A 273,684-nucleotide genomic window follows, 5' to 3' on the forward strand; every position below is an offset into this window, starting at 1 on the left:
TGTCATAGATAGCTCCAATCAGTTTTAGAAATGTGCCACCTATGCCTATACTCTTCAGTGTTCTAATTAGAAAAGGATGCTGGATTTTATCAAATGCTTTTTCTGTATCTATTTAGAGGATCATGTGATCTTTATTTTTGCCTCTGTTAATATAGTGGATAACATTTATGGACTTGCGTATGTTAAACCAGCCTTGCATCCCTGGGATGAAGCCTATTTGATCATGATGAATGACTGTTTTGATGATAAGCTGTAATCTATTGGCTAGGATTTTGTTGAGAATTTTTGCATCTATATTCATGAGTGAGATTGGTCTGAAATTCTCCTTTTTGTTTGGGTCTTTTCCTGGTTTTGGTATCAGGGTGATGTTTGCTTCATAGAATGTGTTGGGGAAGATTCCTTCTTCCTCAATTTTTTGGAATAATTTCTGCAGTACAGGAATAAGCTCTTCCTTGAAGGTTTGATAGAATTCTGGAGTGAAGCCATCTGGACCAGGGCATTTTTTTGGTTGGAAGATTTTTTATTGTTTCTTTAATCTCAGTGCTTGAGATTGGTCTGTTCAGGAGCTCTATTTCTTCCTGGCTGAGTCTAGGGAGAGGGTGTGATTCCAAATATTGATCCATTTCCTTCACATTGTCAAATTTCTGGGCATAGAGTTTCTGGTAGTATTCAGAGATGATCTCTTGTATCTCTGTGGGATCAGTTGTTACTTCCCCTTTATCTTTTCTGATTGAGGTTACTAGAGATTTTACTTTTCTATTCCTCGTTAGTCTGGCCAATGGTTTATCAATTTTATTTATTTTTTCAAAAAACCAACTCCTTGTTTCATTAATTTTCTAAATGTTTCTTTTGTTTTCAATTTCATTGATCTCTGATTTGATTTTGGATATTTCTTTTCTTCTACTGAGTTTAGGCTTAGATTGTTCTTCTTTTTCCAATTCCATAAGATCTCTTGTGAGATTGTTGATGTGCTCTCTTTCTGTTTTTCGAATGTAGGCATCTAAAGCGATGAATTTTCCTCTCAAAACTGCTTTTGCAGTATCCCACAGGTTTTGGTAGCTTGTGTCTTCATTGTTGTTATGCTCAAGGAAGTTAATGATTTCTTGTTTTATTTCTTCCTTCACCCATCTGTTATTCAACAGAAGATTGTTTAATTTCCATGCCTTTGGGTGGGGTCGAGCGTTTTTGTTAGAGTTGTGTTCCACCTTTAGTGCCTTACAGTCTGAGAAGATACAAGGTAAAATTTCAATTCTTTTGATTCTGTTGATATTTGTTTTGTGTCCCAGGATGTGATCAATTTTGGAGAATGTTCCATCAGGTGATGAGAAGAATGTATATTCTTTATCTTTGAGGTGGAATGTTCTATATGTGTCTATCAAGCACAGTTGTTCTAGGGTCTCATTTAAATCTCTTATATCTTTGTTTAATTTCTGTTTAGAGGATCTGTCCAGCTCTGTAAGAGGAGTGTTAAAGTCCCCTGTTATTATGGGATTATCAGATATCATATTGCTCAGACCGAGTAAGGTCTGTTTCAAGAATCTCGGAGCATTTAAATTGGGTGCATAAATATTTAGAATTGAAATGTCTTCTTGTTGTAGTTTTCCCTTGACCAATATAAAGTGACCATCTTTGTCTTTTTTGACTTTAGTTGCTTTACATCTACATGTATCTGAAAATAAGATTGCAACACCTCTTTTCTTCTGAATTCCGTTTGCCTGAAAAATTGCCTTCCAACCCTTGACTTGGAGCTTTAATTTGTCTTTTGAAGCCAGGTGTGTTTCTTGCAGACAGCAAATGGATGGCTTGTGTTTTTTAATCCAGTCAGCCAATCTATGTCTCTTCAGTGGGGAATTCAAGCCATTAACATTTATTGAGATAATTGATAAGTGTGGTAGTATTCTATTCATCTTATTTTGTGAGAGTCCATTGCTTAGTTTTATCTTTTGCATCAGTGTGGAGGTTAGGTTCTGTCCTTTAATTTCTGAGTTCTTACTTTGCTGCTGATCCATTGTGGTAGTCAGTGTGCAGAACAGGTTGAAGTATTTCCTGTAGAGCTGGTCTTGTTGTGGCGAATTTCCTCAATGTTTGTATATCCGTAAATGATTTGATTTCTCCGTCAATTTTGAAGCTTAACTTAGCAGGGTACAGAATTCTGGGCTGGAAACTGTTCTGTTTAAGTAGATTAAAGGTAGATGACCATTGTCTTCTTGCTTGGAAAGTTTCATTAGAGAAGTCCGTGGTCACTCTGATGGATTTGCCTCTGTAGGTCAACTGGCGCTTACTCCTGGAAGCTTGCAGAATCTTTTCTTTTGTCTTGACTTTGGACAGGTTCATCACAATGTGTCTTGGAGAAGCTCGGTTAGAGTTGAGGCAACCTGGGGTCCGATATCCCTCTGAAAGCAGTGTGTCAGAATCTTCGGTGATATTTGGGAAATTTTCTTTTATAATACTCTCTAGTATGGCTTCCATTCCTCTGGGGCATTCTTCTTCCCCTTCTGGAATTCCTATAACTCGTATGTTGGAACGCTTCATAAAGTCCCATAATTCTGACAGTGAAGGTCCTGCTTTCTCTCTCTTTCTTTTCTGCCTCTTTTACTATCTGAGTTAGCTCAAGAACTTTGTCTTCTACCTCTGAAATTCTTTCTTCTGCATGGTCTAACCTGTTGCTGATACTTTCCATTGCATCTTTAAGTTCCCTAATTGACTGTTTCATTTCCTTCAGCTCTGCTATATCCTTTTTATATTCTTCGTATCGTTCATCTCTTATTTGATTCTGTTTTTGGATGTCCTTTTGGTTATTTTCCACTTTATTAGCAGTTTCCTTCATTGTTTCCATCATTTCTTTCATGGTTTTCAACATGTGTGTTCTAAATTCCCTTTTTGTCATTCCTAACATTTCTTTATAGGTGGAATCCTCTGCAGTAGTTACCTCATGGTCCCTTGGCGGGGTTGTTCTGGACTGGTTCTTCATGTTGCCTGGAGTTTTCTGCTGATTTTTCCTCATGAGTGATTTCTTTTATCTGTTTCCTTGCCCTAATTTTCCTTTCACTTCCTCTTGCTCTTTAAGTTCTCGTGCCTGTGGACTAAGGGTTACAGGACCAGAAGGGTGAGAAGGTTGAAGAGCAAAAAAGGGATGAAAGAAAGGAGGACCGAGTGATAAGAAAAAAAAAAAAAAAGAAAAATAGAGAATGGAGAGGGGGTGGGTAAAAGGAATATTGACAAAAAGAAGAGAGGCACAGAAAGATGGAGACAGAGCAATATGGGTGTACAGTAGGGTACTTTGACACAACCTTAAAAAAAAAACCCCACCTTCTGGGGGTGCCCAGTTGGGTGGTTCCCTTGAGGTCAGCAGCTCTTTGTTAACCTGATCAGACACAGTACCCCACCTCCACCAAGTATAGAGGAAAGACAAAAATGCTATAAATCAAACCAAAACAAGCAAAGAGAAAACTTCACGGGATAAAATTGGGTGAAAAACCAAATAATAGCGGTAGAAACACAAGCAAAAATGAAGTTCTAGTTATTGAAAAAGGCAGCAATGGGAAATTATAATTAAACTAGAAAAATTGAGAAAGATAAAGGATCTGTATGGAAAAAGGTTGAAATTAAAAAATAAAACAACATCAAAATAAAAAAAAAAAAAACAACCAAACCAAAAAAAAAAACAAAACCACACAACCAAAAACAAAGCAGTATGTATATGTTATTGAATATTGTCTGGGCAACACGTGGTCTTCTGGGGTATGAGATATTAATCACAGTTCTGATACGACTGGTGGCTGATGATTTCTCAAACCCCAGCAGGTAGACACCCTAAATCTCTCTTCAGCCCACTTAAAAGGCACTTTGAACTTGTAAACTTGCTGAGCAGTAGCTTTCCCAGTAAAGTGCTTGTCTCTGGAATCACTGCTGAAGTGGCTATCCACTTACCCAGTGTGCCAAAACCGGTCTCACTCTGCCCCTGAGGGTTAGGGCTGCAAGGCAGCTCATACCCCACCCTTAGGCTACTTGGTCACTGGGTTACCAGCTCCCACCCGATTCTAGCTCTGCGACCCTGAGGGTGGAGCTTGCTGGGGCAGATCGCTCACAATGGCTCCCTGTGACCCACAGCCAAAGACTATTAGCTCCGTCTGGCTCAGTGGCTCAGACTGCGGCCCTAGACAACAGCCAAAGTTCTCCACATTCCCACTCAGGCTCTCCCCAAGGCAGTTCAACTGAGTGCCAAGTCCAAAGACACCAAAACAGTTCACAGGTAAGGCCTTTCTGGTTTGCAGTCTCGCTGCTACTGAACTTACAGTTGCGGGCGGGTTTAGACAGATTGAACACACGTGATCATTTGCCGTTTTTCCACTGTTTTAGTCCTCCTCTTGGGGTCCAGAAGTCTCTCGCTGACTCCCTGTATCCTCAGAGGGGTGATGATAGGCAGATCCCACCAGCCAGAGATGCCTGGAGTCCTCTCCCCCCAGACTCATGGTGCCCAGATGCAAGGAAGCTGTTATTCGGCCGCCATCTTGCTCCTCCTCCAGCTTAAGTGATTTCTTGGTCTTAGACAATAACATGGCAGAAAAAAAAAATAGATATAGTAGGCTTAAGGCTCAAAAGTCTCACTTCTAAGAGAGAATGGACACTATGCCCCTAAATTAAGTACTGGAACTCCCAGAAGAAATGGATATTGAGAAATTTTGAAATTACTTAGTGAGAAAAAAACACATCTCAAATAAGACCTGGGAATGGGTCTTATTTGAGACCCATTATTGCAAAGCTTCCATTATTGCAAACAATTTTGCAGTCAACATCTCAGTATATCGGATGGGAAAGGAAACAGGCTCCTCTAGTACAGCCCTGTAGACAGACGAGTTATAGGCCCTTAAGATTTATTTTGCCTTCTTGCCTCCAAACTTTAAGAGAACAGGTTTCTATTCTTTTAAGCCACTAACTTCCTATTTATTTGTTTCAGCAGTAATGGGAAACAAAGTAAATACAAAAAGGTTCCATTAAAAGTTGGGAACCAGGAACAGAGGAGGTAGACTGAAAGTATGAAGTTGTATTTGTGACCACTTCATGACAACATCACAAGAGAGAACTCTAGAGCTGAAACACTAGAAAAATGTGTCCTGGCTTATTCTTCCCTTTTGCGATTACAGGAAACCTCACTTCACTTAAAAATGAACACCAGATCCATTAATGGATACATAAACAAAATGTGGTATACATATCTGTGTGTGTACATATATGCTCACACAAGGGAATATTATTAAAGGAACACAGTACTGATACATGCTACAACATGAACCATGAAAACGTTATGCTAAGTGAAATGAGCCAAACACAAAACATCACACATTGTGTGATTCCATTTACGTGAACAATCCGGAATATCCATAGAAATAGAAAACAGATTGGTAGTTTCCAGGAGCTAGTTTTTTGGAGGGTGGTGCTAGAAGGAGTGAGGATAGGGAATAACTGTTTAATGGAGACAGAGTTTCTTTTGAGGGTAATGAAAATATTTTGGAACTTGATACATGTGGTGGTTGAACAACATTGTGGTAGTACTGCCAAGGGGCTACAAAGATCCCAGCTCTGGTTTGGGCTTTCCTTGGGCCCCACTACCAAGTAGTTCCCAGAAACTGAAAGTGCTTTGTTTGACTCAGCTGGTGCAAAATCACAAAATAAGCAAGCAGGTTCAAACTAACAGCACAGTTTTTATTTCTTTTTAAGCAGATAGTACATTCCAAAGAGAAGAATGGGTCTTTCCCTGGAAAGTGAGACAGGGCACCTTTACAAACTTTTTCCCTGATATTTTTTCCCTCTCCTAGCTTTGCTGCACCTATGTCTAATGTTCATGCATTCTTAATTTATGCATTAGCTATGTTATATAGCTTCTATCCCATAGTCATTCCCACAATTCTATTTTTAATTGTATGCAGGGATGTGGTGGCGAATATAAATGATATTACAGTGAAGGACTTTACAGCAAAAGGTTGATTTTAGGGTACCTTAATTAGGATCGCACATGCTTGTTGTCATAAATCACAGGTGCTCATAGGGTCGGACACCTAGCTCTTATAGTCTATTTTGTGCCCATCTTGGAGGTCCGATTACCCAGTAAGAGCTCTACTAGAACATTTTGAATTTCTTCTCTATTAGGAACCGTCTGTTTGTTCTCTCTTCTTATTATTATTCTTGTTTCTATTTTATTTTTCCTTCTCTCACCCTGTTCCCTATCTCCTAAACAAGTACTAAATGCCTCTGAACTGTTCCCTTTAAAATGGTTCATGTTTTTATTATGTGAATTTTACCTAAATCAAAACAAAAAAAGAATGAAGGCTAGTTGGGTGCGGTGGCCCATACCTATAATCCTAGCACTCTGGGAGGCCAAGATGGGTGGACTGCTTGAGCTCATGAGTTAGAGAACAGCCAGAGCAAGAGCAAGACCCCATCTCTACTAAAAACAGAAAAACCGAAGCAAGAGAATTGCTTGAACCCGAGAGTTGGAGGTTGCTGTGAGGTATGATGACGTCATGGCACTCTACCCAGGGCAACTGGTTGAGACTCAGTTCCCCCCCACCGCAAAAAAAAGAATGAAGGCCGTTATGAATATTGAAGAACATGCAACAAATTTGGAAAATATTTCAATGATGTCTCCTGAGAAACCTAGGAGATAATGAGCTTCAGTCAAACAAAAAGAAGAGACATATTAACCTAAAGCCTATGGCAATTAAGTGCACATTATTGGTAGAACTAAAAGAAAATAATGCTTACAAGGGAAATAGCAGAATATATAGTAGAAATGTGTTCTGAAAATGTAGACAGCACAACCACAGAAAGTGAGCAGAGAATACAGAACCCATAGGAATAGTATAATAGAACCAAGTTACCAAGTACCTCATTGGTATTAAACATCTTTTTTAAGGCATGTTATAGAGGTTTGCTGTGTGGAGAAATACATAGGACACTGCCTGTGTCAAGTTACATCTGACACTCCAGAAGTCAGACATCCTCTAAAGTCCTTTAGATATTCTTGTATGATCTTAAGAATTTCAGTGTAAACCAGACTTAAATGATGTGTAGATACTGAAGACTGCCTGATTCAACAGTCTTATCGCTTTACTCCCTGAGTGCCTTCCACACAGAGGCTGGAAGCTACACTCTCTTTCACTTATTTCCTCCCTACAATTGTTGGTCATTCCAAAAAATGCTACAGTGAACATCCTTGTACATGTTCCTTTTGGAACCTGTGCACATATTCCTCTAGTTTACTCAATATGGGGGTGTTTGGTCATAGGGGACATGGTACATCTAACTAAGTAAGTACTCTCGGATCTTGGATTACTCTCCGGAATGGGTATGACTGAACGATTCCCCTAGAAAAGCATGGGGCTCCATTTTCCTACATGCTCACTAATATTTTGTGTTACCTTATATTCTAAGTTTTTCCATTTGATGAGTATAAAGTAGTATAACCAGTATCTTGAACTAAGGAAAATTGAATCAAAAAATTATAATCAGAAAAGCTTTCTTTCTTCCTACCTTCCTTCTACCTTTCCTTCTCTCTCTCTCTCTTTCTTGAATTCCATTCCCTTTAAATTTATTCAGGTGGGAAAGTATTTTCTTGCTCCTACTTGATAATTTAGGTATTCCCATGACATTTCTTTCTTCTTCTTCTTTTTTTTTTTTTTTTTTTTTGAGACAGTCTTATATCACCCTCAGTAGAGTGCCCTAGTGTCACAGCTCACAGCAACCTCAAACTCTTGGGCTTAAGTGATTCTCTTGCCTCAACCTCCCAAGTAGGTGGGACTATAGGCGCCCACTACAATGCCCAGCTATTTTTTGTTGTTGTCGTTGCATTTGTAATTGTTGTTTAGCAGGCCTGGGCTGGGTTCCAACCCGCCTGCCTCTGTGTATGTGGCTAGCGCTCTAACCACTTAGCTATAGGCACTGAGCCAACATTTCTTTACTTTCAGCTTTCAGGAAATAAAAATATCTTGGTCACATTGAGTTAAAACATAATCTCAGTTCTATAACTAAAAGTATATTATAATATTATAAAGGTTTTGAATTTGAATTAAGTTAAAGTCTCTCTCCTTCCCTTGATGGGAACTTCTACCAGCAAGAAGTAGGGAAGGGGACATGACCTCTCCTTTCTCTGCATTCATCTTCCCCTCCATCTATCTTGCTAAGAGTGGCTTCCTCTAAGGAAGGAGAAGAAAAGGAGGTAAAAAGGACCAGGATGTTCTGACTAGTATTGTAAGATAGTGTTTTCTGAGCCCAGTAAGTTTTTAAAGCTATTACTTTTTGTAGGAGTGGGGTGAGGAGTTATTCAGGATTCCATTGGGAGCATTCAATGCTACTTTCCATGATGGGAGCCCTATAGTTTTGTCAGACTTGCTGCTGCCTACTCAGCTAGTCTTCTGGATGACCCTACTCCTTATAGAATTTTTCTATTAGGATCCTGTGGCTCTCCCAGGTGGTTTGTCCTGGGTGGGATTAAAAAGTCTCCCAATTAGCTCTTTCTCCCTAGTGGTCATTTTGCAAAGGTGGCATGGATACATGCACTCCATCAATGCCACAGGATACAAATATAACACTTTTTGAGAGAAATACATAAGCAGAGATGTATCCAAGCACAGAAGACATCTGATGCTCTCACGAGTCCTCCAGGTATGGTGCTTAGACTGAAATATGGGTGGACTGAAGGCAGCATGGCCACGTTCCAGTCGTGAAGAGCCACACTCTCGTATATATTCTGCATTCATAGGAAAATAGAGATAAGGATTGCCTATGTGGCTATGTAATGATAGAAAAATCTCTCACTGGGCCTTATTAGAGAGAGGAAGTCTTCTGAGATTGGTTGTCTGACATTAGCCTGTTCTGCCACTGAGTGAATTCAGACCTGGTGAACTAGCTCTTTTCTAAGCCACTGAAAAGACAGAGGGAATGAGCCTTCAGGGCTAAGCAGATTTGTCTGGCTTAAATAGTTTGCTTAGGCATACTTTGCCCTGACAAACTGGAAGTTCAGGCCCATCTCAAATCAGCTAACTTCTCCTTGTCTCTCAACATTGGAGTAGTTAGTGAATCTACCTCTGCCTTAAAAATTTCCAATGGTCAGATACCAGACTACTGTATCTCCCTGGTCATATAGGATGAATATAAACTCTCTAAGAGTCCTCTGAAGCCCCACCGTCTTAGTCAAGTTGGAGGGGGAGGTGTCCCCTCTCTCTCCATTCTGGGGGTGGGAGTCATGGAACAACTTTCTCCAAAGAAACTTTCCAAACAAATTATCTTTTGACACTTTTACAGCCTCAACATGAACATTATTTTTGACCACCTACTTAGAAATTTTTTAATATGGATTCTTTGAAATAAAACTTATTATTTGTATGTTTGGTTGGAGTTTTTGCTTCATAAAAACTGAGCATGGAAGAGTCGTGAAGACTTGACAGTTGGTTCTCAACTTTGGATATCAGAGACACTGGAGAAGCCTCTGTCTTGGCCGTACCCTGACTGATCAGATCAGAGTCTTTGAAGGTAGGATCCAAGCATCTGTATGTTTTAAAAGCTCTCTAAGTGATTCCAATGTGTAATCAAGGTTGAGCACCAATGTTTTTGTAGAAACAAAGTTTTTGAAGGTGGGAACTGAATTACTTTTAGTGATTAAGCATAATTTACACTAGCTTCCACTCTTAGTCATGAATTTATTCAGGTTGTCTTATACATGCCTTTTCAAAACAGGCATCCAACCCCACTGTTTTTGTAGTTGGTGCACAAGGGCAGGCAGCAGCACTGTTTCTGGGAGTTGTCCACAATACATATTTTGCTTTCTTTCTGTGTGTTTCTGCTAAGTTTTGTGGCTGAATTTCCAAGATGTACTTTCCACCCCTTGGTTTGAAGAACGTTTTGTACCCCTATCTGGCACAGTGTATTTATTCCCCTGATCCATTCTTTATTGTGGATATCAGTGAGTATACCCACAGCCTCAGGTAGGTGAGTCCTGGCCCTTTGCTGGATTATTTTTTTAGAGATAGAGTCTTACTTTATCACCCTCCATAGAGTGTTGTGGCGTCTACAGCTCACAGCAACCTACAACTTCTGGGCTTAGGTGATTCTCTTGCCTCAGCCTCCCAAGTAGCTGGGACTATAGGTGCCCGCCACAAGGCCTGGCTAGTTTTTGTTGCAGTTTGGCAAGAGTTGGGTTTGAACCCACTACCCTCGGTGTATGGGGTCAGGGCCGTACCCACTGAGCCACAGGCCCTGCCCCCTTTGCTGGATTGACTCTTTATAATCCCTCCACTTGCAAGAGGGACTTTACCTAAAAATTGTAATCAGTGTAACTGGCTTATTGTACCCTCAATGAATCCTCAACAATAAAAAAAAAAAAATTAATAATCCCACCACTGGCTACGATCTCTCACTTCTCCTTTCCTATACAACCATCTTGAAGATTTAGGCATCTATTGTTCCAGACATTGTTAAAAATTCCTTATATTTCCATCTTTTCATATGTTATCTTATTTAATCTTTTTAATCACACTAAAAAGTGGTTTCTATTTTATCTTCTCCATGTTATGATCATAAATTGAGTTTCTTTCCAGCAGATCACAACTTCAACATAAGGACAAATACTATCAGAAATGGTTCTTAGTTGTAAGTGACAAAAACTGACCCCAACTGATTTAAGCAAGAAGCAGAGTTTTAAAAAATATGCTGGGTTTAGAAGCAAAGACACATGCAAAAAGAAAACTATAGGCCAATATCTCTGATGAACATAGATGCAAAAATCCTCAATAAAATACTAGCAAATGAAATTCAACAACTAATATTAAAGAGATTATTCATCATGATGAAGGGATTGATCCTAGGGATTCTTCCTAGGCATGCATGGATGGCTCAACATACACAAATCAATGTGATATATCAACAGAATGAACAAAAATCAAATGATTATTTCAATTGATGCTGAAAAAAATTCCACATTGCTTCATGATAAATCTCTCAAAAAGTAGATATAGAAGCAATATACCTAAATACTTTGGGCCATATATGATACATCCATAGCTAGTATCATAATGAATGGGAAAACCTGAAAGCCTTTCCTTTAAGATTTGGAATAAGACAAAGATGCCCACTTTCACTACTATTATTTAACATAGTAATGGAAGTCCTAACTACAGTAGTCAGCAAGAGAACCAAATAAAGGGCATCCAAACTGGAAAGAAAGATGTCAAATTATCCTTCTTTGCAGATGATATGATTTTATATTAAAAAAAAACTAAAGATTTTACCAAAAAAAAAAAAAAAAACATTAGAAATCATAATAACTAAAAATTAGGACAATTTGGTTTTGGCCAGGCATAGTATCTCACACCCAGTAGCACTCTGGGAGGCCAAGGCAGGTGGGCTGTCTAAATTCAGGAGTTTGAGACCAGCCTGAGCAAAAGCAAGACCCTGCCGCTACTAAAATAGAAAAAAACTAGCTTGGCATTGTGGCACATGCCTATAATTCTAGCTACTTGGGAGGCCGAGGCAAAAAGATCACTTGAGCCCAAGAGTTTGAGGTTGCTGTGAGCTATGATGCCACACTACTTTACCCAAGGTAACAGAGTGAGACCCTATCTCAAAAAATAAATAAATAAATAAATAAATAAATAAAAATGGGTTTTGATGCAACTATCTTGTTGGTGTAAAAAGTTCTATTGATTCTAATCTTGTCTTTACCCTATTTATCTGAGTTTTCTCTTTTTAATTAAAGTAGATAAAAGACAGAAATTCTTCACATGTACTTTTGCTCATATAACACTATGAACCCATTAAAAACATATCATACTCCTTCTTTTCTGTGTAGCTAATGTAGGGTCTTAAACAAATGAAAACCTTATTAAATGAATGACTGCTTGAAAGCACAGATTCTGCTTGCTTAGCACAGTGCTGAAGTGTGGTCTGAAGCAAAGTATTGCTTGGAACTTTCTAGCAATGCAAAGTCATGGGCCTCACTCTAGACCCATGTCTAGAGAATCAGGAGGCAGCTGGAAGGGCCAGGACTTCTTATGTTAACAACCCCCCTGGGTGATTCTGATGTACTCTCAGGTTTGAAAATCTCTGCTTTCCTGGCTCCCAGTCTAGTAGACTTATAGAAAAACCCACTTAAAAACAAATATTCAAAACCTAAAAAATAAAAATCACAAATATTCACAATTTAATCTTATAAAAAAAAATAGTAATAACAATGTCTCCTTTCTAGAATACAAGAGGTGCTGGTTCACCCAACTGTGACGTCTTTCTCATCTTCTCCTGCCCTGTGATGCTTCATCCCTTCCCTTCTATCCACTTGTGTGCTGTTCAGAAATCAAGGTGGAAGTCAAGCGACATTTGCTTGTTTATGTGAAACACTGAGTGAAGTACCCCATAGATAGGGATAAGGTATTTCTCCCACTTAATGAGTTGGAAGAGAAGGGAACATCAGTTTGTGCGGATGTGTGTCTCAGTTGGTTAGGGCACTGGCCACATACACTAGGGCTGGCAGGTTCGAACTCAGGCCCGGGCCTGCTAAACAACAACAACAACAACAACAAAAAGTATCTGGGCATTGTGGCAGATGCCTGTAGTCCCAGATAATAGCTCCAAAGAAGCAGAGTTGACTTTTATTAACATAAACTGTGCAAAGATGAGCATTAGCCTCATCCAAAAGGCTTGTTGAGATAAGATTGCTGGGTCCCACCCCCAGAGTTTCTACTTGAATAGGTCTGGGGTGGGTCCTGAGTACTTGCATTCTAACAAGTTCTCAGGTGAGGTTGAGGGGTCACACTTTGAGAACAATGGCTACTTTTGGACTTCAACTGAGACATTGGCTCTTCCTGAGTCTTCAGCCTGTTGAAACCACACAATTGACCCTGTTGGTTCTTTGGACTTAAGACTGGAACTAAACTATGGGATCTCCTGGATCCCCAACTTGCTGACTACAGATCTTGAGACTTAACCTCCATAATCCCATCAGCCAATTCCTTATAAATCTCTCTTCTCTCTGGAAAGAGAGATCTCCTATTGGTTCTATTTCTCTAGAGTACCCTGACTAATACAAACCCAGATGATCCCAACTATAGCACAGACGGCCTGACTACAGTAGACTTCTCTGTGGACACCTAGTGAAGAGCCCAGAAAGAAGAATGTTCTTTGAGCCCATTGATTCCTGAGAATAAATTGGGAGCAAAAAGCCATGAACCTGTTTTCAATGCTCAGACAACCTAATCCTCAGTTTAGGCTAGACCTAGGCTAAATCAGCTAAACTTATGCAGAGATCAATGACTTGGCTATTGCAGTTTGTATTTTTGCCATCTTTCTTTAGAGCAGTGATGCTCAACCTTGGCTCAACATTAGAATCTCCTGTAGGGTTTCTAGAATTCTTATTACCCTAACCATACTGTGGACCAAGAAAAGCGGAATCTCTGAAAGTGAGGCCTGGACATCAATATTTAAAGCAGGTGATTACCCTCTGCTGGGAAGCCCATCATACATAGTCCTGAGCTCTGGAAGTTCAGGTGGGGCCAGGAAAAATGCTCATTTTTCCCTAAGTTGCCAATTCTTTGCCATCTACCCAACTAGAACTTACTAGATACTACGGCATCACAGTTCACAGCAACCTCAAACTGTTGGGCTCAAGGGAGCCTTCTGCCTCAGCCTCCCAAGTAGTTAGGAATTCAAGTGCCCATCAGAATGGCTGGCTACTTTTTCTGTTTTCAGTAGAGTAGACCAGCTACTGTTGCTCAGGCTGGTCTCCAACTCCTGAGCTCAAGGGATCCACCTGTCTCAGCTTCCCAGAGTGTGAGGATTGCAGGCTCTGAGCCTCAATCTGGCATCAAGGAGTGCACCTGGCCTCAAGGTCTTTGTTTTGGAGAAAGTTTCTCCAACATAAATGCAGTCAGCCATCAGCAGTACAAAGATGTGTAGAAGTGAAAGCTCTACACAAAAATCCTACTTTAATTTCCAGAAAAGAGGAGTGGCAAATGCCTCTCTCAAGTTGCCAGTTTTCACTGTAACTTATGTGTGTTGAAGCTTGTGTCTTTTTTTTGTGTGTGTGTGTTTTTTGGCCGGGACTGGGTTTGAACCCGCCACCTCCGGCATACGGGACCAGCGCCCTACTCCTTGAGCCACAGGTGCCGCCCTGAAGGATGTGTCTTGTAATTTAGATTCTTTTTTTAAATTTCAGATTCATATGAGGGTACATACAATTACATTGTTTGCATTTGTAAGGTAAAGACTGAGTTGCAGTTCAGTCCTTCATCTAGGAAGTGTACCATATACCCTTACATTGCACCTGTTTGGTAGAAACTTACCAAACCCCTCCCCCCAAGATTCTCAGAGAATCTGGAAATTAAGATGCCTCTTGGAATTCTTTAGTATAACTTCAGATATCCCAACACTCACGTGCTGCTATTATATTCTGTTAATTCTAAATTTCATATATTGGTATATCTGCAGCAATTCTGCTTTTTGAATGTTTCTGAGGAGGAAAAGGCTGCTGTAGCACTGGAAAATAGTTTGTAGAGATAATCTCTCTTTTTTCTTCCACAATTGCTGGATAATTTTCAAATTATTTTGGCAATAATTTTGTAAGAAAGATTGTTAGAGTACGTCTAATGGATTATTTTTTTACTTATGCCTTGCCGTTTTGAATGAATCCTATACTTAGTCTTAACTTCACATTATACATTCCTATTTAATACCAATGACTGTAACTTCTGTGTTCAAGTATATTTTAAGAATAACTGCACAGAAAGATGGAAATATACTGTTATTCTATTAATAATTTTATACAAAATTCTACTAATAATTTTCTACATTTGTTCTTTCCCCTAAAGACTTCAGATATACAAGTATTATGCAGGCTAACATGGCATTTCATATTTCTTTTCTAAAAGATAAACATGATTATTTATAGCTTTTTAAAAGGAATGTCCAAAGAATAAAGAGATAAATTTTTAAGATTATGTCTCATGGAAGTATCTCTACTTTTGGTTCAATTTATTTTAGAATAAAAGTGGTTACACATTTTTATCTCAGAGCTGACAATCACAAGAGACTTTATATAAATTTTCAAGCATCTGAAAAGCTGCTTTTCAGGCAAGCTGAAATGATTTTTTTCTTCATCTTCACTGAGCACTTGTACTGACATTGAAGCAAGAATACTTTAACAGTTTCATAAATTCAACCACTGGAATCAATTTTTGAAGAAAATGGAGTATAAAATAAAGGTACTTTTCCTCAAATATGTTTAAAAATGGGATCATCAGCCAAGAATCTGTGTGTGACAAAAGTACTAGACTTCACTTTTAGTACTGACATAAATTGCCTCCGAGACCATGTGGTCAAGTGGTACTAAATAAGTGAGGTATCAGAAAATTGAGAAAATCATTATGGGGTGGCGCCTGTGGCTCAAGGAGTAGGGCGCCAGTCCCATATGCTGGAGGTGGTGGGTTCAAACCCAGCCCCGGCCAAAAAAAAAAAAAAAAAAAAACTTTGCTTGGCTCAGTCAGTAAGGCGCCGGCCCCATATACAGAGGGTGGCAGGTTCAAACCCGACCCCGGCTGAACTGCAACCAAAAAAAAAAATAGCTGGGCGTTGTGGCGGGCGCCTGTAGTCCCAGCTACTCAGGAGGCTGAGGCAAGAGAATCGCTTAAGCCCAGGAGTTGGAGGTTGCTGTGAGCTGTGTGATGCTGTGGCACTCTACCAAGGGCCATAAAGTGAGACTCTGTCTCTACAAAAAAAAAAAAAAAAAAAAGAGAAAATCATTACCTTATGTAATTTTACGTAAGTTCACAAAGCTCTCTGATTCTTGCAACTCTGTAAGTGATGTAAAGTCTGTTTTAAGAATGAAGATGTTGGGATTTAATATGTTCTGGACACTAGCTAAAGATCCCTTAGTCAGACTTCCTGTTAAATATGGAGGATCTAACAAAGGTATTAACCTACACACACACACACACACACAAACACACATGAAAAAAGGAATAGGTAAAGAAAAACCAAACAATACATTTGAAAATGTTAGGCAGATGGAGTGGGACACTGACTTAGTGATCCAAGAAGGTTGGATCATGAACCAGCGGTGGTAAAGCCAATAAACCACTTATTTTGTAGTACAGAACTGCCCCCAAAGACTCAAGAACCAATGGAATCAGCTATCTCCAGAGTTTAGGGTCAGGTTAAAACAAGGGAGTGTATTTAAGAAGTACTGGGATCTGACATTTCCCCATTTCCATGCAGCTCCTGACTGCCCTTCCTCAATCTCTATAGAATATTTAGTAAAGGAGAGAATATCTGGCAAGTAGGGACTAATGTGGGACACATAGGGAAGAGGTATTAGAACAGATGAGAGAAGGGATGTCTGATGAAAAAGGGGATAAGGTGAAAATGTAATAATAGATGTTGAGATTCTTCCTCCCCCACTTCCCAACCTTCCTCCATTCCAATTGGCTGGCAGTTGGCAGATTTTTAGAGCAGCTCTAAGTTGCATGGCTCTGGAGGAACCACATAGTTATATGAATGATGTCCCTGAGAGTCATGTAGTACCCAGTTTGCACAACCACAAATAACAACTCTGGATCAGAAGCACCTTCTGTGAGAAAGTGAACCAGTCCAAGAATCAAAACCCAAAGGTTATAATGCCAGAGAATCACCAATGAACTTCTACCCAGGAAGCACCAGATTAAAGAAGTCTCTAATAAATGAAAGATAGAAACTGAAATAACTAGGAGAAAAGAAAACTTAGAGAAAATAAAATATACATAAAAAAGCTACCTTCATTGCATCAAAGAGATAAGATAAATGCATAAGTAGAAGACAAAAAATGTTCTATACACTGAAAAACAAGACAACTCAGTAAACAATTTAGAAGACAAACTTGAAAAATGCTCAATAAGCAAAGCAAAAGTGTAAATTCTTAAATTTAAAATAAAGGCAATTTATTTTTCTTTCTTTCTTTCTTTTTTTTTTTTTTATTGAGACAGATTGGCAATGGTACCATTGAAGCTCACTGCAACCTCAAACTTTAGGCTCAAGTGATTCTCAAGCCTCAGGCTCCTGAGTAGCTGGGACTACAGGTGTGCCCCACTTCTTTTTCTTTTTTTTTTTTTTGAGACAAAAGTCTCACTACGTCACCCTTGCTAGAGTGCTGTGGCATCACAGCTCACAGCAACCCCAAACTCTTGGGCTTAAGTAATTCTTTTGCCTCAGCCTCCCAAGTAGCTGGGACCATAGAGGTGCCTGCCAAAATGCCCAGCCATTTTTTGTTGCATTTGTCATTGTTGTTTAGCTGGCCTGGGTTGGGTTTGAACCCACCACCCTTGGTATATGTGGCTGATGCTGTAACCACTGTGCTATGGGTGCTGAGCTATCATTTTGCTATTTTTAGTAGAGACAGGGTCTCACTCTTGCTAAGACTGGCCTTGAATTCCTGAACTCAAGCAATCTGATCACAATGGCCTCCCAGAGTTCTAGGATTAATGGTGCAGGTCAAAGCACCTGGCCTGATTTCTCAAAAATTAAAGTACCAGTTAGAGAAATGTGACATCTGAATAATAAGATTTCTAGAAGGTGAGGACAAAGGGGGAAAAACTGGGATGACATAATCAAATATAATTCAAGGAAATTCCCTAGAACTGAACAATGTGGATTTTCACACTCAAAGGGTTCACTTAGTACCCAGTAAAATAAATGAAAATAATTTCATACTTTAGTATATCTTTTTTTTTCCAGTATCACATATACCTACACATAATACTGAACAACTCAGGTGCAGTCACTCATCCTCTACATTTCTTATGGTTGTCCCTGCAAAAAACAACAAACAAGTCTGGAAATTCAGCATATGTTTCTATTGTACTAAAATTCTTTTCTGCCATTCTCTTTTTCTTTCTCTCTCTTTCTTTCTTTTTTTTTTTTTTTTTAGACATTCTCACTATGTCGCCCTTGGGAGGGTGCTGTGGTGTCATAGCTCACAGCAACCTCAAACTCTTGGGCTTAAGTGATTTTCTTGCTCAACCTCCCAAGTAGCTGGGACTGTAGGGGCGCCTGCCACAACACCTGGCTATTTTTTGTTGCAGTTGTCCTTGTTGTTTAGCTGGCCCAGGGTGGGTTCAAACCCTTCCAGTCTCCGTGCATGTGGCCAACATGGTAACCACTGTGCTACAGGCGCTGAGTCCTTTTCTGCATTCTCATCAATGTATTCAGTGAGTCCCTATTATATGCCAACCACTGCGCTAAATGCTGGGGATACAGTTTTGATTAAAACACCAAAGCTCTGGCTCTCAGGAAATACATTATTCTGTGAGAGTAGATGCTATTTTTATTTTTTATGTCAACTTTATTAAGGCTTGACTTACAAACAATAAAATCATACATTGTAGGCCAGGCATGAGCGTAATTTTAGCACTCTGGGAGGCCGAGGTGGGCAGATCCCCTGAGCTCACAGGTCTGAAGCCAGCCTGAGCCAGAGCAGACCTCATCTCTAAAAATAGCCTGGTATTGTAGCAGGGGCCCTTAGTCCCAGCTACTTGGGAGGCTGAGGCAAGACAATCACTTGAGCCCAAGAGTTGGAGGCTGCTGTTAGTTATGACACTATGACATTCTACTGGGGGCAACAAAGTGAGACTCTGTTAAAAAAAAATTATACACTTGTAAACGTATATTTCAAAGAAATTTAAAAAATTTATTCACCCATATAACCACTACCTTAATCAAAATACAGAAAATTTCCATAGCCTCAAGTCACCAAGCTCTATCCAAGTTATCCTTCCTTGACCCCTGAGCAGCCACTAATCTGTTGTCTATCACTAATATGAGTTTTCAAGAGTATGGTGTAAATGGAATAATTCTTTTGCATCTATTTTCTTTTGCTCAACATATCTTTAAGATTCAACCATGTTGCTTGCCAATTAGTTCATCCCTGTTCACTGATGATTAATACTTATTACATTGTATGGATATGCCACAAGTTATTCATCTATTCACCAGTTGATGGAACATTTGGATAGTCTCCGGTTTTTGATTATTAAAAACAAGGCTGCTACGAACATTCATGTACAAGCCTCTGTGTGAATAGACATTTTCATTCGTAGGTGTTAATATACACCTTGAAGTGGAGTTACTTAATTGTACAATGAGTCTATAAGAAAAGATAGTTGCTTGGGCACCGTGGCTAGGGCAGGAGGATCCCTTGAGTCTAGGAGTCTGCATGTAGCGTTGGCAACATAGCAAGATCAATCCGGTCTTAAAAAAAATAATTAAAAATAAATTAAAGAAAAAGGATGGTTTTCCAAAGTGGTTGTACCACATTGCATTACCACATGAGAGGTCCAGTTGCTCTCTCTGCCATCATTTGGTATTCTGTTTTCAATTCTAGCCATTCTAAAGGGTATGCAGTGGTAAAGATGTGCCTCTTACCCGTGCTCGTCTATTTATGTAAATTCATTTTAAAAACTGATCATTTTTTTTAAAAATCTAAAACATGTAAGAGTTTGAAAGAAAATGGCTGGCTCAATCCTTTAGCTATAGTTTCTGCTTTCCCTCACGAAACCCCCACGTGCTGTCTAGGAAACAAAAATCTGTTCTTAGGGAGCCCTAGCTGTACAGAGCTCTCGGAGGCCGGCTGTTGGTTCACCTCGGCAACGCGCAAGGTCTACACGAACCTCCGTTGCTTTCCTGCGCCTCAGCGTCACTTGTCTAAGAAATTTCCAGGGAGCCCGACAGAACAAGGCGTACTGAGGCCCCAGGCTCCGCCTCTCGTTGAGACTTGCCGACCACTCAGGACTAGGACCAGGGTGAGGTGGGAAGTTAGCTTCCGGTCTCGCGATTGGCTCTAATTCCGCGAGAAGAGAAGGCGGCCGCCATCGGCTGATCGGAGGTGGTATAGAGGGAGGGGGTGTGGTCGGGGAGCTCGAAGTCCCCAGGAGTAGGGGAGAGGGGGCGGGGTCGCACGGCCCAGGCGTACGCATGCGCGCAGGCGGCCGGTCGGGCTGGGCAGAGAGGGGAGGGGGCGGCGGCGGCTAAGGCGGCGTCGTTATTTCCGTGGTTCGGACGGTGCGTGGCGGCGCGGGTGACCACGGGAGAAGTAGGTAGGGACCGCCCCTGCGGAGCCATCGAGACCCTCTTGCTTGCGTGTCTGACAGCCGCAGCCCCCCGCGTGTGTAGCGGACCCTGGAGACGCCAGGTCACCCTGCGGCCCCGGCCCTCCTGTCGTGCCTCAGGTAGGAGCCGCGGGTTCCCTAGTGCCCGCTGTTCGCCGAGGCCCGGGCCTTGCCAGCTGTTACCGGGGCGACGACCCAGCGCCGGGCGTGCCCGCCCTCCCGCGCGGCAACAGTCCTGTCCTTGCTTCCGCGCCCTGTGGGGCCGGGGCTGGGCCGGGCTGACCCAGGCGGGGTGAAGGTGGAGCGGCTCCTCGCCTCAGGTGCGCTCCTGCCCGGGGTCCGGCTGGTGGGCTACGGTGCGTGCCCGCACCTCCTCCCTCTTCCTGGTCACCCCACTCATGGCTAATTAGGGCTGTGCCTGGGTCCTGCCGCGACCCGGAGAGGTTGGCCCAGCGAGCTCTGGCCAGGTGAAAGGCCAGCTTCACTCAAGTAGTTGTCGCGTGGGGTCCTAGGCCGCCAGAGGGGACCCTGAATAGTGCCTTGGTCATTTGTGGCCGGTATCGAAAGTTGGACTCTTGGAGTTGCTGCTGCTTGGGCTAGCGGCGGGATGGCTTGTGATTTTTCTTAAATAGTGGGAAGGCAAACTCTTTATGAGTCTTGATAGGTGGTGAGTTATTAGTAAATAAGCAGAAGTGTTAATTGCATTAACGTAATTTTTTGCAGTATGGGCCTCAGACACAGAAGCGTTCCGCTTAAAGAGTTTAGTAAGACTTTCATCCAATACTTAGAAACACATTTTAGCAAATACTCTTGCCCTGAAAGCTACATTCTTTCGCTTACATCAGTGTTAATTTTACAGGCATAATGGTTATGAAAGCTTCTGTAGATGACGATGATTCAGGATGGGAGCTCAGTATACCAGAAAAAATGGAAAAAAGCAATACAAGCTGGGTGGACATTACTCAAGATTTTGAAGAAGCTTGTCGAGGTGAGTTTGAAATTTTGGATTAGAGGTTAGATAAAATCACAATGGTGATTTCTAAACTTATTTCAGTAAGTGAAAAGAAATCAACAGGTAAGTGTGGTTAATCAAGTTTGTTAACCACAGTTACCTCTGCCCTCTAATTTTAACTTTTGTTTAAAGACAGTATTATTTAGATTTTTTTGGTATAGCATTAAATACACAAGTTGAGGCTGCTGCTTTTTTTCTTTTCTTCTCTTTTTATTTATTTATTTATTTATTTATTTATTTTGAGGCCTTGCTCTGTCACCCAGGCTGAAGTGTGGTGGTCTTGCAATTACAAATCACTGCAACCTCAAAACTGATCTCAAGCAATTCTCCCACAGGCCTGTTTTAAAATTAACTTTTTAAACTTTAAGTAACAGGTTAAAGGACACATAGTGGTAATTTCTAACTGTGGTAACAGTAATTAATGTTGACCTAAGGATAGTAGTATTTTTGTATATTTGAGATGTGAAAAATGATCAGATCACATATTCCCTTTTTTTTTTTTTTTTTTGTAGAAACAGTTTCACTTTATTGCCCTCGGTAGAGTGCCGTGGCGTCACACAGCTCACAGCAACCTCCAACTCCTGGGCTTAGGCGATTCTCCTGCCTCGGCCTCCCGAGTAGCTGGGACTACAGGCGCCTGCCACAACGCCCGGCTATTTTTTTGTTGCAGTTTGGCCGGGGCTGGGTTTGAACCCGCCACTCTCGGTATATGGGGCTGGCGCCCTACTCACTGAGCCACAGGCACCGCCCACATATTCCCTTCTTAAGACACTTCAGTGGCTTTCTTGTAGGTAAAATCCAAACTCCTTCCCCATGGCCTATAAAATCAGGTTCCTCCTTACCACTGAGACTTCATTTTTGTATTCATGCCCTGTGATGCTTCATTATATTCCCTGCCCAAGATCCTTTTGTCTCCTCATTATCTCTATAAGGTGGTTCCTGGATTTTGTTTTCTATGTCTTAAATTGCTTTGTCTTAGGCCTTCCCACAGCTGACTCTTTTTAACCACTTAAATGTTATTTCCTGAGTGAGGACCTCAAAACAACTCTAAGCAATTCATCCACTCATCTCATTTCTCTAGCTCCACCTCAGTTGATAATCCTATTTTATTTTCTTTGTAGTGCTTCTCTTTGTCAGAAACCATCATTTTAATTATTTTTGTTTTGTTTTTTGAGACAGTCTCACTTTGTCCCCCTTGGTAGAGTGCCATGGCGTCACAGCTCACAGCAACCTCAAACTCTTGGACTCAAGTAATTCTCTTGCCTCAGCTTCCCGAGTAGCTGGGACTACAGGTACCCGCTACAATGCCTGGCTATTTTTAGAGATGAGGTCTTGCTCTGGCTCAGGCTGGTATCGAAGTTGTGAGTTCAGGTGATCCACCCACCTCAACCTCCCAGAGTGCTAGTATTATAGGCGTGAGCCACCGTTCCTGGCATTATTATTATTTTTTTTTTTTTTTTATTGAGCCAGAGTCTTACTTTGTCACCTTGGATAGAGTGCAATGGTGTCATCATAGCTCACAGCAGCTTTAAACTCTTAGGTTCAAGCAATCCACTTGCCTCAGCCTCCCAAGTAGCTGGGACTTACAGGAGCACACAACCACACCCAACTAGCTTTTCTGTTTTTAGTAGAGATAGAATCTCACTCTTCAGCGCTCAAGCAATTCACCAGCCTTGGCCTACTGGAGTGCCAGGATTACTGGTGTGAGTCACTGCACTCAGCCCATTTTAAAGTTTCTTACGTTATCAGCCTCACCCATTGGAAAATAGGCTCTGAGAGGACAGAAATCTTATCTATAATCCTAGCATATAGAACAGTGCCTGGCACATAATATTAAATTTAATAAATGATTGGAGGAGAAATGGGCATATTTGTTGTTTGAAGGGAAAGAACCCTGTGGAGATACTGAAGAGAAGAGAAAGGAACAAATAGTAGAGTCAGAACTTAAACTTTAAAGAGAGGATGGGATCAGGAACATAGAGAAATTATTATTTTTATGTTTTGTTGATTTTTTTTAAGTAGAGAAATTAGCTTGGGAAAAAGCACGGGGACACTGAAACAAGAAGAACTGAGATTAGGATGGTGAAAGTACAGGTATGTTTTTAAGTGGCTAGGAAGGAATGGTGGAGGAATTCACACCTGATGGCTTCTATTTTTCCAAAAAGCTTAGGTCTTTTGGTGATAGTGACTTGAGGTATGTTTGAATAGTGCTTTGAAAGAAAAGACTTGAAGCAACTGCTTGTGGAAAGAGCCAGCCAGATATAAGCAAAATGGTAAATCATTTGTCTACCTTTGTTTTGAAATACATGTTTTGTTAAAGTATGCCTTCATGAGATAGTGGAAAGAACATTAGACTGGGGGTTGGGTGACTTACCATATATGTCCGTCTAAGGGAGAGAGAAAGAATTGTAAGTAAATGGTGTAATGTTTTTGTGCTCCACAATCTTAAGACTATGGATCATATGGGTCATCATGCATTGATTTTAAGTGATCTATATGAACCTAAGTGGGGAAGGTTTTATGAAGGATATATGGCTTGAGTAGGCCTTTGAAGGAGAGGTTGAATTTCTGTAAGTAAAGGTGATAGAGTTATTTTAAGTGGAGATGAACCATATGATCTAGAGTTCAGTGAGAATTTTGGGGAACAGTGAATAATTCTGCTTGAACAATTTTTTTTTTTTTTTTTTTTTTGGAGGCAGAGTCTCACTATGTTGCCTTTGGTAGAGTGCTATGGTGTCCCAGCTCACAGCAACCTCAAACTCTTGGGCTTAAGTGATTCTCTTGCCTCTTCCTCCCAAGGAGCTGGGACTACAGGTGTCTGCCACAACGCCCGGCTATTTTTTTGTTGCAGTTGTCACTGTCTATTTTAGCTGGCCCTGGCTGGGTTAGAGCCCGCCAGCCTCAGTGTATGTGACCTGCACTCTACTCCCTGAGCTATGGGCACCGCCCATGCTTGAACAATTTTTAGTGTTGGTAATTGTAGAGGGTCTTTAGTGCCATTGATTTTTTATTTATTTATTTTTTTTTTGCATGTGTCTTTTTAGGTTGAGCTTGTTTTATGGGGCAGTCTTTAATGGTTATGAGTATAAAATTGAAAGTGTATTTCCCCTTTATATTCAGTCAGACGGAGTAGCTGCATGGAGTTAGATATGGACTAAAGTCCCAACTCTGTCATATATTGGCTTAGTTTTCTTGAATAGATAATCTGAGTCTTAAGTTTTCTCTTCTGTAATATAGAGCTTCTACTTTTTAACATTTTGGGGTGTTAAATGAGGTAGTAGATATAAAGGACTTGGTCTATAGTAGGCACTCGATTAAGCGTTGTTACTCAGGTATTTAATTCAGTGTTGAAAGTGTGTGAAGAAGATTAATATACAGTATAAATTGTGATGGATCAGTATTAAGAAAGCCTGTAACCTTACAGAGACAAGCTTGTGCACTTAGCCCACATTGAGGTATTAATGACCTTGGAATATGATAGAATGAAATAGAAGGATTATGTATGAGGACAAAGAAAGTTCATGTGGCTCAACTGGTGAATACTGGAATGATGACAGGAAGATGAGAAAGGATGTGTTCCTTAAACATTTCCCTGAGTGACAGCAGAAGAGAGTGGGCACATACACTCCTCAACTTCCTCTTCCCCAATCTTGTGGGTGGAGTTCAAAGCAACTCATTCATAAACATGAGATATCCTTATAATTTCTTGCTTTATCTTAGAAATTCATGGAAAAGTACATTTTATACATTTCCATTTATGTTAATGGTCTTTCCCTCCTAAATTGGCATGAGTCAGCAGTACAATTTTTAATTTATCCTGTCTTAGTACCCCTGGGACATGTTCACCTAGGGTTGTGCATATCACAGTTTAAAGACCATCTTGAGAATTCAGTTTCAGGCTGAAGGGTGCGGTAGCTCATGTGTGTAATCCTAGCACTCTGGGAGGCTGAGGCAGGTGGAGTGCTCTCAGGAGTTGGAGACCAGCCTGAGCAAGAACAAGCCCCTCATCTTCACTTAAAAAACAAATAGAGGGTGGTGCCTATGGCTCAAAGGAGTAGGGCGCCAGCCCCATATCCTGGAGGTGGCGGGTTCAAACCTGGCCCTGGCCAAAAAAAAAAAAAAAAAAGAAAAGAAAAACTAGCCAGGTGTGGTGGCATATGCCTGTAGTCCCAGCTACTTGGTAAGCTGAGGCAAGAGGATTGCTTGAGCCCAGGAGTTTGAGGTTGTTGTGAGCTATGATAATGCCATAGCACTCAGGGTGACACAGAGACTCTGTGTCTCAAAAAAAATTTAGTTTCAGCTAAGTATGACTTTTAGGGTCCTCTTGATTTTAGTCCCACTGTTTGCTTTCATATACACTTCTATATACTTTCTCTCTTGAGTTTTAGGAAGAATTGAAAGTAGCTTTGGATACTGGGGAGAGAGATGCTTTGGGTTGGCATAATGTTATGTCATCGTAAATTAGGCTTGTTTCTTTGTGGGGACAACCTTGAGTGCTTCAGTGATTGAGAGGGGGTGGCATGCCATTTTATTGTCAACATCATACCATCCTATTAACTCTTTTATAACTAGCTCTAACTTACACTGAGTCAGGTGTCACAAATGTGAGGTATACTTCTTGGAAATAAAACATTGATAAAGAATCTATGTATATAGATTTAGGATTGAAGACTTGGTAGCTCTTGAGTTTGTGGTATTAATAATATGTTTTCCCTTCTCAAAATAATCAGATTCATAGTCTTAATTATAATTTAGACTTCTGTTAATAGTGACTTTCTAAAATCCTAAATTTAAAACATGTAAGATTGAATCCTTTTAACTGTCACAGTAGTCTCTCTTTGGTGACAGTGTGATGGCATTTTGCTAGACTCTAGAGGGGTTTTTTGGTATCATAAAATCTGCAAATTGATAACACATTGTTTTTCCCGCATATTTTTATTTATTTTTTTAGTGTACTTCAAAGTTCCTAGATCCAGTACAAACTTCTAACTTAGATAATTTTTTTTTTTTTTTTAAGAGACAGAGTCTCATTTTGTCGCCCTCGGTAGAGTGTCATCACAGCTCATAGAAACCTCCAACTCCTGGGCTTAAGCAGCGATTCTCTTGCCTCAGCCTCCCAAGTACCTGGGACTATAGGTGCCTGCCACAATGCTTGGCTATTTTTTTTTTGTTGTTGCAGTTTGACTGGGGCTGGGTTCGAACTCACCACCCTTGGTATATGGGGCCAGTGCCCTACTCACTGAGCCACAGGTGCCGCCCTAGATAATTTCTTTTATTTCCTGTTAGGCACTACTACACACATTCTCTCCACTTTTTCCTATAATTGTTCTTTAGACTCTTTTTTTTTTTTCCCCTCAAATTATTTTGAATCTATGGTACCATCACTGTTGATTTTACCCAATAGGCAATATGTGATTATTTTAAGTAATACCTGTAGGCTTCCCTTTTGTAGGAAATTTTGCCTAATTTAAAATACCTCATTTTGCTACCTGTACAGAGTCTTCTGGATATATATGTATATGTGTGTGTGTGTATGTATATGTGGGACATTACGAAAGTTTTCAGATACACAAAAATCAAGAAAAGTTAAATGTGGATGGAAACAAATAAAGCCCTCCCAGCAACACTGATAAGCTAAGCAAGTTGAAACTTGCACGGGTGAATCAGAAAGGATGCTGTTGACTGTGTTTCTTAGAAGTGAAATAATGGAACATAGTCTGTCTTAAAACTTTCTAGTCTCTCACACACACATATACGTGTACACACACACACACATATATATGTATATATATTTTTTTTTTTTTGGAGACTGGATCTTGTTCTGTTGCTTGGGCTAGAGTGCAGTGGAATCATCAGTAGCTCACTGCAACCTCTAACTTCTGACCTCAAAAGATCGCCAGCCTCAGCCCCCTGAGTAGCTGGGACTATAGGGGTGTGCCACTGTGACCAGCTAATTTTTTTTTATTGTTTATAGCGACAAAATCTCACTGTCTTGTTCAGGCTGGTCTCGAACTCCTGACCTCAGGCAGTCCTCTTGTCTTGTCCTTCAGAAGTGCTGGGATTGCAGGCATGAGCCTTCATACTGGGCCTGTATGTGTGTACGTGTGTGTGTGTGTGTGTATATTTAAAGGCCTTTCTGCTTTTTCTCTTCTTGGATCCTGTTTTTGTAAATATTTTTTATCAGTCAACTGAAATCCCTTTTTAAAAAATTATGTGCTGGTGGATTTCTCCCTAGTCAGCAATCTCACTCCACCTGCATTCCAGGTGGGGAAAAAAAAATTATGCTCTTAGTCCTTCTGCATCCTTAAGATTGTTCTTCCATTTACTTGTACTCTTCTCTCTTCTTTCTTCCTCTTTGCCATCTTTGGTACCATATGAAAGACTCTGCCAGGGTCCTCTAATTACCCAGAGCCTTAAAGGAATGCAGAAAAAAGCTCCACTCCTTTGGGGGCTTTTGCTTTCCTTGTGGAGTTTCAAGAGTTATGGGCAGGCTTTTCTCATATCTAAAACTATGCTCTATTTTGTATTATGTTATCTCATGATCTCTTTGGCTAATAGAGATCTGACAATTTGTACTGAAAAAAAAAAAAAAAAAGTCTCAAACCCAGCCCCAGCCAAAAACTGCAAAAAAAAAAAAAGAAGTCTCTGATCTTCAGATTTTATTTGGTTTTCCATATTTAATGATGCGTTCTGAATTACAAACCCACGACTTAGAAATTTCACTTACACATAACTGATCATACTACATATACCTCTCTTCCTCGGCTAGTTTTTATGTTTTTGCAAAGAAACGACGTGTCTTTCTTTTGCCTACTTTCCTCCATGTTATTGCTGTTATTTGTTTTTCTCCTGCTTTTCCTTCTTTTGGGGGTTTATGCTTTTCTTTAAAAAAAAAATCATGTTTTGGCGGCGCCTGTGGCTCAGTTGGTAAGGCGCCGGCCCCATATACCGAGGGTGGTGGGTTCAAACCCGGCCCTGGTTTGAGGCCGGCGCTTTACCAACTGAGCCACAGGTTTGGTTTCAAACTGCAACCAAAAATAGCCGGGCCTTGTGGTGGGCGCCTGTAGTCCCAGCTACTTGGGAGGCTGAGGCAGGAGAATCGCTTAAGCCCAGGAGTTGGAGGTTGCTGTGAGCTGTGTGACGCCACGGCACTCAACCGAGGGCCATAAAGTAAGACTCTGTCTCTACAAAAAAAAAAAAAAAAAAAAATCATGTTTTAATGGAATTTCAAAAGAGAATTAAAGATAGTTGCATGTGTTTGATTATCACCTTTTCCCGGGAGTAATTGTTCTCTTTAAGTATCAGTATTACAGTGGTATTGGATTTCTGTATATTATAGATTAAACAGGGCCTTTATAGGAACCATAGCTTGGAACTTGACCATAATTTATAATGTTGTGTGTAGGAAGCTATTCAAAGATCTATAACACCAGTTTATAAATGACCTCTCATTTATGGGATGGTGAAGTGTATTCACCTATTTGCTTGTTTTGCTTTGTCCTATTAGAGTACCTTCAGGAATGCGATCATATTCTTTTAAGCACTTGACTCTGCTGTTCATGCCTTATATGAGAATAAAAATGAAATTAAAAAGGTGATCTGTTGGCATGATTGCCAAAAAATTTTGAATCATTATGTGTTTTGAGCCATGTTTTCCTCATACCTAATTTTTCTCTTTGAGTGGTTTAAACTATATTCTATTGAGCCTGCTTTAAGCTTTAACTTAAAAATAGAATTAACTTAAAGAATTATTGTGTTACTCTTAATTCAGTGGTTTGGTGTCATCTGGAATTACTGGGATCTCCAAAGACCATTTCACAGCATTTGCAAAGTTGAAACTATTTTCATGGTAATTACTAAGAAGATACTTGCCCTTTCTGTCTGTCTTTGTCTTGTTAGTATAAGTGGAGTTTTCCCAGAGGCTACATGATGTATGATGTCATTGCTGTGATGGGTGTTGCTAATGTGAAACATTATCCTTCTCACTGAATTTTTAAAGACCGCTTCCCAGTTGTGGAAGGCCCAGTTTATGTACTTCTATAGAGCTATACGAGATCCTGCAATGAGGCTGCTTGTATTCTGCTTTATGAGTAGTTGTTAGAGTTTGCTGTGCATAGTTGATGTGTGAGAGGTCTGGTTACTGGAATTCTAAGGAAGCTTATGAGTCATCTCGTTCAGCCCTTCGTTTTAAAGATGAGGAAACCAAGGCTAAATGTAATTGACTTGCTCCTAGATGTGTGGAGTGTTTTTAAGTTTGATGAAACTATTTGGTACCCATAGCTACCTTAAATATGTGATAGATTATTATAGCAATTCTCAAACTTTTTGGTCTCAGGACCTCATTATTCTCCTTAAAATTACTGTTTATATGTGTATTTTATATAAATAGGTGTTTATTAGAATTTAAAACAGAGGAGTTAAAAAATATTAATTTAATAACAGCAGTAGTAAACCCATTGCATGTTAACATAAATAACATTTTGTATTGAAAAATGAATGTATTTTCTAAAACAAAATATAATTTAAAAGAGTAGAATTATTTTACATTTTTGCAGATTTCTTCAATTCTAGCATAACATAAGGCAACTGAATTCTCAAATCTGCTTCTGTAATCAGTCTTGCCACATGTTTTGGTTGAAGTGTATGAAGTAAACATGGTTGAAAAATGGAGGAGTATTTTTAGATCATTATTGATATCTTCTTTGATACTATCCCAAAAACTTGATAGTCAATAGTTTTGTAAAGTTTAGTTGCAGTGTGGAACCTGAAACCTAACCAAGTGGACTTTCTGTGCTCTGTTGCATTTTCACTTAGTATAATGTCCTCAGGGTTAATCTATGTGTGACATATGTCAGAATTCCATTTGTTTCTTAAGACTAAATAATAATTCCGTTGTATGTGTATATCATGTTTTCTTATCCATTTCATTGATGGTCACTTGCATTGCTTCCATGTTTTAATGATTGTGAATTAGGCTACTGTGAAAATATGTGTACAATATCTCTTTAAGACTTGGGATATATGCTCTGAATTTGAATTGGCTGGATCATATGGTAATTCTACTTTTAATATTTTGAGGAACTGTCATATTGTTTTCCATAGAGACTATTCAATCTCACCAACAGTACACAATGGTTCCAGTTTTTCCACATCCTCATAACATTTATTTTTTTGTAGTAGGTGTTCTAATGGGTGTGCAGTAGTACTGGTATAGTTTTGTGTTTTCCTAATGAATAGTGATCTCAGGGTCATTCTTAAGTAAGATTGAAAACAAGTTTTTGTCTTTTTTAACTGCAAGTTCATGGAAGTTCATTGGGGCCACTGTCTTAATTTGCATGGAAGTTAACAGAGATTTCACCCACTTCCCACCATTGCTTGTTTTTTTTTTCTTCCCCTCCATTACTTTTGCATTATTCGTGCAAATTTCAACACAGTAAAAAAGACAAAGAACATTTTAGTATTAATTGCAAAATGATTTTTAACATCTTAGACTGCTGGGTTCCCAGACCATGATTTGAGAATTGTTGGGTTATTTAGTATATATTGTGTTCATGCTTTATTGTCATATTTTGATATATGATTCTTACTTACCTATTGTGGTACCTAGAACTGTTAAATAGTAGTGTTATTTAACTTACGATCAACTAGGATTAGGCAAAGTTCTGAAAATCACTTCTTTATACTTTACACAGGATTTGACCATCAATATTTAATATATCAGCATGTTATGGCAGTAGTTCCCAAGGTACATGCACATTAACATCATCTAGAGTGCTTTAAAACCACCACATTTGTCCCACCCCCAGATTTCATTGGTTTCGGGTGCTACTTGGACATGGAGATTTATAAAGTTCCCCAGTTTATTCTAATAGACAGCCAAAGTTGAGGATTGTTGCTTTATAGGGAATGAACACTGTTTTGATTGACTGTATATGGAAGTGTTTTCTTTAATAGTTAAATAAAATGGAATTTTAAAAAATGGTTTTGATGCATTTGCTGTTATGGTGATCTAATTTCATGGTTACCAAGTGATTTAAAAGTAGCCTGAAAATTAGCCATTGGTTCTATGGAAAAGTTTACTTGGGGAAATATACTAGTGATTTTTTTAAATGAAGTCAGTAATTCTGATCAGAATATTGTGGCCTGTGATGGGTCATTTGTTCATTCTCAAAAATTTCATTTCTTTTTCCCTAAGCTACTTGGTTTAGAGTATTCTTAGTATTAGATACAGTACTCACTATATAGAATGCATTATGTTTCTGTATTTCAAATAGAAATAACCATTTCTTAGAAAATAAATTTTAAAGTAATACAAAAAACATTTTTTCAGATGCTGATGTTTTATTTTTCTTAGAATTAAAAGTTAAATATGGTATTCAAAAGATTTTTCTCTTTGTTTCTTTTAGAATTAAAGTTGGGAGAACTGCTTCATGATAAGCTGTAAGTATTTATATATCCCTTGAAACAGTGTAGTGTAATGTTTCAATCTATTTTTTTCCTCAGGTGGAATATTATTCCTTTAAGTCTTAGTAAATTTACATTTCAAACTTATAAAAATAAATATGTTTTTAACTGTGGTGAGCTATTTTGGGGTAGTTGACCCTCGTTGTGATATGAAGTGGTTATACCTACAAGAAATGTGTCTTGTGGTCCTTTCTTTGAAGGTAGATGTACTGAATGTAGAATTTCTTGAAGAAAAGGTATCAGTTGTATGTCATATGAGGTAGGTCGGTTGATGGCCAGAGATCAGGTGACTAAGTGCTGGGGCAAAATAAATGAGAATCTCTGTGCCTTACTCTAGTTTTGCTAAAACAGAATACCTGAGACTGAATAGTCTGTAAAGAAATGATTTTTCGGCTCATGATTCTGGTGGCTAGAAGAATCCTTTAAGACATGGCAGAAAGTGGAAAGGGAGCAGAAGGGAGTAGCATGTGTAAAGAGATCATATGGAGAGGCAGGAAGCAAAAGAGAGAAACTGAGAAAGTAAGACACTTTTTTTTTTTTTTTGAGACAGAGTTTTGCTTTGTCGCCCTCAGTAGAGTGCCATAGCATCACAGCTCACAGCAACGTCCAACGCCTGGGCTTAGGTGATTCTCTTGCCTCAGCCTCCTGAGTAGCTGGGACATAACACCTGGCTATTTTTTGTTGCAGTTTGGCCAGGGCTGGGTTCAAACCCGCCATCCTTGGTATATGGGGCCGGCGTCGTACCCACTGAGCCACAGGCGCCACCCAAAGTCAGACACTTTTCAACAACTTCTCATGAGGTTGAGCAATGCAAGGTTTAGAAGTGCCATCACCCCTTCCTTGTGCTCAGTGAGAAATCCACATATAACTTTTGATACCCCCCAAATTCAATTGCTGGTAGCCTAATATTGACTAGAAAACCTACTCATAGCATATGAACATAGGCATTTAACCTAAGTTTTGTACAAAATTGTCTCATTTATGATTATAAATCTTTAAAATAAATAAGCTACAGAAAAGAATATGAGATCAGTGAATTAAGTTTGTGAATTCATCCTAGAAAAAGTGCTGCATTCTTCATTGCTGAATATTGCAACAGTCACCTTCGAAATACTTCCCTTGGCCATCAGGGTCATCTTACGTTATTAAGAAAATAATAAGAGAGGGAGAGGCAAGATGGCTGTCTAAAGGTAGCTTTCACCAGAAGCTCCTGTCCAGTGGGATAAAAGCTGGACTGAAGTGATCTTGGAGAAATTGAAATTGGGCAGTTGAGCACAAAGACAAGACATCAAGGTATACATCATGGGGATAGCTGTGAGGGTGGGAAAGAGGAAGAAAGATAACAGAGATCAAGTAGGAAGCTATTAGACTGAAGGTGCCTGGTGCCAAAGAGGATGGGAGACCCTTCCCCTAAGTGGGAGGCCCACTGTAGCCTTTCCACCAGTGAGTAGGGAACAAAGGACCTCTCACCTCACCCCATGGGAGGGAGCCATGAGGTACTGCTTCTCCTGCACCCAGGAATTTTTACCTCTGGGTCCCCATTCTGGCACAAAAGTGAATAAATTTTTGTCCTGCAGTCCTGAGTGCACAGCCCACCCTTACCCCTCTCCAGTTGCCTGACAGACTGCCCACTGTAGAGGTTGGTGTGTTTGGTAAGTTCTCTGAGAGACCTCTAGATTGTGTGGGCTGCTGAACAGAGTAGTGCCTTGCTCCCTGCTATAGGAGGAAACAGTGGTGCTGCTGCAGTCCTAAGTATGGAGTGGTATGTTCTCTCCTGGCTCTCACTTTTGGTAGTGGAAACCTTTCCCCTGCCCTCTAGAGAGCTTCTGCCTAGTGTCTGTGCCCCTCTCCCCCAAGCAGCCCTTGGCTTCATTCCTAGCAACTTGGAGAGAGACAGACATAGACTCAGGTGACCCATACTGGGAAGGTCCAGGAACTAGACCTCCTACTCAGCTCTGGGAGATGGCTGCATTTTATCTAGTCGATAGCCACGACTCTGGGGAAGGACCATGGCTTCTCTGAACTTGTTTGCGCTTCTGGAACAAGTTTGATTGGAACTCTCACACAGCACTGTCAGGCTGCTGATTTTTATTCTCTAGCCACCATTGGCAGGGGCTGCAGGTTCAACCCTAATTTGAATTTGTTTGCAAAGTGGGGTTGGTGCCATGAGGTGTGGGAACAGTGGGTCTATTCAGAATTCCCCTCCTTCAGCTTTCACTGGTGGAGACAGGGCTGCAGCTGTTCAAATCTTTATACAACAGAAACTCCAATGAAATACTTCACCTCCTTTAAACTGGATGGAAGACAGGCTGATACCAAGGCAGAATCACATTGCGCTAAGCAAGGCCAGCCCTTGGAGTTACCAAGGATCTGGATATAATGAGGAAAGATACAGCAGAGCTTAAGAAATTGAAAGAGGCATTTGAGGAGCTTCAAAGCATAGCAGAGATCCTCAGTAAGAGTAGAACATGGAGAAGAAAGAATTTCTGAAATTGAAAACAAGACTTTTGAACTATTCCAATCATTCAAAGAGGCAGAATAAAAGAGAACAAAACCACAAAATTTCCTGAGAAAGTTAAGGGATTATTCAAAAAGATCAAACATCTGAATTATAGGGATTCCTGAAGCGGAAGAGGATGGTCCTAAAGGCACTAATGCTCTCTTCTCCAAGACATCATGGTGGAGAATTTTCCAAGCATTGCAAAAGACAGGAAAATTCAGTTAGTAGTTTCAGAACCCCAGCAGGACTCAATCCAAACAGAACATTTTCTAGACACATTGTAATGTGCTTTGCCAATGTCAGTCTGAAAGAGATAATCCCCAGACAGCAGGACGTCCGGCTTCCAGCTCGTAACTTTAGTACTGTTAGCAACCAAAGAGAGAATTAAACATGGGTGATATTGAGAAAGGCAAGAAGATTTTTGTTCAGAAGTGTGCCCAGTGCCATACTGTGGAAAAAGGAGGCAAGCACAAGACTGGGCCAAATCTCCATGGTCTCTTTAGGAGGAAGACAGGTCAGGCTTCTGGCTTCTCTTACACAGACGCCAATAAGAACAAAGGCATAACCTGGGGAGAGGATACACTGATGGAGTATTGGAGAATCCCAAGAAGTACATCCCTGGAACAAAAATGATCTTCGCTGGCATTAAGAAGGGAGAAAGGGCAGACTTGATAGCTTATCTCAAAAAAGCTACAAATGAGTAATAGGTGGCCATTGCCTTATTTATTACAAAAGAGAAATATCTTACGGCTTTTTTTTATGTGTACCATAATTTGATTGGTCTCATTTACCAGAATTTAGGTCATGAATGAGTGACAGAATATTTCTGTTGGACAGTCCCGGTTTAACTAAGACTGGCTTGTGGTTAAATGAATATGATCGGTTTTTTGGATTTTGATAGTGATTCCAGTTCAGTAAATGCATCACTGTTTTCCATTTCTAAAGATATGTTCAGATTTAATTAGCGATGTTTACCTTTTCACAAAGATAGTAAATTGCCATCCCAAAGCCTATTGAAGATTGGTTTTATATTAAGATTTATATAACTGATTATGTGAATATATTTAAATACTGGGGAAATCCCCTCACTGTCTCAGAACCAAGCAAGACTCACTGATGTTTTAATTGGTGTTCATTAGCCTGTTAAAGGTGAGGGCTGGAGAGAAGGTAGCAATGTTTACTTTGTACTTTTGATCTTTATCACGCCAATATAATTTCCCTGGGTCTACTAAAATGCTGCCTTTTATTTATTGAAAGGCATTTTAGTGTGGTTTGTGTGTAATGTCAAATAAAAAATATTTAACATTAAAAAAAAAAGAGATAATCCCGTAAGCAGCCAGGGGTCAGAAAAATCCTACCTACAGAGGAAAAATATCAGGATGACTGCAGATCCTTCGGCTGAAACTTTTCAAGGGGATGGTTATCAGCCTTTAACCTTCTTAAACAAAAATTTTCAGCCCAGGATCCTGCTAAAAAGAAAATGAGTTTCATTTGTGATGGAGAAATCAAATATTAGACTGACATGCAATTGTTAAGGAAATATGCCATTACTAGACCGGCTCTATAGGAAGTACTCAGACCCATTCTTCATACTGACCAGCATGATGGTTCATTACCAAAGTAAACACACCAAGAAATAAAAAGACAAAGCCTAGCTATCACAATGGTGCAAAGGAAAAAAAAATAAGCTTTGGACCTCTGAAGGATGATTTGACCAAAACTCCACCATACCTATCAGTTCTCTCAATAAATGTGAATGGCTTGAATTCCCCTGTAAAGAGGCATAGGCTGGCTGACTGAATACGAAAGGGAACACTTCTACACTGCTGGTGGGAAAGCAAGCTAATATCACCTTTTTGGAAAGAAGTTTAGAGAATATTCAAGGAACTAAAAGTAGACCTACCATTCCATCCTGCAATTCCTCTACTAGGTATATACCCAGATGATCAAAAATTATTTTATAACAAAAACATTTGTACCAGAATGTTTATTGCAGCCCGATTTATAATTGCCAAGACATGGAAACAGCCCCAAGTGCCCATTGACCCATGAATGGATTAATAAGTTGTGTTATATGTACACCATGGAATACTATGCAGCCATAAAAAGATGGAGGCTTTACATCTTTTGTGTTTACCTGGATGGAGCTGGGACATATTCTTAGTAAAGTATCTCAAGAATAGAAAACTTATCCAATGTACTCAATACTACTATGAAATCCATATATAATCACCTACACATTCATATGAATGGCAAAACATAACTGTAGTCCAGAAAGTAGAAGGGTAGAGGAGAGAGGGGAAGGGAGGGGGCAGGAGGAGGGTATTTGGGGGAACCTTACTTAATGTATGTGATGCAGTGGTACATTTCAAAACTATTAAGAAAAGAGTATAATTGGGATGGATGTGTTACTTAGTTCAATATAAGCATTTCACATTGTATATCAAGTCAGTACACTGAAACCCATAAATGCATCAATGTACACAGTTATGATTTAATAAAAAAAAAAAAAAAACCTCAAACCCAAGATCTGCTGTTTCTAAGAAACACACTTAACTTCCAGGGATAAAAAAAACTCAGAGTGAAGGAATGGAAAACAATAATATAGGTAAATGCAAATCAGAAAAAAGGAGGGGTTGCAGTCTTATTTGCAGATGCTATTGGTTTTATACCAATAAATAAAAAAATACAAGGATGGACACTACATACTTGTATGTCAAGGGAAGTATACAACATAAAGAGTTTTTTTTTTTTTTTTTTTTTTTTTTTGAGACAGAATCTCACTGTGTTGTCCTTGGTAGAGTGTCATGGCGTCACAGCTCACAGCAACCTCAAACTCTTGGGCTTAAGTGATTCTCTTGCCTCAGCCTCCCAAGTAGCTGGGACTACTGGCACCCACCACAACGCCCAGCTATTTTTTGTTGCAGTTGTTGTTGTTGTTTAGCTGGTCCGGGCCAGCCTGGGTGTATGTGGCTGGAGCCCTACCCACTGAGTTACGGGTGCCGCCAACATGAAGAGATTTCCAATCATTAACATTTACACACCCAATCTAAACATTTTCTTTTTTTTTTTTTGAGACAGAGCTCAAGCTGTCACCTTGGGTAGAGCGCTGTGGCATCATAGCTCACAACAATCTCCAACTCCTGGGCTCAAGCAATTCTGCCTCCGCCTCCCAAGTAGCTGGGACTACAGGCGCCTGCCACAATGCCTGGCTATTTTTTGGTTGCAGCCATCATTGTTGTTTGGCGGACTCAGGCTGGATTCCAACCCACCAGCTCAGGTGTATGTTGCTGGCATCTTAGTTGCTTAAGTCACAGGTGCCGAGGCTACACACCCAATCTAAATGCTTCCTAATACATAAAACAAACCTGAAACAATTGTTCCAATATGCTATCTTCCTGAACCATAATAGTTGGATCTTTTATCACTCTTTGATAATACTGGACAGATCCTCCAAACAGAAACTAAACAAAGAAATAATGGATTTAAACATGACCTTAGAACAAACGAACTTAACAGACATATAGAGAATATTTTATCCTCACAAAACCAAATACATATTCTTCTAATTAGTCCATGGATCATTCTCCAAAATTGATCATATCATAGGACACAAATCTAACCTCAACAAATTCAAAAGAATAGAAATCATTCCTGTATCTTCTCAAATCATTGTGGAATAAAAGTTGAATTCACCAGCAACAGAAATCTTCATACCCAGATAAAGTAATGGAAACTAAATAAACTTATTTAGCTGAATGACAGCTGAGTTAAGAATGAGATGAAGAAGGAAATCATTAGATTTCTTAAACAAAATGATAATGAAGTCACAAGCTATAAAAACCTGTGGGATACTGCAAAGGCTTTCCTAAGAGGGAAATTTATAGCATTAGATGCCTTCATCAAAGTAAAAGAAAGAGAGCAAGTTAACCTAATTGGGCCATCTCAAATAACTGGAAAAGAAGAACAATTCAACCCCAAACCCAGCAGAAGAAAAGAAATAACTAAAATTAGAGAAGAGAACTGGAGAATAGAACCATTTGGAAGATCAGTGAAACAAAAAGTTGGTTCTTTGAAAAGATTAATAAAATTGATAAACCCTTGGCCAGACTAACCAGAAACAGAAAAGTAAGATCTCTAATAACTTCACTTAGAAACAAAAAAGGGAAAATAACAACAGATACCACAGAAATACAAAAGATCCTCAATGATTACTACCAAAAACTCTATGCCTAGAAATATGAAAATGTAGAGGAAATGGACCAATACCTGGAATCTTACCACCCTCCTAAACTCAACCAGAAAGAATTAGAAATTCTGAATAGACCTTTATTAATCACTAAAATTGTATCCACAAAACAAAATCTTCCAAGAAAAGAAAAGCCCTGAACCAGATGGTTTCACATCAGAATTCTACCAAACCTTCAAAGAGGAATTAGTACTTTTTTGTTTTTGAGGAACTAGTAGTTATATTGCATAATGTATTCCAAAACAGAGAGAAGGAAGGACTCCTCCCCAAAATGTTCTGTGAAGCAAATATCAGCCTAATTCCAAAACAGAAAAGGAAAACTGTGGGCCAATATCAATAAATGTCGATGCAGAAATATTCAATAAGATATTAGCAAATGGAATACGACACATTACAAATGTTATACATCGTGATTAAGTGGGTTTTATCCCAGGAATTCAAGGTTGGTTCAACATACATAAATCCATAAATACAATTCACCACATAAAATCAAAAACAAAGACCGTATGATTTTCTCAATTGTTACAGAAAAGGCTTTTGACAATATCCAGCATCATTTTTTGACAAGAACACTGAAGAAAATAGGCTTAAGTGGGACATTTCTTAAACTGATAGAGGCCATCTGCAAAAAAAACCCACAGCCAATATCATTGAATGGAGTAAAATTAAAAGCATTTCCACTCAGATCTGGAACTAGACAAGGATGTCCACTGTTGCCATTGCTGTTCAACATAGTGCTGGAAGTCCTAGTCTTTGCATTCAAGCAAGAGGAAGAGATCAAGGGTATTTAAATGGGAACTAAGATGATCAAACTCTCGCTCTTTGCAGGTGGCATGATCTTATACCTGGAATACCCCAGGGATTCAACTATAAAGCTCTTAGAAGTGACCAAGGAATATAGTAACATCCCAGGATACAAAACCAGTGTCCACCAAGATTTCATATATGCCAATAATAGTCAAGCAGAGAATAAAATCAGAGACACAATACTATTTACAGTAGCTCCAAAGAAGATGAAATACCTGGGTATATATCTAACAAAGGATATTAATAACTATGAAACCTTGAGAAAAGAAATAGAAGTTGTTAACAAATGGAAGAACATAACATGCTTGTGGTTGGGAAGAATCAACATTGTTAAAATATCCATATTCCCCAAAGCAATCTACAGATTTAATGCAATCTCCATCAAAGCACTAATGTCATACTTTGAAGAACTTGAAAAAATAGTACTACATTTCATACAGAACCAGCAAAAAAAACCCAAATAGCCTATACAATTTTTAGAAATAGGAACAAAGGGATTGCATAGTAATACAACCTTTATGGAAAGAAAGTTGACCTTTCATTTGATCCCATAATGCCATTACTAGGTGTCTACTCAGAAGAACAAAAATTATTTAACCACAAAGACATTTGCACCAGTATGTTTATCGCAGCTCAATTCACAATAGCCAAGTCATGGAAGCAACACAAATGCCCATCAAATCATGAATGAGTTAACAAATTGTGGTATATGTATATGATGGGGTACTATTCAACCATGAAAAGATGGAGACTTTACATCTTTTATATTTACTTGGATGGAGTCGGAGCACATTCTTCTTAGTAATGTATCTCAAGAATGGAAAAAAGTATCCAGTGTACTCAATACTATTATGAAACCAATATATAAACATTTACAGACTCATCAATGATAAAACACAAATATATTCTAACAAGGGGGAGGGGTAAAGAGGGAGAGAGATGGCAAGAGAGGAGGGTGATTGGTGTGCACAATGCAAAGGTATATTTCAAAATAAATTAAGTAAATTTTAAATGCCTTACCACAAAATACAAGTACGTGAGGTGATGGTTATGTTGATCAGTTTGATTAAGCATTCTATATCAAATCATCACATTATACCCCATAAATGTACACAGTTATGATTTTCATTAAAAATTAATGAAAGGAAAGAAATAAGAACCAAATCTATAGGCATTACGTTAACAAGACTTCAGGTTATAAGTCTATAGCTATCGAAACAACATGGTATTGGCACAAAAATAGTACTGATCTATGGAATAGGATAGGGAGCCTAGAGATGAACCCAGCCACATGTTGCCATGTGATCTTTGATAAACCAAGCAGAAGCGTGCACCAGGGAAAAGAATCCCTATTTAACAAATGGTACTGGGAGAACTGGTTAGACACATGCAGAAGACTAAAACTGGGAGGGGGAGACAAGATGGCGGACTGAAGCCAGCTTTCAACAAAGGCTCCCGTCCAGAAGGAGAGTTAAGGGACAGGAATTTAGTAAGTATCCTGGTGGACTTGAGCCTCACCAAGAGAGAAGGCTGAAGAACGCACATCAACACCGCTGAGGCAAGTTGTGATCACAAGGACGCAAAACAAAAGGTACAAAATCCACCACCAAGCGGACGGGAGTCCCCCTCCCCCATGAGACCGGCTCTAGAGCCCCATAATTGAACAAGCGGGCAGAAATTGAACAAGCGGGCAGAAATTAGAGCCCTTTAATTTCCACGGTCTCTCCACGGGAGAGACCTTCTAAAAACTGGACCTACCTCCCCTACTGGGGTGCCGTGGCGTTCTCCTGCCGGACATAGGGCTGAATAAAACTTTGGGAATCCTCTGCCGGCAACCCTGAATCCCCGGCACTCCCCTCCCGCCCACTGAGGTCTGGAGGCCTGTCCCCCAGGACTTCGGATCCTTGGGTGATTTCTCAAGGGGAGTGGACAGTCCCCTTGAGTGCGACTGGTCAGCATTGACTCTGAGGCGCGCCGAGTGAGGAGAGGGCACCGGGCTGAGGGGGAGTCACGCCTCGCGGCACTTCCCTGCGGTGCAGTGCAGCAACCCTCCCCGGGCATACGGGGCCCAAGACTGAATCAGACTCTGGCCTCCCCGCTGAGAGCTGAGAGCCCCTACTCTCACTCAGGGTCTGAGGGCCTATCCCCCAGGAGTTCGGATCCTTGGGTGATTTCTCAAGGGGAGTGGACAGTCCCCGAGTTGCGACTGGTCAGCATTGACTCTGAGGCGCGCAAGTGAGGAGAGGGCACCGGGCTGAGTCACGCCTCGCGGCACTTCCCTGCGGTGCAGTGCAGCAACCCTCCCCAGGCATACGGGGCCCAAGACTGAATCAGACTCTGGCCTCCCCGCTGAGAGCTGAGAACCCCTACTCTCACTCGGGGTCTGAGGGCCTATCCCCCAGGAGTTCGGCTCCTTGGGTGATTTCTCGAGGGGAGTGCACAGTGCCTGAGCTGCGTCAGGTCAGCGCTGACTCTGGGACACGTGAGCGAGGAGAGGGCACTCTGCTGAGGGGAAATCAAGCCTTGGCGGCACTTCCCTGCGGTGCAGTGCAGGAGCCCTCCCCGGACCGTAGTATTGCGTGAAACTGAATGAAACTCTAGCTTCCCCCCGCCCCACTCCCAATCGGGGTCTGGGGGCCCATCCCCCAAGAGTTCTGATTCTTGGGGGATCTCTTAAGGGGTGTGGACCCAGCACAAACTGCGGCCTCTCAGTGCTGACTCTGGGGCGTGGGACAGAGGAGAAAAGGGTCGCCTGAGTGCCCACACCAGAGCAGCAGTTCCCTGGAGGTAGATCAACAGCCGTTTTTTCTTTAACGGCAGAACGCTCACTTCTGGATATTCTGAGGCCACACCCCCTGTCTCCCTGGGCAACCAGAGGAGGCCACCGGTGACACGGCTCACAAACCCGGAAGCCTCCAGGGCGGGGCCGACCCAGAGAGGTGTTCAGACGCAATTCTCCAGCAGCAAAGACGTTTGAACTCAAAACAGCCCGTCTCCTGTAGGCGACGACAAGAACAGAGACAGAACCTCACAAAGTTGTCTGTTCTGTTCTGTTAGCAGCATGCATCAGGGATGGGGCTAAGCCTGAGTGAACACCTCCTTCCCATCACCTGCATCAAACACTCAAAGATGTCAGGCCCCATCTCCTCCTGCTAGATAGCGGCAGTCTGCGGGGGCCTGGCAGACTTCCTTGCGATTCAGGCAGGTGCAAACCCCTGGAGTGTCTGTTCACTGCAGGCAACTGGGTTAGCCATCTGCAGAGATACCAGTGACTGGGTCCGACGGAGGGGCAAAGTGGGGAAGGAGACGTCAACCTTCCCAGACTGCTCTGTTTGCTGGGTGGCTCCTCCTGACTCCACGCTGCACTGGGGTGAGCTGTGTCAGAGGAGTCACCAGGCCCCTGTGATCCAGTTCCCAGAGACCTCTTGAACCCTTCCACCCGAGACAAGTGCCGATTGAGACAGTTGATTCGGACCTTTTGAACTGGGCTAATAGACTGAGGACTCTTCAGGCGGTGCCCTGGGTGTGCGATTGTAGGAAGGTTTGATTCTCCTTTTCCAACTGGGGCCAGAGGTGGGCAGGCGGGGTGACTTAATTGCTGATTTTTCCACACAGCTGAGACTTCAAGCCAGGGTAGAAGTTGCAATAGGATCGAACAGAAACCAGCTGAAAACAAGACAGAACCACTTTGCTCCACCACACCAGACAGGGCCCCAGTTTCTCAGGCCACAACACTGTACGGGCCCTCGATAAAACCCCAGGGGAAAAACCAAAGGGAGTAAACCATGGGGCGGAATCAGCGGAAAAACTCTGGTAACATGAATAACCAGAATAGATCAACCCCCCCAAGAAAAGATACGGCAGATGTGATTGAAGATCCCATTCATAAACAACTGGCTGAGATGTCAGAAGTCGAATTCAGAATTTGGTTTGCAGACAAGATTAATAAAATGGAATTAGGAATTCGAGGAGAAATTCAAAAATTGTCTCAAGAATTTAACGAATTTAAAGACAAAACCACCAAAGACTTAGACACACTGAAACAAGAACTTACAGCCCTCAAAGATATGAAAAATACAGTAGAATCCCTCAGTAACAGAATGGAGCAAGCAGAAGAAAGGATTTCTGACATTGAAGATAAAGTCTTCGAACGCTCCCAATCTCTCAAAGAGGAAGAGAAATGGAGAGCAAAAACGGATCACTCACTCAGAGAGCTCTCAGATAATTCGAAAAAAAACAACATAAGGGTTATAGGAATTTCGGAGACTGATGAAGTAGCTGCCAAGGACACAGAGGCCCTTCTACATGAAATTATGAAAGAAAATTTTCCAGACATGCCTAGAGAATCTGAAATTCAGATAGCAGACAGCTTCAGAACCCCAGCACGATTCAACCCCAATAAGCCATCTCCCAGACAGATCATAATTAGCTTCACTAAAGTTAACATGAAAGAGAAGATTCTCAAAGCAGCCCGGCGAAAGAAAACTATAACGTACAAAGGTAAGAATATTAGAATAACTGCAGATCTCTCTGCTGAAACTTTTCAAGCCAGAAGAGGCTGGTCATCAACTTTTAATCTCCTAAAGCAAAAAAATTTTCAACCCAGGATCTTGTATCCAGCTAAACTGAGTTTCATCTATGATGGAGAAATTAAATACTTCAATGACATTCATATGTTGAAAAAATTTGCCATAAGTAAACCAGCTCTTCAGGATGTTCTCAGACCTATCCTCCACAATGACCAACCCAATCCTATACCACAAAAGTAAACTCACTCAGAATCTTTGGATCAAACTCCAACTTCCACACTGGCGAAAGGATTAAAAATGTCCACTGGACCTTTGAAAAACTCGATACCCAAAATTCCACCAGACTTATCAATACTCTCCATCAATGTGAATGGCTTAAACTGTTCTCTAAAGAGGCATAGGTTAGCTGACTGGATACAAAAACTCAAGCCAGATATTTGTTGCATACAAGAGTCACATCTCAACTTAAAAGACAAATACAGACTCAGGGTGAAAGGATGGTCATCCATATTTCAGGCAAATGGTAATCAGAAAAAAGCAGGTGTTGCAATTTTATTTGCAGATACAGTAGGCTTTAAACCATCAAAAGTAAGGAAGGACAAGAATGGTCACTTCATATTTGTTAAGGGTAATACTCAATATGATGAGATCTCAATTATTAATATCTATGCACCCAACCAGAATGCACCTCAATTTATAAGAGAAACTCTAACAGACATGAGTAACTTGATTTCCTCCAGCTCCATAATCGTTGGAGATTTCAACACTCCCTTGGCAGTGTTGGATCGATCCTCCAGAAAGAAGCTGAGCAAAGAAATCTTAGATTTAAACCTAACCATCCAATATTTAGATTTAGCAGACATCTACAGAACATTTCATCCCAACAAAACTGAATACACATTCTTCTCATCAGCCCACGGAACTTACTCCAAAATTGATCACATTTTAGGTCACAAGTCTAACCTCAGTAAATTTAAAGGAATAGAAATTATTCCATGCATCTTCTCGGACCATCATGGAATAAAACTTGAATTGAGTAACAACAGGAATCTGCATACCCATACAAAAACATGGAAGTTAAATAACCTTATGCTGAATGATAGCTGGGTCAGAGATGAGATTAAGAAAGAAATCACCAATTTTTTGGAACAAAATGACAATGAAGACACAAACTATCAGAACCTCTGGGACACTGCAAAGGCAGTTCTAAGAGGGAAATTTATAGCACTGCAAGCCTTCCTCAAGAGAACGGAAAGAGAGGAAGTTAACAACTTAATGGGACATCTCACGCAACTGGAAAAGGAAGAACATTCCAACCCCAAACCCAGTAGAAGAAAAGAAATAACCAAAATTAGAGCAGAATTAAATGAAATTGAAAACAAAAGAATAATACAACAGATCAATAAATCAAAAAGCTGGTTTTTTGAAAAGGTCAATAAAATAGATAAACCTCTGGCCAACCTAATCAGGAAAAAAAGAGTAAAATCTCTAATATCATCAATCAGAAACAACAAAGACAAAATAACCACAGACTCATCAGAAATCCAAAAAATCCTTAATGAATATTACAAGAAACTTTATTCTCAGAAATATGAAAATCTGAAGGAAATAGACCAATACTTGGAAGCACGCCACCTTCCAAGACTTAACCAGAATCAAGTGGAAATGTTGAACAGACCCATATCAAGTTCAGAAATAGCATCAACTATACAAAACCTCCCTAAAAAGAAAAGCCCGGGACCAGATGGTTTCACGTCAGAATTCTACCAAACCTTTAAAGAGGAATTAGTACCTATATTACTCAACCTGTTCCAAAATGTAGAAAAAGAAGGAAGACTACCCAACACGTTCTATGAAGCAAACATCACCCTGATCCCCAAACCAGGAAAAGACCCAACAAGAAAAGAAAATTATAGACCAATATCACTAATGAATATAGATGCAAAAATATTCAACAAGATCCTAACAAACAGAATCCAACAACACATCAAACAAATTATACATCATGACCAAGTTGGTTTTATCCCAGGGTCTCAAGGCTGGTTCAATATACGTAAATCTATAAATGTAATTCAGCACATAAACAAATTAAAAAACAAAGACCATATGATTCTCTCAATTGATGCAGAAAAAGCTTTTGATAATATCCAGCATCCCTTCATGATCAGAACACTCAAGAAAATTGGTCTAGAAGGGACTTTTCTTAAACTGATAGAGGCTATCTACAGCAAACCCACAGCCAATATCATATTGAATGGAGTTAAATTGGAATCATTTCCACTCAGATCAGGAACCAGACAAGGCTGCCCATTGTCTCCATTGCTTTTCAACATTGTAATGGAAGTTTTAGCCACCGCAATTAGGAAAGAAAAGGCGATCAAGGGTATCCATATAGGGTCAGAAGAGATCAAACTCTCGCTCTTCGCAGATGATATGATTGTGTATCTGGAAAACACTAGGGACTCTACTACAAAACTCCTAGAAGTGATCAAGGAATACAGCAGCGTCTCAGGTTACAAAATCAACATTCATAAATCGGTAGCCTTTATATACACCAACAACAGTCAAATTGAAAAAGCAGTTAAGGACTCTATCCCATTCACAGTAGTGCCAAAGAAGATGAAATATTTGGGAATTTACCTAACAAAAGACGTGAAAGATCTCTATAAAGAGAACTATGAAACTCTAAGAAAAGAGATAGCTGAAAATGTTAACAAATGGAAAAACATACCATGCTCATGGCTGGGAAGAATCAACATTATCAAAATGTCCATACTACCCAAAGCAATATATAATTTCAACGCACTCCCTATTAAATCTCCACTGTCATATTTTAAAGATCTTGAGAAAACATTACTTCGTTTTATATGGAATCAGAAAAAACCTCGAATAGCCAAGACATTACTCAGAAATAAAAACAAAACAGGAGGAATCACACTACCAGACCTCAGACTTTACTACAAATCGATAGTGATCAAAACAGCATGGTATTGGCACAAAAACAGAGAAGTAGATATCTGGAACAGAATAGAGAACCAAGAGATGAATCCAGCTACTTACCACTATTTGATTTTTGACAAGCCAATTAAAAACATTCAGTGGGGAAAAGATGCCCTATTTAACAAATGGTGCTGGGTGAACTGGCTGGCAACCTGCAGAAGACTGAAATTGGACCCGCACCTTTCACCATTAACTAAGATAGACTCTCATTGGATTAAAGATTTAAACTTAAGGCATGAAACTATAAAAATACTAGAGGAGAATGCAGGGAAAACCCTTGAAGAAATTGGTCTGGGTGAGTATTTCATGAGGAGAACCCCCCGGGCAATTGAAGCAGCTTCAAAAATACACTACTGTGACTTGATCAAACTAAAAAGGTTCTGCACAGCTAAGAACACAGTAAGCAGAGCAAGCAGACAGCCCTCAGAATGGGAGAAGATATTTGCAGGGTATAACTCTGACAAAGGTTTAATAACCAGAATCCACAGAGAACTCAAACGCATCAGCAAGAAAAAAACAAGGGATCCCATCGCAGGCTGGGCAAGGGATTTGAAGAGAAACTTCTCTGAAGAAGACAGGCGCACGGCCTTCAGACATATGAAAAAATGCTCATCATCTTTAATCATCAGAGAAATGCAAATCAAAACTACTTTGAGATATCATCTAACTCCAATGAGACTAGCCTATATCACAAAATCTCAAGACCAGAGATGCTGGCGTGGATGCGGAGAAAAGGGAACACTTCTGCACTGCTGGTGGGAATGCAAATTAATACATTCCTTTTGGAAAGATATATGGAGAACACTCAGAGATCTAAAAATAGATCTGCCATTGAATCCTGTAATTCCTCTGCTGGGCATATACCCAGAAGACCAAAAATCACAACATAACAAAGATATTTGTACCAGAATGTTTATTGCAGCCCAATTCATAATAGCTAAGTCATGGAAAAAGCCCAAGTGTCCATCGATCCACGAATGGATTAATAAATTGTGGTATATGTATACCATGGAATACTATGCAGCCTTAAAGAAAGATGGAGACTTTACCTCTTTCATGTTTACATGGATGGAGCTGGAACATATTCTTTTTAGTAAAGTATCCCAAGAATGGAAGAAAAAATACCCAATGTACACAGCCCTACTATGAAACTAATTTGGGACTCTCACATGAAAGCTATAACCCAGCTACAACTTAACAATAGGGGGAAGTGGGAAAGGGGGGGTGTGGGTAGAAAAAAAAAAAAAAGACTAAAACTGGACCCACGTTTCTCACCACTGATAAAAAAATTGATTCTGGCTGGACAAACATTTAAATTTAAGGCACCATAACAATTCTAGCAGAGAATATGGGGGAAAACACTTGGCAAAATTGGCCTGGGAAAAGTTTTTTTTTTTAGAGACATTCTCACTTTGTTGCCTTTGGTAGGGTGCTATGGTGTCACAGCTCACAGCAACCGTCTGCTCTTGGGCTTAGGTGATTCTCTTGCATCAGCTACCCGAGTAGCTAGGACTGCAAGTGCCTCGCCACAATTCCTGGCTATTTTTTTGTTTAGTTTGACTGGGGCTGGGTTCGAACCCACCACCCTCGGGATATGGAGTTGGCGCCCTCACTGAGCCACAGGGGCCGCCTAAGCCTGGGAAAAGATTTTATGATGAAGACCCTCCCCCCTTGGCAACTGCAGCAACACCAAAAATGAATAAATAAGACCTGCACAGCTGAGGATACCACAACTAAATCAGTCAGCCAGCCTTCAAAATGGGTGAAGCTACAAATCTGACAAAGGGCTGATAACTAGAATCTACAGGGAACTCAGATTAGTCCAGAAAAGAGCAAATAGCCACATTTATAAGTGGGGAAGAGACTTGAATAGGAACTTCTCTGAAGAGGATAGAGAAATGGCCAATGAACACGTGAAAAAATGCTCATCCCTAATTAGCAGAGAAATGCAAATCAAAACCACTGGGAGATATCACCTAACTTCAGTAAGATTAGCCCACATCATAAAGTTCTAAATCTGCAGGTACTAGTATGGCTGTGTAGAGAAGGGACCACTTAAGCAATGCTGATGGGATTGCAAACTAATAGAACTTCTATGGAAAGAAGTATGGAGAATTCTCAACTAAAAGTCAACTTTCCATTTGATCTCACAATCCCATTACTAGGTGTCTACCCAGAATAACAAAAATTTTACCACAAGGACATATGCACCAGAATATTTATTGCAGTTGAATGCTATATTGCCCAGATGTGGAAGCAACCCAAGTGCCCATCTACCCATGTATGGATTAACAAACTATGGTATATATAGTATACCATGGAGTACTATTCAGCCAGAAGAAAAGATGGAGACTTTACATCTTTTGTGTTACCTAGATGGAGTTGAAACACATTCTTAGTAAAGTCTCTCAAGAATGGAAAAAAAAAAAACCAATGTACTCAATACTATTATGAAACTAATAAATAAACAACTACACCCACATGCAAGAAAAAACACGAATAATAGTCTAGCAAGGGGGAAGGGAGAGAGAAGGAGGGAGGGCTAGGGCAAGATTTCACATAATGTACACAATGTGAGGGTGTTCAGCACACTCCCAGGTGAAGGGCTCAACTCGAACTTTACGTTAGAATTGAAAACAGTGTAACCTGAACATCTGTACCCTTATATTAATTTGTAATAAAAAAGAAAAAATCATAAGAGATTGTATGAATTTTGGAAGACAAACTATATCCAAATGATAGTGGGTAAGTTAAATAAAGGGAAATGCTTGATTATACTTATACTCTCATATTTAGCCCCAGTTTCTATAGTACTATAGCCAGGCACAATTTTCAAGGTGAGGAATATGTAATTTGGGGCCAGGGTGGCTCATGCCTGTAATTGCAGCATTCTGGGAGGAGGAAGCAGGTGGATTGCCTGAGCCTCAGGAGTTCAAGATCAACCTGAGCAAGAGTGAGCCCCTCGTCTGTACTAAAAATAGAAAAAGTAGCCCAACTTTATGGCAGGTGCCTGTAGTCCTAGATACTTGGGAGGCTGAGGCAAGAGGCTTGCATGAGCCCAGGAGTTTTAGGTTGCTCGGAGCTATGATGCTGTGGCACACTAGCTTGGGGCAACAGTGAGACTGTCTCAAACAAACAAAAGAATATGAAATTTTGAATTAGTAAATGAATAAGATTGGACAATTTAGTTGATGGGGGGAGGTGGAACCTGGAATTTAGTTCTTCTCCAATTTTAGTGTGCACCAGAATCATCTAGAGAGCTTTTTAAAACATAGATTTCTGGACCATACCCTCAGAATTCTTTATTTAGTAGGTCTAGTGTGGGACCGCAGAATTTGAATTTCTAACAAATTTCCAGGTGAGATTGATGCTGCTCATGCACTCTGAGAATCACTGTGAATCATTATTTTGATGATGCAGGCATAGTAGGGAGGGCATAATGAACCAACCATAGATTAATGGAGGTAAGAATGTGGTTTCTGGCTATGGAACAAGGCTTGGGTGAGGACAACTAGAGGGACCGAGGCCCCTTCATTTCCCTAAGGTTTTAGGTTCTGAGCCCAGGGATTACAATTGCCAGCATCCTACCCTGACCATCTGTCTTTTTTTTTTTTTTTTTTTTGAGACAGAGTCTCACTGTCGCCCTGGGTAGAGTGCCCTGGCATCATCACATCTTGACAGCAACTTCAAACTACTGGGCTTAGGTGATCTTCTTACCTCAGCCTATAAGTGCCTGCCATGACACTGGCTGGGTTTTTCTATCTTTAGTAGAGACAGTGTCTCAGTCTTGCTCAGGCTGGTCTCGAACTCCTGAGCTCAAGCAAGCCACCTAGGATTAGGTAGGAGCCACTGTGCTTACCCCTGACCATCTATTAAAGTTATAATCCTTCCAATCCATATCTCCTATAACCAGTTATTTTTTTTCTACCTAGCATGTGTAATCGTCTAACCTATTATATTATTTACTTACCTGTATTTTTTGTTTCTTCCCACTGGAATGTAAACTCCATGAGGCAAGCAAATTTGTTTTGCTCACTCATGCATCTCAAGTGCTTAGAACAGTCTAGCATGTAGTATGTGCTCAGTATTTGCTGAATGGATGAAATAGCTAATTCAGTGCTATTGTAGTTTCTGTAGCAGTTTTACTGATTAGGCAAATACCTTATAGTCTAGAATTTTAATTGCCATAAAGACTTTTTTTATTCATCCTCATGTAATTACAAAGTATTACAAATGGATACTTTGTTTTTAAGAAATTCATATATCAGAGCAGAAGCAAAAACTTGCTATCACTTCATCTCCTGCATATTCTGTATTTCTGCAGAAATAATCAGTTACAAGTTAAACAGATTATTGCTTGTACTTTATCTAGACCTTTTAAAAATTATAATTACATACATGGATGAACATCCACAAAATGATTAATTATAAGTGGCAATATAGTATTCTTGTATCTTGAAGATTTTTTTACGTTAGTATGTAATAGCTCTACCATGTTCATTTTAACTGTTATATATTTTTATTATATTTATTATTTTATTTTGAGATAGAGTCTTTGGTAGCTCATGGCAACCTCAAACTCCTGGGCTCAAGCAATCCTCTTGCCTTAGCCTCCCTAGTAGCACAGGCGCCTGCCACAATGCCTGTCTCTTTTTAGAGAAAGAGTCTTGCTTTTGGTCAGGCTAGTCTTAAACTCCTGAACTCAAGTAATCCACCTGCCTTGTCCTCCCAGAGTGCTAGGATTACAAACATCAGCCACCAAGCCTGGCCTTGTATTTTTATAAATGTGCCATAAGTTACTATGTTGTATCTCTATTGATAGACATTTAGATTGCAACATTTCTTGATAACATGGGAAAATTAGATACTTTTATAATTTATTTACAAGCCTATACATGTACAAACAATTTATGGTATAGAAACTTAGAAATTGAGTGACTAGCTCAAAGGGTTTGAGTGTTTTATATTTTAATGGGTTCATCCAGATTTTCTTCAAAAAAGTCTATCAATTTGTACTCCTACTAACAGAAGGAGTATACTAGCTGTTTTAGCTATTTAACAGTATACTAGTTTTTTTTTTTTTTTTTTTAATTTTCCCTATGGAATGGCTAAAAAAAGCCATATCATCTTGTTTTATAACACCTGGTTACGTCTGAATTTGAGCAGCTTTCACCTTTTGGTGTATATTTTCTCTTTTGTGAATTATCTATTCCTGTCCTTTTTCTATTTTTCTTTGGAATTTTTATTGTATTTATATGTGTGAGTTTTATATTCTGGATATTGAGTATTTTTAACTGTAGTTTATTGTTGTATAGAAATTTAAAAGTTGGGGCTGGGCGCGGTGGCTCATGCCTGTAATCCAAGCACTTTGGAAGGCCTAGGTAGGTGGATTGCCTGAGCTCACAGGTTCAAGGCCAGCCTGATCCAGAGCATGACCTTGTCTCTAAAAATAGCCAGACATTGTGGTGGTCCCAACTGCTTGGGAGGCTGAAGCAAGAGAATCTTTTGAGCCCAAGAGTTAGAGGTTGCTGTGAGGTGTGATGCCACGTACTCTACCAAGGGAGACAAAGTGAGACTCTGTCTCCAAAAAAAAAAAAATGAAATTTAAATTTAAAAGGTGGAGATACCGACTTTTTCTTTATAGCTGTGTAAGTTATGCAAGAGTAGTCTTATGTTTACTTGTTTTAGCTTAGAACATAAATCTGCCTGGGAGTTATTTTTGCATATTGTGTGAATCAATCAAAAATTTATCTTTTTCCGGGTGGTTAGTCCCTTGTCTCTACAGTATTTACTGACTAATCCAATGGTTTTCCACTGATTTGAAATTCTACCTTTGTCTTACATAGTTTCCACAGACATGTGAACTGTTTATATTCTTTTCCGTTTAAACTATCTATTCTAGAATGCTTCTAATTATTACAGCTTTATGATTTAAATATTTGGTGAATCCCTATTGTTTTTATTGACAAAATTCTCTTCCATTCTTTAGTATTATCTCTTTTGGCTTGGCAGGTTCTTTGAAAAATATTACTTGGATTTTGATCAGGATTATATCAAATTTATAGATGAGAGTTGTCTTTAATAATATTGTCCTATTACGAGTATCAGAATATCTTAAACTTAACCACTAGGCAGTTAAAGGGATTGCAGGAAAAGAGAGTTTGTCTCCTTAAAGCTCTTTTTGATGTCTTACTGCTGGGCTTTTTATGAGAGAAAAGATTTAGTGTATTTAGGTAGATGTCTTTATTTTCTGGGTAGTCTAATGGCCTAGACTAAGGAAAATAATAAAGTCAGTAGCTTAATGCTTTGACTTTCCTTTAGGCTTTCCTTTTCTTCTCCCATTTCTTGACCCATGTCTTAGTTAATGATATACTTACTAGTCAGTCCACAGTACTTCACAGCTCATCATAATTTTATGATGAATTATCCACAAGTACCAGATTATCAGGATAGAGACTGCTTTTCATTATTTGATTGCCAAAACTCTGGGTTTGTAGACTGTAATATACTACATTATTATACTACAAAGATATAAAGAAAATGAAAAAAAGCAAAAGTTACATTTAATAATGTTTCTGAATGTTAGAGAAAATTATTTAAGGAATGCAAAGTGAAATCTAGTATAGATCAATTGATATATTTTTTTCAGAAGTTTCTAACGTGCACCTTTTTGAAGGAAAGCATAAAAAACATCTTTTATTTCTTATAGTGCATGTAAAATATTTGAGTGGCAAGTACATGAAAGGATATTTATGTTAAAGGATGATTAATTGAAATAGGTGTGTTAAGTTGGGAAAACCAAATACATAGAATACTGTAGTTACTAAAAATATTATAATCATTTTTATAACATTATGGAAATCAGGGTAAGTTTACTGGTTCAAAAATAATTTTGGGAGCTGATTTTTTTATTTGCAGATTTGGTCTTTTTGAAGCCATGTCTGCTATTGAAATGATGGATCCCAAGATGGATGCTGGCATGATTGGAAACCAAGTTAATCGAAAAGTTCTCAATTTTGAACAAGCTATCAAGGTAGTCATCTTTGTATTTTTTGTGTTTTCTTTTACCTTTTGTTATTTTATATATTAAAATTATTAAATTGTGCTCAATAATGAAATCAAACAGTATATTAAAGTATATTTCCTTAAAATCATCTCAAGTGTACAAGCAAGAATTGGTTATAACTGAGTGGGAGCAGTGGTTCATACCTATAATCCTAGCTTCTGGCAGGCCAACTCAGGAGGAACCCCTGAGCTCAGAAGTTTGAAACCAGGTTGAGCAAAAGCAAGACCCCATCTCTACTAAAAGAAAAACTAGGTGGGTGGTGGGCACCTGTAGTCCCAGCTGCTCAGCAGGCTGAGGCAGGAGAATTGCTTGAGTTTGAGGCTGCTGAGTAAGGTAGGCTGATGCCATGGCACTCAAAAAAAAAAAGAGAGAAAATGTTATTACCTTTTGTTATACTATATCTCTATTTGTTGAAATCTAGAAATTATTTGAGGTCTTCATTAAAAACTTGTTCTAAATTTGTGCATTTATATATTTTAAAATTAATTTTTGAAAGCATTTAGCTATATTTGAGCTATAATAATTTATATTCAAATAGGAGGATAATTGGCATAGGGATTAATTTTGTGTATTAAGTAAAAGGCTTATGGTAGTGAACTTATGGTATACTGAATGAGTATTGATTTAGAAATTCATTTATAGTTGCCACAGAGCTTAATTTAACATATTATTTGATGAAGGATTTGCTAAGCAAATACAGTAGAACTTCCGTAGTAGACCACCTCCTTAAGTTGACCTAATTTTCATAAACTGGACATGCACCATGTGTACATATCAGTATAATAGGCCTAGTTGACCATCTCTGTAGGTTGACCAGTTGGTTATAGTCCCTTGGAGGGCCGGGGGGGTCAACTTACAGAAGTTCTGCGTAGGTAGTGCAAATAGAATTTGCAAGTAGTATAGTTAACCAACATAAGGGAAGTACTTTTTTTTTCAATTTTTCCTTTATAATTAGAGTTGAGTCATTAAATGATTCCTATTGATTAGCACTTAAAATGGATTTTAAAGTAGTTGTGCTTTTAAAGTAGTTGTTGGTTTGACTTTTCATTATAAAGATCTTTACTCTTTCTTTTTTTTTTTTTTGGTGGTTTTTTTTTTGGCTGGGGCTGGGTTTGAACCCACCACCTCCAGCATATGGGACCGGCGCCCTACTCCTTGAGCCACAGGCGCCACCCAATCTTTACTCTTTCAATTTAGAGAGGCTTTGATTTTTCTTGTTGAAGACCAATTTGTTAATTAAAAATATTAAAAAAGATAATATTGTTTTTAAGGATGCAGAGTTAATTTGGTATCTTAGTTTTATCAGGTAATGAGATAGTATTTTCTTAAAATAGTATTTTAAAATATTATCTGAAATAAAAAATGCTACTCTTCATTTTAAACATAAATTTTAAAGGATTTCTGCTTATATGTCATATTTCCTTCTTTTTTAGGATGGTACCATTAAAATTAAAGACCTCACCTTGCCTGAACTGATAGGCATAATGGATACGTGTTTTTGCTGTCTGGTAAGAATGAAAATAAGTCTAATGATTAATTTAAAAACTGCAACTTATCTAAATCTTGGAATTTTTTTAAAAGAGTATATACTAGTGTTAAATATGAACATGTAATGCTGAGTCTAGTGACATGTATATTCTTAATAAGATTAGCAGGCTAAGTAATTCCACAGAAAACAAGATTTCATCTTCTTATCTGTATAATCTTTGGTTCTCATTTTCTTTTTTTCAATGGAAAAATATTAAATTATTATCCAAAATACCCTTTTTTCCTCAAGTTACCTAAGAAATAAACCTGTAATTGGAAGCTTCCATAAATAAACAGAAAAAAAGAAAAAGGGAGGTTTGGAGTAGTTTTAGATTTTTTTTCCTAATCTACAGTAAATTGAAGTAAACTCATCATTTTCTGTGAAGAAAGTTTTTTAGTGACTTTTATATGCTGGATATATGTTTTCCCTAGACAGTTTAATGTGGAAAGATTCTCATTTATAATGCTTTTTCACCCTCTACTTTTTTATCTTTTTCTTTTTAAATTAACATTATATCATCACCCTTAGAAATATATTCAATTTATTCATTCAGCATTTATGTATTGATTACCAGTGTGTATAATTTTATTAGGTGTTTTACATGTATAATTTTCACTTAGGTTTTACATCACCTGCATTAGTTAACTGTACTATTTGCCTAAAGTTACACTGCTAGGAGGGGGCCTAAGCAGAATCCTAATCTTACTCCTCCAGAGCTGTCTCATCTTTTTCCTTTAAAGATGTCTTTATTACCTGTTAATAATTAAAAGTCCTAGCTTGGCACCCGTAGCACAGTGGTTATGGCACCAGCCACATACACCAAGGATGGCAGGTTCAAACTCCACCCGAGCAATGACAACAGCAACAAAAATAGCCAGGCATTGTGACAGGCACCTGTGGTCGCAGCTACTTGGGAGGCTGAGGCAAGAGAATCACTTCAGTCCGAGAGTTTGAGGTTGCTGTGAGCTGTGATGCCATAGCACTCTACCAAGAGCAACATAATGAGACTCTATCTCAAAATAAATAAAGTCCTAGTTGGATAGGGAAGGAAGTTGGAGGATTGCTGGGGACAGATGTGTAAAGAAGCGATTTTGACAGCATGTAAATGTGTTTATAGTGGTACCATAGGGATAGAGAGGAGTTAATTATGTCTGGGAGGATAAGAAAGGCTGTAAAAGGGAGGTAATATTGGTATGAAGTACTGAAAAACGTAGGCATATGACAGGAAGATTGAAAGTATTGCAGCAAAGAAGATGCATGACAGTGTGAAAGTATTCAGTTTGGGGAGTCAGGAACAGCTGTTTATAGCTGACCTCTGGCAGGGAGCCAAATGGGAGGAGTGGGAGAATAGAGGAGAAGCAGGGAAGGGTAAACAGAGGGAGGGTGTTGCCAAAATTGAGGAACTATTGTATGAGACTCTTGGGATTGTATCTAAGAGTTGGGCTTTAATAGGCAGTTGATTCTTAATCAGAAAAGTCTTTCTTCTGCATACTAGCTTTACCAGAAAACAGACCTTAATTGTATTTTTTTTTTTTTGCAGTTTTTGGCCAGGGCTGGGTTTGAACCCTCCACCTCCGGCATATGGGGCTGGCGCCCTACTCCTTTGAGCCACAGGTGCCGCCCCTTCATTGTATTTTTTATACAATTTTTATACCCTCTCATTTTGTAATACGGTATCACACGTCTTATTTCATTGCAGAAATCTTGGATGTCAGTATAAAACATACCTGTATAAACATGGGCAAATTAGTAATTAAGTAACACTGTTTCTTCACATGTAATAGGAGAAAAGTGCCACCTTTCTCAAACTTAGGAAAAAAACGAGATAAGACATAAAAATACTATAGTACCTAGTGTATAACTTGGGACATAGTAGTTACTCAGTTTTGACTGTTGTTGGTATTCCCATCCTTTGGTATCTGGGGTCAAGCAGAAGGTCAAGCAGAAAGTGAAATAGCCTTGAATGATTATCTTAGTGTTTTAGAAAGATCTCTCGGATTAGGGGGTGTTATAGGTAGGAGGCAGGAAAACTGTTGCAAAGTTTTTTGCAATAATTTGGGTGAGATGAAATGCTGGCAGACTGGGTGAGTGGTGGTGAGGCTAAAAAGATAAACAAGAGGCCAAGGACCTGGTTGGTTTTAAAAGTGTGGATTACCTATTTATGGATTTTTATTTACTACTTTGTGAAATTGATTGCTTTTGTACCATTGAGGAAGTACTCTTAACTTCATTAGTCTCTAAATATAAAGTGATTTATAGATGAGCAAGCTTTCTTTTTTTTCTTTTTTTTTTTTTGTGGTTTTTGGGCGGAGCTAGGTTTGAACCTGCCACCTCTGGTATATGGGACCGGCGCCCTACTCCTTGAGCCACATGCGCCGCCCAGCAAGCTTTCTACAGATACATTTATATTATATGATTTTTGAGAAACTTTAGTCAATTGAATTCTATCTTGTCATTTCTGACCTTCCCTGTATTTTATTTATTTATTTTTTTTGAGATGAGTCTCACTTTGGTAGAGTGCTATGGCATCATAGCTCACAGTAACCTCAGACTCTTAAGCTCAAGTGATTCTCTTGCCTCAGCCTCCTGGGTAGCTGGGACTATGGGCACCTGCCACAATGCCCAGATGTTTTTAGAGAGGGAGTCTCACTCTTGCTTAGGTTGGTTTTAAACCCATGAGCTCAGACAATCCACCTGCCTCAGCCTCCCAGAGTGCTAGGATTATAGGCATGAGCCACTGCGCCCAGCCCCCTGACCTTCCCTTTAATCATTCTTTAAATCTTGTGGTTAATCTTATATTTATTTGGGTATGTGACTGTAAGATGAGTTTTGACTTTGCAAACTTTCTTTATCACCTTAAATATGTACACTCCTATTTCTTTATAGATAACATGGTTAGAAGGCCATTCTTTGGCACAGACAGTATTTACGTGCCTTTACATTCATAATCCAGACTTTATAGAAGATCCTGCCATGAAAGCTTTTGCTTTGGGAATCTTGAAAATCTGTGACATTGCAAGGGAAAAAGTAAATAAAGCTGCTGTTTTTGAAGAGGTAAGATTTTGTGATCTATGTATTCCTGAAGTTCATTCACTGATATTTTTAAAAATGATTTTATTATACATTATTTTTGTCCACATGAATAGTTTTTAAACCAGTTTTTAAAAGTGATACTATTGCTATTCACAAATATATTGGTTAAAATAATCCAGTTCTCTCTGAGAAAGGGCTCTGATCATAGTATATTGCTTGTGATGATATCTTTCATTGAGTATCTGTTACATGCAGAGTACAGTTCTGGATATTGTGGGATTTCACAGAGAAAATAGGAGAGATAGCTCCTGCCATCAAGTCTCTATGAATTATAACACAGAAAGGCTATACTTTCAGTCTTTTGGATTAAGAGGGAGCTAAGGAAAACAAAGATATGAAGAATATTTTAGAATATAACATTTTTCTCCAGTTTCCATTATACTAAGTGAAGTATCTCTGCATCAGAAAAGTAAATGCCACATGTTCTCACTTGTAAGTGGGAGCTAAGCAGTGGCTGTGCAAGGATATACAGAGTGGAATAATGGACACTAGAGATGGAATGGGGGGAGAAGGAGATCAAGAATAAAAAATAACTTGGGTACAGTGTTACACTGCTTGGGTGATGGACACACTAAAAGCCCAGATTTCACTGTTACATTGTGTATATATAAAACATGCTACATGTTCATAAGTTATACACGTAACAGAATTCCTTAAATCTATTGAAAAAATAGGAGCGGCGCCTGTGGGTCAAAGGGGTAGGGCACCAGCCCCATATGCCGGAGGTGGAGGGTTCAAACCCAGCCCCGGCCAAAAACTGCAAAAAGAAAAAATAAACAAAAAAACAGTGAACAACAACAAAAGTAAAACATTTTCCTCCAATTTGTTTTAAGTACTTCGCTTGATTTATTATGAGTTCAGACATAGAAAATGTTTTTTTCCAGATTATATGATTTGATATCTAGAGAAACATAAAGACTCCACAAAAAGCTGTTGTATTAGAACTGATAAAATAAGTAAAATTACAGGATACAAAATCAACATGCAAAAATCAGCATTTTTTTTTTTTTTTTTTTTTTAAGACATTCTCATTCTGTTGCTCAGGCTAGTATGCCATGGCGTTAGCCTAGCTTACAGCAGCCTCAGACTCCTGGATACAAGCCATCCTGCCTCAGCCTCCTGAGTAGCTGGGACTATAGGGAGCCACCGTGATGGCTGGGTAATTTTTCTATTTTTAGTAGAGAGGCTGTCTCGCTCTTGCTCAGAGTGGTCTTGAACTCTTGAGCTCAGGTGGTCCTCCTGCCGCTGCTTCCCAAAGTGCTAGGATTACAGGTATGAGCCACCATACTCAGCTGAGATTTAAACTTTAATTCCTTTGTTATCATTTTATTTCTGGCAGTAATTATTAACGGATGCTAAAACTGCTGGATAGAAGTATGAGACATAGGATATGCATCTAGTCTCCAGTTATCTTCCTACAAGATACTTACTAATTATAATATAAAGGAAAAAATAACTTTATGGTGGGGAAACTTGGCAGACACCAACTTAGCCAAGTGGCCAGAATTACCAGTAATGGGACAAATTGACACAATAGTCTTTCTATAAAATGCTCTAAGATGGACACAATATCACTTGTGTGGTTTTTCTACCAAATAACTTGAATTTAGTTTTGAAGAGATACCAAGTGAGCCTATATTGAGGGATATACTACAAAATTACTTTGCCTTGTGCTGTTTCAAAATGTCTAATGTGAAAGATAAAAACAGAAGAACTCCAGATTAAAGGATATTAAAGAAACATAAATTTTTCTGATTTAATAGTTGTACTATGGTTATGTTAGAGGAGTTTTTAGGAAGTCACACTGAAGTATTTAGAGGCTTCTCTGGGGCATATTGGAAGAAGAATTGTCTTGGGCTATACATTAATTACAAAAAACATTAATGAAAGCTGATTAGCAAAAAGAAAAACAAGTCTGTGCATAATTTTCATGATACCTACCACCAGAGATAAACAAAAAAGTCCTCACATTATCCTCATGCAGGCTGAAGGTTGGACACTTGTGTAAGGTTTCCAATAAAAGTAGAGATTATAATGCATATGTGGTAAAAATGTTATAATTTGGGTGATATGGATAAAAGGATTATGGGATTGGTCTTTACTATTTTTGTAAATTTTTTTCAAAATGAACATTTAAGTACAGCCTCTGGGAAGTGAGACTACCTAGGTTTATATTTAGTCTCTCTCACTTCTTTGTAGTTTGGGAATTTGATTTTTTTATACCTTAGTCTTCTCCTCTGTAAAATATAGTTTATAATAGTACCCATCTCAGAGCACTATCTATCAGGAGGATAAGGAAGTTAATATAAGTAAGATGTTTAGGACTGTGCTTGGCATATAGCAAACAGTGATGTTAGCTATTAGTATTCTGTTTTATATACAATAAATTACAAGCCACTTAATGGACATTTAAATTGTTTCAAGTCTTAATCTGAAATATCTGTGTACATGTTTTACCCTTACTTGTACCTGTAATATGCTACCCAGTATCTGGTCTGCAGTGGGTACTCAACATTTTAGTTAAGTGAATTAAATCGTTTTAGGAGCCCCTGAAATCTTTAGTCAAAGTCTATGAAATGAATTTTTAAAGTAATAAGTTCAGCCAGTATATCTTAATATGTAAGTTTTAAAGGAATTAAGAAAGTTTTACTTTATTAGAATATTACATTGTTAGTATACAGTCAAGATTCTTATTCTGATGGAGTCACATTCTCTTTTTATACTGGTAGTGTGGATTATTCTGTTTCACTTATGATTGTAAATATTTTACTAATCTAATTTCCTTGCTGTGCTGCATTATTTTGAGTGCATTTTATAGAACACTAAATGTCTCTGAAATTCCTGCACTTAATATCTTGACAGTGTTGCAGAGATGCTGTAAAATACAATAAAGAATATGGGCTTTAGCTAATAAGATGTCTTATTACTTCTCTTTGATAAATGTCAGTGATTGTATTTTATCACTGTATTGCTAGTATCTAGTGCATACCAGCCACCATAGGGTGCTCAGAAAATATTTTAGAAATGAAGGGATAAATGGACAAATATTCTTCCATACTAATCTAGTCACCTCCAAAATCTTGATTTCATGCATTCTACCCTTTGATTGCTATCCTTACTTTCTGATTTATTTACTCTAATTCTCTTAATCCCACTATCCTTCAGTTTCACAGAGACCTTTCCCCTCACTTTATTACTTTCCTTTATTCTCTTTGTGTCCTTGTTTTTATAGTCCAGTGCTGAAATCACTCAAACACCCTTATCTTCCTTGCCTCACTCATCGTTTGTGTCACTTATCTGGCAAAGCCCAGACTATCTACCTATTCAGTAGAAGCTGCAGTAGAAGCTGCTAGAGAAAACTCACATGTGTGTGTATACTCTCATTTTAATTTTATGACTGCAAATCTCAGATGAGTGATCACCATGGAGACAATCCCATCCTACATTCTTGTAGTGAATTTGTTTCTCTGGTCTCTAAAATGACTCTTTTCACGTATTTTCTGTCTAACAACTATAGTGTCAAACTTTCTTACCTTCAGCTTAGTTTCTACCTTATTGAAATATTACTTGCAGTCAGATGTTATTAGAAATATGTCATCTTGGGCGGCACCTGTAGCTCAGTGAGTAGGGCGCCGGCCCCATATGCCGAGGGTGGCGGGTTCAAACCCAGCCCCGGCCAAACTGCAACAAAAAAATAGCCAGGTGTTGTGGCGGGCCTCTGTAGTCCCAGCTGCTTGGGAGGCTGAGGCAAGAGAATCGTGTAAGCCCAAGAGTTAGAGGTTGCTGTGAGCCGTGTGACGTCATGGCACTCTACCCGAGGGCGATACAATGAGACTCTGTCTCTACAAAAAAAAAAAAAAAATACCACAGTTCCCTTAATCCCATGGCTTCATGTCCCATTTCTCTGCTACCCTCCACAAAAAACTTCTTCAATGAGCTGTTAGTATTTGTTTATTTTACTTTCTTTTTCAGTCTCTCCTTATCCACTCCAAGTGATCATTCTTTACCACCACTACAGAGAAATAGGTCTTTACTCATCTTATTAAATCTAGTGTTCTCACCCCTCTTTCTTTAACCTTGAGCCTTATTAGACCCGTTGTCCACTCTTTGAAATACTTTTTTCTCCATCTTCTTGATACTACAGTCTTTTAGATTTCTTTCTACTGCACTGGTCCAGGTCCTGTGCTTGCCACCCTCCTGTGCTTTTTCTTCCCTACACCCTTTCCCTAGGTCAGTTCCCCCCCTCCCCCCACAGTTTTTGGCTGGGGCTGGGTTTGAACCCACCACCTTTGGCATATGGGGCTGATGCCCTACTCCTTGAGCCACAGGCGCTGCCCTTCCCTAGGTCAGTTTTCTTTAGTTCTGGGGCTTTTAATACCACCTGTATGCTAATGAAGTACAAATTTGCATTTCTAGTCTTGATTCCTTTTATGGCTTCCAAACTCAAGTTCTTTATTGAAATCTTCACTTGGATGACCAAAGAAATAGCAAACTTAATGTAACCCAAATTATACTCCATTTCTGCTTTTAAACCTTTTTCTCCCAAAGTCTCAGGAAATGGTGCCTTCATTTATCAGTTGCTCAAACCAAAAACCTAAAAAGGATGCCTGATTGTATACCTCATACCCACATTTAATTCATCAGCATATCATGTCAAGCTTTACCTTTAAGATACCCTGATTTCAACAACTTCTTACTATCCCATCAGTTAAAATCCTAATTCAAATCATTGTCAGCTCCCGCTTGAATTGTTAAATACTGTTCAATATCTGGTCTTTTCTTGTTTTACTCTGACATTTGTTTGACATCCACAGATCGTCAAGAGTGATGTTTTAATGGTAGCAGTCTATTTACGTGACTGCTCTCAGTCCTCCAGTGACTTAGATTAAATTTTTGTTACTGATGCTTGTGTGTGTTATCAGAACCTCTGATAGTCTCCTAGCCCTTCTTGGTAAATTAACATTTCATAGGTAGGGTACATAAGTATTTTTGCTTTGTTTTTTGTCTATACACTGTTGGCCAAGTTTTTTTAAAAATTAGAAAATTTTACACTAAGGAAAACCTAGGTTTTTATTCTTAAAAATTGGTCTTGTATTTTTCTTCTTAAAAATACACACTGGTGTGCTCGCTTCGGCAGCACATATACTAAAATTGGAACGATACAGAGAAGATTAGCATGGCCCCTGCGCAAGGATGACACGCAAATTCGTGAAGCGTTCCATATTTAAAAAAAAAAAAAAAATACACACTGGTCTTGTATTCATTCATGACTGCGAGAAAGCAAGTAGAGGCTGTCTTTCGGATGAAACAGAAGTTCTCCAATTTGTCATTCTTTTCCACTCCCCAGTGTATCTTGTAATGAGTGAGATGTTCTAAGCAGGGTAACCTGCCTTTTGCATTTATGACCCCTGCCCTGGAGTGGGTCAATCAATCATTCAATAAACATTTATTGAACACTAAGAACTGTGTGCTGCACACTATTCTAAGCTGTGGAGAAAAATCCAACAAAATAAGGCCCTAATCTCATCAGTTATATATTCCTGGGACAGATAATGTATATACATGTCTCGTGTCAGGTGGTGATAAGTTCCATGAAGAAAAGTAAAGCCAGACAAGAGATATAAAAGAGCGGAGGGTGCTGTCTTAGAGCGCACAAAGAAAACTTCAGTGTGAGGTATTGACGTTAGAACAGAAGCTGGGATATAAGTAAGTTGGAGTCTTATAAATATTTTGAGGAGGGGTGGCGCCTGTGGCTCAAGGAGTAGGGCGCCTGTCCCATATGCCGGAGGTGGCGGGTTCAAACCCAGCCCCGGCCAAAAATCACAAAAAAGAAAAAAAAGGCGGCGCCTGTGGCTCAGTCGGTAAGGCGCTGGCCCCATATACCGAGGGTGGCGGGTTCAAACCCGGCCTCGGCTGAACTGCAACCAAAAAACAGCCAGGCATTGTGGCAGGTGCCTGTAGTCCCAGCTACGCGGGAGGCTGAGGCAAGAGAATCGCTGAAGCCCAGGAGTTGGAGGTTGCTGTGAGCTGTGTGATGCCACGGCACTCTACCGAGGGCTATAAAGTGAGACTTTGTCTCTACGAAAAAAAAATAATAATATTTTGAGGAAAATCATTTTGGGGTAGGGATCAGCGAGTTCAAAGTCTTGAGAAGAGAATGTGCCATGTTTGAACCATAGCAAGAAAGCCTGTCTGATGCAGTGTAGTGAACATGGAGAGAAAAGTGATAGGAAGTGAGGTTGGAGGGGGGAGACCAGGGCTGCATGATACAGGCCATAGATATAGGCCATAGCAGCCATGGTGGACTTTGGGATATTATTGTGATGTAGAAACTGTTGAGGGGTTTCAAGTTGGAAAGTGACATGATCTGACATCTTAAAACAATCCATCTGGTGGTGAATAAATTACAGCAGGGACAGGTGTGGTAGGTAGGGGACTTGTCTGGAATTTGTTAGGTAGCAAGTGATGGTGGCAGTTTAAACCAGAGATAGCTTGAAAGGACAAGAAGTAGTTAAAATGGAATTTGAAGATAGAGCCTACAGGGTTTTCTGATGGATTTGTTATGGGGTGTGAGAAAGCAAGAGGAGTTGGGGCCTCGGCTTTCAATGTGAGCAACTATAGATAGATGGTAGTGATAGGGTAACACTAGAAAGCAGAATCAAGAGTTCCTTTTTGGAGGTATAAAACTTGATAATCATATTTGATGTCCAAGTAGAGAAGAGCATAAACTTCTCCTGAAGGATGACAAACTTACAGCTCTGTGATAATAATTTGAGAACTTTTAAAGGCCCAATCATGTGAATCTTATACTGACCCCGAGTTCTTTGAAACGAAGGACATTTTTTTCTTTACATGCATGTGATAGTCAACAGTTTTTGTTAAGAATCCAGAAGTTTTACTATAGTTTTGGCTACTTCTGTAACTATTATTCCATTATGTTAGGCTTCTGTTTATTTTTATGGGCATGACAATATGGTATTGTCCATTAATGGAGTTTAGGACTTCTTAATTGAATCGCCCAGATGATATTAAACTTACTTTCTTCACAGTGAGTCCAGCAAACTACTTAATTTGTTAATGACTCAGCAGTTAAATTATTTAAAAAATGATTTGGGGGATGGGAGTCCATGGGTGAATATTTATTTTTTTCTTATAATAGGCTATGATAGAACATGGTTTTATGTCACTTGAGTAATTCTATTTGAAAAGGCTTAACCTTTGTAGCCTAACTGTATGTAAGCAGGTTTTTAATAATATCTAAAGTAAGTCTTATCTAAATTTTGCAACCTTACCATTAAATTATTATAGTTACATATACACTGCTCATCTTTGGATGTGAGAATACTTTGTAAGTGGAAATTATTTTCTGATATCTTCATGAGCATTAACCTTATTTTGTAAATGAACATAATTAAATGCAGGTATATTTGAGTTGCCTAAGGTGAAGCAATTGAAATGAAGGACAGAGACAGCATTAGAGTATGGTTTTACATATAGGCTATAAGGAAAGCCTGGATGTGTGATAGCAATATTTAGACAAGCTCTTAGGATGACATCATTTCTATTTTCTTATTAAATAGTGATTTTATTTTATAAGAAAAATATGAAAAATAGTAATTCAAGGACCTGATTATTCCCTTCTTGTATAGGAAGATTTTCAGTCAATGACTTACGGATTTAAAATGGCTAACAGTGTGACAGATCTCCGAGTTACAGGTAAAATCATTTATAAAGATAATTCACAAGTTTACATTTTATTTATTCCCTTTTTAAACTGATTGTTTCTCTTTCTAGGCATGCTAAAAGATGTGGAGGATGACATGCAAAGAAGAGTAAAGGTATATTGGTTTTCTCTTTTCTATGGTATAGGATTTTATTCTTTTAAATGTCAGATTAATTTTAGTTAATTACAAATAGCTAGTAGTATCCAGCCACCAATCTCCTTTATATGCTATACCTTTTCTATAATGAATTTGAATACTGCTAGAGGGGTTTCTGAGAAATTTATGTAATTTTCAAGTACTGTCATTCCCTTACTATCCTTGGAGGATTGGTTCCATGACCCCTAAGGATACCAAAATTTGAGAATGCTCAAGTCGCTTATATAAAGTGGTGTCGTAGTTGCATATAACCTATATCTCTAGATTATTTATAATACCTAATACAAGTAAATGCTATGTAAATAGTTGTTATACTGAATTTTAAAATTTCTAATATTTTTTATGGTATTGTTATTTTTTTCTGAATATTTTCAATTGGTGATTGGTTGACTCTAACCCTAAGATGCAGAGAGCTGAGTGTATTGAAAATTTAACCCTCTCGATTCTTTCATTTGATTGCTAATGTTCAAGACTTCTAGTATGCTATTTGCAGAATAGTATTTTTCTCCCACTAGTGTTTTGTGTTCCTTAAAGGTAAGGATGGTCTTTACAACTTTGTATATTTAATATCTGGTACAGTATCAGAATACAGTAGGTGAGCTTAGTAAATGGTAATACTCCATATCTGGTAAAAGTCTTCTTGATGACATCCTTCAGCTGGATGCTTTGATAATGTGCCTTTTTTTGACACAGAATCTCACTGTCGCTCTTAGTAGAGTGCTGTGGTGTCACAGCTCACAGCAACCTGAAACTCTTGGGCTTAAGTGATTCTCTTGCCTCAGCCTCCCAAATAAATAGGCGCCCGCCACAATGCTCAGCTATTTTTTTGTTGTAGTTGTCATTGTTTTTTAGCTACAGGTCCAGGCCAGGCCAGGGTTCAAACCCATCGGCCTCAGTGTATGTGGCTGGCACCGTAACCACTGTGCTACAGGCGCCGAGTTGATGATGTGCTTTACATAGAGATTAACAAGGGGAAAAAGTTATACTTTCACTATTTTTTTTACATATATATAGGAGTATGTTTGTCATGTAAACTTTACATTATTCTCTTTTTTAAAATTTTTTCATTATCCAGTGAATTAGGCAATTAAACTTACATAGTGCCCACTTTTAGATGAGGCAAATACTGCTCTAGGGAATTAAGTAACCTTTGCCTGAGTCTTAAGGACATGTCCTTAGCAAGTGGCAGCTCCAGGGCTAGAATCTATATCTTCTACCATATCTTCCTATGGAACTGCCCTGGTATTTTGTCAAATAAAATTATCAACATCATCACTTAAATTAACAAAATATTTTTCATTTTGATATAAAACAGGTCAGTATTGACCAGGCAACTTTCTTTTTATGATGTGATTTTTATAATGGTTAACTATATTTTTCTAATGGGTTGGTTTTGGAAGCATCAGGAATTTCAGTAAATAGATCCTTTTAAAAGAAAGTATACTCTGTGCTATATACTTTTACTTACGTTATTTCATTGTTAATGACTTAAGCTGTTTTAAGCTTATAATTTATATCAAAATGAACTTTCTGTATATGTCATTAATAGGATGGAATTAAATACAAGACACAGCTTTTTGTCTACAAATATTTTTCCTAAAAGTAAATTCTTCAGAATACTCAATTTTGTGCTTTATCTTATGTATTCATAATTGAATACTTTCTGAGGTTTATATTTATTTTAATTCACTTCTTTTAAAATTTTAGAGTACTCGAAGTCGACAAGGAGAAGAAAGAGATCCAGAAGTTGAACTAGAAGTAATTGAACTTATTTTCTGGTAGATAATATCAGAGAAGTCTACCTCTTAATGTTGTAGTTTTATGAACTGCGTTATAATTTATGGAAGCCCTTTTTAAGGTATTTCTTTAAAAATTAGACATTGCAAGGGATTTTATTTCCCTTGTATTTATTTTGATAGAATGATAATGCAGCTCTTTCAGATACATGATTGCAAAACTCTTCAATATTCCTATGAGGTAGGAAGAAAAAAACAATCTTTTATAGATGATGCATCAAAACTTGGCAAAGCTCAAGAACTTCCACAATATTAAAAGTTGCTGAAACTTTGTTGAGATTATCTAACTCTGCTTAAAATACATTTTAGTCAGACCTTTCTAAAATGCTTAACTAAGTTAGCTTTTTTTTTTTTTTTTAGAGACAGAGACTCACTGTGTTGCCCAGGCTAGAGTGTTGTGGCATTAGCCCAGCTCACACAACCTCAAACTCCCGAGTTCAAGCAATCCTGTGCTTCAACTTCCCCAGTAGCTGGAACTACAGGCGTCCACCACAATACCACCTAACTAGTTTATTCTATTTTTAGTAGATACGGGGTCTTGCTCTTTGTCAGGGTGGTCTTGAACTCCTGAGCTCAACTAATTCTTCTGCTTTGCCCTTCCAGAGTGCTAGGATTATAGGCCTGAGCCACTGTGCCTTGTTTAAATCACCTTCTTTGAGATAATGATGTAACTTTTGACTTAAGAAAATAATCAGTCCTGTTGATATGGATAGAAACTTTATATTTCTATTTCAAAAGAATAGGCTTTGTTTTGTTGTTTTCTTCAACTCATTTTTCAGGAATTTAAAAGCCTTTAAGTGAAGATGTGTGCATGTAGTAAGTTATTAATATTGAGATTTAGGAGTTAAAATAATACATTTTAAAATAAAATTCTTTTGGCAGTCTTTACATCATTTAACTTCTAGTTCTTTCTTGTTTTTAGCACCAACAATGTTTAGCAGTGTTCAGCAGAGTGAAATTTACTCGAGTGTTACTGACAGTGCTTATAGCCTTTACTAAGAAAGAGGTAAGGGCATTTACTATAATTTGTCTATTTTAGTGATTTTTGGATGGAGTGCCTTATTGAGACTTTTCCATTGATGTATTCCTAATCTCAAATACACAACACTAGCATTTGATATTTACACCAGAGTAACCCTGTTGATTTTCTTAAGTCACATGAATTTTATATTCTATTACTTATTAGTAAATAAAACAATAGAAGCTGAATTGCTTGTGGGTTGTCATAGTTTGAGAACTGAAAAGGAAAAATGAAAAATTAGAGTTTTAGGTAAGCCCTGTTCTTCTCTTGAATAGAAGAGAAAAAAGGATAATGAAAATGATAAGAATTTTAGTAGACCTACTCTTCTAATTAAGTGTTGGGCTTATATAAAAACAAAAGCAAGCTTTAAATAGTGAACATTTTTTTTTTTTGGTGTATTTTTATATTAACTCAAGTTAATTAAAGACTAATTTGTGAACAGTTAATAAGTGGTGAATAGAGATCCAACCTTTACCATTGCTCTAACTTTAGTAATTCTATTTTTTCTTATTTGTTCCCCACCATGATGAACAACATAGTAGAATTATTGATCAATTTCCCATTTTCCAATCGATTGTATCTCTGGTTTTTATTATAAAAAAAAAAAACAACCCAGAAGTATTTTCCTTTTTCTTTTCTTTTTTAAGGGTCCTATAAGATATAGATGTCAGTTGAAAAAAAACCCAATTTCTATCCTAACAGGATCTGGGCATCCTGTATTAAGTGAATAGTTTGTGAAAACCAATGTCATTATAGCAAGCATTTAATTTCATTATTGTTTATAGGATTTTCCTATTTAATGTATATCTTTCAGTGAAAGAATATGTAAGAATGTTTTTGGTGATTTATTTGCTTAGACCAGTGCTGTTGCAGAAGCTCAAAAATTGATGGTTCAAGCAGCAGATCTTCTTTCTGCCATTCATAATTCATTGCATCATGGCATCCAGGCCCAGAATGATACTACAAAAGGAGGTAATTGTTCATGATTACTTTTACTCTTTTTTCTTCTTTTTCGTCCAACGTACATAATGTTTTTGGTTTGTTCTAAAATTTCAATTTTTAGTCTCTTTGGACCTTGAAGTGTTTTACTCCAGAGACTTATGTAGAGTTTATGCTCCCTTTTTAAATGTATTCTATACTGAAGAACAGTATCGTAGAACTTGGCTATCTCCTGAATCGTACATTAAGAGCCAGGATTGTCTAGCCTTTTTTCTTCTCTGCTACACATTGGAAGAAGAATTGTGTTGGACCTCACATTAAATACACAAATGTTAATGAAAGCTGAATAGCAAAAAAAAAAAAAAAATGGTTCATACATACTTTTTGTCATATCCCAGTTAGTGGTCTTGTGATTAGGAAGGCAAGTTTTTACTGATTCATACTCTTTTTCCTTTTCTACCTCTCCCCTCCATTCAGGGACAAGAGTTGTATTTCCTTTTCTATGAATTTTTCTTTTTCTTTTTTTTATTATTAAATCATAGCTGTGTACATTAATGTGATCATGGGGCACCATACACTGGTTTTATAGACCGTTTCACACATTTTCATCACACTGGTTAACATAACATAGCCTTTCTGGCATTTTCTTAGTTATTGTGTTAAGACATTTATATTCTACATTTACTAAGTTTCACATGTACCCACAACTCTTAAATAGTTTGAAATCTGGTGCAACAATACTTTTACGAAAACCACTGTACAATACATGACTTCAAAATAATTTGTTTGTTGGACAGTAGCTCAACAAGAAATTAATGATGCAAAATGGCCTTCCAGATTACTAAAATGTGATGTTTCTTTTTGCCATGTCTGACTACTGTGAGTTATTTTTTATATCTGCAGCCAAGTAAACTCTGAGATGATAATTGCCAGAGGATCATTACTAGCTGTAGTTGTGGCTTCCCTGTATTTTAAACTAGTGCTAAAAATTGCTTGTGTGTGTATTCTCCACTGATTGTCGGGGCTATAGTCTGCTTACAAGTAAGCTTCAGGAAAGTTATTTACATAAAATTGGCTTGAATAAACTTTTTAAAAATGTAATCATATGACGAATCAAGTGAAATTTTAAACTTATGGAATATTCATCATGTGCTTAGTTTTCTGTATAATATCTGGTAGTTGGCTTAACATTGTAATTATCCTTTATTCATAAAGCCACATAGTTCTGTAATTAAAAAGTTAATATTTCCTAGAGAAATGCAAATCAAAACTACTTTGAGATATAGCCTAACCCCAGTAAGAGTAGCCCACATAACAAAATCCCCAAACCAGAGATGTTGGCATGGATGTGGAGAAAAGGGCACACTTCTACACTGCTGGTGGGAGTGCACACTAATACATTCCTTCTGGAAGTATGTTTGGAGAATACTTAGAGACCTAAAAATAGACCTGCCATTCGATCCTATAATTCCTTTACTAGCTTTATACCCAGAAGACCAAAAATCACAATATAACAAAGACATCTGTACCAGAATGTTTATTGCAGCCCAGTTCATAATCACTGAGTCATGGAAGAAGCCCAAATGTCCATCGACCCACGAATGGACTAGCAAATTGTGGTACATGTATACCATGGAATATTATGCAGCCTTAAAGAAAGATGAAGACTTTACCTCTTCATGTTTACATGGATGGAGCTGGAACATATTCTTCTTAGCAAAGTATCTCAAGAATGGAAGAAAAAGTATCCAATGTACTCAGCCCTACTATGAAACTAATTTATAGCTTTCACATGAAGGCTATAACCCAACTATAGCACAAGACTATGGGGAAAGGGCCAAGGGAGGGGGGAGGTTAGGGAGGAGGGAGAGTAATGGGTGGGGCCACACCTACAGTGCATCTTAGAATGGGTACAGGCGAAACTTACTAAATGCTGAATACAAATGTCTACATACAATAACTAAGAAAATGCCATGAAGGCTACGTTGAACAGTAGCCACCCACCTCGGCCTCCCATAGTGCCAGGGTTACAGGCGTGAGCCACTGTGCCTGGCCAAAAAATGATTTTTCAGATGGGCATAGACTGGGTGTGGTGATTCGTGCCTGTAATCCTAGCACTCTGGGAGGCCAACATGGGTGGATTGCCTGAGCTCAGGAGTTTGATACCAGCCTGAGCAAGAGTGAGACCCTGTCTCTAAAAAATAGCCTGGTGTTATGGTGGAAACCTGGAGTCCCAGTTACTAGGGAAGCTGAGGCAAGAGAATCGCTTTGAGCCTAAGAGTTTGAGGTTGCTGTGAGCTTTGATGCCATGGCACTCTACCAAGGTGACAAAGTGAGACTCTGTCTTTAAAAAAAAAGTCAAAAATAAAGTAATGGGCATAATTTGTAAAGAGGAGACAATAGCAACAAAATTTTAGAAGCTCATGAACAGAAAGGCATTGACTTAGCTTTCTCCAGATAACTGAATTCTTAGCCACTCATAGGGGAAGTCAAAGACAACCTAGTTTAAACTATAGACCTTCTGATAAGCTTCATTATTAATTTTATTAGTTTATCAGATGCCTTTTGAAAATTTAGCTGAAGACATGAGAACTGGTTGAAAATTGTTTTAGAAGCTGACATTTTCTTCCTCTGTTTTGCTGGGTGATATTCCTAAATCTCAGAATACTAAAAGTTTATTCTCGGAAGTAAAAGAACAGAAGGATTTTGGGCTGAGGGGATATGAGGCCCAGTTGAAGGATGCACACTGTAAGAGAGTGAAGTGAAAAGTTTAAAAACTTACTTAAATAACCTACTTTCCTCCCCTCCATTCAGCTTCTAGAACAGTGTAGCCAGGCTTACGCACTCCACTTAAAAGTGTAGAAGATTCTTCTTAGGGAAATCTGACAAGCCTAAGAAGTGGAGAAAAACAATAGCAAAATCTGAATTTACTGACATAAGCAGTTCCCTAGATAAAATGACTTGACTGAAGGTTTGATCTGTATTCACAGAGCTCTAAATGGGGATTTGGGGGTGTGTTCCAGTTTGAAATCTGAGTATGTAGTCAAAGTTAGAAATCTCAAGCCTAAAAGAAAGAGGAAAAACCAGGCAAGCAAGCAAAATATCATAAAAGAAATCAGAAAAATCAATACATATGTAAAACAGGAAAAATGAATATAAAAGGAAACAAATTTAATATTTCTTTGAGATTGAAAGTATAAGAGCAGAAATGACAAATAGGAAGCTTAAATACAAAGTTGTGGAAATCTTAAAAGGAGAGCTAAAAATGATAAGATGAAAGTAGAAAAAGGAGAAAAAAGGTAAGAATATTATGGGATGACTCCAGAAGTTGTATGACTTAAGAATAAATAAATGAATAAGATAAATAAAGGATAAACTAATCACAGTTGTTCCAGAAACAGAGATCAGAAAATAGAAGCAAACAGAGAAAATCATTTAAGAAAATTTCCTGGAATCAAACAATACAAATATTGAGATTGAAAAGACCAATAGTTGGGCGGCGCCTGTGGCTCAGTGAGTAGGGCGCTGGCCCCATATGCCGAGGGTGGCGGGTTCAAACCCAGCCCCGGCCAAACTGCAACAAAAAAATAGCCGGGTGTTGTGGTGGGCGCCTGTAGTCTCAGCTGCTCCGGAGGCTGAGGCAAGAGAATCGCGTGAGCCCAAGAGTTAGAGGTTGCTGTGAGCCATGTGACACCACGGCACTCTACCTGAGGGCGGTACAGTGACACTCTGTCTCTACAAAAAAAAAAAAGAAAAGACCAATAGTCTATGGCCATACCACCCTGAATATGCCCAACCTCATCCAGAAAGGCCAATAAAGAACTGCTTTGCACAACCAGGGTGAAAATTGACCTGTGTCAAGGGATATAATTTTGAAATTTCAGAGTAATGGCAACAAAGACCCTAAGAGGTATGAATGAGACAAAACCAAATTTTAAACACAGAATTAAGACAGAAAATCATCATACTTCTCAGCACCAGTAGTGGAAACTAGAAATCAAGGAAGTAAAAACAAAAGTTGGGAGTCACACTTCCTGATTCAAAACATGCACAAAGCTATAGCAATCAAGACAATGTGGTTCTTACTAGACATTCATAGACATAGATTAATGGAATAGAGTACAATCTAGAGCCCAGAAACAAACTCTCATTTTTATGCTCAATCGCTAATTGACAGGAGTGATAAGACAATTCAGTAGGGGAAAAAAAGTCTCTTCAACAAATGGCACTGGAACAGCTGGGTATACACATGCAAAAGAATAAAATTGGATACTCCCTACCTCCCCACTACACATTATATATAAAAATCAACTCAAAATAGGCTAAATGTAAGAACTAAAACTGTAAAACTCTTAAAACATAGACATAAATCTTAATAACTCAATAAAAGAAATTGAAAAATTGGGCAAGGAATATGAATAGACATTTCTCCAAATAAGATATGCAAATGGTCAATAAGTACATGAAAATGTGTGCAACATCAGTAGCTATCAGGGAAATCCAACCAAAATAAAGATACCACAGCACACCCACTATATGGCTTTAATCAAAAAGATAACTAGTGTTGCAAGGATATGCAGAAACTGGAACCCTCATACATTGCTGGTTGGAATGTAAAATGCAACTTCTATGCAAAACAGTCTGTTAATATCTCAGACGTTCAACATAGAGTTATCCAAGATTAGGTAGATCTTGGATACAAGAAGTTCCCATCCTAGGCATATATCCAAGAGAAATGAAATTATATATATCCATAAAAAACTTACACACTAATGTCATAGCAACATTATTCATAATAGCCAAAAGGTAGAAACAGCCCAAATATCCATCAGTGGATAAATGGATAAATAAAATGGTATGTCCATCCATTTATTACCCACATTATTTGCCAATAAAAAGAAATGAAGTACTAAAGAACCTTTAAAAGATTATGCTACATGGAAGAAGCCACTCCCAAGAGACCACATATGGTATGATTTCCATTTATATAAAATATCCAGAATTGGCAAAACCAGAGAGATAGTAAATTAGTGTTGCCCAGGACTGGGGTGGGGGCTGGATTATTGGGAGGAGGCAAAGTAGGAGAATGATTGCTAATGGCTATAGAGTTTCTTCTTGGGTTGATGAAAATGTTCTATATTTGATTGTGGTAGTGATTTCATATCTCCAAATGTATAAGAAAACATAGAATGGTATACATTGAATATGTGAGTTATGTGGTATATTAATTATATCTCAGTAGAATTGTGAGTGAAAGAAAATCACCGGATTGTTTTCAGAATTTAGGCAAAAGGGTTTTGAAACAGGGTCTTACTATTTTGTCCAGGTTAGACTGCAGTGGCATCATCATAGCTTATTGCAACCTCCAACTCCTGGGTTTAAGTGATCCTCCTCCCTCAGCCTACTGAGTAGCTGGGAGTACAAACATGTGCTCCCACACTCAGCTAATTTTAAAATTTTTTGTGGAGATGGGGTTTGCTCTTGCCCAGGTTCGTCTCAAACTCCTGTCCAGCAGTCTTCCTGCCTTGGCCTCCCAAAGTGCTAGGATTATAGGCATGAGCCACTGTGCCCAGCTAGGAAAATAGTTTCTAATGTTGGATTCTATACAGAAACTATCATTTAATTTTGAGGAAAGGTAATTTCAGGCATCTAAAGGGTCAGAAAATTTGTCTCCCCAAAGTGTTAGAAAATTAAAACATTGGAGTAGGCCAAGTGCGGTAGCTGACACCTATAATCCTAGCACTCTGGAATGCCAAGGCAAGCAGATTGCTTGAGCTCACAAATTCGAGACCAGCTTGAGCAAAAATGAGGCTCTGTCTCTACTAGAAATAGAAAAACTGAGGCAAAAGGATTTCTTCAGCCCAAGAGTTGAAGGTTGCTGTGAGCTATGACACTACGGCACTCTACCCAGGGTGACAGCTTGAGACTGTCTCAAAAAAACAAAAACAAAACATGGGAATAAATCAAGAAACATGGGATTAGGGAATATGAGAATTCAGCATAAGAGAATAATGAAGGATATCTCCACTGTGGTGATGAAAAGAGATCACAAGATACTTACTGAGCCCCATATGTAGACAAGTCCAGATTGGAGGAAGTCACAAGGCTGTAGCAGAGACGTCTCCGAGAAGATGCAAGACTGGCTGTTGCCAATGAAATTGAGAGTAGCTGTTGTTTGATGGGTGGAGAAGAGAGTTAAAGAATAGGCAAATAGTTTGAACTTAAGAAACAAAGTAACAAAGAAACAAAAAGTGAGACAATTACTATCTTCAGAGTGTGTATGAAAGTAAAAGTTACTTCTGTGTTTGTATTGGTCATAATGGTGGAGATGCTGAATATGATCATAACCAAAATTATCTATATTGAAAGTGAGGGAATAAAAGAGTACTTAAGTGTGTGATTTGTATATACTTGTAGAACAACTTATTTTTTCATTTTTTCGCATTATCTCTGACTTCTTCCTAAGGAGAATATAATGTAAGACTGGAAAAATATAAGGTAGTACTATAAACTTGTTTAGCAATATTTGGATAAATAACACCACAAATAGCTAAGGGGAAGTGGAGGAGATTGTTTTTGAGAAGAGAGAAATAATGGGGTTGGGTAGAGAAAGTGGGCAGAGAAGTGTTGGTTTTAATAAAAACGTTCAGTTGATTTCTTGAGCTACATACATGTATGACTGAAAACTAAATTTAAAAATTTGTATTAAAAATGTAGTAAAATGCAATTTAAAATATGTTGGTACATCTATACTATAATATGGCCTCTTTTTTTTTTTTTTTTTTTTTTTAAGACAGAGTCTTACTTTGTAGCCCTTTGTAGGTGCTGTGGCGTCATAGCTCATAGCAACCTCAAACTTTTGCACTCAAGCAATTCTCTTGCCTCAGCCTCCCAAGGAGCTGGGACTACTGGTGCCCACCATGATGCCTGGCTATTTTTAGAGACAGGGTCTTGTTCTGGTTCAGGAAGGACTCAAACCTGTGAGCTCAGGCAATCCACCCACCTCAGCTTCCCAGAGTACTAGGATTACAGGCATGAGCCACCACACCCAGTTGGCTTAATTTGCCCTGCTTGTCAGTGTATGTTATTCAAGAGAGGTGGAGCTGACTTCATTTTAAAGTCATACACCATTAGAGAGTACTAGATCATGGTGTGCTAATGCCAGGAATTTGAGATGTTTACTCTTTTAATTCATGATGATGTCTTCTTTTTAAAAAGTCCACATACATCCGTACGTGTGTAGTTATGTATGTCTAATCTAGATGACTTCTGGTTTAGTGGTGATACAGTGAAGATGACTATGATGCTTCCATTTCCCAATACCAACTGAAAGCTATAATAAGGGATGTGAGAAAGAGAATCCTTCCATTGTTTTAGGAAATGTGAAACACAATATGAATCAAAATAAAGGGCTGCCAAACACAGTGGGACCAGGAGAAAGAATATTAAGAATGAACAGGGGCAGTGCCTGTGGCTTAAGGAGTAGGGTGCCGGTCCCATATGCCGGAGGTGGTGGGTTCAAACCTAGCCCCGGCCCAAAACACACACACACACACACACACACACACACACAAAAGAATGAACACCTAGATTTTCTTGCTATAAACATAAGTAGACCCCTGCAAAGGACAGTGTTTTCCAAACTAGTTGGCATAATGCACAGGACAAAACCAGGAATTCTTGTAGAATAATCATGTATGTAGAATACTTAATCTGACAGTAGGAACCTATGTGACAAAGGATGTGGGGCTCTACCAGAAAAAATATGCAGATATTCTATCTTTGTTTCTGCTGGGTGATGGTGAAGATACTGTGGATGTCATAGCCTATTAATTGGTCATCTTTGTCAGTGAAAGAGAGAGGAGGATAACCACTCCTGCATGCTCCCACAAGCACATCACATTTGGCTTATGGCAAGTCAGTGAGGCTTTTCCTACTAGTCTAAAGTAATATTCTAATGCCAAAAACAGGTTCAAGAAGTACTGCTTCATGATGTTATAATCAAAAAAGGAAACTGCACAGTATTTTCATGTACATATTCCCAGAAAATGAGCAAAGAAAAAAGGAAAACAAAAAACCAAATGAAGATCATAATCTGGGAACATTTTTCTACAAAAATTCAAAGAATGTATTAAAAAATAAAATGGCCTCTATAGAACAAGAGCAGAAAGTGAAAATATTAAGACCAAAGAAAGAAATAATGAATAATAGAAGATGGGGAGTAAAGTAAGCAAGTAGAGACAGGGAGAACAATCCAGAGAAAAATCCTAAAAGGAAAGTAAAAAGTATTCTACACATTCCTGAAAAGCTATAAAGGTTATGGAGATCAAGGCTGAAGAAATAAACCAAATAAAATGGGTGTAAACAAAGGAGATTTGAAATATTAGAAAATAATAACTCCAAAAGATTTAATATAGGCCACGTATGGTAGCTCATGCCCATAATTCTAACTCTCTGGGAGGGCGAGGCAGGTGGATTGCTCGAACTCAAGAGTTTGAGACCACCCTAAGCAAGAGCAAGACCCCTTCTCTACTAAACTAGAAAAACTGGGTCTTGTGCTGGTTGCCTATAGTCCCAGCTACTTGGGAAGCTAAGGCAAGTAGATCGCTTGAGCCCAAAGGTTTGAGGTTTCTGTGAGCTATGATGTCATGGCCCTTTAGCCTAAGGCAATAGAGTGAGACTGTCTCCAAAATAAGTAAATAAATAAAGAAGATTTAATATACTTATAATTGATGTCTTTTCAGAAGTGAATTAGTAACGAAACAAGTAAAAAGAATTTAAAATATGAGACGTTTGTAGAAAGGAGAAAGAACTAAATTCATAGATACAATGGAGAGGCTATAATGTGTTTCATGGAAAATTGATATAGTAAGATATAGCCCAATAAATTACTTAAGATCTAAAGCAACAATTGGCTGGGTGCAGTGGCACACATCTCTAATCCTAACTAGCACTCTGGGAGGCCAAGGCAGGTGGATCACTTGAGTATAGGAGTTCAAGACCAGCCTGAGCAAGAGCAAGACCCTGTCTGCACTAAAAAAAAAAAAAAAAAGTAATTGGGTGTTGTGGCGGGTGTGTGCCTATAGTCCCAGCTACTCAGGAGGCTGAGGCAAGTGGATCTCTTGAGCCCAAGAGTTTAAGATTTCTGTGAGCTATGGCACCATGACCCTCTACCCAGGGCAACAGAGACTTTGTCTCAAAATAAATAAATAAAGCAACAATTATCCTTGTTTCAGAGTTCTTCAAATCAGCATTCAACACATTTGGATTCACTACTTCCCAAGTAAGGTGAGAAGGATATACAGGAGGGCAGCTGAACTTGGGTGCCCTAAGCCTAGATGGGATGGAGAGAGGAACTATGTGGGAGCAAACTGGCACTGTGTGTCAAGAGCCTCAGTAGCTTGAAAAAGGAGTCTATGGGGAAGCAGCATAGTGCTGGGTTTTGGAGCCTGAAGTTTCTAAAGAATGGAGAAGAGGGAAGCATGGGGATGGGAGCCCGGGCTGGGTAAGAAAGACATACTCATGTTGGAGGGGCTTGCCATAAAGTGCTAGAGCCAGGTAGATTAATGGAGGCAGCTGTGTGCAGGGCTATCAGAGACCAAGCCAGGTAAAGAGGGCACCTCTATATGGTAGTACCCTGGACAAGGTTTCACAGCGTAAGCATGTTGAAAGGATGTTGGGTGTCAGATCATAAGTGAAGAGCTGTCTATCCAAGAGGACAGGATAGTAGGGGATGTCAAAGTGTAACTAAGCAGGAAGACAAGGGTGTTTGTGTGGAAAGTTACCCCATGTGGGAAGTTGTAGCCTAAGCAGATGAAGGAAAAGCTTCCAGGCAGAAAGATGTCCTGGCATGGGGTATCAGAGCTTAGATAGAGTGAGTAAAGCATCTCTGCAGGGATGACCTCCAAATGTAGTAGAAGTCATGGTTGCCTTGCATATTAGTAATAAGAGATTGTAGTAGGCTGAATGATGCCCCCCCCAAATATCAAGAACCTAATTCTTAGAACCTGTAATTATTACTTTATTTAGCAAAAGAGGTCTTTACAGTTGTGATTAACTTGTGGTTATTATAATGAGATAATATTGGATTATCTGGGTGGCCCTGAATATCATCATCGTAAGTATTCTTCTAAAAGAGAGGTAGACAAATATTTGACACACAGAACATGAGAAGGTGATGTGAAGACCATCATTGGCATGATACAACTCTAAGGAAAGAAATGACAATTGCTACTAGAATCTGGAAGAGGCAAGCAATGGATTCTCCTCCATAACCTTCGGACAGAGTGCTACCCTATTGACATGCACTGAAACTGATGTTGAACTTCTATGACAGAATAAATGTTTTAATCCACCCAATTTGTAGTAATTTGTTACAGCACTCCTAGAAATGAATGCCAAGATTGATTACATATAGGGGAATTGGTCATACATATAAATGAATTGAGAATCATTATAGTGCCAAGTTTCTCAGAGTTAGGGAATTGAAAGAGATTGAATTCTGTGGTATTGGATTAAAATTAAGGGTATGGTTGTAAGCTGATGGTTTCTAATATATATAGATTGATGTAGACATGTTAACATGTGTATGATAGGTATGTATGTAAACGTGTATATCCATGTAACTACATAGATTTTCTAGGTCTGTCATGAAGGAGTGTTCGATCTTTTTTTTATTTTTTCTCTGCTACCCAATGGAAGAAGAAGAGTTGTTGTTCATTGGTTTTACTGCATTCTCCAGAGGCCCAGCCTAGAGGTCTCTCTTCCAGCCCTTCCAATAAGTTTGCTATTCCCCATAATAAATGCCTTTTTGCTTAAAAAAAAAGAAAAAGAGTTGTTGTTGGCCACACATGAAGTACACAAACACTAATGAAAGCTGATTAGCAAAAAATAGGTCCATGCATACTTTTCATGATATCTGACATAACAGATAAACCAAAAAAAGTCCTTCCGAGATCAGCATGCAGCCCAGGGGCTTTAGGTTGCATACTCCTGATCTAGAGAGATCCTGAGAACCAGTGGTAACCCCATATAAGTGAGTATGCTAGCATCCACATCTTGTTTCTTAAAGACCATTGACCGCTAAATGCATTTAGGGCATTTTGGAGAACTGGCTGGTTCCAAGCCTGGGGCAACATAAGAACAATGCGAACCTAAAACAACTTATTTCAGAAGTGAATAAACACTCAAGGAATGCTAGGAACATGTCAGTTAGATCCTCAAAACAACTGGAAGAGGTGCTTACACAGGCCAAATTATGGAAAACTTGAGTATCAAAGTAAAGAATTCTGACAGATCATAACTTGACTAAAAGAGGAAGCCATTCCATACTGATATAAATAGGCAGTTTAATTATGATGAACATATTTATGTTGGTGACCCCTGGGTCCCCCAAATATTAATTACAGAAGTGTAAAAGAGTACAGTGAAGTGGCCTGTTGGATACCTCCTTAATTAAGTGATCAAAGTTAACATCAGCAGTAATGAGTCAAATCATCAATTTGCTGATAAGACAGTGGTGGGAGTGTAGCATCACTTCTGTGATATATTCATAATTTGTATCTTGAGAAAACGAGACAACCCCACATTAAAAGGCAGTATGCAGAATTACTAATTTTTTAGTCTTCTAAGATGTCAGTATCATAGAAATCAAGGAAAGACCCAAGAACTGTTCAGGTTGAAGCAGAATAAGAGAGAATGAAATTAAATGTAACTTGTGATTTTGACATGGATTTGAACAATTTGCAGAACTTGAATGAGGTCTGAGAATTAGATGGTGGTAAATGGTCAGTTTCTTAATTCTGATGATTGTGATCATATAAGAGTATGTTTTTTGTAGGATTAGCATTGAAAATAATAGCGGTGATTTGGTATTGACAGGACTTGAAGATCTACTGTGAAGTTTTGAGATGGTTTCAGAAGAAAAAAGTTCACCTTAAAGCAAAAAAGAAAAAAAACTGTGTTGATAGTTTTGGTATGTGAATGGACAGATAATGGTTGATCAGTATTTATCAGTGACCGAAAGGAGTGAAGTATTAATAAATCATGCAACATAATGGATAAATCTTGGAAACATGTTAAGCAAAAGAAGTCAGATACAAGAGAGTATGAATGTGTGAATTTTTGTTTAAAAGTAAGAAAGACTATAGAGACAAGTTCCAAGGTTGCTGGGTATGGAAGTGATTGACTGACAAAGGGCATAAGCAATGTTTTGATGTGGTGTTTATATGGTTGTACATATTTTTCAAAACATTGAACTGTACATATTTAATGTTTGTATCGTATTGTATGACCATTACACCTCAGTAAAATTAGAAAAGGGGTATTAACACACAAAGAAGAAAACTTAGAGTAGTGCTTAGTTCTCAGGACGTAAACTGGAGATCACAAGTGGGCAGGAGTATACTCTTTTGTTGTATTTGAAACTTTTAAAATCATTTCCAAGTATTACCTGTTCAAAATTAGTAAACTCAAAATGTCAAAATGTGTAGATTTACATCTGGCCAGTCATTAGGGTAGAATATTGAGGCTTACAGTTGTGGTTTAATACTCTTTTATAACATTTTTTTATTATGATAAAATGTACATGACATAATACCATTTTTACTAAAGTATACAATTTACTAGCCGTTAAGTACCACCACCATTCATCTTCAGAACTTTTCATCTTCTCAACTGAAATTCTGTACCCTTTGAAGAGTGACTCTTCATTCATTCCTCCCCACAGCCACTATTCTGTTAAAACTTTGTCTCTTTGAATTTCACTATTCTGGGTACCTCATTTGAGTAGAATCATACATTATTTGTCCTTTTGTATCTTGCTTATTTTACTTAGCGTAATGTCACAACTTTTTATAAAAAAATCGAATAGCCAAGAAGTGCAGAATTAACATACCTAAACATACCTGAACAATGCAGTAGCTTCTGCATTGTTTCCCCAAATTCCTTCTAACTTTAGGGCAGCCAAAACCCATTATTTTAATAAACCTAACTATAAATTGAGTTTTTAACTTACGAGAGGTGTATTGAATAAATATTACATAATGTCCATCTCTTCTGACTAATGCTCATCTTTAATTTTCACATCTAATTTACTTTTAGAATAACTTTGCTCAGTAAAACCAGAGTGCAATGTTACTAAATCTTTTTACCTTTTATGCTGGGGGAAGAGAAGGATGGGGAGAAGTTGGTTAATGGGTACCAAAATACAGTTAGGAAGAGTAAGTTCCATTATTTGGTAGTATACTAGGGAGATTATACTTAACTATAAATTGTCGTGTGTTTCAAAATAGCTGGAAGAGCAGAATTGAAGTGTTCTCAAAACAAAGAAAGGATACATTTTTGAGATAAAGATATGTACACCTACTGTATATCAAAAAGAAAACTTCTATCCAATGACCTAGTGCTGTTGTTAATACTTTTCTGCTATAGTTATGAAGACCAGTGATCTAACAGAAATTTTAGTAATTCATATACTTTAGACCAGTGTGTGTAATGTTTTGGAAATAGTGTTTATATACTTTTATTTCTAAGAGAGTGCAAGTGTGAGGGGAAAATTTGGCATTCTTATACTAACTGGTTTGTAGCACTTCATATATGAAGTATTTTAACAGGAAAGCCAAGATAATTTGCGTATGCCTACAGACTTATAGTATCAGAAGGAAGCCTAGAAATTATTATTTAATTTGTATCCAGTTCAATTCAGGAAAAGTTAATTGAGCATATGCTAGGTAGGAAGTGATACAGATTATAATACTTTCTGAGCTTATTACGGGGCATCAGAGCCTGTTTAGGGTATTTTAATATGAGACGGTCTGAGATAGTGTGCCAGCAATATGAAGGAAAACAGGAAAATGTTAGAGTAGTTTATTCTGGGAGGGCATTGGGTCTGATAATGCTTCTTTTCACTTTTCATAGTTTCTGTTGCCTTGAAACCAAATGCAAACTGTTGGTTACGTTTTAGCCCCTCTCCTATTCAACTTTAGTTTATTTCCTGAATAATGACTTTGATCTTTCATTATATCTTGGTGCTTACTCTCTTTTCTAGTCAAGCAACATAAGATGTCTTGTATAGACATCCTCTGCCTGAGATTGAACAACAGCTGAGATTTATTAATAAAAGTAGTAATTAATAGCCATATGGACAATGTCCAGAATGATGTGGGGAAAAGTTTTAAATATACAGAGAATTCAGAGGAGCATACAGATTACTTCTTAGTTTATACATAAGAACTTTGTTTCCAGTTTATTTGTATGTGTCTATTCTTTTTTTTTTTTTTTTTTGAGACAGAGCCTCAAGCTGTTGCCCTGGGTAGAGTGCTATGGCATCACAGCTCACAACAAGCTCCAACTCCTGGGCTCAAGCGATTCTCCTGCCTCCGCCTCAAGTAGCTGGGACCACAGGTGCCTGCCACGACCCCCGGCTATCTTTTGTTGCAGCCATCATTGTTGTTTGGTGGCCCGGGCTGGATTTGAACCTGCCAGCTCAGGTGTATGTGGCAGGCACCCCAAGCCGCTTGAGCCACAGGCGCTGAGCCAATATGTGTCTATTCTTATTCGCTAAGTTTGGAGAAGCTGGGTCTTGGAAAATTGTAGCTCCCTAAGGAAGAAAGAAAGAAAGCCATATTCTCTATCTTCTAGACTTTTAATGTGCATGGAAACTTTGTCCTGAGGAGCATTTTGTCTGTTGAATGACTTAACTTCTCATCATTTAGGTCTTTCCTTAGACTTCACTTCTTCTAAAAAGTCTTTCCTCTAATTTTTCCAAGGATTAAGTGTTTTTTGTTATGCACTGAATTGTAATTCTTACTGTATTTGTCTGGACCAGTGTTTCTCACCTGGGGCCTCTCAGGGATATTTGGCAATGTCTGGATCCATATTTGATTTTTACAATAAGGATTTTCACAATAAAGGATGCCAAAGCCACCTAGTAAGAAGAGGTCAGAGATAATGCTAAACACTCTACAGTGTGCAGGACAGCTGAATTAGTTTCACACATTAATACTTTATATTGCACTTTTTTTGTTTTTTGTTTTTTTGAAACAGTGTCTCACTCTGTTGCTCCAGGCTAGGATATTATGGTATCAGCCTAGCAACCTTAAATTTTTGGACTGAGCAATCCTCCTGCCTCAGCCTCTCGAGTAGCTGGGACTACAGACACCCACCACAACACCCAGTTCATTTTTTCTATTTTTAGTAAAAGTGGAATCTCATTTTTGCGCATGCTGGTCTCAAACTCCTGAGCTCAAATAATCCTTCTGCTTTGGCCTCCCAAAGTGCTAGGATTATAGATATGAGCCTCAGTGCTGGACCCTATTCAATTTCTATAAAAACGAATGTAAGCTGGGTGCAGTCACTCACACCAGTAATCCTAGCACCCTGGGAGGCCAAGGCGGGTGGATTGCCTGAGCTCACAGATTTGAGACCAGCTGAGCCAGAAACCCTGTCTCTTAAAATAGCTGGGTGTTGTGGTGGGCACCTGTAGTCCCAGCGACTTGGAAGGCTGAAGCAAGAGAACTGCTTGAACCCAAGAGTTTGAGGTTGCTGTGAGCTATGACGCCATAGTACTCTACTAAGGGGGACAAAGTGAAACTCTGTCTCAAAAAATAAATTAATTAATCAATTAAATATGAATGTGTATGGAACATATTTGTTTCCAATTACTATTTACTTCTTTTCCTTACAGAGTTTCATGAATAGCTATTATCCATTTAATTTTCTACTTGTGATTTAAGGCCTAAAAATGTATATATTAAGAACAAAAATATTTCTAGATAGGCTGGGCACCTGTGGTTCAAGCAGCTAAGGTGCCAGCCACATACACCTGAGCTGGTGGGTTCAAATCCAGCCTGGGCCCACCAAACAACAATGATGGCTGCAACCAAAAAATAGCCAGGTGTTGTGGTGGGCGCCTGTAGTCCCAGCTACTTGGGAGGTGGAGGCAGGAGAATCACTTCAGCCCAGGAGTTGGAGGTTGCCGTGAGCTATGATGCCTCGGCAACTCTACCCAGGGCAACAGCTTGAGGCTCTGTCTCAAAAAAAAAAAAAAAAAAAAATATATATATATATATAAAATAGATAGATAATAATTTCATATGCATTTAGAGTATTTTGAGAGAAAGTAAGGGTAATGCAGTGAGCATCTAGATTCTATGTGTTTATCATTAAAGCCCCAAAAGTATTCACATTGGTATGGTGAAGAAGCTTCTTACAGGATTGGCATGACTACTTTTATGTTAGTTCTAAATGAAGCCAGTTCTTGCTTTCAAAGGGCAAGTGACACAGCCCCACACAGTGTAGTAGTGTATGTACAAAATACTACTGGAGGATTGTGAAGGAGAGAGCATTCAAGCTGTGTTACGTCTGCTAGGCTAAGAATATGGAGTAGGTTTTACAGGTAGAGGAATAGTTTGTGTAAAAGTAAAGAAGTATAGAGAGTGTGATATTTGTGAATCACTGTGTTTGCTTAATGCTTTACAGTACTTAGGGAACAGGAAGTGTTAAAAAGATGATTTTCAGTAAAGATAAACCCATGACTCTCATATAGCTATAAAAATGTTGAAGATTTTATTAAATTTATTTGATGTTATAACTATTTAAATGAAAATTAAAAGCAATACAGATTTATATAAAGTAATGTTGAAATAAATTGCAAATGGAAACAAAAATGGGTTTTTTTTCAAAAAAAAATGGGCAGGAATGGGCAGGAATTGAATAAATCTATACTAGAAAGGATGAAATTTGGATGGGTGTCAGTTACCTACAATTTACAGATTTGTAAAATAGTTCCCATAGAATCAATATGATAATGCAGTTTCCACTGGGGTACGAAATTATTTTCTGTGGGAATGGTAGAAAATTGTAAAGTACCTTCGACTTCTCTACCCATGCTGTGTGTGATTAAAAAGTCAACAAAATTTTTGGATTAGGAGAATGAAGTCAGGCTGTGCTTTTACATGAAACAACTGAGGTAGGAATGTACAGGATTACTTTAGTGAGGGAGTAGTCAATACAGTTAGGCTGTTGGCAGTGGTGTTAAGAATGAAGAGGAAGGACAGATTCAGTAGATTTTAGGAATTAAAGTCCTTAAGACTTACTGACTGATGAACTTAAACATTAAAGGGTGAGAGAGGTTTCCAACTTAAGCAATTGTAAGAATAGTGGGCCATTTTATTGAGCAAGAAAATGAATATAAGAGGAGGAACAATGTTAGGGGAAAGATATAGGTAGTTTTGGAAATGAGGTGATATGCCATACCAAGGTAGAAATGTTATTATACAGTTTGAAATCATAGATTTGGCACTAAGTAGAAAGATTGTGAGCCAAAGATTTAGTCTTGGAGTTATCAGTTAAATTTGAATTTACATTAAAATAAGTAATTTCAACCTCTTACTTAGGAAGGATTTAGTAAGGAGAAGAGAAAGAAGGCCAAGAACCCTGAGGAGACATCTTTATTTACATAGTCCTAAAGAAATTATGATGTATATCTCTGGGACATTTTTATAATTTGATTGTTATTCTTCTCATTCTTAATAATGACACTTATTCAGCTTTAATTTTATCTTTCATTGACATCAGAAACAATTTTTTTCTTTAGGTTGTAGCCTTTTTATAGCCCAGCAGAACTTTGAATCCAAAGTTCTTAATCACATCTCATTTCAGGAATATACTTCATTTTAGATTTTTAGTTGAGAAAGACTTGGTATGGAGCTTGCACTATTGTGAAAAGTGACATCGTCAGTAGACAGAGAATGAGAAAAAGAAACTCACTCTTAAGTCTCTTGTAGTATTTTCTTTAAAGCATTGTGGGTTTCTGTAATCACATCTTTGAACCAAATACATTCCAGACTCATTGAGGGCCGAGGGCTGTGCTGCTCTGCTAGTCTAAATTATTATATAGCTAAGTTTAAATTGATTCTACTATTCAGTAATTGAGGGGAAGAGAAATGTTTCCATTTTACTGTTCTTCACAATTCATAGTTGGCGTAACATTCTCCTTTTTTTGAGAGAATTACACTATACTAACTCTATTTTATCTCATTCTTGTTTTGAAGTTCATTTTGAGATAGAAAACTTCATCACTACTACTACTACTTCCCTGTAGGTAGGAAGTATGATTTTAGGTTACTAAATCTGCTCATTTGATTTTCTAAAAACCTGTACATATGGTTATATTAAGTTATAAAATCTATTTAGAGGCTTTTATGATTAGAATCGGAAAGGCTGGCTCAGCCAAACAACAATGACAGCTGAAACCAAAAAATAGCTGGGCATTGTAGTGGGCACCTGTAGTCCCCGCTGCTTGGGAGGCGGAGGCAGGAGAATCGCTTGAGCTCAGGAGTTGGAGGTTGCTGTGAGCTGTGAGGCCACGGCACTCTACCCAGGGCAACAGCTTGAGACTCTGTCTCAGAAAAAAAAAAAAGAATTGGAAAGGCTTTTGAAACTTGCATTTTTTCTTTTGCATTTGTGATTTAAAATTCAGAGAAACACTGAGAAATCTTACCTTCTTTTTCTTTATAGATCATCCGATTATGATGGGTTTTGAGCCCCTTGTTAACCAGAGGCTACTTCCACCTACTTTCCCTCGATATGCAAAAATAATTAAAAGGGAAGAAATGGTCAACTATTTTGCCAGATTAATAGATAGAATAAAAACTGTCTGTGAGGTTGTGAATTTAACAAATTTACATTGTATCCTGGTGAGTACAAATCTCTGTTCTGGACTATAACTTTGGCTTGTCTTCTTTTTAATTGGTACATAATATGTGTAATTTTTCGTATTTATGGAGAATCTTAAAACAAAATAGTTGATCACTTTTTGCACACTGTCACAAGGTTAATATTTCTTAATAGATTACCTGTTAATGATAGTACTGCTTACCACCTGTGTTTTGATAGCTAGAAGATGAAGTGTTATATTCATATGTATGTATCTATTTAATCCTTAAGGATTTTATAGAATCGTTTTTTAGAGATTAAGAAGCTAAAGTTCAGAGAGGCAAGATGATTTACCCAGTTTTTAAGAATGGAGTTTGAACTCTGGATTCTGTTTTCAAAACCTTTTACATAAATGTGTAATGTGTGTGTATGCATATGTGTACCATATACACATAAACTTATGTGTAAGTATGTAAGTATTTTTACATATCAAAATGGTATCATGATATTTGGTAACCTGCTTTTTTTAATGATTTATCCCTGTTTGATGGGCATCTTCCATGTCAACAAGTACATGTTTTGACATTAATGGCTTTGTGATATTCCATTGTAAGCATATTTTAAAAGTTTTTTCAATTTATTCATCTTAAATTATATTTAGGTCATTTTCAATGTTTCAGTGTTACAAACAATACTAAGATGAACATATTTGTAGGTAAATTCTTATATCATGTATTTCTTTCTCCTTTAAGATAAATTTCTAAAATAAAGGAAGTTGCTGGGTGAAAGAGCATGCACATTTTTAAACTACCACATTTTGGATTAATCTTTTTTTATGGATTAAAATGTTAAAAAGGGTTATTTTGAGAATACTAAAATACTCAGGGATCAGCTGTTTAAATGGTAAAGTTACAGTGACTTATATAAGGTTAGAAGAAAGGTAGATAATATGCAATGCAATAATATTGTTAGGAAATAAGTGTACACTGAAGTGTGTTATGTAACTGTGCATGGATAAGCGTTTGACTGTTGTTACTGTTGAGCATGTTGTTTCATGCTCAAGAATATAACTGCTTGCCCTGTGTCATTTCCTCTGTGAAGTCTTCCTTTTGGGTTGTAGGTTGTCACAAGTACCGTGACAACCTTGAGATTATAAAATATCTAGTTTAGGGCAGCGCCTGTGGCTCAAAGAGGTAGGGTGTCAGCCCCATATGCCAGAGGTGGTGGGTTCAAACCCAGCCCTGGCCAAAAATCGCAATATATTTTTTTAAATATTTCTAGCATTTAGCATCAGTGTCTAGTCTATAGTTGATGGCAGGTAAAGTTTTGTGCTTTTGTTTATGTTCTGTTTTATAATACCCCTTTCTTCCCTTCCATTAATTCTTTGTCATGAAAGCCCAGCTTAAGTCTTCGTTTCTTATTGAAACTTACGCTGGTTATGCCTTCATTATTTTCTCTTTCATTGCTTTCTTCTTAGTAATTTGCTCTTATTCTGTCATAAGAATCACAGAATCATAACAGTAGGAAAGATTGTAGACCTAAGTCTTTTTTTTGTTTGTTTGTTTGTTTGTTTGAGACAGAGCCTCAAGCTGTTGCCCTGGGTAGAATGCTGTGGCATCACAGCTCACAGCAATCTCCAACTCCTGGGCTCAAGCAATTCTCCTGCCTCCACCTCCCAAGTAGCTGGGACTACAGGTGCCTGCCACAATGCCCGGCTATTTTTTGGGTGCAACCATCCTTGTTGTTTGGCGGGCCCGGGCTGGATTTGAAACCACCAGCTCAGTGTATGTGGCTTGTGCCTTAGCTGCTTGAGCCACAGGTGCCGAGCCATAAGTCTGTTATTTTACAGCTAAACAGAGTAAGGTTCAGAGAACTTGTAACCAATTAAATGACCATACCGACATACTAGGAATTAGAATATGACTTTTTTTTTTTTTTTTTTTGAGGCAGAGTCTCACTCTTGCCCAGGCTAGAGTACAGTGGCATCATCCTAGCTCACAGCAACCTGAAACTCCTGGGTTCTGGTGATCCTCCTGCCTCAGCCTCCCTAGCAGCTGGGACTACATGTGGCCACCATGATGCCTAGCTAATTTTTCTACTTTTTAGTAGAGACTGTCTCACTGGTCTCAAACTCTTAAGCTCAAGGGATCCTGCTGCCTTGTCCTCCCAGAGTGCTAGGATTACAGGTACCTAGCCGTGTTTTTAAACATCAGAGTACTACTGCAGAGATTTTCTTATTCTTTTTTGCCACATTTCTTTTCTAATCATAATTTATTATCACGTGGATATAGATTTTTCACCTGATTAATTGTAAAGTCTTTTTAAATGTAAACAACCTGTTTACCCATTTCATTCTTTTATATCCCCTAAGGTTATACATTCTTTATGTATATCATTGTTTTATCAGTTCTATTCTTAGTAGACAAATGAACTTTTAAAAAAAAAAATAAACAACTTGACTTGGGTCATGATGGGCTTCTGATATTGAAGGCTAAGTTGTCTGCCATTATGTCAGTGACTTTGAGCAAGCCCTCTAAGGAGACTGTGGTCCATTCTAGGTACTTCAGAAGACTCACTTTGGTTCTTACCAGGCAGGGTAGATAGATGAGGCATTGTCAGTGATCCTTTGGATGTTTCTCAGCAAGCCTGCAGGATTTCTTATTAAAGAACTTGATTGCATAGATGTCTGAATGGGCTTTTTTTCTGATTTTTTTTTTTTTTTTTTGCAGTTTTTGGCCAGGGCTGGGTTTCACCCCACCAACTCCGGTATATGAGGCTGGCACCCTACTCCTTGAGCCACAGGCGCTGCCCCTTCTTTCTGATTTTCAGCTTCATAAGAGCTGATTGAGGATTGAGAAGTGGGGATCGGTTATGACAGACTTTGAACGGGCAGAATCATAGACTTCTGGCAGACACATTCTGCCTGTGACCTACATTAGTACTTTAGCCTTGTGTGTATGAAGACTAAGCAGTAGTTCCAACAGGCCTTTTTACTCTGGTACCACGTTGTTATCTCTTTAATAAACATTCGTAAAAGTTTTGAGAATATTAAAGGAATAGGGCTTTTTGTTTATTTATCAAGTATTGCAGGCCAAAGAAAGAGGGAACAAGGAAAAGTTGTTAGTCTTGCCCACCTACTACCAGTAAAATATTTTCTGACCTTAACCTCTTTTCCCTAGTTTTAACCGTCTGCTAACACAGAGCACACCCAAAGCTATTAATATTAATCAGTCCTTTTGCATCAAAATTTTCTTGGAGCTTGTATCTTTAGTCTGTTCTTTACTGTATTTATAGTAGGTTTTCATTTTTAAATGAATTACTGAACTTCTTTGTGACTGATCTTCTACCTGTCCATATAAATAATCATTTGGTTCTTTGACTCTATATCCCATTCCTTCATTTTGCTTTTACTCTACACTCCTACTCAGTTTTTTACTGTTGGTTCCTGATTATTTCCCTGAATCTCATCTATATTCATAGATGTTCCTGATCCTGTTGTTCTGTGATCCCTTCTGTTACCACTCATTGCTTCTTAATCCACTGCTCCTCTCACTCAGTAAAACTCTTAATCCTGTGTTAAACTAGCTGGGTATAGTAGTTTGCACTTGTAATCTGAGCACTTTGGGAGGCCAAGGCCGGAGGATTGCTTTACGCTGGGTATTTGAAAATTAGTCAAGTGTGGTGGTATGTACCACTGCTAGCTACATGGAAGACTGAGAAAGGTGGTTTGCTTGAATCTAGGAGTTGGAGATTATAGTGAACCATGATCGCACCCCTAAACTGCAGCCTGAGTGACAGAGCAAGACCTATCTCTAAGTAATTAATAAACAAAATAATAATAATGAGTGTCTGCTATTTTGGATATATCTTTGATTGGGATTATCATAAATACAATTTTCACAGGTACCAAAATGCCCAACTTTGGGATTTACAAAATGTGGATCAAATTAATAATTTATAAGAAGATCCATATATAAAAAAGGGTGTGATTGTTACATGTCTAAGATTTACAAGGGATGTATAAAACAACATGTAGGTGTGTGATTAGGAATGATACTTCGAAAAAGTATAAAAGTTTCCATTTTTCCATCTTACCTCCGCTAGTTAGATGAAATTAACACCTAAGTTGTCAGCACCTACAACAGGATTTTAGTAAAGGGAGAAATTAATGTGAATTATGTAAGAAAGTACAACACAAGGGTTGAAATTGATCTGAGTCTTGAGGAATGAGTAGGATTTCAATAATGAAAAAATAGGAGAAAGGACTTTTCTTGAAGTGTGAGCAGTAATTATAAACTACCAGGTCAGTAAGAAGAGCATTCTAAGTGGAGCAGTGCCTGCATGTGGAATTATGAATTAAGAATTTGGATGAGTAGGTATGCGTCATTAAGGTCGAACAAAAATCACAAGAACCAAATGCTGTTTAGTTGTGATTAGATTCTAGAGCCATTGTATGTTCTTTCTTTTTTTTTGCAATTTTTGGCTGGGACTGGGTTTGAACCCACCACCCCTAGCATATGGGACCAGCATCCTACTCTTTTGAGCCACAAGCGCCACCAACCATTGTATATTCTTGAGCATAGAAGTGAAATGATGCAAATGAAAGTCTTTCTTGTATTAGTAAGCTAGTAGAATAATGCAGATGAAAGGGGATGAGTACCTTGAGCCAGGAGCTTGGCTAGTAAGTATAGAATGATCAAATAAAATCTTTTCTTTAAGTCCCTAATTTCTATAATCAGTCACAGAGTTGGCCTCTGCCACACTCTGGCTTACCCCAATAATTAGTTTTTATATTTACTCACACACACTAAAGCATAGTGGCTATGAATCCATAGCCATTATGGATTCAGTTTCCAGCCATCCTTGCACCTTCCATTGTCCTGTGCGCTCCTACTCTTATCACCAGAGACATCGTAGAGCAGCAGAGTGACCCTTAATTCTTTCCTTGGGCCCAGATAGGGTCTCCCTGGTCCTAGATATTCTGGCAGAAGATTAGGGCTTGCCTTGTCAGTGGGTGACTGCATCATGGCATAACATTAGAAGGGAACTGGGGGAGCCAAGGCTGGATTGCGGTAGTAGATGCAAAGAGGACATAGTAAGAGAACAATCTGGTTTTTGAAGACTTGAGACAGAAGAATTGATGGTAGTAGGGGGCTTGGAGGCTAGGCAAAGGGAGTGTGGCAAGAGGCCAAGACTAGAGGAAAACCTTAAAGTTAAGGTAGAGTAAGAACCATTTAGTCTGGCAGATGGTACAGGAAACTTGTTACTAGTAGGATGAAGTGCCACATTATAGTGTGTGTACATGTAAGACAAAGAGAAGCATACCAATAGAAAATTGGAAAGAATATAGACCATCAACTCCCACACATTCAGAAAGAAATAAACATGAAAAATATATAACCTTAGTAGTAATTAAATGCAATTTATAACAACTTGACTGAAAATTAAGGTGATATTTAATGTTGATAAAGGGAAATAGTTATCTTCCTATACTACTGTGGCTATATCTCAAAAGTGTTAAATTGTGTATACTCTGACACAGTAGTTCTCCTTGTAGAGATTAGCATAAAATAGTATGAAATGTATGCAAAGATGCACTAAAACTGAGTTTGTTGTATCATTGCAATCTTTAGAAACTAGAAACAGTTAAAATGCCTAGTGGTGACACTGTCCATTATGTGTAGAATCTATATCCTAAAGCCACCAAAAACCATGTTATAGAAAAATACATGGGGAAATGTTTATAAATGTTATGTTTAAAAATGTATATCCACTTACACAGTCTCACACACACAAAACGTCAGAGATGGAGGCATTCAGTTTAAAAAAGGATTGGCTGTATGTAACTCTAGCACTTTGGGAGGCCAAGGCAGGAGGATCTATTAAGGCCAGGAGTTGGGACTAGACCCCATCTCTACAAAAAAATTAGAAAAATTAGCTGGGTGTAGTGGCACATGCCTGTAGCCACAGCTACTGGGGAGGGTGAGGCAGGAGAATTGCTTGAGCCCGAGAGTTTGCGGTTGCAGTGAGTGGTGATGGTGCCACTGCATTCTAGCCCAGGTGACAAAACCAGACCTTGTTTAAAAAAAGGGAGAGAGGAGAAACTTTGATTAAATGGGAACGATCCAGTAGAGAAAGTTTTAATATCTAGGAGAATGGAGAATAGGTCATCTTCCTGAAAAAGTTGGAATCCATAGTACGGGCGGAAGGCTTCCGCTGTTAAGGCAAAGAAAAGATCTGGGTGCAGAAGTGAATACAGTTTGAATGAAGTTGAGGGATTTCCTGTTGGATGGAATACTTTTATTTTCCTTGTGCTGTGGAGAGGGAGGTAATTTCACTGGTAGGAAGTATTTACTTGGAGGAGTGTGAGCAAGGTATAAAAGTTAATTGTGAAAAACAGTAAAGAGGCCAGAGAAATTAGTCAATTTATTAGTTTAAACACCCACTTAAAGTTAGGGATCAGAGACAAAGGATGTCCATAACATTATGAAGAGAAGACAATAAAAGAACTAGAATGAATGATTATAAAGACAACTAAAAAGCACAGATTCATTTCCTCTAAAAAAGGAGAGAATTTAAAACATGTTTTTTCAAAATGAAGAGTCATGAAATCATAATCAAAGAGAGTAACAAAAGTTCAAGGAGAAAAAGAAAACCATTTTTTAAAAAATAAGTGAGACTTATATCTTCCCTCCCCCACTTCTACTCTGCATCCCTCTGCTTCTTCCCTCCCACTTCCCATCTCCTCTCTCATTTGGGGATGTCACGTAATAAAGAGACCAGGAATGTCCCAAAGTCCACCAGTAGTCTTTCTTGGATGGGATCGGGGTGCTGGATAGGTTCACCTTGAACACCAGCTCTGAGTTATTGATGAGTGCCATGCTCAGGAAGATCCTTAGGCTGCAGTTGAGGACTCAGTGGAAAAATGTGCTGCTTGTGTAGGGATGTTTTCCACAGTGATAGTCATCTGGGCAACACCTGTCTCAGCAGAAGAGAAATAGTAAGTTTTGTATCTCTTATTCTCTATCAGCATATAGCAATACAATAGATATTCCCAAGCCCAGATACCTATCTTTAACAGAATTAAAACACTTTCTGTAAAAATGACTTTTAACTATTTGTTATATTTAACTCTGGTAGTATGTCATTTCCAGGAGGTCTGATAAAAATCATACTTTATATGTAAACTTTTTCAAGCTTTTATTTAATCTATTAATGACATGGCTTTTTCTCTATGTATCATTAGGATTTTTTCTGTGAATTTAGTGAACAATCACCATGTGTTCTTTCAAGATCTCTGTTACAAGTAAGTTTTACTTAGTATCAAAATATTTATACATTAAATTATATGTGTATCAACATTGTTTTTATTGGTAGAACAAAAGGTAGATGATTTTAAAGAGTTTTCCATAGTTACTGTTATATTTTAATTACAGTATTGACTTTGCGTATTAGACATTCATCAAAATCATATTTTGGGCCAAAAAACAAAGGTTAATAATTTTAAAATAACTGAAATCATTCAAAATGTCTTTCTGTCTTAGAATTAAACTAGTAATTGGTTAAAGAAAGACATCTAGGGAAATCTCTAAATATTTGGAAATTAAGTAGCATACTTCTAAGTAACTATGGGTCAACTATAAAAAGTCTTGAGGGAAATCAAAAAATATTTTGAACTGAGTGAAAAGGAACATATATCAAAATTTGTGAGATACAACTAAAAGAATGTTTAGAGGGAAATTTATAGTATTAGTTGTTTATTTTAAAGAAAGTCTGAAATTAGTAGTTTAAGCTACCACCTTAAGAAACAAGAAAAAGAAGAGCAAATGCAAGCAAGAAGAAGGAATAATAAAGATAAGAGCAGAGATTAGTAAAATACTCAACAGAAAAACAGTACAGAAAAATCATTGCAGCCAAAAGCTTGTTTTTTTGAAAATATTCATAAGATTGAACTTCTAGCGAGACAGAATAAGAAAAAGAGAGGGGCGGCTCCTGTGGCTCAAAGGAGTAGGGCGCCAACCGCGTATGCTGAAGGTGGCAGGTTCAAACCCAGACCTGGCCAAAAACTGTGCAAAAAAAGAAAAAAAAAGAGAGAAGATACAAGTGACTAATACTAAGAATGGAAGGGGCAATATCACTGCATACTCATACCAAAATCAAACTGACATACAAACAGAAAATTATAGACCAGTATTCCTTAGGAACAAAAACGTAAAAATCTTCAATAAGGTATTAGCAAATCAAATTCAACAATATATAAAAAGAAGCAATACACCATGACCAAGTGAGGTTTATCCCAAGAATGAAAGGCCCTTTCAACATTTGAAAATTAGTCAGTGTAATTCCATTTACAATTTGAAGTCTCAATTGATTCAGGTAAACATTTGACAAAATACAGCATCCATTAATGATTAAAAGCTCTCAGTAAAACTTGGAGTATAAGAGAACTTCATAAAAATCCTATAGCTAACATTATACTCAGTGCTGAAAGACTAAATGTTTTCCTTGGGAAGAAAGCAAGGATGTCTGCTTTTGTTACTCTATTTTTACTCAATATTAGAAATCTTGGTCATCACATAAAGACAGGAAAGAGAAATATAAGGCATACAGATTAGAAAGGAAGAAATAATATTGTGTGTTTACAAATGCCATGATTTCATGTAGAATGCCAAGGAATATACAAAGAAATTCCTAGAACTAAAGTGTTAGTTTCACGAGATCACAGGAGATGAAGTCAATATACTAAAAGCAATTATATTGTTAATGAACAATGGGAGATCAAAATTTGAAAACATAACTATTTACAATAACATCAAGAAATGAAATACATAGATATAAACCTAACAACTTATCATTTCCTAATGATAGGAAAAAACTCCACAGTTTTTTTATGCTGAAAAACTGTGAAGTACTGAGGAAAGAAACCAAAGAAGATCTAAATAAATGGAGAGATATACCTTGTATGTCGATTGGAAGAATTGATAATTTTTAAGATGTTAGTTCTCCACAAATTAATCTACAGATTTGTAGGAGTCTTAGTCAAAATCACACCTAGACTTTTCGTAGCTGTCAACAATCTGATTCTAAAATTTATGTGGAAAGTCAAAGGAGTACCAGCTAAAACAATTTGGTGGGGGCGGGAAGGAATAAAGTGGGAGAACTAACACAGGTGTGATATTGCCAAAATGAGGGCTATCTGAATCAGTAGAACTGAGAGGAAAATCCAGAAAATTTCTTTTTTAAAAACATTGGTCCAGGGCGGCGCCTGTGGCTCAGTCGGTAAGGCGCCGGCCCCATATACCGAGGGTGGCGGGTTCAGACCCAGCCCTGGCCAAACTGCAACCAAAAAATAGCCGGGCGTTGTGGCGGGCGCCTGTAGTCCCAGCTACTCGGGAGGCTGAGGCAAGAGAATCGCTTAAGCCCAGGAGTTGGAGGTTGCTGTGAGCTGTCTGATGCCACGGCACTCTACCCAGGGCCATAAAGTGAGACTCTGTCTCTACAAAAAAAAAAAAAAATATATATATATATATATATATATATATTAAAAAAAAAAAATTGGTCCACATGTCAAATATATTAACAGTAGAGTATAAATGTCTAAATACAACAAAAAAATTAATTGGTCCTTTCTTAATTGACCAATGTGGTCAAGTGATTGATCACTAATGTAGTCAATTTTTAACAGAACCAAAAGTAAATCAGTGAAGAAATAACAAATGGTATAAGACCAATTGGACAGGCTTATGAAAAAAATTGACTCAGAATAAACCTGATTATAAAATGCAAAAATTAAAAACTTAGAAGAAAGACTAGGAGAAAATCTTTGTAATCTTAGGGATTGCAGAGAGTTCTCAGGGATAAGATCAGAAGCACAGTTTATTAAAAAAAAAACAATAAATTGATACATCTAAAACTTATTCTGGGAAAGATAAACTGTATAGAAAATGAAGAAATGCCACAGTGGGAGAAAATATTTGCTAATCGTATGTCTGATAAAGAACTTACATCTAAAACACATAAAGAATTCTATAAACTTAATAAGAAAACATATAACCCAATTTTATAAATGGGCAAAAGACTTGAAATTCAATACGATAAGGTATTCAACACAGTTAATATTAGGGAAATGCAAATTAAATCACAATGAACTACTATCACCTTTCAGAATATCTTTTTTGTTTTAAAAAAGAAATCTGACAATGCTAGATGTTGATGAGGATGTATTTATGATGGGATGTGATTTGGTTAAGACACAGATTTTTATAAAAGTAAACATACAATCATACTCCTAGTTGATTGATGGCCTAGGGGAAGTAAAATCCAACATTATTCTAGAAATCTCTGTGTGTTTAGAGTTGTTTTCCTAATTATCATCAAAACTGAGACAACCCAAGTATCTTGAACTGGTGAAAGGATAAACAAAGTGTGGTACGTGCACACGGTGGTTCACAAACAAACAGAGATGAATCTCAACTGCATTATGCTGGGTGAAAGAAGCTAAGCTCAAAAGCTGTATGATTTCATTTTAATCATATTTAAGAAACAGTAAAATGATAGAGTTGGATAATAAATCCAGTAGATAATAATTGTCAGGGATTTGGGATGGGAGAAGGCTTGATTACAGAGGGATCACATGAGTGAATGTTTATGGCGTGATGCTAATCACTTACATTATCTGTACTATTTATAAGAAGTATACTACGTCACAGTAATGACAAATCTTTGTGACAGCATTACTAATATATGACATTTGTTTTAAGACCACTTTCCTGGTGGATAACAAAAAGGTCTTTGGAACTCATCTCATGCAAGACATGGTGAAAGATGCACTTCGGTCTTTTGTCAGTCCTCCGGTGCTTTCCCCCAAGTAAGTATTGGAAGACATCTTACAGTGTGTGTTCTTTTAAAAGGCCACTTTCTCTGTAGTCCTTTATAATCAAAGCATAAGAATTGTTTGCAGGTGGAACGGGAACTGAATACCCCATTCTTGGCAAGGGAAAACACTCCCAGAAAAAGGGGAAAATAAAATAATAAGCTGAGCAAGGTAGAACAAAGAAAAGTCAGCTAGTCTATGTTTAAACCAGCTGTTGCTAAATTTCTTATCTGTGCAGTTTTCTGGAAGCCTGGCCTATCAGGGATACAGCTTGCAATCACCCCTACTAGGTCTGTGAACACTCTGAAGAAATAATGGCCACAGAAGATGCTATGTGCAAGCCTTAGCAAGAAACATATAACTAGGCCATCCCCTGCCCAGTCAACAGCCAAAGCAAATACCCATTGTGGAGATTGGTATTTGGCCAAGGCAGAGATGAGGGGAACAGCTCAGCCCTGAAATATGGGTAAGAGGGCTTAAATCCCTTATCACACAGGAAGGTGCCTCTGGGGTGGTGTGGAGAGGAAAATTCCTCTTTCCCACTGATTCTTCAGAGGACCAGTGGCGTCTTACTCCACAGTGAACTAGCAGAGTTAACACCCCCCTAGGAATCTGTGTGTGTGACCCCAGACAGGAGGCTGCCCCCACACTAGGCTCAGGTTCCGGATTTCTCAAGACTGCTCAGACCCTTAAAAGTTAATGATTGTATTAATTTGCATTCCCACCAGCAGTGCAAAAGTGTTCCCTTTTCTCCACATCCGCGCCAACATCTCTGGTCTTGGGATTTTGTGATATAGGCTAGTCTCACTGGAGTTAGATGGTATCTCAAAGTAGTTTTGATTTGCATTTCTCTGATGATTAAAGATGATGAGCATTTTTTCATATGTCTGAAGGCCGCGCGCCTGTCTTCTTCAGAGAAGTTTCTCTTCAAATCCCTTGCCCAAGTGCCCATCGATCCATGAATGGATTAATAAATTGTGGTATATGTACACCATGGAATATTATGCAGCCTTAAAGAAAGATGGAGACTTTACCTCTTTCATGTTTACATGGATGGAGCTGGAACATATTCTTAGTAAAGTATCTCAAGAATGGAAGAAAAAGTACCCAATGTACTCAGCCCTACTATGAAACTAATTTAGGGTTTTCACATGAAAGTTATAACCCAGTTACAACCTAAGAATAGGGGGAAGGGAAGGGGAGGGAGGGGGCGTTGGTGGGATTACACCAGCGGTGCATCTTACAAGGGTATATGTAAAACTTGGTAAACGGTCTGTGAAGCTAGTGAATGATGCCCCATGATTATATCAATGTACACAGCTATGATTTAATACGAAAAAAAAAAAAAAGTAAATGATTGTAGAAACAATAGGAGCTGATATGCTTGCTCAGAGAAACTGCTGATGTCTTTGTTCCCTTCCTCAGCTTGCCCTTTGGGCTAATTAGCAATAGTCTTCAATAAAAAGTGAGGGTGACAAATACTTAAGGCCACTCTCTGAAACCCCACAAATGGGCTCCCACTTTTGAAAATTCTATTCTGTGTGTCCTGTCTGTTTGTCTCTCATGGTTTCTAACTTTACATTTCTTCAGTCAACTGCCACCAGGTCCACAGGTCTTAATGGATCCTCCCCCTGTGGTGGGAGCCAGCATTGTTTAAAATTAAGTCTCCAGGGTAGCACCTGTGGCTCTGAGGGTGGTGGGTTCCTGGCCACAGCCAAATTGTAACAACAACAAAAAAAACATAGCCGGGCCTTGTGGCGGGCGCCTGTAGTCCCAGCTACTCAGGAGGCTAAGGCAAGAGAATCGCCTAAGCCCAGGAGTTGGAGGTTGCTGTGAGCTGTGACGGCACAGCACTCTACCAAGGGCGATAAAGTGAGACTGTGACTCTATTTAAAAAAAAAAAATAGTCTCCATATAAAAATAACTTGATTGTGTTAAAATTAATCCATCTCTGCCACATACTGTTTAGATTAGAATTAAGGTTTTTGTGAGGTTGGCATTAGGTTCAATATGAGACAGAAAACAAGAGTTATCAGAAATCAGTTCTTGTCTTGGACCCTTTGTGCAAAGAACTGTGTCAGCCACTTTGGCTTCTGAATGATCAGAGTCCAGATAAAAAATGAAGGTAATTGATTCTTAAACTATGCTTTGGTAGAGGCACTGCCTTGAAAACATGCTTCCCTAAAAGTATTAAATGCAGAAAGAATCCTCATTTGAGTTGAATGTTTTGAGAAATGAGTTGGGCTTTTCCAGTGGGGAAGGAAGAAAGAAGTTAATATTTTTTGGCAAAGAAACCAGCATCTGGGAAGACATGGGAATTTGAAATGTACTTTAAGAGCAGTTAGTAGTTCAGGGTTCTTACCAACAATTTGTTGAAAATAAATCATGCCACATTCATGTAAAACTCTGTGGTTGCTTCCTGTCTAGGGTTGAAAACAGACTCTGAAGCCAAGATTTATATAAATATAGTTTAGAAAGTCTTCTCAGGAAAAACCAGTGGGGTTGTCTTGCAAACAGGACATGTAAAGAAAGAAGAGCCTTGCTAAGGTGCACTCTGCAAAAAGTTACTTCTGCTCAATCATGCAGGGAGCTCTAAACAGTGTAGGTTATACTTCAGTTGTCCTTATCAGGGACAAGGAACTTGAGAAATTAGTACATACGCCTGTCAGGTAAGGACCATCCCTGGGAGGATATAAGTAACCAGGCTTTGTCAGTGTTCGTTACATTCCCTATTTCATTTGCAGTAAATGCCAAGGTCCTTATGATTGAGCCTATGAAGGCTCAGTTATGTTCACATTTAGATGCCTATCCTCTCACCTCATCTCTTCCTGCTTTCTCCCTCAGCTCCTATGCCCCAGTCATAGTGGCCTCCTTGCTATTCTAGGGAACACGCTGGCTCTCTCTCACCCTAGAGTCTTTACACAGGGTGTGGAGGATAGGACATTTTCCTCAAACATCTCCAGGGCTGACTCCCTTACCACCTTTAAGTCTTTTCAGTGTTAACCTCAGTAAGAGATACCTTGGCCACCCTGTTTAAAAATTGCAATCCCCGCTCCCACCAACACTCCATTTTTCTCTTCTAAAACAATTATCTTCTTGTGTAGGATATGATTTTCTTATGTTTATTTTCAATCTTCTACTCTCCTTACCTCTCAGTTAGAATATAAACTCCACAAAGTCAGGGCAGGTAGTTTTGGCTGTTTTATATAGCAGCAGCCAAATGTTTTGACTGATATATCACAAATGCTGGAATAATATCTTGCACACAGTAGGCACTAGTAAATTTTGTTGAATAAATAAACAAACAAATGGGAGTTTGGTAGTAAGATAGTTTAAGATGAGACCTGCGTAGAATCTTGAATGCTTTGGTAAGGTTTGGTCTTTATTTTGTGGTCAGCGAGGAGCTACGTAAGTGTTTTAGGAGAGAATTGGCGCTGTTGGGTGTGTATCTTCTAATAGGAAGCAAACGTAGTGCGAAGGAGTGATAATGGAAGCAAAGTAGGCTGATTCGTTTGTACAGGTACAGGTTACAGGTGATGAAGGATTAAACTCTGGGAATGAAGAGGACAGGTTTGAGAAAGATTTCAGAGATAATAGGAAGTGACATATGATTCACTAGAGGAAGCAAAAAGAGAAAAGGTAACTAAGTTGGCCTATTTTTATAAAAAGGCTGATGATATAAGTAATATATGATCACATTTAAAATTTCAACCAATACTAAAAAGAAAAAAACTTCAGCCAATAAGAAAAATAAGTGAAAGATAGAAAAAAAAAATTACATGAAATCTGGGCGGCGCCTGTGGCTCAGTCGGTAAGGCGCCGGCCCCATATGCCGAGGGTGGCGGGTTCAAGCCCGGCCCCGGCCAAACTGCAACCCAAAAAAAATAGCCGGGTGTTGTGGCGGGCGCCTGTGGTCCCAGCTGCTCGGGAGGCTGAGGCAGGAGAATCGCTTAAGCCCAGGAGTTGGAGGTTGCTGTGAGCTGTGTGAGGCCACGGCACTCTACCAAGGGCCATAAAGTGAGACCCTGTCTCTACAAAAAAAAAAAAAAAAAAAAAATTACATGAAATCTTACCTTTGGGATAACTACATTTTATGACCACTTAAGATACCTTTGTGTATAAATATGTACGTATATTTAACTATATAACTGGAATCGCATTCATCAGACTTTTTTTGTTGTTGCTGTTTTTTGTGTGCGCATTTAAGACTGAAGTCTCACTGCATTGCCCAGGCTGGACTTGAATTCTGGGCTCAAATGATCCTCATACTTCAGTATCCCTGTAACTAGGACTATAGGCATACATCACTGCATACAGCTCATCAGTCCGTTTTTAATCATAAACTTTTAAATTGCTTTTTGTGGCTTGCTTTTTAAATCTTTTTAATTTAAAAAATGTATTTTCATTTTAAAATTGTGTATCTTTTTTCACTCAAAGACACATGATAGCTTTCTGTCCCAAATTACCTGATGGTAGATCTAACTGATGGCTGCCAAGTATTTCATAATAAAGTATCACTTACCCAAAATGCTTTGGACCAGAAGTGTTTCAGATTGTAGATTTGGAATCTTTGCATATACATAATGAGATATCTTGGCGATGAGACCTATATCTAACCGTGAAATTCATTTATGTTCCATAGGCATCTTATACACAAGGCCTGTAGTACAATATTTATAACAATTCTGTGCATGAAACAGTTTGTGTACATTGAACCACCAGAAAGCAAAGGTGTCGCTATTTCATGTTGGCCCTCAAAAAATTTCAGCTTTTGGAGCATTTCAAATTTTGGATTTTCAATTAGGGATGCTCATCCTGTATGAATGTATTCTGAGGAGGGTGTTACTGAGTAGAGGGGCCTATATAGTTTTGTTTGTTTGTTTGTTTTGGGTTTTTTTGCAGTAAACTGGCCAGGGCTGGGTTTGAACCCGCCACCTCCGGCATATGGCGCCCTACTCCTTTGAGCCACAGATGCCACCCTAGTTTTGTTTGTTTGTTTTTTAAACAAAGTCTCACTCTGTCACCCTGGGTAGAGTGCTATGGCATCATAGCTCACAGCACCCTCAAATTCTTAGGCTCAGGGGATCCTCTTGCCTCAGCCTCCCAAGTAGCTGAGACCATAGGCACCCACCACACTGCCTAGCTAATTTTTCTGTTTTTAGTAGAAAGGGGGTCTTGCTCTTGCTCAGGGTGGTCTCAAACTCCTGAGCTCTGGTGATCCACCCGCCTCGGCCTCCTAAAGTCCTAGGATTGTAGGCATAAGCTACCATACATGGCCATCTGTGTAGTTTTAATTTTAACAGATATTGCCAATTCTAAACTGATTATAACAGTTTATATTTCCACCAAAAAGATACTCTCTCCATTCATCCTGACCAGCAGTAGGTGATAATAATCCATTTTCATTTTCTCTCATGCTGAGAAATAATAATTCATGTTACTTTAATTTCACTGCCTAGTTAATTTATTGGATATTTTAATTTTTTATGAATTGCTTATTTCTTTGTACCTTGACTTTTATAAGTGGTATACTTTTTCTATAAAATTACAAGAGCTCCTGTATGTTATGGGTATTACAGATATTTTTTTCCTAGTATTTGTTTGCTGAATCAAAATTTTTGCTTTCTGATAGCTTTTATCTACTTTTTTTTTGAAGTAAATTATTCTCCCCAACCCATAAGTTGTACATATTGTCCCTTAAACCTCCTTTCAAAGATTTTTAAGGCTTTATTAGAACTGAATCCTTCTAAAATATTTTTCCAGAAAATAGCTTGACGATACTCCACTTTATTTTATGCTAGATAGACATCTCTTTGGGTGAAATATAAACCATTCATTTTCCTGTGGATTAAAATAACATCTTTCTTTTACTTAAAAATCCCATATGTATTGGGAATTTAGTTCCATGATAATTTTTTTTTATTACTGTGGTTCTTTCTGTTTGGTTTTAGTATCTGTTAAGACATGTCCTCCTACACTATTCTTTTTAAGGACTTTCTTTGGTCTTCTCTAGGAATTATTCTTCCACATTAATGTTAAGATAATTTTGTGACCATTTTTGAAAGTCTGGAATTCTAATTGGAAAAAAAAAATTAATGTTAAGAATTCTCATTTTTATGCTCTTAAATTCTTTAAAGGAGATATTTTATGTCCTTCACTGTTTTCTTCATATGAGTCCTGTATGTTTCTTGGTAAATGTACTCATTCCTTGGTAGTTTTTAGGGATTTTTCTTCTTTTGTTTTGGCTTTTGTTGCTGCTTTGTTATTTTCTGTTATGGTTGGAATCTCTTTGCTCAGAAGATAATTTTGTCTTTTATTTTTTAATATTTACATAAATTATTTCATTCTGGCTCATTGCTTTACTAGAATCTCTAAAACAAAGTTTAATAGCAACATGCATTGGTCATATTAAGCTTTATCATTATGTTAATGATAATCACTTTGTATTTTCCTATTGGAAGCATGTTTAGGATTTTTGAAATTTGGTAAATACTCAATAATTGTTAGAGCTATACTATTTTCTTTAGAGTTTTCATTGTAACTTTTACATCTTTTCCTTCAAAATAGTTATTTCTTCAAGAATGGGACATTGTAGGTTAATCATTTTGCTCATAACTTAGCTTTAGCTGTGCTCAGGTTTTAACAGGAAGTGATTTTTCTGTTTTCTGACACAGAGTCTCAAGCTGTCACCCAGGGTAGAGTGCCATGGCGTCATGGCTCACAGCAACCTCAAACTCTTGGGCTTAAATGATTCTCTTGCCTCAGCCTCTCAAGTAGCTGGTACTACAGGCGCCCACCACAACACCCAGCTATTTTTCCGTTGCAGTTGTCATTGTTGCTTTGGCTGGCCCGGGCCAGATTTGAACCCGCCAGCCTCTGTGTATGTAGCTGGTGCCCTACCCACTGAGCTATGGGCACTGCCAGGAAGTGATTTTTTTATTGCTAAGTATATTGTTACTTTTATTTTGATTATCTCTTTTTTCATCTAAGGGTCATTTTTCAAAATATTTTAATTTCCACGTAAAAGGACTTTTTAGATAATTTTATATTGTTTAGTTCTGGTTTTACTCAGTTATACAATACTTTTTTTTAAAATTATTGTATGACTAAATACATGGCTGATTTTCATATGTCTGTTAACATGTATAAGAAAAAAATACAGCTGGACATGGCAGTGCCTGCCTGTCGTCTCAGCTGCTTGGGAGGCTGAGTCTGGAGGATTCCTTAAGACGTTTGAGACCAACCTTGGTGATAATAATGACATCCACTCTCAAAAAAGAAAAAAAAAATGATGAAGTTTTTAGGATTCAAAGTATGATATTCATCACTTTAATTGAGTTAGGTTGTTTTTTGGTTTCTTTTTTTAATTTGGAGACAGAGTCTCACTCTGTTGTCCGTGCTACAGTGCTGTGGCATCAGCCTCGTTCACAGCAGCCTCAAACTCCTAGGTTCAAGTGATCTTGCAACAGCTGCCGTGAGTAGCTCAGACTACAGGTGCCTGCCACAACTCCCAACTAATTTTTCTGTTTTCTTAGTAGAGATAAGATCTCACTCTTGCTCAAGCTTGTCTCAAACTCCTAAATTCAAGTAGTCCTCCCACCTCAGCCTCCCAACTGAGCCACCATGCCCAGCCTGAGTTTGTTGATTGTGTTATTCATTTTCTCTCTTATTAAATCTGCCGTATTCTGAACAATATATAATTAACTATGCATATATGTATATATGTTCATGCACAACAATTTTGAATAAGAAAAATCGACAAAATTTTATTGAATTCTCCTTGTATCACTAATCATTTTTGTTTGATATATTTAGCTACTGCTTTAATGCATGCAATTTGTAAACTGTTATATGGACTTTGTTAGTTGTGCCTTTTATCATTATATGATGTCTCCCTTTGCCATGTTTAATGCTTTCAACCATAAGTACCGCCTTATTTCATGTTAATACAGGGTGGCCATAAAGTTTATGTATTATCACCCTGTATTATCAGTCCTGCTTTCTCTCTTATTTATTCATTTGTTTATTTTTTAAATTTTTGGACATCCCTTTTTCATTCCTTTATTTTAAAATTCATTTTCATCACTTTGTTTTACTGGGTTTCTTTTACATATTTGACTGGGTTTTATGTTAATTCTTGTTAGTCCAAATTCATTAAAAGCAGAATTCAGCTTATTCACATTTAGTGTAACAATTGAATTATATCATTTCATTTTTTCTTCTTTAATTTGTTAACTATTTTCTTTAAAAAATGTTTTTTCTCATGTTTCCTGGGTTTGATCCAATTTTTATTTATTTTCTTTTTAATTTGTAAGTTTTTTCACACCTTTACTTTCTATACTTGGCTATGCTATTGTTATGGACTGAATGTGTCCCCCCACCCCCACCCCCACAAATTAATATGGTTAAGCCATAACCCCCAATGTGATGGTATTTGGGCTTTTGCCTCAGCCTCCCAAGTAGCTGGGACTACAGGCGCCCACTATTTTTTGGTTTCAGCCATCATTGTTGTTTGGTGGACCCAGGCTGGATTTGAATCCGCCACCTCTGGTGTATGTGGCTTGTGCCTTAGACGCTTGAGCTACAGGCACCAAGCCGTAAATTATTACTAATTTATTGCTATTAAATTTGATGCTACAGTGAACATCTTTGAATACGTCTCCTCATGCATGTAGGATATATAGTTAGAATTCTAGATCATAGATTGTATGCATCTTCAGCTTTATTGGTTTTACCAAATTGCTTTCCAAATAATTGAACCAGTTTTTATGCCAGTCAAAATTATCTAACAAGTGCCATTTCTCCATAATTTAGCCTTCGGCATTATGAGGGCTTTTAATTTTACAATGCGATTATTTGAAATAATGTATAAGTCTTCTCAATTTTTATTTTGCCTTTTCTATTTGAGTCCTCTTTAGCACTTAGATTATACATTGTCACTCTTAGTATTACCCATTAAGACGTAACTGTAGTTGATCCTCATTATTTGCATATTCTGTCTTTCTAAATTTACCTAGTCATTAAAATTTGTTATAACCCCTAAATTTACTAATTTGCTCTACTTTCACTGTTTCTGCAGACTTTTACAGAATGGACATGCACAGAGCAACAAGTGCTGAGGTCCAATAAGGCAACTCTGCCTTTTTGTCTCAGCCCTTATGCTATAAACAACTCTATTTAATGCCACATTTGTTCACATTTTTGTGCCAAGTTTACTGTTTAAAAAAAAGAAAGAAAAAAGCCTTTGCTGGGCATGGTGATGTGTGCCTGTAGTCCCAGCTACTTGAGAGGCTGAGGGGGAAGGATTTCTTGATCCTAGGAATTCAAATCCAGCCTGGACAACCTATCAATACCCTGTCTCTAAAAAAAAAAAATTAAAACAATTTTTAAAGGGCTTTTAAGTATAGTGACTTGCTGGTCTAGTTTTCCTTAGGCATGATGTGCTTTATAGAGAAAAATTCATATATTAAATGAATTTAACTCAGGTGTGAGTCAGAGTACTGTTGAACCATGAGTTTGATATTAATGAATCAACAATGTACATTAAATAAGATGTCTTTAAACATAAATTCACATAAAACAAGTTTTATGTATTGATCAGTTCATGAAATGTGATCAGAGGCTTATGGGAATCTAACTTTTTACTTGGGAGCAATGATTCAGTAGTAACTAATTCGGTATCCTCAACAAATTTATGGAATATGTTTATCAGAAAAAATGAGAATTTTTATTGTTTGGTATTCTCTGTTTTTAAAATCCTAATGTTGCAGATAAGAAATATGCTGGTTTGAATCTTTTTTTTTTTTTTTTGTAAGTTAATTTCACGCTTTCTTCTGAAGAACTGTAGAGTTTTTCTTTGTTTAGGACTTGAGAAGTTTTGCCAGAATATTCATGTTTGAATGTCAACTAGTCCTGTCTGTAACTCAGTCATTAAAGTCTCAAGTCTTCTAATCAGATCGTTTTTGCTATTTTTACTTATTTAACTATTGCCTTACTTTCATGTGTTTTGAGTTTTTAAAAAACATTTTCAACTCCTGGCATGATTTCCTTCTACATCTCCCCCACACATTCCTCATGACATTGATTTCCTTGTTATTTTTGCTGTTCTGAGAAAGTGCTTCCTTTTGATGGTTAAGGCTACTAATAAACATGTTTCTTTCATCTACTGAATTTTTAAATTTGAAATCATTTTTAGATTCAGATTTTTTTTAATATAGGGTCTTGCTTTGTTGCCCAGCCTAGGGTGCAGTGGTGGCATCATAATTCACTGCAACCTCAATATCCTGGGCTCAAGTTAACTTCCTGCCTCACTATCCTGAGAAGCTAGGACTACAGGTGTGTGCCATCAACCAGGCTAAATTTTCTGCTTTTATGTAGAGACCCAGTCTGTGTTGCTCAAGTGGGTCCTGAACTCCTGAGCAACATTATGCCTAGGTTGGCCTTCCAAAGTGCTAGGATTACAGCTGTGAGCCATTTGCCCAGCCCAGAAAGTATTTTTTTATTTGTATAAATTTACGGGGTATAAAGTATAATTTGTTACATGGATGGATTGTATGGTAGTGAAGTCAGGTTCCTAAGGTATTCACCTCACCTTAATGGTACATTGTATCCATTAAGTAATTTCTTCTATCTAACCCTGCCTACCTCCCCATTCTTTCAAGCCTACATTGTCTATCATTCCATACCCTGTCTCCATGTATAAATGTTAATTTTTAAGTGGTTTATTTTAGTCTCCTTAAGTAATTTTCTTTCTTTGGAGCTAAAGATGTAATGAACCTTCCAATTCTTCTGTTTCACCCAATACCTGTTCCAGGTGTTCTTTTTCTTTCTCCTAGGTGCTGGGGCACTGTCCTTTTCTGTTGCCAGACTATGGTTCTGTTTATCTTTGAGGTGCTTGTCATAGTGCTCAGCTGTGGCAAAGTTGTCAGCAACTAGCAAGTTGTCAGCTCCCATCAAGGTACCAGAAGAAAGTCTCTCTGCTTTGTCCTGTTGCCTTTGGTGCAAAAGCTACTGATCTCCCACCACAAGGATAGGAAAAAAAATCTTATTGCAGCTACCCTAAGGCCTGGAAGATGGCAGGTTCTGCCAGAATGCTGAGGAAGGTGTTAGTTAAGAAATACTGCCATTAACAAATACGGAGTAAAGAGAGAATATGTGGTGTCATAGGGATGGATAGGTGATGATTTATAGCCAGTGGTTGGAAATAAGGATACATCTTGAAAAAAATCAGGATTCTGTATAGTTTTTTCTCTGTAATTACTATTATCAGCATAATCTATGTGTCAATCAGTTTAGGAAAATACATGACTTTGCAGTAGGGTCATGAAAAAAGGGGCTTTGGACTTTTCCTTTTCTCACTGATAGTTCGATCTTATTGGATCCAGCTCTAATTGTTGAAATATAGAACTAAAGGAATTAGAAATGCCACGCATTTATTTTGTGAACAACATAGTAATTGTGAAACATTTCTTTAGTCTAATGTTAGTAGTTGTCAACTTACCATTCCTGTCTGATGGTGGCACCTTCAGTAATCACTCTTCCTTTTGTCTGGCCCAAATAGTTAGATTTTAATGGTGTGAATATTGTCTTACAGGTGCTGCCTATATAATAATCACCAAGCTAAGGACTGTATCGACTCCTTTGTTACTCACTGTGTTCGGGTAGGAGCTACATTTGGATTGTTTTAATGGGTACATTAAAAATTGTGGGGTGTAATTCCTTTAATATCATTAACTTATGCTTTTTAAATTTAATATTTCTTACTTTTAGCGAGTAATTAAAAAAATTTTAATCTCCTCTTAACACTTGAGGCTTTAGCCTGTAGTCTTCCTGTTGGGTTGTTAGCTATTGAGGCAGCCTTGTTGACCTCTCACTGTAGTCTGGGATGTTAAGACCCCCAACTGGGGAAAGAGCAGTTACATTCTCAAATTTTTTTGTAAATGGGCATTAAAAGTTTGACTTATTTTTGACCTTATTAACAAGGAATATTTGTAACATCCATATACACGTGTTGTACTACATTAATGAATATAGGATTGTGGTAACATTAAAATCATTAATTTAAATGAGATTACAAACTTTTTTCAGGTCTTAAGTAATTAAGAAAAATGCAAACCTTATAGTGGATTGAATTAATTATAATTCAGTCTTATTATGACATTGCTCTTAGAAAACTCATATAGGCAGCTCTTTTGGAGCAAATTCTAGTTATTAAATACAGTAGAAGCTCTGCAAGTTGTACACCCAAGGGACTATAAGAAATTGGTCAACATACAGAGGTGGTCAACAAAAATAATTAGGTCTTCTGTACTGATACATACATGTGGTGCATGCCCAGTCTATGAAGATTAGGTCAGCTTATGGAGGTGGTCAGTGGAGGGAGGTGGTCAGCTATGGAGATTCTATTGGATATATATAGGCAGCATGGTATGGTGAAAGGAGAATCAATAAAAGACTGTATTTCATTTTTATCACTAATATTTGATCATCATCAGGCACATTACTTTTCTATAAACTTTCCACTTTTTTTTTAAAAGTAAAATGCTAATACCTTCTCTGTATCTCTAATAGGGTAGTTATTTATTGATTAAATGAAATAGTACCTGTCAAAATGTACAAATATAAAATATTACACTTCAGGAAACCTCTAATTCATACTTAAATCAGATCATGTTGCCATCTGATTACAAAATGATGTAGTGTTTTATATAAGAATATTGTATGTAGAAAGTAGGAAGAGAAGAACCTTGAGGGTTATAGGTATTATCCATTACTTAAGCTGTATAATTATTAGGCATTCTGCTGTATTTAAAGCAGCAGATAAATATCAGCCTTGCATATCGGCTTTGAGCTTAAAACAAGCAGAAAAGAAACTGTCTACTTAACATTACAGGAAGATATTTGAAGATTGAAGTAAGGTATCTTTGCCATATGGAAATAAGTTTCACAAACCACTACTTTTTTATAGTTATTGATATTCTTATGTTGAGTTCCTTAAAAGCAAACACCTAATGTAAAAACAAAAATATATATATCTATGCATGATTCTTGTATATATAGCAATTTTTCCCTTAACCCATATTTTGAGAACTTGAAATGTTAAGTTTTTTTAGAATCAGGAAATTTCATATGTACAGTTGACAGATTGCATGTGTATTGCAGCCATTCTGTAGTCTTATTCAGATCCACGGACATAACAGAGCTCGACAGAGAGATAAGCTTGGTCATATTCTTGAGGAATTTGCCACCTTGCAGGATGAGGTAAGACCCAACTTCTCATTCCTTCTGAACAATTCACACACTGTCCAAATTTAAAAAAACAGTTCTTAGAAACAATATTTTGACTATTTAATCTTCCAGAATGATAAGCTTACTTTTCACTTAAAATCCAACAGGGTTTTTTTTTTAATTAATTTTTTTTTTTTTTTTTTTTATTGTTGGGGATTCATTGAGGGTACAGTAAGCCAGGTTACACTGATTGCATTTGTTAGGTAAAGTCCCTCTTGCAATCATGTCTTGCCCCCAGAAGGTGTGGCACAACACCAAGAATCTAACAGTTTTTTTTTTTTTTTTTTTTAATTTGGCCGGGGCTGGGTTTGAACCCGCCACCTCCGGCATATGGGACCGGCGCCCTACCCGCCGAGCCACAGGCGCCACCCAATCTAACGGTTTTATATACAAAAGAAAGAGAAACAGAACAATAGTCTAAACTGTGATAAATGTCTTAAATTATTTCTTGGATAATCAGGATAAATTATATTTATAGCATAGCAGTTTTATAGCAAGCTCACACAATACATAAACATTTATTTTAAAGTTAATTTGTGAACAGCATTATCACAAAGGACTTTAAGTCAATTATTTATGTTTTTTTGAGACAGGGTCTTGCTCTGTCTTTTGGGCTAGGTGCATTGTCGGGGGTCCCTTCGTGGATGCCACTTATCAGGGCCCAGGACTGGTTGATCTCTGACCCTGGTTTATCTAGGTTCTGGACACAGACCACTAAGCTACCTAGCTCTGGAACAATTGCTCTTAGGTGCCTGAGGGCTATTTACGTTAGCAGAGGAGGGGAGAGAGAGAGTCTTTGAGAGAGTAAAGCAATCTTTAGCAGAGCTTAGCGATCTTCAGCAGAAAGACACCGTGCTAGCGTTCTGCAGGCAGGACAGGAGACAGAGTGAGCAGTCTGTGATAGAATGAGCTCACTCCTGACTACATTCTCCTCTAATTTAAGGTTGCTCTCGTGCCTCTCAACACCACAGGTGAAGAGACTGCCGATTCACCAATGCTCCCATTTCATGAGCTCTCTCATTCTTGTTGCGAGAGCTAAGTTCCTCCCCATGCACTTCTCACCAAGGTGTTCCATTGTTGAGCTATACGGGCGTTACTTATAACTCTCACTCCTAGCCATAGACTATATGGGCTACTACAGTTGCATCATCATTTCACTATGCTACAATTGCTACAATTATAGGCATGAGCCACCATGCCCAACCTGTTATTTGTCCTTTAAAATCGATGTCAGTTGTGTGTAGTAACTCACACCTGTAATCCCAGCACTTTATGAGGCCAAGGTAGGAGGATCACTCGAAGCTAGGAGTTTGAGAACAGCCTGGGCAACATAGTGAGACCTGTCTCTACAAAAAAATTTTTTTAATTATTGAGGTATGGTGGTGCATGTTTGTAGCCCCAGCTATTTGGGAGGCTGCGGTGTGAGAAGGATTGCTTGATCCTAAGAATTTGTTACAGTGAGCTGTGATTATGCCACTGTACTCCAGCCTGGGCAACAGGGTGAGACCTTATATGAAAAAAATTATTTTTAATAAATAAAATGGATGTCTTTTTAGTTTAAGTTGTTATAAATCTTACCCATTGTGAAATAAGAACTTTGAATGTAAGCCTAACCAAAAATGCATTTGAAAATATGAGTTCTTTGGTGGTGAGATTTAAATTTTCTGCGCATATGCTATTTTTAGCCATTTATTTTTTTAAAGTTCTCTTAATTACTTTAAGAAGCTAAGGTAATATTATGACATTTTATTTTGATAGGCAGAGAAGGTTGATGCAGCATTGCACACTATGCTGTTGAAACAGGAACCCCAAAGGCAACATTTGGCCTGTTTAGGTACCTGGGTCCTTTACCATAACCTTCGAATTATGATACAGTATCTTCTAAGTGGCTTTGAATTGGAACTCTACAGCATGCACGAGTACTACTACATATATTGGTAAGAGAAAAATTTGCATTAAAATTGGTGGTGGGTGGAGTGAATAAGGTAAGTGGGTTGAGAGAGAGAGAGAATCTATAAAACAGAGTGTAATATCAGGGTACTTTTTCATTTAGTGTGCTTTACCTTTAGTTGTAAGACAATTGGAGAAACCGAAAATTAGAGGTAGATCATCTTGAACATCTTAAAATGGCTTAATATTGTATAAATAGATTCTTCCAGCTATTTGAATATGTATGTAAACATTACTGATAAAAAGTGGCTCCCACAGTAAATGGATTAATTGGATATCTTTTATTTGCTACACTATGAAGAAAAATTAGCACATTTTGCCTTGTTTTATTTTGCCCTTGTACTATTTGATGGAGTTGAAGTTCAGATTGGAATGAGCTCTTTCTTCTCCTGAGAAAAAAATCATAGCCCAGATGACCATTGGGTATATAACTGTTTCATACTGCTCCTGAGGATTTGCCTTGGAGCATTAACATTGATAAAAGATGATCTTTAGCAGAAAGGTTTTTCCCTTTCACTTGAGGATGAGATGAAGAAACCTAGAAAGAGGAAGTTTGAGAATATTCTAGGCATGGAAAAGTTGCCATAGACAGAAAATAAATTAAGAAAATTGAGTGTTAAATCATTTGTCTTGAATCTTCTTTTTAGTCTGGAATTATTATTATTTTTCATTTATCTATTTTTTTTTTTTTTTTTGAGTCTCACTATGTTGCCCTTGGTAGAGTGCCATGGTGTCACAGCTCACAGCAACCTCCAACTCTTGGGCTTTAAGCTATTCTCTGGCCTCAGCCTCCTAAGTAGCTGGGATTCAAGGCGCCCGCCACAATGCCTGGCTATTTTTGTTGGAGTCGTCATTGTTGTTTTAGTTGGCTTGGGCTGGGTTCGACCCCGCCAACTTTGGTGTATGTGGCTGATACCATAACCACTGTGCTACAGGCACCGAACCTGAATGTATGGGTTTTCTTTTGTGAGCAACAGGCAAGGGAAATGTTTACTTAATAGGTTAAGGAGAAATGTATCCTGATACAGGAAGAACAATTTAATGAATCATCATTAGATTTATTTACATGTATCTTTATTAAGAAATCTTTTGCAAAGCTGTAAATGTAGAAAGGAAAAGTTAGTTCTTGTAGTACTTCTTGTAAGAAGTAATCTATTATCTAACTGACTGATCTGTTTTTTTTTTAAACTTAAAGCATTATAAAAATATCTTATTATTAAAATGGATATTGGTAAATTATTATTAATATGGGTATTGCTAAAATTATCACATTTAGACATGTACCCTTACTTAACTAGTATTTTTTATCCTTTAAGGTATCTCTCTGAATTCCTTTATGCATGGTTGATGTCAACCTTGAGTTGTGCAGATGGTTCTCAAATGGCGGAGGAAAGGATAATGGAAGAGCAACAGAAGGGCCGTAGCAGCAAAAAAACAAAGAAAAAAAAGAAAGGTGCTGTGGATTATTTTTAAATCTAAGAAGTAAAGAACATCAGAGTACACTTTAATTTCTGCACATAAATAGATGGAAAGCTACGCATGAGTTACTGATTATATTTTAGTTCTCATCTGTCATTTCTTCAGGAATTATAAAGTAGAGACTGAATCTCCCAGTATTAGTGACATAAGCCTTTCTTTTGTTCCTTTCCATATTTTTATTTCTTTGCTATTACATGCATTAGAAGATCTTAGATCAAGAAGTAGCCACATGAAGTGTGCAAAAAAAAGATAGGTTGGGCAAGAAGCAAGAGACCATTAAGCTTTTGATAGATTGACAATTCAGGGGGAAGTAGCTCTAGAGCTCTGTTCTTGGAATGGGCACAGAAAAATGATAAAAGAATATCTTGGGGCATCATCTGAGAATCATAAGGAAAGAGAGGTGTTTCAAAGATACTGCCCTATTGATGATGCAGGGAAGGCTATAGATAATGCTACAAATCATTATAAAATATTCCTTTATGTTTACTTAGGATTTGAACAGTTTGGGTGGGTCATTAAATTCATGAGTTTCTTCTATAAAAAGTTAAGTTTCTGTGTGGTGAATCCAGAAAAGTTAAACTTAATTCATACTAGAATTTTTGTATTAGCTATTTTGAGAACACTATTTTAGCTCTCCAGATACACACACACACACACACACACACACATTTTTTAATTTAGCCTGTAGGAAAAGTAAGTTTTCATTTGGTAAACAAGCTGAAAGATTTTTTTTAAATTAGATTTTCTCTTATAATAATACAAGAGGGAGGGGAAAAGAATATGGACAGATTTTCTTTCTAATTACAGTTCGCCCATTGAGCCGAGAGATCACAATGAGCCAGGCATATCAGAACATGTGTGCTGGAATGTTTAAAGTAAGTTGTTGAAAATTAAGTTCTTCTAAGAAGCTTTTTTATTGCTATTAGTTTATTTGAAATGAACTCTTTAATGTGATTCTTCCAGATTCTAATTTCACATTTCTTTCCTATCTGCATGAAAATTATCATTTTTCAAGCCTAGTTGTTTTCATTAATTTGTTGAAAAAACATTTGAACCCTTGATGCGTGTCAGATGCTCTGTACTGAGTAAATTGCAAGATACCAGTTCTGATCAGATATGGTCCTTGTTTCCTGTGCTTAGTTAATGACAGCCCACTTGACACAAGGTAATAAGAGAAAGAAGAGAGTATTTCTGATTGATTGTCAGAAAGATTTCATGGGAAAGATAGGCGTGGTGGTTTTTAGGAGTATATTAGGAAGGGGATGGGCTTTGAATGGTTTAAGAAAATGCAGTCATTTTCAGGAGGTGTAGTGGGTACTGACTCTTAAGTTGTACTTAGCAATTCAAGAAATCATTTGAAATAGCTTATATTAAAATGCATAAAGTTAAGGCTGGGTGCAGTAGCTCAGCACTCTGGGAGGCCGAGGCGGGTGGATCACCTGAGCTCACAAGGTCGAGACCAGCCTGAGCTAGAGCAAGACCCTGCCTCTAACAATAGCCAGGCATTGTGACAGGTGCCTGTAATCTCAGCTACTTGGGAGGCTAAGGCAAGTACAAGTTGGATCTATCAGGTATAGAACACAAATGTCTTAATGCTGTAATTGGGTAAATGAGGTGAAGGCTATGTTGATTAGTAGGATGTAAATACTCCAATTTGTACAAATAATCAACACATTGAATCCCATAATGGCATAAATATATTCATGATCTATGTGCAAATGACTTAATAAAAAAATAATTAATTAATTGTGGAAACCAAAAAAAAAAAAAAAAGAATTGCTTGAGCCCAAGAGTCTGAGGTTGCTATGAACTGTGACACCACTCTACCAGGGGGGGCAACAAAGTGAGACTTTGTCTCAAAAAATAAATAAATAAGATAAACTGAATGAAGCAGAGCATGGACTTAACATTTTGAAAAACGGGGCTTATGTTTATGAAATTTATGTGTTTGTCTCTTCTAGAAGCTTTTATTTGAAGGTTTCAAAGTTTATATTAAAAGCATGCAACATGGAAGAATAATGTGCATGTGATATAATTTCACTGGGGAAAATAGTAATTACTGAACACTGGAACTTGAAGATTTTTTATGTCAAAGATGGCACATAAAATAACAATGAATACCAAGAAACCAATTTTTTTTTCTCTTCCTATTTCTGAGCTGTGAATTGTTTTAACTGTATATAAACAGCTATTCCTTGTTTTTTTGCTCTGTATTAATGGAGATGTTCATTTTTTCATACTGATTTCCTTTTTTCTCATTCCCCTTTTCTGTTAGACCATGGTAGCATTTGACATGGATGGCAAAGTACGCAAACCCAAGTTCGAGCTTGATAGTGAACAAGTACGATATGAGCACAGGTTCGCTCCATTCAACAGCGTGATGACCCCGCCACCGGTGCACTACCTGCAATTCAAGGTGAACCTGCTTGGTGATATCATGAAGTTTTTAGTCTTAGATCTTTGTACATAGCCATTTTGTTAATATAGTCAAATCAAACTTACTGAGATACTGAGACAGGTTATTAAAATAGCAGTTTTAAGTAATATGAAAATTATTTGGTTTTGCTGTATGGACTCATCACATTAACAGTTATTTAAATTATGAAAATAATATGAGGAAATAAATGAGGGTTGAGGGAGGGTTAATGGTGGGATCACATCTATGGTGCATAATGCAAGGGTACATGCCAGATCTATTAGTATAGAATATAAATGTCTTAACATAATAACTAAGTAAACAAGATGAGGTATATATTAACCTGTGTGATGTAAGCATTCCTAATTCTATGTGAAATCAACACATTGTACCCCATAAATGCATTAATGTATAAATGATCTATGGGTTTATGATTTAATAAAAAAAAAAAAGATGTCTCTGCCATTACTCTCCCACCTAATGGTTGCAATGTAAGGGTATGTGGCACACCTCCTGGGTGTGGGACACAACAACAGGGACTTTACCTAACAAATGCAGATATTGTAACCTAATTATTTGTACACTCATATTAATCTGAAATACTTTTAAATAAAAACCAAAAATGAAAATAAATAAATAAATGAGGGTTGAGAATCGACTGTTAGGAAAAAGGGACGTGTTGAGCGTTTCAGTATATATGAATATGTATGAATGTATAGTCAGTGTCTAATGATTAAAAAATAAACATGTTTTGAATAATATTTACCCCTTTTTGTAGGAAATGTCTGACCTCAATAAATATAGCCCTCCTCCTCAGTCTCCAGAACTGTATGTGGCAGCTAGTAAGCACTTTCAGCAGGCAAAAATGATATTGGAAAATATCCCAAATCCGGACCATGAGGTGAGACTAGATTCATAGTAATTCTAGGGGGAAGCTTGGCAGGAAACATTTCTCTTACTACTGTACCAAAGTTATTTATAAAAGTGAATCTTATGGTATTAATCAATGGACCTTGTCAAGTTTCTCTAAGTATTTAAAATAGCTTAAGAAATAAGTGATGTAACTATCTCCTTTGTGTAAACTTAGAAGTCAATGCAAAAAGAAATTAAGACTCACAATTTTGGGAGGTTTTTTTGAGACAGTTTCAGGCGTCACAGCTCACAGCAACCTCAGACTCCTGGGCTCAAGCAATTCTCTTGCCTCAGCCTCCTGAGTAGCTGGGACTATAGACGCCTACCAAAGCGCCCTGCTATTTTTAGAGGCAAGGTCTTGCTCTTGCTCAGGCTGGTCTTGAACTCATGAGCTCAGGTGATCTGCTCACCTAGGGCTCCCAGAGTGCTGGGATTATAGACGTGAGTGACCGCACCTGGCCAAGACTCACAATTATAAAGGATAGAAAATAAGATCCACACTGATCCATAGCTCAATTATTAGCATTTAAAATTTTCTATTTTGGCTCAGCTCCCATAGCACAGTGCTGACGGCACCAGCCATACAAACTGAGGCTGGCAGGTTCGAACTTGGCCTGGGCCAGCTAAACAACAATAACAACTGCAACAAAAAAATAGCCGGGTGTTGTGGCAAGCACCTGTAGTCCCAGCTACTTGTGAGGGTGAGGCAAGAGAATCACTTAAGCCAGAGTTTCAGGTTGCTGTGAGGTGTGACACCGCGTTACTCTACCAAGGGCAACATGGTAAGACTCAATTAAAAAAAATTTTTTTTCTATTTTAATCTATAGTTTACTACATTAAAATGTAACTATATATCTTAAATATGAGAAATTAGGTCATCAATTATCATAGGAATTTGACCATTTTAAGTAAAGGCTATTGCTTTTGAAGACTTTGAGGTATGAAAATAAACTCTGAATATAAAAAAAGTTTCAGGATTTTGGTATTTTGATAATTTTATGTATATTTTCATTGAAGTACACTTATTCTATACCTGTAACATGTATATATTGTTTTGGTAGTATACTTTGATTCAACTTTCATGGAGGGATGGAATAGCAGTATCTGTCAAAAATTACACGTGTTTATGCTTAGATCCAGAAGTTCTGCTTCTTGAGATTTATCTTAATAGATGCACACATGTGCACATATAGGAAATGAAGGATGTGATGAGCATATGAATATTCATTGCAGTAAGATTTCTGATAGCAATAAAAGGGAAGAAGCTGTTGTGTTCAACAGTGGGGCTGATAAATTATGATACATTCATACAGTGGAATACTGTGCAGCCTTAAAAAGGATAAGGAAGATCATTATGTATTGAAATGGAATGTTCTTCAGGGTGTTTAAAAAGCAAGGTACAAGACAGTATACATAGTATGGTGCCATTTCAATCAAAAGGGTTGAGGAAGACTATATGTGTGTTATTATCTCATATGAATACAAAATATCTCTGGAGAGATACATCAGCATAAATTCTTATTTGTGCTTCTCGGGAGGGGAGCAGAGTACCTGGAAGAAGGATAAGATTGAGACTCTTTATAGAATCATATATACTACTTAATAAAAGAAAAGGGGGTAGTGTAAAAGTTTATGGGAAGTACCTGTAGTAGATGCCATATTTTATTTAGTAGAAACATTTATTCAATGAAGATTTACTGATTTGCCTACTGTGTCCCCAGCAGAAAATAAAACAGACTGAAATCCCAGGCCTTGTGGTGGTGAGGATAGTGGCTCTGGGCTGTAGACAGTAAGTAAATTATGTAGTATATTAGAAGGTCCCAATTGTGAAGAAAAATCAAGCTGTGAATATGATAGAAAATGCTACAGAAGGTGGAGAATAGGAGGGAATTAAACATTTCTAAATAAAGTGGCCTTTAGCAAATCCTAGAAGGTGAAGAAGCATGGATAGCCAAGGATGGAGCCTTCTCAGCAGAGGGAGAAGTACTTGCAGCACTGAGGCCAAAATGTACCTGGAATTACTGAAGAACAGCCAGGGACTGGTGTAGGGAATGGTGCCGAGTGGGGTGAACACAGTGGTGAGCTGTTAAAGGGGTTTGAATGGAGGAGTGACCAGATCTGATTCACATTTTAAAGGATCACTCTGGCACTGTCAGAGAATAGACTCTAGTGGAGCCAAGGGTGAAATTAGGAAAGCCAGTCACGGAGGCCATAGCAGCAATCCAGGTAAGATGTTGACAGTGAAGTGATTGCATCCTTTATGAATTATAAAGTCATCTGGATCAGCTGATGGATTAGATGTAGGATGTGAGAATAGAAGGATTCATTTGATCAACACTGCCCATGGAGCAGGCATAGGTGGCCAAGCAGAGCAGAAGCTCAGTTCCCTGTTTTTGTACTAGATGTCCAAATGAATCTGTCACCAAGGCAGGTGGGTATGTGATCGGGAATTGAGGAGCAGGTTCTCTTCTTGAGGTAACATGTGCTTCCAGAGAAAGGTCAGTAAGAAGGCTGCAGGGGGAACTTACATCCTTCAAATTGTACTCTCTAGAAGTAGACTGATTCATTTGTTATTCAGGTGTTCAAATGAAGCCCTTTAGACAGATAACGGGGAACACTTGAAAGAAATGTACTACCTACCAGCCGTGGTTCTCATCTCTTATATGGTCTTTTAATCCTCACATATCTTCATGGGCAAGTAATCATGTCTATTTTTATAGATGAAGAAACTGAGGAACAGAGAGGTTAGACCTGGTCAGGTTTTACAGCTTAGAAGTAGCAAAGCTGGAATTTGAAAACATAACTTGAGTCCATGCTTCAGAGGCTATCCTGTGCTGCCTTATAGGCCAAGTGTTCTTTTGTTTTCATGAAAGCAAGATAGGGTGGTCCTTCAGAGTTTTTAAGAGTTAGTTGAAATGGAGTTCTGTGTTAATAAATGAAGTGTGATGTTTGTTTATAATTTTAAATTGTCTTTGTTTAATAAAATATCAATACTTCCATTATTCAGAGTTTCTGTTAGTATCTGTAGCATAATGGTCACTTAGCGCTGGGAACATTGGAAAAAAAAGAAATTTTGACTATGGATTTGATGTTTTGATAGTTTTATGTTGTTCATTTTTTTTAGGTTAATAGAATTTTAAAGGTTGCCAAACCCAACTTTGTAGTTATGAAATTATTGGCAGGAGGACACAAAAAAGAATCTAAGGTGAGTATGTTCATGGAGAAAATTAATGATCTTAAAAATACGGTAAAATTTTACATTTTTTCCATAAGATGTATAAATATTATAGAAAAGCTTAAACTATTGAACAAAAATCCTAAAAAAGTTCAGCAAAAACCAAATTAACTAGGACTTGCCTTTTAGCCTTGAGACTTAGATTTTGTTGACTTAAAATTTCTAAGTTCTGTTCTTAAGTTTCCTCCCTGCTACGTAAATTACTAAATAACTAGGGGGTTTAAAGAAAATGTGTAAAAGCAAATTTATGGGAGAAGTATGATGTATAAATGCATTAATGTACATACAATCATAATTTAATAAAGAAAAAATAAATAAAAGTCATCTGCTGGGCCAGACGAGGTGGCTGGCCTAGCACTCGGGGAGGCTGACGCAAGGTGGATTGCTTGAGCTCCAGAAGACCAGCCTGAGGAAGAGCAGGACCCATCTCTGCTATAAATAGAAAAACTAGCCAGGCGTTAGGGCAGGTGCTTGTAGTCCCAGCCACTCAGGAGGCTAAGGCAAGGGGATTGCTACATAAGAGTTTGAGGTTGCTGTGAGCTATGATGCCATTGGTACTCAACCCAGGATGACAAAATGAAACTCTGACTCAAAAAAAAAGTCATCTGCCTTTGGGAAAGTGAATGAATAATTAGTGACTTTTTAATAGCTCAGGAGATGAGAGAGTCTATCTTTTCTTTGGTAATGCTGTAGCGTCAATGTTACATCAACATTTCAGAGCAACTTATGCATTAAGAGGTCAGCTACTGAGGTGGTTTTGGTGGCATTTTCCCATTGTGTCTTACTCTTGATTCACTCCCGTTGTTTTTACCATTGTCTGCTTTCCTTCCCTGCTTTACTGATGACTCTTAATTTCATCTCTTAGTACTATTAGTGACCCTAGAACTAAAAATTTTGTTGACCCCTGATCTAACTGCTCTTTTCCTATAATTTAAGTACATTTTTCTTTAACTGTTTTCTTAAGATAGAAAACAGCTGCTCAGCATGTTTTCTAGAGAGTTTCATAAAACCAGAAAGAGGTTAATCATCTTCCTCCAGATTAGTTCACTTTTGTCATTAAGCCAATTTTTAAAAATCTCTTTTGTGCTACTTTATTTCTAAAAACACAGGAAACTGAAATAAATCTTTTGTTTACTGTCTGAGTATTTGTAGATACACTGCCTTATCTCTTTCTTTACAGGTTCCTCCTGAATTTGATTTCTCTGCTCACAAATATTTTCCTGTTGTGAAACTTGTTTGAAAGAGACTGAAAAGGTGACTGTAAAGGGAGGAGTCTATTTGCAGAGCCCACTCTCAGAGGATTCGTGCACCAGTCTGCACCTAATGGGAAATGAAACGGATTTCTTGGATAACATCCCATTATAAGGAACACTTTTTAGTTTGACAGCCTTACATGACGTGAATGAAAACTGCTGTTTTAAAGTGGTTTATTATGTTCCATTGGTGAAATTGATGTTATTGAATGCATTGATGAACGTTATATGGTTTTATTACAGATTTAATCATAAATCACTTTTTATGAATGATTGAGTGAAAATAGTGTTTGTAAAGGTTAATAAATTTCTTGACAAAAAATGCACTGTTGGAGATGAAAAACAATAAGCACTTTGTTGATATGTTAAGAACTGAAGACGCTTGCTCTTTAACATTTGGGCAGTTCAAAAACAAACTATCCAAAGTTTCAAATCATAGGATTTACTAAACACGTATATGAGATTTTGGCAGACTACATTTAAAAGAGATTTTCATGGAACCTCTAAGAGAGAGAGACTAAATTACATGAGGATTGTGACTTTGTGTGTCATGACATCATGGATTTTATATATATATATATAAAATGATTCAGATGTTTATAATACACCCTTTAACTGTTAACTTTTGGCACTTTTAAAAGATTATAGGTTATATTTGCTGGTGACATCATTCAAAGGGTAGGAAGATAGTAATGTATATAGATTAAATTTTAGGTCTAGGTTTAAATGTGGCATGCTTCTTTTTGTTTACTTCATATTCATTTTAACCCATGAAACATTTTGAAATGGGGAGTTCTGTTCAGTAAATTCTGGCTTTGAAAAAGTGAATTAAATCCACCCATACCTACAAGTGTCAGTGCCTGAGGCCCCACACTTCCTTTGCTGCTCCTTCTCTTCCTGTCTTTGCTGTGGTGTTTGCCAAAGCAGCTGTCCTCTCAGTAGGCAACACTGTTGGCAAAATGAGCTATATTGTGGCTTAAATTGGCTTTTTTTGCTTGGTCTGAGCCTAGAGTCAGTTTTTATTTGGTCTATGGTAAAAAGAGTTCTGAACATCAAATATCTTAACTCTGACACCTTTGTTAAAAAATATAATATTTGAACTTTTTTCGGGACATACTTTAAAGCAGCTAACTTAACTTGCTTCCCACAGTAGGAGAAAACTGTAGGGTACTGAAGTGGTCTAGTTCTCTTTTCCAAGTGTAGTAATGGTTGTATTATTCAAGAACAGTCATTAAGCATCCTGAAATATAGTTTATGGCTAGTAATTTCTGAATGCTTTAAACAAAACAAAAAAAGGCAATGAAATATGAGAACAAAGAAAATAAAAGAGCATCAACATTTAGCAAACAATCAGGACAGCCTGAGGCACATTTTAGAAAGCTGAGAAATTACTCTTCCTTCCCAATGGCCAAGATACTAAATGTCAATATATTTTTTTGCTTTCAGAGGCCTTCTTTAAAGCAAAAAAAAAAAAAAAAAAAAAAGAATAATTATTAATGTATTAAGGGCCCTAAAAAATGATAGGATCACTTTCTTTTTTTTTTTTTTTTGTAGAGACAGAGTTTCACTTTATTGCCCTCGGTAGAGTGCCGTGGCATCACACAGCTCACAGCAACCTCCAACTCCTGGGCTTAGGCGATTCTCTTGCCTCAGCCTCCTGAGTAGCTGGGACTACAGGCGCCCGCCACAACGCCCGGCTATTTTTTTGTTGTTGTTGCAGTTTTGGCCGGGGCTGGGTTTGAACCCGCCACCCTCAGCATATGGGGCTGGTGCCCTGCTCACTGAGCCACAGGTGCCGCCCAATAGGATCACTTTCAATTGAGAGGATGCTCTTTGGCTATGTCTGATTGGGTCAGTTAGTACACATGAAGGTTCTATAATTAAAGAACACCTTGGTTATTTTTGTGGAGTAGGTCTTCCTAGGAGCAAAGAATGTACCTATAGTGAACCCATTATCAGCTAAAAAAAAAGATTTGTTCATAAATATTATTGACAGAATTGTGTATTTTCCTTTAAGTAGCTTTATTTTTTTGTTTTAAAAAATAGGCTTCTGGGTTGGTGCCTGTGGCTCAAGCAGCTAAGGCACCAGCCACATACACCTGAGCTGGTGGGTTCAAATCCAGCCCAGGCCACCAAACAACAATGATGGCTGCAACCAAAAAATAGCCAGGCATTGAGGCAGGCGCCTGTAGTCCCAGCTACTTGGGAGGTGGAGGCAGGAGAATCGCTTGAGCCCAGGAGCTGGAGGTTGCTGTGAGCTGTGATGCCACGGCACTACCCAAGGCAACAGCTTGAGAAAAGAAAAGAAAAGAAAATAGGCTTCTAATTGGAAAAAGAGCTGCCTTTTTAGAATTTTAAAATCTACCATTCAGGGTCCAAAAAAAAACAATGGGGAAAATAAGACAGTTGCTCCCTTCCCAGAGCTTATAATCATATTATGAATGCTGGAAAACAAGTAGGTATTTAAAATTCAATGAGGAAAATGTAGTGTGCTGGGGTAGGAAAACCACCTCACACAAAACTTTATGGAAAAAATAAACTCAGTTCACCTGAGAACTAAAGGTCCAGGAGGCATTTGATAGTATAGGGGGTCCTAGACAGGAATTGCCTAGGCCTGAAAATGAGAGGGCGGTACTGTGGCTAAGGTGTACTACAGCAGGAAAAGGGATTAGAAGGATGAGATTGGGAGATAAAAAGAGACCATGTTAAAGAATTTGGACTTAAGACACTGGTGGATACTATTGCTTTTATGAAGGGAAATAACGAGATCAAATCAGATCAACTTGTCCAAGAATGGTTCAAAAGGGAGGCAGAGAAGAAAGATAAAGAAATAGTGGTCTTTATGGAGGTGGTGGCAGAGAGTGCTTTGGTACCCAGGAGACGGTTATACCATTTGTTTATACAGGCAATATAGATGACCAGTTTGGGGGATAAAGATTACTTTTGAGTCTAAAGTTTAGACGTTGAGATGTGTTTGGGACATCCTGGAGAAGCTGGCAAGAATTATGGTCTGAAGCTAAAAGGTACCATCTAGGTTGGAGAGTGAGGACTATGTGGCTGTAGAGGTGTAAATTAAAACCTTGTCTAGGGGTTGCAGTTGCTTTGGGAGCTAGTAGAGTAAGGGCCTGAGAGGTCCCAAAGAACAGTGAGATGGCCAAGTTTTAAGAGTGGGCATGGGATGGGAGGCTCTGAGGTGATGAGACACAGCAGGGAAGAGTACCTCAAAATCATGCCATACCACCATCTGGCAAGTGTCTGTTTCATGGTTTTGTTTGCACAAGACTAACTTCTCTGGCTAAGACAACATATAACCTTAAGTATTGTCATAGCACATCCAATTGGGAAAAGTTTAGGAGAGGTAGTTGCTTCCATTTTCTTTTTGGCTTCGGGACATTAGAAACATAAAAAACACCCTCCAGAAGAGGCATATCAGGAAAATAAGAATGGAGTGCTAACATACAGCTAAAAGGGCAGCAATAGAAGGACCAAAATGTGAGCCCACTGGATCTGGCAAGTAAAGGTTGCCGGTGACGATAGGGAGGCCTCTTTCTTGAAGAGATGACGCAAAAGCTGGAAAGTCTACTGGGCTTAAGAATTGATGTCCAGCTTGGCGCCTATAGCACAGTGGTTACAGCGCCAGCCACATACACCAAGGGTGGCGGGTTCGAACCCAGCCTGGGCCAGCTAAACAACGACAACTGCAATAAAAAATAGCCAGGCATTGTGGCAGGTGCTTATAGTCCCAGCTACTTGGGAGGCTGAGGCAAGAGAATCACTTGAGCCCAACAGTTTGAGGTTGCTGTTAGCTGTGATGCCATGGCACTCTACCGAGGGTGACATATTGAAACTAAACCAAAAAAAAAAAAAAAAAGAATTGATGTCCCCACATTCATCCTTGGCCTACTCTATTCTTGGAGGAACTGCTATGATCTTACAAGATCATAATGTGCAAGTGTAATCACTCTACACCTCCACCTAAAATCCAGTGTTCTGTAGTTAATAAGCTGGTCTTTATCCAGGAACACTCAGCTGGTCCACTTCTGCCTCTTCCATTTCCTTTCTGCCCTCTTCCTTTTGGCTCCTCAAGCTGTAGCCATGTTGCCTCCCTCAAGACCCCCAAGTCTCTCCTGGCCAGTTTCTCCTCTTCTAAATATCAGTTGAAATGACACATCCCAAGGGAAGAGTCCTCTCTGTTCTCCCGGTGGAATCCCTTAATCAGCACAGTTGTAATTTACATATAGTCAAACATGCTTAACAATGAGGATACTGAGAAAGGCCTAAGGACTGTGTCCTTGGGCAGTTTTCTACGATGTGTGGGCATCACAGGGTGTCCCTACACAAACTAAGATAGTATAGCCTCTATACATCTAGGCTAGATGGGATAGCCTATTGCTCTGAGGCTACAAAACCTGTATGGCGTGTAATTTTTGTTCTGAATACTATAGGAAGCTGTAAGGAAGCTGTAACACAATGGTTACGTATTTGTGTATTTAAAACAGAAATGTATGGTAAAAGTAAGTTTAAAAAGATTTTAAAATATGGTATCCCTGTGTAGGCACTTAACCATGAATAGAGCTGCGGGACTGCAAGTTGCTCTGAGTGAGTCAGTAAGGAGTGGTGAGTGAATGTGAAGGCCTAGGAAATCACTGTGCACGACTATAGATGTTATGAGCACTGTACACTTAGGCTACATAAAATATATTTCTTCAATAATAAATTAACTTTAGCTAACTAACTTATTTATAAACTTTTTAACCTTTTGACTCTTTTGTAGTAACATCTACCTTAAAAAGCACATTGGAAAGCTGTACAAAATATTTTCTTTATATCCTTGTTCTAAAATAGTACAGGTTTGGCCATTCACTGTGGCTCATGCCTATAATTCTAGCACTCTGGAAAACTGAGTTATGACAATCCCTTGAGCTCAGGAGTTTGAGACCAGCCTGAACAAGAGTGAGATGCTCTCTCTACTAAAAACAAACATTAGCTGGGCTTGTGGCAAGCGCTTGTAGTCTCTACTGCTTGGGATGCTGAGGCAGGAGGATCCCTTGAACCTAAGAGTCTAGGTTGCTGTGAGTTAAGCTGATGCCACAGCACTCTAGCCTGGTGGTCTTAGTTTTTAAAAGGTTCCAAAAGGCAAAACTCAATTTATATGATTATCTAGGACCACACCTCTGATCAGTCACAATCATTTACTTGGACTTAAATATTTTACCTAGCACCTGTCACAGTATTAGCCTTTTTTTTGGGGAGGGGGGTATAAAGTAGCTTAAGCAAGGTATAGTCTGTGCTACTCAACTCAGCATTTTAAAATCTAATTTTAAAAGTATAATTTTATTCTGAGGAGAAAAGATAAAAAGACAAGTATTTGTCTTCAAATGTTTAGGACTCTAGTTGATAAGTTCATTATCTTAAGTTTGTATATGCCTAGTTTACACAGGTGCACCAACAAGGACAGAAATATTTTAGCATGTTTTTTAAGTGTATGGGAAGTTATCTATTTTAAGTACTCTTTCAATATACACATTACCAGAATTTTATTAAACAGTTTTAAAGGGACTGTTTAGTAGTCTTTAAGAAAGTGTTGCTGTCTTAACTGAGAAATACTACATAAACATACAAATTTTTTTTTTTTTTTTTTTGTAGAGACAGAGTCTCACTGTACTGCCCTTGGGTAGAGTGCCATGGCGTCACACGGCTCACAGCAACCTCTAACTCTTGGGCTTACGCGATTCTCTTGCCTCAGCCTCCCGAGCAGCCGGGACTACAGGCGCCCGCCACAACGCCCGGCTATTTTTTTGTTGCAGTTTGACCGGGGCTGGGTTTGAACCCGCCACCCTCGGCATATGGGGCCGGCGCCCTACTCACTGAGCCACAGGCGCCGCCCCCATAAACATACAAATATTTAAATACCCAATTATGATAAGCCATTTCCCCAACTTTCTAACACTAATGAATACTTTAACAGTCTAAGCTTAGCCAGGCACAGTGGCTCACTCCTGTAATCCTAGCACTGTGGAAGGCCCAGGCTAGATCACCTGAGCTCAGGAGTTCAAGCCCAGCATGAGCAAGATTCCATCTCTACTAAAAATAGAAAAACTAGCCAGGCGTAGTGGCAGGTGCCTGTAGTCCCAGCTACTCAGGAGGGCCAAGGCAAGGGGATCACATGAGCTCAAGAGTTTGAAGTTGCTCTAAGCTATGATGCCACTGCCCCAGCACTCTACCCAAGATGACAGAGTGAGACTCTGTCTCAAGAGAAAAAAAAAAATCTAAGCTAATAATCTTTTGAAAAAAATTTAATATAACCCAGTGACAGAGTGAGACTCTGTCTCAAGAGAAACAAAAAAAATCTAAGCTAATAATCTTTTTTTTTTTATTTTTTTTTTTAACTAATTAATTTTTTTTTTTGTAGAGACAGAGTTTCACTTTATTGCCCTCGGTAGAGTGCCGTGGCATCACACAGCTCCAACCTCCAACTCCTGGGCTTAAGCGATTCTCTTGCCTCAGCCTCCCGAGCAGCTGGGACTACAGGCGCCCGCCACAACGCCCAGCTATTTTTTGGTTGCAGTTTGGCCGGGGTCGGGTTTGAACCCGCCACCCTCGGTATATGGGGCCGGCGCCCTATCGACTGAGCCACAGGCGCCGCCCAGCTAATAATCTTTTGAAAAAAATTTAATATAACCCAGTGAAAGAAACCTTATTGTGAAAATGCATTTCAAAGTTAGAAGTCAATTTCTAAACTATCATTATTTATAATTAATAATCCTTTAGGCCAAACACAGACCAATTCCCTGGACCTTAAAATGATCCTGAATTCGGCTCAGCGCCCGTAGCACAGTGGTTACAGTGCCAGCCACATACACTAAGGGTGGCAGGTTCAAACCCAGCCCAGGGCCAGCTAAACAATGACAACTGAGGAAAAAAAAACAAAACAAAACAGCTGGGCATTGTAGCCGGCGTTTGTAGCCCCAGCTACTTAGGATGCTGAGGTAAGAGAATCGCTTAAGCCCAAGAGTTTGAGATTGCTGTGAGCTGTGACACCATGACATTCTACCTAGAGTGACAGCTTGAGACTGCCTAAAAAAAAAAATCCTGAATTCACAGTTTTCTCCCATCATTCCAGGTTCTGCAATGAATGGATAACCAGTTAATTACAAATTACAGTAGAATACGCTAGTTATCAGTCTAGTTATTTAATTACCACACACTGACTTAATTGACAGGTAATGACTTATTACTCAAACTGTATCACATAAATTAATTATGTATGATAATTAGATTACTTATGAAATCTAAATCAGGGTTGCTTAAGGAATCTTCAGATGGAATATTTGCAGGAAAACAAAGAGCAAATGAATAATCCCATTAGTCATGTCCACATCACTTGAGAGGATGGAGGAAGGTATAAGTTAGAGTTTATACTAAGAATTTATTTTAACTTTAAATGAAATAGCTACCAATTTAATTTTGGATGAAATCAAAAGACCCAGATCAGATGTTTGATATCTACGAGATGCTGTTATACAGGTTTCTGTTTTGTTGAAACAGCCTTCAGCCCTGTCTCTCCATTGTTGCCTTGGATCTGTGCCTTGATCCCAAGAGAAGTTAGTGCTTTAAGCATGGCTGCCTGGAGAAAGACTCAGCGTGCACACATACTGGCTAAGCACAATGGCCTTTGCGTGTGAGGAGGACAGCACTGTGTTCATTTTTTTATTTATAATGACATCCGATCTCCTTTCACAAAAGGTTTAAAGAAAACCACCATCTTTAATCCATGATTTGAAAGCTGACTCTTTATCTACTCTTGTAAGGGATGAAGGGAAAACAGAACAACGAAAGGTGTGAGAACAGTTTTAAAAACTGAACTAACAGTATTTATTTCTCAGCATCTCTGTACACACTAATTCAACATGAGATGAGTAGAGTGTTAATTGAGAAAGCAAGAGAGGATTCATATCAACTCAAGACTGGGAAACAAAAGGAGGTTAGCAAAGAACTTAGATAAAACCTTATAGAGATTTTCAGACCCTTATTCATTTGCCTTTTCTGGTTAGGAAAGTTTAATCTTAAATGAGTAGGAAAAAGGGTATAATACGTGAAGAACATTCAGGTTGGAGATGACAACATGAATGTAAATAAAGCAGACCTTCAGTGATGGCAAGGGTACAGTGAGGCACTACAGCTCAGCAGCTAGAAGCTCCCTAACTTCTCTGGACCCCATTTTGCTCTCTGAAAATGAGAGTTATAAATAATTATCTCTGAGGGTCCTGCACCCCACCGAAAATCATTAATGTGATTTTGCCCATCATTCACTAGCAGTTAAGAGCTTATTTAGTATAACTATTAGGACCCAACTCAAGTCAAACCTAATGCCATTGTTATTGTGAACTATGATTAGTGATTTTCAAAATTAATGTTAACCTTTGATTTTTAAATCAGTTTTCTGAGTCACTCACCATAAACTATATGTGTAAACTATGACCAAAATATTCCATTTCTTTTTTCTTTCCAAACAGTCCCAGTTTATAACACTGTATATATCCTTCAAGATCAATTAACTTAATTTTCTTTCACCATAGAAATAAAGTGCACTCAGAATTGTCCACCCAAACCCGTTCTCACTGTGCTCTGCTGCAGGAATGCCCGTGTCAGCTCTGGTTGGGCCCTTTTTGTCAAAAGTCTACTGAATTCACTGGAGTTTTTTGGCAATGTACTTATTAGAGAAGATTTTGCTTTGCCCACAAATATGTAACAAAGTTAAGTATAGACCACAATGTTCAAATTACAAGTCACATAATAGTGTTTTGTACATTAAAAATGGTAACAATTATTATACAAGTAGTCTTTTTAAAAATTCTCACACAAAACAGCTTTATATTTAGCTGTTTAAAACTGTTGCTAGTGATGTTTGTGTTAACAGTCAGTGCTCTAGGCCCTGGATTGTCAGAATTGGAAGTGAGTGCACAAGAATATAAGCCAGTCACTCACTGTACCAGTGAGAACAGAACTCAGCCCAGCATGTAGAGAAAAGGACTCTAGAGGAGGGAAAAAGAGTTCTCCACATGGAGTCGGTCTCCTTCACATCAGAAGACAGACTCTTCCTACATGTTGTTTTCTTTCACAGTTATGCAGAATGAAGGAGCGCCATTGCTGCCACACTCAAAGGACAACTCATGTTCTATTTCTGGTATTGATCTCATGAAATACCTGTTAGCCAAAAATTTTGACAAATAAGATACATCAAAAGCACCCCCCCAAATTGTCTAAGAGACAGTCCAATTTTTCCTAAGGTACATACTCATTTCCACAATAACCATCTTTAGATGTACATTTTACATAGTACATTTACTCAGTATGTTTCACAGCTTTGACTATTCGGTCCCTCGTGAATATTTTGTAGTGATCGCTTCAGTCCTGATGTAAAATATATGAATTCCAGCTCAGTTCAGAGTGTATGGTTCCGCTTTTCACGATGATCAAATAAACTTATGGTGTCTTTTTTCTGATCTTCAGCAATAAAAACTAAAAAGGAAAAACTCACACATAATATTCCAATATTTTAACATCTTGAGAAAGCAGTCCAGGCCGGTCCCATTTGGCTTAACTTTCTAGAAACTATGTCATAAAAGAGAACTGTATCTCCCATGCCAAAACTATAACTGAGATTGCATTCCTAATCAAGGGTAAGATGGTAAAAGAGACCATACATATGGCCAATAGTGTGCCATGAAGATTCCATAATTGTTTTAAAATAGGAAAATAAAGCCCCATGTCCTATCGAGTGGGTAAAATGTCATATAACCACAGTCCTCTTAGGCTGCACAGCACCCTCACTACTGCACCTCTGGCAGTGTATACAGCTGCCTAAGAGTCAGACAGCTGCTCCTACTCCAAAGCTCTCCCTTGATAGTGCTGAAGTATGTGACCTTTGCCATCTGGTCTTACTCTATCCTTGGACACATAAAGGACATTTAATGACTGTTAACTAAATAACTGCCTTATTAAATTAATGGTATCTACTAAAGTCTCTAAGTTGGAGTTAATATCTTTTCTTCTAATTTCCCTAGAGCAACCAGGGTCTTAAACTGTTTCAAAGATCATGCTGAAGCTGATGCTGACATTTCTTTAACTTAACACTATTTCTTAAAAGAATTGACTGGGCATTCATATCTTGCCTACCTCACTTGGTTTAAAACCTTGCACAAGGGGGCGGCGTCTGTGGCTCAGTGAGTAGGGCGCCAGCCCCATATGCCTAGGGTGGCGGGTTCAAACCCAGCCGCGCCCAAACTGCAACAACAAAAAAAAATAGCTGTGTGCTGTGGCGGGCGCCTGTAGTCCCAGCTACTCGGGAGGCTGAGGCAAGAGAATCGCTTAAGCCCAGGAGCTGGAGGTGCTGTGAGCTGTGTGATGCCACGGCACTCTACTAAGGGCCATAAAGTGAGACTCTGTCTCTACAAAAAAAAAAAAAAAAAAACCTTGCACAAGGTCATGTTCTTAGAATACCTGAGTGTTAGGGGTGGAAAGAGCACCAGGCCCATTTAAAACAGATATGACCAGACCATGAAACATGCTCTTCAAGAACTAAAGTATAAAAATGAGTGGAATCAATGGCATTAAGAACAGAAAGATGGTGAGATTTTGTATTTACTCAGAATTCTGACCGCCATTGTTAATCTTTCACCTTTGAAAAAAAAAAAAAAACACCCTAAAGTCATTGAAAATAACTTACAAGTTATGACTTCCATTTCTAGAAACTCAAAACAACTCTGCCAATTAAAACAACTGACGTCCTGGATAAATATAAAGACAATGTTTAAGAATGTGTTGCTGGATCACATACAAACTAAGGGACTTTCTATGAAACAATCAGGCCACTATACTTCAAAGAAGAACAACAACATGAATGAAAGAAACAAGCTCTGAGTTTAGGGACACTAAAGAGATACGATAAATGCAGTGGATGATCCTGGAGTAGATCCTAGACCAGAAAAAGGGTATCAGTTGGACATTCACTAAATTTGAATAAAGTCTGAGGATTAGATAACAGCATTCTATCAACATTAATTTCCTTATTTTGTTAACTGGACTGTGGTTAACAGGGGAAACCCTGTTAAAGAGTATGAAAATTCTTTTTACTGTATTTTAGAATCTATATCATTTCAAAATGAAAACTTCAATTTTTTAAAAAAACACTATAAAACATTAATAGATTGCCCATGTAGTAATAAAAGAAAGCATCTGCAAGGCCAAAAATGAAGTAAAAGTAAACATCAAAGCCAGCATTTACCCTGAGCTGAAGCCTGAAGATACTTCCCCCTTCATAGCTTCAAAAGGTACCGCAGTATAAAAGCCAAGGACCTGGGCTGCACTCAGGGTGGGGTATCAAGTAGCAGACCCCTACATAAAGCTGAAACCCCAATGGTAATGGAAAATAAACCTGACATGAAAGTGGGACAGTGAGATTCCATGAAAATGGACGAACCACAAGATGACTGTGCAGGTTTAGAATCTGAATTCACATTTCCCATGTGATTCCAAAAAACTTAAAGAGAACTTACTTTAAGGAGGCTGTTAGTTTATTGTGCCCTTATTTAAACTGGCAGGGGGGCAAACTACCTTCTCTAGTGAAATACATGTACAACTATAACTCAACCCTTAAAGACTTCCCACAGAAAAAGTCCCAAGAAAACTAGTAGCTCACAGTTAAAAAGCAGAAAACACAAAAGCAAACAAGGTAGCACGAATGAGCACCTGCAGAAAATATAACGACAAGACTTTTTAAAGAGCTGAGAAGATATAGCTAAAGTCAACTTTGTGAACTGGAACACACTTCTGAGATCTAACACTTTTAATCTGAGTCCAAGAAGGAATCAAAAAGGGAAGAAGCATTACTCAAAGAAGCTATATCTGAGATTTCCCAAAGGATCTAGCCTTAACAGATATTAAAGCAAGCTGTTATACCTAGAATAGTATGGTATAGTGTGAATCAACAGAGCAACCAATAGGAGAGAAACAAAGACCAAAACTAGACCCAAATACATATGGAAATTTAATATTTGGTAAAGGTGGCATTGCAAATGGTAATCTGAAATGATGTTGGGCCACCTGGATAGCCTTTTAGAAAAAGATCAAATTAGACCCATACCTCATGTCATCCCAACATTCAAATGAATTAGATGTTAATATAAAATAGGAAAGCAGTAGATAATTCTGGAAAGACAGTCACGGTGGAATAGTTTTCAAATCTCCCAGAATCCCTACATAAGGCAATTTAAAAACTCAAAAATCATGGACATTTACAACAAAATCAGATGATAAGGAATCCTGCAGACCCCAGAATTCAAGCAGTTAAAGAGAAACTACCATGTGCTGGCACCATCTGAAAAAAAACAGGGAAGCAATGGAGCATGTGATGGACCTGAGAATAAAAGAAGCCCAAACAGCCAACAGGTATACACCAGCAAGTTTGTGAACCAGTGGGAGAACTGCCCCTGGGAGGAGGAGGGTTCCTCCTGCTCCCGTAATAGGTGACCACAAAGAAGCTCTGGCTTGTTAAAAGGCTGGCGGAGGCGGAGCGCAAGGACTCCTGAGACTGATCTGCTGAGGCTCCTTCCCAAGCAGAGCCCCATAGGAAAAAAAGTGCTAAATGTGTCCTCACTTGGGTGAAGACTGCAGGACAGAGATATGAGAAACAAAGGAAACCAAACTCTCTACAGAAGTAGGGAAGGGCTAGGCCAGGCACAGTGGCTCAGACCTATAATCCTAGCACTCTGGAAGGCCGAATCAAGTGGATTGCTTGAGCTCAGGAGTTCAAGACCAGCCTGAGCAAAAGCAAGACTCCATCTCTACAAAAATAATTAGCCAGGGATGGTGGTGCATGTCTGTAGTTCCAGTGGCTCAAGAGGCTAAAGCAGGAGGGTCGCTGGAACCCAGGAATTTTGAGGTTGCTGTGAGGTAGGCTGAGGCCATGGCATTCTAGCTCAGGAGACTCTGTCTCAAACAAAACAACAAAAATAGGAGAGATCCCACTGGCCAAAGAATAATGCAATTGAGTGAAACCCATCAAACATGTTAATAACATTGTTAAGTTATAATGATATAAAAAGATCACTTTCAGAAAAAAAGATGGGGAAGTAATTCCTTATTCTGAAAAACAAAGAGAAAGTATCAAGTATTTATCCTACCTATCCTATACAAATAATACCATTAAAGTGTCTTAGTAGAACATTCCAATTAACAAACAAAACAGAATTAACAGACATGGATACTAAGCATCAAGTGCTACTTATGTCACAAAAAGAAAGACACCAGACATGTGCCTCCTGATGAAAGACCACACCACTACCTATCATCTGACCAAGGGCTTGAGCCAGATCCTGTGTCTTAGTCTGACCAAGCATATGTATCCAGCTGCCAATCTGCAGAAAACAGGATAGAAGAACATGTGAAAGTGCCCCACACATTGGGAAACCACAGGTCACATGGCTTAGGTGTTTCACATATGGTAAAGGAAAAAAGGGATGGAGGGAAACCTGCAGATTGAGACTTAAGGACATCAAAGTTAGGAAAATAAGCAAGACTAGGCTCGGCACCCATAGCACAGTGGTCAGTCACATACATGGAGGCTGGCGGGTTTGAACCCAGGCTGGGCCAGTTAAACAAAGATGACAACTGCAATAAAAAATAGCCAGGCACAACACCCAGCTATTTTTGTTGTTGTTGTTACAGTTGTCATTGTTGTTTAGCTAGTCCCAGGCAGGGTTCAAACCTGCCAGCCTCGGTGTACGTGACTGGCGCCATAACCATGTGCTACGGCACCAAGCCAAGTTCTGTTTCTTGACTGGGGAGGTGTTCACTTTCAAAAACTTCATGTTTCATGTGGTTTTGAATCTCTGTTTTACTTTATAAGAGAAACTACAAGAAAAACCAGAAAGCATTCTGGATAAAAACACGCTAAACAAAAGCATGAGTGAATTCCTTCTAAGACTGAATACAAGCTTTTCTAACTATGGCTCAATATACAGAAGCAATAAAAGAAAAGATCTAAATGTTTCAAACTGTTGCACAGCAAAAATACCAAATGCAAAACCAAGAGAAACTAGAAGAAAGTATTTGCAATTTAGCCCACAGACAAAGAACTCTTCAACATTGAGAAAGAAAACACCAAGATTCTGACAGAAAAATGAATTTTAAAAAAGGACACCATGACTCCATAATGATACTGAAACAAACAAGTGCATTGGGGGGTAGAGAAGAGTTACTCTTTAAAGAATATCAGGTAATAAATGTGCACAGATGACCATTAAAATGTCACCATTTAGGCAAGGTTCATCAATGGGTGGTAAAGCCACATCATTTCAAAGTATCCTATTATATGACCTATTATAACAGAGAAAATGGACCTTTGTGATGGAAAGACCAGGTAGGTGCTATCTTAGCCAAGGGATCAACCACCAGTAAGAAAAACTGCCATTGGCTCGGCGCCCAGTGGTTATGGCACCAGCCATATACACCAAAGCTGACAGGTTCAAACCTGGCCCAGGCCAGCGAAACAACAATGACAACTACAACAAAAAATAGCTGGGTGTTGTGACGGGCACCTATTGTCCCAGCTACTTGGGAGGCTGAGGCAAGAGAATCGCTTAAGCCCAAGAGTCTGAGGTTGCTGAGAGCTGTGACACCATCGCACTCTACCCAGGGCAACATAGTGAGACTCTGTCTCAAAAAAAGAAAAAGAAAAAAAAAAAGAAAAACTGCCATTTCGTCCCTCCTGTTAGGAAGCAAAAGGAACAAAACTATAGCTACGAAAATGTTCAACCTGAAGCCATAACAAGGAAACAGATAAATCTAAGATACTGGCCTTGACTCTTAAAAACATCAAAATAATAATGAAGTATAGCTATAAAAGCTACTTGGAAGCTCTGTACATATACATAGAAGGGCTTTTTCATTTGTGACGCAGACTGATAAAGTGGTGACCTAGCCATAGCCATTTAGTTGGCAAGTGGCTGACAGAAAACAAGTCCTCCCATGGATATCTGAGGGCTGGAGCCCCACTGAATATGCAGACTTTCTGAACGGTCTTCATCTCCTTAGGCTTCTCAACCCTCACCTCCCTCCACTGCCACTGCTTTCAAAGGCTCCTGAAGAAAGAATAGTTTCCTTGAAATGATCAATTATTTAAAATATTATTGCTAGGATGCCCTGGACAAGTGAAGGACCACAAAGCAAATTAAAAGGGACCCACACACTCCCCTTGCCCTCTCTGGCTACCACCACCACCACCACCACTGTTATTACCATTTAGGTTTCTGTCATTCTCAGCAAGGGCTGCCTGCTTGTCTGTTTCAGATTCTGCCTCATTTTCATCCATGTTGTAGTCATCATCATCTCCCAGTTTTTGCTGGTTTCTCCCTGTAAATTTACCACATAAAATATAAGCTACCATTTCTCTTGATACCACAGGAACGTCAGAGCCCAGGTGCTAGGGTTTATCCCACTCATCCCAATCAGATCTTTTTGCTGTTTCTCTGGAAATGATAGGGACTCGTGTGCTTGCTTCCAGCACGAAACCATCTCTACTTACATATGCTCCACTTGGACTCAGAATCTATATATGGCCCTAAATAAAAGACTATATTCCAGGCTGGAAATGGGAACACAAACTAGCCAGCTAAATCAAAATCCTAGGTGGTTTTGTTTTGTTTGACACTGAGTTCACTCCATCACCCAGGGTAGAATGCGTGGCATCACAGCTCACAGCAACTTCAAACTCCTGAGCACAACTGGTCCTCTTGCCTCAGCATCCCCAGTAGCTAGGGCTACAGGCACCTGCCACAATACCAGGCTACTTTTTCTAGTAGAAAAAGGGTCTTGCTCTTTCTCAGGCTGGTCTTGAACTCGTGAGCTCATGTGCCCAGCTAAAATCCTAGTGGGTGGTTTTTTTGTTTGTTTTTGATTTTTTGAGACAGAGTATTACTTTGTCACCATTGGTAGAGTGCCATTCACTGCAGGTTGTCCACCTGCAGTGTCCCTTTCGCTTCCTATTAATATTGTTTCTGAAACCTCAAGTGCTAGAGTGTGTACTGCCCTTCCTTTCTGACTCCCCACTTCATCATGGATAACAAACGTAAAATGAGGAACTTCCAAATCATGAACTGCTATTTGGTAAAATTCAAGGGGATCTGTGTGGTGTTGAGAAGAAGATGGAGAGGACTGAGTAACTGGTAGAAAGGAGCGCACAGGCGACCACAGGGACTCTAACCCACCTTCCTCAGCAGCATCCTGCTCCTCTTGCCCATTGGGAATGACAAGCCGGTCCCGCTCTGGGCCCTCAGTCTCCTGATTTTCCTGGCTCAGCAATAAGGCAGCTGGTACCTGTGGGGCTCGGCTCAGCTCTCTGGCTCTTCCCAAGCCTCTTCCACTTATTGGTCTGTCCTCCACAGCCTGCTCCTGGCCTGGCTCCTGCAGCAGCCCTAGGCCGCCCCTCTGAGACTCCTCGCTGACAACCTGGATCTCATTGGTTTCCTCTGCGCATAGAATACAGTTAGCTGGGATCTCATCAGCATTTAATTAGAACAAAAACAAAACCTTGTGCTGTTCAATTTTATGAGTCTTCCCAAGGAGGGATGAGATGGACTGTGTACAGGGCAGCAGGTAGGGAACTTATTTGGTGACCTCGGCAGCAGCCTGCAGGCCTATGCCTATAGCTCATCTTCAGAATCACAAGGAAGAGAAAAGCAGTTTAGAAAAAAACTCGTACACTAAATTATCTCAACAACTGCAAGTGGAGGAGGGCATCCTGCTGAGTAATCACTGTATCCATCTGAGACAAGCACTTGGCAGCTAGGGCATGCCAGTCCACCAAGGGGTCACCTATGGACATCACAGCCTTCTAGGTTCCCAGAGACAGCTGCCTGGAACAAAAAAGCCACCTCCCCTTAATCCCACTAATGTCCTGAAAAAAAGGTAAAGCCCAGACTTTCTTTCATAGCTGCCAAAGAACAAGGCAGTTAGTTTACAAGGCAAAGACATCAGTAAGGCAGAGGAGAAGCCCTGCAGCCCCAATTCCAGGTGCCCAGAGAGAAACTGCCCTGCCCCCGACAGCTCCACCTCTGAGTTCACCAACTACCTCCAGCCACAAGCTCCGGCCTTGGAGTCTCTGTATGGACTAGAGCACATGAGCTGCTGCCGCTTTTCCAAATTGAAAGGGGCCTCGGAAGGGATAAAAATGTAACTTTCCACTTACCTTTTTTATCTTGGCTTTTCAAATCCAAAGCCACCTCAGAACTGGGGGTTGGCACCTGCCCCTTGCCATCACTGGGCACGTGTACCTTCCCTTCTGGCTCTTCTGCCTGTGATAGGCCTGCTTCTTGTGGCCTGGGCTGAGACTTGCTAAGCGTTTGGACCTGAAACAAGAGCACAGGATGGCAGGGTTCTGTGACCAAAACCTTACAAGAACCGTACACAACACAAAGTACCACCACATCCTTCCCGCAAACGAGATACAAAAACAAAAACAAAAACAAAACCCAGAAACCAAAACAATCCCTGAGGAACACCATGATCTGCTCCCGTGGTGCCTTTTAGTGTGGCCTAAATCAGAACACATGAGGGTATGTCAAGGCCTTTCAGAAAGCACTTTCAATGCAGAGTACAGCCAGACAGAGTATCAACAGAAGAAAAGAAGACATAAACCCACGATAAAGCAACCAGACTGAACAAACATCTAGGGGACACTCCACCCAACAAGAGCCAAATACACATTTTTCTCAGGTACACATGAAATGGTCTCCAGGACAGATGTCTGTCAGGCCACAAAGCAAGCCTCAATAAATTTAAATAACTAAAATCACACAAGTATATCATCTAGTAATACTGGAATAAATTATAAATCAGGAATCTTGAGAAATACAAAAATATATGAAAATTAAATATCCCTCCCAAAATAATCAATGATTTGAACAACAAATCACAGGGCAAATTAGAAAATGAAAAAAAGGAAAACAAAAACACAACATACCAAAACTTATGGGAGGCAACTTAAGTAGTGCCTAAAAGAAAATTTCACCTTTATTAAAGGCCTATGTTAAGAAAGAGGATTTCAGGGCGGCACCTGTGGCTCAGTGAGTAGAGTGCCGGCCCCATATACCGAGGGTGGTGGGTTCAAGCCCAGCCCCGGCCAAACTGCAACAACAACAACAACAAAAAATAGCTGGGTGTTGTGGCGGGCACCTGTAGTCCCAGCTGCTCGGGAGGCTGAGGCAGGAGAATCACCTAAGCCCAGGAGCTGGAGGTTGCTGTGAGCTGTGTGAGGCCATGGCACTCTACCAAGGGCAGTAAAGTGAGACTCTGTCTCTACAAAAAAAAAAAGAAAGAGGATTTCGGGCAGCACCAGTGGCTCAAAGGAACAGGGCGCCGGCCCCATATACCGCAGGTGGTGGGTTCAAACTCAGCCCTGGCCAAAGACTGCCAAAAAAAAAAAGAACGAAAAAGAAAGAGGATTTCTTGTTTCTAGTGCCTCACTTACGGAGCTCAGAAGTCCTGACGATAAATAAAAAGCTGAACAAACTGAAAAATCAACTCCTCTTGGATCCAGGAGAGAGGTGAAGCTACTGAGTAAATCACTGCCCCTGAGACTACAGACAGACCGCCATATTCAGGGAGTCCCGGCTGCCAGAACAGAGACTCAAGAGCAGAAACCTCAAATAGCCGGGTGTTGTGGCGGGCGACTGTAGTCCCAGCTGCTCGGGAGGCTGAGGCAGGAGAATCGCCTAAGCCCAGGAGTTGGAGGTTGCTGTGAGCTGTATGATGCCACTGCACTCTACCAAGGGCCATAAAGTGAGACTCTGTCTCTAAAAAAAAAAAGAGCAGAAACCTCTGGGGTGGGCGGCGCCTATGGATCAGTGGGTAGGGTGCCGGCCCCACATACCAAGAGTGGCGGGTTTGAAACCAGCCCCGTCCAAACTGCAACAACAACAAAAAAGTAAACCTCTGGGGAAATAAGTGTCAAGGGAGAAAATCCTGAACTGTAATTAATGAATTGCTGGAGGCTCAGAGTAGATAAACCTAAGAAAACTTTTATGAGTTTTACCCCCAGGAACTCTACCAGGTTTCTCACGGAGACCACTGGAGAAACCTTGTGCTTCCAGTAAAGGGAAGGGAAAAGGAACCATTTTGAAATAGGCCAGAGCACTCTATTCTCCTCAATAAATAAAGCCTGCTCTCCGGAGAAACTCAGAGACTAACCTGCTGGGGGACGATCAGAGCCTAATTGACCTGAGAGAAGGGAAACACTCAACACCAGTGAGTACCTGCCTTCCACGTCCAATCCCAAGCCATTCTACCCATTCTGTCCCACCTACCGGGTGGGTATTAAGAAGTACATGTGAAGTTCACAGCCAAGGGGCACAGACTCACTACAAGACTAATAATAGAACTACTTCCCCCACACCATACCATCACATTACTAATGGCTTATTTAAAGCAGTTACTTTCACCCAGAATACCAAGTCCAGCTAGCAAGAAAATATTACAAGGCATACTACAAAGCAAAGACAATTTGAAAACACAGAAAAAGCGCAAAAACTAGACATGGCAGAGACTGGAATTATCAGACAGAATTTAAAACAACTATGATAATATGCTAAGGGCTTTAATGGATAGAGTAGACAGTATGCAAGAATGGATGGACAATATAAAAAAGAATGGATGGGCAATGTAAGCAGAGAAATAGAAATCCTAAGAAAAAATAACAAAAAAACCTAGGAATTAAAAACACTAACAGAAATGAAGAATGCCTTTGCTGCGCTCTTAGTAAACTGAGCACAACTAAGGAAAATCTCAGAGGCTGAGTATATCTAATTGGAAGCCTCTGAAACTGAGAGGCGAAAAAAACCAAAAACTGAAAAAAGCAGAACAGAACCACCAAGAGGTACAGGACAATTGTGGTATGAGAACACCAGAAAGAAAATAAAGCAACAGAAGTTACTTTGAAATATTGGAAAAAATAATTAATGAGAACGTCTCAAAATTATTTTTAAACACTAAAACACAGACCACGGAACCTCAGAGAACACCAAGCAGGATAAATGCTGAGAAACCTACACATACGCATACTATTTGCAAACTACAGAAAATCAAACATAAAGAAAAAATCCTGATAAAAAGCAAATAAAAAATTAAAAAATAATCTTAAAGAAACCAGAAGGAAAAAACACATTATTTATAGATGAACAAGTAAGAATTACATCTGACTCCTTAGAAACCATGCAAACAAACAAGAGTAGAGTTAAATATTTAAAGTGTTGAGAGGAAAAAAAACACCAACCTAGAATTCTGTGCACTGCAAAATTATCTTCAAAAGTGAAGGAGAAATACTTTCTCAGACAAACAAACTGGTGGTTTATTGCCAGTAGACCTGTCTTGCAAGAAATGTTAAAAGAAATTCTTCAGAGAGAAAGAAAATAACATAGGTCAGAAACTCAGATGCACATAAAGAAAAATAAGAGCATAAAAACAGGAATATGGTAAAATAAAAATGTTTATTTTCCTTATTCTTAATTGATCTAACAGATTAACTGTTCAAAATAATGACTATTGTATGCTCATTTATATACTGTATATATATCTGCCTATGTAGGTTTATGTATAACTGAAATGAATGACAACAATGATATAAGGGATAGGAGGTAGGAATAAGGATTATTTTGTGATTACAAAGTCCTCACATGACCTGTGAAGTGGGTATAGAGTTATCTGAAAGTGGCATGAAATTGCTATAAAAGCATATTGCAAACACTATGGAAAACACTAAAAAAAATTTAAAAACAAAAGCACAGCACATACGCAAAGGAAGGAAAGAAAACAGAATTATAAAAAATGTTAAATTAAGATCACAAAAGGCATAAACACTGGAAGACATGGGAGGAACACAGAACAGGGCGACAAAATAGAAAACAATGAAAAATATGGTAGAGATATTGTTCGAACTATATCAGTAATCACTTTGAATAGTAATTCTGTCAAAGGTCTAAATGCACCTATTAAAAGATAGAGATTGTCAGAATGGATCAAAACACAAACTCTATGTGAAGAAACCTACTTTACCTATAAATACATATAGATTAAAAGTCAATGGTTGGAGAAAAATATATCACGCTAACACGAAAAGGAGGAGCCAAATTATTTTCACACAGAGCAGACATAAAAGCAAGGGAGGACACTAGGGATAAAGAAGGGCATTACATAATGACAAACAGGTCAGTTCTCCAAGAAGATACCCTTAACATGTACGTACCTAGCTAAAGAGCATCAAACATGTGGCAAAAACTGACAGAATTGCAAGGAGGAGATGAATCCACTAATATAGCTGGAAAGTTGAAATCCATAAAATACAAATAGATCTAGCAGGCAGAAAATCAGCAAGGACATCATTTAACCAATAGCACCATTAATCAACTAGACATAATGGAAATGTATAGACTACTTTATCCAACAACAACAGATTACACATTATTCTCAAGCTTGCCTAAAATCGATAATCTAAGTACCTACCTTCGGAAGCTAGAAAAAAATAAAACTAGCAAGTTAAATCCAAAGTAGAAGAAATAAGAATTAGAGCAAAAATCAATGAAATTGGAAAAAAGAAAATAGAAAAATCAACGAAATTAAAAGCTTATTGTTTGAAAAGATAAAGTTGATAAGCCTCTAGCTGGTCTAACTAGAAAAAACAAGAGGACAGAAATTATTAATATCATAAATGAAAAAGAAAACATCACTACAGAGCCTATGAAGAGTAAAAAGATAATACTATAAACAAGTCTAGGCATGCAAATTTGACAACCTAGATGAAATGCACCAATTCTATTAAAGACACAATCTGCCAAAACTCACACAAAACAATCTGAAAGAGCCTATATCTACTAAAGAAATTGAATTAATAATAACCAAAAATAAAATCTAATAACCTTCCAGAACAAAATGGGTTCACTGTTAATTTCTACCAAGTATTTAAGGAAGAAATTATTCTAATTCTAAACAATCTCCTTCAGAGGATAGATGCAGAAGCAATATGACTCATTTTATGAGGCCAGCATTACCCTAATACCAAAACCAGGCAAATACATTATGAGAAAAGAAAACCACAGACCAATATTTGTCACAAACATAGATGCAAAAATCCTCAACAAAATTATCAGCAAATCGCAAATCAAATCCACAATGTATAAAAATAATTATACATCATGACCAAGTGGGATTTATCAGTTATGGCAAAGTCTGTTGAACATTTAAAAAAATCAATGAATGTAATCGAGCACATCAACAGGCTAAAAAAAAAGAAAAATCACATGATGGTATCGATAGTTGCAAAAAAATGTGTTTGAAAAATCTAAAACCCACTTGACAAAAACTCTCAGCGTGCCAGGTGCAATAGATCACGCCTGTAATCCTAATACTCTGGGAGACCAAAGTGGGTGGATTGCCTGAGCTCAGGAGTTCAAGACTAGTATGAGCGAGAGCAAGACCCAATCTCTAAAACTAGATGGGCAGTGTGGCAGGCCCCTGTAGTCCCAGCTACATGGGAGGCTGAGGTAAGAGGATCATTTGAGCCCAAGAGTTTGAGGTTGCTGTAAGCTAAGGCACTATGGCACTCTACCGAGGGTGACCAAGTGAGACTTTGGCTCAAAAAACAAACAAAACTCTCAGTGAAATACGAATAGAGAGACACTTCTTCCAACTTGATAATGTCTGTAAGAAACCTACAGCTAACATCATACTCATCATACTTAGTGGTAAGAAACTTAAGCTTTTCTACTATGATCAACAACAAGGCAAGGATGTCCCCTCTCACCACTCCTTTTCAGAAATCCTGGCTAATGCAATAAAATAAGAAAAGGGGGGAGGGGAAGTGTACAGATTGAGAAGGAAAAAACTAAACCTGCCCTTTATTTGCAAGTGACATGATCATCTATGTAGAAAATCTGAATGAATGGATAAAAAACTCTTGGAATTAATAAGTAATTATGACAAAGTGCCAGGACGTGAGGTTAACATACAAAACTCAATCACTTTTCTAAGTATCAGAAATGAATAAATGGAATTTGAAATTTAAAACACAATACCACCTAGATTAGCACCCCAAAAATGAAATATTTAAGTATAAATCTGACAAAATTTATACAAGATCTATATGAGGAAAACCACAAAACTGTGATCAAAGAAATCAAAGAACTAGACAAATGGAGAGATACTCAATGTTCATGGATAGGAAGACTCAATATTGTCAAAATGTCAGTTCTTCCCAGCCTGATCTACAGATTCACTCAACATCTAAGTAGATTATTTGTGGATATGGATAAACAGATTCTGAAGTTTATATGGAGATGCAAAAGACCCAACACAGCCAACACAATACTGAAGAAGAATCAAGTTGGAGGAGTGACACTATCTAACTTCAACACTATAAAGCTACAGTAATCAGGATGCTAAAGTACTGGTGAAAGAATAAACATACATCAATGGAACAGAACAAAGAACTCCAAAATAGACCCATATAAATACAGCCAACTGATCTTTGACAAAGAAACAAAGGTAATACACTAGAGCAAGGATAATTTTTTCAACAAATGGTGTTGGCACAACTAGACATCAACACCCTACAAAGCAAATTTAGACACAGACTTTACATTCTTCAAAAGATCAACTCAAAATTAATCACAGACTAAATGTAAAATGCAAAACTTTAGCTCAATTCATAATTGCCAAGATGCAGTATCAACCCAAGAATGGATTAATAAACTGTGATATACGTATTCCATGGAATACTATTCAGCCATAAAAAGATGGAGATTTTACATCTTTTATATTAACCTGGATGGTGTTGAAGAACATTCTCCTTAGTAAAGTATCACAAGAGTGGAAAAGCAGGTAAACAATGTACTCAATACTAATATGAACCCAGTAGATGCCCACACAAGAGAAAAACAAGTAAATTTAAGTGAGGGAAAGGGGATAAGGGAGGGGGATTGCTGTGTTCTCATCTAATGGGCACAATGTAAGCATATATGGCACACCTCCTGGGTTAAGGGCTCATCTACAACTTGGACTTTACCTAACAAATGCAAACAATGTAACTTAATTGCTTGTACCCTCATATGAATCTGAAATTTTAAAAAAAGACTGAATCAAAATTAGAAGGGTACTATGTAAACGAAAGATACACCTGAATAAATCAGTAAATGCTAGTAATTTAATGAACACAATTACTAAGTGCTAAGAAAATGCAAAACTTTAAAAAGCAAAGATGTTGTAGGAGAAAACTTTGGGTATGGCAAGGACTTTCCAGATAAAACAATAGCAAAGGCATGATGAATGAAAAACCTGGATCCTGAAATCCATAACCTGGATTTCATTAAAATTAAAGGCTTTGGCTCTGCAAAAGACAATATCAAGAGAATAAGATGCCTAGCCACAGACTGAGAAAAAATACATGCAAAAGATTTATGTCTGATAAAGGACTATTATCCAAAATACACAAAGAACTCCTAGAACTAAACAATGAGAAAACCACCCAACTAAAAAATGGGCCAAAGACCTTAAAGATACTTCACCAAAGATATTCTTATGGCAAATAATCATATAAGAAGATGCTCCAAATCATATGTTATTGGGGAAACACAAATTAAATAACAATGAGACCACTATACATGTATAAGAAAGGCCACAATCCGGCAGGGCACCATGGCTCATGCCTGTAATCCTAGCACTCTGGGAAGCTGATGGGGGAGGATCCCTGGAGTTCAGTAGTGTCAGACCAGCCTTGAACTGAGGCTGGAGTAAGACCCTGTCTCTACTAAAAAGAGAAAAAAAAATAGGTGTGGTGGAGGCTGAGGAAAGAGGATCACTTGAGCCCAGGAGTTTGAGGCTGCTGTGAGCTAGGCTGATGCCATGGCACTCTAGCCTGGGCAATAGATTGAGATTCTCTCTAAAAAAATAAAAAAAGAAAGCCACAATCCAGAACACTGACAACACCAAGTGCTGAGGAGGATGTGGAGCAATGGGAACTCTGATTCAGTTCTGGTGGGAATGCAAAATGATACAGCCATTTTGGAAGACAGTTTGGCAGTTTCTTACAAACTAAACAGATTCTTTCCATATGATCCAGCACTCACACTCCTGGTATTTACCCAAAGGAGCTGAAAACTTAACATGTACACAAATACCTGCACAAAGATGTTTACAACAGGCTTATTTATAATTGCCCAAACTTGGGCACAACCACAATGTCATTCAGTAGGTAAACTTATAAACTATGGTACATTCAGACAATGATTTTATTTACAGCTAAAAAGAAATGAACTATCAAATGATGGAGGAACCTTAAATGTGTATCACTAAGTCAAAGAAGCCAATCTTTGCTTTTTAAGGATATAAACTATATGATTTCAAGTACATGACATTCTAAAAAAGGCAAAACTTCAGAGACAGTAAAATAATCAGTGAGGGAGAAATGAACAGGCAGAGCAGAGAGGATCTGGGGGGACACAGAAAATATTCTGTATGATACTATAATGATGGATACATGTTATACATTTGTCCAAACCTATGGCACCTACAAGACCAACAGTGAACCCTAAATGTAAACCATGCACTTTGGGTGAGTATAATGCGTCAGTGCAGGTTCACCAACTGTAACAAATGCATCACTCTGGTGGGGGATGTTGATAATGGGGAAGGGTGTGCATGTGTGGGGGCAGGGAGTATATGGGATATCTCTGTACTTTGTACCTTCCTCTCAATGTTGCTGTGAACCTAAAACTGCTCTAGAAAACCAGTTTTCTTTTTTTTTTTTTTTTGTGGTTTTTGGCCGGGGCTAGGTTTGAACCTGCCACCTCCAGCATATGGGATCAGCGCCCTACTCCTTGAGCCACAGGCGCCACCCTAGAAAAACAGTTTTCAAAAAAACAGAGGGAGAAACAGAAGAAAGAGCTCAAATGAATAACCTAATCTTCTACTTTAAGATACTGGAAAAAGAAGAGCAACCTGAACCCCAGACAAGCATGAAAAAAAAATAAAGCCTAGAGCAGAAATTAATGAAGTAACAGAAAAACAATACAGAAAACTAGTGAAATCAAAAGATAGTTCTTTGAAAACATGAAAATTGACAAGCTTTTAGCTATATTACTCAAGAACAAAAAGAAGACTCAAATTACCAAAATGAAAAGATACTCTACCAAGCGTACACAAACAAGAAGTATTATAAGGGAACACTATGAGCAAGTGTACACCAATAAGTGTGATAATGTAGATGAAATGGACAAGCTCCCAGAAAGATATAAATTACCAAAAATTAACTCAAAAAGAAATAGAAAAATTCGAATAGACTCGTGACAAGTAAAGAGATTGAATTTATAATTTAAAAACTTCCCACAAAAGAAATAGCCTGGGTAGGCAGCTTGACTAGTGAATTCTTTTTTTTTTTTTTTTCTGGAGACAGAGTCTCACTATGTCGCCCTAGGTAGAGCACCGTGGTGTCACAGCTCACAGGAACCTCAAACTCTTGGGCTTAAGCAATTCTCTTGCCTCAGCCTCCCAAGTAGCTGGGACTACAAGCGCCCACCACAAAGCCCAGCTATTTTTTGGTTGTAGTTCTCACTGTTGTTTGGCAGGCCTGGGCTGGATTCGAACCCACCAGGTCTGGTGTATGTGGCTGGCACCCTAGCCAGTGACTACCGGTGCCGAGCCACAACACCTCTTCTTGATAAAAACAGTCAACAAATTAGGAATAAAAAGAAACTTCTTAACCCAAATAAAGAGCGTCTACAAAAAACCCACAGCTAACATCAAATTTAATGATGAAGAACGGGATGCCCCTGTGATCAAGAACAAAACAAAGATGTCTGCTTTCACCACTTCATTTAACACTGTACTACAGGCTGTAGCCAGGGCAATTAGAATTAGGCAATAAAATGAAATAAACGATACCCAGATTGAAATGGAAACTCTAAAGCTATTTTTATTTATAGGTAACATAATCTCATATACATAAAATCCTTTAACAATCACTAAAAAACAAAACTATTAGAATAATTTTAGGCAAGTTACAAGATATAAGAACAATATAAAAATGAATTATATTTCTGTACAGTAGCAATAAACAATTTGAAAATGAAATTAAGAAAACAATTCCATTTATAATAGCATAAAAAACCTCAAATAAACTGAACAAAAGAAGATTAAGACTTCTTAAAACTATAAAACAATGTCAAGAGAGATTTTTTAAAAGCCTAAATAAATGGAAAGATATCTCACATTCATGAATCTTCACGTTAAGATGGTAATATTCCCCATCTGATGATACATTCAGTGTAATTTCTATCAAGATTCTCCCTGCCTCTGTTAAAGAAATTGACAAACCAATCCTAAACTGCATATGGAAAGTCAAGGGATACTAAAATAACCAAAACAGTTGGAGGATACACATCTGATTTTAAAGCTACAGTAATAAAGATTGTGTGATACGAAGGCTGGGTGCAGTGGCTCCTGCCTGTAATCCTAGCATTCTGAAGGCTGAGACAAGTGAATTACTTGAGTTCAAGAGTTGGAAACCAGAGTGAGCAAGAGTGAGATCCCATCTCTTCCAAAAATACAAAAACTAACCAAGTGTGTGGCACGGGCCTATAGTCCCAGCTACTTGGGAGGCTGAGGCAAGAAGATTGCTCAAGTCTAAGAGTCTGAGGATGCTGACAGCTATGACACTTTACCGAGGGTGACAGAGTGAGACTCTGTCTTCAAAAAAAAGAAAGAAAAAGAAAAATTATGTGGTACTAAAACATCTTTTGCAACCCCAAACTCATTGTCCAGTATGAGTTTTTCTTAATAGGTATTTCTTTCTTTTTTTTTTCCTTTGGAGACAGAGCCTCAAGCTGTTGCCCTGGGTATCACAGCTCACAGCAATCTCCAATTCCTGGACTCAAGTGATTCTCCTGCCTCCACCTCCCAAGTAGCTGAGTCTACAGGTGCCCACCACAATGCCTGGCTATTTTTTGGTTGCAGCCATCATTGCTGTTTGGAGGCCTAGGCTGGATTTGAACCCGCCAGCTCAGGTGTATGTGGCTGGCACCTTAGCCGCTTGAGCTACAGGTGCCGAGCCCTTAATAGGTATTTCTTAATACCTATAAGAAGGAATATTATGATACCTGAAAAGATTTTTTAAAAAATACTGTGTGGTACTGACATAAGAACAGCCAGCTCAATGGAACAGAACTGAGAGTCCAGAAACAAATCCTCATACTTACATGTATAAGTACACTGATTTTTTAACAAAGTGCCAAGACAATTCACTAGGGAAAAGAAAAGTCTTTTTCGGCCAACGCATGGTAGCTCACACCTATAATCCTAGCACTCTGGGAGGCCAAGGCATAAGGATACCTTGAGCTCAGGAGTTTGAGACAAGCCCAAGCAAGAGTGAAACACATACTACTAAAAACAGAAAAGTTAGCCAGGTGTTGTGGGTGCCTATAGCCCTGACTGCTGATGAGGCTGAGCCAGGAGGATCACTTGAACCTAGAATTGTGAACTGCTGTTAGCCAGGTTAATGCCATGACATTGACAACAGTTGGCAAGGATATGAAGAAGTAGGAATGTAAAATGGTACAGCCGTTTTGAAAGACAGTCTGGCAGTTTCTCAATACGTTAAATATAGATTACCCTATGACCCAGCAGTTCCACTACTAGGTAATACTAAGAGAAATGAAAACATACCTGTGGTATTGGCATAAAAATAGAGACATAAACCTATTGATCAGAATAGGGAATCTAGATATAAAACCAAGCTTATATTACCATATGATCTTTGACAAAACAAAGAAAAGCATACACTGTGGGGAAAAAAAAAAACCCTATTCAATAAATGGTGCTGGGAGAACTGGATAACCGCACATAGGCCCTACCATTCACACCTCTCACCACTCACAAAAATTTAATTCATTATGATAAAAGATTTAAACCAAAGGCATGAAATATTAAGAATTCTAGAAGAAAATATTGGAAAAATTCCTACAAATATCAGCCTATGGAAAGAAATTACAAAGAAGACACCAATGGCAATCATACCAACAACAAGAATACATAAACAAGACCTGATCAAGTTTAAAAGTTTCTGCACATGGGCAGCGCCTGTGGCTCAAAGGGAGGGCGCTAGCCCCATATGCCAGAGGTGTCAGGTTCAAACCCAGCCCCAGCCAAAAACCGCAAAAAAAAAGAACGTTTCTGTACAGTCGAGGACACTATCAACAAAGCAAGTACATAACCTATAGAATGGGAGAAGATACGTACATCCCCATATCCAGTAAAGGATTGATAACCAGAATCAACAAAGAACTCAAGCAACTCAATAAGAAAAGATCAAATAATTCCATTAAAAATTAGGCAAGAAACATGAAACACCAGAAACTTTTCTAATGAAGATAAGACTAATGGGCAACACACACATGAAAAAATGTCCATGTTCAATGTCTCTAATCATCAGGGGAAAGCAAATCAAAACCACACTGACATAACATCAACCCCAGTGAGAATGGCTCACATCATAAAGTCCCAAGGCAACAGATGCTGGTGTGAATGCAGCAAGAAAGAACACTTATACACTTTTGGTGGGACTGCAAGCTCATTCAACCTCTATGTGAAGCAGTGTGGAGATTCCTTAAACAACTTAACCATTTGATCCTGCAATCCCTCCATTAGGTATTTACCCAAAGGAAAAAGAAAAGACATTTTACAATAAAGACACTTGCACTCAAATGTTCCTAACAGCACAATTCACAATTGCAAGGATGTGGAAACAACCCCATCAATATGCCCATCAATACATGAATGTATTAATAAAATGTAGCATATATGCCAAAGAATATACTCAGCCATAAAGCAGATGGTGACCTAGTATCTTTTGTTACAACCTGGATGGAACGGGAGACCACTCTTTTTTTTTTTTTTTTTTTGGTTTTTGGCCGGGGCTAGGTTTGAACCTGCCACCTCCGGCACATGGGACCGGCCCCCTACTCCTTGAGCCACAGGCGCCGCCCGGGAGACCAATCTTTTAAGTGAAGTATTGTTAAGAATGGAAAAATAAACCCTATAGATATTCAATACTAAATGGGAACTAGTTAATCAACACCTGTGTGCTCCATGGAAGAAAAACTCAATGAAACTCAAATGGGGAGGAGGAATAGGGGGATAAGTAAACTGTCACCCAACGGGTACACTGCATGAGCACACTGTACGTGTTCAAAATGAAAGGCACACCTATAACTCTGACTTAAAATACACAAAAGCAAAACAAGTAACTAAAACATATGTACTCCCTGAAATTTAAAAAAAAAAACCACCTGCTCCTACACAAATCTTATACGCATTCATAACAGCATTATTTATGATAGCTGAAAATGGAAATAACACAAATGACCATCAACAGACAATGAATAAACAAAATGTGGTTTATCCAAACGATGGAATATTATTCACCCATTAAAAAGGAAAAAAATAGGGCAGCGCCTGTGGCTCAGTTGGTGGAGTGCCGGCCCCATATACTGAGGGTGGCGGATTCAAACCCAGACCCTGCCATACTGCAACAAAAAACAGCCGGGTGTTGTGGCAGGCACCTGTAGTCCTAGCTACTCATGAGGCTGGGGCAAGAGAATCGCCTAGGCCCAGGAGTTGGGAGGTTGCTGTGAGCTGTGTAACGCCACGGCACTCTACCAAGGGCGATAAGGTGAGATGCTGTCTCTTAAAAAAAAAAAAAAAAAGAATAAAATAGGGCGGAGACAAGATGGCTGACTGAAGCCAGCTTTCCACGGAGGCTCCTGTCCAGAAGGAGAGTTAAAGGACAGAAATTTAGCAAGTAACCTCGTGGATTAGAGCTGCACCAAGAGAGAAGGTTGAAGAACACACATCAATCCTGCTGAGGCAAGCTGCGATCCCAAGGATACAAACAAAAGGTACAAAATCCATCACCAACCGGACGGGAGTCCCCACCACCATGAGAACTGCTCGGAGTGCCCCACAAACAAACAAGCGGAGTTTAAAGGTCCTCACACTCCACTCCACAGGAGAAACCCTCTAAAAACTGGACCTACCTCGCCTACTAGGATGCCGTGGCATTCTCCTGCCAGGCATAAAACTGTATAAAACTGTATATATTCTCTACCTGCAACTCTGGGATCCTAGCACTCCCCTCCACTCTCACTCTCAGATCTGGAGCCCTGTCCCTCAAGAGTCCAAATTCTTGGGTGATTTCTAAAGGGGTGTGGACAGGGCCTAAACTGCAGCTGGTCAGTGCTGACTCTACAGCATGGGAATGAGAAGAAGACGGTCGGCTGAGAGGGAACCACACTGGAGCAGTGGTGCCCTGAGGCGCAGAGCTACAGCCATCTTTTGGCAACAATAGGGCTCACTCCCAGATATTCCAAAGTCATACCCCTGTCTCCCTGGACAAACAGAGGAGGCCAGGCATCTACTCATGTGGCAACCACCACAGAACATATCTGGGACAAAAACACAGGCCCCATAAGTAAAGGGTTTGCCTGAGGCGGTACCAGCCTGGGTGGAGCACAGGGACTAGAAATGCACGCTCAGAGCTGGGAAGTTCCCAGGGTGGGGCTGACCCAGAGGACCACTTTACTGAGCCTAAGACACACCCAGCCCTCAGGGGATCGTCGGCCTATAGACAAAGGAAGGCAGGAGGCTAGAACTGACAGCTAACCGAATACAAACCTGCGGAGCAAAGATAGGGCCTGAGGCGCAGGCTCTGGGAACTCAAAACAGCTTCTCTTCTGCAAGGGAATTTAGCAGGGACAGAAACAAATTCCCGCAAAGTTGTTCTGTTCTGTTCTGTCAGTAACAGCAATCAGGGGTGGGGCTGGAACTGAGTGAACACCCCTCCAGCCACATCAAGCGCCCAAGGTTATCAGGCCTCACCACCCCCTGCTAGATAGAGGCAGAGCGCAGCAGCCTGGCTGAGCAGAAATAGATTTCCTTGTGATTCAGGCAGGTGCAAACCCCTGGAGTATCTGTTCACTACAGGCAACAAAGTCACAGCCCTGCCGGGCTATCAGTCACTGGGTGTGACAGGTGCAAGGTGGGGAAGGAGGCATCAACTTTCCCAGACTGATCTATTTGCTGGGTGGGTCCTCCTGACTCCATGGAGCACCAGAGCAAGCCTGCAATCCAGTTGCCAGAGACCTTTTAAACTCTCCCACTTGAGACAGGTGCTGACTGAGACAATTGATTTGGACCTTTTGAACTAAGCCAATCACCTGAGGACGATTCAGGCGGTGCCTTGGGTGTGTGGTTGTACGAAGGTTTGATTTTCCTTTTCCAACTGTTGACTGTGGGGGGCAGGGTGACTTTAATTGCTGGTACTTCTCCACAGCTGAGACTTCAACCCAGAGTAACTATTTCACTAGGGTCGAACAGAGACCAGCTGAAAACAAGACAGAACCACTTAGCCCCACCACATCAAAAGGTCCCCAGTTTCTCAGGCCATAGCACTGTACAGGTCCTCGACAAAGCTCCAGGAGAAAAATCAAACGGTGTAAAGCAATCATGGGGCGGAATCAGCGGAAAAACTCTGGTAACATGAATAACCAGAATAAATCAAACCCCCCAAGGAAAGATATGGCAGATGTAACTGAAGATCCCATTCATAAACAGCTTGCCGAGATGTCAGAAATCGAATTCAGAATTTGGATTGCAAACAAGGAATAGAATGGAGTAAAAATTTGGAAGTAGAAATTTGAGGAGCAATTAAAAAGTCAGAATTAGAAATTCGAGGAGAAATTCAAAAGTTGTCTCAAGAATTTAACGAATTTAAAGACAAAACCACCAAAGACTTTGACTCACTGAAGCAAGAATTTGCAGCCCTCAAAGATCTGAAAAATACAGTAGAATCCCTCAGTAATAGAGTGGTGCAAGCAGAAGAAAGGATTTCTGACATTTAAAACAAAGCCCTTGAACGTCCCAAACTCTCAAAGAGGAAGAGAAATGGAGAGCAAAAAGGGATCATTCTCTCAGAGAGCTCTGGGATAATTCGAAGAAGGCTAATATCTGCCTCATTGGAATCCCTGAAAGTGATGAAGTGGCCTTGCAAGGCACAGAGGCCATTCTCCATGAAATTAGGAAACAGAATTTTCCAGACATGCCAAGAGATTCTGAAATTCAGATAGCAGACAGTTTCAGAATCCCAGCACGACTCAATCCCAATAAGACATCCCCCAGCAATATCATAATTAACTTCAGTAAAATTAATATGAAGGAGAAAATTCTGAAAGCAGCCAGATGTAAGAAATCCATTACCTACAAAGGGAAGAACATTAGAATGACCGCAGATCTCTCTGCTGAAACTTTTCAAGCCAGAAGAGGCTGGTCATCGACTTTTAATCTCCTAAAGCAAAATAACTTTCAACCCCGGACCCTGTATCCAGCTAAACTGAGTTTCATTTAGGATGGAAAAATGAAATACTTTACTGACATTCATATGTTGAAGAAATTTGCCATAAATAAATGAGCTTTTCAGGATATTCTCAGACCTATCCTCCATAATGACCAGCTCAATCCTCTACCACAAAAGTAAACTCACTCAGAAATTTTTGATCAAACTCCAACTTCCACAGTGGCGAAAGAATTAAAAATGTCCACTGGACTTTCAAAAAACTCAATATCCCAAATTTTACCAGACTTATCAATATTCTCCATTAATGTGAATGGCTTAAACTGTCCTCTAAAGAGGCACAGGTTGGCTGACTAGATACAAAAACTCAGTCCAGATATTTGCTACATATAAGAGTCACCATCTTACCTTAAAAGATAAATATAGACTCAGGGCGAAAGGATGGTAATCCATATTTCAGGCAAATGGTAACCAGAAAAAAGCAGGTGTTGCAATTCTATTTGCAGATACAATAGACTTTAAACAAACATAAGTAAGGAAGGATAAGAATGGTCACTTCATATTTGTTAAGGGTAATACTTAATATGATGAGATTTCAATTATTAATATCTATGCACCCAATCAGAATGAACCTCAATTTATAAGAGAAACTCTAACAGACATGAGCAACTTGATTTCCTCCAGCTCCATAACAGTAGCAGATTTCAACACTCCTTTGGCAGTGTTCGATGGGTCCTCCAATAAGAAGCTGAGCAAAGAAATTTTAGAATTAAACCTAACCATCCAACATTTGGATTTAGCAGACATCTACAGAACATTTCATCCCAACAAAACTGAATAAACATACTTCTCATCAGCCCATGGAACATACTCCAAAATCGATCACATCTTAGGTCACAAGTCTAACCTCAGTAAATTTAAAGGAATAGAAATTATTCCTTGCATCTTGTCAGACCACCATGGAATAAAAGTTGAACTCAGGGCGGCGCCTGTGGCTCAGTGAGTAGGGCGCCGGTCCCATATTGCCAAGGGTGGCGGGTTCAAACCCAGCCCGGGCCAAACTGCAACAAAAAAAAAAAAGTTGAACTCAGTAACAACAGGACTCTGCATACTCATACAAAAACATATAAGTTAAAATAACCTTATGCTGAATGATAGTTGGGTCAGAGATGAGATTAAGAAGGAAATTGCCAAATTTTTGGAACAAAACCACAATGAAGACACGACTTAATCAGAACCTCTGGAATACTGCAAAGGCAGTCCTAAGAGGGAAATTTATAGCACTGCAAGCCTTCCTCAAGAGAACGGAAAGAGAAGAAGTTAACAACTTAATGGGACATCTCAAGCAACTGGAAAAGAAAGAACATTCCAATCCCAAACCCAGTAGAAGAAAAGAAATAATCAAAATTAGAGCAGAAATAAATGAAATTGAAAACAAAAGGATTATACAACAGATCAATAAATCAAAAAGTTGGTTTTTTGAAAAGGTCAATAAAATAGATAAACCTTTGGCTAACCCAACCAGGAAAAAAAGAGTAAAATCTCTAATCTCATCAATCAGAAATAACAAAGACGAAATAACAACAGACTCCCCAGAAATTAAACAATCCTTAATGAATATTACAAGAAACTTTATTCTCAGAAATATGAAAATCTGAAGGAAATTGACCAATACTTGGAAGCACGTCACCTTCCATGACTTAGCCAGAATCAAGTGGAAATGTTGAACAGGCCCATATCAAGTTCGGAAATAGCATTAACCATACAAAATCTCCCTAAAAACAAAAGCCCGGGACCAGATTCCTTTATGTCAGAATTCTACCAAACATTTAAAGAAGAACTAGTACCTATATTTCTAACCTCTTCCAAAATATAGAAAAAGAAGGAAGACTACCAAACACGTTCTATGAAGCAAACATCTCCCTGATCCGCAAACCAGGAAAAGACCCAACAAGAAAAGAAAATTATAGACCAATATCACTAATGAATATAGATGCAAAAATATTCAACAAGATCCTAACAAACAGAATCCAGCAACACATCAAACAAATTATACATCATGACCAAGTTGGTTTTATCCCAGGGTCTCAAGGCTGGTTCAATATACGTTAATCTATAAGTATAACTTAGCATATAAACAAATTAAAAACCAAAGACCATATGATTCTCTCATGGATGCAGAAAAAGCTTTTGATAATATCCAGCATCCCTTCATGATCAGAACACTTAAGAAAATTGGTTTAGAAGGGACATTTCTTAAACTGATAGAGGCCATCTACAGCAAACCCACAACTAATATCATATTGAATTGAGTTAAATTGAAATCATTTCCACTCTGATCAGGAACCAGACAAGGCTGCCTATTATCTCCACTGCTCTTTAACACTGTAATGGAAGTTTTAGCCACCACAATTAGCGAAGAAAAGGCAATCAAGGGTATCCACATAGGGTCAGAAGAAATCAAATTTTCGCTCCTCGCAGATGATATGATTGTATATCAGGAAAACACCAGGGATTCTACTACAAAACTTGTAGAAGTGATCAAGGAATACAGCAGTGTCTGAGGTTACAAAATCAACATTCATAAATCGGTAGCCTTTATATATACCAACAATAGTCAAGCTGAAAAACAGTTAAGGACTCTATTCCATTCACGGTAGTGCCAAAGAAGATGAAGTATTTGGGAGTTTATCTAACAAAGGACGTGAAAGATCTCTATAAAGAGAACTATGAAACTCTAAGAAAAGAAATAGCTGAAAATGTTAACAAATGGAAAAACATACCATGCTCATGGCTGGGAAGAATCAACATTATTAAAATGTCCATACTACCCAAAGCAATATACAATTTTAATGCAATCCCTATTAAAGTTCCACTGTCATACTTTAAAGATCTTGAAAAAAATAATACTTCATTTTATATAAAATCAGAAAAAAACTCGAATAGCCAAGACATTACTCAGAAATAAAAACAAAGCAGGAAGAATCATGCTACCAGACCTCAGACTATACTATAAATTGATAGTGATCAAAACAGGATGGTACTGGCACAAAAACAGAGAAGTAGATGTCTGGAACAGAATAGAGAACCAAGAGATGAATCCAGCTACTTACCGTTATTTGATCTTTCACAAGTCAATTAAAATCATTCAGTGGGGGAAAGATTCCCTGTTTAATAAATGGTGCTGGGTGAACTGGCTGGCAACCTGTAGAAGACTGAAACTGGACCCATACCTTTCACCATTAAGTAAGATAGACTCTCACTGGATTAAAGATTTAAACTTAAGGCATGAGACTATAAAAATACTAGAAGAGAGGGCAGTGAAAACTCTTGAAGAAATCGGTCAAGGCAACTATTTTATGAGGAGGACCCCCTGGGCAATTGAAGCAGCTTCCAAAATACACTACTGAGACCTGATCAAACTAAAAAGCTTCTGCACAGCCAAGAACACAGTAAGTAAAGCAAGCAAACAGTCCTCAGAATGGGAGAAGATATTTGCAGGTTATGTCTCCGACAAAGGTTTAATAACCAGAATCCACAGAGAACTCAGACGTATAAGCAAGAAAAGAACAAGTGATCCCATCGCAGGCTGGGCAAGGGACTTGAAGAGAAACTTCTCTGAAGAAGACAGGTACACAGCCTACAGACATATGAAAAAATGCTCTTCATCTTTAATCATTAGAGAAATGCAAATCAAAACCACTTTGAGATCTCATCTAACTCCAGTAGGATTAGCTCATATCACAAAATCCCAAGACTAGAGATGTTGGCCTGGATGTGGAGAAAAGGGAACACTTCTACACTGCTGGTGGGAATGCAAATTAATACATTCCTTTTGGAAAGATGTTTGGAGAACACTTAGAGATTGAAAAATAGATCTGCCATTCAATCCTATAATTCCTCTACTAGGTATATACCCAGAAGACCAAAAATCATATCGTAACAAAGAAATTTGTACCAGAATGTTTATTGCAGCCCAATTCATAATTGCTAAGTCATGGAAAAAGCCCAAGTGCCCATCGATCGACGAATGGATTAATAAATTGTGGTATATGTACAGTATAGAATATTATGCAGCCTTAAAGAAAGATGGAGACTTTACGTCTTTCATGTTTACATGGATGGAGATGGAACATATTGTTAGTAAAGTATCTCAAGAATGGAAGAAAAAGTATCCAATGTACTCAGCCCTACTATGAAACTAATTTATGGCTTTCACAGGAAATCTATAACCCAGTTATAACCTAAGAATATGGGGAAGGGGGGAGGGAGGGGAGGGAGAGGGGAGGTAGACGGAGGGAGGGTGATTGGTGGGAATACCTCCTAGAAATCCTTGGCAGAAAATCCCCAAAGTTACCTGCTGACTTGGGTCTTTTTTTTCACTCAGGTCTCTGGAAACTACAGCCTCATTTCCCTTTTTGGTGACTTCTTCTATTTGTTCCTCACATTGCTCCTTCACCTCCTTCATCTGATTGATGCACTGGCTCCTTGGTGAAAGAAAGCAAAAGAAGGGACAAATATCTATGGGTGTGTCTCTGTTGGACTGAGAAATCCTCTTTAGTAAGAGACAACAGGCCATCCTTCTCCTGCTTCAGGCCCTTTATCTGAAGAGGGCAATTAAGATAAGGTTATATGTGTGTTTCAAACCATTAAATGACCAAAAAAAAAACAAAAAACCATAGTTAACCAAAACTCACAAAAAATTTGTCACATTGTTCTAAAAACAGGTGAACTTTATTGATTAGGAAAAAAAAACTATTTTTAAGCCAAGCATGGTGGTAGGCACCTGTAGTCCCATCTACTCAGGAGGCAGGAGGATTTCTTAAGCCCAGGAATTCAAGACCAGCCCAGGCAACGTAGAAAGACTCCAGTCTCTTAAAAACAAATAAATAACAAGAAATTTAACATACAATCTATAGAATAACATACTCACAATCTATAGAACTATATATATATATATATATATATATATATATATTAGATCCTCTATAAGTTGACCATCCAAGGGTAACAAACTGGTCAACATATGGAGACAGTCAACACAAGGAACTCAGCAGGCCTAGTACTGATATGTACATGGAGTTTATGTCTAGTTTATGAAAATTAGGCCAACTTAAGGAGGTGGTCCCTGTAGGGAGATGGTTCTAGTGTACATTGGTCTTTGTTCCTGGCTACTGATACAGAGATTCCAAAACTCTTGGAATTTGCTGGTAAGAGTGTCTTGATATTCATAACCAGCTCCTCAGGACCAAGCAAAATTTATGCTAATGAGGTGACTCATGGGGGTGCAGCAGGGAGAGGGTGTTAGGTGGTTGTTTTGGGATGGGACCTGACAGAAAATCAATCAGGTGACTGGAAGGTTGTAACTTTGAGCTCTGAGGAAGGAAGAGGGACAGGAGATTGAGTTCAATTACAAGGCCACTGATTTAATCAACCAAACTTATATAATGAAACCCACATAAAAACTTTGGGCCATGAAGGTCAGTGAGCTTCCTGACTGGTGAACACAGATACATCGGAAAGGTAGAACCCTGACTTCATGGGACAGAAGGTCCTGCTGGCCGCCCCCTATCCCACTTACCTTATGAGTATCTACCAAGCGGCTGTTCTGTCATATGGTAAGTATTAGCTCACCTGAATTCTGAGTCATTCTGGCAAAGTATCACACCTCAGGGGGTGGTGGATCACTCTAATTTTGAGCCAGATGGGCAGAAGTGATAGTGGATGGAGGACAGCTAGGACTTGTTGCTGGCATCTGAGCTGGGAGCAGTCTTGTGGAATAGAGCTCCACAACTTATGGGGTCTGCACTAATTCTTGGTAGTATCAAAATTGAACTGAACTGGAGGATACCCAGTTGTCCCAAAAGGAGTGCTGTTGGATGATACTTTGAAGGATCACTTCAGCTTTCTGCCTAGAATTTATCTTAAGAATATTTTAACAAGCATCAGAGCTATGAAGTAATTGCAAGCATCACCTACTTATTTTATAAATAGGGAAGCTCAAGGATGACTGGATTGTCATCCAGAGTCATAGACAGAGAAACTGTGGAGGCTAAAACTGGAAGTCAGAATCAAGGCTTCCTGCCTATGCAGGACTCTCCACCACACAGCCAGTCTTTTCTGAGTTGCAGCCATTTCGGAGCCAAGTTTGAGTACTAACACTAAATCTCTAACCCTTGGAATATACCCTTCAATTCAAAGCACCACTGGGTCACAATGTACCACACACACAAAGGCTATCAGGTGCTTTAGAAATAACGAAATGCATAGTTCCTGACCTTGGACAGCTGCAAAATAAAGTGAAAAATTCATTTAAATAAAATTCTCACAAACATATAAGCCACAGGTTGTAGACTAGTACAAAGGAGCTTTAAACAGAGCCAGAAAAGAGAAGGACTAAACGAGCAGGTCATTTGCTATCCCTGAACTTTAAACCTACAAAAGGGAAGTACTGGTTTCACCTGCTCCCAGCCCTACCAAAAGAGCTCTGAGCCTTATTCCCTATCCCAGCTCCACACCAGTAAGCAGAACAATCTGAATACAGAGCTCAAAATCTGAGACAGGGTCATGCCAGCTATCACAAGTCTTACTCCCTGAAGACCTTACTTTCGTTTTTTCTTACATGCATATATGATAAATGTCCCAGCATTTACAAGAGCTAAACTGGATAAACGTTCAGGACTTGACCATTAGTGATTATTCTAACTGTGTAATTAATGGCCGGAGTACCATTAACAGAATGTGCTCAGTACAGGAGTCTATCAAGGTGGTGATTAATCATCCAGGATATAGATGGTCAGAGTATGACTAGTATGCTCCAGTATCAACATTTGTAAACCCTGTTTCCTCACAGCATGGAGATGAGATGACCAACAGTCCATCTCATGTGCTGACCATAAGTGCTCTGGGGAGAAAGAATGAAAGGCTATGTTTGGATCTAGTGCAGTGATTGCTTCGTGATGTCTGCCATAGGTGTAGGAGTAAGAAATGGGATGTGTGCTGACTGAATCTGGGGAAAGAACCCTAACTTGTACATCAGGAAGCCTTGCCTTTCAATCTTAGTCCTGCCTTCTATAAAAAAGGATGAGACTAGGCAGGATGTTTTAATGGAGGTGTGCAGCTATGTTTCAAGGGTTCTGTGAAGTTCCACAAATTGAACACACAACTTTATATGTGTGTGTCCATTTATAAATTTGTTAACAAAGTGTTCACAGCTTTTATCAAATTCTTGAAAAGTGTTTATAATGGCGGGCGGCGCCTGTGGCTCAGTGAGTAGGGCACCGGCCCCATATGCCAGCCCCGGCCAAACTGCAACAACAACAAAAAAAATAGCCGGGCGTTGTGGCAGGCGCCTGTAGTCCCAGCTGCTCGGGAGGCTGAGGCAAGAGAATCTCGTAAGCCCAAGAGTTAGAGGTTGCTGTGAGCCGTGTGACGCCACGGCACTCTACCCGAGGGTGGTACAGTGAGACTCTGTCTCTACAAAAAAAGAAAAGAAAAGTGTTTATAATGACAAGAAAGTTAAGAGTAACTAGCTCTTTCTGGCTTCCAACATTTCACGAACATCACTCCCAGGAAGCATCTGTAACTAGTACAGGGTCTTAGGTACAGTTTGTGAAATAGAGGAGTCAGCCAGAAAGAGCTTTTAATCTAGATGTCAATCTGTTATGAGAAAAAGGAGTGCATCCCACATGTACACCCAGCCAGGTGGGAGCTGTTCACTCACTGCCCTAAAACTCACTCCCGTAAGTACAAAGCAGTGCTTCCTTCCCTGCCACTGGGCCCTGGATGATTTCCAGCTAGTTCAAAATCTTCTGGGTCAACATTAATCAAGTGAGGCCCTCAATGGCTTTTTGTATATCAAGTAATGGAAGAGACGCACTGTTATTAAGGGGTCTTTTAAGGATGAATAATTCAACATTTTTGTCTGAATGCAATTCTTTGATTATTGGCCTAACTCAGGGTGTCTCAACCTTGATCTTACAGACGTTTTGGGCCAGATAAAACTTCATTGTGGATGGGGGAGCTGTCTTGGGCATCATAGGATGTTCAGCAGCATTCCACTGAGTTGTGAGCAACAAAAATGTCTCTAAACACTGCCAAAGATCTCCTGGTGGCAAGATTGAAGCTTTTGAGAAGAAGTGGCCATGTAGATGTCTAAAATTCTTTCACAAAACAATTTGTCAATTTACAACTGATAGCAAGCTAAACCTACAGTTGAGTCTCTTTTAGAAGGAAATAAGGCAAAATAATTTTTAAAAGAGAAAACAATTTGGAGCTATATGGATTTTTATATGTAAAGAAAGTAATAAAAATTTTAATTAAAAAATTAAAATGGGCTGGGTTAAGTGGCTCACATCTAGAATCCTAGCACTCTGGGAGACCAAGGCAGGTGAATTGCCCTGAGTTCAGAAGTTCAAGACCAGCCTGAGCAAAGCAAGATGCAACCTCCTCCAGCCCATCTCTACTAAAAATAGAAAAACCAGCCAGGTGTAGCTGGCACCTGTAATCCCAGCTACTCAGGAGGCCAAGTGGATTGCTAGAGCCCAAGAGTTTCAAGTTGCTGTGAGCTATGATGCCATAGCACTCTACCCAGGGTAACAGAGTGAGTCTCAAAAAAAAAAAAAAGTTAAAAATAAAAGAAGCTATTGTCCATCTATAGTCATTACTTGGGAGACATGTCTATTTTATTTTGAAAAATGAAGTTTTTGTGATAAAAAGAAATATGTAAAGGAAGTAAGTAAAAAATACTTAAAAAAATTTTATGGTAACTACAATTATGTTAAAAATTCTTAGACAGGCATGATGGCCCATGCCTATAATCATGGCACTTTGGGAAGTCAAGGCAGAAGGATCACCTTGAGGCCAGCAGTGGTGAAGGATCAGCTTTAGCCAAGTGTGGTGGTGTGCATCTGCAGCCCCAACTCTCTGGGAGGCTGAGGCAGGACAACTGTTTGAGCCCAGCAGTTTGAAGCTACAGTGACCTAGGAGGAGGCCACTGCTCTCTAGCCTGGGAGACAGAGCCAGACTCTGTCTATTAAAAAAAGAAAAAAAATCATAAAAAATTGGGCATGGACTCCAGAGAAGTCAGCCAAAGGGAAAAACAGTCACATGAGGGCTGGGTCATAGGGGAGGGGAGGGGAGAGTTCTCTCTGAATCCCAAACTTCCCATTCTTTAATTATATTGTAATATTGCTTTTATGAGAAAAAAAAGGGAGGGAAATAAATAGACTAACCTTACTTTCTACCTTGTAAATTGTTATTTACTATCTTCCCAAGGGAGTTGGCTTGCTTTCTAAAAGTTTATTGCTTTGTTATAATTATAAAAGTACTCCATTCTCACCACAGAAATATGGAAAAACACTGAAAAATCTCAAGGAAATGCCCCAAATGCCACCACCTTGTAATAAATCATATTCATATTTTGCCAAAATTTTTTTTACTCTATGAATTTGATTCAGCTCACACCAGAGCGCTTTGGGAACACTTTTTTTGGAGACAGAGTCTCACTTTGTCACCCTTGGTACAATGCCATGGCGTCACAGCTCACAGTAACCTCAAACTCTTGGGCTCAAGCGATTCTCTTGCCTCAGCCTCCTGAGTAGCTGCAACTACAGGCACCCACCACAATGCCTGGCTATTTTAAGAAACGGGGTCTCACTCTGGCTCAGGCTGGTCTAGAACCTGTGAGCTCAGGCAATCCACCTGCCTCAGCCACCTTGAGTGCTAGGCAGGGTGAGCCACCATGCCTAGCCTGGGAACACCTGCACTTTATAGACTTTTAGGTTACATTATGTTTTAAAGCATGCTGAGTACTTCATTTCCTTTTTTTTTGAGACAGAGTCTCACTATGTCACCCTCTGTAGAGTGATATAATGTCACAGCTCCCAGCAACCTCAAACTCTTTGGGCATAAGTGATTCTCCTGCCTCAGCCTCCCAAGTAGCTGGGACTACAGGCACCCGCCACAACACCCGGCTATTTTTTTGGCTGTAGTTGTCATTGCTGTTTGGCAGGCCCAAGCTGGGCTTGAACCTGCCACCTCTGGAGTTATGTGGCTAGTGCCCTAGCCGCTTGAGCTACAGGTGCCTAGACAAGTACTTCATTTCCTGCTGAGAACCACCCTGTGTGTGTGTGTTTGTATGTATGTACCTTTCTTATTTATTTTGTATTAGGGGTCCACCAGCTAACACTTACTTATGGCTTTCCAAAGCACTGCTGACACTTACAAAACAAAATGCACAATTTTTAAAAGACATATGTCTTAGACTGTTCCTTTCTCATAGGGCCCCATGTGACCAGATGTACGCTCTGTCAGAGGAAGAGCCAGCAGAGGTGATTTCTCTGTCTGCTGCCCTTGTCTTACAACTCACAAGCCTCCCAAGGCATGTGCACTTGGCTCTGAGACACACTTACAGGTCATAGGAGAACTTCCTCTCCAGGTTGGTCTGGTTCTTCTGAAACTGGAGGACATCCTGCTGCAGCCTGCTGTAATTCCTCTGCAGGGTCTTTAACTGGTCTAAGCCAAGAGGAGGACAAGGAATTGTTCAGGTCACTGGCATGGCTGTCATGCCTAACATGACAAAGGCAGACGCACACATCAGAACACAAAGGGCAAGGACACACAGGGACTAAGGAGAGGACAGAGAAGACCAAGAATACGGTCCTTTCTTAGTAACCTCTATAGCCCAGCCTCGGAGAGTCACATGAGGGCTGGGTCATAGGGGCCCAGTCCACTCGACCTTGAGAGACCAGCAATCCTAAAGGAAGCTGCATCCTGATTCTTCTCCAAATCTCTCTTTTAAATCTCCTCTTTGGCACTCACGGAGGCCGAGACTGGTGGACAGCATCTGAGCTCATGAGTTAGAGACCAGTGTGAACAAAGAGTGAGACCCTCTCTCTCTACTAAAAATGGAAACACTAGCTGGGCATTGGAACAGGAGCCTATAAGGTCCCAGAGGATCTTCTGAGTCCATGAGTTTGAGGTTGCTGTAAGATATAATGATGCCACGGCACACTAACCAGGGTGGCAGAGTGAGACTCTATCTTAAAAAAGACAAAAACCAAAAAAAATCCTCCTTCAACCCTTAATATGCATTAGGAACTTCTATATCGTAAGCCCTGAGCTGTCCCAAAGAGCTATACATACCACTGTGTCCCTCAGCCCCAGCAGACTTAACCCTCTGTCTATAAAACACTGATTTGGGCATCTGGGCCGATAAGCGGCCACTTCTGCAGGACCCGTCTTAGTTTGTCAGGCTACCTGGCAGCATGTTCCTCCTACTGCACTTTCCTCCAAGGCCCTGTGCTCATTTAATCACCCAAACCTCTTATAAGGGATTCAGCAGCTTCGTTTGGGGAAATGCATCAGCCCATCCACTCGACCACAACCACTCGGTTCACAGAAGCTCTGTAGGAACGAACAGCAGCTGCCAAAGGGCCAAGCTGTGGTGGGAGGAGGAGCAGCTACAGAGGGTGACACCAGAGCAGGCAGACCTAACAGCCAGGGCACAGCCGGTGACAGATGGGCAGGAGCAGAGGTTGGCGTGCCCTCAGGTCTGTCCTCCCAAAACGTGACCTATAAGGCTCCAGGAGGGAGAAAGGGGAGTAAAATGAAATAAAACTGAAGGATTCCATAAACTACTACTACACACAACAAGAGGGACCAATCTCAAAAGCATCTATATGACATTTTCTAGAAGACAAAGCTGGAGCAATTCAGAACATCTTCATGGCTGCCTGAGGCCCAAGTAGGGGGAGGACTGACTATCAAGGGCTGGGAAATGGGGGTCTGCTGGGGTGTGCCAACCCCAGTGGTCTGTAAGATTCCTAGTCAGACTTATTCAACACTATAAGCCTTTACACTATAAAGGCTAACATTATAGTATGAATTATACTTCAATAAGCCTAACTTTAATAGATGCCATAATCTAAGTATGAATCAAAAAAAGAAAGAAATGAACTACTGATACCCATAACAACATGGATAAATCTCCAAACAATTATTCTAGGCTTAGCCTGGTGGCTTACACCTGTTAAGCCCAGCACTTTGGGAGGCCAAGGCAGGAGGATCACTTGAGGCCAGGAGTTCAAGACCAGTCTGGGCAACACAGCAAGATCTCATGTCTTCATAAAAATGTTTTTAAAACTTAGCCAGGCGTAGTGACCCACACCTGCAGTCCCAGCTACTCAGGAAACTGAAGCAGAAGGATCACTTAAGTCCAGAAGTTTAAGGCTGCAGTGAGCCATGACTATACCACTGCACTCCAGCCTGGGAGACAGTGTGAAACCCTGTCTCTAAAAAATGTATTTTTAAAATTATATTGAGTATAAGAAGCCAGTCCAAAATGATCTGATTTCATACACAATTATTAAAATGCAAACTCATCTGTAAGGACAGAAAGCAGGCCAGAGGCTGCCTGGGGGTACGATAGGAAGATTACCCAGGGTGCACAGACAAGCTTTTAAGGATGATGAGATGTTCACTACCCTGACTTTGGCAGTGGTTATGTGACATGTATACATATGTCAGAGTTTGTACACTCTGTATAGTTTACTATGTGTCAAATCCACATAATTACAGCCATGGAAAACAAGAAGCAGAGAAAAGGCTGCAGCCATATCCCTGCCCTTGGCCTGACCAGTTTCAGCAGCAGACACCAACTCTGAGAAGCACCCCCTATAGTCAGATAATTTCTTTGTCCCCAAAACAAATTTGATAAAGCAACCTCTTTTCACCTAAGACCTGTTAATGGTCTTAGAACCTGATTTGGAGCTGTAAGTTTAAACTAGTGCTGTCCAACAGAACCATAATACAAGCCACGGAGGGAATTTTTAATTTCTTGGTAACCACATTTTTAAAATGTAATGTTTTAATATTGAACCCAAACAATACAAAATATGTCAACATATAATGACCATAAAAATTATGATAGAGATATTTTAAATTATTTTGTCATACTGAGTCTTTGGGATGTGTATTTGACAATTACAGCACATCTCAATTTCATTGTTAAATTTTCACTAGAAAGTCTTGATTGGAATTTAGATTTCATAAAATTTACAATTAGGAAGTAGACTGATAATACCCATATTGTCCCAAACATACTTAAGTTTCTAAATAACTAAGCCGAGTTTCAGTTTCAAATAAAAAGTACTGAAAATTTAACAAAAATCCCAGCTGACAACAGAGTCAGAGGACCAAAGAAATGGAATCAAAGGAGGCTGACAGTTTTTATAAGTTTCATGAAGGAAATCTAAATTCAAGGTGACCCAATGCAAACAGTTCATATACAGAGGAAACCAAAACAATGTATACATATTTTTTAAGAAAGAAAAAAACTATTAACTTTGTAATACTCAAGTCACACTGGACTTCTGCAATTACAAGAGGTGCTCCACGTGACCTGTACCCATCTTTTGTTATCAGTATATATTAAGTATTACAATTTTAATACAGTTTTTTCTTTTCTTAAAATGTGTATATATCTCTTTGGCACACTCTGAATATGCCACAAGCACACATACATACCTTGGTGTATATGTATATAAAACAAATTGTACATATCATATATAATACTTAAGATATTCATAAATAAGAATCTGGATTCTTCTGTACATAACAGCTTGCAATGTATTATTCAGTAATATTTTTTAAAGGGAAAGCCTTTCAAGGAGATCAGTACAGCAAAAAGAATAGACTAAAGATTGCTCAACTACTTATAAGGCACCCCACTGCTCCTGGAAGGCCAGGGCCTGGGGTACATTAGGAGAGTGGAACTTACCTTGCAGGACTCTGATAAGCCTCTCACTTGTGGTGATATTATTCACCAAAACTGCCTGCAAGGAAGATAAAAACAAAGTAAATACAAGTGGGAAATAAGGGAAAAGAACCACCACCACCACCCCTCAACCCAGAGCAGCAGACAGTGAAGAAGCCGGACAGTCAACTGTCTGGTTTGACTATCCAATGTCTACATCTGAAAAGGAACATACCTGTTTAAAGATTTGCTTTCCAGCCACCAGTCTGTACCCTGAGAAAGGAGTAAATGGATCCCTGGCCCTGTTCCAGCCCAAGAAAACTGTGGCTCCTCCATGAAAGGCCCCAGGCCCGGTTTCTTACCCACCCTCCCATCCCCGCCCCAGACAGCAGCACACAGGGCACCTGCAAGGCTGGATCTGCAACCTCACACCAAATGTCCTTAATCAGAATGTAAACAGCAAATGCCAGGCTGGCCAAAAGAAGAAAGGAAATGGAATACACCCAGGGGCCTTGGCTAATGAGGCCACATGATGCATTTTAACTTCGGGCCATCCTGCTGTCAACAGTCAACAAGCTTAGGAAGGAATGGAGGATTTTACACATAGTCACATTGAGTTGAGAAAGTCAAGACAAGGGCACAAGGGCAGAAGCCAGCCAAGACTCAAAATAACAATAAAGAGAAGTAAAAAGTAAGGAGAGCAAGCGTCGGTTAGGTATAACCACTGGCCAGTGTGCACTGAGGAATCATCCTATGCCAGAGGCTTTGCTAGGCATGTCCCATCTACGTGCTCACTGACTCTTCCAACAGGTGTATGTTGTCCCACCTCAGGAGACAGGACAGCAAGGCACAGACTGCTTAAGCTGCTCAAGATTACCTGTTTTTTAATAGGAAAAGCAAATTTCAGCTCTGATGGGCATGCTCCAGAAAGGAAGTTCTTCTACTTGCCACATTGCTACAAGTAAGAGCAGGACAACAATTTAGGGGACTGCACTCAATGATAAAAACAGGCAAAAGCCTGAAAAAGCAGGGAACAGAATATGAAACACTGGAATACATCATACAGGTTAAGTGTTACATAGTGAATACACAGGCAGCACATGTGTGCTGGGTCACACTAGGAAAATTTCATACTGTGTCCCCATCAACAAAGTTTGGAAATACTTCACTCTTCCCTAGACATGGAGACATATTACTGGTTAGCAGTGGATGGTGAGAACCACGCCATCCCCTCTTCCTCTGCCTCCCACTTCCTTGAGGACCTTTCCATGCAGCCTTCATTCTTTCTCGGGCCTGGACAGAGAGAAGGCTTATAGGAAGCAACAGCGCTGGGGGTTAGATGATATGAACGCAGGGGTGCATACCCAGAAATGACACCTCACCACATAAACCTGGCATTTGTTTTCAGAGATCTGAGCATACAGAACATTTCCTGAGGCAACAGATAAGAGGTCATGGTGAAAATACGTGTAAAATTCATCTCTCAGGGAGAAATTATCCACAGAGGTGTTTGTAAACTCCACAAGAGTGGGGGTGGAGGCAGAGAACAGGAAGGGAACTAGAGACCTACACAGTGGAATCAGATTCACATGCCTCCCAATTCCTGCCACTGTTGGAAAAACCTTGCACAACTAAAAAGACAAAGGATTGCTGTACCATCATGTAATCTCATTTTTGGACATAAACACAAAAGAATTCAACACAGGATCCCCAAGAGACATGTGCAACACTGTGTTCACTAAAGCATTATTCATAATAGCCAAGAAGTGAAATCAATCCAAGTAACCATAGATGGAGAAACAGAAAAGCAAATGTGGTATACATGTATACATATGCTGGAATATTATGCAGTCTTTAAAAATGGAATTATGACACACACCACAACACCCCTGAACCTCAGCAACATGATGCTAAGTGAAAATATAAGTCAATTACAAAAAGTCAAATATTATATGATACTATTTATGTAAAGTACCTGAAGTAATCAAAATAATAGAAACAAAAGTAGAAAGGAAGTTGTTCAGTGTGGCAGAGGGGAAAGAAGGACTTGGTGTTTAATGGGTATAGTCTCAGTATTGCAGGATGAAAAAGTTCTAGACTCCTTTGTATAACAATATGAATATACTTCACATCTCTGAATTATATGCGTTAAATTTCCACTGCGCACAGATAACAAAACCACCTTCCCTCTGAACATTAGTGCTAAGACAAAACAGAAAATAAAGGGTCACTCAAATAATTATGTTGAAGGTCATGAGAAGTCTTAGCAGGGGCCTAAAGCACAGCTGTCTTGATTCCACCTGCCAGGACCAGAAGTCCACTTTTGGGACAGGTTGAGGGACTCCCACACCCTACGGGAACTGGAGTTAAGGGGCACTGTGAGACCTGCCCCCGAAGGATTCTTATGACTTTTTTTGTTTGTTTGTTTGAGACAGAGTCTTACTTTGTCACCCTTGATAAGAGTATCATGTCATCATAGCTCACAGCAACTTCAAACTCTTGGGTTTAAGTGATTCTCTTGCCTCGGCCTCCCAAGTAGCTGGGACTACAGGCACTCACCACAATGCCCAGCTATTTTTAAAGAAAAAGGTGTCACTCTTGTTCAGGCTGGTCTCAAACCCATGAGCTCACTTAATGCACCCACCTCAGCTTCCCAGAGTGCGAAGATTACAAGCATGAGCCACTGCATCTGGCCCTCTTGTGATCTTTTAAGATCCTAACCCAGCAGGGTCTGAATGCTAAGGAAACAATCAGGTGATTAGTGAAGGCAACTAAGTTAGCAATAAAAACCACAGAGGTTGTGGCTGTGTTCTCCATTTCCTAAAAAACACACACCACCACCTACTATCCATCAACATGTTGCAACATATTGTCATTAGAGCAAGGACTCCTGTTTTTTTGGCAACGAGGAAGAGTTTGGCTTTGCGCAGGCTAAGCCCACTTCAAGACCTAAGCTCTGAGACAAGATAATTTGAAGCAAAGGAGGAAATGAGAAGGAAAAAAGAGAACAAGGAGATAAACAAGAAGAAACAACACGTGAGGAGGAACCAACAGAAAAATTCAGGCAACATGAAAAACCAAAACAGAGAACCACCTGCCAAAGGACCAGGAGGTAGCTACTACAGAAGACTTCACCTATAAAGAATAAAGACAATAAAAGAAATGGATGAGAAAATACAAAGACAGAACCAAAAGCTGGATGAGAGATGTGTAGAAAGGATATGGTGGAGCTTAAGGAATGAAGGAGACAATCAGAGAATGTAAAGATGCAGTGGAAAGTATCAAAAATAGGTTAGACTGTGGAGAAGAAAGAACCTCAGAGCTAGAGGATAAAATTTTCAAGTTACCCCAGGTATGTAAAGATGCAGAAAAGAAGAGAGAAAGGAGAACAGGTGCATAGAGAATTACAAGACTCCATGAAGCAATGAAAGATACAAATAATAGGTATTCCTGAAGGGGAAGAAGTTTGTCCAAAAGGAATGGAAGTCCTAATGGAGACTATCATAAATGAAACCTTCCCAAGTTTTACTAAAGACCCTGAGACACTCCTTTAAGATGGATATCGAACCACAGGTCATCTCAACTCAAACAGAGCCTCTCCAAGACACAATGTAATGAACCTGTCCAAAGACAAGATGAAAGAAAAAATTTTGTGAGCACCCTGGAGTAAGCGCCAACTGACCTACGGGGGCAGAACCACTAGGACAACAGCAGACTTTTCAACTGAAACTTTCCAAGCCAGAAAAGCACGGTCATCTACCTTCAATATTCTTAAATGAAATAATTTTCAGCCCAGAATTCTATATCCTACTAAACTAAGCTTCAAAATTGACAGAGAAATCAAATCTTTTGTGGATATACACACACTGAAGAAATTCACCACCACAAGGCCACCTCTACAGGAATTACTTAGACCTATTCTCAACACTGACCACCACAATGAACCACCAGCAAAGTAAACATCCAGAAGCTAAAGGTCAAAACTTAGCTTACACAATGGTGCAAAGGATAAAACTACACAACAGACTTTCATAAAATAAGATGACTAGAACTCCACCACACTTATCAATTCCATCAATAAATGTCAATGAACTGAATTCACCACTGAAGAGGCGCAGGCTGGCTGACTGGATAAAAGAAAAGCATAAGCCATCCATATGCTGTCTCCAAGAAACACACCTAGTCTAGAAGGACAAATCAAGACTCAGGGTTAAGGGATGGAATGTAGTATTTGAAGCAAATGGAAACCAGAAGAAAGTGGGGGGAGGGTTGCAATCTTACTTTCATATACAAACAGATTTGAAGCAACTGAAGTTAAGAAAGACAAAGATGGACACTTTATACTGGTCAAAGGAACAATACAACAAGAAGACATTTCAATTTTAAATATTTATGCACCCAACTTAAATGCTCCCAGATTTATGAAACAGACCTTTATGAGTCTGAGCAATATGATATCCTATAAAACCATAATAGCCAGGGTCTTTAATATCCTTCTGACAGAACTGGACAGATCCTCTAAACAGAAACTAAACAAAGATACAAAAGACTTAAATGGGACCCTAGAACAAATGGGATTACATCAAAACACATCATCCCAAAGCTAAAGTATATACATTTTTCTTGTCATCCCACGGTACGTAATCCAAAATAAGTCACATACTAAGATACAAATCAAACCTCAGCAAAAATAAAACAGAAATTATATCTCGTAGCTTCTCAGACCACAAGGCAACAAAGGTGGAACTCAACTCCAACAAAAATGTTCATCTTCACGCAAAGACATAGAAATTAAACAACCTTATGCTAAATGATAGCTGGCTTCAGGAAGAGTTGAAAAAAGACATCGTTGAATTCCTCAAACTTAACAACAATGAAGACACAATACCAAAACCTATGGGATACAGCAAAAGCAGTCTTATGAGGGAAATTTATACCATTGGATGCCTACATTCGAAAAACAGAAAGAGAACATTCAACAAACTCATGAACCATCTTATGGAATTGGAAAAAGAAGAAGACTCTAATGCCAAACCCAGTAGAAGAAAAGAAATAACCAAAATTAAATCAGAGATTAATCAAATTGAAAACAAAAGAATCATTTGGAAAATTAACAAAACAAAAAGTTGTTTTTTGGAAAAAATGAATAAAATCCACCTTCGTCCAGATTAACTAGAAACAGAAAAGTAAAATCTCTAATAACCTCAATTAGAAACAATAAAGGGGAAATAACAACAGATGCCAAGGAGATACAAGAGATTATCTTTGAGTAGTGTAAGAAAGTACTATACCCAGAAATCTGACAATGTGGAGGAAATGGACCAATACCTGGAATCACACCCTATCCCTGGACTTAACCAAGAAAAAAATAGATCTCTTGAATAGACCAATTTCAATAAATGAGATTGAAGAAACAATAAAAAAGTCTCCTAACAAAGAAAGACCCTGGTCCAGATGGCTTCACATCAAAATTCTATTAAACCTTCAAAGAAAAGCTTATACCCATACTGCAGAAATTGTTCCAAAAACTTCAGAAGAAATATTCCTAACATATTCTATGAAACAAGCATCACCCTGACACCAAATCCAGGAAAAGATTCAACTGAAAAGGAGAACTTCAGACCAATTTCTCTAATGAATATGGATGCAAAAATTCTCAATAAAATCCTAGCCAACAGATTAAAGCTACACATTAAAGAAATCATTCATCACAATCAAGTAGGTTTCATCTCAGGGATGCAAGGCTGTTTTAACATATGCAATTCCATTAACGTAATTACCATATCAACAGAAGCAAAAACAAAGACCATTATGATCCTTTCAATAAATGTGGAAAAGCTTTCAATAAAATTCAGCATCCTTTTCTAATTAGAACACTAAAGAATACAGACATAGGTGGCACATTTCTTTCTTTTTTTTTTTTGTAGAGACAAGAGTCTCGCTTTATGGCCCTCGGTAGAGTGCCGTGGCCTCACACAGCTCACAGCAACCTCCAACTCTTGGGCTTAAGCGATTCTCTTGCCTCAACCTCCCAAGTAGCTGGGACTACAGGGGCCTGCCACAACGCCCGGTTATTTTTTGGTTGCAGTTTGGCCGGGGCCGGGTTTGAACCCGCCACCCGGGTATATGGGGCCGGCGCCTTACCGACTGAGCCACAGGCGCCGCCTGGTGGCACATTTATTTTTTGGTTGCAGTTTGGCCGGGGCCGGGTTTGAACCCGCCACCCGGGTATATGGGGCCGGCGCCTTACCGACTGAGCCACAGGCGCCGCCTGGTGGTACATTTCTTAATCTGATCGAAGTTATCTAAAACAAACCCACAGCTAATATTATATTAAATGGAATAAAACTGAAAGCTTTTCCACTTACAAGTAGAACCAGACAAGGTTGTCCTCTGTCACCACTACTATTCAACATAGTGCTGGAAGTTCTAGCCAATACAATCAGGCAAGAAAAGGAAATACAGGGCATCCAAATGGGGGCAGAGGAGGTCAAACACTCACTCTTTGCCGACAATATGATCTTTTTTTTTTTTTTTTTTTTTTTGTAGAGACACAGGTTCACTTTATGGCCCTCGGTAGAGTGCCGTGGCCTCACACAGCTCACAGCAACCTCCAACTCCTGGGCTTAAGCGATTCTCCTGCCTCAGCCTCCCGAGTAGCTGGGACTACAGGCGCTCGCCACAACGCCCAGCTATTTTTTGGTTGAAGTTCAGCCGGGGCCGGGTTTGAACCCGCCACCCTCAGTATATGGGGCCGGCGCCTTACCGACTGAGCCACAGGTGCTGCCTGACGATATGATCTTATACTTAGAGAACTCCAATGACTCAAACACAAGACTCATGTTAGTGATCCTAAAGTAATGTCTCAGGATGTAAAATCAATGTCCACCAATTAGTAGCCTTTGTACATGCCAATAACAGCCAGGACTAGAAGCTAATCAGGGACACAATTCCCTTCACAGTAGCTTCAAAAAAAAGAAGAAAGAAAGAAATACCTAGGAAAATACACAACAAAAGAGGTGAAGGACCTCTGCAAAGAAAATTATGAAACCCTAAGAAAGGAAACAGCAGAAAGTATTAACAAATGAAAGAACATACTATGCTCATAGCTGGGAATAATAAACATTTGTCAAAATGTCTATAACTCCCCAAAGCAATCTACAGACTCAATGCAATCCCCATTAAAATATCGCCACCATACTTTCAAGAATTGGAAAAAATAATTCTTTAGGCTCAGCACCTACAGCACAGTGGTTACAGCACCAGCCACATACACAGAGGCTAGCGGGTTCAAACCTAGCCCGGGCCACCTAAACAACAATGACAACTCCAACAAAAAATAGCCAGGTGTTGTGGTGGGCACCTGTAGCCCCAGCTACTTGAGAGGCTCATGCAAGAGAATCACTTAAAACCAAGAGTTGGAGGTTGCTGTGAGCTGTGACGCTACAGCACTCTACTGAGGGCAACATACTAAAACTCTGTCCCAAAAAAAAAAAGATAAATAAAAAATAATAGTAATTCTTTGTTTTGAATGGAATCAGAAGAAACCCTGTATGGGCAAGGCAATTCTTAGTAATAAAAACAAAACCGGGGATATCACCCTACCAGACTTTTGAGTATAGTATAAGGCCATAGTGATCAAAACAACATGATATTGGCATAAAAATAGACATTAACATTTGGAACTGAATAGAAAACCATGAGATGAAACTAACATCTTACAGCCACTTGATCTTTGATAAACCAAATAAGAACATACACTGGGGAAAAGACTCCCTATTCAATAAGTCATAGAGAGAACTGGATAATCACATGTAAAACACTGAAACTAGAGCTGCACCTCTCATGACTTACAAAAATTGATTCAAGATGGATAAAAATTGAAACCTAAGACATGAAATAATAAAAATCCTCAAAGAAAATGTGGAGAAAACACTTGAAGATATGGTCCTGGGGAAAGATTTTATGAAGACAACTTCTATGGCAACAACAAAAATAAACAAATGGGACTTAAACTGAAAAGCTTCTGTACTGCTAAGGAAACAACAACCAAAGCAAATAGACAACCTTCAGAATGGGAAAAGATATTTTCATATTATGAATTGCACAAAAGCTTGATAACGAAGATCTATAGAGAACTGAAATTAATCAACAATCCCATATATCACTGGGCAAGAGACATGACTAGAACATTCTATAAAGAAGACAGATGAATGGCTAACAAACATATGAAAAACGGCTCATCATCCCTAATCATCAGAGAAATGCAAATCAAAACTACCCTGAGACACCACCTACCCGCAGTGAGAATGGCCCACATCACAAAGTCTCAAAATTGCAGAAGCTGGTGCAGATATGGAGAGATGAGAACACTTTCACAATGCTGACAGAACTGCAAATTAATGAGAACCCTCAAAGAACTCAAATTAGATATCCCATTTGATCCTGCAATCCCACTATTAGGAATCTACCCAGAAGAAAACAAATCCTTTTATCATAAGGACATCTGCACTACACTGTTTATCACGCCTCAATTTACAATTGCCAAAATGTAGAAACAGCCCAAATTCCTACCAACCCAGCAATGGATTAACAAGCTGTGGTATATGTATACTATGGAATACTATTAGTATTCCAGTATAGTAGTAATACTATATGGCCATTTAAAAAGATGAACACTTTACATCTTTTGTATTAACCTGAAAGGAGGTAGAACACATTCTTTTTAGTAAAGCATCATGAGAATGGAGAAGCAAGAAGCTAATACAAGGGGGTGGAAGGGGATAAGAGAGTAGGGAACAGGGAAGAGGGAGGGGAATGGAGGGTCACAGCATATGGCACACCTCTTAGGGGCAGGACACAATTATAAGAGGGACTTTAACAAATGTAATCATGGTAACCTAATTCTTTGTACCCTCAATGAATCTCAAACAATTAAAAATTAGTTTTTAAAAATTAATTTTAAAAACGCTCAGATGGGAAGCTTGAATGATGTTCAGCTCAGCACACACCCTTGGTGAGGGGCTTTTCTACTAAGAGAGGATACCTGAGAACAGTGAGGTCTAGGAAACAGGTCTTCTCAAGGAGACCACAAGGATACACCTGCAGGGTCCTCTCCATGGTGACTCAGCTCTTGGGAACTTGTAAACTTAACTTCCTGGAACTTGGAAATTTCCACTTCTGTGAAATCCTGTAGTTCTGTAGGGGCTGGAATAGCATCTCCTGCTTGATTCAAACTGGCCAATGAGGAGGGTACCTATGGGTTGGAATTTTCTGACTGTCGATAAAAGGGGAAAGACCACACCAGTCAGGAAGCACAGCCATTTGGAATTCTTCCAAACAGTAAGCTCCCGGCTGGTAAATAAAGCCCTTCCTCTTATAAACGTGGTGTTTGGGTGCTCTTTCTCTCCATTGGACCTCGTCTTCCTTCAACATTTTTGGTTCCCTGACTGGGAAGTGAGATCACCCTTGGAGAGAACACACACCTGGTAGTTGCCACCAATCCTCTGGACACCCACGTGGGGGCCCCTGATCAGCCTGGATGATGTGATCTCTGGAGCACTGAGTGCTCCAGAGATACAATTTGGCCTCCCTGTGTGGACACCTCGACTGGGCTGAGAAAGGACCCTGTTGGTGGGTCTTCAATGAGTCAAACACCAGGAGGAACAGGTACCTACACAGGGAGACATCTAAGGCAAGGTATGATCGATCTGGGGTTCCCACTATAGTTTTAGTGGAAGAAGGAGCTTGATCAACTCCTTGGGCATTAGATCACCGGCAGGTCTGTTGAGAGGTCTATGAGAGTGTGTGGATGTGGTGTGACTGAGAGAATTCCGAGAGTGGAGTTGGACCTCCCCTCACAGGGCATAGGGGAGTGTTGGTTTGCCTCCTATGGCTAAGTGGCAGCTGGAGTGGGAAATCGAGGCTGCCCAGGTTAAGAAATGGGTTGGAATTATGTGCTTGTAAGTGCTTGGAGAATGACTGAAATGAGTAACAATAGGTGGGGGTTCTCCCCCCCACCCCACCCCATTCATGGGGTGAAATGATGTGTGAATGTCCCCTTCTTCCCTGCTCCAATTTTGCCCCCTGGCTATTCTGAAAGAAACTGGAAGTTCCAGGTTTTCCGTATTCTGTCTCAACACAGATCTAGTCTTTGGCGGCCACATGGCCATGTGGGACTTGGGGGAAAATGAAAAGACATTAGAAAGGATAACTGTGTTGTGGTTTTTTTTACTGGAATTTCTGCAGTAAGTACTCGGTCTCAGGAACTTGAAAATTGCCTGCAGACCACTGATCAGTGATAACATTGGATTTTGATGGACTGAGGGGCATGTAGAGGGAGTGAAGAGTGCCAGAGCTATTGGCAGAGGGCCGTGCCTTGGAAAGTGTCACAGTTCAACCAGTCCGGTGAGCTCTGGATGGTCCTTGAAAATCCAGGGGAAAAAGTGTAAATCCTGTGCCTGGCAGGGCTGTACTCACATCTGCCGCAGGTCTCCAAGGTGAACAGCCCCTGAAGAGGGGAGGAGGCTCAGAGAGGTTTCCTGCATGAGTCCTTTGTCTAGGGGTAAATAATTGGCTCTGAAAGATATTTTGGCGAGGATTCAGTACATGGAAAAATATCTTTACAAATTGAATGGGTGTTCTAGCAAATGAATGAATGCAGCCCCTCACCTTGTGCAAGGTTATTAGGTCCTTGCTATGGTTTTTGTCTGGGGAGGGGATTAGGGTGTATAATCTCTACTCAGGGTGGAGCCATCCAAAATGTTTAGGACTGCTTTGTTCATGACCTTGCTAGGACTCAAAGGGTTATGTATGGCCTGTAACCTATTTGTGCCTGGAGATGGGAGTCTGACGTCTGAGCTCACCTGAACCTGAAAAATGGGAGTTCCCTGTCCAGCCCTGAGTGGGAAAATCCTGTATCAAATAAAATGTCTCTCATTTGTAAAATGTAATAATTTTATTGTTTAAACTGAGTCTTCGTCAAGGATAAGATTCTTGCCTTTTAAACCTTCTAATTATCAGTTTGGATGAGTGAATGGGCGACTTCATAGTGAACTGGGATCCTGTTTTGTGGGAAGTGGGTTTTCGAGAGTAAGAAAAATTAGACAGAAAGGAGAATGGCATTGTGTAAGGAAAGAATCTTGTGTGATAAATTTTACCCTGAAACAAAATGGTTATTTAAGAAAGCAAAAGGCGGAAGAGAGATTAAAGATGGCGGCTGAGTAACAGCTTCCCTGCAACTGGGAACAGCGAGTCTGGGGAGACAAGACTCCAGGCATCTCTGGCCGGTGGGATCTGCCTATAATCATCCCTTTGAGGATACAGGGAGCCAGCAAGAGACTTCTGGACCCCAAGAGGAGGACAAAAACAGTGGAAAACTGGCCAAGTGGTTGCGTGTGTTCGATCAACCTAATCACGCCGGCAACCACATGTGGATCCATGCTTTTTTCCATGGCTGATTTAACATTGATTCAGCGCCAGTAATGTGCTAGGTGATCTAGAGACCATTGAATTAAATCTGGTTGCTGCCCTATAAAGAAAAAAAAAAAGGAAAACAAAAGGCAGGGCAAAAGTTAAAGAAAGTTCAGAATGGTTGTAGATTGTCTGTGCAGGTTAAATGAAACTCATGAAAGAGAATTTGTGAAGGAATTTACATGTGACCCAGTTAACTACCCTGTTTCCCTGAAAATAAGACATCCTCCGAAAATAAGACCTACTTACAGGAACAATAAGACGTTCCCTGAAAATAAGACCTAGCTCACCTTTGGGAGCACACCTTAAAATAAGACACTGTCTTATTTTCGGGGAAACAGGGTATGTATTTCTTTTAAAATCTTTTGGCTTGTAGTTTTGTTTAAACAAATGTCTTAAGCCTTTGATATTTGACAAAACTTCCAAATTCAAAACTCTAAATTTGGGGCTTGGTGACCATAGCACGTGGTTGCAGTGCCAGCCACATGCACCAAGGCTTGGACCAACAAACAAAAAAAAATCAAAAAACACAACTCTAAATTTGGTCTTCTTGAAATATTAAGACCACTGAAAGTCATAGGAAAACAAATTAAACTTATTCAATTTATTACAAATGTATAGGAAACATTGTCAAATATGAAATGGTGATTAATTTTGTATGGGCCACGATTATATGTATGCTCTAATATTATAAAGCATTGGTCTGTCCTCACCTATTACCATTGGTCTGTCCTAACATATATTGTTGGTAATAATTTTAATTCATCTAAAAAAGAAAGTGTTTTTGTAACTGGCTGAGTCCAAAGTTTATCCTAAAAAGAAAAAGAAATATTGAGGGAAGCTGACAAATTCTCTCAAATTCAAACTCCTGATGTCTTTGGAAATTGAGTACCTTCGGACTAAAAGCCAACTTTTAGAACGCTGATTGAAAACGTAACATGTCTATGAGTATCACTACCCTAACTTCAAACAGAACAAAAATCAATTACGTAGACTAGGCTAGTTTGTTATGACTTTGTTCAAAATATTGTTGATTCTGTCTGTGTTCTGTTTTCCAGAAGTCAAGAAAACCATTTTCTGACTTTTGAGCTATTTGTAACTTTACAAGCAATGTATGTACTTATGAGCAGAATTTGAAACATGTATTTTTTTACTCTCCTTGATTTCTCCAGAATTTGAAAGTCATTTGTAAGTATTCTTAATTTCTGACAACACAGTTATTTACATAAGTTCAAAAAGAATCTGTTTTGTTCTATAGAACATGATGAAGGCACTAGTTATTTTACCAAGGCTTTGGCTGGAATAGCATTTCCAGAGATGTCCAGACTGTGTTAAGGAATTAAGGGTGACTTTATAAGGCCAATAAAAAAAGCCCTTTGGAAAACTGGCCAGATACCCATCAGTAACATTTCCGATGTGTGGTGATTAATGAAGGTCACCAGATGATGGGTCCGGGAATTGAAATGTGCTTGGGGACTTCAAGAGAAGAGGAATTTACCCAATGCATGCAGGTATCTAATGGCACAGATGAAACCTGGGCTCTGAAAGGCTTTAAAGAAAGTCCAGCCTGAGATTCCTTATAAAAGGTTCCAGCAAAGCCAGTTTTTTGTTTTTTTTTTTTGTAGAGACAGAGTCTCACTTTATGGCCCTCGGTAGAGTGCCGTAGCCTCACACAGCTCACAGCAACCTCCAATTCCTGGGCTTAAGCGATTCTCTTGCCTCAGCCTCCCGAGTAGCTGGGACTACAGGCGCCCGCCACAACACCCAGCTATTTTTTGGTTGCAGTTTGGCTGGGGCCGGGTTTGAACCCGCCACCCTCGGTATATGGGGCCAGCAACTTACTGACTGAGCCACAGGCGCCGCCCACAAAGCCAGTTTTAAAGGAAAGAAAGCCTAGCTGGCCAATAATTATTTTTACTGAGATTTATGCAAATAATCAGACCCAGTATACTGAAGGTACAGTTCACTTAGGCAACTGAGTTGGTTCTGCTGTAATTTATCTTTAGTGCAAACAGAAATCAGAGAGAGAGAAATGATTTAAAAGAAAAAAGAGGCTGTGGCCCACTTGTATTAAATCCCAGCCTTGTCTGTACTGTCAACTCATAAAATGAGACATAACTGTTTTACTAAATTGATCTGTTAAATAGGACTGAGAGACTGGCCAACGAATATAGAATTATATACAGTAGTTATCTTTGCTCTGAAGCCTTAAAACTCAACAAAGGTCGCCTGTTGGCTACACTGGAAACATTTGGGCAGTATTAAATGTTATCTGCTGTATCTATATAGATACTTCAGGAAAAATTAGGACCTGAATGAGAATTTCCCAGTAAATGGTGTAACTGTAACAGTGCATCCTACTGTGCCTAATCCGTATACTCTGCTGAGTCTGCTGCCAGCAGAAGGCAAGTGCCCCACTTGCCTGGACTTAAAAGATGCCTTTTTCAGTATAAGGCTGGCTCTGGAAAGCCAGAGGCTATTTGTTTTCCAGTGGAAGAGACCAGACATGGGAACTGTGATCCAATACACATGGACCAGATTGCCATAGGCGTTCAAAAACACCCACGATTTTTTGAGGAAGCACTGGCTTGTGACACCCAGAAATTCCCAGCTGAGAAATTAGAATATGTGCTGCTCCATTATGCCGATGACCTCTTTTTAGGGCACCCTACCCAGGAGGCACAGACTGTCTTTTTTTTTTCCACAGACTGTCTTTTATGACATCTAGAAGTCTGTGGCTATAAAGTGTCTAAATGAAAAGGCCCAGATTTGCCAGCAGCAAGTACGTTATCTAGGATTTACTTCCCAGCAGGGGGAGGGAAATCTAGGCATGGAATGGAGGCAGGTTATTCATCGCCTCCCCACTCCCACAAGCCAAAAGCAAGGCTGGGAATTTTTAGCAAGGTACGTTCCTGCCACCTTCGGACTCCCAATTTTGCTGCCTTGGCCAAACCCTTGTATGAAACAACTATATGAGAGGAGGGAGAACTCTTAGAATGAGGAGGAAAACAGAAATGTGCCTTCTCACTGATGACTACACCTGCATTGGGGCTACCACACGTGGCCAAGCCCTTCACCTTCTATGTCTTAGAGAGAGAAAAGATGGCTGTGGGTATGTTAACCCAGCTGGTTGGGTCTTGGCCAAGGCCTGTAGCTTACTTCTCTAAACAGTTGGATGGAGTGGCAAAAGGATGGCCACCATACTTATTGGCTCTAGCTACCACGGCTCTCCTTGTGCAAGAAGCTGATAAGCTAACTCTAGGGTAGGATCTCAGAGTGAAAGTACCCCACTCTGTGGTCACTTCAATGAACACAAAGGGACATTTTTGGCTCTCTAATGCAAGAACATGCTGAACCCAGCCACACTCCTTCCAGTCAGTAGAAGAGAGACTGAGCATGACTGTATGGAAGTTATGGATAATGTGTATTCTAGAAGACCTGACTTAACATGACCAGCCTTGGACAAATGCAGACTGGGACTTGTATGTAGATTAAAGCAGTTACATGACAGCGCAAGGTGAAAAGTAAGCTGGGTATGCAGTGGTTACCTTAACAGAGACTGTAGTGGCTAAACCCCTACCCCAAGGAACATCAGCTCAGAAGGCTGAGTTAATTGCCTTGACTCAAGCCTTAGAACTAAGTCAAGGGAAAAGTGTGAATATCTACACAGACTACAAGTATGCTTTTCTGACTCACCAATTACAGTGCATTATACAAGGAAAAGGGACTGGTTCGGAGCCTTTAGCTCAAGTGGCTAAGGCGCCAGCCACATACACCAGAGCTGGCGGGTTCAAATCCAGCCCGGGCCTGCCAAAGAACAATGACAACTATAACCAAAAAAAAAAAAAATAGCCGGGCATTGTGGCAGGCACCTGTAGTCTCACCTACTTGGGATGCTGAGGCAAAAGGATCACTTAAGCTCAAGAGTTTGAGGTTGCTGTGAGCTGTGGACGCCACAGCACTCTACCCAGGGCAACAGCTTCAGACTCTGTCTCAAAAAAAAAAAAAAAGGAAAGGGATTATTAAATTCTGAGGGGAAAGACACTAAGTATCAGCAGGAGATACCTCAGTTGCTAGAGGCAGTATAGAAACCCTGGAAGATGGCAGTGATGCACTGTCCTGGACATCAAAGAAATGCTTCCACCATCACTAAAGGAAACACTAGGGTTAGTACTGAGGCAAAAAGGGCTGCATCCAAGCCATACCAGGTGTTATGAGTGGCTCCCCTCATCCCATGGGTTCCGGAGCTCTCACCTATCTACTCCCGGCAAGAGACGGAATAGTTAGCAGTGGAGAGGAGCCAGGAAATGAAGGAAGGATGAATAAAGATGCCAGATAGACAAGTAGCAGTCCCCCAGCTTCTAGGAGCCATGTTGGTGACAGACATATACAAGAGCACTCATCTGGAACAGACGTCTTTTGTGAAGTTGCTGGGCTGGTACTTCTACATCTCCCACCTGGCAAACCTGGCCAAAACCGTCAGTCAACGGTGTGTCAACTGCAGCCAATTCAACATGCACCAAGGACAGATGGTACCCCCAGGAATCCAGTCATATGGATCAATGCCCTTCGAGTACTTCCAGGTAGACTTTACTGAAATGCCCAGATTTAGAGGGAGCAAGTACTTGCTGGTGATGTCTACCCACACTTGAAATAGCTAAAAGCCTTCCCCATCCGGATAAAAAGGACTCCTAAAGCAGGTAAAAGTGTTGCCCAGAGAAACTGTCCCATGGTTTAGACTGGCACTCTGATTTAAATTTAACAATGGACTAGTCTTCATAACAAAAATAGTACAAATAGGGCGGCACATGTAGCTCAGTGAGTAGGGTGCTGGCCCCATACCAAGGGTGGCAGGTTTGAATCCAGCCCTGGCCAAACTGCAACAAAATATAGCCAGGCGTTGTGGTGGGCGCCTGTAGTCCCAGCTACTCAGGAGGCTGAGGCAAGAGAATCGCCTAAGTCCAAGAGCTGGAGGTTGCTGTGAGCTGTGATGCCATGGCACTCTACCGAGGGTGACAAAGTGAGACTCTGTCTCTACAAAAAAAAAAAAAATAGTACAAATAATAGCTACAAAAAAAAGCTATGGGTATCACCTGCAAACTACATGTAACTTATAGGCCTCATAGCTTGAACAGGATAAAGTGCATAGACAGGGCCATAGAACAGAAATCAGTAAACTCTGCCAGAAAGCAAAGCTTAATTGGATACAGACCTTGCCACTGGTGTTGTTCAGAAAGACCTCTGTCTGGGTGTTGCCTGTGGCTCAAAGAGTAGGGCGCCAGTCCCATATGCCAGAGGCGGCAGGTTCAAACCTAGCCCCAGCCAAAAACCAAAAAAAAAAAAAGACCTCTGTTAATCCTCTGCAATTTAGCAGGGACTCCTAAAATAACTGGGAGAGACTGAATTGAATAGACAAAAACCCTAGAAAGAGTAGCAAGGAAGATTCCCACTTGAGTAATTAACCCTGTTCTGTTTAGTCTTGTGTCTGTACATCCTTTCTCTCTGGAGGATCAATGAGACCAAGTCTAGGCCCAGAATCAGAACCAGGTCCTTCTCAAACCAAGGTAGAAAGGACTTTTCACCATCATCCTGACCACATGCACAGCAGCGAAGGTGAAAGGAATCCTCACCTGGAGTCATCACAGCTGGTTGAATAGAACTTCACTGCCCCTGAGAAGCAAAGGCAACTTTTAAAGCAGTCAACATGCCCTGCTCCAGCCACATACTGGGAGCTGGCTGGTCAATGCATGGCTGAAGCGTGAGGAAACTCCTTGAGGGACTTGTCTTAATTGGACTTTGAACTTTGGGAAAAGGAAAAACTCATATGTGTATTAACCCACCACCACGGTAGTATTAAGGCCTGAGTAGAGAACCCAAGAAAAGTCATAGTCCCTAAAATCTAAGTGCTAAAAAGTAATTAATATCAGCACCCGCAGAAGCAAGCTGATATTGAGACCCCAAATTAAAATATATTGGAGTCTCAAAAGGGGGGAATGAGAGAGGATACCAGAGAAGGGTGAGGGAGTCCTCTCCATGGTGATTCAGCTCTTGGGAATTTGTAAACTTAACTACCTGGAACTTGGAAATTTCCAAGTTCTGTGAAATCCTATAGTTCTGTAGGGGCTGGAAGAGCATCTCCTTTTTGATTCAAACTGGCCAATGAGAAGGGTACCTGTGGGCTGGAACTTTTTGACTGTCAATAAAAGGGAAAGACCAAGCCAGTGGGGGAGCGCAGCTATTTAGAATTCTTCTATGCCATAAGCTCCCGGAAAGTAAACAAAGCCTTTCCTCTTATAAACATGGTGTTTGGGTGCTCTTTCTCTCCATTGGGCCTCGTCTTCCTACAACACTACAAGTTGAACTTTACCATGGAAGTGAGTACAATGTACCTAAAAATTTGTACCCTCATATTAATCTGAAATAAAAAAACAATAAAAAAAATTTAAAATGTGGCTCAGCACCTGTGGCTCAAGCAGCTGAGGCACCAGCCACATATACCTGAGCTGGCAGGTCCGAATCCAGCCCAGGCCCGCCAAACAACAATGACAGCTGCAACCAAAAAAACAGCCGGGCATTGTGGTGGGCGCCTGTAGTCCCAGCTACTTGGGAGGCAGAGGCAGGAGAATCGCTTGAGCCAAGGAGTTGGAGGTTGCTATGAGCTGTGATGCCACGGCACTCTACCCAGGGCGAGTAGACAGCTTGAGGCTTTGTCTCAAAAAAAAAAAAAAAAAAAAAAAATTTAAATGTAAAAAAATAAAGCTAAGAAGTCAAAATAACCCAAATGTCCACCACAGATGAGTAAACAAAATACGGCATATCCACATAATAGAATATAACGAAACTGCCCTGATAAACTGATGAAGTGGTACAAGGCAAGAACTAAACTAAGAGGCCCACAACTCTGCACAGAAGCAGGCTTAGCTAAAATAATAGTAATAATCAGATACTGACACCTCATTGCTTAATAATCACTGTTCCTGTCTGCCCAATCCCCAAGAGGTCACTAATACCCAAAGACAACGGGGTTACAGCAGAAAAAGTTTATTCTATATAGCGCTACACAGGAAGATAGGAGGAATTTCTCAGATCCACCTCCCTGAGAATTGGGAAGATAGGGTTTTTAAAAACAGAGGCAGAGGGTTAGGCAATCAGAGTCTGCTAATTGGATGGTTTCAGGGTGGAACCATCAATCCTCTGATATGGACCTCTGTCTGGGTGGGTCAGCCAATCCACTGGAATGCAGTTTCTTGGGTGTGGGGTCCAAGACCAGCTGAGGCATTTCTTTGGTCTGGCTGGGTCTGGACCCACTGGAGTGCAGAACCTAAAAGATCTCAAAAACTACCCCTAGGTTCCAAATAGGTGATATTCTATAAGGAGAAAGTTAACAGTCTTTACAACTATGTGTGGCTCCAGGGTAAAGAAGCAGAAAGAATAGTGATTACAGTTGATTACTATCAAACAAGTGAGGACAGTGATTATCATCATGATTCTAGCTATGTTCACAGAGTTTAGGAGCCCTTACTCTACCTCTCACTTGCATCTCTTCACCCCGTCATCAGTTTGTAAGGGTGGTTTCAGCCTGGGTAGAGTGCCATGGCGTCCTCTTAACTTATAGTAACCTTAAACTTTTGGGTTCAAGTGATCATTTTGCCTCAGCCCCCTGAGGAGCTGGGACTACAGGTACCTGCCAGGATGCCTGGCTAATTTTTCTATTCTTAGTAGAGATGGGGACTTGCTCTTGCTCAGGCTGGTCTCGAACTCTCAAACTCAAGCAATCTTCCCACCTTGGCCTCCCAGACTCCACCACACCCGGCCACCCTCTGTTTGCTTCTTTACCCTGGAACCATGCATAGTCGTCAGTTATAAGGAGTCTTAACTTTCTCCTTATAGAACATCACCTATTTGGAACCTAGGGGTAGTTTTTGAGATTTATCTCCCAGGTCCCGCATTTCAGTGACAGACCCACCCAGACCAAGGAACTAACTCAATTCCAGAAACTCAGCAAACTCATGCAGCCCATGTATGCTATGCCCAAGGGTGCAAGCAGCAGGAGGTGCAGGATAAACAGTCTACACTGCTGCCCTCCAGGCTCACCAGGCTGTGGGGGCTGCCCAAGGAGCATCTCTCCACAGAAGGACCAAGTGAGGGATGCAGAGACATGAGCAGTGTAGACAATACTTGAAAATCCTGCACAGCTTTCGTGGCAGCAGAGTGAGGCTGCAATCCCATCCGACAGAAGAGATATTCAGGGACAGAAAAACTGGGCCAGTGTTTCAAATTCAAAGTTAAGAACCTACTACTCCTAGGGGTTAAATAAAACCTGGGAGGAATATCTCCGGGATGCCAGAAAGGACAGGAATTTGCAACCTGGATTGTTCAACGTCCAGCAAATAAATGACAGAGGCACAGCAGAGAATGTGTGTGTGTGTGTCAACGTGGGTGTGAGAGTGAGCGAGAGATAATAAATCAATGTTAAGAGCTGAGGGTACAGAAAACACTACACCAGAGTGACAGAGCCAGACGAAGAAGGATGAATGTTACGTGATTTGACTTACATGAGATCCCTGGAGTAGTCAAATGCATAGTCAGAAGCAGCATGGTAGTTGCCAGGGGCTGGGAGGAAGAGTGGAGAGTGTTTCATGGGTGTAGAGTTTCATTCCAGGAAGAAGAAAAAGCTCTGAGTATTGACTGGCCCAGCATGGTGGCTCATGACTGTAATCCTAGCACTTTGGGAGACCAAGGTGGGTGGACTGCTTGAGCTCACAAGTTTGAGAGCAGCCTGAGCAAGAGCAAAATCCTGCCTCTACTAAAAATAGAAAAACTAAGAGGATCTCTTGAGCCTGGGAGTTTGAGGTTGTTGTGAGCTATGATGATGCCATGGCACTCTACCCAGGTCAAAAGAGTGAGACTCTGTCTCAAAAAAAAAAAAAGCTCTGGGTATTGATGATGGTGACGGTGGCAAAACAGCAAGAATGTATTTAATGCCACTGAATTGGGCACTTAAAAATGGTTAAAATGGTGATTTTTATGTCATATGTTTTATCCCCCCCCCCCAAAAAAAAAGAAAAAGAAATGGGGGTGGATAAGTTAATGAGCAAGTGGGTGAACATGTGAGTGGATGTGGGTGTGAGAGCAGGAACTGGAGACACGCAGGTGGGTGAGTGTTTAGGAGACTGAGTCAGACTGCAGAGTAAACAATCTAATCCTGGTCAGAAAGGAGCTCAGGACCTCCAATGGGCAGGGCGGACCTGCAACTGCGGGACAGCGTGCACAAGTCATGGAGCATTAACGGAAGGAGGTGGGAGAGATTAACCACAATGAACAAAGATTTTAAAAATCATCTATCTAGGGGGTTGCTGTACCTCAGCGGTTAGGGCGCCAGCCACATACACCGAAGCTGGCAGGTTCAAATCCAGCCCAGGCCTGCCAAACAACAATGACAACTACAACAAAAAAATAGCTGGGCCTTCTGGAGGGTGCCTGTAGTCCCAGCTACTTGGGAGGCTGAGGCAAGAGCATCACTTAAGCCCAAGAGTTTGAAGTTGCTCTGAGCTGTGACACCACAGCACTCTACCCAGGGCGACATAGTAAGACTCTCAAAAAAAAAAAAAAAATCTATCTAGGAAAACACCTATACACTCAGGCTCTACACACCCAAAATACCTCCTGCCAAAACATCCCTGTGTTGTGTAGTTACAGAGAAAACATGATGGCCCCACCCTGTCCAACCTGTAGCTCGGCTAGCATGGGAAAACAGCACCCACATGACTCACTGGGTGGCCCAGCCCAGCTCTGCTGACCAAGGTCCATGAGGTGTGGTGCTCCTCACAGGAACAGATACCAGCCTGGGAAGGGAGGCTTGGCCCAAGACTGATGCATATCCCTGCCCCCCAGCCCTGGGCACACTCAGGAGCTTAAGGGAGGACAGAGGAGGAGAGGATGGAGGAAGGGAAGCAAACTGTGGAGAATGCCCTTGATTCTGAGAACCCACCCACCTGGCTCCCAGGGTCCAGACCACCTACATGCCTCTAACACACATAGAACTTGGGTCAAAGAGAACTCCCAGGAGGACCCAAACATGACTGGCAATAGGAGTCCCAGAGCAGGCTCTCACGCTTCCTGACTCCCAGACAGGATGAGGGCCTATCTTCTCAGTACCTGACCCTGGATCTCCCGCCCCTCAGCTCTGACTGCTTGAGAGCTGCCGGAGTCGCCCACTCAGGGGGATACACTGCCCACCAACACTGGGCTGGGCCAGGGAGGGCACACTTAGAACTCTGCAGCTCTGTGGTTAGAGGAAGAAAAACACTCCACGACAACATACCCAGGCATCAGTGATTCAGAATATTCCCTAGCTGTTCTAGAAGCAGCAAGAAAATGCCCTGAGAACAGAGGATGGGGGCCTGGGTGGCAAATTTCTGGCTCCACCAAGAGGGCAGCGAGGACAGTGGAGGGGCCTGGGCTGAGCCCCTCTGTGGGCTGCAAAGCTTCTGATCCCAAATTGTGAGCCCTACAACTCCCACTCCAACCTGCAGGAAGGGGTAGCACCTGTGCACATTCGGTCTTTCTGCAAAAGAGTAAACAGCAAACATATCTAGGGACTGAAGAGAACCTAAAACTGAACTAAGCACACAGGTTACAGGGCCACTGCCAACACACCTAACAGATCCGACCAGCAGTTCTAAACACGCACGATCACAGGTACCCCCTTGCCAACGCAAAGGAAGAAATAAATGAGAAGGTGTCTAGCTCATATCTATCATCTTCATGTACTTCCCAGCAATGGCTCATCATGTGGTGCTGAGCTCAGAAGTAAAGCAGGTGAATAGAGTCAGTTCCAACTCAATCAAGCAATTTTCTGAGTGGAAAGAAAATAAGACAAAAACCTACTACAAGAGCAAAACCCCAGGCACCCGTAATACCTGCTGTAACACAAGATATGGAAATGCCCTTTCTAGTGAGCAGGAAGCCACATTTGAGAGCAAAGACGTGTGTGGGGTTTGTTTCTGTCCCATGGGCAGCAAGAGAGCAGGCCCAGAAAAGACGTGCCTGGTCTGGTCAGCCGCTAACCATGACTCTGTTTTCCATGTGGAACTCAGCCTGAGCAGAGTTTAGAATCCAATCACTTGTGAATCGAGTGAGCTTCCCCAAGTGTCCTCAGAAGTCCAGCCAGGCCCACACATACCCTGGGCCCTCCCTCAAGGTAGGAGATGAGGACTGAGAGGACAGGAAACCAGTGCTGGACATCCTGCAGTAAAGGACAGCTGTCAGGTGCTGTCCTGATGGCATCTGCTTTGCTGTTTCTCTTACAAACATTATTTTTAGTGTGGGAGGTAAATTACTTGAAGTTAATTATGCTGTTGTCTTTTTAGGTCAATTCCCATGGGCCAACCAGAGAATTTACAACCTAGGAAGACTGAAAGTCTTCTGACATGAATGCTCTCCACCACCACCCAGGGAAAAAGATTTTCAACAGATTTTATCAACTTGCTTTCGTTCTGCCTCAATTCCAACTCCCCCTCTCCTCTCCCAGCCCACCTGCATATCTGTGCCTCTTCCCGGCTGCTGTGCAAATCTGCTCACTTTGTAGAATTTGTCCTTCTCCTGACTAGATGCAGTACCAGATGACTTTCCACTATAAATATTTCAAGAGCCACCTGACAGGGCCACCTCCTCTTCCCACTCAACTGGGCCTGCTTTTAAATGTCTGGCCATCTGATCGTTTTGGCCCACCATAGCCTACATCTGTGATGGCTCCTGTAGCCTCAACTGAAGCCTAAACTCCCCAGTGGCTCTGAAGTCCCTTAGGGAAGAGTCCTGGTGCTCCTTTCACTCTACACCTGAAGCCACATTCTGCCCAGCATAGCCATAGTGGCCCCTTACCCACTTGCCCCTTCCAGGTTAGACACCATGGGGACAGCTCCTCCCAGGGCACTCAGACACCCTTCCATCTGCCTCGGGGAGAACACGGCAGATCAGCTCTTCTGTGTCAGCCCCACATGCCTTTTAATGTGCCTTCCTGGAGAGCAAAGGCTTGAAAGCTAAAATCCATTTTCCAGTCTCAGATCCAGTGGGATTTTGATTCTAATCAGATGTACCTACCAGAGATCTGAACGCTGAATAGCTTGAGGGGGAGGGAGGCATAGTATAGAGCAGGAGTGAGGTGCTGGGCTCGGGGCTGTGTCCAGGAGCCAGCCTGCCTCACTACCCTTCCAGGGCCCTCCCTCAAACCTATAGGCACCTACTGTCCTGTAACAAATCCTTCCTGTCTAAGGTAGCTGGGTGGTTTCTCACTGACCCCAATACGCCCACGCACCTGTCTTTCTCCAGCACTTAATGGGAGATGCATGGATGACCCACAGGGCCTGCCCTCCACTGGGCACGAGCCAGCACCTGACAGGAAAATTCTGAATAGACAGCCACAGAAAATCAGTGGGAAGAAAAACAGAAAAGCTGCTCTCATGCCCTCAATTCCTCAATCACAGGGATAAAAGGTGATAAAAATAAAAGACACTACTTTTGTCTGCACAAGTCACTCTGGTTCCCCAAAGAAACCAATCATCCTGAAGAAAATCATCACATTCTCAGGTGACAAGAAAAGCTGACCAAGAGAAAAGACACAAGGCATCAGCTCTGAGAATTACGTTTGGCCATATGAGGAAGCAGTCCAGGAGAGCCAGTGGAAAGATCCCAAAGCCCAAGGCCATCCTCACGCCACCCATTCTCAGGGGACTTTTCCGTGACCTCTCAGTGTCTTCCTGTCTATCTCTAGAAACAACGATGGACCCTACTAGGGAGGGTCAGGTGGAAGGATCTACCTAAGCCCAAAATGCTTGAGGCCACAGACTATTATAATTGTGCCACTGCACTCTGGCCTGAGTTACAGAATGAGACCCTATCTTTAAAAACATACATACAAAAATTTTCAAAGCAATTTTAAAAAAGGAAATAGTAACCCTCTCTCAAAGTGATTAAATGAGAAATTTAATATGTTCATGTGTGCAAAAGCACCTTGAAACTCTAGAGAAGGACCAATGAACAGGCTTCATTTTTTTTTTTATTATTGTTGGGGATTCATTGAGGGTACAGTAAGCCAGGTTACACTGATTGCAATTGTTAGGTAAAGTCCCTCTTGCAATCATGTCTTGCCCCCATAAAGTGTGACACACACCAAGGCCCCACCCCCCTCCCTCTGTCCCTCTTTCTGCTTTCCCCCCCCATAACCTTAATTGTCATTAATTGTCCTCATATCAAAATTGAGTAAGAACAGCCTTCTTAATGTTAGTTATTTCCTTGTCAAGAGGCAGAATCTTTTAGAAAAAGTCTAAAACTCTGGGCAGCAACTGTGGCTCAAAGGAGTAGGGCACTGGCCCCATATGCCGGAGGTAGAGGGTTCAAACATAGCCCTGACCAAAAAAACTGCAAAAAGAAAAAGAAAAAGTCTAAAACTCACATAAATAAATGCTACTGCATTTGAGAAATGTAGCCCCATCCCTGAATAACACACAAGACCTGCCAGCCACACCTTGAACTCTCGTGGGCTCCACGAATCAGTTGTTCGCAACAGAAAAGCACCTGAAAGGTACAATTTTTTTCAAGCCACACCTCACAAAGCCTCCCCACACCCGTTACTGAGCAAGAGGAGAAACCCGGCAGCTCGTTGCAACCACCTTGACGTGGCCATGGGTTGCACAGGTGAACATGACAAACGTGAGGCTGAGGCAGGTCCTCTGGACTGAAGGCCCATGCCCCTCCCCTCCCCTGCCACCCCAATCTTTAAGCTTTTCTTCTCCTGGACACAATGGACACAATGCACTGAGCACATCGCCAACTTCTCTTCCCTCCTTTCATTGAGCAGTTTTTTCTTTCTTTTTCTTTTTAGTTAGTTTCTCCCCTTCAGGAATGATACAGGAACTATATTTCCATGACAAAGAAATTGTTACTGAAACATTTTCTATGCACTACTGCAGAGCTAGGTCACATATTTTAACAAATAAGTGAAAAGTATAAATGTCAAAGTAGATGTACAGCTGCAAGCTACACAGCTGTCACAAACTCCCCAAATAGAGCTGTTTCCGAACTAACTTCTGGCAAGTGAAAGTGAACACAAGAGCAAGAGGATGTGTAGCTCCCCTCACAAGTGCTGCTAGGTAATTCAGGGTCTCCCAAACTCTTCCCCAGGCATTTCAGAGGGTAGGTAACCTGGCACCCTGCTGCCTGTATCCCAGGGATTGAAGTTACCCACTCCTTATGAGAACCTAATCCCTCCCCTCAATCCATGGAAAAACTGTCTTCCATGAAACCAGTCCCTGGTGCCAAAAAGACTGTGGACTACTGATTTAAAGAACTCTGCTTATAATCCATAATTTTCATGGCACATCCACATTTATAAAAGTTTGAATATGGGTGGTGCCTGTGGCTCAAGGGATAGGGGTGCAGGTCCCATATACTGGGGGTGAAAGGTTCAAGCCCAGCCCCGGCCAAAACTGCAAAATAAATAAATAAAAGTTTGCATACAATCAACAATTTATAAAAGCTTAAATGTAATCTGTACTTTAAAAAAAGAGTGGAGGGGGCAGCGCCTGTGGCTCAGTGAGTAGGGCGCCGGCCCCATATGCCGAGGGTGGCGGGTTCAAACCCAGCCCCAGCCAAACTGCAACAAAAAAATAGCCGGGCGTTGTGGTGGGCACCTGTGGTCCCAGCTGCTTGGGAGGCTGAGGCAGGAGAATCGCGTAAGCCCAAGAGTTAGAGGTTGCTGTGAGCTGTGTGACGCCACGGCACTCTACCGAGGGCCAAAAGTAAGACCCTGTCTCTACAAAAAAAAAAAAAAAAAAAAAGAGTGGAGGGTTCCCAATGACTAATCTTTGATTAGAATTACAGATGATTTTAATTTTCTTTTTTGTATTTTCAAAATTGTCTAAAACAATAATTATTAAGGAAACTATACCCTTTTTCCTGAAATGTAATATATACAGTCATTTCAAAGTAAAGTTTATATCCCTTCTTGCACACAAAAGGAAAAGTGTAGAGTTTCCATTTAGTTATATAAATTCACATGAACTTGCGCAACTGCCTTTGAACAGTCGAACTATCTTCACCACACCTACTACTGCAACGGATAGGGAGGCAAAAAAAGAAAAGAAATGAAATAAAAATGGTGGTTCAATCCCCAAGATTCAGCTGAAGTAGCAGTTGAAGTATCTACCATAAAATGATCGTTGTCTATGAGATTTGGTCAAATTATTAAGACAGGGAATCTGATTAATTGCTCCATCCTCCAGCCACTGGAAGATCCCCCGGGCAAGCTTCCTCACCTCATCCAGTGGGCTGCGGGCATGGGCCTGTTACAATGGAACTCATAGGACCAGTGTGGAGCCTTCTTCCATGTGGGGAGGGTTATAAGTGGGCTGCACAAGGATGGCAGTAACACCAGTCAACGTACACCTCTATCACCCAGCACACTTTCCCATCGTTGGCGGGATCTGTCACTCTCCACATTCTCACTCTAACCCTCTGCTTCCTACTTCCCTACATGCCAAAGAATCAGGGATTTCTCACCTGAGAATGTGGAACTGTGGCCAAAAGATAGTTGGAACTCAGTAGTCTTTGGAAGGAAAAGATATAAAAACAATGTTTTTAAAGTCTATATTGTGAAAAGTTTTAAATATCAAAACAGTATGCTGAACACCCATGTATCGGTCACCCAGCTTCAACAGCGATCAGCTCAGGCCAGTCTGGTTTCCTCTACAGCCCCATCCCCACCCTTCAAGCTGTGCCTATACCGAGGGAAGAGGGAGAAAAGTGTGCAGGGGTGGAGGCCGGCTAGGGTCCACATCTTGTCCTAAGTGACAGTTACCAACTCTCTGAGCCCCAGCCTCACAGAGCTGTGAGAGGAATCCATGAACCAATCCCGTGGCATGCTCAACCTGATGTCTGGCTGAATAGAGGCTCCAAACATGTCAGCTCTCACTGCTGCTGTGGTGACTGTCACTGCTCTGGGTCCCACCTTCCTAGATGTGTTCCCACTCCTTTTTAGTAGCTAGCAGAGTTTGATTTCATGGTTTCAATGTGGGAGAAAAAAAGTCTGCTACTGTCTGAATATTCATGCCTACCTCGAATTCAAATGTTGAAACCAAATCACCAAGGTAATGGTATTAAGAGGTGATTAAGGCATGAGGGTGGGGCTCTCATGCGTGGATCAGTCCCATAAAAGAGGCCCCAGAGCCTCAGCGCCTGTGACTCAAGTGGCTAAGGCGCCAGCCACACACACCTGAGCTGGTGGGTTCAAATCCAGCCAGAGCCCGCCGGACAACAATGATGGCTGCAACCAAAAAATGGCCGGGCGTTGTGGTAGGTGCCTGTAGTCCCAGCTACTTGGGAGGTGGAGGCAGGAGACTCATGTAAGCCCAGGAGTTGGAGGTTGCTATGAGCTGTGATGCCACAGCACTCTACCCAGGGCAACAGCTTGAGGCTCTGTCTCAAGAAAAAAAAAAAAAGAGGCCCCAGAAAGCTGCCTCACCTCTTCCACCAGCTGAGAGCACAGTGAGGGGTTGCCTTCACGAGACACCAAATCTATGATTATCTTCATCTTCGACTTTCCAGTCTCGAGAACTGTGAGAAGTACGTATCTTTTGTTTATAAGCTATCCAGTCTGTAATATTTTATTAGGGCAGCCAGAATGGTTCAAGCCAGACCCCACACAAAAAGATAACATCATCACTACTGCTGCTGTGCTTCACTAATGCCTCTACTAAATGTTGCTATTGTTACGCTGCTGCCACTAGTACCAGTCTGATTAGCTGTAATAATGCTAGGATTATTAATACTAGGATGATAGCTCATTATCTTGAGCTATCATCCTATGTCAAGCACTGTGCCTAACTTGTCTAGTTGAATCCTCACAGGCACCCTGTAAGGGAGATTCTGTCACTATTTCCACTCGACAGCTGAGAAAACATGGACCAAAGAATTTAAGGGACCTGCCTAAAATCACACAGCTAAGGAAGTTCTGAGCCCAGATCTGCCTGACCAAAATGCCTTCCTCCACACCACTCAACAGCTAAAATGCTCCTGGGGCTAAGATTTGATGAGGAGACCCACCCTTGCTCACCATAATGAAATTGATATTACAGATTCCAAAAGTTAAAAACTCGCAGTGAAAGCAAGCTGATGCTCCTTCAAATAAATATTTTTACCTCAATAACTGTGAATCTAAGCTTTTCAAATACGGTTAGAACCTCTGTAAGTTGCCCACCTCAGGGACTGTAACAAACTGGTCAACATACAGAGGTGGTCAACATTAGGAACTAGGCCTACTATATTGATAAGTGCATGTGGCACATGCCTGGTCTGTGAAAATTAGGTCAACTTAAGGAGGTGGCAGATGTAGGGAGGTGGTCAACTATGTACAGGTGGTACATGTCCAGTCTATGAAAATTAGGTGCACTTAAGGGGGTGGTCAACGAGGAGGTGGTCTGCTACAGAGATTCTACTGCATATGCCCTAAGTTTTTTTATTGTGACTATTAAAGCCTTTCTCCCCTGTGGATCCTTAAACATATGCCCTCCTTTTTAAAGAGGAAGCCATAAAAATGAAGGTTAAGAATCAGGGTACAACAGCAAAATATCACCTGGTTTCTGCCTGGCACATACTCTCCCTCATTTCTTTCTATAGGCAGATTTTTGTAAGAAACCAACAAGTTGATTATGATTATATTTCTTAAAATTCCAAGTTTGTGGTCTTGTCTCCACAACAGATCATATTCAAATAAATTAGTATTTCTATATCTAGGACTTGCCTGTGGTAATGATGTTTCACTGAGTTACCGTCAATTCTCCTGAGGAATGATTCTGCATAGCACATTCTCTAAGGAGTCTGTCCTTCCTGTAATTCCATTCAATATAGGAAACTCAGCTGCCTGCAACCTGTTAGCCCAGCGTCTGGAGGCCCACAGGTACGTGGCCTGGCCAAGGAGGATGGTGGACTGTCCTGCCCATACATGCACAAAAATGTCCAGGAGCTTGGAGGACTAAGAGGACAGAGATGAGCTATTCCTAGAGTCTGGGACTTCTTGGATCAGAATATTAATAATTTCAGAAGCACTGTGGAGACTTAACAAAAGTTAAAAAAACAAGGAAAGGCTCTGTGCCTGTGGCTCAAGCGGCTAAGGTGCCAGCCACATACACCTGAGCTGGCTGGTTCGAATCCAGCCCAGACCTGCCAACCAACAATGACGGCTGCAACCAAAACATAGCCAGGCATTGTGGCAGGCGCCTGTAGTCCAAGCTACTTGGGAGGCGGAGGCAGGAGAATGGCTTGAGCCCAGGAGTTGGAGGTTGCTGTGAGCTGTGATGCCACAGCACTCTACCCAGGGCGACAGCTTGAGGCTCTGTCTCAAAAAAAAAAAAAAAAAAAACCAAGGAAAAGCCGGACTTCACAACCAAAACCACAGAACAGCAGCAACAACCAAGTGCCACATATACACACGCTCACAAACAGTCCTACTTTTATCACCACCATTTTGAAAGGAAGAAATTTTGAAAACAGAAGCATAGAAAGACCACATGCTCAGAGTAAAACACAATTCTTCCTAAGAAAAAGAGAGCTAAACTTTCAGGTAATGAGGCACATACACAGAGAGTGGAAGGCAGACAAACACACAAAACATCCTCCTTATTTTTCCTCCCTTCTGCAGACGGACGTACGTGCTCCGGATTGTTGCAGACCACAGGGGGTCACTAAAGAAGCACTAAACTAGCTCCGGAAATCCTGCCCACCTTTCCTTCCTTGGGAGCCCATCTCAGCCTGTCCCCATTAGGCAATCTGGCTGGCCGGTCCTGGGTCCCCAATTCCCAGGCCCTCAACACTCCCTAATAGTTCCAATGAAGCATGTCCTTCCTAACCACTGCCTGAGTGCCAGCAGTAGTCTCTGCACAACTTGCAAATCCCAGATGGAATTTCTTCAAATTCTGGAATTTCCTTATGAATAAACGTTTATTTCCTCCAAAAATTTTTTCCTCCAATTGTAAAAAGGCAGTGGTTCTCAACCTTCCTAATGCCACAATGTATTTTCATTGTTAAAAAGGAGTCACGACCCACTGGCTGAGAACCGTAATCAAGTCCTATTGTATTCAGGCAAAAGGGACTTCAGGAGCCTAAATACTGTCCCCCACATATGAGGAAAGGAAAGAAAAATAAGCACTTTATACTCTTCAAATGAACAAAACTACTTCTTGCATTTTAAATCAGTTATGCAAGAAAAGTCTGAGGCCTTTCCTAGAAATAATTCATTTTCTGAGATAATCGAGATAATAGAAGTTGATATATAACCTTCTTCCAATAAATCAGCCAGAGAGGGGTGTGTGCATGATAAAAACCAAACCCTTCTAGGTAATAAGTAGCCATGAATTTGATGACTTTAGAACAGAAGATATTAGTAACTGACACAGTTACTGACACATTATAAAATTTATATACAAGACAGTGCAGTCATGAACTCCTAAGAAAAACAGAAAAAGATATATAACACTTAGATATTTTAATTAGCAGGAAGCTCCTTTCTAACCTATGCAGGATCTAGGTTTTTTAAACTTAAAGGCCAACATGCATAAGTCCCCTACTTTCTTTGTTAGCATTTATTTAGAGGTCTGCATCTCACCTCTCCTCCATGAGATATTTGAAAGCACAAAGGTTATTCCTCTTTAACAAGCACCTAGCACAGGCCTGACACACATTAGGTATTTAACACATGTTTGTAGACAGTAGGGAAAAGGTCACTTAAAAGAGAACTGTAAGGAAAACAAAGCCTTCTTGCCTTTTCGTCCTGGTACAGCTTGTTCACACTCTCCAGCTGAAAGTTGTGGCTGGACTGGATTTTGTCGAGCTGCTCCCGCTGCTTTTCCAACTCTCCCTGAAACTCATTCTTTTTCAGCTCCACCGCGCCTCTCTCTGCAGCCGCCCTGCGGACCCTGCCTTCCAGCTCCAGGATCCGCGTCTATGAGGAGACCACAGCATCAGAGCCGGTGCCAAGCACCCCAAAAGACTGGACCACCTGAGCTCTCCCAACAGAGACTACACCAGGGCCCAAGGCCAGCACTCAGCCTCACACCCGTGACGTGTGCCCAAGGTTCCACGTTTTAAATCAATTGTACGGGAGCCAGAACAGATTTTTCTAGAGAAATGGTGCTGTGGTCTACGGCCATACCACCCTGAACGCGCCCGATCTCGTCTGATCTCGGAAGCTAAGCAGGGTCGGGCCTGGTTAGTACTTGGATGGGAGAAATGGTGCTGTGAGTGAAGAACGCACTTTCGGCTCACCACCACACCACTCATGGTGTTCCCGGAAGGTTTAAATGAGATAAATACACAGAACGCCTCATGGTTTACCTGGCATGAAGTGCTGATCCAGTATTTAGCTCCTCCTGCCTACTAACAAAGCCCCTCACAGCTCCTTACAGACTCTGACAACAGATTTAGTTCTCCACCTCCGGAAACCCAGACTTCATCTGCCCAGAGAGCAGGGGCTGTGGTGGAAGCCCAGCACAGGGACTCCAACCCTGAGTGCGCAGGCATGAGAGCAGAACAACAGACAGACAGGATGGAGTTCCATGGCTGAGAGCCCACGTGGGTTGGAATCCCTGCTGCACCTGTATTTTGCCTCTTTGTGCCTCAGTTTACCCACCTGCGAAATGAGGAAAGTAAAGTCTCCATCTTACAGGATTTATGCACATAAAGTGCTATTAAAGAGAAATCACTCTGACATCTATTAAAATGGTAAGAAAGACTTTATTAAAGACTAATGCTGGCTTGGCACCCATAGTGCAGTGGTTACAGCATCAGCCACATGCACCAAGGCTGGCAGGTTCAAGCCCAGTCAGGGCCAGTTAAACAACAATGACAACTGCAACAAGAAAATAGCCAGGTATTGTAGTGGACGCCTGTAGTCCTAGCTACTTGGGAGGCTGAGGCAAGAGAATCGCTTAAGCCCAAGAGTTTGAGGTTGCTGTGAGCTGTGATGCCAGGGCGACATAGTGAGACTCAGTCTCAAATAAATAAATACGAATGCAATAGGAGTCATGATCACTGAGTCATAAAAACTCATGAAGGGCTATCTCCACAGCAAACCTGAACAGTCAAAAGGCTCCTCTCCCACCCAAATCAGAGCTGTTGTGCAGTCTGGCCCAGGTCTGGGTGGAGGGGATGTGCAGAGACTTTCCGCGTGTGCATTGAGCACCACACCTCAGCAGAAAACAAATAGCATACCCCTGCCCCATCACTCTGCAACTTTAACTTCTTTATGGCATCCACACAAACTAAACAAACAAAACACCTGAAGTTCCACACTCCGTGAGCTTGCAATCCAATAGTTGAAGCCCAGGACAATGACACAGGCCACCAGGGCAGCCAGCAGAAGGGGCGGTGACTTCATGCTGCGACGCCCGTTTCCCAGTCCCATCATCTCAAAAGCAGGGCTGAGAACCTGCCAAATAAAAACAAACAAATAAGCCTTAATACTAGCATCGCCATCCCTGGGCTACATCAACAACACAGTCACTAGGCCAGGCGGCCTGCCAGGAAGCATGGACTGCTAAGCTGTGGAAGGAGACGAGCTCGTGGGCAGCACACCCAGGGGGCAGGTCCGTGTGTCCTGGCGGTGAAACCAGCTCCCAGAACAGACTCAGAGGGCAGGCACCAGTCTGAACCCCACCATTGACTAGCTTGAGACCTCAGGCAAGGAACGATTTCTCTTATACTTCTGATTCCTCATTTGTAAAACACCTTTACAACATAGTTAGAGAATTAATCATTTATTAGAAAATGCTGTTTCCACATTAACTTGGAAAGAAAACATTTCTCATTATTCCCTAGAGAGGACTTTTGATTCCTAACAAGGGAGGTTTTCTTTTTTTTTCCCTTTTACCTTTGGACAAAGTTCCAGTGACATCCAATTAAGCATTTCTTAGTAAGTGTTTCTCAAGCAAAGCAGGAAACCCATTCTGGAGGTGAATGTGAGCCCCCCCCCATTTAAGTCACTGTTCAGGCAAGGCCCTGGTGGCAGAAGTGACTCTTCCTTCATCCACATGGTACAACAGGAGCTATGGGACCTGTCAATGGGGAGCACACATTCTATTTTAGAATTCAAGGTGGCAATGAGGCGTTCATGTCCTTTGGACATCAGTGTCTCTCACTTTGGAGACTGCATTTGTGCGACTGCAGCTTGGTGTGCTCACAGGAGTGTCAGGATGACAGCTACAGAGCGCACAAAAATACGGCTTAGAAGAAAGTTGCTATAAATTTCGTTCATGGGACTTCAGCTCCAAATCAGGTCTGGCCGGAGGCTAGCAGTGTCGCCAAGAACAAGGAACGCTGACTTTTCCAAATGTCTTTTGCTCAGCCAGATAAAACAGAACCTTATCAGAGGGAGGGGGCTGCACTGCAACAACTATTCTCAGAGGACAGAGACCCTTTTGTGCCAACTGTGGCCGGCAAAGGGTGGGGGCAGGGGAAGACCACCAGGGACTCACCGGCAAGACAAAATTCTCCTAAGTGAGAACGTGTGAGAGCTGATTGGCACCCTATGGTTTTCAAAAGTGTGTAATCAGAAGAGCTCTTCTTTCTTAATAGCTAGCTACTGATGTGAGGGCCTGCATAGAGATAAATAAGCAATCCACCCGAATCATCTACTACACCACCAGAATTACTACAAGTGGAACTGACGACTGAGTTAGACCTCCATACATGCCTTACTCACCACAGCTCCAGGTCTCTCAGGATGAAAAGAGGAAAAATTGTTTTTAATTCAATTATCAGCTGCTGTCAACAAGCAGTGTGTATATTAAAGGAGAACAACACTCAAATACTAAACTTCTAGTAGAGCCTACAGATCTGCTGAGAATGTGTTTCTACTGCCTTACCATACGGAATTTTAATCACTAAAGTCCTTTCACACTTAACCTTTTTCTAAATATGAAATTTCAAATACTATGGCAGGGGAGACTACACACAGTAAAGTGTAAAATTATATCTCCCTCATCCCATGCCAGAGGAAAGGGATAGTGTTTCCTAATGTCTGTGTCCTTCTATTCCCACAGACCTCAACCTCATGGGCATCAGCATAACCCGTGATACTTTCTTAAAATACCAACACCTGGGCCCCACCTCTGCATCTCTAATTTCATGGGTTTAGGGCAAGGCCCAGCCACTGGTATTTTTTAATTTTGCAGCCACTATTCTGGATGTTTCCTGATGCATATACAAGCATCGATATATTAATTCTTAATCCAAATAAGACGACACCACTCACACTGTTCTGCAAAGGTTACGTGTCTCTGTGTGACCTCTCTTGCCACACCCATTTCCCAGTAGCACATTATGGCTTGGCTGTTGCATTCTTTTTAAAGGACTGAATAGGCACCATTGTGTAGCAGGATTTACTTAATCAATCTCCTACTGAGGATCTGAATCCAGAGTTTTCCAGGCTTATTTCCAACAATGCCACCATGAACACCATTATGCAGTTTCCCTCAGTATTCCTGGGGGATTAATTCCATAAGCCTCCCCTCCCCCCCGCACAAATCCACAGATGCTCAAGTCCGTTATAATTAGGTACATTAGATATGAAATGCCCAATTCCAAATCAAAAGTTTATTACATCTCAAATAAGTAGCAGTACAATTAATCAAAGTATGTGCCTAAACCACTGACACCATGTTGCTGTCTTAACGGGCAGCTTGTATAAGCCAGTGGCGAAGAAGCCTGCAGGGCAGTGGCCATGAAATCACAAAAGGCATTTTCCACAGCTTGCTGAGAATTGAATATTTTTCCTTGCAAGAAGTGATCCAAACCCTGGAAGAAGTGGTAGCCAGCTGGTGCAGGGGCTGGTAAAATACAGGGGATGACAGAGTTTCCAAGCCCAGATTCTGTAGTTTGAGCACCATTGTTTGTGCGACATATGGTCGAGTGTTGTTTTGCAAGAGGATTGTCCTGACTATTGACCAATCTTGACTGCTTAATCACAAGAATCCCCATCATTTTGTTCAACTGGTTGCAGCAGACATCCACTGTAATCGACTAACCAGTTTTCATGAAGCTGTAATGGATAACAGCAGCGCTGGACCACCAAACAGAACCATTTGCTTTTTTTGATGAGTATTTGGTTTTGGACGACGTTCCAGCACTTCATCTTTATCCAACCATTGTGCTGCACACCTGTGATTGTTTCAAAACAAGTCCATTTTTCATCACGGGTACATCATATGGTGTAGAAATGGTTGACTTTTATGGTTCACTTAGAGACAATTTTCTCTTCTGATGTCCCTTTAATTCATGTGGACCCCATTTATCTACCTTCTTTACCTTGCCTATTTGTTTCCAATGCTCCGTTCCGTTACTGTTAGACCTTGCTGCTAATTCACATGTAGGTTAAAATTCATTTGCTTCCACTACAGCTTTCAGCTCATCATTATCCACCTTGGTCTCAGGTCACCCACATGGCTCATTTTCAAGATTAAAATCACCAAACGAAACTTCTCAAACCATCATGTACTGTGCGCACTCATTAGCAGATCCTTCGTGGATATTTTGAGCTGTCTTGCGCTGCATTAGTTCCACAACAGAACTCATATTGGAAAATAATATGAATTTTTTACTTACCCATGGTTTCACAAAAATTGCTCTAAAAAAATCTGAAAGATAATCACAAGCCAAAACATGCATTTGAAAGAATGAAGATGTGCCTTCATAATAAAACAAGAAATGTCAAAGTGAAATATCAACTGTCAAACTTAGAACTTAAAAAAATCAGACATTTCATACTTAATAACCGAATATAACCTACATCCTCCCATGAGCCACTAGTCCCTGGGCCTTGGACCACTACCACAAAACTTCATCTGTATTTACATCTGTTCCCCATCACTGGCATCACCACCTGAGCTCTGCCTCTTGTCCGATCAGTGGTGGCATTAGATTTTCATAGCAGCATAGCCGTGCAAACCCTGCTATAAACTGTGCATGCAAGCAGTTAGGATGCATGTGCCTTCTCGGGATCTAATGCAGTTGTGTCCCTCTCCCCATCCATGGAAAAACTTTCTTCCATGAAACAGGTCTTTGGTGCCAGAAGGTTGGAGACTTTTGCTTTAAGTCATCTCTAGATTACTTGTAATACAATGTACATGCTATGTAAACAGCTGTTACATTGTATGTTTAGTGAATAAGGACATGGCTATACATATTCAGCATAGATGCAACCAATCATCTTAGGCCTAACTACATTTTCAAACCGCGGATGTTTAAATATGAAGATGGAACCCATACATTTGGAGGGCCAACTTTTGTATGTGTTCAGTCCCTTACCCACAATTCTAAGACCTCAAATGCTATAAAAACAAAAAAATCATTTTAAAAACTCTTCTAGGCGGCACCTGTGGCTCAGTGAGTAGGGCACCGGCCCCATATGCCGAGGGTGGTGGGTTCGAACCCAGCCCCGGCCAAACTGCAACAAAAAAATAGCCGGGTGCTATGGCGGGCACCTGTAGTCCCAGCTACTCGGGAGGCTGAGGCAAGAGAATTGCTTAAGCCCAGGAGCTGGAGGTTGCTGTGAGCTGTGTGATGCCACGGCACTCTACCAAGGGCCATAAAGTGAGACTCCATCTCTTAAAAAAAAAAAAAAACTCTTCCAGCGGGGCAGCACCTGTGGCTCAAAGGGGTAGGGTGCCAGCCCCATATGCTGGAGGTGGCAGGTTCAAACCCAGCCCCGGCCAAAAACCAAAAAAAAAAAAAAACTCTTCCAGCAACAAAACCTAACCTCAACTCAGACTGAAGTCTGATCAAAACTCATCTGAAGCTACTTACTAAATCTTTTTAAAAACTCTTCCAGCAACAAAACCTAACCTCAACTCAGACAGAGGTCTGATCAAAACTCACCTGAAGCTACTTACAGCCTTTCTCTTTCTCCCTTCATGTGAATATTTATACATTCTGCTGCAGAAAAGTGAGTGTTTGATTATGGGGTACTGTCCCAGATCCTCCTGGGGGTGTCACATAATGTATACATAGTATTAAATGCACTGAAAAAAATTGTGAATTCCAAATCTATCTGGCCTCAAGGGTTTTGGAGAAGGAAGGATGACCCAATAGGGAGCTTACTTTGCAATGCGAGATTCCTATCACCTTGGAGAGGGCAGTATCACCCCCATTTTATAGGAAATGAAATAAATCAGACATCTGTGGACAAATAAATTTCTGTAAGTGAAATTTCTGGATCAAAAAAAATATATTTCTAACACTGATAGAGCTGATCTCTCCCAAAATAGCAGGCAAATTACAAAGAGAAACAATACCTTTATGTGAAGAATCCTGGCAGACACTACATCGGCCACATGATCAAGGCTGGTATCACCACATACCCATGACAGGAAGCACTGGGAAGGCACTTCACCTCTGTGGTCTCCTGCCTTGTAAGGCATAACCTTCATCTTATCACAAAATAATTCACAGGAACTCGAATCGAGCGACATTCTTAAAACACTTGACCAGCATAGTTAAAAAGATAGTGCCAAGGTCAATCTCTTGATTTTATTTTTTTTTTTGGGGGGGGAGGAGGAGACAGAGTCTCACTCTGTCACCCTAGGTACAGTGCTGTGTCATTATAGCTCATAGTAACCTCAAACTCTTGGGCTCAAGCAACCCTCCTGCATCTGGAACTGGGACTACAGGCACCCACCACAATGCTCAGCTTGTTTTTTCTATTTTTAGTAAAGATGGGGTCTTGCCCTTGCTCAGGCTGGTCTTGAACTCCTGAGCTCCAGTGATCCACCCGCCTTAGTCACCCAGAGTGCTAGGATTTATAGGCATGAGCCACCACACCCAGCCCATCTCTTAATTTTGATAAATTCTATGGTTAGAGGGAAGCTGGGTGAAGGGTGTATAGGAACTATCTATACTATTTTTACAATTCTTCCATAAGTCTAAATTACGTAAAAAATTATTTGATATGTCTTACCATGTTAGCTTCCAAAGCATTTCCAATAATTTATCCTTCTACCAGAAATAGGAGAATCCCTGTTTTCTCACATAACACACAAAAATAAACTTTTTAATTCCTGACAATCTCATTAGTGATATTTTAAAGTACATTAATTTTTAGTATAAATGAAGACTTGTCCATTTATTGGCCATCTGCATGTTCATTTTGGTGAAATGCCTTTTCATATTCTTTTACCATGTTTAAACTGGGGTGTTTACCTTATTAATATGTAAGAGCTCTTTGTATGTTAAAAACACACTAATCTTTGAACTTTAATGTGGATAATTTGTTTTTAATTTTTCATTTATTCTTTGATTTTACAGAATTTTTGTCCAAAGCTTTTTGTTGCTGGGTGGTGCCTGTGGCTCAAAGGAGTAGGGCGCTGGCCCCATATGCCGGAGGTGGCGGGTTCAAACCCAGCCCCAGCCAAAAACTGCAAAAAGATTTTTTTTTTGTTTTTTTGCTATTGTTGTTTCAAATAATCTATTCTTTTCAATCTTTTTATTGCTTCTGAATTTTGTTCACGCTTACAAAGGTAATTTCTACTCTATTTGTATCTATTTGAAATTCCTTTTTGATGTAAGGAGTAAGGAAATACAAAGAATGTGTGTATGGGGGTTTCTTGCCTATAATAACTAGCCAGTTCTTCAGCACCCTACACTGAATAATCTATTTTTAACTAGTTCTTTGAACAGCTATATTTGTCACATATTAAATTCTCTATGGCAAGTCCTTTGTTATTCCAAGAAATGTAAATCCATATTAGATGTATTACAAGTTTGGAAACAGAAAATCAACTCAATCTCTCTTCAAGGAAAGTGTACAAATGATTATTTAATATTCTCCTTCCTCGAGCCAATCAATACAAAATGTATTGAGCAACTACTGTGAGTCGGGTGCTATGCTGGCAGGAAGCAGCTCAGGGAAGTGTGTAGAGGACAAACTGGAAGCCCACAGCCAGGTGTGAGCTTGGATCCACCTGTTAGGAGCTACAGGACCTACATGTGCCTCACTGTCCTCCTCAAAAGGTTATCCTGAGGATTAGTTAGGTGAGAAGTGCTTAGAACCATACCTGGCATACATGAACTGCTCAATAAATGTTGATTACTTATATAACTGTGGAGGGAAAGATGAAATATGGGTCATTTCTAGATTCGATCTTCTCCCCATTTTATGAGAAAAAGGTGATGACTGTCTTCCTTCCATAACCTTTCTCCTTCATGTTGACCAGACCTCTGCTCTCTTCCCATTGACTCTGCTGCCACCTGAACTAATGGTGACTGCCATCACTTGGGGCCAATTCACAGATGCTGCTGCTGCAGCACACACCTCAGACCATGACCATATTATGAAGAAGAGAAGTTTGAGGAAGCCAAACAGTAGTCCAGTCCTAGAAGCCCATCCCTGTGACCCAGCACTTTTCTGACCAGGAAGGTGAGCTGCTGTCCAGACAGCAAGATCAGGAGAGCCCTGGGCTTCAGGGGGGAGCCGGGCTGCCCAGGTAAGACAGTGACATGAGGAAGGCAGGGCATACCCGGAGCCTCCAGGCCTGCAAGGCACTTCATCACTGCCCTCCAAGACTGTACAAACCCTTACTGTCGAATGACAAGACACAGAAATGACCAAGACTGATGAACACTAAGGGCAGGAATTCAGAGCCAGAGTTTACAGTGGTCAAATACTTGAAACTCTCTCCTTTGCCCCACCTTAAAATTTATGTGATCTCAGGGTAAGACATAGGTAGGTGAGCTATATACTGCATCAAACAGACATATTAATTTAGTATCAGTGATAATTCAGGATTCAAAACATGCTTGTCTCCTATCTGATTATGAGCATCTGACATACTGAAAAATGATTTACTTAAATCAGCTAAAGTCTGTGAAACCCTGCCTTTCCTGGAATAAAGGTAAATAGTTTATTTTTGCACTTGATAAGTCAGAAAAGTCATACAAAAATTGCAGATTCTTACCTACTGGCTTAGTTAATTAAAAAAAAATTCAACCTAAAATTATTGTTTGCTTATAAAAGAAAAAAATTTCTAAGAGAAGAGAAATCTCTGTTACTTAAAAAAACAAAGAAAGGGCAGCTCCTATGGCTCAGTGAGTAGGGCGCCGGCCCCATATGCTGAGGGTGGCGGGTTCGGACCCAGCCCCAGCCAAACTGCCCCAGAAAAATAGCCGGGCGTTGTGGCGGGCGCCTGTAGTCCCAGCTGCTCGGGAGGCTGAGGCAAGAGAATCGCTTAAGCCCAGGAGTTGGAGGTTGCTGTGAGCCGTGTGATGCCACGGCACTCTACCCGAGGGCGGTACAGTGAGACTCTGTCTCTACAAAAAAAAAAAAAACAAAGAAAAAGCATATGAACATCAGCAACCTGCCAAATACATGAGTCCGTTGAACCTCCTAGTTAAATATTATATTTTGATATTTCCTTCTTTTCACATGGTTTTTAATCCTATAGGCAAATACACATATGCAATCAGATCAGATTAACATGTTTGACCAATGTCACCAGTGAACAAAGAATTGAGTTTCTCCACACAGCAGAGCCTCACCTCTACTCCTTCTCAGAGGAAGGGCCCCACCTGACACACAGAGCTGGGAGCTGCTCAGCAGGAAGTTCAGAAGTTGCTACAAAGAGCAAACACATCTGAGCACGTCCTAGCACCCACCAGAGTCGGCAAAGGATCCGCTGGCTCACCAAGTTTTTGACAGTTTAAAAACATTTTATCCTGTCCCAAGAATGTCAATAAGCCTGAGATCAGCAAACTTTAGCCTGTTTTTTTAAAAGCTTTACTGTACACAGCCGTGCACATTCATTTAAGTTCTGCTTTCCAGCTACAAGGCAGAATTGAAGAATTGAGACAAAGACCTAAGTATGCACAGGCTTATTATGAAGACTGAACGTTTCTTTTTTTTTTTTTTTTTTGGTAGAGACAGGGTCTCACTTTATGGCCCTCGGTAGAGTGCCGTGGCCTCACACAGCTCACAGCAACCTCCAACTCCTGGGCTTAAGCGATTCTCTTGCCTCAGCCTCCCGAGTAGCTGGGACTACAGGCGCCCGCCACAACGCCCAGCTAAGGCTGAACCCGGCTAAGACTGAACGTTTCTTATCTGGCCATCTACAAAAGTTTGTCAACTCTCCTTCTAACCCATGGGGCTAAATAACTACGTTCACTGTATTCTACTTAAGTTGCTTAAAAAATTTACTAGAAAGTGCACAGAATCCCCTCCTCTCACTTTCCTCAACCTCCAGTTATAGTTTTTGTTTTTTGTTTTTTGGGGTTTTTTGCAGCTGGGTTTGAACCCACCACCTCCAGTATATGGGGCCGGGGCCCTACTCCTTGAGCCACAGGTGCCGCCCCAACCTCCACTTATAAACACCATGTTTTCCCCAGTGCTGGAAGCTGATACATACTAAAGATTAACACTTTAACAATGAACGTGCATATTTAGTGTGAGATAGTGTAAACACCAAAAAGTGAAATGAATGAGAGAAAGTGAAAGAACCAAATTCTATCTCGTTTTATCTAGTACTTGGGATTCTCTGGAAAAAAGGCCATCTCCCCCCCCACCCCCGCCAACCAAGACTGTTCTTGGTAGAAACTCCCAAATCGTTCTGCACACTACATCCCAACAACCAAAATCTGTTCTGTACACCACCCACAACCTAAAACTAGCTTTTATATTTTAATTATTAATCCTCACACACCCCCAAAAAGGTGAAAGAATAATATGCATAAGAGAGTGCTACAAAAGGGCTGAGATAAATTCTGCACATACCCCTACTCACTGGAAGACTATGCATGCATGAGGAAGACCAGATAGCCCAGCCAAACTGAAAAGGAAGGAGAACTGAGAACGGGCTGCAACTTTCAGCGTGGTCCCCAACCCCCACACATACCTACTGATAGAGGCATGGGGACCTGGTCAGGTGACTCCCAGTCCAGTGCTCTTCCCACTGCCCCATATGTCTATGACACTGGATAATCTCATGGCCATGAGTGATTATTAGATGTCTGTTTAGCTTCATGTTACTTTGGGTGCTTCCCCAATGGTACTGCTGAGGCAGCGTGCCTTAGAAGAGCATGGGCTTGGGTCAGGCAGAATGTGGTTTTAATCCCAGCTCTCCTAGTATTTGTGTCAATTTGGGTGATATATGCAATCCTATTCAATCCTTACAAAAGTCAAGTGAAGTAGATGTTATTACTATTCCCACATTCTCGGGTGTAGTGGTATGAGTATTAAAATCTGTAAGACTTTTATTTTGGTGAGTATTAACAACTATAATGGCTATAAAGCACATATCACATGATAGGTGCTCCATGAGCAGGGTTTTCTGTTTAAAAAAAAAGGAGTACTTGCGACATTATCATAACACAACTACACCCCATTCATTTACATACTATCTATGGCTACAGGGCTACAACAGAGTTAAGCAGCTGGGACAGAGACCACATAGCTTGCAAATATTATCTGGCCTTTTACGGAAAAGGGGTGTTGATTCCTATCATTCAGTGGTTCTCAAAGCATTAAACCTGGGTTAGCAGCATTAGTATTACCTTGGAATGTTAGAAATGCAAACTGGCTCATCTTAGACCTAACAAATCACAAACTTATTTATTACACTTATGAATGCAAGCACAGGTGAACACAACACCATGGCTGACAAGGCTGTGAACTGAGTCAGCTCTGCATGAGCCACACGCCTGAAGTAAAAACTATGATGATATAATCCGATCTGAGAGGAATTAGGCCCAAAATACTAAAAATTAAGAGAAAGTGTATGTAAAATAGGATTTTATTCCAAAGTCACTAACAATGAATCCAGCCCTAATTGTTTGGCCTTGAGATACAACATAACCATAATAGCACATGTGTATAATTTATAAAGAAGCAACAAACACACATATAGGGGAGTGGTAATTTTTTATGCTACTGAGAATGACCCAAAAAGTTGGAAAAACCTCCAGCAAATTACAATATAAACTAGCCACAAGGATCACACTATATAGTATTTATATATGAGATAGGAAAATTAAGTTCGCGAACTTGTCCTAGAAAAAGTGCTACAAAGTGTTAAATATAATCATTATGCCAATAAAACATAGCTCTAATGTATAGACAAAGAACAAAAGACTCCTGATTTTTCTCTGTTAAAAAAAAAAAAGAAAAGAAAAAGTGCTATATACCTCATTGCTGAATATCACTACGGTCACTTTCAAAGTATACCCCTTGGGAAGGCAAACACCAAAGCCAGCACCTTGTCCACCCTACAAATCACTTTTTCATCCAAGAACTTAATTGTCAGACCTCATACTACAACAGTTCTGATAGCCATTCCTGAAAAAGAGTTCTAAGATTGTTCTGAAGAGTGGACTAGGTGCTGATGTTGGTGCATAGCTTCCCAAGAGGGGTACTCTGAAGGTAACTGTAGGGTTACTTAGCAATGACGTATACAGCACTTTTTCTAGGAAGAGTTCACGAACTTAACTCTGACCTCGTATGTATTTTTATTCTGTCAGGCACTAATTAATTTACAAAATCTTATTGAGGAGTTCTATTAATACAACCCACAAAGGTTTTAATGGAAAATAAGATCAAAATGTTGAAAATATCTGAGAACACATGGACTTTCCTTTTTCTGAATGTATGTCAAATTTCTGTGTGAAGCAAAGGAAACACTTTGGAGATTAAGGAAACAATTCTTGAACTTGAAGACAAGTCTCTCTTTTAATGTAATTTGATCAGAAACTTGAAAAGTCTAGAAAGGAAAACAATCATGATTTTTAAGAACATCTTTTGGGCCGGGCACAGTAGCTCACCCCTGTAATCCTAGCGCTCTGGGAGGCCAAGGCGGTGGATTGCCTGAGCTCAGGAGTTCAAGTTCAGCCTTAGCAAGAGCAAGATCCTGTCTGCTAAAAATACAAAAACTGGTTTTGTGGTGGGTGCCTACAGTCCCAGCTACGAGGGAGGCTGAGGCAGGAGGATCTCTCAAGCCTGAGTTTGAGGCTGCTGAGAGCTATGAGGACACAGCACTCTACCCAGGGCACAGAGTGAGACTCTGTCTCAAAAAAAAAAAAGCATCTTTTGGGGGCAAGAGAAGTATCACACACCCTTTTCTAACGTGAGTGCAAAAGTACAGTAAGCGTCATAGGATTATTCCTTCCACTTTTTCACAAATGTTTCGAAATTTTATTTTATTTTAAGAAACAGGTCTTGCTCTGTCACCCAGGCTAAAGTGAATAATGGCAAGATCATAGCTCACCATAACCTTCAACTCCTGGACTCAAGTGATCCTCCTGCCTCAGCCTCCTGAGCAGCTAGGAAGGGACTACAGGAGCACACTGACATGACTGGCTGATTTTTAAAAAGGTTTTGTAGAAATAGGGTGTCTTTCTGTTGCCCAGGTTGGTCTTGAACTCCTAGCCTCAAGTGACCCTTCCACTGTGGTCTCCCAAAGTGCTTACAGGTGTGAGCCACCATGCCCGGCTGAGAAAATCTTTTTGTTTCTTTCTGAACAAAAAAGAACAACGTTGTCCAAAAAAAAAAAAATCCCAATATAGATGTTATTTCACACATTAAATCATTAAAAAATGAATCTCTTCATAAGACAACTTTTTAAAAAAGAAAAACAAATAATAACAATAATGCAACAAAATCAAATCCAAAGGCACAGAATACAACTCCTTTCTCCACCCTCACCACTCCAGGTCATTTTGAGAAGCAGGGCTGGTCTCCTGGGACCACATTGCCCACAAGCTCCCCTTCACTACTAGTCCCCATCAACAGACACCTGTCTCCTACATAAAAGTAATGCTGCACTGAGGTATTTTCCTCAGGCTCTGCCCTTTCTGCTTCTGATATAGAAAGCCAAGATGCTTTCCTCACAGGACAAGGTTGGCAGTTCCCTCCTTTCTGGGGGAAGGTGGCCCCCAAAAACAGGGCTACAGTAGACAGTCCAAGTCCTGTGCTAACTGCTGTTTCTATCCCAAAGCCCCCCCAAAAGGAATGCAAATGCAAAACCTTTTCATCTCCCATCAATAACTGAACCTATAATTAAATAGCAGATGGCATCCTTAGCTCTTAATATCCATGTCATCACACAACATGCCCCTTCCACCTCACTTCCTCTAATTTCTTTGATTTTTGTGCAAACCTAGTGGGGAAAAAAACGTGAAAATGTGGCAACCACTCAATGGTAGAGTAAAATGTGTCTTAAAAATCTAACCTCTTTTTTTTAAAGATCCTAAGAATTCAATCTGTTTTTATCCATTGACACCTTAAGAATTGAGTCCCTGGCCTAAGAACAGTAAGTACCAGTAAAGTCTATTTACAAAAAAAGTTAAATTGTCCTTACCAATACCACAGGCTTGGCTTAGTCTTTTATAACACAAGAAGCCAGAATGCCTTTGGAGAGCCACAAAAACTAACAAGATTGTAGCTGTACTCCCCAGGCCCCCTTAAATTCAGAAATCCTAAAATTGCCAACCTGAGCCAATCTGATGTCCGTGGACCAGTCACTCTAAGCGCTGCTCATCGGGTAGTACAGCTCAATAACCAGCCCCTAGAAATGTTCCTCAATATTTGTATAATGTAAGGCCTAGGGATCCCAAATCAGACAAAGGGAAGCTCATAACCGGGAAAGCCACATGAACTTGGTTTTCCAAGTCTGGAGACGGGACGTCTGACAATGACAGCTACCCACGTCATCATCACGGCATTTTGAATATAATGATTCCTGGATTCCGCCAAAAAAAATGTTCATTTATCAAAAATGGGTATTTTTCCCATTTTTCTTTACTTTTTTAAAGATCACCCAACATAATAAACATGTGTAAAACAGAAAGAGTGCATTTCTTTTTTATTTTCTCTATTCATATACATGTGTTTACAGAAAGCCTGCATTTTTACAGCAGAGCAAAAGTTGTGTGGATCCTGCACACTGGCAAAGGTGAAGAACACAGGTATAGAGAGAACCCGGAGCATCCCTGAGCGCAGGCTCCAGGCGCGCGGCGGGAGGACCCAAAGCCAAGCTCCGGGTCATCTGCCAGGACGCGACCGTGGAAACGTGGACAGCCGGGGAGGCGGAGCGCGCGGGGGACGGGAGGCGAGGACCAGGCGGCGGCGGCCGGAGAGCGGCTCGGCCAGCCTGGCGCCTCTCGTGCAAATCACGCCGCAGAACTGAAACTAGAGCGACTCTGGGGGTGCTAGCTTTGACTTTCGATGTCGACGCGCGTGACAAAGCTCAGAACAAAAAGAAAGGCCCCGCGCCTCCTGAGACTGGCCTCGCTGGGCAGGGAATCCTGGCACGGTCCCTCCGGAGGGCGAGAGGGCCGCACTCCCGGCCTCGGGGACCCAGCCGAGGGGTCCGGGCGGCCGCGGTTGGCTCGGGTGCGGGAAGGTGGGGAGCCGGCCCTGAGCGCAACCGCCGAGGCTGCAGCCGGGCGCTAGCCGCCCCGAGTGTCCAGGAACCGACCCGAGGTCGCGGGTCTGGGGACCCGGGACTGGAAAGGGGGGGACAGGGACCGCGGCTCCGGCGGCGGCTCGGCGCGCCGCCCACTCACCTCCTTCCGCGGCTCCAGGGGCCGCTCGGCGACACGGGACCCCGCTCCGAGGCCGCCAGGGCCGCGCTCCGCCGACTCCGCGCCCCGCGCCCCACGCCCCGCGCCCGGCACTGCCGCGTCTCCGACCCCCGCAGCGCCGAGACCCCGCCCCCGGGCAGCGGGCGGCGCGACGGGAGGAGGCGGCGCCGCGAGCTCCCGGAGGTGAGGCCGGGAGTCCGGTCCCTCGGTGCGCGCGCTCGGGAGCCCCTGTGTCCAGCCCCCGCCGCCGACCCCACCCTGGGGCGCTTCCTCCGGACTGCGAGAGCCGACTCCCAACGCGGGAAGCTGCGGCGGAAAAGGTCACCTGGAGCTACACCCTCTTCCCGCCCGGAGGGAATGTTCCCGAACCTAGAACCGACCGCACCCAGCGCCACACTCACGTCACCGTCTTCAGATGTCTAGCTCAAAACTGCTAGGAGTAGGGAGTAGGGAGACCAACAAAAAAAAACAGTTTTTTAGGGGGTTACTGCGCATAAAATGTCTTTTTTGTAGTTCCACATTCCCTGTTGGCCATCACCACCCACCTTGTCTTGTGACCCCTCCAACGTTAATGGTTTGCCCTGTGAGCATCAGACCATTTGCAGCAGATAAAGTGCAGATTCCTAGGCGCCTGAAAGTGTGACCTCCTGGGATTCTCTAAGGATGGAGCCTGGAAATCTGGATTTTAAACAGCGCTTCAGGTGACTCACACGCGCTGATGGCTTGAGCATCAGGGTTAGAGCATACCTCCCTGACAGGGTGCCACAGAACTGATGACCCACGGAATAACCTGCTAGAAAATTCTAAAGCTGTAGTTCTTAATTCTGGTAGCACTCGCCAGACAGAGTTACTTGGGGAGCGTTTAGACCATTCATGTGCCAGAATCCCACTTCCAGAGTTCTCAAACTGAACGCTGCATTTTTTGTTTAAAGTTTACCAGGTAATCCTAATACAGTATATATAGCCAGCACTATAAACGCTTCTTTTCAAGCCTTAGCTCTGGTGTCTGGAAAGGAAACCTCTTCCTCCCTGCACCTCTCCCAAATCCCAATAACAAATCAAGTCATACATAAACTCCTAAAAGAATGCTCACAGCCAAAATTTTTTTAACCAGAACAAAGATGCCTTCGTGCTGCATGAGTCAAAAGATCTTACCTGCAGGAAAGGTATTTTTAGCAAACTCTCTTAGCTGAATTAGAAACTGACAAAACATGACCCCTATAGAATGATGTTCCACTAGATTCCAAAATGGTATTTTTGTTACTTGTGACTTTAAACTGTTGCAGAGTTAGACCAAACATTCAGAAGCTGAGGCTGTTTGACATCAGCCCTGGCTTTGCAGATGACTTGTCTAGTGTCGCTTCATTTTGACCATCTAGTGACCTTAAGTGACCACAGTCAGTATTTTTAGACAGAAACAATAAATTCCCTTAATTGCTCCTTTTGGCCGCTCCTTTTTGCATTCTTAGGCTGGTAGACCATGACTTCCATCTCATTTGCCACTAAGAAGGTCTCCATTGGTCTGTCATTTATCGGCAACTAATTAGTCATTAACTAAGCCAGTGATTCTTAAACAATTGATGGAACAGGTCCGTATGTCTAGGTGCTAAGGCAGCTGGCTGAATTAGCTATATCTTTACCGAAGGAGAAATTAGTCCTTTTCAAGATTAGATTCTTTCTGCTAAAATTTAGACTTCTAAAGATGCAGTTATGTATGTATGTATATGTTTTTATAAGATTTATATTCCTTATAAATCCCCCTTCTATTTCCTCAAGTCTTCTCACACAAAATATTTAACCTCATCAATTATTGGCCCTAAAAATTCGTCTGGACAAGTTTTTGTTGTTGTTGTTGTTGTTGTTTTGAGACACAGTCAATATTTTGTCACCCTTGGTAGAGTACCATAGCATCACAGCTCACAGCAACCTCAAACTCTTGGGCTCAAGTGATTCTCTTGCCTCAGCCTCCCAGGTAGCTGGGACTACAGGCGCCCACCACAACGCCCAGCTATTTTTTTGTTGTAGTTATCATTGTCATTTAGCAGTTCCAGGCCAGGTTCGAACCCGCCAGCCCTGGTGTATGCAGCTGGCGCCCTAACCACTGAGCAATGGGCACTGAGCCCACGTTTTGATTAAACAATGTACATGGGGCTGTGGTGGTTGGTTGCCTGTTGTGCCTGTTCAACATCATTTCCCTCATGTCTTGATCTGATTTGTGTTGCTATAGCAGAATATACACACTGGTTACTTTATAGGGAAAAGACATTTATTTCTACAGTTTTAGAGGCCTGGGGAATTTAATATCAAGGTACTGGTATCTGGTGAGGGCCTTCTTGATGCATGGTCCCATGCTAGAAGGCAGGACAAGAGAGCACCTGTGCACTCAAGAGAGATCCAGGCCAGACCCTGTGGCTCACGCCTGTAATCCTAGTTCTCTGGGAGGCCAAGGCAGGTGGATTGCCTAAGATCAGAAGTTCAAGACCAGCCTAATCAAGAGCAAGACACCCATCTCTACTAGAAATAGAAAAACTAGCCGAGTGTTTTGGTAGACACCTGTAGTCCCAGCTACTTGGGAGGCTGAGGCAAGAGAATCGCTTAAACCCAAGAGTTTAAGGTTGGCTGTGAGCTGTGATGCCATGGCACTCTACCCAGGGTGACAGAGTGAGACTCTGTCACAAAAAAAAAAGAAAGAAAAAGGACCAATCCAATGAACTCAAAGCCTCAAGCCCTTTTATAATAGGCATTAATCCATTTATGAAAGTGAAACCTTTGTGACATAAATACTTCCCATTAGGCCCCACCTCACAACATGATTGCATTGGGGATTGAGCTTTGTGGGGAACACATTCAAACCATAGCTCCTCATTTGCTAGTGGCACCTGATTTTCATACAGGAGCTGCCTCCCTACTCTCCAAGGGATATAACCAAATACATTCAAGGCCATGTCTGCTCAGATCAAGGGACGGACCTTATGTTGGTTTTCTATTTGCTACCATAACATATTATCATACACCTAATGTCTTGAAACAACAGAAATTTTTATTATCTTATAGTTCTGTTGGTTGGAAGTCTCAATGGCTAAAATCATAATGTTCACAGGACTGTGCTGCTTTCCAGAGACTAGGCAAGATTTATTTCCTTGTCTTTTCCAGCTTCTGCAGGTTCCTTGTATTGCCAGAAGTGTAACATGTTTCTAATCCTGCTTCTATAGTCACTTCTTTCTGATCCAGCTGGGTAAAATTCTCTACTTTAAGGACCCTTGTAATTACATGCCTCCCCACCTCAAGGTATTTAACTTGATCTTATCTTCAGAGTCACATTTGTCATGTGTAAAATAACATGCATAGGTTTTGGGGGCTAGGATGTGGACATCTTTGGAAGGCCATTATTCTGTCTATCACAGACCTATAACTACAGATGGTTTTTACACTCTGTTCCTGGAATGAATGTGGATACGTCCCTGGGACTGAAAAGGATGGGTATGCTCTCATTTCAGTGATGGCACCCATCCTTGGTCTATAGAGCTATAAGGTTGGCTCCTGTGCATCCATCCCAAAGCCTTTCTCTCCAGTTTATGTTTCAATTCTGAGACTTTCTTCAGAGTCTAGAACCTACTAGAACTAAATGCAATACATACCAGAGCAGCACTTGTGTAATCCTAATCATGGTGGCAAACAACAGAAACAAACTCTTATTAATATTGAAGAAAATGGGAAATTATTGTACAATTGTCAGAGTCTCACAGAATTGGTAAATCAAATCCATTGTCTTCCAATTTAGGAAATCTAGACATTGCAGAGGACTAGGCAGGAGAAATCACTTCAAAAGTAAGGAAGCATGGCAGTGCCTGTGGCTCAGTGGATAGGGTGCTGGTCCCATATACAAAGAGTGGCGGGTTCAAACCCGGCCCTGGCCAAACTACAACAAAAAAATAGCCGGGAGTTGTGGCGGGCGCCTGTAGTCTCAGGATGCTGAGGCGAGAGAATCACCTAAGCCCAGGAGTTGGAGGTTGCTGTGAGCTGTGTGAGGCCATGGCACTCCACCTAGGGCAATAAAGTGAGACTCTGTCTCTAAAAAAAAAAAAAAAAAAAAAAAGTAAGGAAGCAGGAAGAATAATATGTGTCATAATCTGCTGTGGCTTTAAAGAATAGAACCTCCAACTGACCTACTAATCTTGCAACACTTGCTCAGGATAAAAATGTTGGGAGGAAGCTTCCAGTTGGAGGAGTCTGACTTGTATGCCCATCCCCCAGTCTAGCAGAGACAACCCCTCTGCTTTCTGCAGTGGGAAGTGGCCAATAGTTTTCATCAGGGCTCAGTACAATGGGACATCCCCCAAAAGAAGGTTGGAATGCCTATAAAAAAAACAAAATAGGATTCTGGTAGGAGAAAAAAGAAAAACTAGCAAATTTTCCTCCACAAATATCCTAAGAGAAATTCAAAGAGTAAGAGTATACAAGTATAGAATGTAGGTGTAGACCAAGGCTACCCTATTAAAATAGAATTCAAGCCATATGTGTAATTGAAAATTTTATAGCAGCCATAATACAAAGTAAAAAAACACTGGGTGTGGTAGTTCACACCTGTAATTCTAGCACTCTGGGAGATTGAGGCAGGAGGATTGCTTGACCTCAAGAGTTCAAGACCTTGGATGGTGCCTGTGGCTCAGTGAGTAGGGCACTGGCCCCATATACCGAGGATGGAGGGTTTGAACCCAGCCCCAGCCAAACTGCAACAAAAAAATAGCCAGGCGTTGTGGTGGGCGCCTGTAGTCCCAGCTACTTGGGAGGCTGAGGCAAAAGAATCGCCTAAGCCCAAGAGCTGGAGGTTGCTGTGAGCTGTGTGACGCCACAGCACTCTATCGAGGGCAACACAATGAGACTCTGTCTCTAAAAAAAAATTAAAAAAAGAAAAAAAAAAGCACGTCTGTAGTCCCAGCTACTTGGGAGGGTGAGGCAAGAGAATCGCCTAAGCCCAGGATTTGGAGGTTGCTATGAGCTGTGTGAGGCCACGGCACTCTACCGAGGGCCATAAAGTGAGACTCTGTCTCTACAAAAAAAAAAAAAATTACCTGGACCCGGTACATACCTGTAATCCCTGCTACTTGGGATGCAGAGGGCAGGAGGATCCCTTGAGCCCAAGAGTTTGAGGTTGGAGTGAGCTATCATGACACCACTACACTCTAACCAGGGCAATAGAGTGAGACTCTATGTCAAAAAAATAAAAAGAAAGAAGTGAGAACACTTTCTAATAGTGTATTTTATTTAGTCAACTGTATCTTAAATCTTACCACCTTAACATGTAATTAAAACATTAAAATGCTAATAAGACATTTAACATGTAATAAAATACTTAACAGAAAACTGCTTCAGTTCTAATTAAAATTAAATTAAATGTCGCTTCCAGGGGTTAGGGAGAGGGGGAAATGGAAAAATGGGTAATGGAAATAAGTTCCCGTTTTGCAAGATGAAAAACTACTGCAAATTGGTTGCACAGCAATGTGAATATACTTTATACTAAACACTTCATGTATAAAAGATTAAGATGGTAAATTTTATAATATGTATTTTTTTTTTTTTTGTAGAGATAGAGTCTCACTTTATGGCCCTCGGTAGAGTGCCGTGGCCTCACACAGCTCACAGCAACCTCCAACTCCTGGGCTTAAGCGATTCTCTTGCCTCAGCCTCCCGAGCAGCTGGGACTAAGGCGCCCGCCACAATGCCCGGCTATTTTTTGGTTGCAGTTTGGCCGGGGCTGGGTTTGAACCCGCCACCCTCAGTATATGGGGCCGGCGCCCTACCGACTGAGCCACAGGCGCCGCCCTATAATATGTATTTTTTACAATAAAAAGAAATTTAATTAAATAAAATTTAAAAATCAGGTCTTCACTGGCACCAGCCACATTTCACATGCTAAGCCCCCATCCTATTGAATAGCTCCGGTCTAGAAGGATGGTCTATCAGTCTGGGTCCAATCAGGAAAGACAGAAACGACAGTGATTTAAACAGGGTAAGTTTAACAGAAAGGATTATTAACCAGGGATTGGAGTAATGAGGGCTTGGCTAAAGAGAGGCATTCGAGAATAGTAGATACAGAGACCAGCCATTAACCCCGACGGCTGAGACGCAGCACCCAAGGCAGCACACCTCATCTCCAGAAATGAGATCCTTACCTTTTGGGGAAAGGCACACCTATGCCTTCCTGAATGGCTGAGAAGTCACTGGGTGCCCTTAGAACTTGCTGGAAATCTGCCTTGTGGTACTTTCCAGAAAGCTGCCTACTGAGGTGTCGGGAGAAGCTGCTGGGTGCCCTGCACTGCAGAAGCCACGTGTGCTGCAGGAGTTAGACACAGGTCTGGAAGGATGAGGATTTGTATGAAGGCAGAAATGTGAAGGAGCAGCCCTCCAGCACGATGATAGGCAGACCTGCTGTCAAGGTGGGGAAGCTTGAAGCAAAATAACAAGGGCTGGGGGGATTGGGGATCTTTGTAAATGGAGGATCGGAAGGAAATGTGGTGCTTTTACCTCAGACTCACCAAACCATTCTTCACATTAGAATCTTCCTAATATACCAATCGGTTCACTACTCTGTACAAGAACTTTTATATAGGCAAGAATTTTTCTCTTGCCTATATAGAATCTTAGCTTGGCCTTCTAGGCTATCTGTATAGATTTCCTCAAACCACACAGGACCACTCTTCTACATTTTTCCACAGCCCAGCTTTGCTTTGCTTTTCTGCCTGAAAGGTCCTCTTCCCTCATCTTTTTCTTACAACTCAGCAGCCCCAGTCAGAATAACATCTTAGATAGCACCCACCACTTTCTGCCCCACACCATCAAGTCTGAAGAGTTCCCAAAGGAAAGGACTCTTCTTTCATTAGCTTTGCATTCTCCTCAACCCTTGCACGAAAGGTGCCGGACAAATGTTTCAGCTTGGACTGGAAGGTTCTATGGGTAGCACATATACATGATAAGTGGTATCAACTGTTCATGTTATTGATAAGGCTTCTATTCAACGACAGACTATTAGTAGTTAAGTTTTGGGGGAATCAAAAGTTATATATAGATTTTTGACTCCATAGGAACTTGGCACCCTAATCTTTGAGTTGTTCAAGGGTCAACTGTACATGAATTGAACAGACTACAAAGTTCTTGCTGTAAATATCTTTCTGTACCTACTTTCCAGCATCCATTTTTCCCTTTTTCTTTTTCTTTTTTTTTTTTTTTCCTGTGGAGACAGAGTCTCACTTTACGGCCCTCGGTAGAGTGCCATGACGTCACAGGACTCACAGCAACCTCCAGCTCTTGGGCTTCCGTGATTCTTCTTCCTCAGGCTCCCGAGCAGCTAGGACTACAGGCGCCCACCACAATGCCCGGCTATTTTTTGTTGCAGTTTGGCCGGGGCCAGGTTTGAACCCATCACCCTCAGTATATGGGGCCGGCACCCTACTCACTGAGCCACAGGCGCTGCCCCATTTTTCCCTTTTTCAAGTACCAGAATCACCATTTGTTGGAGAACTATTCCTTATTGACTTTTCAATTCTAAATATCTATGGTGAGTTAAGTGGTGGCTCCTCCCAAAGATATATCCATATTCTAATCCCCAAAATCTGTAAATACTTCCTTATATGGCAAAAGATAGGATAAAGTTAAGGATTTTGAGAGGGAGAGCTAATTGTGAATTATGTGGGTAGGCCCTAAATGCAAGTGTAAGTGTCCTGTAAGAAAAAGGAAGTGGAAGTTTTGAGACAGAAAACAGGAGGAACTACTGTAACTACAGAGGCAGAGATTAGAATGAAGGAGCCACAATGAAGGGAAGTGTGGAGCCTCCAGAAGCTGGAATGGATTCTCCCCTCCAGCTATTGGAGGAAGCACAGCCCTACTCCAGGACCATGAGAAAACAAATTTCTCTCTCTCTCTCTATATATATATACATACATATATATATATTTTTTTTTGTAGAGACAGAGTTTCACTTTATCGCCCTTGGTAGAGTGCTGTAGCGTCACACAGCTCACAGCAACCTCCAACTCCTGGGCCTAGGTGATTCTCCTGCCTCAGCCTCCCGAGTAGCTGGGACTACAGGCGCCCGCCACAACGCCCGGCTATTTTTTTGTTGCAGTTTGGCTGGGGCCAGGTTTGAACCTGCCACCCTCGGTATATGGGGCTGGCGCCCTGTTCACTGAGCCACAGGCGCCGCCCAATGATGTCTTTTGGTCTTCTGGATTCAGTCATACCTGAACCTGACCTATCCATGGACTTTTCAGTTATATCAACAAATTAATTTCCCATTTTACATAAGCCTATTTGAGTGGGGTTTGTCACAAACAGCCAAAAGAATTCTGACTATGAGTCCTTTTGTTATATGTGTAGCTTTGCCAGTTAAGTATGAACTTCAGATAAACAACAAATAAATTATTTCTTAATTATAAGTATGTCCTAAGCTCAGCACCTGTGGCTTACGCAGCTAAGGTGCCAGCCACATACGCCTGAGCTGGCAGGCTCGAATCCAGCCCAGGCCCGCCAAACAACAATGACGGCTGCAACCAAAAATTAGCCGGGCATTGTGGCAGGGGGTGCCTGTAGTCCCAGCTACTTGGGAGGCTGAGGCAGGAGAATCTCTTGAGTCCTGGAGTTGGAGATTGCTGTGAGCTATGATGCCACAGCACTCTATTCAAGGTGACAGCTTGAGGCTCTGTCTCAAAAAAAAAAAAGTATGTCCTAAATATTGCATGGGACAGATAATAAAAAAATTGTAGTTTATCTGAAATTCAAAATAACAGTGTATCCTAGGGTGGGTGTTTGTTTCTGAGTCTGGCATTCCTATGTTAGAAGGTTTTTTCTCCAGGTCCTTTTGTTCAAGAAATAGAAAATAAAAAAAAAAAAAAAATTCTGCATTGACTATCTGAAACCTTGAAAGTTCAGGTTGTTATAGCACAAGGGAAAATAGGAATTTCTGCACTTTAACTCTCATTCTAGACTAGATGCCTCTTATAATTTTAGGAATTCAAATAACCACCTTCAGTCTTCTATATTGGGGTGGTGAAACAAGGGGATTACATCCTCGTGATAACATGATTGGAAGTCAGAAAGGACATATTTGTTTCAAAAAGCAGGTGGCACCTGTGGCTCAAGGAGTAGGGTGCCGGTCCCATATGCCGGAGGTGGTGGGTTCAAACCCAGCCCCGGCCAAAAAAAAAAACAAAAACAAAAAGCCTCCTACCACTGAGTAAAGAGATGCCTTGGTGTATTATGATGTGGGTATAGATGTGGGTATGTGCCCTCATCATTTGGTCTTGGAGGGAGGCACACTTTAGGGCATGGCCCAAGTACAAAGGACCAAGGAGGAGCCAGCTGCAGGCAGAAATGGCTACATGCCCTGTCAGTTTCCTTGAGGTGAGAGGAAAAGGGGCCCACAGGAGACCATCCCAAAATAGGGGGACCAGCCTGAAGATGGGAGGACTCATATAGACAAGACAATGCTCCAGGCTAGTACGTATGAAAAGTGTATGTGCACCAAGGTGAAGTGATTGTAGGAAAGGTGATTTAATGCTTGCTTGTCTTTCATTCTCAGAAGGTATTCCCTCCACCCCTTCAGCTGACTGCTGAACTAGGCTAGTTCTTTGACCTTGAGGGATAACTAGAATGAGAGACTCATGGTTGTTTTAACCTTGCAGCAATATTAAGAATACTTGTAAACTTAACAGACTTAAGAGGTCATCTGGCTCAATAACTTCTACATAGCTTATTTTTCAATGATTTTTGAGAAAGATATTTCTTAAAAATATACCTTAAAATGGGCCAGGAGCAGTAGCTCACGCCTATAATCCTAACAGTCTGGGAGGCTAAGGTGGGTGGATTGATTGAGCTCAGGAGTTTGAGACTAGCCTGAGAAAGAGTGAAATCCTGTCTCTACTAAAATAAAAATAGAAAAACTAGCTGGGCATGGTGGCACAGGCCTGTAGTCCCAGCTACTTGGAAGACTGAGGCAAGGGAACTGCTTGAGCCCTGGAGCTTGAGTTTGCTGTGAGCTATGATGCTAGTGAGCTCTAAACTGGGGTAACAGTGACACTCCGTTGTTTGTTTTTTTTTTTTAAATATATATATGGCAGTGACTGTGGCTCAATGAGTAGGGCGCCAGCCCCATATGCCAGAGATGATGGGTTCAAACCTAGCCCCGGCCAAAAAAAAGTATATATATATATATATATATATATACCTTAAAATATCAATTTCAATTGTATTTCAGTCTTTTCTGTCCTTTGTTTTGATGTTAGGAATGAGGCTGAGGTTAGGTCATATAAGGTAACACTGCTTCCTCCTGGCTCTCTCTTGGGATGTTCTATTGCTGGAAGGAGCCACCATGCTGTGAGGGAGCCCAGGTCACACTAAGAGGCAATGTGCATCTGGGCCATGTGGGTCTGGCCACAAGCCCCAGCTGTGGTCTCAGCCAGAGATGTGTGTAAAAAAGACTCCAAATGATTCCCCTCTAACCCTGGAGCACTCCCTATCCCCAGCTGCTGAGTTTTTCACCTGATTAAAGCTTCAAGAGAGACCTTGAACAAGAAGTGCCCGGCTGAACCTAGTCAACATCTAGGACCTAGCAAATAGTAATAAAATTATTGTTGCTTTGGCTCAGCGCCTGTAGCTCAAGCGGCTAGGGCGCCAGCCACATACACTGGAACTGGCGGGTTCAAATCCAGCCTGGCCTGCCAAACAACAATAACAACTACAACTTAAAGGGCATTGTGGAGGAAACCTGTAGTCCTAGGTACTTGGGAGGCTGAGGCAAGAGAATCCGGTAAGCCTAAGAGTTGGAGGTTGCTGTGAGCTGTGATGCCACGGCACTGTACCCAGGGTAACAGCCTGAGACTCTGTCTCAAAAAAAAAAAAAAATTATTGTTGCTTTAATGTGGTGTTTTGCTGAGCAGTGATAGATAACCAGAGCAGCAGGGGGCTGATACTTTGGTATTGATTGGTTTTCCTGCACTTCCCTGAAGCCACAGAGTGGAAATCAGTCAGAACAGAGAAAGGTCAAGACTCAGCAAATCAGAGCCCAGGGGAAGGATGGATTTCAGTGGGGAGAGGAGAGTGTTGCAGGGAAAAAGAAGCAGCTGCTTTTACTCACTGTGGGCACTGTAGAATTTCTAAAAGAAACCACATGACGAGAAAGAAAGTGGGGAAGCAGGGAGCCAAGGGAAAGGGGGAAAAAAGTTGTGTTGTGTGTGCCAAGGATTTATGACTAGAAATAGAGAAAGACAAGCATTCAAAACTCTAAATTATATGTACTCTTTTCTTCCAATTTCATCCTAGGCAAAATTGTAAAGGAAGCAACTTTTGTCTTTGTTTTTGGCTTCTTCTTCTTCTTCTGTTTTTCCCTATGCCTCCCACCCCCCAGCCTTCCAGAGACTCGTTTTCTGCTTTTGGAGATGCTGACATCATAGCACCGGTTTGTTAAATTATGATCATGAAACACTCATCCTGGAGTCCTGAGGTTGCATGGCCTCAACCCCCGGGGGCCCAGACCCAGTTCCCAGCGGGGCAGGAAGGCAGTGACGTGGTTGTATAAAGAGAATGTTGCTGCCTTTTTTTTTTTTTTTTTTTTGAGACAGAGCCTCAAGCTGTCACCCTGAGTGCTGTGGCATCCCAGCTCACAGCAACCTCCAACTCCTGAGCTTAAGCGATTCTCTTGCCTCAGCCTCCCAAGTAGCTGGGACCACAGACGCCCACCACAACACCTGGCTATTTTTCGGTTGTAGTTGTCGTTGTTTGGCGGGCCTGGGCTAGATTTAAACCTGCCAGCTCAGGTGTATGTAGCTGGCGCCTTAGCCGTTTGAGCCACAGGCGCCAAGCTGCTGCTTGCTTTTATAGCAGCGGTTCTCAACCTTCCTAATGCTGCAACCATTTAATACCGTTCCTCATGTTGTGGTGACCCCCAACCATAAAATTATGTTCGTTGCTACTTCATAACTGTAATTTTTGCTAGTGTTATGAATCATAATGTAAATATCTGATGTTAGGCGACCTCTATGAAAGGGTCGTTCGACCCCCAAAGGGGTTGTGACCCATAGGTTGAGAACCACTGTTTTGCGGAATGGATCTTATTTTCCTCTTGAATTCTCTTGGGGGAATGGCGTGAAGTTGGGGAGAGGGTCTTAAACTAGCCAGTTAATTTTTATTTCAGATTCTTTTGGACAGATGGTCAGTTTTTCAGATTTCTTCCTTGCTTCTCTGCTCTTTCATAATATTGTCCATGTATCAAAGGGAAGAATCAAGCCTTGGATTCACCAGGTTGCTGAATGAATCCATTCCTTCATATGCTGCTGCCTCTTTCCAATAAAGCATCTTTGAATTGATTCTTGATGAGAGTTTTATTCCATGGCACAAAATCCTAATGGTGTCACCCTACATATCATCTCATTCAACACCTTTTAAAATGTTTTCTGTACTTTCTTTTTTGTGGAGACAGAGTCTCACTTTACTGCTCTCAGTAGAGTGCCATGATGTCAGAGGACTCACAGCAACCTCCAGCTCTTGGGCTTAAGCGATTCTCTTGCCTCAGCCTCCCGAGCACCTGGAACTACAGGCGCCCGCCACAACGCCAACGACTTTTTTGTTGCAGTTTGGCCGGGGCTGGGTTTGAACCCGCCACCCTCCGTATATGGGGCCGGCGCCGCCCTTAAAATGTTTTCGATTATTATCTAACTTTTTTTTTATTTCAGTATTCCTTTCTGCCCCCTGCCTACCTTCTTAACTCTGCTATGTGATCAAAGCAGAGGTTCTCAAGCTTTTGGTCTCAGGAACAAAAATGTCTTTTTGGTTTTGGGGGGTTTTTTGAGACAGAGCCTCAAGCTGTTGCCCAGGGTAGAGTGCTGTGGCATCACAGCTCACAGCAACCTCCAATTTCTGGGCTCAAGTGATTCTCTTGCCTCCGCCTCCCAAGTAGCTGGGACTACAGGCACCCGCAACAACACCTGGCTATTTTTTGGTTGCAGCCATCATTGTTGTTTGGCAGCCCGGGCTGGATTTGAACCCACCAGCTCAGGTGTATGTGGCTGGCGCCTTAGCTGCTTGAACCACAGGCACCGAGCCAGGACCAAAAATGTTTAAGTAAACACACTTAACAATTATTGATGACCCAAAAGAGTTTTCTTTTTTTTTCATTTTCATTTTTTAATTTTATTCTTTTTGTTTTGTTTTGTTTTGTTTTTTTAATTTATTTTTGGGATTCATTGAGGGTAAAAGAAACCAGGTTATACAGATTGCATTTGTTAGGTAAAGTCCCTTTTACAATCTTGTCTTACCCTAAAAAGGTGTGGCACACACCAAGACCCCACCCTCTCCCTCCCTCCTCTCTCTGCTTTTCCTTTCTCCACTCCTCCGTCCTTCTTTCTCTCTCTGCTCTCCCCCTCAAAGAGTTCTTGAATCTGTTGAACCTTCTGAATCTCACTATCAATATTTTAGAAATTAAAACAGAAAATTTAAAGATATTGATTAATTCACTTACAAGCAATAAGTCCACTGCATGTTAACACAAATAATATAACCCACTGTGTGCAGGCCCAGCACAAATGCTGGTCCTCTAGCTACTGCTGTTGCTGTGGGTAATAAACTGTCCTTTATGTCTGACCCAGGAATCTCATCCATGAAACTGTCTCAGGCTAATCCATTATCTTAACCAGTAGGGTAAAGTCTCAGACCCTTCACAGTTATTGACATAACCTCTAACTCAAATTTAGCATTTCTTCTTAATTTTAATGTAGATGTTGGACCTCACACATGTAGCATTCATGATACCCATGACTTACAAACAATGGAAAACACAGACATTTTTTGTAGCACATTTTATTTGTGCCATGTCTCAAAATGACATTTGTGCACATCAGCAATTTCAAGTCAAAGTACTTGGTCTTATTAATTTATTAATAAGGAAGCACTTACAGGGTGTCCATAACCTGTTCATGTGCAATTTAAAATAGTTAAAGTTCATGTGCAATTTAAAAAGTAAAAAGGCTGGGGCAGCGCCTCCAGCTCAGTAAGTAGGGTGCTAACCCCATATACCAAGGGTGGAGGGTTCAAACCCAGCCCCGGCCAAACCAACAAAAACAGTAAAGAGGAAACCAATCATAATGAAACACAAGTTATCAATATATTCATTTTTTTTTTTTTTTGTAGAGACAGAGTCTCGCTTTATGGCTCTCGGTAGAGTGCCGTGGCCTCACACAGCTCACAGCAACCTCCAACTCCTGGGCATAAGCGATTCTCTTGGCTCAGCCTCCCGAGTAGCTGGGACTACAGGCACCCGCCACAACGCCTGGCTATTTTTTGGTTGCAGTTTGGCTGGGGCTGGCTTTGAACCCGCCACCCTCGGTATATGGCACCTGCACCCTACCGACTGAGGCACAGGCGCCACCCAAGTTATCAATATATTCAAAAAATGCCTTACAGTTATATATAGGGTGTCCAAATTGCACACAAACTTTATGGTCACCTGTATATAATTGTCACTCATTTGTTTTTTAATATATTGATGACTTGTGTTTCATTGTAATTGGTTTTCTTTTTACTTTATGCATTAAAAAACTTTTTTTTGAGACAGTCTCACTCTGTTGCCCTAGGTAGAGTGCCTTAGTGTCATAGCTCACAGCAACCTCACACTCTTGGGTTCAAAGGATCTTCTTGCCCCAGCCTCCTGAGTAGGTGAGACTATAGGCATTCATCACAAAAATAAGCAGGTTTTTTTTTAGAGATGGAGACTCCCTCTTGTTCAGGCTGGTCTCTAACTTCTGAGATTAGGCAATCCACCCACCTCGGCCTCCCAGGGTACTAGGATTATAGGCATGAGCCACCGGGCCTAGCCTTCACGCATTTTAAAATTTTTACTTTGAGAAAGTGTCCATAAACCACACAAAGTGGCTTTTAAAAAGTCCCTGACGTAGGGGCGGCGCCTGTAGCTCAGTCGGTAGGGTGCCGGCCCCATGTACCGAGGGTGGCAGGTTCAAACCCGTCCCCGGCCAAACTGCAACAAAAAATAGCCGGGCGTTGTGGCGGGTGCCTGTAGTCCCAGCTGCTTGGGAGGCTGAGGCAAGAGAATCGCTTAAGCCCCAGGAGTTGGAGGTTGCTGTGAGCTGTGTGAGGCCACGGCACTCTACCGAGGGCCATAAAGTGAGACTCTGTCTCTACAAAAAAAAAAAAAAAAAAGTCCCTGACATAGGCAGTCTGTGTTCATTGTATAAAGATATGAATAACAGAAAAAAAACAGAAAAATGTTTCAGTTATTTGTCTTTGAATTTGAAAAGCTTCAGCACCAGGGGTAGAAATACTATTTCAAATGATTTGGGGAAAATGCCTTGAAAAAATCTAAAGTCTCCTGTTTTTGAATCTAGAAAGGATTCCCCTAGGGAAGGGACTGGACACAGGAGTGGGGTGGCGAAGCCTGGGTGGAGGTACAGAATCCAGAGGGTGGATTTCACCTCCAAAGACCATCATTCTCCTCTTGACCTCCAGAACACCTTGTGGACTGTGCCCACCTGGCCCCCACGTAAGCGGGCACTCTACTTGCCTAAGCCACAATACTGCGGCACCTCTGTTTTCCTTCAAGGTGAGGGTCACGTTCCTCTGTAGCCAGGAGTCCCTGTGTACTGCCCAGAAGGATCACACCAGTGTCAGCCACCAAATTGCCTTCAGTCCCCAACAACTCAACCCTCTTTCTTTCCATAGCCTAGCACATGAGTGCCCTGAGTGCTGGTGGATCTAAGCCCTTAGAGGGGTGGTACATTACTAAATAGAAGTCTCTCTCCCTCCCTCTGGAAGATCATAAACATTCATTAAGTCTGGGGGGGCAATTAAACATTCATTAGTAAAGAATAGGACTTGTTAGTCTTTCTCTGCCTCCAATGGGCCTAACCATTTTTAATCAACCAGCACTTCTTAGTCTTTCTCTGGATTGAGGTGGGTCTGGACATTGATTAAGCAAAGAATAGAACTCTCTGCTTCTGCTTGGAGTATGGTGGTTCACACCTGTAATCCTACCACTGTGGGAGGCCAAGGCTGGGTGGATCGTCTGAGCTCGGGAGTTCCAGACCAGCCTGAGCAAGAGAGAGACCCTGTCTCTACTAAAAACAGAAAAAACTAGCCTGGGATTGTGGCTGGTGCTTGTAGGCCCAGCTTTTGGGGAGGCTGAGACAAAAGGATAACTAGAACCCAAGAGATTGAGGTTGCTGCCAGCTAGGATGCCAAAGTACTCTAAGGCAACAGAGTGAGACTCTGTGGAAAGAAAGGAGAGAGAGAGAGAAAGAAGGAAAGAAGGAAAGAAAGAAAGAAAGAAAGAAAAGAAAAAAAGAATAGAAAGAATGAAAGAAAGAAAGAAAAAAGAAAAGAAAGAAAGAAAGAAAGAAAGAAAGAAAGAAAGAAAGAAAGAAAGAAAGAAAGAAAGAAAGAAAGAAAGAAAGAAAGAAAAAGAAAGAAAGAAAGAAAAGCAGAAAAGAATAGAACTTGCCTTGTTCTTTTCTGGTTCTGTTAAACTTCCTTCCAGGTTGTAGAAGATTCACAGCAGATAACTAGTAGGGTCGAGAGCAAAAGCCCACGGGAGCAGGGCCAAGTACACAAGTATCTCCCAGAAAGGGATGAGGGCACCAACCCGAAAACCCCGGGCCCTATTCTCCCACTCCATCTTGCCCCTCATTGCTGACTTGCTTTTCCAACTCAGCCTGAAAGACTTGGGGCAGAACCCCCCACTCTGCCCGGAACTCTGACCACCCCAATCAACCGCAAGAGACGGCGCTTGATGCAAAAACGCAAGAGGATTTTTATTCCTGCATGCCGGGGCTTGACCCACAACTCTTTTAGAAGCCGAGGAGTCAAGCCCTGCACAGCAGTTTTTACAAGCTTATAAAGGCAAAAACTACAAAGTAGGCGGGAATAGCAGACATAGCAGGGACTCTAACCATAAAGTAGGGGGGGGGGAGTAGACATAGCAGGGGCTCTCCAGATAAGAAGAACTCTGGTTCATTATTCAACTGTCTTAAGACAAGACTAACAGTCAAATATTTGCTTAATAGTAAACATTTGCTGCAGCTCCTGGGGCTATCTCCTGGAACAGTTACAAAAGGTCACATTCCTATGGTAGGGAGTGAGAGGTGGTCACATTCTCATGGTAATATTTTCTTTCATTCCCCCATTTGTTTTTTTGGGAAGTTCTAATCATGGAACTTCTGGCTCTATGTATTCATTCTCATGGCTATCGTCCCGGCGGAGAGACTGGTAATGCCATCTGAGCATTAATACTTGTACAGCACTTACTCTCTCCCGGACGAAGGTGACTATACGGTTGAGAATGTAGGGCCCAAAGGTAAGAATTAGAAGCAGTATAATAAGAGGGCCTATTAAACTGGAAACGAGAGTGGTGAACCAAGGTGATCGGCTGTACCAACTTTCAAACCATCCTTGATGGGCCTCCCAATCTCGTTGTCTTTTTTCTAGTCTCTCCCTGAGTTTAGACGTGGAGTCTTTTACCATACCAGAGTGATCTACATAGAAACAGCATTCTTCTCTTAGTGCAGCGCATAACCCTCCATCTTTTAGGAACAGGAGATCGAGTCCCCGTCTATTCTGCAATACTACTTCAGATAAGGATGTTAGTGACTCTTCTAATTTTGTGATTGATTGTTCTATGGCTTTTAGGTCCTCATCTACAGCTGCTCTCAGTTCTTCGAGATACTGTGGGGTCTGGACAAGCGCAGCCGTTCCTGTTCCTACTCCGGCCGCCACCCCTATACCCATCAGGACAGCTAGAGTAATAGAGACTGGTTCCCTCTTCTGTCTACGGGGTCTGAGATCGAATTCTGCCTCAAAGGAACTCGCCTCGTGATAGATAACTCTAGGTATTAACTGTATGAGGATACAGTAGCCTGCAGTGGAGTTAAACACTGATGAGGAAATGCACGGGGTTAGCCCGGTGCTGCAAGCCCACCATCCTCCTTTAGGGGGCACTAGATAATAATTGGTAGTGGTTGATGGGCTTTTAATGGTCTGATTACACAGATGCTGGCGATTTTCGGGGATCGTGCCTAGGCAAATGCCTCGCCCAGAGACTGCTGTAAGGGTGATCTTGGATCCCCAGTCACAGGAATTATGGGAGGTGGTATTTTGGAAGATACCTGAGAAGGCGATCCCTTCATAATAGGGCGGGCCTGAGGCTAGACACAACCAGCAAGATTCGGTAAGATTAGGGTTGGAAGTATTGAGGACATTGAAAGCCCCCTATATTAAGTTAAGAAGTCTCTGCCCGGTGCTTGGAGTCTCCGGGGATGTTACCTGGGGAGACAGTTTTGCAGGTGATGGGGCTATGCTGGCCTCAGTAAATTGGGTGCTCCCCGGAGTCTGGGGCATACGGGGAGAAATAGACGGCCTGGCTGGCGGCTGCTGTCCTGAGAGTACGATGTTGGGTCCTATCTGGACAGCGACGGGGGTCTCTATTTTTAATTTGATGACGAAGGTAAATCCTTTATCCCACCCTGACATATAGAAACGGAATCCCCATGTTCTTCCTTTTATCCAATCTCGGGCTTGTTTCCCCCTCTCCGTGAAGGAAATATTTAGGGGGTTTGACCCTGCTCCAGTACTGCTCCTCTTTACGGTTATTAAGTCCCAAGAGGAGAAGGGGTGCCAGAAGGCCTGCCCAGTCATCTCACATCCCCATTGTTTACAATAGAAATTTTCTACCCCCCCACATCTGTTGGCTTGGCTTCTCGTTCTCCCGTCCCGGGGACAGATATAGAACTCCGTTTGTCGCATCCGGCGCTGGGCGGGCAAGTTGCCACGGCCAGGGGCGTCTGCAACGTACTGGCCTTGGGATGTGAAGCCTTGGGTAAGTGAGTGCTTTGTTAAATGGTGATCAAGGCTCGATGGAACCTCTTTAAAGATCTCATCGGAGATATCCCAATTATCTAGCCCTGCTATTAAGGCGCAAATATCTGGGGTGAGGGACGGCCACCAGGTCCAAGGAGGGTCTTCTTTTGTAGTACTCCATACTACATCACCAGTCTGAGAGAGAACCTGCCAGGTTAACCTCTGGGGGGCATGGGGGTTGGGACCGGAGCTACTTATCACCGGGAGTTGTATCAGCAGGAGCAGGGCTACTGCGGCGAATGCGGAGCTTGAGGGGGTTGTCCGTCTTTTCCACTTTCCACCCGGAGTCTGGCGGCGGTGCTGGTTTGACATGAGATGCGTGGATCCAGGCTGCGATGCCATCAACTTTTATTGCCATCGGGGTTGTGAGCAGCACTAGGTATGGTCCTTTCCACCGTGGTTCAAGGTTGGCTGTCCAGTGGCACCGGATGTACACCGAATCTCCAACCTGGAACTGGTGAGGTATTTGCAGATCCCCGGGCTTGTAGGCCTCGATCAGCTGGCTCCACACCTTCTTTTGCACAGTTTCAAAGGCTTTTAATCTGGTGTATAGAGATTGAGAGGAGTAAGATTCTGGGGAAGGGAGGTGCTGCATGGCAACAAGCGGGGGGTGAGCTCCATATAGGATTTCAAAGGGGGTCAGCTTGAGAGTGCTAGGGGTGTTGTGCACACGGAACAGGGCAAAGGGAAGGAGGACTGTCCAGTCAGTAATGCCAGTCTCTAAGGATAATTTAGTCATGGCCTCTTTTAGGGTTCTATTCATCCTCTCTACCTGCCCTGAGCTTTGGGGCCGATAAGCACAATGTAATTTCCACTCAAGCCCCAGGATTTTGGCTAAACCTTGATTAACCTGGGCAACAAAAGCGGGACCGTTGTCGGATCCGATTACCTTGGGTAGCCTAAATCTTGGAAAAATTTCTTCTAATATTATTTTGGCTACAACTTGAGCAGTCTCCCTTTTTGTAGGAAAAGCCTCGACCCATCCTGAGAAAGTATCTATGAACACCAGCAAGTACTTGTATCCGTATTTGGCCGGCTTAATCTCTGTAAAATCTGTTTCCCAGTAGCTTCCAGGACGATCTCCTCAGAGTCGTCTTCCCTGAGGTAATGTGCTAAGCTGGGTGTTTACTAATTGGCAAGGTCTGCACTCTTTTGCAGCTGCGTCAACGAGTTTACTTAATTCCATAATATAGTATGGGGAGGACTGAACAATAGTTCTTAGATGCTTGGGGCCCAAATGAGTTAATTTATGAAGTTGTCTGAGAAAGGTGATCACCTGCTCTTCAGGGAGGATGATTTTTCTTTCCGGAGTTTCTCGGATCCCCTCTGGGGATTCTCAGTGGAGGCCTAATCTGTTCATTCTCTCGAGATCCCGCTCCGAATATTTAAAGTGTTTGACAAGGGGGGGTGCTATTTCTTTAAGGCTAGGCCTTAAAGTGTTTTCATATAGCTGCAGGATGTTGAGCCTTTGAGCTGCTAGCTTAGCTTCTCAGTCGGCTCTTTGGTTTCCCTCGGCAACTCTGGACCCCCCTTTCTGATGCCCAGGGCAGTGGATAATGGCCACTTTCTTAGGGAGGTGAACAGCCTCCAGTAGACTTAAGATTTCTTCCTTGTGTTTAATTTCTTTTCCTGCTGAAGTCAGCAGTCCTCGCTGCCTGTAAATGGCCCCATGAACATGGGCCGTAGCAAAAGCATACCTGCTATCGGTGTATATGTTAACTTTTTTCCCTTCTGCCAAACGTAAGGCCTGGGTCAAGGCGACCAGCTCGGCCTTCTGGGCCGACGTCCCTTCAGGCAGACTACTTGCCCAGATGGTCTGCTTATCATCCACTACCGCCACCCCGGCCACCCTTTTACCTTCTATTATGGAGCTGCTCCCATCAGTGAACCAGGTCAGCTGGGCATCCGGCAGGGGCTGATCACAGAGGTCCTTCCGAGTTCCAGTTTCCTCAGCCAGTACTTCTTGGCATGTGTGTAATACATCTTTCTAGACAGAGGTATCAGGTAATAGGGTAGCTGGGTTGAGGATGACAGGCGGGCCAAACTGGACTCTGTCTCCGTTTAATAGGAGACTCTGGTAATGTGTCATGCGGGCATTAGACAGCCACCGGTCAGGGGGCTGTCTGATGATGCTTTCTAAAGCATGGGGGGCAATGACTGTCAACTTCTGCCCCATAGTCAATTTGTCTGCATCTTTTACCAGTACCGCTACTGCCGCCACAGACCTCAGACAGGCTGGCCAACCACCAGCGACGGGGTCCAATTTCTTGGAGAGGTATGCTACCGGTCTTTTCCATGGCCCTAAAGGCTGCGTCAGCACCCCTCGGGCCACTCCTCTCTTCTCATCTACGTATAGGACAAAGGGCTTTGTTACATCTGGTAGAGTCAGGGCCGGGGCTGATAATAATGCCTTTTTAATGTTGTCAAAGGCCCGCTGTTGGCTGGCACCCCACTTGAAGGGAGTGCCTTCCTTGGTCAAAGGGTAGAGGGGAGCTGCCAGAGTAGCAAACCCCGGTATCCATAAGCGGCAGAACCCCGCAGTCCCTAAGAATTCTCGCACCTGGCGGGGCGAGCGGGGAACTGGAATCTGAGTCACAGTATGCTTCCTGGCTTCCGTTAACCATCTCTGCCCTCCTCTTAGGGTGTAACCCAGGTACGTTACCTCTTTCTGGCAGATCTGGGCTTTTTTAGCAGAGGCTCGATATCCTAAGCGGGCTAGTTCTTCTAGCAACAGTTCTGTGCCCCGATAGCACTCTTCTTTTGTTGTTCCAGCTAGTAGTAAGTCATCTACATATTGTAGGAGCGTTACCTGAGGGTGGCTGGCGCAAAAGTGAGCTAGGTCTTGGTGGAGGGCTTCATCAAAGATGGTTGGGGAGTTCTTAAACCCCTGTGGAAGTCGGGTCCATGTCAATTGCCCCGTTGTTCCAGAGTCCGGGTCTCTCCATTCAAATGCGAAGATGTTCTGGCTAGAGGAGTGTAGTCAGAGGCAGAAGAAGGCATCCTTTAAATCCAGGACAGTGTACCAGATATGGTTTGGAGGGAGAGAGCTTAACAGATTATAAGGGTTAGGCACGGTGGGGTGGATGTCTTGTGCCCGCTTGTTTACTTCTCTTAAGTCCTGCACAGGGTGATAGTCTCCTGTGCCAGGTTTCTTGACGGGTAATAAGGGCGTGTTCCATGGTGACTGGCATTTTACTAGTATGCCCAGCTGTAGGAGACACTGAATGTGAGGCTTAATTCCTTCCTGAGCTTCCTTAGTCATAGGATATTGGTGCACTGCCACAGGAGTGGAAGTAGCTTTGAGTTCTATGACTATAGGCGGCCTTTCTGCAGCCAGTCCCATTCCAACAGTTTCGGCCCATGCCCCGGGATATTTTTCTACCCAGTCATTTACGAGACTAGTCCCTTTCTCCCGCTGCTTTTCAAAGAGTCTATGTTCATCCTCTAAACGCATGGTCAGGGCTGTTACCCTCTTATTTTGGGTTACCTCTGGGCCATCGGGAGTAAAAGTGATCTGGGCTTCCATTTTGGGGAGTAAATCTCTCCCGAGGAGGGGCACAGGGCACTCAGGGATAATTAAGAACAAGTGGGTTACCCATCCCACTCCCAGATCTACTGATCTTCGGGTAGTCCATGAGTACTGCTGATGCCCTGTGGCCCCTACAACCCAGGATTTTTTCTTGGAGACGGGTCCTGATGGTTCGAGTAGGACTGAGTTTTGAGCTCCAGTGTCTACAAGGAACTCAACTGGCTTCCGCTCCACCTTAAGTATTACCCTAGGCTCGGGGAGGGGTTCCGAGCCCCGTCCCCGCTAATCTTCTTCTTCCTCTAAGGCCAATACTTTCTTGGAGAGTTCTTTCTTCTTTTTTTTAGGACATTCCCTGGCCCAGTGCCCCTTTTCCTTATAGTAGGCACATTGATCTTTATCTAACGGGACGTGGTTGCCCAGGCTACCTGACTTCTTAGTTCTACCTTGGGTCTGTTCCTGGCTCTTCTCCCCTACTACTGCGGCCAAAATCCGTGTTAAGTTTTTCTCCTGTCTTCGGTCTCTCTTATTTTCCCTTTCTTCTCTCTCTTTCTCCTTTCTCTGCTCTTTTTCTTCCTCAGTTTCTCTTTTATGGTATACTTTCCTTAACTAAATCCTGCAAGGTATAGTCCTGCAATCCTTCAATTCTCTGCAGCTTTCTTTTAATGTCTACAGCTGACTGCCCTATGAAAGTCATAGCCACGGAAGCCCTCTGTCCTTCAGAGGCAGGGTCAAATGGGGTGTAACGCCTAAAAGCTTCCATTAGACGCTCAAGAAACACGGAGGGGGGTTCCGTGGCCCCCTGTATTACTTCTCTTACCTTAGCCAAATTAGTGGGGCGTCTTGCCGCCCCACGGAGGCCAGCCACTAGAGCCTGGCAATAGACCGACAGTCGCTCCCTACCTTCTGCCGTGTTGAAATCCCAGTCTGGTCTGGAGAGGGGAAAGGCAGCCTCGATGATGTTGGGGAGCTGGGTAGGACGCCCGTCCGCCCCGAGTACATTCTTCCTAGCTTCTAGTAAAATCCTCTCCCTCTCTTCAGTAGTGAAGAGAGTCTGTATGAACTGCTGGCAGTCATCCCATGTGGGCTGATGAGAGAACATCAGGGACTCTACCAGCCCAGTCAGGCGTTGGGGGTCTTCTGAAAAAGGGGGGTGATTAATTTTCCAGTTATACAGGTCTGCGGAAGAAAATGGCCAGTACTGGAGGGGCTGGAGAGGAGGTGGTCCCTCATCTGTTGCCACCGGCGGGGGGCCGTATGCCCTCAGGGGTAGGGCAACAGTAGTGTCGGGAGACACTCCTCCCCGCCGGTGACTCCTGGTACCTAGTGCGGGCCCCAGTGAAGGTTCCCCCGGGGGTGCAGAGGGGGCAATCGCCGGATCTGGCGATGCTGGTCCTCCCTGCCCCCCGACAGGAGCCAAGGCGGGAGGGTATGGGGGAGGAGGTGGTGGAGGGTCGAGGAGAAGATGATCAGTCTGGATTTCCGGGTAGATCTTCTTAGGGGGGTCCAAACTGTTGCCCCCTTTTCTGGGACCGGAAGATTGGACAGCAAGCACCTGAGAATTAGACGGGGGCCTGGATGTGGCAGTCCACGGCCGAACCCAGGGGGGCGGATTCTGCGCCAGGTCCTGCCAGACTATGATGTAAGGTTGTTGATCCAGATGGGCTCCCGGTCCTCTCTGAAAAACAATCTCTTTAATAGCAAAAATAAGAGATAAGTCAAAGGTTCCTCCTGAGGGCCAGCTGACGTTAAAAGTAGGCCACTCTGAGGAGCAGAAAGTCTGCCATGGGCCTTTTTTAACCTCTACTGACAGATCACGACCTCTTCTCTTCACTTCAGTCCAATGATCTAGAGTTAAACTCAGAGGGGTTGTCATAGCCTGTCCCATCGTCAGTGGATATGTCAGAAACACAAATAACAGGAATAACAGAAATATTACAGGTACAAGGACCCACCTACCACACTTTCACAAGCCTATAACAGAATCAGACGGGCGCGTTTCCCGTAATTTTTGATCGAACAACCAGACTCGACCAGCGCCCTTACAGCAGGAGACAACCAGGCATCCCTGGTTCTCCTCAATTCCTGGGGCGTCCCCCAGGGTTTCAGCCTGTGGTCCTCCAGGCACGTCTACCGACCACTGTCCGTCCACTCTCACGAGGTGCCGAACGGCTGCGAAATCGAAAGCGCGCACACAAAGTCAAACAAAAGGACTGAAGACACAGACTAGACAGTTTTCGGGGTACCCCTTTCTTACCTCCAAGGTCGACTCTGCAGGTGAGGGGTGGTCGTTATCTCCTGGGCGAGCCCCCAAATGAAAGACTTGGGGCAGAACCCCCCACTCTGCCCGGAGCTCTGACCACCCCAATCAACCGCAAGAGACGGCGCTTGATGCAAAAACGCAAGAGGATTTTTATTCCTGCATGCCGGGGCTTGACCCACAACTCTTTTAGAAGCCGAGGAGTCAAGCCCTGCACAGAAGTTTTTACAAGCTTATAAAGGCAAAAACTACAAAGTAGGCGGGAATAGCAGACATAGCAGGGACTCTAACCATAAAGTAGGGGAGGGGGAGTAGACATAGCAGGGGCTCTCCAGATAAGAAGAACTCTGGTTCATTATTCAACTGTCTTAAGACAAGACTAACAGTCAAATATTTGCTTAATAGTAAACATTTGCTGCAGCTCCTGGGGCTATCTCCTGGAACAGTTACAAAAGGTCACATTCCTATGGTAGGGAGTGAGAGGTGGTCACATTCTCGTGGTAATATTTTCTTTCAAGCCCACCACACTGGGGTGAATAAACGGCCTAGTTGTGCACACTGTACCTGGACTCCGTTTCCTTTTTTCCATGCCTTGGAATAATCTCTCAATAACCCTCCACCCTTCCCCCACCCCTTTTTTTTTAACCCTCCAACCTTCTACAGGGCCTCCAGCAGATGACCTTTGCTCTCTGCCATAGCAAACCCACCACCTCCTGAACTAATGTGCACCGCGCTCTGAATTGCTTTAAAAGAGGCCCTTTACCCTAACTCTGTGCTGTCACTATCTTCCATTTTCAGTGGCAGCACATCTGCTCACAGATGCTCTTTATAAATCTCAACTATTAACTCTCCTTGGCCTGGCTCTTTGCAGCATCTTTCCACCTCTCAACATCTAGCACCTCGGACCTATAAATTGAGTCACCTCTGTTTTGGGGTGGAATTAGATAGAAACATCTCAAGATTTTCCTATGTGTTGTTAGAGGAAAACTCACTCCTCTCACACACACGAGAGGAAAGAGGTTGGGAGGTGTGCAGTAACTTGCTCAAGGGATAATATTCCTTGTTTTTAAAGCCTGTGAGCTCAGGAAATTCAAAGTTGCTCCTTTAGCAGGCAGGAAGCACTGTGCTCTGGTGTTGCCTGGGGGCGGTACTCTCCCCAGCTCATCCTCGGTGCTGATCTCAGCAGTGTGCTCCTATTGCTATGGTAATGAGCCGTGGAAGCTTTTCAGGCTGGCCTGGGGGAGTGTCCTTCATAAAAGAAAGGATATATCAAAGCTGCAGTTTCAAATTTGAAAAGGAATCAGACAAGAGATGCATGAGGGTTTGTGTAAAGATGGAAAAAATACAACAGTGGACCAGTTTAATCCTTGGGGGGGGGGTAGGGTATAGGAGAGGAGGACACGTTGGGGGACTCAGCATGGATTCTCCTGTGCCCCGGGTTGAAAAAAACCAAGCTGGTTCAGATGCCCTATGTGGCTCCATTAGCATTTTATCTTCCAGAGTGTTTATATGGTCCTCTCCCCTAAAACATACATGTATTTTTTTTTTTTTGTAGAGACAGAGTCTCACTTTATCACCCTTGGTAGAGTGCCATGGCGTCACACAGCTCACAGCAACCTCCAACTCCTGGGCTTAGGTGATTGTCTTGCCTCAGCCTCCCAGTAGCTGGGACTACAGGCACCTGCCACAATGCTGGGTATTTTGTTGTTGTTGTTGCAATTTGGCCAGGGCCATGTTTGAACCCGCCACCCTCAGTATATGGGGCCTGTACCTTATGCATTGAGCCACAGCTGCTGCCCCATACATGTATTTTTTTTAATAAAAAAAATTGTATTTACTTAGAAGCATTCAGAATGTCAACAAAACAGCTGCAACTTTTTTTTTGCAATTACAGAGTGGTATTCAGTTAGCAGAACAACAATTATTTCGTATAAGCTGCATCAGAGACAACTGAAGATGAAAAAACTACCATCCCCATATATAACTAATTTGTGCTGTGCACCAACAAGAACCTGCTTTAAATTTCCATGCCAATTTAAAACCCCCATACTGTACCAGGCAAGGTTAGTGGCTATTGAAAATACCACCAGGACAGGGCTATCTAAAGACACATTCGGTAGTGTGTTAACTGTACAAAAAAAGACACTGTACAGTTTAAAAACAAATCTTACACAGCCTTACATTTCAATTTTTTTCTTTAAAGGAGTGCGTTGTGTACAGGGGGGTTAAATGCTGTATAGACAAGAAAAAAAAACTGTGCTACAACCAACTTATTCATCATCATCTTCTTCTTCTTTATCTTCATCTTCCTCCTCTTCCTGCTTTTTCTTGCTTTTTTCAGCCTTCGTGACTCCCTTTTTCGCTGCATCAGGCTTTCCTTTAGCTCAGTCTGCAGCAATATCCTTTTCGTATTTTTCCTTCAGCTTTGCAGCCTTCTTTTCATCAGGCTGCTTGTCATCCGCAGCAGTGTTATTCCACGTCTCCCCCAGCTTCTTTGCAACACCACCAATGGATAGGCTGGGATGTTCTCCTTTGATTTTTGGGTGATACTCAGAACAGAACAAGAAAAAGCCCAAAGGAGGCCTCTTGGGTGCATTGGGATCCTTGACCTTCTTTTCTGTTTCCCCTTTAGGAGGGATATAGGTTTTCATTTCTCTTTCATAACGGGCTTTGTCCATCTTTGCCATATCTTCAGATTTTCCTTTCTCTTTAGCAGACATGGTCTTCCCCTCTCTGAGCACTTCTTAGAAAACTCTGAGAAGTTGACTGAAGCATCTGGGTGCTTCTTCTTGTGCTCCTCCCGACAAGTTTGCACAAAGAATGCATATGATGACATTTTGCCTCTCAGTTTCTTAGGATCTCCATTGCCCATGTTTAGTTATTTTTCCTCAGCGAGGCACAGAGGCGCCCAGTGCCCGTCTGGCTCTCTCTTGCCCCGGCGCTGTCTCTATGGAGCTCAATGTACTGCAATGGCTGTCCCCATACATGTACTTTTAAGCAAACCCTCCAGAGATAGAAAAAATATTAAGGCACTAAAGCCTTCTGATAAATAAATTAATAATAATTTAAAAGACATTTTTCCTCCACCTAAATAGAGCGCAGTGTTCACATATGTCTACAGCGGCTGGAAGGGACCAAAGGAGGCAGGTGTGGGTGAGAAGGAGAGGCAAGAATGAGGGGAAACAGGGAGGGGGCTGCTGAAAATGGATTTGCTGCCAGGCAGAGAGTCCCAAGACTGGCTCTGCTCCTGCTGGTCTCTTCTCAGGTGAAAAAACTAAAAAGTATTTAAACTTCCATAAAGAAAGGTCCCAGAATGAATGCTTCCAAGGCCTCAGGTTAATATGACTCATTTCTCTCACAGGTTAGAAACAATCTGTTTTCCTGATCACATCTGAAGACATCATCAACATAAATTAGATATTTCTCCTGAAGACACGTTATCTACCAAGATCTCAGATTATGACATTGGACCCTAATTAAATGAGGTTCCTGGAATTCTTTGAGGCCATCACTGCATAGAGATGCCAGGAAGGCTGGTGACAGCCGAGCCTGGTACGCAGATTTTACTCTCCTTGGCTTCCACTAGGATGATCTGGCTTCATCTTTCTCATTCTTGTCATTACCCGTGATGAGAAACATGTGAAAGTACAGGTGCAGTCAGAAATAGATTAATATATCTCCAGAAAGGGCGGCGCCTGTGGCTCAGCGGGTAGGGCGCCGGCCCCATATGCCAAGGGTGGCGGGTTCAAACCCAGCCCCGGCCAAACTGCAACAAAAAAATAGCCGGGTGTTGTGGCAGGCGCCTGTAGTCCCAGCTGCTCGGGAGGCTGAGTCAAGAGAATCGCCTAAGCCCAAGGATTTGGAGGTTGCTGTGAGCTGTGTGAGGCCACGGCACTCTACCGAGGGTAATAAGGTGAGACTCTGTCGCTACAAAAAAAAAAAAAAAAAAAAAAATATATATATATATATATATATATATATATATCTCTCCAGAAAGTATTCAGAAAAGTAGCAGTTCAAAGACTATTCCACTGCTTCTTTGCATATCATAAGAGTTTGGTTTTAATCAATCTTATCAGTTTCACAACTTCCATTATTGTTTTGTAGATCACTACAGAAGTTTTGAGACAGACTGTGTTATGCTCCATTATTTCACTTCCAAGAAACACAGTCGACAGCGTCCTTTCTGATTCACCTGTTCAAGTTTTAACCTGCTCAGTTTATCAGTGTTGCTAGGATGGCTTCATTTGCTTCCACCTGTATGGATTTTACATTTCTTTCTTTTTTTTTTTTTTTTTGGTAGAGACAGAGTCTCACTTTATCGCTCTCGGTAGAATGCCGTGGCGTCACACAGCTCACAGCAAACTCCAACTCCTGGGCTTAGGTGATTTTCTTGCCTCAGCCTCCTGAGTACTCACCACAACACCCGGCTATTTTTTGTTGTTGTTGCAGTTTGGCGGGGGCTGGGTTTGAACCCGCCACCATAGATATATGGGGCCAGTGCCCTACTCACTGAGCCACAGGCACTGCCCAGATTTTACATTACTTGAGTTTTGTGTGTCTGAAAACTTTCTTAATGACCCATGTATTATTTAGAGATGATTAATTATTTAAATGCTGGTTTCCAACCTGTTAATGAAATCTTGTAATTCTTTATCAGGATCAGTTATTGAAATTACTAATGAAGCCAGAAAGTAAAAGATGGGAAAGTAATAAAGGAAGACAAAATAAGATCAAAATCAAGGTTCACACACCACAAACCTTTTCCTAGTCATACATGACAAGACAAACAAAAAAAATTTAAAGGGCCATTTATCAACATCAGCATCAGTAACAGCTTCTTCTTCTTCCCTCTCCAGCCTTTGTGGTTTGCTCTCACATCCTCATGGAAGGGTTGGATGAATGAGGAAGGCATAGCATTGTCTGTATCAGGAGCATTAGCATATAAAAAGGAGCTAAAGTCTTTAACTGAAGGAATGAAGGTCCCCCGTGGAATTTTGGGCATCCCAGGGGAATGTGGAGGTAAGATCCTAGCCATAAGTAGAAACCCCACAGATAAAGTTCCATCCAGACTAAGGCTAGACCAAAGCTCCTGGTATTCCATCTTAGAAAAAGACTCTACCTAATATTTCAAAAGACGTCATGCCAATGGCCAGACAGTCACCTAATCAATAGAGATTACCCCAACCAGACACATCCTTTACTATAAGCCCTCACCAGAGGACCCCAGGACTATAAAAAGAGCAGGCTTCACCAGCTTGACATGGCCATCTCACGAGACACTGTCCTGCTATCACTCATGATTGGCACTGAAGGCTCTGCCCAAACCAAGGACTCTTTTTGCAAGACACACAACTGTCCAGATCAGCCCAGTTCATTCTTCTTGTCCACATCCTCACTCTCCTTGGACTAGTTTGTTAATTCTTTTCCTATCTCCTTTTTTCTTGATGTTCAGTGGTATTCTTTTTGATGTGAAAATTCTGATCTATAACATTTATGTGTTGATTAAACATACTATGTATGGTTTGCAGTAGTGACTGATTCGCAGATTGGCTTGAGGCATTGTGCCCATTGCTCTAACTACCAAGTACAGGCAGTGATATGGAGGACTGCCTCCTTGGGAACTCCATGGCTCATGGCTTTTATGGCTGATTAAACATCAGTGAAAGTCTGACCTTGTGGAAAAGACACAAACATGAATGGAACTGGTTACATCTCATCTTGTGCTGCTCGTGACAACCCTTTTGAGCTAGCTTACTGGGATTTTCTTTATATTCAGGTTTGGTGAGGTCAACAGATCATGAGACGGTGGCCATTGAAAAGACAGTTACTCCTGGTTCCCATGAGGAGGGAAGCACTGGTGTCCACCAGGAAGCAGAGGGAGTGAGGGGAAATCATGGGCAGGAGACTTTCTGATGGAGGCCTCTTAGTGGCTGGAAAGCAGAGAGTCCAGCTCAGGCTCTGCTTTTTAATATGTAGGAGTAAAGGGAAAATTCTGCAGTTTTGCTGAAAAATCAACTCCCCAAAGGTATATTAATTGGAGGAAAGGCACACAAATTTATTTAACACCACACAGGAGCCTTTGAAATGAAGACCCAGAGATACAGAGGAAATTGTCCATTTTTTAATGCTTAGTTTGAACAAAGTATGAATAGCTGTGTAGAAACATGACTGGACAAAAGGGTGTGGGCTAATGCTAGTAAACTAAGGGGGAGCACCCAGCAAGGTCTGCCTGTCTGGATTCTCCTTGGCTGCTTAGAGCAGCATCCTTGCCTTCTGTGATGGGGCAGAGCCCTTTCTGGAATGGGAGGCTTATGACCTGTTACCAAACAAGTTAAGTCAGGTAATTTCTTCATGGCCAGTTTTTATACAGAAAGGTGGAGGGGAAGTTAGTAATATTTTTAAGTTTTATGATTGGCTTTGGGGAGAAGGGGTTCTGGTGTCTGTGACCTACCATTGGGGAAAGGGATTCTAGTGGGAGGATACCTGGAAATAGTAAGGTCTAAGAGAACAGAGGAGGCCCCAAGGACACACCTGCAAGGTCCTCCCCCTGGTGACTCAGCTCTTAGGAATTTATAGAAACTTAACTTTCTGGGACCTGGAAACTAATGCTTGCTTCCTTTCTACAAAAGACTATGGTTCCATAAAAGCCCAAACCCAAACCTGCTTCTCCAGCTTGATTCAAAATGACCAATGAAAAAGGTACCTATGGGCCAGAACTTTTGACTAAACATGAAAAGGAGAAGACTGAGTCATTTGGGGAGCATGGCTATTTTGAACTCTTGTCTGCCACCACTCTACCAGCTGGAATAAAGCTCTTCCTCTTACACAGTGTTTGGGTGCGCTTTCTCTCCATTGGGCCTCATCTTCCTGCAACACTAGTTTGTATGGCTAGTGTAGGGGGCGAATGAGACTGAGAGAAAGGGGAGCAGGATAAAGTCAGAGAAAAATTTTTGCTTCTGAAGCCTTAATTTTGAGGTATTGTCTTCTGAGCCAACAAATGCAAAGCTGGGTCCCCACTCAATAGCATGGTATTCTTTTCACATATGCCCAAAGGTGGTGTTTTCGAGGTGGGAAAGAAACTTTTTGGTGGATCTATCTGTGCGTTTTGACAAGTGTATTTGCCTTGTAACCACAAAAACCTATCAAGATATAGAGTATTACCATCACTTCTGAAAATTACTTCCTTCACCCTTTCCACTCAATTCCTGCTTCCAGAAAGGCAACCACTGTTTTGATTTTGTTTTTTTCACTTGTGTTGGTGTTTGAAAGATTGATTTGCACTTATGCTAAATTTTCCAGGAACCTTTAAATCACCTGTTGCATCACTATCAAATTCCTCCAAAGGGGCGGTGCCTGTGGCTCAGTGAGTAGGGCGCCAGCCCCATATGCCGAGGGTGGCGGGTTCGGACCGAGCCCCGGCCAAACCGCAACAGAAAAATAGCCGGGCGTTGTGGCACGCGCCTGTAGTCCCAGCTGCTCCGGAGGCTGAGGCAAGAGAATGGCGTAAGTCCAAGAGTTAGAGGTTGCTGTGAGCCGTGTGACGCCACGGCACCCTACCTGAGGGCGGTACAGTGAGACTCTGTCTCTACAAAAAAAAAAAAAAAATTCCTCCAAAGTCCTGCAGATGCTCAGGAACTAGGAAGAAAGGGAAGGAAATTCACTTTATTTATTTATTTTTAATCTATAGGGGCTGATTATTTTGAGCACTTAAACTAATCTTACATAAACAAAAGAATCAGCCCCAAGCAAATGATTGAAAATAGCAACCAATGAAGTCAGCCACAGTTTAATTAACAGCAGTTTTCAGAAGACAACCACCCTGTTTGTATTCTAGGCAAACAGAAGCAGGCTTCTTCTCCTCTTCCAGGGCTGCCAGAGAGCTTCTGTATTTGCTTCCCTGCTTGCGCCCTTTATCAGGACCAACCTCTCCCCTAGGCCCCTGAGTGTGTGTGTGGGGGGAGGTCATGATAGCCACAACCAGGGGAGAGGGGCAGGTATTAGAGCTCCATTCCTCAGAAGGGGAACTGAAATGCAGATGTCCTGAGTGGTGGACTCTTGCTGACACAGTGAGTGAGAAGCACGGCAGCCTTTCATCTCCCCACCACGGCTCCTTCACACTAAGGTTTAAATGTCTGATACTAGCTTGCACAAGACATCCTTGTCAAGTAGCTCCCAACACAGACCAGTGTCCAGGCAAGTGAAGCCATTTACCTCTTGGAATAGAGACCTGTCAAGTTGTACATGCATTAAGTCATTGAGAAATGAATGTAAGAATTTGGAAGAAAGCTCTTCTCTGGGAAGAGATCAAAAGCATCTGGGTCAGTTGCAGAGGCATTTGCTTTTTAACAGGCATTCTGCTTTTTAATCTTTCATCTCTTTAGCTGAAGGATTAAGGTCTTGACAGTGGAATTTCAGGGAAGTTCTTAAATGGAAAGGTAGCCTTTAGACATCTTGGCCTTGGATTCATATTACACAATAAGGTTGTCTACATGGTAGAACTTTAAGGAAGGCTCTAGTGAGCTGTTGCCTGGGGGCAACTGTTTAAAATTCTAGTGTTGGAACCAACCTTTTAGGAATACTGATGCCCTGGGTAGAGTGATACCCATAAATCATAAATCTGAATTTTTTTTTTTTTTTGGAGACAGAGTCTCACTAAGTCACCCTAGGTAGAGTGCCGTGGTGTCACAGCTCATAGCAACCTCAAATTCTTGGGCTTAGGTTATTGTCTTGCCTCTGCCTCCCAAGTAACTGGGACTACAGGTGCCCATCACAAACCCCGGCTCTTTTTCTGTTGCATTTGTCATTGTTGCTTAGGTGGCCCAGGCTGGGTTCAAACCTGCCAGCCTCCATGTATGTGGCTGGTGCCATAATCACTGTGCTACAGGTACTGAGCCATAAATCTGAATTTTAAATGAATATCCTAAGTCATTGCTTGATGCTTTGAGAAATGCAGCTTTAGGTATGAAGGAAATGAAACAATATCGACAATGCATAACCCTGAAAGAATCTTCCAGCTCACACACATGGCATGCCAAGTCCAAAGAAAGGTATGTATTAATTTCTTGGGGCTGCCATTACCCCAAAGTATGTATTAGTTTCTTGGGGCTAGTGTGTGTGGCAGCTCATCCCTCGGAGCATCCTCTCTCGCTGCTGCCTGCAGCTTCCTCGCCTTTTCCCAGCATTGGAGAGCACTACGTGTGCAGCCACGCGTCCCTGCGGAGTTGCTCCAGGCAGAGGTGACTGGCTTTGATCACGGAGAACTAATCACCCAGAGAGAGCTGGTGTCCAGGCAGGTGAGCGATACCGTATCCAGCCAGCAGCAACCTTTGGGCTCATCCTGAGTGACATTTCCTTGACGCATGTGACCTTCCTGAAAGAATTCTCAGAAGCGGTGGAAGCCAAATGGGTGCCTCAACGGGAAGCGGAGTGGGCCAGATTTGTGGTGGAGAAAGGCAGCCTGGTCTCTGCCCAGGATGACTCCAAGGCTGCTGAGCTGAGCGCCAACCCACTGGCCACTGTGGGTGGCAGCCTGATTGAGCTGCGCAAGCTGGACGCCGCAGGGGACATGGCATACCAGCTGTGAAGCTCTCAGAACACCACCTACCTGCCAGCCGGGCAGGCCGTGTCCTCCAGCTGCCCCAGGGAGGGTGAGCCTGTCTCAAGACGCCTCATGACGCCTAACACCACCTTCCCTCTGCTCCCACCCTGACATCACTGTGAAATCTCATGATCGGCCTAAAGTGAAGGAAATAAAAGTAAAATCACTTCAATCTCTCTCTCTTTCAAAAAAAAATGGCAGGGTGGCGCCTGTGGCTCAAAGGGGTAGGGCATGGGCCCCATAAGCTGGAGATGGCGGGTTCAAAACCAGCCCTGGCCAAAAACTGTAAAAAAAAAAAAAAGGCATTTAAGAAAGAAAATAATAACAGTTAAGCAATTCTACACAAAACTCATCCCCCCACCCCCACCCCAATTGAAGCAGAATAGGAAGAAGCATTTCCCAACTCATTCTACAGGGCCAGCATTATCTTGAAATTAAAACCAGACAAAAGATGGGTGGCGCCTGTGGCTGAGTGGATAGGGGCTGGCCCCATCTACCCACGGTGGCAGGTTCAAACTCCGCCTGAACTGCAACAAAAAAATAACTGGGAGTTGTGGTGGGCGCCTGTAGTCCCAGCTACTAGGGAGATTGAGGCAAGAGAATCACCTAAGCCCAGGAGTTGGAGGTTGCTGTGAGCTGTGACACTACGGCACTCTACCAAGGGCGACAAAGTGAGACTCTGTCTCTACAAAAACAAACAACAAAACAAACAAACAAAAAACAGACAAAAGGTATTCTTTTAAAGAAAACTACAGACCCATATTGTTCATGAAGAATTCTAACATTCTAACAAATTTAGTTCAACAATGTATTGCAAGGATAATACAATATGACCTAGCTGGGCTTATCCCAGGAACACAGGGTTGGGGCTAATATTTGAAAGTCAATTATTGTTTTTAATTGATTAACCATATTAACTAACAACAACCCTCCCCAAAGCAAAAAACAGTAAATCATAGGATCATCTCCATAGATGGAGCAAAGCTATTGGACAAAATCCAACATTCATTCCCGATACCAACACTCAGCAAACTAATAAAAGGGCACTTCATTGGCCTAATAAAGGGCATTTGCAAGAACCGTATGTTTAATATCATACTTGCTATTGAAAGACAGAATACTTTCCACCTGAGAGAAGGAATAAGACAGAGATGTTTGTTCTCAGCACTTTTTTTTTTTTTTTTTTTTTTGTAGAGACAGAGTTTCACTTTATTGCCCTCGGTAGAGTGCTGTGGCGTCACAAGGCTCACAGCAACCTCCAACTCCTGGGCTTAGGCGATTCTCCTGCCTCAGCCTCCAGAGTAGCTGGGACTACAGGCGCCCGCCACAACGCCCGGCTATTTTTTTGTTGCAGTTTGGCCGGGGCTGGGTTTGAACCCGCCACCCTCGGCATATGGGGCCAGCGCCCTGCTCACTGGGCCACAGGCGCCGCCCCTCTCACCACTCTTATTTAACATTGTGTTGGGAGTTCTCTCCAGGGCAGTCAGGCAAAAAATAAAAAAGTAAAAGACATCTACACTGGAAAAGAGCGAGTAAAAGTGACTCTGTTTGCATGCATGATCATTCATCAGTTCACTCCATCAGAAAATCTGACAGGATTTTCCATTAGAAATTCCATCAGGAGGCTCAGCACCTATAGCTCAAGCAGCTAGGGCGCCAGCCACATACACTAGAGCTGGTGGGTTCAAATCCAGCCCAGGCCTGCCCAACAACAATGACAACTACAGCCAAAAAATAGCCAGATGTTGTGGTGGGCACCTGTAGTACCAGCTACTTCGGAGGGTGAGGCAAAAGAATTGCTTAAGCCCAAGAGTTTGAGGTTGCTGTGAGCTGTGATGCCAGGGCACTCTACCAAGGGCAACAAAGTGAGACTGTCTTGCAAAAAAAAAAAAAAAAAAAATTCAGATTAATATGAAAGTACAAACAATTAAGTTGCAATGTTTGTGTTTGTTAGGTGAGGTTCTTATTGTAGTGGTGCCCCTCACCCAAGAGGTGTGTCATATACCCTTACATTGTTCTCATTAGGTACGAGCACACCATTTCCCCCTTTCCTCTCTTCTTTCCCACCAGCTTGAATTAAATTGAGCTTTACTCTTGTGTAGGTGTGTATTAGTTCAGCTACTGGCTTCATAATAGTATCGAATACTTGGGATACTTGCTTTTCCATTCTTGTAGTACTTTACTAAGAAGAATGTGTTTCAACTCCATCCAGGTTACAACAAAAGATGTTAAGTCTACATCTTTTTATGACTGAATAGTATTTCATGGTATACAGATACCACAGCTTACTAATCCATTCATGAATTGATGGGCTCTTCAGTTGATTCCACATCTTGGTGATTATAAATTGAGTTGTGATAAATAATCTGGTGCAAATGTCCTTATGATAAAATAATTTCTTTTTCTTTTGGGTAGATACCTAGTAATGGGATTGTGGGATCAAATGAAAGGTCTATTTTGAGTTCTTGGAGGATTCTTTTCTTTCCAAACAAGTCGTATAAGTTTGCAGTCCCACCAACAGTGTAAAAGTGTTCCCTTCTCTCCACAACTGCACTAATATCTGCAAAAGCTGCTTAAAAAAAAAAAAAGGAAGGGCGGCACCTGTGGCTCAGTGAGTAGGGCGCCGGCCCCATATGCTGAGGGTGGCGGGTTCAAACCCAGCCCCAGCCAAACTGCAACAAAAAAATAGCCGGGCGTTGTGGCGGGCGCCTGTAGTCCCAGCTGCTCGGGAGGCTGAGGCAAGAGAATCGCGTAAGCCCAAGAGTTAGAGGTTGCTGTGAGCCGTGTGACGCCACGGCACTCTACCCAAGGGCGGTACAGTGAGACTCTGTCTCTACAAAAAAAAAAAAAAAAAAGGAAAATGAAGACCCTTCTTGTTTACTGAGATCTCAGAAGCAGTTAGGAACCAGAAATTCATCCTCTTTCTCCTTTTTTTTTTTCTTTTGAGACAGAGTCTCATTATGTCGCCCTCGGTAAGAATGCCATGGTATCACAGCTCACAGCAACCTCAAACTCTTGGGCTTAAGCAATTCTCTTGCTTCAGCCTCCCAAGTAGCTGGGAATACAGGTGCCCCCCACAATCGCTGGCTATTTTTTGGTTGTAGTTGTCATTGTTGTTTAGCAGGCCTGGGCCAGGCTTGAACCCGCCAGCTCTGGTATATGTGGCTGGTGCCCTAGCTGCTGAGCTGCAGGTGCCAAGCCCCCATCTTCTTTCTTTTCTTTTCTTTTTTCTTTCTTTCTTTTTTTTTTTTTTTGCAGAGACAGAGTCTCACTTTATGGCCCTCGGAAGAGTACTGTGGCATCACACAGCTCACAGCTACCTCCAACTCCTGGGCTTAAGCGATTCTCTTGCCTCAGCCTCCAGAGTAGCTGGGACTACAGGCACTCACCACAACGCCCTCCTATTTTTTTGTTGCAGTTAGGCTGAGGCCGGGTTTGAACCCGCCACCCTGGGTAAATGGGGCCGGCGCCTTACCGACTGAGCCACAGGCACCACCTCCCATCCTCTTTCTTAATACAGATTTCTGTGGCTTTGGCGTCGGATGTGACCAAGGAACATTAGGCACAGGTCTGAACAAACTATTTCAGATATGACCTTTCCTAATGAACTCGGAAACAATGAATAACCATCTTGAAGTTCTGGAGTTTAAACCTAACCTTGGTTTAAATTGATCTAATAGACCATTTGATTTCTCCCTTTTTTTGTTTACCAAAATTGAAAGTATTCAATACTTCCCGATAAGTTAGCATAAACTGTACCTTAAGAAGTAGCATAAATGCTTTTTTAAATTTCATTTTTTAGATAGGTAACACATGTGTGTGATTCAAACATTGAATGAAAAGTGAAAGTGTCCCCTCTCACTCAGCTTCTAGCCTGAAGGGAGATAAGCACCATTCTAGAGATTTTTTCTACAAATGTACTATCTAGTCTATATCATTTATCTTTCTATCATTATGCCAATACCATGGTGTTTTGAATAGTGTAGCATTATAATAATTTTTTTTTCAATTCAAGTGAATATGTATGTATTCAATGGAGCACAGCTATGAAATCCCCTCCCCAATTCACTCAGTCCAGCCAGGATCAACGCTGTTGGCCCTCTGCTGGGTAGATTCTATGTGTCTCATGTTATCTATAATTATGCAATCTTCTATTGTGCAGTGTAGTAGGCTCCTTCAAAAGCTCAGAAATCTCCTTAGAAAGTGGAGATTAGTGCAGTGGAGATTATCACTTCGCACAGTGATAGACATGGCTAATGAAGAACCTGCTTCATTTTAAGCATGCATGAGATGTGCTCATTGCTTCCTGCGGAGATGCTGAGCTGATCCAGTGTTCCAGTTCACAGATGTTCAGAGTCAATAGCAGTGACATCTACAAAATCTCCAGTCATCTGAATTGTATTATAGTCAGCTGTGGTCTTGGTGACTTTCTCCACAAAGGTGGAGGTGGCTGGCTCCACATCAACAGAGAATTCAACAGCCTGCATGTTGTCCAGATATAGGTGTGTGGTGGAGTCTAGTTCCATAGTTGATTCTAGTAGGTCAGTGGCTTGTTCTGGAGGTAGCAAGGGAAACGTCATAGCCTGGGCACACAACGCAAAGAAAATCATGGCCTTTCTAATTCTAAGCATGGTGCTGGCAAAGACGGCAGGAGGCTGGCATGTTGAGCAGGAAGTAGGCAGGCCTGGGGTGTCTATAAGAATTCTGGAAATCAAGAAATCAAGTAGTGTTAGTCCTCCGACTTCATTCTTTTCCAAATTTATTTTGGGGCCAGGCTTGGTGGCTCATGCCTGTAATCCTAGCACTCTAGGCAGCTGAGGCAGGTGGATTCCTTCAGCTCATGAGTTCGAGACCAGCCTGAGAAAGAGCAAGCAATATGCTGTCTCTACAAAAACTAGCAGGGCATCATGGTGAGTACCTGTAGTCCCAGCTACCTGGGAGGCTGAGGCAAGATGATTTCTTGAGCCCAAGAGTTTGAGATTACTGTGAGCAATGATGATGCCACAGCATTCAACCCAGGGCAACAGAGTGAGACTCTGTCCCAAAACACCAGCAATACAACAAAAACCAAATTTACTGTGGATCTTCTAGGTCCTTTGTATTTCTATGAGAATTTTTTGTTTGTTGGTTGTTTTTTAGAGACAGTCTTACTTTGTCACCCTGGGTTCGAATCCGCCATCCTCGGTATATGGGGCCGGTGCCTCATTCACTGAGCCACAGGTGTCGCCCTTCTATGAGAATTTTAAAATTAGCTTGTCAGTTTCTGCAAAAAAGCATGCTGAGATTTTGATTGGGCTTGCATTGAACACACATACAATGTTGTTTCCCTTTTACCCCCAAATTAAGAATGTTATGTATATATCTTAAAAAATGTGTTAAATTAAATTCAAAAGATATCAAAAGATAATACATTCGCATTGTAACAAATTTTTTAAAAAGAGAAGAATAAATCCTACCCCCCAACCCATACTTAATCCCAGCCACACCATTTCTGTCCCTAAATGAAATTTCTGTTGCCAGTTTCCTGGGGATGCTTCTGGGCTTTTTCTCTGCATATACATCATCTTCCTCTCCCCTCCCCTGTCTCTCCACACATCATACACACTGCTGTGCTCTTTACTTTGTCAGCTGTAGTGTGTTCCTGGGCTTGTCCTGTGTCAGCACATAAGGCTCTGCCTCATTCTCTTTAGTGGCTGCACAGTCCTGACTTCAGTGCTCTAAGGCCACGCATTTAAATGATTTGTCCTCCATTTGTTCAGCTCTGAAGTTTGTCCTCTCATAGGATTAACCCTGACAGCCCCTATGACAGCTAGTGGCCACTTTTATATTTACCATCTCTCTTTTTTTTTTTTTTTTAATTTATGGGTCCAAGAGATTATGAGTTAATTGAGGGCAGAGACTCTTATATCCATAGCTGTATCCTGTACTGCAAGGTAATTCAAATAGCAAATACAGAGCCAGAGCACAGTCCGGAAGTTTGCATCCAGCTGCTTCAACTGACTAGAATAAGGAAAAGGGAGTCAGCAAGACTAAACCTCCTTTTGATTAGTGAGAAGGTGGTGCCCTGGGCACCAACTCTGCATGCTTAAAAGGCTACTCTAGAATCTATGATAACACCCCTCTGTATTTCAGTTCATTTGCACAGTGTTTGCCTTCTGGGATTGTCTCCATAACATCCTTCAGAAAGGGTTTTGAAGGTTGTGGAAAATCAGTATGTGCAGCCATCAACAGGGCACAAAGCCAGTGGTGGTTAGTCATGGCTGTTTTAACAATAAAGCCATGTTTGGGCTGGGAGGGAGGAGAAGAAAACAGTCTTGCATGAAGCATTTTCTATAGCAGAGCTCAATCACTGCTACAAAGAAAGACTAGGTCACTCCTGCCTTTGAGCCCGTTTTCAGCAGTGTGTGTCCCTGCCAGCATGGGACAGCCAGCATGCCCCAGACCAACGCAGAGCGGCAGAACAGCTGTTCATTCATGAAGAACACTGGCTGTCTCCATGGCAACCACCCTTAACAGGACTCTGTAGGAATATGGGCGTGGCCCTTGGGTCTCCTGGACTGACTGCCACTCGCCTGTGGCCTTTAATTGGGCTGTGAAACAGCTGTGAGTCAGGGGTCAGCTCCCCACTGGAAGTGTGACTCTGAAGCTAACAAATTTATGGGAGAGGCTGGATGGCTTTTTGAAGCTCCTTTGAAATGACTTTGAAGTAAATCAATGTTGTGTGTGTCTGTAAGGTCTAGCCTGCTTTGTTCAGTTTGTGACTTGTTTTCTTGACGATAAGCTTTACATGTTGTCTAGTTTTTATTTTGTTTGTTTTGTTACAGATTAAATAGTTGCCAAAAGAAAAAAGGACCATATGGTCATGATTTGAGTCTTGTTTTATTTGACACCACTAGACACATGTCATATTTAGAGAGAAGGCCCTGAGAGTTATAAATTATAGAGTTTTTGCACTGCAAGCAAAACTGACATATATTTATATACATTGATACATACACATATAGATTTATAATAAGCATATGCATAAGATTTGGCAATAAGCCTTTTGGTAATCATCACATCATTTATAACATTTATAAATCATAAAATGCATTTTGCAACAACTGTGGTGTATTTGTTGCTATAGGACAGATGCACCACAAACACAAATTATTATCTGCTATATTTTTTTGTGGCCTTCAGCAGTTCGGCCTGACATTTAAAGAGGAGAGCAGTTTTTTTTTTGTATTTTTTTTTGAGACAGAGTCTCACTTTGTCATCCTGGGTAGAGTACTGTGGCATCATAGCTCACAGCAATCTCAAACTCCTGGGCTCAAGTGATCCTCTGGCCTCATCTTCCTGAGTAGCTGGGACTACAGGCACCTGCTGCAATCTGGCTAGTTTTTCTATTTTTAGTAGAGACGGATCTTGCTCTTGCTCAGGCTGGCCTTAAGCTCCTGAGCTCAAGCAATCTACCCACCTCAGCCTCCCAGAGTGCTAAGATTACAGGCATGAATCACCACCCTAGCCTAGGAGAGCAGCTTAACAGAAAACTTTGGTCTAGCTGAGGACTAATGTTCCTGAAAATTTAAGTACAGGCTGTTACACAGAATTATGGGAGGACATCGTTGTAAACTGAGCTCCTGCACTGGACCCCAACAGATAAGACCAATCCAAAATGGAGTCACTCATGCTAAATACCACATAATCCAATTGAAGCTCTAAAGAAGCAGATACATGCCCAAACAGGCCAGTTTTGGCTGGGCACAGGGCTCATGCCTGTAATCCTAGCCTTCTGGGAGGCTGAGGTGGGCAGATCTCTTGAGCTTAGGAGTTTGAGATGAGTCTGAGTAAGAGCAAGACCCTGTCTCTACTAAAAATAGAAAAGTTAGTTAAGTGTGGTGACAGGTGCCTGTAGTCCCAGCTACTAGGGAGGCTGAGGCAGGAGGATCACCTGAACTCAGGAGTTTGAGATTCCTGTGATCTAGGCTGACACCATGACACTCTGGTCTGGGCAACAGAGAGCAACTCTGTCTAAAAAAAAAAAATCTAAACAGATTCCAGTCTACCTGAGTCAGTGTAATAAGGCAGTCTCTCTACTTAAATCTTTACAAATAGTAACCTAAAGTAACCCAATGTTAATCAACCAGCTTTTTCTCTATTGTTCTATTTCCTTATTCCTACCTTCCAAAATCCACAGCTCTGCTATTGTCCATTGGGAGCCCTTATTCTATTTCATAGAATGGAGGCTGCCTTGATGTATAAACTTTAAATAAAAGTTTATTAGCTCTATAGCTAAATTTGTTGGAATTTTGTCTTTTTTTTTTTTTGTAGAGACAGAGTCTCACTGTACTGCCCTTGGTAGAGTGCCGTGGCGTCACACGGCTCACAGCAACCTCTAACTCCTGGGCTTATGCAATTCTCTTGCCTCAGCCTCCCGAGCAGCTGGGACTACAGGCGCCCGCCACAATGCCCGGCTATTTGGAATTTTGTCTTTTGATGAAGCCATAGATTTGCCTCTTCATGGCTGTAAAAATCCACAAGACTTTTTTCTTGGTCACACTAGACATTTGGCTTGCTAGAATTGAAGTCCAGGGAACCCAAGAAAGTGTCCCTGGGAAGGAGTCCATACTGTGTTGATGATAAGGACAAAGGTGGTGGTGATGATGTTGGTGGTGCAAGAATCATGAACTTGAAGAAATCCATGGCAAGAGGCCACAGCTGCAATGAATGTGTGAACCATATTTGCACTCACTTAGCCTTAGGGACCGAATTGTGTCCTCCCTCAAATTCATATGCTGGAACTCCAGCCTCCAATGTGACTGTGTTTGGAGATAGGGTCTCTAAGGAAGTAATTAAGGTTAAAGAAAGTCCTAAGTGTGAGCCCCTTATGATGGGATGAGTCCCCTTACAAGAAGAGATACCAGCACTCAATATAAAGCTTTCTTTCTCTCCCTCTCTTTCTGCCATGTGAGACACAGAGAGAAGGCAGACACCTGAAAGTCAGAAAGAAAACCCTCATCAGGAACCAGAATGGCTGGTGCTTTGACCTTGGGCTTCTAGCTTCTGTAACTGTCAGTAATAAATTTCTCTTGTTTAAGCCACCTAAATCAGTGATATTCTGTTATGGCAGCCCAGCAGACTCATATACCAAGGATCACTTATTTTTTTTTATTCATTAATTTATTGATTCATTCAAGAAATTCAGTAATTTGACATTGAGTGCTTTAAGTACCCGGCATTGTTCTTGGAGCTTGGGATGTATCTATAACAAAAGACAGAAGGATTGCTGCCATCAAGAGCTTACCCATAGTGACAGACAGTAAACAACAAATGTTAGAAGTAACTAAACCCACAATGATGACACTGTACCTTCAGTCATGTACTGTAAGAGAACATAAATGTCTTTTCCATTATTGCATCTGAGCTGACAAACCCTGTGAGGTGCACTCAGCTATTAGGATAAGGAAAAGAGGCCCAGGCCCTACGTCTGTGGCTACTAATAATTATGAGTTCTTACTATGTGTAGGAATTGTTTTAAGTGCGTTATGTATGTATCAATTCATTTAATCCTAGCAACAACCCTAGAAGTTGTTTTCTATAATAAAGGCACAAGAAGGTTAAGTGATTTGCTCAAGGTTAGACTGTAGACAATGCTGAGCTAAGATTTGGACTAGTGAATATAGAACCATTGTAACCCTCCTCCTCCTTCTCTATAGTTATAATTCATTTGGTTGTTTACTTTCCTTGTAAATGGTGAGCTCCACGCAGGCAAGCCCACAGCTGTCTGGTTCACTGCTTTCTTGGGCTCATGGCAAGGTTTCAAACCCACGAAGTTTGAAAATGCAATTTTCTTTTTCTTTTTCTTTTTTTTTAAGAGACAGAGTCTCACTATACTGCCCTCGGGTAGAGTGCCGTGGCGTCACACGGCTCACAGCAACCTCTAACTCTTGGGCTCACGCGATTCTCTTGCCTCAGCCTCCGGAGCAGCTGAGACTACAGGCGCCCGCCACAACGCCCAGCTATTTTTTTGTTGCAGTTCAGCCAGGGCTGGGTTTGAACCCGCCACCCTCGGCATATGGGGCCGGCGCCCTACTCAATGAGCCACAGGCGCCGCCTGAAAATGCAATTTTCAAATGCAAACGTGTACAATATTGCCAAGGACATCTTCAGTCTGTAAAATATAAAATATAATCTCTGTTTCTAGATGTTATGGACACCCTGTAGGAACTCAGTGAATATATGTTGCATGAATGAAAGAAATCTGGGTCTTAACTTTCCACCACACCACCCAAGTTCTGTAGATAATTAACACCCATTCCCTGCCATAGAATACAGATTTGGCAGGGGTCAGAGAGGATGATATAACTAGCTTTGCATTATCCAAGTAGGGAGAGCCATCCTTTTCTTTCAGTCTCATTCTTCAGAAAGCCCAGTCCCCTCTCCAGGGAATAGTTTTGTATTTGGATAGAGAAGAAAACAGCAAATGCTGAGACCTGAAAAAATAAGAGAAAGAGATGCGTGAACAAGAACTGACTTAGCTCTCTGTGGAAGGAACGTAGGGTAAAATAAACTAGAATTTCAAAGACAAGGCAAACTGCAGCATGAACACGAGGCTTCCCTGCCACAAGGATGGTTCAACCACACATGGGAAGAAGGTAATAGCAAACAGCTGTGAGAAAGGTGTGTCACTGCAGGTCTGTTGAGGCCTCCATGTGTCTTTTGAAGTGTTGTCACTGCAGTGCAGAAGACGGTCTGTTGTGACTGCATGACCCTGAGTCTGCACTTAGACCCAGGGACATGAGCTCATTTGCTAGCATTTTGACCAAGGAAGAAATGGCAAGTAAAGGTTCCAAGGACACTTGTCTTAAAGGCACTTAAAATCCATGCCATCATGAACTACAATCAATGCCTCATAACTTTAATGTCTGCTTTTATTAAATCTCACAGGCACATCATTTCTCGGCACATGTAACAGGTTTTCTTAGAGATATATGAACATTTTCATCTGTCTTGTGTTTAGGTCTCGTCTCTGAAGGCAAGAGCAGCTCCCAATGCCTGTCCACATACACAAGCTGAATTCAGCTGGTTTTTATGCTTTCATAAGTTCCAGAAAAGGTCCCTTTGGTTAAAGGCATACTATTAAGAACGATGGCACTAAAGGACACTAATGTGAAACCATCCATAGCCTCAAGGATTAATTAAGAATAGAGCCTGTAGGGAGGCGCCTGTGGCTCGGTGAGTAGGGCGCCAGCCCCATATACTGAGGGTGGTGGGTTCAAACCCAGCCCCAGCCAAAACTCCAAAAAAAAAAAAAGAATAGAGGCTGTGTCTATTAACAATACTTGATTCTCCCAGAAAATTCTTGCCCAGGAAGATGACACTGCAAATAACTTTATGGTCTATTTCAAAAACCTTCTGAAAATTCAATTATCTGAACTGTGAACTCAACTAGTTCTTATCGGGGTTAATATATTTGATTCTCCCAAGAAATTCTTACCCAGGAAGATGACGTTGCAAATAACTTCATTGTTTATTTCAGGAATTTTCTGAAAACTCGTTTATCTGAACTGTGGACTCAGCTAGTTCTTATCAGGGTTAATAGCTCCCTTTTCTGGACCAGGAGCAGTGGCTCATACCTATAATCCTAGCACTCTGGGAGGCCACTGTGGGCAGATGGCTGAAACTCATGAATTTGAGACCAGCCAGAACAGGAGCAAGACCCCATCTCTACTGAAAATGAAAAGCTGAGGCAAGCGGATCACTTGACCCCAAGAATTTGAGGTTGCTGTGAGCTATGATGGCACTCTATCTAGGGTGACAGAATAAAACTCTGTCTCAAAAATAATAATAATAATAATAAAATAAGTTAAATAAAGCTCCCTTTTCAGAAAAACAGATTGATCAACTGGGCTTATCATGTGATTATTTATTCCTTAAGGCTTGGTTCTGTAGCAGGAAACCAACGCAGACAAAAGACTCTAGGCACCAGTTGGAAGAGGAAGTGGCTTTATTCACTGGCCCGGAGACTTGGTGGACTAGTGTCCTAAAAATCAAGCCCACTGTCTCAATCTCTTGCTTTCCTTTTATACATTTTTAGGGCTTGGGTGCACGTGAAAGTCTTAAAAGACACGAGAGATGTGAGAGACGTGACAGAGTGAAAGTCTTGTGACTCAAGGGAAGGTCAGGTTGGCCTACTGGGCGGGCTACCTGTCCTCAAAGGCAACAGAGGGTTAGGGAAGTTACAAGGTTACTACTTAGGCCCAGCACACACCAAGGGAGGGGCATATAGAAAACAGAGACATCTGCTGCAGTAGAGGTAGTAGTTAGTGTTACAGACTGGCCAATGCCTGTACAGAGTGACAAGGACAGAATTTAGCTCTGCTTTTACTCTCTTGCCTCAGTTCAAAATGGCAATCTCTTCTCTTTGCCTATTAAATTATGAATCTTGCCCAAGCTCAGTCAGGTTCCATATCTGCACTGGGGGACCTGCTTCTAAACAGTCCTCCAAAACCTTAACTTTGACCTCCTCCTTTGGAGACACTGCTATGACTGTGGTGGTAATCACTGTGGTTTTGCTTATTGTAGTAAGCAAGACACTTAGCTTTGCTCAATCAACATGTTGAAAGGTGCTGTTCAGATTTCAAAAATGTCCACATCGAAACTTAACCTTGGACTGATGACTAACAACAGTTACAAGAATTGTGTGCTAGGTACTGTGCAAAGCACTTGATGTACATACGTGCCTTTAAGATTGTGTAGTTACTGAGTAGGAAGATAACACTAGCACTCATTGAGGGGCTTACTGTGGGATTGGAAATGTTTTCAGTTTTAACTCACTTTAACCCCACCACGAACCTAGAAGGTTGTTACCCCCATTTTGCAAATGAAGAAACTGAAGCACAGGAGTTTTGTAACTTGCACAGATTCATACAATAGCAAATGGCAAGGCAAGGATTTTAGTTAAGACTTCTCTACTATTTAACCCTTTTTAGAGTGGATATGCACTTCCAAGAAATTTTATAACTTGACCAATGTCATACAGTTGTAGTGACAGAGCTGGGTTTTAAACCCAAGACTTTAAATCTAAACAAATGTTTATAACCATATTGCTATTTGTTTTATTCAATTAGTAACATTTTAATGTTACTGTCCTTTTTTGGGGGGCAAATCTTGGGGTTAATCTTTTTTTTTTTAAGTTTAATTTGTTTTATTTCTCATCAAAAGAATCCCCAATTGCATTTTATTGTTCCCTGTATGAAACTGCCCAAATCACAGTGACAGAAAACACCCCAGTTTCTTTAGTTCACGATTTTCTGGTTGGAACGGACAGTACGTCTAGTTTGTGGTGGTTTGGCTGATTACTGCTGGTCAGCCGTAGGTTGGCTGGATGTTATATGATCTCAGATGGCCTCATACACATGTAGCTGGTATTCCACGAGCCCACCATCTGGCTGTTGGCAGATGGTGGGCTCGTGGAATACCAGCTACAGCACCTCAGTTCTCCTCCATAAGGTCCCTCATTCTCCAGAAGGTCAGCACAGGCCTGCTCACTTAGTGGTCACTTGGGTTATAAGCACAGCAAAAAGTGGGTGAGTCCAGGGATTAATCTTTATTCCTTTTTTACTTTAATGAATTTACTCATGTTTATTATGAAAGGATCAGTCAACACTGGTTTGTTTGTTAAATTCCTGATAGTTGCCACCAAACGCCACCTGTCAGAGGTCCTCACCATTGATCTCTAATTTGTGTCATTGCAGATATTCTCCATGCATTTTCTATGTCTATAGTTAGTACAATGGATTTAAATTTCAAATTTGTGATTTTAATATTAAGCAAAAAGTAACGATCATCCTTTATAGGGTGGCACCTGTGGCTCAGTGGGTAGGGCGCCAGCCCCATATACTGAGAGTGGCGGGTTTGAACCCAGCCCTGGCCAAACTGCAACAAAAATATAGCCAGGCAGCTAAGGTGCCAGCCACATACACCAGAACTGGCAGGTTCAAATCCAGCCTGGGCCTGCCAAACAGCAATGACAACTACAACCAAAAAATAGCCTGGCATTGTGGTGGGGGTCTATAGTCCCAGCTACTCGGGAGGCTGAGGCAAGAGAATCGCTTAAGCCCAGGAGTTGGAGGTTGCTGTGAGCTGTGATGCTACAGCACTCTACTGAGGGCTAAAAAAAAAATTCATCCTTTATAGCACCACTTATCCCCTTTCTTTTCAAGCAACACCTTCTCCAAAGTACCCATTATTCAAATTTTGCACATTTTATTCCTACATTTCTTTATCCATTTCTATATCATCTAATCAAAAACCTTTATATTTATGAAATATAATTGCTATACATTTTGATTTGCAACTTGCATTTTGCACTTAATACAATAGCACATTGTGGATATTTTCTCAGGGTGACACATTTACACTGAATTCATCTTTTCTTTTTTAAGTATTTGAAAATAAATTTATGATATGTCATTTTACCCCCACATATTTCAATATTTATCTATTTTTCTATAGAAAATGTCAATGTTGATATCACTTCTAACAAAATAAGTAATAATGCCTTGATATCATCTAATATCCAATCTATTTTCTTTTCTATTTTCTTGAGACAGAATCTCACTTTGTCACCTTTGGTAGAGTGCCGTGGCATTATAGCTCACAGCAACCTCAAACTCTTGGGTTCAAGCAATTCTCTTGTCTCAGCTTCCCAAGTAGCTGGGACTACAGGTGCCCGACACAATGCCTGGCTAATCTGTTTTTTACAGCAAGGATCTCCCACTTGTTCAGGCTGGTCTTGAACCTATGAGCTCAGGCTATCCACCCGCCTTAGCCTCTTAGAGGGCTAGGATTACAGACATGAGCCACCGTAACCAGCCCCAATCTATTTTCTAATATTCTCAATTGTACAAAAAATTGAGGATTGTAAAAATAATTGTGTTTTTCATAAGAAGTTTATTGGAGTCAAGGTCTCAGCATGTTACATTTGGTTATGTTCCTTAACTTTCTGAATCTACAGTAAGTATCTACTCCTTACTCCCAACAAACAATTTTTTGTACCTGCTTTTATCTAGTTATATAGGTCAATTGTCCCATGAAATGTCCCATGATTTACCTGTTTCTTTTCTCATGTTATTATTTAAACTTTTATTCTACCTTCATATTTTTTTCTGAACTAGAAGTTACCTTTAGAAGCTTCATTCAAGTTCAACGTATGTATGTATCCATTTTTAAGAGAAAGTCTCACTCTGTAGCCCTGCGTGAGCGCTGTGGCATCATCATAGCTCACAGCAACCTCATATTCCTGGGTTCAAGCAATCCTCTTGCCTCAGTTCCCACTACACGTGCCAACCAGCACACCCAGCTGGTTTTTCTATTTTTAGTAGAGATGGGGTTTCACTCTTGCTTAGGCTGGTCTCTGATTCCTGAGCTCAATGGATCCTCTCACCTCAGCTTCCCAGAGCACTGGGATTACAGGGCGTCTGTCCTAACTATGCACTGAGAAGAGCTGAGGAAAAATCGTACTTTTCCCCACTGGAGGATGATGGTTGCTGTGAGCTATGATGGCACTCTATCTAAGGCGACAGAGTAAAACTCTGTCTCAAAAAAAACTCTGCCCTGAGTCTGGCTTTTGACATATTGAGTTTTTGGAACTGAAGGACACCGAAGGGCCTGTGACCTTCTCACATCTTCCTTTTTCCTTCTTCCATTTCTCAACCAAAACAGTTCCTAGAAACCAGAGCACTTCTCTAAGGCAGGCCATAAAACCTAGCGAGGTCACTCTCTGACCTGGCCCCTGCATATAGGCCCTAAGTCTCTCATTCTGGGAGGGTCCTGCCCAACACCTGGAGGAAGGAAAGCTGCAGAGAGGGGCCAAGGAGAATCTCAGCACACAGGCCTTGAGAAGCTCCCCGCAGCTTGAGAACATTAGCTCGTACCCATTCTGTCTAATCATAATTCTGAACCACTGTCTATTCTTTATCAAACCTAAACATAAAGGTGCACAGTTTTTGGAGCTTCCAGACAGCTAAGCACACAGAGATTCTTGCAGGGTGTGCACCCTGGGCGTGGGCGGTCTGTGGCCCTTCCTGTATCCCACCCCCTCCCTGTCCTATGCCTGTCTTTGTATCCTTTGTGATATGAAAAATAAGAACCGCATCTTACAAGGTTACACGTGAGCCTTGGCAAATGTGGAATGTAAATATCTTGGCAAAGTAAGAAAATGCCAGGAGGGCTATGTCAACTAATGAGATGAAAATGTGTCAAATATTCTATGAAACAAGTGTATGGTGCCCCATGATCATATTGATGTACGCAGCTATGATTTAATTAAAAAAAAAAAAAAAAGAAAGAAAGAAAAATAAGAACCGCCCAGCCCAAGGTCAGCTTCCCCAATAGCTGTCAATGCTCTTCTCCAAGAGGCCCAGAGAGGTATTGAAATAACTGAAGGTAAGAAGCTAGCCTTTAGTGACCACAATGACCAAGAGTGCCCAGTGCCCATCACCCCACATGTCCAGCTCACCCAGCCTCTCCTCTGTGCTGGGTCTTCCATCTCCAGGCACCAGTGGCAGCCCTACCCCCAAGGCCAGGGGCCACCCAGAGATATCTGTGTGGGGTAGGGATATTTCAACCTCACGTGCATGTTTTGTTATGTTATTGTCATCATATAATCTTCATGTTAGATAAAATGTCAGACGTTTTCAGACAAGAAAAGATATAAAACTTTGCACCGTTCCGCTCAGATACATTCATGACCCTTAACACAGCACAGAATTTACACTGTCACCCTAAATGTGCATAGCTGTCCTAGATATTTTCAGGAGACTGAAGACTCAGCACAGAGGAGAGGCTGGGTAAGCTGGACATGTGGGGTGATGGGCGCTGGGCACTCTTGGTCATTGTGGACACTGAGGCTAGCTTCTTATCTTCAGTTATTTCAACACCTCTCTGGGCCTCTTGGCTGACCTTGGGCTGGGTGGTGCTTATTTTCCATATCACAAAGGATATAAACAAAGACAGGCATGGGACAAAATTCCAAAAATGGAATTTATGTTCCCTTCCAGCTCAACTAAAATGATGTTTTGGCTTCACTTATTTATTTATTCAGAAACATCAAATTAATTTAATTTTAAAAACCCATCAAATTAAGTTAAAAGTTTTTAGTCAAAGATTTAAAAAAAACCGCACAGTTTTCCTGGGTCACTGGATCTTCATCTCCTGTGTCCCATAAACCTTTTAAAAATATTTTATTACTGTGCCAAAATGCCCCATAATCATATCAATGTATACAGTTATGATTTAATAAAAAAAAGACAGAAAAAAATATTTTATTAGTTCAATCTATGTTTTTACTCTATTTTACTTTATTCTCTCTCTCTCTCCTTTTTTTTTTTTTTTTTTTTGAGACAGAGTCTTATTTTGACACCCTTGATAGAGTGCCATGGCATCACAGCTCACGGCAACCTCAAACACTTGGGCTCAAGCAATTCTCTTGCCTCAGCCTCCCAACTAGCTGGGACTATAGGCACCTGCCACAATGCCCAGCTACTTTTAGAAACAGAGTCTTGCTCTTGCTTAGGCTGGTCTCGAACCAGTGAGCTCAGCAATCCACCAACTTCGACCTTTCAGAGTGCTAGGATTACAGGTGTGAGCCACCACACCTAGCCTTTTTTTTTTTTTTTTTTAAGAGGCAGTGTCACAGGCCCAGTGAGGTGGCTCACTGTAATTCCAGCACTCTGGGAGTGCCCCAGGCTAGAGTACCCTGGCCTCAGCCTAGCTCACAGAAACCTCAAGCTTTTGGGCTTGAGCAGTCATCTTGCCTTAGCCTTTCGAGTAGCTGGAACTACAGATGCCCACCACAACATCCAGCTTGTTTTTCTATTTTTAGTAGAGACAGGGTCTCACTCTTGCTCAGGCTGGTCTTCAACTCCTGAGCCCAAGAGATCCGCCTGCCTCTGGCTCTCAGAGTGCTAGGATTACAGGAACGAGCCACTGTGCCCACCCAGAATCTTTGAATAATGAGAATCTACTGTGCATGTGCCAAATCAATCATCGTGTTTTATAGCTGGAACTGTCCTCTTAATATAAGCTCAAACCTATTCCATATCACTAAGTATACTTCTACATGAATCATTGGTAATAGGCCACTAGTATTTTATTATATAGATATAAGATTGATTTAGACAACCTAATTTGTTTCTTGTGGCCACTGTAACAAATTACCATGAATTTGGTAGCTCATTCTTCCATCATTCTAGAGGCCAGAAGTCCAGAATGAGTATCACTGGGCAGAAATCAAGGTGTTGTCAGGGCCATGCTCCCTCTGGGAACTCCAAGGGAGAATCCTTTTCTGAAATTTTTCCTGCTTCTGGGAACTGCCAGCATTCCTTGGTTTATGATTGCATCACTCCAGTCTTCAAGGGCAGCATCTTCAAATCTCTGCTCCATCTTTTTTTTTTTTTTGAGACAGAGTCGCACTTTGTCACCTTTGGTAGAGTTCCATGGCATCGTAGCTCACAGCAACTCCAAACTCTTGGGCTCAAGCTATCCTTTTGCCTCAGTTTTTCATTTTTAGTAAAAATGGGGTCTCATGTTTACTCAGGCTGGTCTCGAACTCCTGAGCTCAAACAATCCATCTGCCTTGGCCTCCCAGAGTGCTAGGAATACAAGCATCAGTCACTGCACCTGGCCTATCTGCTCCATCTTCACATCACTTTTTCCTTATCCATGTATCAAATCTTTCTCTTGCCTCCCTCCAATAGGGATATAAGTGATTGATTGCACTTAGGGCCTGTCCTGATCTATCCAGAACCTATAAGAATGCAACCTCAGGCGCAGAGGTAGTATGCAAATTACCTTTGCCAGCATCGAGCCTAGAGATGCAGGTTTCAGCAAGGAGGGAGGCCAGGGAAGGGCAGCTTCCAGGTTTTCCTCATGGGAAATATGTTCTAGGTGGTGACAGCAATGGTCAGAAGATCTAAGGATAGTACCTCAGATCATAGGAAATACCATATCAGGGCATTTTAAACCTCTTGTTCCCCAGCCAACTTTGGAACCTGAACACAATTCATTTATATGTTTGCATGTATTCTCTTAGGGAAGATAGGTCAGCCAGTTATAACATCTAGTTATGGTTTCATAGTCTTGTTTTGCTACCTGTGCCATATTTTAGAATTGTTTAGATAATTAAAATACCACCGCTAGAATTGACCCAAACTGGGGTGTACTCACCCAGCACAGCAAAGCCAGACACAGATACTGAGAGTCATAGTGGAAGAAAGAGGCATTTTATTGCATGGCATCAAGAAAGGACTGTGGGCAGCTAATGCTTAAGATCTCACATCCTTGAAGGCTTACAATCAAGGATTTTTAAAGGCCAGGGGATATTTCAGGAAAGCCAAAGTTACAGGCAAAATTGTAAATCAATACACGGAGGTTTTACACTGGTTTTACCCCAAGGATGGGATCTCTTGAAGTGAGGGCTTAGATGGATTTAGAAATTCTTTGAATAGCAGTTGGTTAAGGAAGGAAAGGCTTGTCTTAGAAAAGAGTGATAAACGTACCTCAGGGTGAAATTCAGAAGAATGGGCAGAATTCAACTCTCAGTTCCCCCTTACCTGCATTTTCCATCTGGTGGTGGCTCCTGAAAAACAACACAAGAGCATATGTTAATATGTAATGTTTTAGTTTCCATAGGGAATTAAATAACACTTCCTGAGTCTGGCTTTCTTAGAGTATTGTTACTACTATCTTCTTGCTTATCAAGGCTAACTAGGTACTCAGACTTTCCCTTGAAGGGACTCAAGATTTTTTTCTTTATTTCCTTACTAGGGGGGCACAGAATGCCCCAAGGAATGGTCCCTGCTCCATCTCACAACCAGGTAATGATGAAAGTTTTTCATCATTATATGCAAGGGTGGGGGGTGAAAACCTTTTTTTGTACTCTCTTATTGTCAGTGACTGAGGTATGCAAATTAAACTGACAAAAGACATTAATAGGAGAAAAAGGCATCCAAATTTAACTGATGTCTTTCATTTAATGTGCACAGGGGCTACACAGGAAACAAGTGGAAACCTCAAATAGCTGGTTAAACCCAGGGACTTAGATACCATTTTAACAAAGGTCAATAAATTATGGAGAAGTGACCAGACAAAGCAAAGTGTGGGGTGTGGGCCTCTAGGAGCAGTAAATTTTCAAAAGATAAATAAAGGAGGAAATTAATGGAGGACAGGACTATTTATTTGTGCAGATTCATCTCAGTACCAACTTTCCCTCTCCTTCATGGCTATAACATTCCCCAGCAGAGAAAGAGAGATTATTTATGACAATCTTCATTTCTCAGAAGATTCTGCTTTTAGTCAGGTAAAGAAAACTCCAAGAAGGCTTCTTTCTGTACCTATTGATTCATAATTACCCTCACCACAAAACAATCCATATGCCAAACTAGCATATTTTGGGGCAGCATAATCTGGCCCCCTTCATAAATGTATATTTCTGAAAGGGTGGCACTGGACTGGCAGAGATCTTACAGACCACTGAGGCTTGTACAAAAGGTCTTTATTGGTGAGGGAAGGATGCTGCAGAACAGCACCAAGGAGGAGAGAAGAAAGAGAGAGACCAAAAGAAAAGCATACCTTTATATAGGTTCAGCTAGGGCAGAGGTCCTCAAACTTTTTAAACAGGGGGCCAGTTCATTATCCCTCAGACCGTTGGAGGGCTGGACTATAGTAGAAAAAAAAACACCTATGAACAAATTTCTATGCACACTGCACATATCTTATTTTGAAGTAAAAAAACAAAATGGGAACAAATACAATCACACTGCCTCATGTGGCCTGTGGGTAGTTTGAGAACCCCTGATTAGGGGAAGTCTCAGAATGGTGACAGGGTAGTAGAATAGCCAATAAGGAGTTACTGCTCTGGTGGGAAGAGCCGTTAGGGGCAAGCCATAAGTTTGAAATTTTCAGCGGGTAATTGGGACAGAGAGATAAGGTAAGTTTTGCGACTGGGAGATAAGGAGATGTCTAGTAGGCAACTCCCTGTGCTTGGAAAGGAGCTGTAAC

At 40.8% G+C, this 273,684-nt stretch overlaps 2 protein-coding genes, 1 non-coding gene and 2 pseudogenes across 5 annotated transcripts; 4 read left to right on the forward strand and 1 right to left on the reverse strand.

Moving 5' to 3' along the window:
• Positions 1-19,980: 19,980 nt before the first annotated feature.
• NAA35 (N-alpha-acetyltransferase 35, NatC auxiliary subunit) lies at positions 19,981-125,564 on the forward strand. 3 transcript variants are annotated; one of them, XM_053576890.1, is made up of 23 exons: positions 19,981-20,105; positions 20,977-21,105; positions 31,536-31,569; positions 53,597-53,711; positions 55,178-55,252; positions 58,159-58,326; positions 66,015-66,081; positions 66,160-66,203; positions 67,953-68,003; positions 68,964-69,047; positions 69,920-70,034; positions 88,521-88,699; positions 95,905-95,964; positions 99,419-99,525; positions 111,125-111,191; positions 112,693-112,791; positions 114,577-114,755; positions 116,085-116,221; positions 117,055-117,122; positions 118,523-118,663; positions 119,442-119,564; positions 122,700-122,780; positions 123,991-125,564. In XM_053576890.1, the coding sequence occupies exons 2-23, from the start codon at positions 20,982-20,984 to the stop codon at positions 124,048-124,050; spliced, it is 2,178 nt and encodes a 725-aa protein (XP_053432865.1). In that variant the 5' UTR covers positions 19,981-20,105; positions 20,977-20,981; the 3' UTR covers positions 124,051-125,564. The 3 variants fall into 3 exon arrangements, with proteins under 3 accessions (XP_053432865.1, XP_053432874.1, XP_053432883.1); XM_053576899.1 differs by having other exon boundaries at positions 19,997-20,237; positions 123,991-125,563; XM_053576908.1 differs by lacking the exon at positions 19,981-20,105 and adding an exon at positions 20,288-20,437.
• Positions 34,337-34,797, forward strand: LOC128575335 (cytochrome c, somatic-like; annotated as a pseudogene).
• On the forward strand, positions 63,487-63,593 carry LOC128579969 (U6 spliceosomal RNA). Its single transcript, XR_008378336.1, has one exon. It is a non-coding gene; the product is annotated as a U6 spliceosomal RNA (small nuclear RNA).
• A 7,658-nt stretch (positions 125,565-133,222) lies between the features above and the next one.
• GOLM1 (golgi membrane protein 1) lies at positions 133,223-218,639 on the reverse strand. The gene is made up of 10 exons (XM_053576921.1): positions 218,326-218,639; positions 204,065-204,214; positions 202,550-202,729; positions 171,289-171,343; positions 167,921-168,023; positions 161,866-161,995; positions 141,312-141,471; positions 140,332-140,592; positions 139,364-139,477; positions 133,223-133,585 (listed from the first exon to the last, which is right to left on the reverse strand). Exons 2-10 carry the CDS (start codon positions 204,191-204,193, stop codon positions 133,509-133,511), a joined length of 1,209 nt encoding a protein of 402 aa, XP_053432896.1. The 5' UTR covers positions 204,194-204,214; positions 218,326-218,639; the 3' UTR covers positions 133,223-133,508.
• LOC128580117 (uncharacterized) lies at positions 202,926-203,031 on the forward strand (annotated as a pseudogene).
• Positions 218,640-273,684: the final 55,045 nt, after the last annotated feature.

This window comes from Nycticebus coucang, chromosome 2 (genome assembly GCF_027406575.1).
Source record: "Nycticebus coucang isolate mNycCou1 chromosome 2, mNycCou1.pri, whole genome shotgun sequence".
NCBI lineage: Eukaryota > Metazoa > Chordata > Mammalia > Primates > Lorisidae > Nycticebus > Nycticebus coucang.

Coding starts and splice junctions, on each gene's coding strand:
- NAA35 (XM_053576890.1), top strand. CDS start 20,982: ATGGTTATGAAAGCTTCTGTAGATGACGATGATTCAGGATGGGAGCTC. Junction 70,035..88,520: donor GAATGATACTACAAAAGGAG/GTAATTGTTCAT, acceptor TTTTCTTTATAG/ATCATCCGATTATGATGGGT. Junction 119,565..122,699: donor TCCCAAATCCGGACCATGAG/GTGAGACTAGAT, acceptor CATTTTTTTTAG/GTTAATAGAATTTTAAAGGT.
- GOLM1 (XM_053576921.1), bottom strand. CDS start 204,193: ATGATGGGACTGGGAAACGGGCGTCGCAGCATGAAGTCACCGCCCCTT. Junction 202,730..204,064: donor CACGGAGTGTGGAACTTCAG/GTGTTTTGTTTG, acceptor GTCTCCTCATAG/ACGCGGATCCTGGAGCTGGA. Junction 139,478..140,331: donor GCAGGATGCTGCTGAGGAAG/GTGGGTTAGAGT, acceptor GTAAATTTACAG/GGAGAAACCAGCAAAAACTG.